This window comes from Varroa destructor, unplaced genomic scaffold (genome assembly GCF_002443255.2).
Source record: "Varroa destructor unplaced genomic scaffold, Vdes_3.0 BEIS01000001.1, whole genome shotgun sequence".
Lineage (NCBI taxonomy): Eukaryota > Metazoa > Arthropoda > Arachnida > Mesostigmata > Varroidae > Varroa > Varroa destructor.
The window spans coordinates 27,390,800-27,650,327 of record NW_019211454.1 but is presented as its reverse complement, the minus strand read 5'-3'; the positions used below and the strand labels follow the sequence as shown (position 1 = coordinate 27,650,327).

General features: G+C 42.3%; 1 protein-coding gene and 5 long non-coding RNA genes across 16 annotated transcripts; 3 read left to right on the top strand and 3 right to left on the bottom strand.

The window, feature by feature from the left end:
- Positions 1 to 19,408: 19,408 nt before the first annotated feature.
- Positions 19,409 to 22,342, bottom strand: LOC147758464 (uncharacterized). Its single transcript, XR_015328268.1, has 3 exons — positions 21,573 to 22,342; positions 20,204 to 21,260; positions 19,409 to 19,828 (listed from the first exon to the last, which is right to left on the bottom strand). It is a non-coding gene; the product is annotated as an uncharacterized LOC147758464 (long non-coding RNA).
- Positions 22,343 to 61,418: 39,076 nt separating this feature from the next.
- On the top strand, positions 61,419 to 81,144 carry LOC111251531 (uncharacterized). Of its 3 annotated transcripts, none has more exons than XR_015330651.1 (4): positions 61,419 to 61,559; positions 69,053 to 69,253; positions 80,192 to 80,319; positions 80,965 to 81,144. It is a non-coding gene; the product is annotated as an uncharacterized LOC111251531 (long non-coding RNA). The 3 variants fall into 3 exon arrangements; XR_015330650.1 differs by lacking the exon at positions 61,419 to 61,559 and adding an exon at positions 68,760 to 68,872; XR_002673831.2 differs by lacking the exons at positions 61,419 to 61,559; positions 69,053 to 69,253 and adding an exon at positions 75,007 to 75,142.
- A 9,505-nt stretch (positions 81,145 to 90,649) lies between these two features.
- Positions 90,650 to 107,174, bottom strand: LOC147758463 (uncharacterized). Of its 4 annotated transcripts, none has more exons than XR_015330641.1 (4): positions 107,020 to 107,174; positions 97,434 to 97,556; positions 95,212 to 96,185; positions 90,650 to 90,714 (listed from the first exon to the last, which is right to left on the bottom strand). It is a non-coding gene; the product is annotated as an uncharacterized LOC147758463 (long non-coding RNA). The 4 variants fall into 4 exon arrangements; XR_015330646.1 differs by having other exon boundaries at positions 90,653 to 90,714; positions 96,094 to 96,185; XR_015330640.1 differs by having other exon boundaries at positions 90,663 to 95,345; positions 96,094 to 96,185.
- A 161-nt stretch (positions 107,175 to 107,335) lies between these two features.
- Positions 107,336 to 182,733, top strand: LOC111255484 (uncharacterized). 3 transcript variants are annotated; one of them, XM_086989523.1, is made up of 6 exons: positions 107,336 to 107,872; positions 162,063 to 162,210; positions 165,953 to 166,011; positions 170,699 to 170,979; positions 171,637 to 171,817; positions 176,913 to 182,733. In XM_086989523.1, the coding sequence occupies exons 4-6, from the start codon at positions 170,772 to 170,774 to the stop codon at positions 179,557 to 179,559; spliced, it is 3,036 nt and encodes a 1,011-aa protein (XP_086845649.1). In that variant the 5' UTR covers positions 107,336 to 107,872; positions 162,063 to 162,210; positions 165,953 to 166,011; positions 170,699 to 170,771; the 3' UTR covers positions 179,560 to 182,733. The 3 variants fall into 3 exon arrangements, with proteins under 3 accessions (XP_086845649.1, XP_022673234.1, XP_086845658.1); XM_022817499.2 differs by lacking the exon at positions 162,063 to 162,210; XM_086989532.1 differs by lacking the exons at positions 107,336 to 107,872; positions 162,063 to 162,210 and adding an exon at positions 146,526 to 146,779.
- Positions 182,734 to 230,395: 47,662 nt separating this feature from the next.
- Positions 230,396 to 239,618, bottom strand: LOC111243020 (uncharacterized). Its single transcript, XR_002670264.2, has 4 exons — positions 239,497 to 239,618; positions 237,706 to 237,963; positions 231,789 to 232,139; positions 230,396 to 230,884 (listed from the first exon to the last, which is right to left on the bottom strand). It is a non-coding gene; the product is annotated as an uncharacterized LOC111243020 (long non-coding RNA).
- Positions 238,115 to 259,252, top strand: LOC111243021 (uncharacterized). Of its 4 annotated transcripts, none has more exons than XR_015318377.1 (6): positions 238,115 to 238,479; positions 238,794 to 239,688; positions 240,359 to 240,460; positions 241,631 to 241,955; positions 243,170 to 243,581; positions 256,622 to 259,252. It is a non-coding gene; the product is annotated as an uncharacterized LOC111243021 (long non-coding RNA). The 4 variants fall into 4 exon arrangements; XR_002670265.2 differs by having other exon boundaries at positions 256,619 to 259,252; XR_015318378.1 differs by having other exon boundaries at positions 240,072 to 240,460; positions 256,619 to 259,252.
- The last annotated feature ends 276 nt before the right edge of the window (positions 259,253 to 259,528 follow it).

Below are 259,528 nucleotides of genomic sequence, written 5' to 3'. Positions count from 1 at the left end.
CTAGGCTGAACAGGGTTTACGTTTTGGAGAAACGGTGGCGCGGCACGTATAAACGTGCTGCCATTTTGCCACCGCTTGCCTCGTGCATTATAGTGAAGAAGAAGAAGGAGCGTGCTGCCTGCTGCTGCTGTTGCCGCTGCCGCTGCTGCTGCTGCTGTAAGTACCAGCCAAGACGCCAGCAAGAGCGAGGACGAGGCGATGCAGGAAAGCATTGCATGCTGGGCATGGCAAGTATTTGCGTACCATGTATGCGGGGTTCGATGGTGCGCGGTGCCCTAACTTGCAGCTGTTGCCGTGCGTCAACAGACGCTCTACTACAGAGGATGGACGAGCTCTTTGGGTGCTCTTGAAACGGCAACACCGACGGAAGCTCGCCTGCTTGAGGGTGCATTGTCCTATGTTGAATCGAGCGCACGGTTCGACGGGTAAGCGAACGAACGAACGAGCGAACCAGATACCTAGAGAAGACGAAACGGTAGCCTCTTGAAGCAGATGGCCACGTTGGTGGAGCTGCTAGTGGTAAAGCGCATACATGCACACACAGAGGCTCATACGGGCATAGACAAACTAGAGCACCAGCGGCACAGCAGAAAGTGATGGGAACTGATGGCGCGAGGCCTAAAGGCACACTTTATGGCGTCTTTCCATGGCTGCTGGCAAAGACATCCACATAGTTCCTTCTTCAACTCCTCCACCTCCGTCCCCCCGTCCGTTTCTCCCATGCTTTCGTTTGCCCTCGTCTCAAGCAAGCGCACAGCTAAATTGTAAACAGAGACCGCAATGGATCACGGACGCATCATACGAACTTCCTTTTCCTCGAACGGCAACGACGAACAGAGCAGCGACATCAGAAGCGACACAAGAAGGGGGTTAGAGTAGAACTACGGTCATGACCTGCAGTGTCGTCTTTTTGGACAAAGCCATGACAAAGCCTTGAAAGCTGTCGCGGTACTGACCGTGCAGATGCCGCTTGTGGTGGACTTATTGTGGAACGGAAGGTTGGTCACTCGTTCAATCTGGCAACTCTCGTAGTATCCGAAAGTCATTTCTATAGTTCGAGGGCAGGAGCACAGGGAATGTTACGAGAGTAAAAAAGACATACTGAAGCATAGCACATAACGAGGCGAGCAAGGAAGACTGAATGGATATTTTTATGGATCGCTGTCTCTCCCTTTTTTATACGAGTGGCCGAGCAAAAGCGAACCTTTCACGAAGACAGCTGAGTGATTGTACCTTATGCCGTCTATGGCCGTCAAAGATAGCATTGCTTTGCTTTACTTCACCGTTGTCAGTAGTTTTCGTTAGAAATGAAGAGTCGTTATCAGCATTCATTGCTGAAGATGCATAAGCGCTACACGAGAGTACAACCAAATAGGAATATTGAAAGAATAATATATTAGAAGCATTTCGTTGTCAGGTAGCTTATGTCGGTAACCTGGAACATGCTCGCATCTATAAACTGGATAATTTTATAAAGGATCAACGGGAGTAAACTTTTAGATTGCGACACGGGACATGGCTCGTCTTCGCAGATTATTTATTGTCTATCTACTAAATCAAATAACTCTTTCGTGTTTATATTTATATATAATATATATTGTCAATCCGCTAAGAATTCGACAATTGCTCGTTAAACAAAGTACCGTGACATCATTGAATAAAAATGTATTTTATGTTTTAGCTTCACGCGCCCTCTTTCCCTTTACGACTCCGCCACTCTATCTAAAACGAAGCGTTGAACTAAAGCTCACACTCAGGCAATCATTCATCTGATAATAGAGATACGTTCGCGTCGAATCATTTTGAAATTTCAAAGAACCGAATCATGTATGCTATTTGCTGTCCTGTTGTGCCATAAACAGTATAGATAACCAACTACCGTTCCAGAGCTGAAATGGGCATTCGTCTGCTCGCGCAGCCCATCAAGTGTGATGTTATTTTAATACAAATAGAGTTCCGATTCCCGAAGACTGGAGAACAGTCGAATTCGGGGTACTTTAAGTTTGTCCGTTCGTCTCTCTCTTTCCGCCGATCTATCACGATTTCCCTCTTTCCATCATGCTGTGCCCCCTCCTCGCCCACTTAGTATCGACGTCGTCTAATAACGCGATGGATTTTCGCAAGCCCGAGGGGAATTGACGGGGCTCGTGCAGCCTGCGATGCTGCATTAAAAGCGGTAGCAATAAGCGGATGGACGGGTCCAACGCATCGCAGCTCCCCAACGGAGTTACTTGATAATGGCAAAACTTGAAATTGGCTTGCTCCGTAGTAGCGGGTCTGCTTGGATAGAACTATATATAGGACTTGGATAGGGTCTGGCCTTGCACTGACTTCGTACGTACACAGGCGCAGCCTGTTTACTAGCACGAACGTCTGGCCGTCATTCCTGCATTGCAAGCAAGCCTGGAACTTGCGTCGTGCGTACGGTGTTGAGTCGTGTGCTCTAGACTCAGATCTGCTGATTTCCTGTATGTCGTAGCGACACGGCAGAAGTCTCGGGCTTGGTAAAGCCAGGCTCAGATGTGTTGGCTTCGTCATTCTTCTACCTTTTCCAGAGGAGTTGCAAAAGAAACGGGCAAGTGAGGGTGAACGAGTGAGAATCAGAGAAAAACCAGATGACTTTCATCTATCTAGTGGATGTCGGCCCAGCAGAAGTTGTACGCCTCTTTGGAAGACTGCCACCAAGACAAGAACGTAGCATCCGTCGCGGGCGAGTTGTGGGAGGGGGGTCTACCCAGTTCACTTTGCTTGCTATACTTTCGAGTAAAGTTGGGGATAAAAGAAGGAGAGGTAGCCCGCACCATATCCCTCTCAGGAAAGGTATCACGGATACGGAAAACTCGACAGGAGATTGTGGGTAACAGTATGGTGGGGTCCTACTAGGAGAGATGCCCCAAGGAGCCTCAAAAAGGTACGTGGCGAATTCAGAGTTGATTGCCTAATGAGCGAAATCGGCGCAAGTGTCACTATTGCTACTACTATAGCAATATTCAATTCATGTTCCAAGGACCTAAGAACACTCAGCTGTTTAGCAAATCATTATTTGTCAAACTCCGCTAATTAAACATAATGTTTTTATTTTTTAATTCGTGTATTTATAGACATGATGTTCAAAAAGTTATGTGCAAACGTATGTTAAGCTTACGGTTGGAGAAAGCATTGTTATGAACAGACAGAAGTGCTTGCTTCAACTACTTATTTCTTCTAAAGTGGATCTAGAAGCTTTTTCCAAGGTGGAATCCAAGAGTCGTTAAAAAAAGCTTCAATGAACGTTTTTTTTGGATTTTTATATCATTCATTAACAAAAATAACATGGTAATATAGAATTGTTTTTTTGTTAAAGGGCTGTAGTTTCACTGTTATCTCGTTAACGTCCAAAAACAGCTTGTAGTATCTAAAACCATAATATATTCCTAGCGCTTAGCAGCAGTGAGAGAGTTTTTCATTACATTACATGAGTATAGTCAAACGGTATGCTAAATCATGTGGCAAATTGGAAGTATATATATTTGCAGATTTATTAGGGTGCTTTTGTATATGTGTGGCTTTTTTTTAATAAACAGTCTTTCGGCAAGACAGGGTTTTCCAGCCATTTTGAATGTATGTATCGCTTAGCAAGGTAATATCGTAGCTAACTACCTTGTGTCACTGCTCTCATAGATCCATGATGTTACAGAATATATATATATATATATATATATATATATATATATATATATATACACATAACAAGGTTTAGCGACGCAAACGACAACAAAAAATGCCTCATCAAAAGTTTCTATTATTAATTATTCGCCCATCAAAGCAGCGACGCACAGTCGGTGGCATTGGAGTGGTTCTACGCCTGCAAGCTGCTTACAGAGTTCATTCAAAGTCTCCTAAAACCCTATGACCAACTATATTTAAAAAAAAAACACTCCAGCTAAACACCCTTATGATTTCGTTAGCTGTTCTTCGTTGCGCAGGTGCCAAGCGAAGCAGCCTTCCTTTAAGCTACAGGCGGAACTGGTATTCGCTTTGTACACCACGTCTAATCATTTTTACGTATCTGACGTTCTCTTAGCTTTAATATTTCTCTATCTTTCTAACTTTCGGCCTCTTTCGTCGACTGCATCAGCGTCCGTCCTTTGGTCCTATCGTCTCGCCAGTGATCAGGTCTCAGCAAGGAATTCTGGCCATTGGCCTTAAGCTTGCTGATAAGGCTAATCTCTAATAATATATTATATGGTGCTAGTTAGCCAAAGAAAGTTTTCTTACTGCGTCGAGCTTGTCGTAGCGCAAAATGCTTGCATTCAACGACGGTGCACTGCTGCCTAGCTTCCAAAGCTATAGCTACTGATGTTGAGACTGAAGCGAGCGCTACTCGGTAACAGCGGTAGTAGTACTCAGGGGTTTGTGGCAGTGCACGTTCAGGAGCGGCAACCTCCGAACCGATGCAGAGGCCAGAAGAAGGGGCAGAAGAGAAAACTGTTTTATGTGGTTGGTAATGAAACCAGCTTAGGAAGGACTTTCTTTTGTAGTACAGCTCTACATACTCGTGTCCTCTTCTGCCCTGCCTCTGGTCCTACTCCTGCCGCCGTCGGCACTGTGAGGGAGGGAAAGGGGTAGCACAGACAGTCATCGGATACAACAACGAATGACAACGCACACGGCCTTGAATCAGCTATTCGACTCAATGAACATGAAATGAACAGCGAAAAAAAAAAAAGACATTAGAACCAGTCTATGTTAACGTATAGTGCAATCCTGTTACATTGTGTGTAGGCTTAATGTAATATACTTAGCAACCACTGCGAGCACTGAGTGATGAAAAATATTACAGCTAAAGTTAAGGGATACAGATAAAGAGTTTTCAATAATTATAATAAGAAATTCCATATAAAGCTAAAGTTCTTCATAACCCAACTGTCGCATAAGGTAACACTGACAGTGTTTCCCTTATTATTACAATTAACGACCAGAACGATTATAAAGTGTTGTTTTCTACATAACCTTACGCAGATAGTGGTTTCTTCACTTATTATTATTATGATGGTGCAATAATTTGTGTTTTACTTCTAAGAAAAAATTGTCATTTGAAAACGACGACACTTAGAGTCATATATTTACAGAGAGTTGGGGGAGGATTGAGCTATGAACGTTATCGTTGAAATCAAGTGGTTTTCTAGATATTTGTTACGAACTCTTGTTGTATGTTGTAAATGTGTCTCCTTCGATTCGTTAAACATGGTTTGAAGATGCCTATTGTTGTTCGCCCATATAATCCTACTAGCTTTGGTTAGATTAGATAGATGACAAATTATCTCGAAGGAAAAGTCATTCATTAAACAAATTTGAAAATAGATCGTTTTTCTTTTTCCACGGCTGGAAAAAATAATGCTTCATAGCGGTAGCAAATTACACGCACAGGTTAAAAATTGCAGTTTATGTTAACATGGAGCTTTGCTGCGCAGAGGGCTTAAGTATTGGCACATAGATATAGTTGAACATCCTTTCGATTTCTCGCTAAAGTTGACATCGATGCCATCCATCATCGATATATGTCGAAATGTAATGCCACATCTAGTAATTAATGCAACAAATTTTCCAGACTGTAGCTTTCTTGCAACTCTCTCTCTCTCTCTCTCTCTCTCTCTCTATATATATATATATATATATATATATATCTCGCTATCTCTCTCCCCCTCTCTTTCTCCCTCACTCACTCTCACTATATATATACATATATATATATATATATATATATATATAAGTAAAAGAAATATACCAGGTGTTGCTGGTTAGAACCCCACTAACGGCACGTACTACACGATCGGTGTGAATAAAGGCAGTTATTCTATTACCTCGGGTAGAGGGTCGAAAAAGGTAAATTTATAATAAGCAAGAAAAATAGCAACTTAAATAGATTCTAACAGCGTTTTATAGCATTTAATTACGATACAAAAGGGTCAGACGGTCGTTCACTTAGCTCAAATAGGGCACTATTTATTTATTTATTAACAATATCACGATAATGTTAAAGTAGTTTACATTGTAACTATTTTTCCTTAACTTTGCAAAACTATTTTAAAGCCATATATAAAAATGAGATCGCTTTACAACTGTGCACACCGTCGCGTAATACTATTAGCTTGGGACCTGAGTAATTCATTATAACTTTATGCCAAACTCTAGCTTCAAAGACGAAAGCTCGAACAGCCGGAGATATTTATACTGATCTTAGAAGACTGCTCGGAGGGTATGTCTAAGCTACAAATCTCCATACCGAGGAGACCGTGATATGTGTTTGATAACACTGCAAGGATCTTATATAATAGGATATATTTTTCATAAAAACAATACGGTCAACAAAAACATCTGTCGATTTATGGCCTAAGTGCATTTATTACCATTATATTTATTACGCCAACTAAAAGGACCCGACAACTCTTCTCATCAAAGCAACAATAAGCCGCACATAACAAAGGTTCTGATAGTGGTCCTGCAAGCGTTTGAATCACCGCTTCTTCCGATTGCTACAAAATTAAGTTAGTAATTGTACTTTTGAGAGTGAAAAGCATCCAGGAAGGATAGCATTAGAGCTACAGATTTATGGCTTTAAATTGGTTGGGATGTAAAAAAGGTAATAAACAGTAAAAGCGAATATATGACAAATTAAGCTTGTACTTACATTTCGATGAAATGCTGCGTATTCGCTTAGGCACAACAATGATTTGTGTTTCGATCTAATGTGTTTGTAATTCAATACAGATTACCTAAACTTAAATTGATTTTATAAATACGTAACTTTGGGAATGCTATAAACAAGCTTACCCAAACATGGTCCTTTATGGACAAGTTAAATGGAGCAAAGACAACGGAAAGCTTTAGCAACCGACTAGATAAATGAACAAAAAAATAGTTTTTTAGAGGTTATACCTGCACCTGCAGAATGTTCATCCAATAGTCCCGAAATATGCTGCCTTTATTAAAGAATAACTGAATATAGTAGCACAACATCGATATTTCTCTTTATTTGAGTCTAACTAATCCAGTTTTAGGCATGAGCAAGTATACATATTTAATAAAACTTAACAAATCTATGACTGCACAAAAGCCACACAAAGCTCCTAATGATGGAAAAAAATGTGCACCTTAAGTCGTAGATGTTTTCTTCGTAAAATGTTTGCTCTAACATGACTCAGCCTGACAAGTAAGGAAATGATCGGTGCTCAAGCTCTACCAAACGTCTGCCTGTTGAATCAATGGGATTTTTTCAGTTAGAGTTGACCGCTGCCATCATTGTTGAAATTTTTCCCACAATCAGATGGGTCGCTTATATGGCACAGTGCAATTAGTTTCGAGGCTAAATATCTGAGATGTGGTAACGGAAGTATCCTTTTTATGAATAACTTCATCCGGATAGCCCGCACAGACGGCGATTACATAGAAGATTTTCTGCGAGACTTCGATGCACCTGTACGGCTTTGCGTTCGATCTAATGCTGGGGTTGAGACGTCCCTGTCTGCCGCCTTTAATCCGTTGCCCCTCTAGTAAAACCGGGATGCTTTTAGCGCTGGCATAATGTGCGGAGTCGAGCAGCATATTGGTAGCAGATGAGTCCTCTAAAACGGCCTTAATGTCATTCCCGCGTGTTTACAATCCAATACCCAACTTCCTATCGACAGCATTAAACAGGAATCGAGATGTATTATTTTCAGTAACGGTCACGTCGACGTACACTGCTGCAGACAGCTCTAAGGCCAGAGGCGGCTGAAAAAACAGTGTCTCGGATTGGTAGATATGCGCGTAACAGGCCGAGTCCAAGTAGGCCACGATAAGATCAACATATATGTGGATAAGCACTTCAGCGTTCGTCTCACGATGGAGTCCTCGCAGTACGCGTCGTACGCTTCGCTGCTCAGCAACTGCACATACAGCCTATTGTGTACAGATATAAAGGTTTTTTGGTTTCTAAATACATTGTCGCCGAAGAAGATCCGAGTTTACTTAGAAGGGTGTGTTAATCCTTTTCATTGGGATCTAATTTGCGATTAATTATTTACTCTATTAAGGCAGACAGGGTAGTAAACGAAGTGGCGGGAAGAAGTGTAACAGACGCGAAGATAGTAGAAATCCTTCTTTCTCCCGAATTCTTTGTTGCTAATGGTGGTATCTATCTCCATAGCCAGTCTAAGGCATAGGATGTCGAAGAAGTTAAAACGTTACTAAGGAAGCCGGTGCGAAAAGTCCTTTGAACATTTTTTGAAACCATTCCGAGGAAGTCCAAAGAGCTGGAAGGTTGCCTTGTCGAATTCCGAGACTCATTTGAGGCTGATTCTGAGTTTTTTGTTCTTTATACGGAGCGCAGCAACTGAAAACAAGTTGACACTTCAGTCGCAGGTAAAAAAAAAAACACTAAAACTTGCAATATTGATTTAATGAGCTTTTTTCGTTCAACTGGAAGAATTAATACTTCGGCAAAGCTTCACAAACCCAGTGGTACATTTGGGTGATTAATTCTTAAGCACTATCCAATCAGCACTATTTAAATACTTATAATTTGTTTTGTCATTGCGTGTTGTAGTCAGAGACGCGGCTACCAACCAGTACTAGACATCAATTGCCAATAGGCTATTGGGCTAACGCTGCTTCGGTAAGGAAAGAAATCCAGACCCTTCAGTCTGTGGTACCACTCCACGAAAATGGTATGGACCCTTCGACGGTGTACAAATTCGGCTTCTTAAATTCATACAAATCCTTGTTTTTATCCTCGTAATAAAGCAGTACCAGCAAAAAACATCTTACCTACCATTATTTTATATAGAAATTCATATTAGTCGGACACGAAATCGAGGTCTTTACAATAAGAGGATTGGCCTCCTTTAATGCCTCGTAAAATTGAGCTTCATTTTGCCTGATTCGGTAATTTGAGTTTCAAAGCTTTTTACGAAATAGACCTGCTACCTCTAATAGGTGAGCCTTGACAACCGCATACTCACTAGTAACCGGTGTTCGCGTGAACGTCATCTGATGACCAAACTGTAACTCTCTAAGAACTCCGGTTCTTGACATTATCGTTACATCCGTCATTGTTTTTTTCCCTATTTTAGCTGATATATATCATACGTTGCATTGAAGCCTGATCCCAAATGAAAACATCGAGATGACTGAGTTTGTACATGGCTACAACGTCTACCTAAATTAAATCGAGTTGCTTATACATATTTATGTGTATTTGTGAGAACAGTATTTAGTAATGGAGGGAATTCGACATAATGTTTAAAATAGTCGTTATTTTATATTTGTCTATGATTGTAAAGTAAAATAAATTAGGGCAGTGAGAAGGAACCGTTTGACTTTTCATACCTAGTAGTCAGGCCTAAGTAGTAGTAGTCAGTAACACAGAAGTAATACTGTCTAGAGAAACGTTCGTTGAAGGAACAGCGCCTAGAGTGAGAAGAATGAATAGCGTCCTTTACAAGCTTCTGCAAATACGTGTATCGTTTATGACGAATAGTCTATAGCAGCAGTACCAATGTGCGCTTTAAAAATGTTGCCTTGGAAACGTAAGAAACGATTATTCCGGTAACGAAGTTCTAACGAATCAATAAGGTTCATTCGCAATGAGCCTACCATAGGTTTTGCTACTGTTTTCTACCTACAGTAATAAAGGCTGGCTTCCGGCGTAGTCGTAAATGCAACACTCACATATCGTTCAGTGTAATGGTTTTCCAAAAATATTTAAACTTAAAATGCAGTGAACGCTATCTTTTACTATAAAATAATGAACATTGTGGAGTTGATTGCAATAACTGGACAATTTTACTGCAGGTATTAACGGCGACACCGCGGTTTTCAGGATCGTGATAATGTATTTTAACGGTATTATATGCACGGGTGAATTCGGTACTCTTCTATATATGCACGTTCAGCAGTAGGCTGCTGAAGTCGAGCGAACAGGCCTCCTCCCGCCGTCCGAACGAAAAAGGTCTACAAAGATATCTGGCTTCAGGCGTTGGAGTAAAGCGATAAAAGCAGTCTATTTAAGAAAGAGTGCATTAATTGCAGAATCTAATCTATTCATACATTTATACCAGTTCATGAGATAAAGTATAAATTTGACGCGCTCAAGTAACTGCACGCAGATGCCGGATAGTGAATCTGGATATTCGCGCTACTAGGTGCCACGGTCGTTTGTCGTTGAAAACCTTTCCATATAGGGCCGCGATAACGTCAAGGTAACAACACCGAAATGCTGCGTTCCTGTGGTTTTACAGAGCCTGTCAAGCCCCGACTATTATTACTACAGCAGCTTTCATTTCGCTATGCTACAGCTGAGCATTTGGGCCGTAAGACTGTCTTTGGAAATTCGCAACGTGTCGTCGGTGCTGTGATGTTCTTGTTGATATTCAGGAAAGATGCTGGGCGACGTAGTAGTTTGTGGAGACTACGGTTAAGGCAATGACAAAGCTTTCGCATACGTCTGTGAGGTAGTGAGATAATGCTAGGCGCCTCATCTTGCGCACATAGCGTCACGCAATATATATGTTGGTGACCACTACGTGTGTTGTGACGCCGGTGCATGTTACTGCGTTAAAAGGGCGCAGAGGAAGAAATTAAGCTGAACAATCGCGTCGGAGGGGGGAGTGCAGGCGTGAGACCAGGATCATGACAGATACGGGACTCAGCGGGGTCAACGGCCAGAACAGCGGTAGCTGCAAGCGTAAACAGGAGGAACGCAGAGGCAAAAATAAAGCCTTGTCGTTTAGGCCTGTCAGACAATTAGACAAGTCGAGGAAGGAGAAGTTGGCTGCGTTGGCCCTTATAGGGTGAAGATCCTACATCAACATGCACTCGGCACCAGTGGCAACTAGATGCTATCGTATGAGGACGTGCAGAAATGGCTAGCCGTCGGTGGACGCGGCAGGTGGAAACGGAAGCCGGAAATAGTCTTGTCCAGATTGCTAAGCGTCGACGAACGTCTGAGCTTAGCCAATGTTTCCCGTAAGGCTGGATAGCCCTGTAGTAGAAGCTGATTTGTGCCATGAAATTCACGGGTGTCACGTAATGATAAAAGACGAAAATTATTTTGTGTCAATAGTCGCTTCATATGAGTAACGCATGCCTTACTTCGAACCTTGAAAGGTAACCGCATCTTCGATAAGTTTGTTGAAATGGCAAATTGGAAAGACGAGAAACACTCTTCAGGCTATCACACGCAACCAGAATTGAACGTCATATCAGCGCTCGTCGTTAATCTGTGACGAGAAACACACTTCGTGCTTGAATTTTCATTTGACGGCTTGTCAGCCGTAATTTTACGAGCCAAATCGCTCGAAGGTTCGGTGCACACGGTGGATTTTGCATCGTAATAATTTTTCTGACTATACAAAGTTATTTCAGTTTGGTAAAAAGCAGCCATTATGGATGAAAAGATGTTTCTAACAGAAATACCACAACAATGAGCTGGCCCATTTTGTACCAATAAATGAAAAGAAGCGAACAGGGAAAATAATTCTATAATTCTATAGGGAAGCGACAGGAAAACTTCAAAGCGTCTTCAAAAGTGGTAGGCCATAAAAGAAACGTAGCACAGACGATGTCTAAATTCATGGCTAGAGATCAAGCGTTAAATATGTTATTTTTGAAGGCGGTTGTAGTCAGTCTCGAAAAGATTCTTCCGTCGAACAGTAGAAAGACCCTGCCGGTTCTTTTCGGCAGGTGCCTTCAAACGCCTCAAGCAAATAGATGCTAATCAATGCCAAACGAGCGAGCGTTCGAGCGCTGCTGACCCTCATCCTCAGTCAGGCAGATAAATACTCATGTCAAATGTCAAAGATCTGTGTATATCTCTGCACGAAAATGTATGACTATATACAATGTAAATGAAAGTTGTTAAACTGAGGATGTTGTTGTACATCCCATGTTTTTCATTAAAAGTACGTAATATTTCAAGCCGGCGTCAGATTGGTACTTTTTTTTTTCAGTTTAATCAAGTAGTCTAGAAGATGTTAACGAGTACATTCTGTATGGTCCAACACGTATGTAATTTGCCTTCGTAGACTTTGTGACCAACAAAATGTCATGTCAACGAGATGATAAAAGAAAACGAGCTATGGCAGACATTAGCATTTAGTAGGTAAGTTGCCTGTTCCTCCACATTTGTAGCAAAGTGAAAGCCATCCAGATTCGAAGTATATTTTGTAGGGTTCCCTACCTAAAGGGTTAGCGTAAATTGAACGTTTTCCGGTGCTAGCCCGTTAAGATATAGCATGACGGATGCAGTACGCTGATGCTATGATATGCTTGTGCTCTGTGCGCAAGCTATACAGTAATAGTAGCTATCACCTAAGTATTAGGTTCACACTTCTCGAATTCAGGTTTCATCGGATGCCCTGTTTAGGCGCACCCATAGTGCACTCAAATAACTGGCCAATTTTTACAAAATTCGTAGTTAATTAAACTTATCATTTGCTAACATTTTCGAAATTAGGCCGGTAGCTAACTAATTTTAGTATTTAACTAATTTTGTGTCAGAGAGATGCTGTCTGAGCTATGAAATACGCGATATTTATCTATATTATTCTTCCTCAGATTATGATTATTCTAAGAAAATTATAAGTGGGAATCATGATCAATACGCATATGTGGTACGTTTGAACAAAGTACATTTAGCTATGTTCTCATCAATACATACATACATACATTTTATATACACAACAAATATTTTTTAAGTTAAAATTGTTCTTCCATCTAAAAGATAGGCATTGTTAAGTTAAGGCTACTTAACTATAACTAGTTTCGAAGTTTCCTATCGTGCCGTTCACTGAATACTTATTAGCTGGATTATCTAGTATCATCTTGTTACAGCCATGGTTGTTATATATATATATATATATATATATATGCAGGGTAATAATTTTTGTTAAGTTTCAATACAAAGATCGTATCTGAATAGAAACATATATTTAGCGATTTGTTCCATATGCACTAAAAGTGTCATTCCTTACGGTTAAGTCTATTTACAACCACCATCATACACCGAAATGACAATTTTCGTTTGGAACGTGAGCAACCTACTTTAAAATATTCCTTCTTTAAGCGGCAAAGGGCTTGTTGACAGTATCGCGTGTATGGAAAGGTATAAACTAGTCAGAGCGGCTAACCCGTAAAATTTCAACGGAGTCAAATTTTAGATTGAAAGCCAGCCGAAGATTTTGAAACTCAAAGGCCCAAAAATAGAGAAAATGCAAAAAAAAAAAGAAAGTTAAAAAAAACGATGTAATTGTCGATTAATACGCTTTTCTCTAAACGTTACTTTTAAATTCTTTATCAAGTAATGGCTCTTTGAGTTATTTTAATGAATTTTCCAGCGCTTTACCTAAGGCCTATTGAGGATCTTCCGGTTTCCCTTAGATGAAAGTCCTATTGGAGTATTCCAGAAGTTGCACAAAAAGCGCCAGTGATGTGGAATATTCAGGAACAATTCAGGGAAAAAAGGCTTTCAATATCGGTAGGGTTCATCTAGTGCAGATAATAACTGATACTTGCTTAAATTCTGTTGTTTGCCATGCCGAGTCTGTTGTTTTGCCTTTTAAAAAAATTATTTTTGTATAAGTATCGGATGAACGTATGCACCCATGATACGACAAATAGCCTGCCAAAGTGACCTCGATTGTAACACACCATTTTGCGTATATATATATTAATCATAGGTCCGTAGTTCGGTCCATACCATTTCGAAAAGGCTCGTTTTCTAGGAAGTAGCAATCTCAGAGCGCGTTATCTGTTGGAAGAATCTGAGATCAGGGACAATGCATCCAAACCTAATTCGCCTTTGTGCTTTCGCAGTATCCCTCGCCTTCACTATTGTACTACAAGACTACTAGCAACTTTGCGCTGTTGCTGTTCCTGCTACTAGCCACAGCTGTGGGATGGCTGGTTGTTCCAATGTATGCGACCCGCTCACCCTACGACAGAACTAAGCGTGTACGGGGCACTGCGTTCCTGCTGCTACTCCTGCTGCTGTTGGTGCCTAATTAAAGTGCTCTCTGTTTGGCCAATGGTGTCCTGTCCCCGATGGCCCGGGGCAACAAGGACCGTCGGTCCAAACGACCGGCATCGTTCAGTCGGTCCTCCATACACCGTATATACTATAGAATGTATGTGAAGCGTTAGCGTACATACCGCAACAGGGCAGCAAAGGACACCAATCGCCGAGCTCGCTGGTTTGAGGGCCTTTAAGAGCAACTTTTCGGATAGAACGAGCAGAACAAAGGGGGCTAACAAGGGCTACTACTGTTAGTTGACTTGGGTCTTGGTGAGTACACGGGTCGTTGAGGATCGTATATAAAACCCTACAACACTGCACATGCACGCACATGTACATTTGGTTCACAGTCCAGCGCATCCACATATATATATATATATGTTACATAATTGTATGGTAACACTATTATTATATGAATGTTTTATCACGCTAACCGCTATCAGAAAATAAGAGCTAGCGACTTTCAATAATATTCAACATTCTAGTTCCCTTTCATATACGGAGTATAGAATCTTAGGAATAGCTACTGTGAAATAAGCATATGGATTAAAGCAACTTATAGGGTCTATCGCACCTAATCTATTGTATTTACCTGAAATTGAACTAATATTCGATAAACTAGGCAGATATTACTGCTTTAATACAGTCAGCTCACCAGTCTGTTTCCTACATACATGTTTTAGGTCTACTCAAGATCACAATGCTTTCTACCAAAAATATACATCGAGGGCCAATATCCCATACTCAGGATAACCGTACCTAGGATATTCTTTTGAACTATTTAACCTCCTCAATGGACGGATGACACTTCGGCGACTCGTAAATTGTATTTGCCTTCGTAAGAGTGGGATAGACCTTGACATATAACGTACATGCACAGAATATAAAATTACTGCACAAAGATATGGTAAGTTAAGAATAATATAAGTAATTATATTTGTAAACTATATTCTTTAATCATATTTCAACGACCATCAATCTTGGCGCACAACTGTTCAACTTATGTAAACGGCTATATATGTAAATAAAGCGGTAACTCCAAGCAATGGCTTCTGCAAATAATACCTTCAACCCGACTGTCTAGTTTAGAATAAAACGTTGGCTCAAGCGTCATTACATCCTTTACTGCAAACTGCGAGAGATTTTTTTTTTTCGTAAATTCCATCTGCGACATTTCAATAAAGATGTTTCAGTATCTACAAGTAGATATCGTATTTTATAAACATATAAACCGACTTTAATTGTCGTAAAACGGGTGTATTATAAGGATTTTACCTATCATTAAGGAAGTTATTCCTAGTGGCACAAAGTTAATCACATTAACTGTGCTTAAAATCAGTTTTCATTTATGTGCAACCTGTGCGGTGGGTAGCTTTCAGTTAACAATAGGTAAATCTTGCGTTGACGTTTGTTCCATAGTGTAGAGTACCGTACTGAATTACGTCACATAGGAATAAACCTGCTGCTATATCGAAATTATTGATAACGTGGAACGAAGGCGGTGCGGTTGGGTAACCAAATCACGAAGGACCAGAAATCTGGTTGGGCCCAGCAAACGACCGACCGACTGAGCGGGCGAACGATAGAGACACGGAAGCTCATCCGCAGAGAAACCTCACAAGAGAGTCAAATAGACGTAGTCCACTTTCGCTTGCTGCTCTTCCTGCTCAACCGTCTTCGCCGGCGACATCGGGAGAAAACAGCGATTGAGCGGTAAAGCCAGGGAGCTCAAAAGAGAGCAAAAAACGTTTAAACTTTTTAATGACCTGTTTTATTTTAGCTCAGTTAGCTGGCTGTGGAAAGCAGTCGAAGAAGGAATGGACGAGTAAGAGAGAAAAGAACCAGATTTAGGTTGTGCGGGTGGACGGTGGATGCGCGCAGCAGGAAAAGTTGGGGGTGTGCAGAAATTGGAAGGAGTGGCTAGTTTCAGCGCAGACTCTGAGGCCATTGGCGTTTTAGCCGTTGTCCCCGTGATGAAAGCGAAAGCCCCCGCCGCCATTGCTGCCTTTTCTTCCTCATCTTCCTAGTCTTCTGTCTTCTACCGTCGCGCTCTGCTCTGTCTTCGGTATGTAGCTGGTGCTTCCGTCACCCGGCCAAGCTCGTCTTCTAGGCCAGATACTTCGCCTGCCGATCGCTAGCTGTAGTAGAGACGGGCGGCAGTGGGGATGGTCTTGGCTCTCTCGTGAGGCCTAACTGTGCACTTGGTTCGCCTTCCCCTCACATTTCTCCATTCTGTCTGTTCCATTTCATGCTTCGTCCTTCTCTTGTGCCGCAACCCTTTGGAATCCTCTTCCGTTCTCTAGAGGACCCTCTACCCCTTTCTCCCCTTCTTGATCTTCTTCCCTGTCGTTCTTTCTATTAGCTCGCTTCGGGGTCACTGAGCACGCGGAGGACGGGCAAGACTCACAACGGCACGCAAGAACAGCGGCGCTGAGGAGGCAAGTAAGAGCCTTGGTCGGTCAGCCCCGTCGGACGACGCTGGGGTGTTTCAGCTGAAGGCGGGGGAAATGAAATGGGGAAGCGGTAGACGATGGCAGCAAAGGCGGCAGTGTCGGTGTCGCTGCCATCTTTACTCAGTCGACCAAACAGCTGCAGAAAGGGGGAAAGTGGTGGAAACTGGAATGGTATGGAAGCCACTAGGAGAAACGGAGGGAGTGGAACGATAAACTGAGCAAAAGGGGAGAGTTCCAGCTAGTTGGAGAGGTGGTAAAAGCAAGGGCACAACCTAGACGAAAATGGAGACTTCTGAAAGCAGGGGCAAGGGCAGCGACTGAGAGGAGAGAATGCAGAGAACAGGACTGGCTGGAGTACGCCGAAGGAATTGCTGGGAGGCCAATAACAGTGGAGCACATTACGTCACGCGGAAAAGGGGCATTGCTACCGAGTCGACACTTCCGCGGAAGCCAACTATTTTTTTTTTTGAATATCCATAATAATTTTCTTATACTTTTATGAGTTATTGTTTGAAGTTTTGAGCATCGTTTTTCTGGCTAGCCATTCATTCTTATTACTTCAGCCTTCTGCATGTGCACAACAGTATATACATGGTACTACCCTGTTTGTTCCAAGATGCTGAGCATTTTCTTTTAGTTAACTCCCCTTATCATTGAGAACGTGACAAAAATTAGTGGTTGAATTTATTTACGTATCTATGTCAGCGTCCCCCGAGATAGCAAACTGAGAATACATCCTTAGAGTATACTAGAATTATATGACAGAGCAGCTGGAACACAGCTCGTTAATACTCTCGTTGCGCTATCAACACGCAGAGATCTGTTGTGATTTGCCTTCAGATAACTGAAATACCGAAATTTTCGGTGGTCTAGAAGCTTTCCTCAGATCCTATCTCCCATGATATTGACATGTATGTACATAATTGGACTAGACACGCATATTGCATTCTGCTCCGATAAATTAACGATCATCTTATTTCCCGCTCTTTATTGTTCTAGTCATTTGTAGACGCCTTAGAAAAACGGTAGTTGAAGGTTTTTTTTTGACGCTCAGAAAAGATACGACACAATGTTGTACATTCAACAATGCACGTTTGAACACAGAACCAACTTTATTTATGACCTTGGTTAATCGCATGACACCAAGCTATCTTGTTCAGCATCAGATAAAATATGAAATCACGGAAAAATTTAGGCTATTTTCAATTAGTTACAGGAAAATATTGACCATCATGTACATGTATCTGAACATTTAGTAAGCCGTTCCGACTAAGTGCATCTGGTCAAACCAAGAGATTGATTCCTTTTCAATTGACACTAGAATTAGGGCTACACGAAAAAGCAAAGAGCCAATTTCCCGCTATACTTTCAATGGACCAAGCGCAAGAACTATTTTTCTGGTCGCAAAAGACAGAAAACGACGTCAGGAGGCACTCGGAGTACTCGCTGGAGCGGCGTTATACGGTCCATCGGCACTAGACAGTCGTAAAGAAGAACCCAACGGCCAGAGGTTCACTTGGGTCTCGCTGACCTTGCTGAAAGCAATTTTCGGGAAAAGAAGCAGCCAAGGAACATCCATTACGTATCAAGGAAATACAATGAGGACAATTACCCAAAACGTGTGCCACATCACACGCGTCATTTCTATACTTCGCAAAGAAGGACAACTATTTGCTAAATAAGATCATCTCCCCAGGAAACAACAATACGCTTATGCGACAATAAATTCACTTTGTAGTACATAATTAGCCAGAGCTTTTTCTTTACGAAAATCGGTTCTACTGGGGCTAGCTGTTTTCAAATTTTGACAAAGGCCGCGCGTAGAGTCGAAATCACTTAACATCAACACTATCATAATGAGTCAATTGTATCGGGAAAATGCGGCACACCCCCATGCAGCAGTTGTTCGACTGGCGATTTCTGCTACTGCTTCTACTGACTGTACAGGTCGAATAACGAAAACGTCCATACCAAGCACACAAGTAGTGCTGCGTTTCCTGATTTCTGTGAAGCTTAGCACGTCATGACAAAGAAACTGTTCAGCCTGGATAGAGGAGACCGAGCTACACGCATGGCGAAAAAGGTCCCTATCGCTAGTCATCTCCTCCATGTATTCAAAACACACCCATACTCTCCACCGCCACATAAAAGTATGGTCCACAAGACAAGAATTTAAACGAGCACGAAGATGGTCTTCAAGCACGAAGGCTTATCTTGCCTTCTGAGTTGATGAAACAGAGGTCGATTAAGTAACTGATTGTCTGACATTAACTGTCTCGAAGCAAACTGAATTCTTTTAGCTGGAACCAGAAGACATTCCTTTGTGATCTGTCGTATGGACCCAACCAAGTTAACATATGGATTGGAAGGGTTTCTTATAGCTACGCTGAGCATCATATAGGAGAAACGTGAAATGTGCCAAGATTCCTTGTCGTATATCAGCAGATAGCGAGATCACCTGGTTAATGTCAAACGACAGATATCTCAGACACTGTGCGAAAAGACGCTTGCTTATATAACGAGCAACTTTTAAACAAGTTTCATCTTATCAAGGTGACGATGGCCAGAAGCAGGTAAGGTACGAAAATAAATAGCAATGAGTAGCGAAGCTATACTAAATGCAGTCCCTTTCGGAATTTACATACATAGTGCCGAGTAAAGCAAGTTCCTGAGCAAATTCCACGCAATTAATTACCTGTCACTTTCAGCGTAAACTCAATAATTTGCTTGATTTATTTGAATTGACAATACGAACTTTACTTTTATTATTGTCTCTAGTACTATATTGGAATTCTATGGGCAATATTTCTTATTTTGAAGTTACTGACATTGGAAAATGTCAGCCGTAATGCAAAGAACTGCCACATAAAACAAGACTCGAAAGCGCGTGTTAACAAAGCAGATTTATGACTGACCGAGTAGCTATAGTTGGAACAGGTCTGATTTATTACCAAAACTTTGATATGATTCCGCGCGGATTTCTAAATTTAGGAGTGTTTCTCAGGTTAACCTGTGTAAGTACTTGAATGTTATTATGGCCCGTTGCGCTTACTCTTCCATATGTGTATAGATTTTGTCAGAAGGGGACTCCTTTTGCACCGATGGTACTAGGTTATTGCCGAATTGAAGCACGTGCGCGCGTGCCTTCAACAGATTTTGTCGCAGAAGACGTGATTACACTGGATTCCACAGGTCCGTTATACTGACAGCAGAGGCACGGCTATATTTTCATTTAGTTTTCCTTCTTCTTTCTTCCATCTTTTTTTCAAGCCTTATAAGAGATCTATTCAAAGCCGACGACACATGTTTGGTGGTCTACTAGGGCAAAATCCAGAGTTTCGACCTGAAATCTCAGAGATGCGTCGTAGTACAAATGTCTCTTACCGTTGTTCGTACATTCTCATTCGCATTTCAAACACAAAATAAACTGGAATAAAGCGGTTGTAAGGCATTTATATTGTTGTCGTTGTTAGCTGATCTAGCAATAATAACAATAATAGGAATAGCTACAGAAAAAAGGCAGAAAAGTGGTATAAATTTGTATTTCGAGTTATTATAAGTCTTATTCAAGTTTCAAATTATTCCCTTGAATTCAGCAGTGAGTCAGTCTGTCGAGAAGCAATACTAGTGATTCAGGTGCCGAGAGAGTAGGGAAACAGAAGCAGGAAAAAAGACATGAGACACGTTTCATGAAACACAGGGTCCTGCAGAATCTTACCTTGGGTCTTGCAATATTGCCCACACGCCACTCTGTGCAGTGATGTTTCGCAGTTCTTGGCGATGACGGGGCAGCATTCGACTGTTATCACGGCGAGGATCACTATGGCAGATGCCTGTTCTGTAATGGCAAGCAGATTCACTCTCCTCTACTGCTCATTGTTCCTAGTTCCGCTGCTGGTAGGTGCAGCTGGACTGGGGTGGGGTTTCGTTCTTTTGTAGTGGCAGCGTTCCTACTACCGGCAAAAGCAAGAATTCTTATTGTCGCACAGCATTAGGTGGACGAAAAGCGAAACGCATGGCTAATTACAGTTAGCAGCAAGTGATAACCCCCCACCCACTAACGAAATCTTTCAGTACAGCTGTAGCTTTAGCAGTTTCTACAACCCCCTTCTCTCCCGTTGTATATCGTTCATAGCCTATAAGGCATTTTCTCGGCGGCATCAGCTGCTCTAGTCTCCATAATAATTTCCCCACTGCACTTCCCGTCCAGTGACGCCGGAGCTCAGTCCGGTTTAGTTCGCCGCCGGCTATTGCAGAAAGGCGGCATCTCGTTTGCGTTTCGTCAAGCCATGAATACGACAGCGTTGGCGATAATAACGATGACGCTAACGAACGACAACCACGAAAAGCGCTAACGACAATGGCACACGGCGATGATAGCGGTGCTAGAATACGACGTACATAGTGTTGAAGTGCCAGGTAGAAGAAATAAGTTGTCTGTGTTAGGGCGAGACGACACAAGTAGTCTAAGTGACGGACAATACTGACTACTGAACTGGAAACAATAGACATCAAACCAGAGAATAGGTGGGGTATTGACAGACTGTCAACTGATTAGGTATCACCGACAGCTCGTTGTAGAAAAGCCCGTGCGAATAATGACGACGTAAGACGTATACGAACACCTACATATGACACTAAAAATATATACATATAAAGGAAAACATTCTCATATTTATGAAATAGCGCTCGTATTGTGTACTGAGACAAGCCACTTTGAGCTTGGTATCTTCTTCTTGATAGTTGATGGAGTGACACAAATATGGCGAGCGTAACTGGAACAAATACGGCAAAAAAAATTAAAACAGTGTTATTATAGGTATGTTTTTTTGGGAAGATCGACGTAAATCTCGCTATCGACTAAAGCACAGCTTAGAAGTTAGTTCCATGTCTGACACTATGTTCGATATATACGATATAAACTAAATAGTATATGTTGCATTTCCCCCTTCTGTTTGCGAAAATGAGATTACACGTAAACCCATAACATCAATAAAAATGATAAACGAAACTGTAAGATAAATACTCGTTGTGAACAGATAGAAGGTTTATATATAAGAAAGTAATATGAAAGACTGTTAGCGTACGTAAATGCAGGATTCATGTAAACATGACCTAACGCGTTTGTAGAAAATAGTCCACAGTGTAGAATCGGCCAACGTCTGCTGCTAGTTATTCAATGCGGATTGAATCAGAACTAAGCTGCGACAGAAATGATATTTGCTTCTCACGTGTAGATCCTAAAAGAGCAAATATGATGTTAGTTCCTTTTTTTATTTGCTGGTTGAGCGAAGCTATTAGGGGGTTGTTATAGATGCTGTGGCTGCCCCAAATATCTCTGCCTACCCACAAGGAATAGATCCCTTTAGGTCCAAAAAGTGAGCAAAAGACATTTGTTCTCATCACAAGGCCGGATCGCTAGAACTCGGATTGCCTTGTGCTCTCCGGGAAGCCAACGGATATGTTTGCGCGTTTAGCACAGCTCGGCCTCCTGCTGGAGGGTAGAGTGGACGAGATGCAGCGAGAAGGGATTGCAATGCAAGGAAGATATACGAATGAGGGCTCGCCAGTTTTTGTCATGCATGGAGTTTCAGAGCCCTCACTGAGTCACAACCGCAAGAAGTCCCCATGGGACACCCACAACTGCGATTGCCCGCCAAGAGCCCTACAGTGTCGTCCTACGAGATGATGTGTCTAGGGAGTAGACTCGTTCCTTGGGAAGGAGCGACGCAAGACTATGGGCTGCTGCACATCCATATAACATAGATCTAGTAGTATTAGACCATGGAAGACGCAGACCAATCACTGAGACGATGAGAGCGAAGAAAAAAGGAAAAGATACGTTTTAGCAGGACATTAAAGAGAGCGAACACTTTAAGAAAGGCCGAGACGTTACCGAGCGCCCATAGCCTGCATCCAGCATATAAAGATGCATGCAGGCAAGCAAATAATGATTTGGCCAGGAATTGCTCTGCCACCCCCTGCTTAACTTAAAAGTTCCTACATAAACTACACATTCGTTGGCGAATCTTTGGTTGAACAGTTGGTGACTACATAGTGTAACACAACGGAGGTCTACCGAACTTCCTTTTCTTTGCCAACTAGCTTATGCCATTGCGACTGTGTGAGAGATAATTCGACGTGTCGAGCATGCGCGAAATATAAAACCGCTATTCATCTATTTTCAAATGTTTTTACAAGTCTTCTGTTTCATTTTAGTATAATTCTAGCTTCGTGAGTAATTCAAATAGCCTGTACGTTTAGCTAAACGAGTCATATGGGATGACTACTCCTCCATATTAAAAGAACTCTCCGGAAAGCGTCAAATTTTGCGTACAATACAGAAAGCCGTGCTCTCAAAAAGATGAGAGTTTAAGTGAGCTTCCTTGAACTCGTAACGTATCTTTAAGTGTGTCGACAAGTTAGCAGCGTTTTAGGTCGTGCGTCCACAGTTACAACTTACTTGAAGTATACAGTTTCTCACAACGCTTTTTAGTGCTAGCATATTTGCCCTGACGTTCTATGATGGTGTCGTATACAGCTCTGCAATCAAAGCCGCTCATTATTCGGAAAGAGCAGTTAAATTAGAGGAGGTGTATATTTCATCAGCTTCTTAGCCACCGTAAGATCACTTAGCATATGCAGTCGACCATATATATGCTTCTGAAACTTTAAACTACTAACAGCGGCATTGCGTCAAGTCCGTAAGTTCTTTCAATAATGCAATTCCTCCAGTTCTGCTTGTAGGTGTCGCATTCGGCATTTCAACTTGGAACACTTGTGCACACGGCGCACTTTCTTACTGGAAGCTGGACGAACAAAGAAGATGCAATACTGTCCCCTGGGAAGCATGAGGAGGAAGAGGAAAAAGACGTTGAAGAAGGTGAGGAGCCATAAGTCGAATTTGACTTTTATCTCTGTTTTATGCAAATTTTCAAGCGGGACCAGCTGGTTTTCAGACGCTCGCCTCCCCTTAGGCAGCCGCAACAATGAAGATGCAAAGTTGAACCTAGAACGGTATTGACCGCACATTGTACTATGGCTTAATGTTCAGTGCTTTACTTAAGCTGGCTCCGGCGAACTTGCAGATCCCGACAACGAGCCGTACGATATATACGGGCATAAGTACGTTATTCCATTAGTTGTACTAATGAAAGTTGACCATGCTTTGCAAATTTCTTTTCAATTGATTATTTTTTTAGGAAAGTTTGAGCTCAACAAAGCAATGTCTATCTAAAATAGGGTGATGAGTGTGAGACTCGACCTCGACAGGCGAATGCTTCATAAACCCATTGTATAGAACAAAGACAAATTGCGAAATATAGAGTAGTCGTCGATTGCGGAATTACGTTCAGGCGGTTGATAAGATGATGCAGACCCATTTTAAAACCTACTTTGTCTAATCTGAAATTTTTTCTTATGTAAACGTGCGATTTTAGAAGTAAGAAAAAGATGGAAACGGATGCCGAAATTCTCTAATGTCTTAGGCTTCTTGGGGCTTTTTGTTAACATCTTGCTAAAAAAAGAAAATCTTAGCTGGTAAGTATTTACTCATTCTGGTTTTTCATGCCTCGGGATGTGAGTTTGTACAAACGTTTCTGGCGTACAACGCTGTTATTTCTGCAAGAATGAGTGTAGTATTGTTATTATCAATCCACAGATAAACGAATCAGAAACTGCCAGATTACCTAGACGAGTGTGCAAAAATGAAGGGAAGTACTTTTAACGCGTATCTAACATTACAATCCAACCTGATGGATACAGAAGTTATTTAATTTAGAAACCTGCTGGGTTAGCTTGTAACAGCATGCTATTAATATCAGCCAATAAACAACAGTTGTGAGCTCGTAACATGCATTAGAGTAAAAAATGCGTTAGATGATATATATATATATACTATAGGGGTAATTTAGCGCGAGCGATTGACGCTTAAGTGATGATTCTATGTAAGCTTTTAATTATATCATGATGAATTCTTCAATTGAATGTATTAAGACTACTATCGAATCAACCGTACAAAAACAACAGCAAGATATTTCAGTTCAATAACTACGCCTATTGGGTTCATCGTTGATCAGTTCGGTCCGCCGCTTTTGCCGTTGCCTATTTGTTTATACTTGTTCAGTCCGGCAACATAAAAACGAGACGTCGAGTATAGCTTAGAATAAGGCGTTTGATGAATCGTGATGAAGGCTGTGCGATCATTTTGGTGCAGATCTTGAGAAGGCCGAGAAGGGTAAAAAATCTGCATAAGAATGTCTCCGCGTGCCGGATGAAAGTGCACGATCTCCTCTCGATGCCTGAAATGAACCGTGAAATATCGAGGCCCAAAAGCATACAGCCGCGCGTCGGTTCTAACATGGCAAATGGAGAAGTGCAATCAATTGACCAAATCAACTTGACATACAACGACTCGAAGCAAAACTAGCTACCGCTACAGGCTGTTACAAGTTGTACGCATGAGCGAACCGGCAGAAAATCATGTAATAAGTTAAATGCCGTCGCTCTGCCCTGAGGACATTACGGCATTAGAATAAGAAGAACATGTGGGCGGCAACAGCAGCAACTTCTCGACATCAAATGGAACTTCAATTCAATTTGTTATATTGTGTTACACCTTCGAAGGTTGGTGGAAGGGCGGATGAGTAAGTTCGTCCGGCCGCCCGCCCGCCCGCTCAAGCATATTCTTTGTTGATGTATCTATGCATAGTTGTACGCTATATAAAAATGTTTAACAACACGACCTCTCTTACAGATACGATGGTTTCAAATATTACAAATTTCGAGTTTGTATCAAACGTTATAATGTCTGGCTAATTTACTGAATATGAAAAACATACAATGAAATGACTGAAATATTGCATTTAACATATTGTTCTGGTTAGGTATTCCGCAGATCGGTGCAAAGCTGTGGAAGCGGCAGGACCTGCAAGCTGCAACTGCGGTTTTGGCCTTAAAGGGTATTTTGATTGTCCACGCATGATACAACTAATGTTTTTTCTCTTTTAACTTGATTTGTCGATGCTATTAATTCGTGTTCTATTTAGCAAACTCTAGTCTCGTGTTGACGCAGCCCTGTAACCCTCAAATTTCAAAGCATCATAAATATAGCTTTGAGACGTTTATTGACACATATATACGTAAAACGTAAATTCTGCGCTAATGTCTAGACCTACAGTCTATAGTATAAGGATTCGAGTTAGAGCCGGACTCCTCCAACTTATACAGTAGCCGTGTCTGACCGTCTGGTTGCTGGCGTCATGTGGATTTATTAAGAAAACACAACTCATAGTTTAAATAATATAGCTCATTTCACCTATCCCGATGCGGTTTGGTTGGTCTGCCATCCTCGACAAACGCATACGAACCACTATTCGTCTAACTAGCCATTCAGGAGTACAGCACGAGCGGGGTTCTGCTGCAGCGCGGTTCATCTATGATTTTTGGCATAGCCGGTCCCCTCGCTCATTCGCTGTAAGCTCGCCAGTGCCTTACGCTTACGAAGTCGTAATGTTTGAACGATGATATTTGCCTGCCTTTATTTCTTGACGAGAGAGAAGAGTATAAACGGATCGCGCTTGCCAGTATGGAAGATCGAGCGCTTGAACGCGATATATTCGGCTATCTAAAATGACCGTCTAGATCCTCGACCAGCCAGCTCAAAGCTGCTGCCGCGCTTTCTCTTTATAGGCGAGAGCCTTACTTGCTGGCTCCGTATCCGTTTCCTAGCATCTCTACATTCGAATATAACAGCGATACTTTTTGCTGGTCACTGTTACCCCACTTACGACTACGGCATGGACCGCAGCCAGCGTCATTTGCCACGTCGAACGACCCTTTACGCAGCCTTCATGGCGCCATTACGGCCCCACCGACCTCTATAGTCGACAAGCTTCTTTCTTTCATGCTCTTACTCAAGGATTGCATAATCAATTGATGCCGCGCGAACTTTTGAAAAGGCGGACAACACTTTCTTTTTTTTTTACTGAACTTCATACGTAGACACACTGCTGCGAGCATCTCGTAATCCGACATATAATACATACGCTGACTACGCGTTGAGGTCAATGTAGCGCTATACGCATCCAACCATGCAAATATATATATATATATATAGGTATATTGTGTAATGTATATACTAGGCTCCGTCGCTGATGTTCTCATGCCGAAGCGTTGGTTATATAACCCGTCCAAACCTTGTTCCTCCTAGACACCATCATAAGCGCCGTTGCCACTATCCTAAAGTGCAGCGCATTGCGAACGTCCTGACAATGGTCGTGCCGAACGAGCGAACGATGGGGAAGAGGAAAAACTCGAAACTTGACTCGACTTAATTACCATCTCTAAGACGTCACCATCTTCACTAGCGTGCCTCACTGGAGCCATTGCTGCTGCCGTCGCTGGAAAGGGGTCTGCCTATTCGACCGGCCTAGTCACCCACCAGTCCCTCAAGGAGATGAGGCAACCCAAGAAACATAGAGTCTTCGCTCGAAAACTTTGTTGTCACAAAAACGATCTTTATAAGCTTGTTATTGCTCAGCCAGTAAGGAGTGGGGTAAAGCTAGAGAAGGCGCTGAACGAAGCCGGGGTCGCAAATGACTATATATCATCATCGCATCGATGCAGAGAAACGCTGGGAGATCAAGAAAGACGACGAGAGGCGATTTTGACTAGTCCTGCCATATGGCAGAGAATGAAAGGGTAAATAGAAGCAAAGGCGCATGGATGCTTATAGAATGCTGGTAAGCACATACGTAAAAAAACTCGAATAGCTATAACTCCCACATACGATGTCCTTCAGTTGCTCTGCGGTCATCGAATAAGGACCTGGCTCTGTCCCAAGCTTTACAATTTCTATTTTTGGTGTGTTTCACCTTTCTAACTTCTGTAACACTCCCTGCTAGTGCACTATGCTAAGTTCAATGATCTTAAAACCAACTAAAGGCTACATACAGACATTTCTGCATTTTTAACTCGATTTTCATAATCTGCATTAGATACTACAGGCGTATAGCATTATACGTTCCATGAAACCTGACATGTCGACTGTGGATCGCATTTATAGATGTTGTAATTCCAGAAAAAGGACCATTGTCGTAGGAATATGCTTCATCTATAAAAATAGTATGGTTTGAGTAAAGTAGCTAGACGCATGGATAAGATAGTATATGCAGGAATTACCACGAGTAAGTTCTATCAGTGATGATGGGAATGACGAACGAGTAATCTATGGCCAGCCATCTAGAGAGTAGTATGTAAGCAGTCACTGTTGATATTGTCAAAATGCTGTTTTCTTTGGTAAAAAGTACGATTCGACTCGATCCTTTGGCGTAACTGCCATCCTCAACAAGATCTGTCACTTTCGTTGTCGTTCCTTTCCCGGGCGTTAATTTCGTCTGATCGTACACCTCGTGTCGCAGTTTCGAGCAGGTGACAACAATAATTTAATCACCATTATACGAAAACACAATTAACAATGGATGATCGTATAAAATTATCACCTCTGTTATTATCTCTATGTTTTAGTTTCTAGTATTTAATTAATTTATTTAACTGCAGAAGCTATCTTCACTATGCGGTCGTAAATCATTAAAAAGTAAAAAAAATTGTCAATAATCTATTAGATTCTTCACAAGTTATGCATTCATTATTATTATTGAAGTATTTAGTAAAGTTGAAATACAATTGAACTATATGGATTGTAAATGTGGATGGACAAAATCGCGATGTTCTATCGAAGAGGCTCCCAGCAATGATGTAGCACATGACACCACATAATACCTGAAGCGTATATCACCACATCTTATGCCTCTGCACTCGGCTTGATAATACGTGTCCTGCCCAGCCCGTTTTAGGCTTATCCAGCCATAGCTCCTGTAATAATAATAATAAGAAGAAGTCAGGATTGATCTCCGCTGTCCTTCTCTCCCATTTGTTGATATACTCCGAATAGACAGGGTGATGGGAAATTGAATCTACCTTTGAGGTAGCGGTGTATTGCCTAGAAGGTACACGTATCTGCTAAACGATGAACAATGAAAGCTCGCGGCCCGCTATAAAAACGAAAGCTTGACCTAATCAATTTTTTTTAACTACTATTCTATTGATGTTCCTAAGCAACTTGGATTCCATAAAATTTAACCTGAACCGTCGGACAAAAGCAGCACCGTGCGCAAGGTGAGTCTTGAGTGTTCCCACGCTCGCAACCATTGCTTATCGTATTCTGTCTGTAATGCGCTTTGCGAAGGTTCAGCCACTCGTGGCCGGGATCAGCGCCGAGTGCTCGAAACTATTCAGGTACTTTAAAATCTTTCTGTCTATGTAAAGCAGGTCAGAAGCAGCATAGCGCCTTCCGCGACGGAACTTCATGGCTTCAGCCTTATCCATGTCGATAAATAGTTTAGGCTCATCCAAGTAACACAACAGCCTATCAAAAGTTTGCTGGACAAGGAATCGACTCCATCCAAAGATGGCGACTGCATCGACGTGTAGCAAAGCTTTTACCTGTCCCGCCTAGTCCTAAACACGGAATACCAGGTCATTAAGTAGCAGAGAGAATGGCCGAAAGCTCAAGTGTCACCCCGTGCAATGCCAGCTGATTGCACGAACTCCTCCAGTTGGGCTACGTTATGTTATTTGTTCATTCAGTATCCCCCTAATTAAACGCGTTTTGCAAATTGTATTGAAATGTTAACTCTGGAAATCATATCAAACGCCGACTTAAAATCCCTGATACAACAAGGAGAGTCTGTTCTGGTTTGTGACAGACACGGTGTACTTCCTAATACAATGCATCACATGCCGTGAGGGTCGAACGGTCTCCGCCAAATCGACACTGCCTAGCCGAAACACATAAACGAGCTTCAGGTAACTTCGCCGGCCGACGTGTGATGAAATGAGCCAGAAACTTATAACACCAGATTTTCTTCGCGACTGCCCTCCATAAGGATCGGTCATGTGGGTTGCCTTTTTCTTCGGGCATGACGCTCAAAAGGGCATCATTGAGCTAGTTGGTAGGCGTCCATGGCGTACGTTAGCACTGAACTGACCTGTCCATCAGAGAAACACGCTAGAAGCACGCCTCAGGAGCTCATCGTGAATCAGTTTTGCTTCAGTCGCTTTGTAAAAAATTCTTCCAGAAAGCGTAATACTTCAAACGCGAAGAACCCACCCTCAAACTCTTCGCGCATCACCAATATTTGTTCCTTCCTTGCACCAGTGTAAAAAGTTCGCATTGCAATGGTGTCCGTCGCAGTGTACATACATACTTCTAAACTTAACTCTGTGGATCTTATAAGAGGTCGCGTTGATCTCTCCTTCTGCACCCATTTGTATGGTTCCTTTTCCGCTTATATCACTAACCTGTCTTTCAGCGATAGAAGGTACTGCTCGAGTATTTAGCTTACAGCAGCTTTTTAGGAAGTGATAGGGAGGCCTTATAACCGGGTGACGCTTGGTTAAGCCCCGTGTCAGGCACAGTGTAGGCGCGGCCGGTTTACAACTTACGTTGAACCACGGGCGTTATCGGCCCCGCTTCAGGTCACTTACAAACGACTTTAGCACTCCTGACAAGGCTTCGGTATAAAAATCGATGTCTGTATTTTGTGGTACCTGGAACAAGGCTGTAAATTTGGGCCCTACCTTGGTCGAACCCAGCATTTCAGGTAGTGCTTCGTGCTTTTTTAGCAGAGTGGTTCTTTGCTAAAGGAAAACTTCGAATCCAGCCCGTACACGCCACCTTAGAGCGCTTCGTTTGCTTAGCAGATTGTTTTTTCCAATGTATCAAGGTTTCCGGTACTAAGGTCAGATACGAGCATATTAATTACCGACCTTCCCACAGAATTTGCAAACGTTGGGGTATTGCAACCGGTGAGTAGGTAGTAATCGAAACTATTGGGCAGACTCACTAGTATGTGTTTCTGGGTCATTCAATTTGTTCTTTCTTGCGTTTAAATTACCAACAGATATTGACGGGGTATTCTATGAAAGAAATGCTCGCATGGTATGAGTGATCTTTCCCATTAGTATCCCAGATGGAAAGCATAAGCTGCTATGTTTTTACATCTGGTGCTCATCAGAATTACTACATCCCTCTCTGTAAGTGACACACTGGTTTCTCCAGATCAGCTTGTACAGGACTGAAACCTCACCCAGAATACATGCAAGCTCCTACAGAAATACATGCAAGAACGCGACATGCAAGTTTGGTCCTAGCGGGTATGAAAATTTATCTATGTTTGTACAGGTGGGACAACCGTACGGCGTCGTATTCGATCTCGAAATTTTTCATTTTCAGTTCATATATTCGTGCAATACAAGTGTATTTTTCTACATAATAATAAACAATCAGCTTTCTATAGGCTTGAATAATTATGTGCTATAATTATAATTAATACTACTTATCTGTCAAGCTTGGCGCTTTTAAATGGTCGTACTGAAGTCCCACGCTATCTTCTTTTGCTTCTAGCAACTTCAACTGTCACTCCAGTTGTGAAATGATCTGGGTGCAGGTTGAAGTATAAGGGACAAGATCAGAATTTCCCACGTGATCAAACATTATAATGAAGTATTAGGATAGAAGCAACTTTTTATCCATACCTCAAATGAGGACGCGGGTAGAGTGATACCAGGCCTCTCATCGATTTGATTACGGTAATAACGATCTCACTTAGAAGTGTATCAATGCGCAGCCTTTCGGGCAGAGAACAAAACATTCAGAAACGGGATTTGTTCTTCAAATTATTTAAATTATTATATAGTTGCTCGCACCATCGTAGCCTATTACCTATTTCGTACCTACCTAGCATTTCTCAGGTACGTAAAAAAAGGAGATCACACTTGTTACAGGTAAAGTAAACATGGGAAATAGAATAGCTTAGAGGTCCCCCAGACAGTCATTACTTTTGCAAAACGATTTAGTTTCAAGGTAACTTTGCAGACACTAAACGTCTCTCAATGCCAAAAGAACTTAATTGATCTATGTATAATATAAGTTTAAAATAATTTACCCTTTTACACGTCTTAGAAGGATCGAAGTACGTACATTGAAACATGATCTTTTTTGTTGGATCATATCCATCAGCTAGGGGATTGTGGGTTTGCTTTTAATAAAACCATATGGCCTTCCATCTCACGAGATCTCATCATATCATAAGGAGTTAAAAATGGGAAACGATTTTTCTGATTATAGCGCCGATAATCATACGGCTACTCTATAATTGTCAATAATTCTACTTTCCTTTAAAAAGATATGTCCCTTTAAAATCGGGTACAATTGCAGATAGTCCAAAGTATTTGGATATCATATTCGAACGATCCACAAAAAGTACACTGAATTTTCACGATTTCATAAAATACAAGATGGGAGGTTTATACTAGAGTTGTTTACAAGTTCTTTCCTTTAGAACTGAACAAGGGTGAGCTTTAATTGGAAAAAGAAAGGCACCTGTTGAAAATCTCACATGAGGTCCAAATAGTTTATTTCCTCCTCGCAATCGCTGGTTATAATTTTGCCTATGTCTTTCAATAGCTAGTAAGCTCGTTTGCCTAGAGATGTTGGTAAGCCCGGCAAAAACAAAATTCGTTTAAACGTTTGAAATTATGCTTAGATTATTTTACGTTTTATATTTATCCTTGTTGGTTTTACATTAATTAGCCTAGGTAACATAGTCGATAAGATTTATGAAGTTGTTATACATTATCGTTAATTACGAAAAATCGATACTGGATTTGCTCATGATCGTGTTCGATATTCTCGTGAGGTGTTTTTCGAAAATTTGACTATTATTTGCATTAAATGTGAGGTTATAAACAGGTCAATGATTGGCGCTAATTTAGTCATTTCTTTCGTGTACCTAACTTACAAACGTCAGGATCAATTAAGTTACTATACAGTTACTAATGGATTGTACCGCTTCCGTTCGTATAGGATAATAAGATTGTCTACCGGAAAAATCAAAGCTTGAATTTTACTACACTAGGTAGTAGAATCGTCTTTCGAAATTTAGCCTAAATTAACCATACGATTTGGCAAGTAAATGTATACGTATATACCAACGGAGAGGTGATGAATTTGGGTTTCACAAACAACGGATCGTTCATATATTGTTCTCATGTGACGATACTAAATTGTAAAGCTAAATAAGGTTATGTGTAATTGTTAGAAGTATGATTGATGGGCGACGCCCAATACCGACTGGACTACCTTGAAAACGTCCTCGAAGGCCCACACCGATTGTACCGCGCTAAAACACCGAACGGCTCAAAAATAAGCAAAACGCACAGCAGTAGAGTGCAATGGACTTCCTTAAACCGCGGCAAAGGCATTGCAACGAGTGTCGCCATGGCGACGCTTGCAAGGCTCAAATAACGTCATTTGGTACGGTTCCGGTCACTCTTCCGGTCGGCAGCGGAGCTTCGATGCTTTTTGCACGTTTCATTCCTAACTCATCTCCTGATCGGCTGCACCTCTAGCTGCCTGGTAGCGTATTAAATAAACAAAGGCCTGTTTATCAGTACGTTATAAATCCAAAAGAACTTTTTCTTTCAATTGTCAGATTTTAGTGGTGGGTCCCTCTGAAGCACATCGAGCCCGAGAGACGGACGCAAATATTGTCCAGCGTTGGTCGAGCCTCTTTCGCTGGCGATTAGGAATACATAGTGAGTATACGCATACGGCGTTACAGATCGATACAGCTCTGGCTCACTCAGATCGGAGACTGTGTGGCTGTTATATTCGGTTGCCACCATTTCGGCTTTTTTCGGATCTGTCATGGGACGTTTACAAGTAGGCAATTAACACAGAAAGCTGTCTTCCACTTCACACTCCAAGTAGTCTCCCGTAGCCGTGAAGCGATTCTTTCTTACAGGCACTTCCACCTCGCCTTGACAAAGATGCCATGTATGTCAAAATCCTGTACGGTGGATGGCAGGAGATTGGTGATGTCTAAATGAGCTGCGAAGGTTGGCCGACCTGAGGAGATAACAGAACAACGTATGTAAGCGCCTCAGAGCTTTTCTGCGCCCACCCGCGACACCGACCATAAGCTAGACAGGTTCGGTTATAGAATAAAATATGTGCTCTTAGGTTTGCTGCTCCCGTGTGTACACTCTGCCACCTGTGCATATTATCGAAGCAGAATATCAACTGTGCCGGCGGTTACCGCTACGTGCAGACGCAGAAGCTGGCAAACAAGTCCGCCTTGAGAGAACAAAAGACTATAATTAAAGAGAGCCAATCCCGGGCAACCTTCAGCCTGTTGTTTGACTTTATAGTTTCGATGCACCTTATACATATATTGGTTCTTAACCAAGTAACCGAGCCCGTCAACGGTGGGCTAGTCCATTGTTTGATGATAACGATAATTACTATTATATTATTATCTTGGCAGAATATTTAGGTAGAGAGCACGAAAGGCTTCTGCTATGGTCTAAGCATGACCCTACCTAGAAGGTTCTGTCGTTCTACGGGGCTCTGCAAGACGAAGTAACGGAAAAGGAGACGAGCAAGATAGAAGACAGCTTGTGACAGCTAGTGACCCTCCCTCCATTCGCCGGCACTTATAATGCAAGAAGAAACGCGTCACCCGGTACAGCTCGTCGCTCTCGCTGGTGATAGGATGAAGAGCGATGGGGTTCTGGCGGCAGCCGCTTCGTGATACGTTGAAGGGGACCGGACGCGATGGACGGCTGCACTGTTGGTTGACGGGGCTACGATCCACGCCACATCGTGCCACTACGGCACAGTGAATGCATTAGACGTACTCAACGCGCTCAGGACAGCGATGGTGACGAAGCAGTAGCGTCCCTTTACCTTGTACCTCGCAGGAGACGTTAGCAGAGGACGACGGTTTCGACGACGGCGTAGGAGTCAGAAGGAGGTAAACCTTTTCCTAGATACTCTGTTCACTTGGTTACCCGTTCGTCCGTTTATGTTGACAGCGCCGGAACGGCAAGGTAGAACGCGGGAAGTGCCCTTTCATGTAAAGAGTCTCTTGCTTTCTCCCAAATCTAACGCGCAGAATTGCTCTGAAAACCTGAAGCGGCGAAAACAACTATGGTAGACACAACGAGAAGGTACAAATAGAAACGCCATGCTACGCCAACAGAAACAGCAGAGTGCTTCACCCGGCAGCGTCAATCGGTTCAATTATTAGCTCACACACAGCACTTCAAAGGGGGCGAGTACAGCAGACGGTGTTGGAGTGCGGCTGTGGGACCGCAAGGAAAGAAGACTATGTAAGAACATAGCTGATCCTGTACGACCGCATACCATAGAATTTCCACATCCATAAAAGCAGAACCCAAACATCTACAGAGTGGTATCGTAAATATTTGAACGGGAAGCTGAGGGGAACTCTGTTTGGACTACTAACTGACTTTTAAAACTAAGAGGATTAATGACGTACAGGTTCGACTGCGCTACATAAACTGTTCGTGTGAATTGAGAAGCGTGCATAGTTGTTGCACTATGATGCTTCATGCTTTCTGAAGGTGGCCGGTCGACGCAGTTGCGGGTTGTATTGAGACTTGAAAAAAGAAATGAAGAATGAAGAACCCAGTAATGTGTCTTTTTATACTGTTTAACCGGTAATTCAATTCAGGTATATTGCCTTATCCGGCGGAAAATTGGGAAGATTATGATGATCTCCAACGTGAGTGACGGCTGCTGTGTCCTTCTTTGGTGTCATGTACTCGAAACAAGTCCTAGCGTTTAAGTCATAAATAGAACAAAAACAGAAGAAAGCAAAATATTTCTTTATGAGTGGTAATGCTCACATTGGATTTTTTTTTACGAAGCTGATTATAATCGTCGCAGAATGATTCATTTTTGAACCGTTTCAGTGATCTTATCTGCTGCGTATCCAGCATCAATGTGCTTCTACTGCACCAACAAGCACGTCTTTTACGGAAGATATTTATTTAGTATTTTATCCTAAATTAAAGCCTATGATATTTCAATCTACAGAATGCTCCTGGCCGGTACCCGTGATAGTACATAAACTACCAAAAATTACTATAGGCATTGAGATGACACGATCACAGAGTTTTCTGTCCTATTAGGTTGCAACTAGGCTAGAAGCTAGTAATTCGGGCCCACTGCTCGATACCGATTGTTCGGATTCATCGACCGTTGTCAATCACTGGAAAGATCTCGCGGCGAGACATAATTGACTCAAATAATGATAAGCTAATTTGCAAAAAACATCTGCAAATGCAAACATTTGCTTTTTTTTGTGAACAGGATTGTATTTTGGTTGACTAAGACTTTCTATATGATTATTGTTTCACCTCTCTTGTTTTTTTTTAGTTAGCGTTATTCGTGTGTAAGTTTTGCTTAACTAACCCCATACCTACAGGCAAGCAGGCAGGCAGGCGTGTACGCACGCTTTGATTTTGATGCCTCGAGGTCTATCGCATGGGGCTAACCACTAGGCCACCCGTTAAATCCAACGCTAGGTTAGCTATTCTATTGGCGCCGTCTTTCTCCTGTCTTTGCTTGCTCTTTCAACTTTGTAAGCGACGTTAAATAAAGGAAAGTCTGACAGACAGACAAGCGGACAGATTTGCCTTCGAGGCCGACTAGCTAACGCGTTCGCTCGACATAGCAGTTGCGCGTGCGGGTACAGTCGTTACTTACCATGGTTCTGCGAGTAACGACTCTTCTACGGTTCGCTGTTCTGTAAAAGCCTCCTTCCCTTTCCTGTCTCCTTGCTTACCCCCCTTCCTGTCTTTGGTCGTTCTTTGAACAACAGCAGCAGCAGCAGCAGCAAGAACACACCGCTGCTGAGGCGCGGCGAGAAAGGCGATGAGAACTGTGCGACGGGTACGAGTTGAGGGTACGGTGACACTAGAGTCTAGTTTATCGGTCTAAGCCGCCACTGAAGCTATTAAAGCGCTCGTTTCTGGTTCCGTGCCCACTGGGTGCTTCTGTCTGTTCGTGTGCGGTTCCCGCGTGCACCGAGAGCAGGCTGCAGCAGTTGCACCGGCACCCCCGTCAACGCCTCCTCTGCCATCGCCGCGTCCACCATCACTAGGCGACGCGACGAACGAACGAACGAACGAACAAACGGGTCACGGCGTCCTAGCAGACGGCCGATGCCGAGGAGCAGCGGTATGATCCGAGAGGAAAAGAACGAGGAGGTTAGAGGGAAGCTGCAGACCGGGGTTGAAATGCTGCTGAAAAAAGTTAATTAAAACCGCCGCATTCTCTGCTGCGTGGCGGTAGCGGCTCGTTTCGTGGACAAATGTATTCCTGCAGAGCAATGCCCCAACCGCTCTTGGGCCTAGAATGGAGAACCAGTAAAGGAAAATGAACTAGGACGTCCCGTGCTTTCTGATACCGAAACGGAACAAGCGGATGTGACGCGTAGCAATGGAACGTACCTAAAGTAAAAACGAGGCCCAACAGTACACGCTGCCGTTGCTCCCGTCGGTGGGCGGCGGCAACGGGTAGACTTCATAAATGCGGTCAGAAAAGTGCGAAAACCCTTCTCTGGCTGCTATGCCAGCCAATGGGTACAATGAGTTATTGAAAAAGCTGCATAAAATTTTACTCTCATTTTGAGAAACTACAACATTTCGATTTCAAATAAACTAACATGGCTTTAGGTAGAACTATAAGGTGAATGTGATATTCATAATCTAATAATGGTAATGTCGCGGCTGAATCCAGACTTGGCCAAAACTGTGACTATCAACTAGTCTATATCCCTAACAGTTCTCTTCCAATCTGTTAAAACAATAAGAGAGGGCAGTACGTTGATATGTAAAACGTTTAGTACCTCAGCCAGTCAGATGGATGAACGAAAATTCAATGGGCTTAATGAACTGGCGAAATCTTACACGAAGAGCGAAGAATCGTTATCGCGTTAGCGGTAGCATTCGAGTTACGAGTATTCGATGCGGTAAATTCAAAGCTATTGCTGATTTCAGGATTTTAGCACTATATAATCAATTCTTATCACACACTGGTTAACGGGATCCTTCAGTGCGTGAGCCGTCGTAGCGCCGTCTTGGTAAAGACACAGAAGAAATGACAGGCCCAGTTGGAACTATCCCAGTTCGACAGATTGCCATTTTCGCCTATACGTTCAACTGGGCCGAGTGTCTTCGGATTCGCATGCCTCTATTATCTTGAAACAGACGTTACTAATATATACGTTATATAGCGTAGATCAAAATCTGAGCGGGACAAAAGAAGAGAAAAGTGCTACAGGCTTAACTTTGACATCGTAGTTTATCACAGAGCGTCAGTGCATAAAAACGGTCCGTTTGCAAATATTTCATCAGTAATGGAGGTTCATAATTTTGCACCATTTTTGAAGGAATTGGTCTGGACTGGCTTGACGGGACTGACCGCGACGGAGTTCTTGTTGGCGATAAAAGAGAACAGACTCCACTGTTAATATAGCCCGCTGTCTATAGCCCTACTTCTAGAATCTACTTTTCGGCGACAGTTGGGGGTTGTCGCTTCCCTTCCCTTTGTAAGTCTAATCAGCCCTTGTTCCGCTGAAAACGTGCAGAAGCTCCTGTATAAACAGTTGAGCCCCCATATAAAAAAAACCTAGCGGGACGCAGAATCGTTACGATACCTATAGCACTGGGCTTTTCAAACGCGAACAGGTATGTGAGACCCGGAATTGAAATATCGCTCTAACAAGCAAGCTTAGTATCTGTAATGCTTTTTATTCTAGAATTTGCATTTTTGTCGGCCAAGTTGCATAGAAGACCGGAACTTTGTTTCGAATCTTTAATCCCGTATCCTTCAATAAAAAAAGGAGTTTGTTGTGATAGTCGTGTTAATGTTACTCGGGAAACAAAATCATTCGTAATAGAGAACAAGCTAAAAACAGTATTGGTCTGCTATCCAAATAAATTTTGCTTAGACCTAATAAAAGCTAACCCAATTTCAGTTTACCTGTATGGTTTTTATTTAAGCCTAGATGAACACAGATGAGTCTTATAGCAGCGTTACTCTGTGAATGGTCAATAATATCCATCTTGCCATTTTTTCGTATATGCAGATAAGAAGACCGTTGCATCTAAGTCTGCCTTATATTACACAAACTAATGAAATTAACTAAGTTGAGAGATCGAGTATCGTTGCGAACCACTTTGCTGCTTGGACTAAAAATTAATCTTTGTAAAGCAAAGGTATTAGCGATGTTTAAGAGCGCTCGTACACCGCAGAAACACATTTTTTTCGCATCTAAGATTTTATTAATAGGTCAAATATAAAACAAGTAACCTCTTTTATTTACATAAATTGCGCAACATTTATATGTTGTTGGCTGGACTTCATGAGGTGAACGTTAAACACTCGACTGGTATATAACTTACTCTACATAACAAGTTCACCTTCAGTTTTTTTCCAAAATATTGCTAGATTGTACCATCGAGAAGTTGCTTAGAAAGCTCTGTACACTGCTAAAGATACTAGAGGTAATTTCGAAAAAAAATCTTGTAAAATCCGTAGTAAGGCTTGAACAGTTAGATTTGATTCTAGCACTATAACGATCTACTAAATAATAGGGGTAAATGGACAGTCACAGATAAACCTAGCCTACCATAATTATTTTTGTATTGCGGGTCTGTCTTTGTGGGACGCTATTGCCATTCATGGTAGGATTTCTGATGAATTATAATAGTGCACTTCTAGTATTAAGCTACAACAGTAACCGCAGAGTGGAATCCCACCTACAGTTTAATCAGTAAAGGTACGGTTATGTTGATGATAGGTCCCCTAGGAATGTGTAAGTAATTAAGAAAATTAAAAAAAAAACACCTATGAAATGTTATTCAGACAAGTTATTTTGCCAAAACTATTGTAATAAATATATGCTAGACTTGGCGGCCGCGCTTCAAATATTGGTTTCCAACAAATATAACACCGGTACAAAACGCTTTTACTGACATAGAGGATGTAATTTTTGTGCAAAATAAAATCAAGCTGTGCACGATGTACGAAGTGCGATCTATAAGCCTCGAAATACAATAGTTAAAAGCTTTTGTTAGGTTTACACCCCCCTGTTAGCCCAAGTACACTTGTCCCTTCCGCTAGATCGTCTAAAGTACGGCCGCCGTAAGCTGATACAGCACTCCGAAGCAGCTTTCATCCCTGCCCATTGTTTCGCGTTTTTTTATTTAATGCTTACACTTCAGACCAGTAGATGCTTATGAATCTCACACCCTTCACACGGAACTCAAAGCCGCTAGTATCGCGTCTGATTTCAACTACTCTGTGCACAACTTGCTGGTAAGTTGTATTACGATTATTAGCCTTTAAGGGTAAGCGAGTGACGTATCATAAAGCCATTGCTGATTCTCTGTACGAAATCGACAGGCAAATCCTGTGCAGTGCAGTATCATTAAAATACTAAAAAAAGGAAAGTGAAAAACTAGAAAAAAAAAAACGAACGTAACCGCAGCATTAGTTTTGGATGAGTAAACTCGCTGTAGTTTCGATAACAATGAAAACTCTGTCGGGCCCTTCATCCCCGTATCAAGCAGGTTTGCGCCCACTCCGCCATTTGACAGCGACGTTGCCTTCTTGGTCAGTCTGCAATGCTTGCTAGGCCCACTTTGCTTAGTTTTGAATTTTGAAGATGCGTCCGGGTTCGAGATATTCATCCCTTATCCGGTTCAACTGCGCCCTAAGTTTTCACAGTTCTTTCCCACACTTTTATTCCAAGGTCCCTGTTTGAACCTTTTGACCCAGCTGAGCATTCACTGGCGTTCGTTTTGCACCCGTTTACAATACTTTGCAAATGGCGCCTCGTTTGCCGTTTGAAAAAGATGACTCTAAGAGAATACTCTGGAAGAGGTTAGCAACGAAGTAAAAAAGACAGGAGGCGAAAAAGTAGAAGGATTTTCTTGATAGTCTCTGTATGGAACGCTGCCGGTGAATTTCGCTGGGAAACGGGATTCGTAGTCGGGACGGGGAACGGCAGGAAGTCTGCGCAAGGCAGCAGCGCATTTGGTAGGGTGGAAAAACAGCCGCGAGCAGGGCAGGCAGACGAGCCCTCCACCAGCCTCCAGACCTAGCCGCACGAAGGAAATAGATGCAGCCACTGCCGCGAGCTGGTCGTGTACTGCCACGGATGACGCTATTGCAGCTACCGTTGCTGTTTTGGAAGGGGAGAAACCGAAGAAGGAGGACGAGTGGTGGTTGAGAAAAAGGAAAGAGCAAAAGAGAGAACTAAGAGAAGAAAAAAGGGGCTTGGGCGAGAGAAATGGGGGCGAAAAGACAAAAATATGCGATAGTTTCACGCATGAGAACGTTGAAACAGAGAAAGTTTTTAGGCGTGTTCTTCTCGTAAGGGACACAGTAGAAGGAGGTGACTTTAAAATGAAAAGGAAGAGATATCATTAGGAAAGCGAACAGCGGCAACAAAATACGGGAACAACGATGGAACTGAGGCGCCCACACAGTACGAAGCGTTATCCTGTGCTTGCTGCTACGAAGGGTCTGGCGGGGAAACTGGATAGCTGAAGGAGGTCTCTGGCAAAGAACGTCCTTCTTTTCAAGTCCTAACTAGTTTATGCTACATTTGGCAAATGCTCGCTGGTACAGCAGCCTTTGAGTGCTGCGGCACCTCGCAATCTGTCCTAGCCCCACCCAATGTCCTGATACCGCTGATACTTATCTGGCTTCTGTGGCGTCCATACCAAACGTCGACAACACGCGTTGAGGACTAAAGCAATCTATGATAAGATGTACGGGATCATCTTGTCATTCACCAACGGGCACACATTTTCGAACTGACCCTTTACAAGGCGGATTAGTGACACGTACATAACTGATACTACTTTAGCGGTTGCGTAAAACGTGGCACGCACCCTGACATGATGAAGTATTATTGTTATAGCTATGCTCACATAGAAGTTTAATGGACCTATAAACATTTTCATCTCGCGGCCGGCCCTTGGCCTTTATTCCTTATATATTCGACCACCCTGTGCTAAGTTTTCCTCCATCGGTTGCTGGCTATCCGATCTGTTGAGCCAGTGAAATACGGACCCACGATGCCTGTGCCCCTTAAGGACGAAGGGACGTGTAGGCCTTGTTGTTTGCTGCAACCGCCGTCGGCACTAACCGCGTCTCGTTGCTAGGGCATCGACCGTTGCTCCTACCATGTAAGTGCTGTTTCAGGTATAAGCGCTGTTACCCTTTGCGCGCGGTATTGGTCGGTGCTATTGTCGTACCAGGTGGAATAAAAAACCACAGAGATTTTCATTCGATCAATCCCCTTGTCTCTGAAAGCAAACCGAACCCACGCGAGCAATAGGCTGACGCTACGCGCACGGCGCATTACTAACTAAGCCATACATCTTGGCTAATGGATTTATGAACAGCAGATAACTCCTAATAAGCTTAGTTTATTTTGCTAATTATTATTATTATTATTAGATGAAGTACAGTTCCTTAAATAACATATGCGATACTACAGCTTTGACGCGTTCCATCGTCTCCATATCGACAGTGCCCATGGTGTCATTAATTCAGTTAAAACACTATCGGAATTGCACTCAAAGACTGGATGGAGAAAATCCCGTGCTATTCTAATCTTCACTGCAAAATGTCTTATCACATTTGCGATGTTTCGATGTGGCCTAAGTTCTATGTGTCAATTCGACCTTTTTATGCAACTCTCTAGTTCAAAGTAGTCAGGTCTGGAGGCAGTTCGTTTCGAGCAATAAAGAATTGCCCCTTCTCCTTTTCTTTTCAGCCTACTCATTCCTCAGGCATGTGAATGTGGGTCTACCATGTGCAAGTGTGGTAGCAGTGGTGGTAGCAGATCTGTATAATTTATAGCGTAGCGCACTCAGACTATAGTTTCTTCCAACTCCTCCGGCAGCTGCTAGGATGCGTGGCTCCCTACGACTCCACTAACCTCGTACCTCAGCATTAGTCACCGGTTGAGGGAACGCCCCTCAATATATGGCGTTATGCTATATTGCCGGAGCTAGGCTACTTTCGTGCTACCGCTGTAGCTGTTACAGAGTGGTCATTTACTGATAGACTTTATAAATAGATAAGTTATTAATAATCATTTCGGAAAAAGATCGGTTGAAGATGCAGCACAGTAACACCAGCGTCGCGGCACTTCGCCGCGAGCAAAAGGCCGCAGCATATCTATTCGAGCGACCCTCATCGCTTCCGCTGCTGCTATTGTGGTCGATAGTCATGAGCTGTCATGGCAGATGTTGTAGTGTAATCGGGGATATCAACCGGCTGATTTAGCTGATTATCGAACGCCTGGGTCAACCATGAGACCGAGTTATATACTTTGACCAATACGAGATAATGTAGAAGGAACTCTTCTGCCTGATGGATCGGTGGCCGTGAGGGGATGAAAAATCGACTGTCAAAGCCGGCTTCTTCGTGGTCTTCGGCCTCGAATACAATGGACTCGAGTCGGCGGAAAAAGCGCATTGAAGTGAATGGAGTTTTGAAGCAGTATTGCACTAAGGACGAGAGGGAGAAGGTGCGCGAGATGCAGACTATTCACATAAAGACAAGATGCTTCCCATCACTTTTCCAGTTTCTGGACACCAGTAGAATCCATACTAGTGATGCCGATACGTAGGACTCGCACATAGGCCTACTTAATATCTACACATACGGAAGTAGTCGCTGATGGACACTCACTTGTGTCCGCATGGTACAGCCAATGATAATCTAACGGATCAAGCGCTGGAAGCCTATTGAAAACTTTGATTTTACAATGACGATTAAAAAGATCATGACAGTGGTAGAGTTCACTCACAGCAATCTGTATTCACGCAATCAGCACAGAGGAGATTCAAAGAATAAATAAATAAAAAAAAAAAGAAAACAAGAATTCTAAGCCTAAAATGAGACTTTTAGAGCTTCCTCACGACGACAGTACTCTTGGGTTGCAAAATAACTTCTACTGCGCCTTTCGCTATCATGAGTGACATGCTCGTTCAACGATGTTGATACTGGATGTATCGCTCATTATAATTTTTAGTTATTTAAACGTGCCGCCATTTAAAATAAATCGGAAAAGTAAAATCGGCACAGTACGCTAGTATATCAAAAGGAAGTTGCAAGTTTAAGGTCAAACATAGCTTTCTGCTCATAAACTTGACCGTGTTAATAGCGCTTTAGATAATTTTACGGAATGGACAGTAAAGCAAAAAAAAAAAGCAAAAATTAAAAGTTAAAAAAGCAAAAATTTCTACTAACTTAGACAATATAATCAAAATGTAAAATTATTGTGGCTCCGTTTGCAGAATGACGTGAGTTTCACCGAGGGAACGACTAGGCGCTACCAAGGAGCCTGTTTTTTTTTTAATCAAAGTACGACCAATAGTAATAATGATAATAATAATATAGCAGAGAAATTACCAACATAGCAAATTGGCATTATGTGGTATGTTAGCGCCGTTCTTGAGGAGAACGAACAAAGAAGAAAGTCATACCTATATTATATATACTTGGCATATGTTATTTATACCCATATATGCTCGGCACGTTCCTGTTAAAATATATTTCCTTAACCATGTACGGGAGCTTAAAATAGATGTCGTTTGGTTGTCACCTGGGAGCTTCGCCATCTTTCCTGTCTAATATATGTAAAAGTATAAAGTCAGTAGAGCTATTCGAAGGCTGAAGGTCCACTAAGCAAAGTGTATCACATAATAAGACTTCATTAAACTTAAAATGAGCTCATTATATGGTATATAGTTGTATAGTGAACGTATAACACACCTGATATAAATGGATGCTAAGAAGAATGTAATTTTTTTTGTGAATTAAAAGGAAATATGTGTGACAAAAACGCCTTACAGAGGCCGAACAGTTCAGTAAGAACGATAAATCTGAATCGATATTGTTTTTCAGCTTCAGAACTTCGAACATATAAACATAGGAAATGTTACATTTCGTTTATGTGAAGCCCAAAATCTTTAACAAAGGTGGTAACATGTGTGTATGACTGGCCGAGCGCTGCCTAGTTTCGGTCCTACTGACAGCACTGTCGTAGGACTGCGAAATGTTTAGGCCACAAGGAAGTGCTAAACAACGATAACTTAGTGAAGCACAAACCAGAAACCAAAAAGGCTCTACGTTTGAGTAAATATCGCATCCCTGAAAGAGGAACAAAATAGGGCAAACGCTGAAGAAGGACCTCCTAACAAGATAGTACGTGCGAAAAACTATCCAGCAAACATTCCTGACGACCTTGGCAGACAATGCCGAACTTGGCCTTTCTGTACATAAGAAACAATGCGGTGCTACCCTTAATACACACCTCCGTAGCGCCAGAGTTATCCAAATATTCAGAATGCTAACATTGGCCAGAACGAGTGCATCCGAATTAGGTGCTATCAAAGAAAGACGCTTTTTTTTAACGAAATTTTTTGTAGCTCAGAAAATGGCAGAGGCTAATTTTTTTTTGTATTAGATACATTTTCGATCGTTGCTCGCTAATTTCTAACAACATCACTTTTTTTGTGAGATAATGAAGGCGGAGGCAACATTTCGCTGTGATATCATAGCTGAACGCTCATTTAAGCCTATTCGTTAACTACTAATTCTCAAAAAAAAGTTGTTTACTAAGCAAACGTTAAATGAAAGACAACTGTATGCTTTCCTCTCAGTGACGAAGGGCAGAAACCATTTGAAAATACAAATATAATTATAGAATGTAACACTCATCTCCAGTCATCATGATTATAGTCCTGTCATACTCGGGCTGTTTTGAAATTCATGCCACGCGCCGTGTAAATCAAACAAATCACTAGCGCAGGTGAGGAACACGTAGCTGATATTCAGTAACTTAAGAATGAGCGTCCTTCTCAGTGTTGAATATAGACAGTATGCAGTTGGAAACCTCGAACGGTTCGTTGCAAAACGTTTTCTTGTTCCTAATGTCCTGAAGTGAGTTTTAGTGAGGGAACGAGTAGCCGCACACATTGCAGGTGCTGCCCTGCGCGTACTGTGTGGCCTGATGAAAAGCGATCAGCACATATCTATATATATTTCGCTGTATCTGAATGTTTTTTAAAAAAGTAACATATTTGAAGTTTATACGTGGCCTTCCTGTCAATAAAGTGTTCTCCTCTTGAAGAACACTCTAAATATTGCTCTAAGATTAAGAGAAAGTTTTTGTTGTTCAAATACCCATTAACATGCGCAAATACGTCGTTATCTTGTTATCACATTCTTTGACGTAATGACCATCTTATAAATGACGGGTGCAACAAAATGTGGATGTTCGATCGTCTCTCAATCGTCCGCCGTGCATATAGGGGTATCAATAGGCCCTGACTTAGGGCTGAAGGATCAGTTTGTACTAGATCGTTATTATTATGCTCAGAAGCATCAACATGGTCATCACCATCATCATCAGTAGCCTATACAACGTTGTGCGACTACGCAAGGCGAGAAAGGGAGACAGGTAAGCACACACGCATACATGCATGTGCCATTCATGCCTGGCGATTCGATGGGCCCTGGCCCCGCAGATGTGTAGTCGCATGTATTGTAAGCTAGCAGGTTGGTGGTAATCTTGTTTGCAGCAACTTGTCCCTATTTCCCGCTTTATATACGAAATGGGCGCTCACTGGCCTTCGGATCTCCAACTCTCCATCCAGAATCCAATAAAGTGGTCCGCTACGTTCATTCAACGTCCAGACGAACTCTTCGTTTTCTGTCATCGGGTCAGTAAATGCGACTAAGTTATACCTACTTCATTCGCTTCGTAATCAGCTAAGCAAGTGAAGGAACTTCAGCTGAAGTTAGGCGCAATCAGCGAGCCATACGAGTGCATGGCGTACATTTCCTCAAACTGCTATTGACGAACATATTATCACTTCTGCCGCCTCTTGTCGGTAGCCGGTTACTGAATTTCCGTTTGATGATCTGATTCTCCAGCTTAATTCTGCTGCGTGCCGTAAAGAGATATATACCTTTATATATGCGTAAATATGACAATGCAAGGGATATCAGGGATAAAAACTATAATGTCTGAGCTTTTTTTGGCTGTTGATTGCGAGATAAGGAATTAAGATCGTTAAGCAGAGAAGAGAAAAAAAGGTATATGTTTTTTGTGAGTTATTTTCCACCAGCTTGACCTAGCTCATATGGGTGCCAAAGATTAGAATAGAAGAACAGATACTTTGCATCAAAAGTGCATGCGTGTATGAATAGATGCGTCTGCATGTAGGTCGCGGCAGGCGGCCAAAGGCGAGGCGGGCACTCTTTCTTCGCCACCTCGATTGCCCCGGGGCGTTAGGCATGGCAAGCGAACAACAGAGACGTGTCAACTGTCTGTTGATCCAACAGGAACGAGAGAAACAAGTCAACATTTGCAGGTGCATCCAATGTGATTCTTACCCCTCGGCTGAACAGGATTTTAGCTTTCAAAACAAACAGGATATCTTCATGGAGAAATAGGCCTAATGAGCATGCAAAGTCAACGATGCGAAGACAATGCAACTAAAAAGGCAGGTAAAACTTTCATTTTATTCCAGAAGATCACATCCACAAAAGCAGATAAAGCATTTTAAATAAATAAAATAGCTAATATAAAACCTAGTCAGACAGACAGACAGACAGACAGACAGACGCATGTTGTGATCTTCAAAATTCAACGTCGAAAGCCTAGCATGAGAAAAACAGAATTGAGGCATTGACTAAGCGTGTCAGGAAATAGGCCGTTTCCAATAAATAAAATATTAATCCGCGTCAATTTGCATTGACCAATGGTCTGGACTGTAACTCAATCTAGCATACTTAATCTGCCATATTCCTTTTCATCAAAACATAATGTATATCATAAAAGTAGAGTATTGAACTATTCAGCTGTAGCCGGTACATACCGCTTCTAGGATTATCTATATCAAAATCACAAGGTTGGAATTGTGTAGGATCTTCACGAAAACGGCTACAGTGTAGAATTCTGCCATTGTTTTGTCCCAGATTACAGACAGACAGACTATTATTGTGCTGTTCCCAGAATATTCTAATGACCAAGACTCTATTAATATGTACGTACATACGATTACAATGTCGGATAAAAAAAAAAACTCCCGAAAACAGCGGTGTTCGGAGTTGACTGTGGTTTTTACTGTGGAGACGGCGCCAGTCCCTTTATTGGAACGCGTTCTTGCTGAAGCAATAGTGAGGGATTTAGGCCAATGCGCCCCACTCGCACAAGCTATTTCGTGACGCATGGCGTACTAGTAATCGTTGAAAGTACCTTAGTACGACCGCATTCAGCTTTCTCCACTCTCTCTCTCTCTCTCTCTCTCTCATATATATACGAATGTATAGGCCCTCGGCACCTAACAGTGTCAGGTGGGTACCTAGGGTTTGATTTGTTTGCCACCATTGGCTGGGTTAAGAGTCATGTCGAACATGGCCTGGAGAAGATCGTTCGCGATACCCTGCTATAAAACTACGGCTCTTAAACGCATCGCATTTCGTCTAGCGATTACTCAACAGTCGGAGATTGGGTACATGCAGTCACCACAAAACGACTTGTCTAATCGTTTCCTCCATTTCAAGCGTTTCGTCCTACAGGACGCGCGCGCAGCTCACCGCAGCAGATGTACGGTTATATCAGTGCCAATGAGACGAACGTTGGTTGCACTGTGACACATTCTACAAGGACGTGAATCATGAGCGGTATACGGTAGCTAACATAAGCGACCACAGTTCGACAATTATTTAGTCGGCTCATACATTTCTGGCTGGAATGTTTGGCTGGTAGGCGGAAGGTTGTGAAGTGTTGGCCATTCCGCATGTCACCGCTTCTATTGGAGCAACCCCTGTTGTCTGCACGTCCTCTCCACGCTATGGGGTTCCTTTCGCTTCCAGGGCAACATGATTATGGCAGTTAGGCTGAGCTGCAGCATGAGACGTAGCTGAACTACTGTCATGGTACAGCGCCAGAGCATCGTCAACGACTTGCATACCCTTCTATACAACGCTACAACCACATTTCTAGGCAGCCATTGTGGACGCTGACTACTGCACTACTGAATATCAGTCCTGGCTTACTCAGAGTCCTTGCAGGCTCACATTTGCGTTTACTCACAGATACATATATCTGCACAGACGCGCGATCGACCCACTGTCTGCCGTTCGTGTCGCATACTTTACCAACGGACGGAATCTCCCCCCAACTTTCTTTGTTTCGAGCCTCTGCCAGGAGTTTCGCCGTCATCTCGCCGTACATTGAAAGCGCTTCGTACAGACTCGAAAAGAGGCAAACCGCGAGATGATTCCATCATCTACTTGGTTCTTATTAGGCTTGTACATGAATGTAACAGCTTTGATTTTTACCATGTCATTACTTTTGCGCAACTGAGTTCGTCGACAGAAGCGCCTGATCTGACGCTATCTCACGGACAGATCGTCTTGCGAGGGCGAATTGGTTTTTCTACTCTCCTGAGGATGCAGTTATTTTTTTTTATTATTCGATGGAGCACTCGTATGCCAGCAAAGAGGTGAAGCGAGATTATATCTAGAGAGCGTTTGACGATAAATGAAGCCGCTTCAACAAGCTGGCTTAGATATGGAAACGAACGTATGAATATAAAACTTGAGAGAGAGAAAAAAAGGCCTGCAAATAGCTTCATCCACAGCGCCTATTGTAGGCTAACAAATTATGGCTGTCAAATATTTAATTGTACCTAATAGATGAATTGAACGTATCTTCAAACATTGTTCTTAACAAAGCTAAGTGACATTTAGTTCATTTATCCAACCGCGGCTTCTCTTTCTGCGCCCAATTCCTTTCCATCTTTATATGTCGTATGTTTCTAGCCAGGTTTTCCGCAACCTCGCTCTCGCTAGCTTTCACTCCGGGTATCTCTTCCACCTATGCTAACGATACTTAACCGATCACTCATTTATGCTACAGTTGCAGCAAGATGATGAATGGTTACAACGAAAATAACCTAGACAGGAGGAGTAGTGAGATACGAAAGAACAAGGGGGATACGGTAGATGGTTCTGATAGTTGCAACCGAGACAGAATAAGATATGTGCCATCGGCCAACCGACCCAGTTGAAGACGGCGACGACGATGAGTTAGCAGTTCTAGCCAAAGCCTAAACCACCCGACAGGATGACGGTGATAAGGTAGTGGGTGGCGAGAGCGGCAGCCCTTCCATTGCGTTCCCCATCGCCGTGGGCTATAATGAAGTGCTGGGGTTGAAGTGGGGGATAGATTGGTGGCAAGCGCCCGAACTGTTATGTGTTATGACTGGAGTGTAACGAGTCATGGACTCGAGAGGCGAGTGAATGGCGGCGAAGGCAGGCCAACAGAGGTAGAGAATACCAGCTAGGCAGTCAGCGCAGGCGCCGGCTGTTCGTTTCGTTCCGCGCACTTTCTGCATCAAACGCTGCTGCAGTACTGGTAGACGTAGTCATAGTAGTAGTTAATGCCGGTACTCCTGAATCGGCAACCGGGTTGAGAGTCAAAGCGTGCAGCGACTAGGACAGGACGAACGAGCTACGATTACTTGGAAAGGTAGCGCCAGAGAAAAACGGAGGGAGAAAAAGGCCGCGCGCGCGCAGGCGAGAAGCGAGAGCAACGCTTTTATGACTTGGAAATAATAGAGTAGAGAAGCGACGACTACTGCTGCTAGATGAACTATGAGCATTGCATGGAGCCTACGGACATGAGCTGGCGATTCCGCGGCTTGCAAGTGGCGATGCAGTCGAACTGGCGGTAAAGTAAAGAGGGCGGGAAACACCGACACACGAACAACGAGAACGAACTTAAGAAAGCAATGGATGATAGACTGCAGACACACAATATATCTAAACGACGAATGATTGGGAAAGTAGCGACACGCCGATAATTTGGGTGGGAACAAGCAGCTTGCCAATGAAACTTATGGCTTCAGTATGTTTTGCTTGCTTTGCGGCTTGTCGTTCATGGGTACATTCAGAGACTGTGGGATGAAGGAAATGCGGCGACCTTGTTTGACCGAGGGGGTGTCAATGACAGCGGATAAAGATCATTGCGAATGTCACGTGTCTATTGGCTGTTACTATTGTTGCTTTACACGCCGATTCAAACTGTGTTCAAAGGAAAGAACGCTGAATATAGAAAAGCATCTAGACCTGTTCCATGTCTAAATGTACTGCCATTCACAGGTTTGCAAGAAAGCAGTTATTAGAAATCTGCGTTTTTACCATGTCGTGCGATCTGTTATGGACCTTGCACTTAAATGACCATACTTTATCTCTAATGTCACAGGTACCGGAAGATTGAAGTCGATTTTGTTATTTAGGCGGACCCTTCATTTTTATCTGAAATATAGTAATAGAAAAAAAAACTTATCAAGACTTTTCACTTGGAATTTACGTGCGTGTAGCTCCCAGATTATCATGTCATTGGCTAAAATATTCAATTGATCACATTCTCTATAAGCTTGCGCATTCAAAGTTGCGATTTACATTTAATGAAGGTGCATCTTTGCTCGGCGCAGGTGTGAGAGTTTCTGAAGCAAAAGTTAAATGAAAAGTGACATTTTTATGAATACGGTGAAATAGGACGGCGCTCTCTTCAGGCTTGCAGGGATCGACGTTACCATTCTACATATAATAAATAGTCTTGGAGTCCCGTCCTTCCGTAAAAACAAATCTGTGTTAAGTTGACTACTGCGCACCGCCCGAGTACGCGATGCAACGACGACGTATACCCAAGAGTGCTTTTAATTAGTAGACAACACAATTGAATGTCATTCATTGGGTGACAGGCTCGTGACATAATGGCTTCAGGATCGTTGACGTTTCTAAGTTTTTGTGCACTCATTCATGAACTGAATTCAAGCCGTCGTTTAGCGCCAGCTAAAAAGATATCGTTGAAAGCCCTTGGACGTTAACGCCATAACAAACAATTGGTTAGCAGTGGCTAAGAACACGCACAATTTCCCGCCAGTGACCGGTCATATGAATAGTCATGACATTGACTAATAGGTACAGATATTTCACTGGATCTTGACTTAAATGGAACAAAAGTGTTCAAAGATATCAGGGGTTCTACGACAATCCTTGAGTGGTTTCTGCATAGCAGAAACTGGGTAACAATCAACGCCAACTTTAATACGGTCGATTGTACAATCCTATAAATCTCATCTAAGCTACAGGTAGCAGTTCCTTCTCGGATTGATGATATTAAAGTAATGGATTCAGGCACGGTGAATTCAACAAGCAGCCACGGTTCAAGACGATTTCCGTGATAATGCAGCGGTGACGCGTTTGACTACTAAACCTAGAAACACTTAGGGATTTAGGAACGAAGTATTGCTTCTAAGCATGATTTTGTCCACGATATTTTGTCCCCATAATAGCATAGTGGGTAATACTTTTGACTGCTAGCGACATCGTGTGGACATTGTGTTTACCTTGAAGAAACGTAGTAGCCTAGCTTACAAACAGGCCATAGACAAGCCTAGCCCTAGAACCCACGCACTTAATCAAACTGAGGCGTTCGCTATAATTCGCCAGAAGAGGTAGGAATATTTTGAAAATTATGGACGATAATGTAGCTAAACCAATTGAAAATGGCTCCGCGAAGGACACAGGACTTTCTCTAGAAGGCAGATCAATCTATTACCTTTCGGTGTTAACGATAATTAAATAGTCTTAGCAATCCTTTGAAGTAAGATTATGTAAGAACGTAGGTGCTTAGGGTCTGTAGCGGCGTCAAGCTACCGGTCTGGGCAAAGACCAAATATATTGCCGGGCATAATTAAGTCGTTTTTACGGCTTCGAAAAGGGAACGTTATGACTACAGTAGGGATATATATTCACAGCATTTTTCACCAATCTGCAATACGATTTTTGAGCTCTTAACTCCCTTGGACAATCCGAATGCACCGCTTGTTTTTTGAATCTCACTTATGGCCCGTGGCTCCATTTTCGAAAATCATATATCATCTAGAACATAAAAGTAAAATATCTCCAAAAAGTAAAAACTTTTTGATTAAGATCATTAGTTTATTCAACATAGATTGTATCTGGAATGTTGTAACGATGCCAAGCCCAACATACAGCTTTTTTTAAAATAATGAACGCTCATCAACGCGCCCAATATTCGATACTGCCAGCAGGGTGCAGCGGGTAAAAGCTTTCGCAATGGCAAAGATTCTCACAGGAAGACATTTTGCCCAGTCAACTTCCTTAGTTAGAGAATGTTCTCAATGTACGCCCGCAAAATGGAGCAACATTTTTTCAAATCGAGTGAATCTGGCAGGTAAAACATGCCCCCTATATTGGTCGAGATACGTACAGCAGCTTAGAAAATTGTGCTAACACGGTTTACGTTTAGCCAGCTTTTCTACATCTAGCAGAAACCCTTCTATAAACGTCTTTAAACATACGCCATTTTTCCTTCGTCAGTGTCACGCCTCATTCAGATTCGGCTAGATATTTGATTGTATCGACAAGAAGGTATCCAACAAGATGTTTTCTATTTTGAAGCATTGTTGTACTTTGCTGGTCGGGTAAGTTAGACGCCGAACACTGATCAGCAATTTCGTCAACTTCGCTGAAAACAGGATCAAACGAAGTATTGCGAACAAATGAAGCCTAGTAGGCATCTGGCTATAATGGGAAGCTTTTAAACAAACCCACTTTAAAGCTAGAGCGTCAAACATCAAATTCTTCTAACTTGATTATGATTTACTCCTTCAAATGCTTATTGGATGAAACTATCATATTGCTTTAACAAAAACATATAGAATTATGCATCGGCACCTCATTGTCCGATCCGAAAACATTTCATTCACCGAGCGCTAGTGTAGATTAATTTGTATTACGTTGAACGCACCGCAAGTTCTAAACTGTTGACCAGCTATCCACTATCTCTGCTCATATGCTTAATCACAAAGCGAAACGGATATTTCAATTGTTTACGCCTGTAAACTTGCCGGCATTCGTTCTACAACCACAACAACACATAAGTGCAGCGTACTACGATTTCAATGTGTTAGTCAACTGTGACTGGTCCGTTAGCACAACCTCACAGCGAGATCCACTTAGTGGACCTTCATTGGGGGGCAAGTCTTTGATGCTATCCATACACAAAGAAGTAATACCTGCAAATACCGAAAGAATCTTTGTTAGTAATCGTATACCTGTCGCAGTTATATGACTATTATATCTATATACGATGTATATATATATAGCGGAAATAAGCTCGATAACAAAAATCGGTATGTGTTACCTAGAAAAGTGCTCGTAGATTTTTTCAGTAGATGTAGTGTTATCCGAAGCAGTCGCGAAGGCTTGTATTTGCGACTATTTGAACAAGCAATAATTTATTGATATAGTTTACTGATTAGGTTGATGACCGCATTAACTTTCGAAGTATTGTTGGCCATGGTATATTAAATATATTATATGGAACCAATCCAAGTGCAAATAATACAGGCGGTATTTCACAAATACTAGTTCTGAACTATTGCAATAGGGATTGCTTGACTTCGATTACAGTTATGTGTAGTGGCTGATAAGTTGCCGTCTGTTCCCAAAAACAAATTAACTAGTCCGTACTTCTTAAGAGCCTTCAGATACAATTCCTGCCAGCTTGCGAGTGCCACTTAGAAACGTTCATGGTCGTGTGGAATAAAAGCGCTGTGAATAAATACACGTGCTTCTGAAGTGCACGCGAGACGCATATGAATAGAGGCATGCTCTTCGACAACAATGCATGAGATAGCATAACGTTGGAAAACTGCCAACCCATCTTCTTCGTCATCATAAGGGGAAAACATCGACATCAATGTCGCCGGTAACCAAGGTAGCGAAAATCACGGACACCGCTGGAAACCCTCAAACGATCAAGTGTATGAGGAATTATCACACATGTCACTATCAGGCAGTTTTTATACGGGTATGCCGCGTTGCACGGAGTTGCTTTATGGTCAAAAAAAATAGAGAATTTCAGCAACGAAATGCTATTGCCCAGGTTAAAAGCTTCATCTCTGTGTGATACGTGTGGTGCTTACCCGCGACCTGAATTGTTCATTCATATAATTGTTTTTAATGGCAGCATCGCGCAAACATGACTTTTACCTGTGAGCTAACCGGTTAGGAATATTGCACAATGGCAGCTTCAACAGTAGAACATATACAACTTATGGTAATTAGCTTCACCATCGCATCTCACAAATTTTGAGGGATCCGGTTAGTAAACAAACGCCGTCGGTCCAAATCATGGAAACAATATAAGTATGCCTTCTCTGAAATACTTTTGAGGGCTATCTCTAAATAGAAACAGACTAGAGCAACTTTACCGTAGTCGACGTTCATGATAGCTTTGAATCCTGTCTACCCGAAAATGATTGTCGCCAACGTTTTCTAATTAATTCATATATAAGACATGTCTTCAATATAAAGCATATGCTCTCAATTCAAAAAGATCCAAACCCTCTTTGTCGACGGCTAAGGGCTGGCTTCTCCAAGCATCGAACGAACCGACGGAAGTATATGTATGGTAAGTAAAAGCTTTGGCTATCAGTAGGTAATATAATTAACACTCGAACCGATCGAGGTTCGACCAAGAGATAACTGAGAATAGTTGTAGGAACTAGTGTAAAACTGAGAAGTTAAAGTGGCCGTAACATTTACTTACAGCTAATCTATTGTTACCCTATTTATGGCACAATGACTAATCATTGAAGATGCCGTTCAACGTTGAATGGCCATTGTGCTTAGTTAACACCGCTCTTACAGGCCACTGGCACCTCTAAGGGTAGCAAACGAATCTATGTAACGTAACAGCACGGTACTCTAAAAGTGTTTTGGGTCTATATACCGGATGAGCCAAAAAGTCTAAATAGCAAAAACATCTGTTATGGTAGAAAGGGAACTGCAAGCTGTTTCAATAAGAAAGCGCAAATAATTAGGACACATTTGAACCAGGACCACCCTAATGCTTCCCCTATGGTTGCTGCAATGACACAGCCATAAGTTGACAAGGTATGATTGGATAGTAGTGTACGTCGAAAGCACATATGACGTTTTGAATATGCCTGGTCCGTATGTTTGTGTATTCGTATAACCTAAAATTTTTCTCCCTTCCAGATTCGAGGCCTACGGACGAAGCGCAGTCGTAGGTTTTAACCCGTCGCAAACCTTTTTATCTACCTAGATATAGCGTGTCGTCTAACGCTCCATTCGTAATGTACTGAAGTGCGCGATTCCTTAAGTCAACGAGTTCGAAAGACAAGGTTGCTAGCGAGTTGCGCCGGGAACTGCGCACGGATAGTTGGTATCCGCGGAATGAGAGCGTAGAACCGTTACATACTTTAAGGTCGAATGATAGTTAAATGATTGCTTTTACCATCTATACATTCGGATATAAACGCCGGGAAACGAAGGCTCAAAAACAAGGAATAAGCAAAGTAGAATGCCCTAGCCTACCATCAATGGTTCTTTGCGTTCCATCTTCGAATTCTGCACTTGACACAAACGGCGTCGATTTTGGCATACATAGCGTCCTCATGTGAAACAAGGACGAGCGTCAGCAGCAAGTCCCAAAGGCCCAACAACAGTCGAATACCGTAGCAAAGTGATTGAGTCAGCGTCTGCTAGCTCCCATTGTATTTTCAAACGCCGAATATAGTTCTCGGAAATGAGCTGTACCTACGAAGTAAACGCGAGCGTTACCGGTACAACGGGACCTGCAGCGGACGAAGAGCCGACCATCGCAAAGCTAACAGCTAGTATGTTAACGGCCAACTAAAACTTCTCGTTTAGACCAGCTATGTTCAGGTATACATTTTCATCTGTCTCTATTCACATTTAACTCACTATACGTCTCTGGAATCTTCGAAGTACCATACGATCCGCTGCGGGATCAGACGCTCTGAATAGTTTCGCATTAATTAGTGCGTCTACTGGTGAGTACTTATTATTCTATGATCACAGAGATAAAACAATCGACAGTTATCTGTTACATTATTGCGCTAAGATATTCAGAGGTTGTTAGCCATAATAAAATTGAATATTTAGGGTCGAAGCAGGGCATCGGATTTTATTGCAGCGATAGCGTTGCTTCCTGCGATGATCCGACTGCAAAGACACTCGACGATATTAACATAATGGCCGATTGTATTCGAATCGGAGCAACCGGCGCTAATGTCGGGGCTGATACGTTGACGTGCGTACGATTTTGCTGGACGAAAGAGCCACCAGCGTTGCTCGGGGCATGGGGGTCATCATTTGAAGATTCGGCAGTAGTACGACGAAAATATTTGAACAACACGCCATTCACGCAAGAAGGCCCAGGCCAGGCCAGGCCAGCTGTGCAGCTGCGTTAGTCTTGCCTTGTTTGCGGTAATTTACAACTTGCCTCGATTACTTCTCTAATTTAATAACGAATATTGCCAAAGTATTTAACGAAGGTCTAATCAACAGGTGTGTGGTCGTCGTTATTGCTGCTCGCTCTCATCGTCATTCAAAGATATCACAACAATTGAGTTATCTTTAAAATGTTCAACTTCGATGTGTTATTGTCTAGTTGAATGGAGCCATTGTTTAAAATAGTGTTACAGTATTTCGATTTGACGTGTGTGTAGTGGTAGTGGTAGTAATATCTAACACAACTACGTACGGACGTCCGCGTTTTAGTGACGCAATTAAGCGCTTATCAGTTTCATTAGAATGGCCCATTATTATCACACATAGCAGCACACTTTGAAATCTGCCTTTTTTTAATAGTAAATAAACATAGTCCTGTTAAAGGGTGAACATCTAACTTGCATGAATTCGATGTATCTCCATAAGGATAGCACAGATCAACGTCGCCAGTTGCTCAAAGTAAACGGCCATACACACTCAGAACAATCTAAATTTTTGTAATTACACACAAAAATAGCACATCTGTTAGACAGTTTTGTATGTCCTCTATAACGTTCGGCTCGTCTATGGAACTATGAAGTTGAATGCCGCGTATATACGCGTCCGCCTTTCACGCGTTAAAGGCGATACACACCCGCGCTATAGAGTTGAGCAGAACATACGAAATTCCCACCGCTGCACCTGAGTGCGTCATTTCAAGTTGCTCCCAACTTCCAGTAGATCAACTAACACGTTCACAACAACTCTTCTTCGTACGATACAACTAGTCATTTTTGCCATTGGTATTCGCTTTTTTTATAGCCGTTTTTAGAAGATTTGGACGCGTTAAGTATAATAGAATATTTTTAGCATGGATACTACAAAAGTGGTGGCCGATATGACGTACGTTTTTCAAGAAACATTAATGGCCATAGCTCGTAAAAACTATTCACAAACAGTTTCAGTATTACTGTAACGTAGCTGATATAGGTTACTATTGTACAATAGATCTGTGTCAAGTAGCAGATCCTGAATGACCAAGTAGACAAGCGCGGACCTTCCTGTCGCTTGACGCGACCGTCTCTGTATTGGCCTGAAAGAACGGCCGGATGGTAGCAAGAGTTATGTAAAGATAAACGGGTGACATCGCTTCTAATGCAAGCCATCGATCGCAGAAGAACGGTCTGCCGTTTTCGTACTAGCCATCAGCACTCTATTCTCTGCGCAATTAACCCATAGCAACGCTGGCCAGCCGAACAGTACTCACCTCGATGCCCGTCACCGCCGTAATACAACTAAAAAATTACCTGCCCCTCCTGCTATTCACAGGGTCGAGGTTATTCGAAATATTTCAAAGGATTTCGGAAACAAATGGGTAAAGGGAACGGAAGAGACGGCTACAGGAGACCGACTACCCTGTGATTAGTAAACCTGAGCAGACGTGTTTCGTGCTGAGGCCGCTGTGTAAGTGTACAGTCAGTACGCGTCAGTAGAGAGGTCGAACAGGTCGGCGAGGAACTCAAGCCGTCGTCGCAGAGGTGACAACTACATGAGTCGAGCAGAACAAAGAGCAAGTTTGCCGTCTGGACTTTTCTGTATAGTACGTACAACGAAAAAGTTGGCATGTCGCCAAGCTGACAATATGAAGAAAAAACAAAGATATGATTAAATGCATAGAAAAACAGCTAAGAATACGTGACAAGGCAATATCGGTCCACTCCTAAACACTACGTACCACTGGAGAGAATCAAAGGTGTGCGGAATCATCGAGCCCGATAACTCCGGAGTAGCGCAAGGGCTATATCTGATGCGCACAGAGACGCGCCGGTATGCGGCAGTGGAAGGCACAATCTTAGATTGCCGGCCCTGCCAGGCAAGTAGTATCTCGTTCTTACAGCGAAGCAATGATCTCCAATTAGTTCATCAGACCACCAGAAAGCTAACGGCACATGCTCATTCGTTTACTACCAGTTGTTTCTGCTGCAGATCTGGTGGTAGTCCAACCTATCGCTCAAAGCGTCTGTGGAGGATACACATACGAATAGCTTACACAGTAGCAGCACTGTACTATACAAAATGGTTCGTATAGACAAGCTGCCTATTTATGAACGTGCGTATGAAACTTGTGATCGAAAGGACCTGAAGTTTGCATGAGTGACGCGGTAAGGCTTTTCCAACCGACAGGGCTGGTTCCGTAGACGAGGCTGGTGAAGGCAGGGACCCGGATCATTAGAGCACGTGGAAGTTTCTCATGAATAATATTGCCGAGGCCGTCGTTACTTGAATTGCTTACTTAATAGCACGTGCGTAAGATAGATCGTCGAACGAGCAAAGAATAAACACTACAGGGAAACTCGTAGTGACAGCACTCCGCCCCTGTTGCTTTATATACGTACGCAGATACTGAGTACTCTTTAGGTCTCTACTACCTACTTTCCTGTTGCTAAATGCTATATTAAGATTTCTTACAGCACAGAGAGAAAAAGGATAAAAATAGCAATGATGGAGATACAAACAACAAAAAAGAAGTAGTATAGACATCAGAGCGATATCTGTAGGCTGTTAGAGACGACACAATCAAGTAACAAGCGTCACAGCAAAACTCCTGGGCTTTGATGTGCTTGCTTTGATGTGCTTGACATCGATCGAAGAAGCCCAAGAACTCAGGAGATGAAGGAGAAGTAAATCTAAAGTCGGTGCTCGTCGATTTCGGGTTCAAGAGAGGACGGAAGAAGACGCAGGACATTCCCTATCATTCGGGCGATCCGGCTAGCTTTGAGGGAGAGCGATACGGTATTTTTTTTTAATAATTTTTCTTTTAATTTTAATATCTGAGTCGGATTGTTAGATACTTGTGTGAGCATTTATGCAATAGAGAGCAACACACGATGTTGCAGAGGTAAGTGAATTCAGTTGGAGAAGAGGAAAGCGCGGCTGCAGCAGAGCTGGAACGAAGGCCGAAACAACAAATCTCTGAAGGGAAGCATTTATTTACTGGCAAACTAAGCTATTCTGATCCTTCCAGTTCGTATGAAGTAAATGTGGTTTAATGCCGCATGAAGCCTTTAAAAACTAAGCTTTTATATGTTTTAAGTTACAATACACTTAACGGCTCATGTGTGCCTATATTTAAAAGTAATCAATTGTTTCAATTAATTACTGTCTTAGACACTCTAATCGCGCAGTCTTGTCACGTAAGAGTTTCATTTTTAACAGATCTTCTTTATTTCACACGAATTAAGCATATATTTGTCACTCTGTTGTCTGTGAATCATCGATTTCTAGCCTCTTTCTAGGAGTTAAGAACAAATTTATTAACAAGTTACGATAAACGAGACAAGTACGTTATAGATAGATATTTGGCGTTAGATTATGTTTGCGCGAGATCGCGCAATTAGAAGCTTTATATATTAGTTCTATAAAACTTGATTTAATTAGTTTTTTTTTTTTTGTAACCATAAAGGTGTCTACATACTAGAATAGAAAGCTGCCTTCGATTCGCGTATCTCTGAATTCTAGAAACAGGATAAACGTAATTTATGCGACACTTCACGGTATATCCATGCCCGCTATTATGAAGAATTCTAACTCCGAGTGACTAGAATAAATAATGTAGGTAGTCACATTCGAATATATTACAACGGACTGTATGTGAGACTTCCGAAGGCTAATTAATAGGAGTAGTCTAGTTGGGTAACAGACGACTGGTCGTAGAATCCGTGGCAGTTAACTGCACCTCTACGGACCTTAGAGTGATATAGGTTCTAATTTAAATCACAAAAAAAAAGTTGTACAGCTGCCGACCCCGTAAGAGCACTGCCATATCAGTATGAGGGGGCCCGGAAGGATATACCAAAAGCATTAGCATTGAATCATCCATCCGTCTATGTAGGCCCAATGCACGAACAGAACGTCCAGCACCAATAGGTAGGCCTAATATGAATGGCGTAAGTTCAAGTAATAGGTTGTCTTGAGAAACGTGTTACTGCAAAAGAACATGTCCGAACTCTACTTCCATTAATCGTAAAATCAGTGAAGGTGTTTAGTGCCGTCTGAAAGTAAGTGCATGGAAATATAGGCTTAGTTCAGAGAAATTTACGCCCTGAAACAGGTGCTTGATATGGCCGGTTGCTTACTTATCATAGCTCCCACGTACCAGAACTAGTTGATAAACTACAGTTAAAAAAAACTATAGAGAAGTGGTGCTTTCTATAATTGAAAATTTTGAATCAAAAAAATAATCTAGACATATATACACACGAACCGCTGTGCATTGGCGATAGATAATCATCACAGCAGTCCTAATGCTTCATCAGATATATGCGCTGGTGGCATTGTCCCATATAGCAGCTCTATATATTGTAAACAACTTGTGACATCTATCTTTCCATAGAACTTTAATTGTACTCATCCAAGCCAATATTGCATATTGCTGCCCTAATAGACTAGTTATTCTATATATAATCTTTGTATCGAATTCTGAAATGTTTGATGATAGCTATAGTGCAGGGCAATAGTAGTACCTTGACCTCGATAAATAAGAAAATAAAAAAATATCAGAAATAATTTTCTAATATGCAATTTTTCAGGTCGCGATGTAGAGTTGGTAATGGTAACGCTTGTTTTGCATTTATCGCGTCCGTCTTCAGGCTTAAGCTTAAGGAGTATATTCATCGCGAAACCAACTATTCGAAGATCGAAATGCCGAGGCATTAAAGGGTGGAGTTGCGTTCAAGTGGGTAATGGTAGTACGTAGATATTCATTTGTAGTGGTAGTGGTAGTGGTAGTGGTATAAGGGAACGCACATGATTCCTATATCTAAGTTCCAGCGTCGTTTGTCCGGAGAAACGAAGTATTGAGATGGTCTGACTGGGACATGCGCGCCATGAAACGGTAGTTTTTTCGTCCGATCTTTGAAAATAGTCCAATTGTCAAATTAAATATCCTCCAGAGATTAAAAAAAAAAAGAGTTTGCTTCATGTGAAGCAGTCGTCCGACCTAACTCAAAAATACGAGTTACACCGAGCCGGCCTTCGGACAAAATAAGGGCGATATGTTTATTTTTTTTTTACGAAATCGACAGGTTACACACGGGCCGGATACGCTTTATTCGGTAGCTTTTGTAGTCCTGTGCAAAACTAATAAAAACGACAACACACATGAGTACGTATCCATGTTCGCTGATAGAATAAGCGTAACGTCAGGATGATGACAGCTAGGCCGTTTACTTAGGTCAATTCTACAGCAAAAACGAGCTAGCTCATCGAGCCAATATGAAAGCGTCTTTCTTTAAAGCTGCCGCTATAAAAGTCGTGTTTATTATACTCGCGGCTGGCGGACTCGAATAGAATACTTCCACTGTCGACTTCTCACTCACCTGAACGACGGGCATTAACTTACTGATCGAACGAAATCAAGCTAGCATCAAGTAGTTCCTATTAGGACCATGAGCATACAGATGACGGATAGATGGACATGTCTGGATTGAGCGGCGGCCACACAGCCGCTGCTTGTAAAGCTGCTGTGTGATTAGTAGAAACGCCCGCTTCTCGGCCCTAACGGGATCAGTTTTACGATACAGTTGAATATGACAAACGCATGGAAAACTTTTTGGAATAATCTTTACCAAATACGATTTAATGCTAGAAGACAATTCGGCAATAATGACAATCAATAAAATAGGGTTCTTCGTTTTATGGCCTATGATATTATATTTATTATAGAAGATATAAGAAGAAGAAGAAAGTGAAGCTCTGCATTTGATGACTCATAGTTAAACTTCTTTGTTCAACAGTTCCATTGCCTACAGGATAACGATCAAATTTTTCATATTTCCGTCATTTGTCGGAATAATCTGATACGATAGGTTCCTCGTGGCTCATGTCACAATAGGGTACTGCTGATTTCTTTGTCAAGGCATCTTGGCATAGTAATAATTTATTTTTAAAAGGTTTTTTTTCCAAGACAAACATACAACTTACGCAGTTATAAATGCGATGGGTTTTAGCGCGCAGTTTGCTACAAATCCAGCTTTTTTTTTAAAAGCATCATGTAGACACAAGTGTTTCAGGCTTTACGTCCGGCACCGTCATGAAGTATTGCTGCGGATTTCTAGTCCCCAGCACTAAGCTAAATATGGGTACGCCCATATCCTACCGAACCGCCTTCCCTCTTCCAGATATAAATAGACAAACTCGTTATCATTGTAGACTCAATAAGCGGGAAAAACAAAAAAGGGACTAGTACGAAAAGTTAATAGTATAAGGTAATCTGTTTGATAAGTTACGAATATACAAAAGATATTTTTCATTAGTTTTTGTGCGCTATTTACATGCGTTTTGAACGCGGTCAGAGTGAAATGCCCGAATCCTTGGATGATCTTTTTCGCTCTAGGGATCGTGTCAGATCTATGACTATACTATGCTTTAGCGCTTTAATTTTTAAACGGCAAATTCTGGGCTCATGTCATCTTTGGTAAATACTTGACATGGGAAGCGAGCGCTTTATATTAGCATGATGCTTCCCGTTTGCTCGCACTCTGGAATTATATACGATTTATCCAAGGCCGCGGGAGAAACAATCTCTCCACTTTGTATTGACACATATTTAATACAATGGCAAGGGCTAGGATCCCTTTCAAAATCGGCCAGATGGCTGTCGCATTTGGTTTTTTAGAATTCCTAAGAGACTTACTTGGGAAAAATCAGGTAACAGTGAACGATGGCATTGTCGAACTGGAGCTCTTTAATTAAACTACTGAATGGTTCAGGGTGACAGCCTTAACACTCTTACTTTTCCCTGTACCAATATTATAATGAATCAGATCGGTGCTCTGCTTTATGCAGTTGACTTGCTTGCACTCCGTACAAGCTACTTTCTTGAAGCAATCGATAACTAATTTTTGCACCTTTGTGGATAGTTGGCGACTGGGGGGTGAACGCTAGACAGACGGAAGCTGTGAAAGTCCGTTCTGAGGGTTAACTTGTGGTATAAGACACTTCGCTACAATATATGAGCGTGCCATTCGATAAATTTCTTTTAAGCAGGGCAGTTACAAAAACACTTATAGCCACAACAAACATTGATAAAGTATCAAAACTCTTACTAGAAGTAGTACTAGCTCTTCTGGCTCTAAAGGTAGCTTCATAACAGCGTTTTGTATTTTGCTAATTTAAAAGTATGTAGCCACAAGCTAACGCCTTCGTTTAGATCATGTTAAGCCCGCGTTCTTAAAGCGCGCTTCGACTGGACGGTGTGCCATCGTTAAAAACCCACAGTTTCCCATACGGTATCAAACAAAGCTCTTTGTGTAGGATTTAAGAAAGCAATTTGACTTACTAGAAACGGCGGTGTACAAGCAACCCATGCATGAATATGGAAAAAAACAGCACCAATCAACCTTTCTTCATTCTAAATGACGAATGATTAGCGAAAGAGACTGACTAGGACTTTTGTTTAATCGCGTTTATATTCTATACTGATTACCATGAACTAGGGCACGCCTATCGATGCACGCAATGTAATGAGCACTATAATCGATATCACATTGGCCACTACGTAGCTATGACCTAGATGGCAGAACTTTTGCCCCAAGGCTTCGTACTACAATCTTACTTTCTACAACATTATCGCTATTATCTGTTCAGCCTGTATATGTACTCGACAAAAGTGTAGATAAATGATAATGACCCTTGCATTAGCCTTTTTTCGCTATTTAAACTTCTCGCGTTCTATCCGAATGAAACGAAGACAATTGCCACAGGCAAACGGGAAGTTGGTCCACCTGCCAGGCCCATCGAATGTTTTTCCTTTTGTTCATTTTTCATCCCATTTTGACAGTTCATGTATTCTTCGGCATTCTCCTTTTGTATGTACAGTCGCTGTTGTTTCATTCGTGTTCAATTCCCGAGGCGGTCATAGCTTAAAACCGAACGCGTCAATCGCTGAGGTGTATGGTAAGCGTGGGCATACAGAATTTGAAGGGAGCTCCTTTTATGCCCTTGCTAAGTATGGATTACTTTCGCCGTCATGGGTTGAGCCAGAATGGTGGGCACGGCTGTGGAGGGCAGTAAGCTACATGACAAAGCAGTTGGGTTTAAAATATTTGAAACAGTCGAATTATTTAAAGCGGCAGCGGTAGCGAACATTGCTTGCCTCTCTTACTCTAAAAGACCCTCTATTATTCTCTATCGCAGTACTGCCCACTTTCGCATACCCTTCTCTGCTCCTCTTTATGCTTTTCGTTGCATACTGCTCCCTGTTTTGGAGACGAGAACAAATGGTTGATGATTTTGAGAGGCAGGATGAGGCCTTGACAATGATCTCAACTATGATGAGAGCTCGTTGAAGTGGATTTCGAGGACTCTACCGAAAATTTATTGCAAAACTGGCTTTTCCTTTGGGTCTCAGCTTCATTGCTACCGCTGCCGCTGCCCTTTCTTCTCTACAGTGAATGAGCCATAATGAGCCAAAGTCAAATCGTGGTGTTTCTCCGAAGCGTCATCGATGGGCTTATCGCCTTCACTGTCTATATATTTAACTTTTGTTAGTCCTAACGGAGCTGTCCGCTTTAAAATAGGGAACATGCCAACAGTTTCGACAACTGCCTCATAAAGAATAATAGCTAGAGAAAAAAAAAAGCATATCCGTACAGCAGGTATAAGAGCTCACCTATAAAACTCGACGTGATGACTGGGGATAGTGGCGTCAAGCGATGCTTGTATTATCATTCTTTTTCTAGGCAACTACGTGCTCGTCGGCCACACTTTTCCCAAGACGGAGTTCGTTTTCTCCCTCTGTGTATGTACGGCGTCGTCGTTAGGGCAAGCACTGAGCACGCATGGAACTAAAATCGACGTCAGTAGTGATGGAGAGGCAACTCGCTCATTGTGGAAGCCTTAGTGGTGTGTAGACTATACCCCGAACGCAGTTCGGTGCCCCTACGAAGTTCATGACTTGATACAGCAGACGTAATTCGCAATTGCTGGCCTGTAAACGAACAATCGAAAGTATACATTCTACGCTGTACAAAAATTTCATTAAACATCACAACAGCACCGCTTCAGACAGCACAGATACTGAAAGAAGCTAAAAATTCGAACGTCGACAGCCCAGCCAAGGAAACCGTTACATTACGAGCCGCTAGCGATGGACGAACGATCTACATAAATGAAGCGATTTTTTTCCAGATCGTGTCTGGTCGTCCACGCCAACTTGTGTAATCGAACTATGTGTTGTCGTTGGTCAGCTGGCCGTTCTATCTTCACTATCGAGTCTTTGAGCTCCGCAGCGGAACGCGTTCAACATTGGAGCCATGCGCAGTCGAATGCAGTGGTAAGAGTGTACAGAATACGCTTGACCGACCCCGAGCTAGTTGAAGAAGGGGCTCGTTGACCCAACCTGTCCCTGCCTTGCCTCCCTCAGTGGTTCGTTCATCCTCTGGTGGCCAGTGTCCAAGCAGGCACGCAAGTAAGCAAGCATCCAAGAGGGCAAAAGAGTCGGCCAGAGACTTAGCAGTGTTGGCTGCGGTAGGACATCATAAATCAGGGGTGTATCATTCGGACAATGGCTGGTGGGGTGGATGCACCGAACCCCGGAGTCCATTGCTCCCCGGTCCGATTTCCCTGCTGTTGCTTGGCTCAGTTGCCCCTTTTTAGTCCCGTTCCTCTATACAAGTTTGGACTCGAGTTGGCCGTAGAATCGAGAATGTTGGGTCTTCATCTGTGAGCGCCCACGGCGCGCTCACGCTCCTTGCCTCTCATTCTCAGACGTTGCTCGGCTTCGTTTCATTATGCTGTGGGATCTTGAGAGCCACTTCAGACATAAACGTGGCGGCAGCGAGGCACACTTACACAACTTATATGTATATACATACACACGACCACCATTTCTCAGCTCGTTCACTAGCTACTGGACGAGAAGGGACGAAGACGAACTAAGGAGAAGTTGTAGGCGAAGGGGAAGGAGCTGATTGGGCCGGGAGCGGCGATGTGGCGGGACTATGCAGATAGCAGGACGCAGTAGCACTCGTATACCGAAGACGGTTAGCTGTGAGCAAACGGCAAGTCGACCGAGTGGTGGAGCTAGTCATGAAACTAGTAGTCGTAGTATGCTGATGAAGCTTCTAATGAGAACGTAGCAGCGCCGCCTTCCCAAACGGACACGATTAAGCAGGCCACGTTTCAGCTAGCCGCTCCCAGCTTTCAGCATGCCGAGATGCTTGAAGCTCGAAAGGATAAAACACAATTGCAGAGACATAGCGCTAATCTAAGTATACCTTCAACACCCATTTTTTTGCTTCCTACTCGTTCCCAAGTACGCCGAACCCAAACAACGTATCATATGGGGTGTAATTATAATAGAATCAACATTAACCAACTACTCGTTTTGTCGAGATCACTTATGTCGGCTATTCATATTCAGGAAAGCCTGTGTCGGCAGTCGCTAAGGAACATGTTCGTCACACAGGTGTCGCTTTGGAGGCTTTTGGTATAGCGAAAGTAAATATACGCATTTGTTTGTGTCGTCTATATACATTGCTCTCTATCGTAGAAGATAACTTTGGTGGGGAAAATGGTTGCTCTTTACAATATAAACTGCTGAAGGCCCTCATGTTACTTCCGGACTAAGGAGAAAAGGTAAAATTTGCATTGTTAGGCTCCAGGCACACAGGAAAACATAAGAATACCTTCTGTTCACTCACAGTGAAATATCTGTATGGAGAACAAAGAGAAAAATCACTGAAACTGAAGGACAGAACATATTAGTTATGTTTGTGTATTCTTTGTTTTTGCTATAGCTCACAAGCAGACCCGTTTCGTTCGAGCTGCTGCTGTTGTTGCGACAGAAGTACAGCCACGGAATCAAATTCAGCCAAAGAGCTAAACGAAGTTGCGCAGCAGACAAAAACGAAGTCTGCTCTTTTGAAGCCGTTTCTCATGTGTCAGTTGTTGCCACCCGCATAGCTGAATTGGCTGCTTACTTAGACGGTTTTAAGAGACAAAGCTATTTCTCAGAGAATCGAATAACGACATGCAACAGCAATCCTTAAACGTCAACTTCTTTCTTCGCGGTTCCCAGCACTTTCCCCTGATTGCGCTGGCTGTCGTCGATATGAGTCAGCAAAATCATTGTTTGCTCCATTCATCATCAACTCCTGCTACTTTGACTAGGTTTATCAGCCTGCTCAGATCGTAATGCGACAAACCTTCGCGCTAAGCTAGATTGCGGCTGTGATAGCAGCAGTTGTAACGGAAGCATGCGGGAACTTGACATTGCATGCGACTTCGTGATTAGGCCAATTGCTATTCATACGGAGCGGAAGGGTGTTATGAATAACTCGCTCGCAGCTACGACCCATTGGGACATAGGCGATTCCATCGGACCCAGCGGGGAAAAAAGCGGGCGACAGAACATACCACCATCAGTTCCCTTATGAATTCATGCTATGCAAGCTTCTTCGAGTTGATGAGTACAGAGGCTGTATATATGCAGTGGGAAGTTTGTTTGAGATGAGCAGAATTCGTCAACTATCGCGCTGGTTGCTAATTCTCGCAGAGATTTCATGCTTTTTTCATGGACCATTTGATGAGTTTGTCTTTGCCACGCACTTTCCTTCCTCAAGCCCCGCTGATCAGCCATTGCGTGGCTTTCTTTGTCTTCACTCGGTAGAAGAATTTGTTGACACGCTCACATATTTTAGCATATTTTCAGCAGAGAACAATGATGTGCGTTTTGTACTATGATTCACGTCGGCCTTACTTTCGTCGTTTGCTTTAGACACTAATAGTTCGCCGCTCTTACTTCAACGTCTTTCATCTTCAAAGTATTAAAATTTCTATTTTTAGCGTAGGTCATGGTTGTTTCCCGTTTAGATCCATTTGTTAAATGTACGCCTATATAATTTGTGTACATATGTTTCTAAGGCAGCGTTGTCGTAAGCATAGTGCAATGACTCTTATTCTACGATGCCTCCCCGTTCGCATATAGTCAGCTTGTATGAGAGTAAATGTGTTTATTTCATCGAGAAAGGAAAAGAAGACCAATTCGTAAGTTGCGCTGGCAGTTTCGTTCGTGTACTTTCGTTAGATGCTGCAGAAAGAATTGCACTTTTGGGAGCAGATCAGGCTGTTGTTGTAGCAAATTTATGATTACCCCGAATCCATTTCCAGCGCCTTAAGCTCTCCATGAATGTGTAGCCTTCTCAACGCACGTATTCAATATTTCAGTTGTCTCGTCTCTCATTTATCGTGGCGTTGCGCCAGAGCCGACTCAATGGTTTATGATATTTCAAGTGCATCAACCGGATTAAAGAAAAAGGTGGTAACAGAACCTCGTACAGGGACTCGATAGCTGTTTCAATGATTCGACGAACCAGAATCGACGACACAGGGTGGAGCATCAAATATCTAAGAGTTGAATTCACAAAGGTAAAATACGAACGGTAAGCTAGCTAATTTAAGCTTCCTAGAAATAATATAGGGAAAAATTATGAATTCTACAAAACATCAACTAACCGATTATTCGTCTTGTTGGATTTCACTCTGAAGTCAGGAACTTATTCGACTGACGAGGAACTTGACATTAAACGCATGATCTTTCAAGTCTTAAGTCGCAATGAAGACTCGATTTAAATAAGTTTAAATTGCAACCTCGCACAGTATGAACATTGGGCAAAACTATGATTCAGTGCTTCTGCTTGCATGTGACCACAAACGTGTCGTCCGAACTAAGGCCGATCAGTTAAGCTTCAGAAGAGCTGCAACAAGTCAAGCTCGTCCTGAAATCGTAATGTCATGAGGAAATTTGGTGTTCCGGCGTGCTGATTTGAGATCAGTTTTTTGCCTTAGCTAGTTTTCTCAAGGTAGCATCCGTAAGGGCAGTAGAATGGCAGTAGCTGGTTTGTCATGCTGCTACCACCATCGGCCTTTTTCCGCACTTTTCCGCTTGCCGAGCTCATAGAACCTTCTATACTTCGTCACTATGTGATGCGGCCGTTATGAGGGCGCTGTAGGCTCTGGGCCTGAACCGATTGACACGACAGGCGCTCGCTGTTTGGCTGCGGCAAACAGAGCGATTACCAGTGTCGGTCAGCCTATGTTGTGGGGACCTACTCCGCAGTCGTTTTTTTCCTCCCTATGCTCTGTGTAACATAGACATGGAACCAACAAACGAACCGGGAGGCGAGGGTCTAAGGAACACGCCGCCTGATGCGGACTTTTGCTGGTGGGTTGCCTAGCAATAAATATCGCAAACAAAAATTGGCCCCTTCAGCCCCGATGTAGAGCTCTGGGCTTCAGCTTGCAATGGCAAGCCTTTTCTAGCAGCAGCAGCAGCAGCACAGAGGCTAAGCTTGGCTTTACCGTAGTTTTCCCGATGTTGTTGCTGCTGCAGCTGCTGCTGTTGCTCTTCCCTAGCTGCTCGTTTTTCCTCATCCTCCCACTTCGCTCGTTCTCGCTTCGCCCGGACGCTACGCCGTGTTGCCATCTGCAGCTGTCGAAGACGCGGAGAGTTGAGGTTGCTCTCGAATCTGGTTATTGTCAAAGAACACCCAAAGATGTACAGCTGATCTATGCGACAATCACCGGTAGGTGGCGCGCCACGATAGCTATCCTGAGGTTGTTCTTTCGACCATTACGCCTCGAAGCGTTTGCGCGGCAATAGTATGTGTTTTTTTGTGCGGACTGCCTCACAGATGACCTTGCATGGATGGTTCGGCAAGCTCATCATCACTACAATACTCCCCTATCTATATTCCCCCTGCGCCTTCGAGCAGTGCGTCACAGATTTGTACATAATATAGAGACGGCTCGACCGACGGACACAAACATGCAGTCATGCACTTTCATACCATTTATTTAGGCACGTATCTTAAATCAATCTCACCGATATCGGATTTAATGCGAAGATAATAAGAAGTTAAATGTTCATTGTGATTATCTTATTATTATATGGTAGCATATTATGAAACAGTGTTATAGTATTAGAAGATCCATGCAGTATTTTAGTCTGCTTATTGCTCAACAAATAAAATCGAGTAAATATAGTAAGTGTTATTCCATACTGATTCTGCGATAATCCGAAATCGGTCGGTACGCTTTATTCGCGGTTGGAGAAACAGTATGTCTTTAACGAGCTACCTATCTCTCTCTACCTACATACATACCTACATATATATATATGTAGGTAGAGGGAGAGGGGGGAGAGAGAACTGAGTTACTACTGGGTTGAACGCCTAAACGTCTCTCGCACAAAATAAAGATCTTTATTCTCAGATTTACACATTTTTAGCTTTAGTAAGCGCTGAAAAGGAACCGTGCCAGAGCTCACTGATCCAATAGTGCACAAGCGCGACGTCCCTCCCGTAAATGTTGGCGTAATGGTAATATTTTCTCTCGTCTGCTTCGGAAGTCTACATATTTTGTATCAGCATCAGTCACGTCTTCACACGTCACCGGATTTCTAATTCGCGTACGGGTTTCTCACTCTAGAAAAAGACACGTTCTCGCATGCAAGTGCATATCGTATCCTCAGGCACCTTCAGCGGACTTATGTTGTCTTCGTTTCACGAAGATCGCACTTCAGCAGATGTATGACTTGCATACAAATTCATAGTAGCAAAATCTTCACGCAATGTAGTTTGCATTGGTGTTGGGATGTGAACATTCCACTTACGCAAGCTAACTTGCGGCTTTAATCACCTCCGAAAAATCGTCCTATCATCTGTTGTAGCTTTTTTCTTGATTTAATAACTCGTGTTGTTTAGTATGTGTCGTGTCATCGATTATATATATATATATTCGAAAGTAAAACTCCACGGATATTTGAAGCGGGGCAAAACAGGGTATCGAAGCATTACCTCCTGCGAAGTCTACTTGAGATGAAATGTACGATTTACAGACATTCTAATAGTAGAACTATTTTCGTGTACTATTGCATAAAATACTATGTTTGCTATACGTGTGACATGAAGGGGTTCCTATAAGCACTACAGACAAATGTCACTGTAATTTGAAATGGCAATGCCAAAGAAGGCTTTAGTTGGCGGGGTAAGTTCAACCTATAAATAATTATAGGCCTTTTTCTGACGTTGATAATAAGATATCTAGAGATAGGGAGACTATAAGTATATATAACAGGCGTGTGTTTCGTAAGGATAGATGTCTTGCTTCATTGTGGAAATTGCCGGCTGCAGACTTTCTAGGGATGGTCAAGGTGTGCGTGTCGCGAAAGAAACCGATGCAGAAAATTGTGATTTAAGGAAAAAGACTTGTATAAAATACAATTTTCGTTAGTCATAACCCGGCTCGTGCTCTGGAGTAACAAACCACTGTTGAAATTATACTGTGACTTCAAAAACATTCACAACCTCAACGCTCGCTTATTTTTCGTGCGGTTTGACGCTTCTTATACAAGCGAATATATTTATTGTTTATTTATTATTCGTGCTGCACGTAGTTATGCTCTATTGTTGATCATCGCGGTTACCGTTGCAATGAGTTCACAACAAATGGACATGGAAAAAGACTGTTTTTTGCGTCTCCATTATTCACTAGTTTGCGTTTATCGCTGATGGGAGGGCTCACGAAAAGCTCCGACAATGCGGTCACACAACTTGTCAAAAACACTCGTCGTTGCTTATGCTGCCAAAAACAGTTTCGGTGCTGTGGGCAGGTTGAGCACAAGACGACTTATTGCGTGAAAAAGTATTTATTACGTAATTGAGCAAGCTCTTATCCGCTGGAACTTCAATATCATCCCGCATTATCAAATCGATTTTTTGTTCGAAGGTCTGAGAATTAATTAACAATGAAAAAAGGCAACACTCCATATTTAGTAGCAATATGAACGGACAAAGCTCCTCCGCGTAACTAAACTGCAAGGTCTGTCTTCTTCAAGATCTTCGATATATCGAAGAAGGATGCAACGGAGACTGGACAACGCGTCCTTTAATGCGTTTTGGTGAAAAATCAAATTTATTATTACACAATGCCACTCGATAAAAGCGCCTTCCTTAAACAGGAGTACAGCGTCTTCGATCCCAGGTCAAGCGGAAAAAAAGACTGGTGTATGCCAACGACTTTCGGCGACCGATTCGTATCGGTCCTCTTGAAGGTGATGTATTTTCGGCTATTTTATTGACTGCTCATTGTAGAATCCTATTAGCTTCGTTTCGGACAGTGTCCCTTCAAAATTACCTGCCCCCAACAACTAAATTCGACCACACTAAGCTACAGATCGGAATGCCTTTTGCTACAAGCATCAAGGAACCGTATTAAACTTAAACAGTTTACCCCATTCTAGATAAATCAGTAATGCAGTATGCGTTTCCCGAACTATACACCGAACGTATCGAGCATATTTAGTTGACACCGATACGTGGGGCCGCGAACGCAGTCAGGCTGCGGAAAAATTAATCAGGCTACATCGAAGCTCTAAATATCTGCAGTCAGCGAGGAAGCTTATTATAAGGTCTATCTGTACCACGCAGGGCTTGACTGCATAATATGGGTGTCATTTACGTAACATCCTATTTTGTGTCATAGGTCGTAATTGAAGCCTCTCGAATTATTAAGGAATGATTTATGCTATGGAATATCTAGCACACTGTACCGCGTGTAAGCAAGCAAATGGGTTTTCACGAACCCACTTTAAGAAAAAAACAGCTCAGAATTGATTTATAGGCGTTCCTATTTTCAGATGAAGACCCAGTGCGATTTTAAGTATCAATACCGAAGCACCAATTTCCAGTCCTTTCGTGTCGACCGATAATTATATGGAACCTATTGGCAACCTGTAGAATGTAGAGACTGCTTAGTCTATTGAGTGGCGCTATTTGGAATGTTACTCATATAAAATGCCATGTAAAGCGACTAATGAACGGTTGAAATACTCATTGTGACCGCCGGTAAAACCATTAACCTCTGAAGGTAGAAAACGGTTAACGTTCCTTTGCATAGACTGGCTATTCTGTTCCGCGTAACAGGCCACTCGAGCATGACTGCAGTGATTATACATATGTGAGTTGCAATATTTGTGTGCAAATGTGGAGGATGTATCTGCCTGTTAGTCCGGCACAGCTTATGTACACATTGTCTGTACGCTGCTTGTGAAGTGTACTCAATTCGATGGCTTTAATTCAGTAATTGATGTCGGAAAGGGTTAGCGAAATCACCCGTTTTTTTTAGGCAGTTTTTAGGGAAAATTGAGCTGTTTGAAAACTTTTGGCAAATTTCATTACGCTCTCGTTATAGACTTTCTATAAAGTTCGCACACACGTGTCTCTATCTAATTTTCCGACGTTTGTGCCTTGGAAACCAAATTAGCTTAGCAATAATACGACGCGTTCATTACGAGAATATCATATAATTTCCGGCTTTGTTTCTCCCAGCCTTCGCCTGACCGGCGGCAACCGAGACCGATAACCGCTAGCAGACGCGCGACGCATATCGCTTGTAGATAGCTAACAGCATACGGCCAGAGCTAGAAGGGCAAAACGGGTCTGTTTGCCTTACGGCGTTTGCTGGCTGGGTATGCCAACTCGGAAGATTTCAAGGCCGAACTGTGACGATATCGCCGTGTCGGCCTCGCTCTGAACGCCAAAGAGAACGCCGCTTGGTATAACAGCAGCAGTGTGCAGTATAGTAGAAGTAACGGTGTTTTGGTCATTTTTTAAAAATAACCTAAACGGCAAGCGCGTCTGACAGAATTTATGATTGTTCAACTTTGCTGAACTCACTGACGGATAGTGATTTTTGTTTCATTTAAACAATGTTCTTTTCCGTGGCTAGAAAAATCTTGTGTGTATATTCTCTTAAGTGTTAATGTTTGTGAGCTTTTCGAGCATTCGCGACTCTCTTGAGGGAGGCGCCAAAACATAAAACCGTAGTACTGGACATAAACTAAAATAGCTCTTTTTAGTTTAATTGTATATTATGTTATAACTAAGGCGGCTTATAACTACCTACTACTACTATGACTAATTCTAATGGAGTAAATTCCGGGTCATGGGCACATTTAATTAGTTTTTGGTCAATAAACGATAGGTCATTAATACTTGTGAGTACACAGCCTCTATATGGGCTCTCCTCTGCCTCTCTGAGGGCTAAGAAGTAAAGAAGAGGTAAATGGGTAAATACACCGGCCCTGTTCTGTCTTGTGTTTGTGACTTGATTATGATAACGGCCGTTCAAAATTGGCTGTTTCAGATATAGATTCAATTCGACAGCTGTTTGTATGGCATCAGGATTGATTGATAAAGCCGTCTGCTCGTCTGTTATAAACACACATTATTCATCCATACCTACCGGATGGGAACGGTAAGCGGACGTTCTTATTTATGTACTGTTTGCCAATGAGTATTCTGTCTCGAGAAGGCTCTATGGTCGCCACGCAACACCTCACTAAACCATCTAGATATTAATGATTCCTAAAATCATTTTATTATCAGTAGGGGAAAGAGAAAGTGGATCCGATGCAGTCCGCTAGTGGCCGGTTCTCAATGTACATCGTTGACCTCTCGGCAATACGCATGAGGCACTTGTTATGCCAACGTAAAATTAGTTACTCAGCTGTTAACTGCTCATTCGCTTGAGGTTGCGTTTGCCACTGGTAACTATGTGCTCTGATTGCCGCTGCTCCTACAGTATAAACTAAAGCGTTCGCGATAATTACTGCAATTTGAAGGTTTCTTCACAGTATGATGACGCTTGACGTTCCAACATTTCGGAAAAAGTGCACCGAGCACTTTATCTTGTATGAAATAATATATATGTTGAGGCCCAAAACCCTGGCCATAATAAGGCCGGACCTTAAGTTTCATTATTTCAAAATATACCGGTATGGGCAGTCTTGCTATTAAACCTGTTGCCAATTACACATATAAAAGAAAATTCAGACATCGGTTTTTTCTTTGGCGTAAGTCACTCAAGGTGAGTGCAGGAGACACTTTGAAATTCGCAATGAGAAATATCACAGGCCATGGCCGTATTTAGGAGCTAGATTTGCCCTCGGGCTTTGTTCTGCGCGCATTGATACATGTATACGAACTTAGCGTAGTCAACTAAGGCGTGATTATGCTTTTGATTTTTAGCACATTTTACAGAACTATTGGTTATATGTATATTATAAAAGCAATGAAACGGTGCTCGTTAAGCTCATTGGAACCCCTTCGAATACAGTTATAAAGCAGACAACTCTATTTTTTTGTACGGAAATTTACTAGATATTGGTGTCAATGAATACGTCCTTAGGAATACACACATTTCTTTTAAATCGTTAGTGCAACGATTTACCGAACGTACGGCTGGAGAATGAATATATCTGACATTTCTGCTTTCCCATTGTAGAACTGGAATTTGGCTCATATTGTGAGCCTAACAAAAATGCACTACATTTACAATCAATGGATTAGGCTTAGCAATCATATTGATTATAAATAAAGTTAAACAGAGTTAACGTCAGCTATTTGTAACAGCTAACGAACGCTGGGTAACACGAAGGGGCCACGATGTGTTTCATGGAAGAGGAAGCCATAGCGACGCGCCTACATATCCAAGAAACGAATCTGGTCTCTGAAGCTTTGTTATGCGCGGTACGTGCGAGCAGGGTGGGGAACTGGGAGCCGAGGGTAGTTTTTCCAACTTTAGACCGAAGACAAGAGGAGGAGAATTCAAAGGGGATTCCGCCTTAGACGAAATGAGAGGTGATGTAGGGGAATCGCACATGGTAAAACGAAGCAGGGCAGGCGAGACAGAAGAAAGGAACGGGGCGCGGTGAAGTCGAGGGAGATGTCTGGGTTCTGAGCGGTGGCGCAATGCAAATTTTACAAGCTACTTACGGTCGACTCTTCTTCACACCGGTCCGGGCGTAAAGGCACCTCTCCCCTTGTCCTTCCAAATCGTCTGTTGTCCGATGGATGGTAGATATAGGTATATACCGCGACGTCCATCCAACCAAAGACAGTGTACTGTTACAAAAACACACTGACCGAGCGGCGAAGTAATGCAGGAAGGCCATCGAGGGACGGTTGTATTGGGAGCGCAGACCTTGCTCAACACGACGACGCCAACGAGGAGAGCGCATAGAAAACGATCACTGGACCTCTGTGGGTCTCGAGCTCATGAGCTTTCACGGAAGTTGGAACAGGAAAAGGTGCGAAAGGAGGCCCCGTACTTGTTATGTAGTGTTAGGGGGTCTGATGGCAAAGGCAGAGGATATGGGCGAATTGAGAAAACCTAGCAAAGCTGGAGCAAAAACGAGGAGAACTGAAAGAAGTTACTGTGAAAAAATTGCAAAGGGTCGGCCAAACAGGGCGAATACATACTAGACGATTGTAGCAGGTTCATAGCTATGATGGCGGCGCTCCTAGAAGATCGTATTTCATCACGAAGGAACGGTAAGGCCAGGCAGCAGATAGTCGCCGATGTGGTGTCTTTCGAGACGCTTTAATAAGATCGTTTCGGCTGTATTCCGTCGTTGCTGGACAACACATACAGACACATCCGCGCATAATGTTGCTGCTGAACTACTAGAGTTCTTGCCTTCTCGCTTGGGAGTTCACCCAACTGATAATATGGCGGTCGGTCAGTGGATTGGCTAAGCGGACGCAGTATCGACTAGTCTTAACAACTCCGTGGAATAGATGAATTCGATATAACTGAATTAGAAGCCGAAGCAGTAGGTGCTGTCGCCTCTGCGGCTATTGCGATACTACGATTTCGGCCCGAACGCTTTTCCTTTCTCACTAGCTTCCACACAGTCGTTTACTTGCTATTACGTGCTACATTTTGTACTTTTATTAAAAGAAAGATTCGCAGCTATATCTCACTGCGCTTTACTATCGATAGTACTTATTAAGTGGCAGTGACTGACTAGATGAGCGCATGCGTAGTCGATCTGCGGCATATGTCTGCTTGCTCGCTTGTGGGTGTACAAGCGTCTCGGTGGGCTGATAATTGCTAGGCAACGACAACCGCAACTTGGCGCAGCAAAAGTACGCCGAAGTTACCTTTGATCCACCTATTGAGTAAGCAAATAAGTGGCCATACAGCGGGTCGAATTCGATGATCGAGTAGAGGCTCAAACACAAAAGGGGACGTGGCTGTTTGAAACTTGCGCTGCTTCGTGATAAAAATCATTCAAAGGAAATGACGCAGATCATCATGTTCGGGGGCATATGTTCTCATTCTAATGCAGCTGCACAGAGATGACGATCACATTGTCGAGAGTATTATTGATGCTGCTCCTACACCATCATCACCGCTTTCTGTTTCTTACCCGCCTTCTCGTACTCTCTTCGCGCCCCCGCCGCCGCTGCTGTTAATTGGTAACATGTAAAAAATGTGTCGGTCGGCCTAGTATAATAGTACGAGCTTGGTATGCGGTGCGGCGAGTAAACGGGCGAGCATATAGAGAAGAAACGGGTGGAAACCCCCACGGGAAATGTTGTGCAACGTAGTGTTCCTGTTTCTGGGGGGTAGACATAGTATTCATATCATGCATTAGGCTGGGGTAAGCCTGTAAATTGAATCATACGAAAAATGGAATGATAATACCGTTGGGATGGAGATGGCACGACCGCAGAAAGACGTGTTGGCTGGATCGTTCCTGAAGTTTATTATGACTTTGTATTGCTTTGGCTATGTCTACAAGAGTTTCCAATTTTTATGAAAAGGGCCAGGGACGGGCAAAACACAATGAATGCCGTGTTAATGAAAATTTAAATTTCCTGCAATACTTGATTAGCACCTGCTCCACGAGTACGGAGCAAGCGGTTAACAACTGCTCCGGAGAAATAGGACATGTATTATGGCGAAAGCAAGTTAAATACGTTGGACACACTATGGCCTTGCAAAACAGTTGGGTACAACTGCTGTAATCTTTGATGGAAGACTTATGTAAGACATCTGCGTTCCAACACAACACTTGAATAGAGCTCTAACTGAACCAGTAACGCCTGTTACTGCACTCGCGATATCTCACAGCTATTTGAGCCGGCCAGTTCCAATCAGTTGAGAATTTGACAAAATTCTATTAGCTTAAATCGTACCTACCCTTAAATGGGTAGGTAAGAAATTCTGTCGGTGTCTCTCTATCTGTGCAGGCGATCGAGACAAGTACGCAATAAAAGCTGGGTTTAGCCTTTTCGTTGTATTGGAATTCACGGAAATTGTGAAATATTTAGGTACAAATATGTTTATTTATACACAAATTATTGCCCTTTTTGAAGTATGGTATTCTTGATGTGCCCATTTTTATTGCAAACATAAATAATTTTCATGGTTCGCTCTGAATCTACTCTGGAATCCGTGCCGTATCAATTTTATATGCAGTTCAGCCGGCATAACCGTTCACGTCTGCGACGCGTAAATACGCTATGATCCGATCAGCTGAACTCAGATGGTTCGTTTAGCCCGTGCCATTACCCATCATGAGAAACTTAATTTTCTTAGATTTTTGTTACATTTGCTGACGACACGGTGAGGTTATACAGAGTCTCGCTAGCTCGCTCGGTAATAGGATTTCTGACGTAAAATAAGATCCTCTTTGTAAAGGTCGGTACATTAACCTGAGTGAAGAATGGTCAGATGGTGGCGCTTTACGTTTTGTACGTTTCATAATATAGTATTATAGTACACTGTTCGCTGACCCAAAATAACTTTGCCATTGAAAAACCCAGTTTTTTTTTTAGCTCGCAGCCAGTGGCTGATAAAGAAACAACAAGCCGGTTAAATTCTTCAGTTTGTTCAATAACTTGAATGAGGTCGATACAATCGCGTTAGGGTTGCAAGCTCTCAATTTAAAAAAAAAAACAATAATTTTTAGGATCTCGTGTAGACGAGATACATTCAGGAAATATTAGGTTAAAAATGTAAGGATACGAGCAAAAATACTAGGAATAATATATATATATATATATATGTATATATATATATCTTTCTTTTCTGTCAAAAACGTTGCCAAATGAACATAATTTAAGTTTTTCGCGTAAAATAGTTTATTTTATTCTTGATCGATATATAACAATAATGTTGTAGATTTCAAAAACAGAGACTAACGATATAAAACTGGAAGAAGCATAACAGAGTGAAAGCTCAGTGTCTTACATATGCACGTATATCCTTATATTAAGCTCAGTGTATCATGAAACAATAAAAAGAGCAATGTCTGTGGTACTACTCAGACAACTATGGGCCCTATATATATTTGCTATGGCTGCTAAGTTAGCCTCTTATTATGTAAAAGTTTTAGGTATTTTAGGTAAAAGGCTGCCTTGTGTGATACAAATCTGTCCAATTTTGCCAAGTTAGTTTACGTGAACACGTCCTTTTGTCCTTACTATTACAACTTTTCTTTTTTGAAACTAGAAACAAGCGTAAGAGCCACCGCAACTATCACTGCATCTCATCAGCAAGAGGAATCAGTTTCGTGCAATTTTTTTAAGGTCTACGGGCTTTGACAAAGGATTTCGCGCCAAAAGGCGACTTAAATGATGGTCAGTACAACACCGTTTTTCCTGCTGAAATAGAGAAAAAGATGGTAATTGACAAGCCTCACATACCTTACTGTATAAGAGATCGTTTAGGAGACGAAATTTCCCTGTGGAAAATCTTGATGCAGATAAATTTAACAGTCATAGTATTTTCATAGACTAATTATATTAAATATCTATATATGAGGCAAAAATAAATGCCTACAATGTGTAGTAGTTTAATTAATTATATATATATTACATCCTATCTATTTCAGCATTTGTCACATCAACTTTTTACTTTATCACGCATGTTGTATGTCTCCTTGAACGACCATCGTCGTCAATTGATAGTATAGCATGGGTAAATTTATGAGTCCCAGCAGATCGTCCCATAAATAGACAATCGTCTAGTGTTATTTTTATGATCAAGCTTATTTAGAAAGAAAAATTTAAAAATTAAGTACCCTCAGGTGACATTAGAATTATGCGCAAGCTCAACTGTGACTAGAGTCTATAGTCTTAGTCAAAAGACTGCTTTTTCCGACGTTTCCACCAATTTACTATGTAATTGAGTCACTATTATAAATTTAAACGAAAACGGTAATCTTTGAGGATAAATATTATACACAAACCAGCTTCTTCTTATTGTATCTCATTTCGACGCAGAAAAGTCACAAAGCGCAGCGAGGCGTGGTAAATTACCACAAGGGAAACACTGAGAACAGGGAATGGTGGCAGCGTGACAGCTTAATGCAAACGTGAAAACACGATGGCGGAGAGGCGGTGAGTAAACGAGATCGTGCTAGCAGACGAGTGGTGTCGCATAAACGACAACAATGACCGACGAGTTGCTAAACCATCCAGGCCTTCGGCATGCCGAAACTGGCGTTGAACTTGCGTCGTTGGCCTGTTCGCAGTAAGCACTTGTTTAGTAAGGGAACAAACCTTTAGCGATAACAAAAGTAACAGCAGCCTACCACGAAAGCAGACTCCTTTTTCGTGCTTTGTTTTCACGTAAGGTGCAGCTAAAGTTTCGTAAAGACTAGGATGTTAGGTTGCTGAGTTCTGCTCATGAGCACTTGAGGCGGGCGTAAGATATTGTATCTATAAGGAGAAAAGAATGTCGCAATACCCGTGGTATAACTCAATGGTAGGACTAAATATGGCTATAGCTCAAGAAACGCGTGTTCCAGTGACGTGCTCACTCACAAAAATAAATATACAAGGCGCAGTAGACATAGGCTTGCAGTGGAGGTTACACGATGGCAAAATAGGGTTTTAAATTGGTTGAAGAAGACCAGGAATCGCTGCGCTACGTTCCGCCAACGACACATTCTGCACATTGTACGAATGGAGCATGCTGTTTTCACTTTGGAAAAAGGTTGGTTGAAAGGGGTGCTGCCTCGACTGTAGACCTATGGTCTTCATATATATATATATGCTGCTTGATATAATATTCGCTCCTTATATTATATGTAAGACAATGTTGTTAATCACTACGGCAGACACACTTATATTTCAAGGTATTCGTTGCTACAAGTAGCTATTTAACTACTTAATAGAACGAAAACCTTGACGAGTTGATGAAGAAATAGGTCTTTTTGAGCTTCGACGGTACAAAAAGTTTGGAACGACGGAAGTTTTAAAAATCGGAAGGCAAACTCTGTTAGAATTATTAGCAAAAAGCGACAAAGTTTATAAACGTCGGCCGAAATATTAAAACTAGAGCGATCTATTACAGTATACTATGGAAAAATAAAAGCAGTCTTTGAATTTCGCAGTCCTTTATAAAAACTAACTCTCAGCGCCATGCGAGCGTTTTTCAGTGATTCAGAACTTCTTTTCGTGTGGCATTGCGACTTCCAGCGTTCACCCCCGAGATAGAGGCAACGTTTAGCCTCATGTTTGTAGGACCCGTACCTGTGTTCAGGTGCTAACAATTCATCAATCTTTAGAGAAGCCACCTATTGCGTGTTGGACAGTTTTAGCTCTAGGCGGCACATTTACTCTGACTGTCGAGGCATTTGTTTTCTGAAACTGTCGTTGTCTTAAGCTGCTACTAGACTAATTACATTAAGTGCATTGACACACAATCGTTAAACAACCGCTGGAGGACTGATCTTAGACAACTTGATATTGACTTAAACATGAAATACAATAACCAGCTGGTCTATGATATCCCCTGGGTATGTGTGACAAAAGGCTATTATATCATACTAACAGAGCAATAGAATAAACACCTTAACCAAAAAAACACATACATTAATCTACCCTAAAGGTATTACTTTTAAAAGCAGTTTCTTTTGCCATCTACTTTTAATAATACGTACGGAGTTTACAATTCTGCAACGGCAGCTAGTTCAATTGGAAAACTTTGTCTGCTGCATATCTTCAAAAAAATGGGATGATTTAGAGGCTATTGCGTATACGTACCCGAGAAAGGAGCTTTTGGAGCTAGCTGTGTCTTTCCGTCACTAAAGGCTTCAGTCATTCCGTGACTGCTTGAAGCACATGCTCGATTACTCCGTTGTACCGTAAGCGTCCTACAGCCGTTTCGATGTGTCTGATGTAGTTCCTTTAAAGATAATCCTGCCGCATGTGAAGCAGATCATGTTTTCCGTCAGGACGACGCCGAAGTCCCCAAAGAAATACTGCGCAGCATGCAACGCCCGGATCAAAGCGTTCCACATCACCCTCGGGCCAGAATCAGCTGCACAACACGGGTGCAATAGTGCACCAAGATTTAGAAAACCTCACCGCTTGGGCCTTTTAAGGCGCCTATAAAATCTACCCTTGGATGCTTGAGACGCTGAAGGGGTTTATAAAGTCTATCTCAATTTTTCAACGGGGCGTTCTGCAACTAGCGCCGGGTGGAGCAGGTCGCACCGCTCTTGGTTCTGGGGGCGTCAAGCGGAGCGCGTCACGCCGCTTTAAGTCTCAGGGGCGCCGAGTGGAGTCCGTCGCTCTGGATCTCATTACGCCGTTGGTGGACCTCGCAATGGGTCAACATTTCCCGCACCCGCGTCGTAAGCTCGCCCCTAATAAGAAAGCGATCTTTAACGTGTTACAATGCATTGCGCCTGCTAATGTCTGCTGCCATCCTCCCTGAGTAACATTAGGTGATAGCACCAGGTTGGAATGATAGAACATAAAGAGCGACGCGAGACTTTTTTAAATTAGCAATTATCTTACACAGAAAAGTGTCCCTTCTTTGTGCCTTGCGAGGGGCTATTCCATTTCAGCGGCACGGTTGACATCCACATTGGGGCTAGGGGAATCTTGCCCGTAAATAACTTTCAAAGGTGTGCTCCTGTAAGGTCAGAGCCCACCGCCTTCTTTCTTTGAACGAAGGTTCATTTTCTCCTTGAAGTTCTTTAGCGCAGTGCTGTTAACAAACGCACGTAACGTGTCGCTCATACCAGTGCGGTCGGAATTTTTCAACGGCCGCGCTATCTTTGAAAAATGCTATTGCTTTTCCTTCAGAACGACGGATAGCATGACTGACGATTCGCTCGCGGTCTTGTTCTATGTGAGTCAGTGCTGACCCCTTTTTCTGTTTAAGTTAGTACTACCTCCAGCTCGATCCTCTGGTGTCTGTTTGTAGCCTTGTTTCCAGATCCTGCCAAAAAGTGTACAGGACGGATTTTCCGTGATCTTGCAATCGCCGATAGGCCCCATAATGGTCAACGTTTCAAACAAAGTCCTTCAGGTTGACCACGCCGCAGACCGGGCTAGCGATTCCCTCCTATCCCACATAAACCCCCTGGTAATAAAAAACTAGTCCCAAGAAACTTTAAAACTTTTTAGCGGACGTGAGGAGGGGAGGGTTTTTACTTTCTGAGCCTTCTTGAGATCCGCGGAGATTCTGGCGGCCGTGATCTTGAATTTTATAGGGATCCGTGGAAATTTCAACGACCGTGATATTGGCGTAGATTAAAAAAATAGTTTTGCAACTCATCTTCCGAGTTTCAAAAGTACATTTTTTGTTTTCAGTCGTAGGCCGGCAGAGTAGGTTGCCGCTGGACCAGTGTTCCTTATAAGTAGGGTGTACATGTAGGTGTCGAAGTCAGATGAGGAAACTATTGTATGGTTGAGGTAAGCGAGAGCCATTTCGTTCGTCAAACACACAACGATTCTATCCAGTCTGGAATGTCAGGGGTATGGGTGTAGGGGTTGGATTAGTGGAGTCAGATCCTCTCCTAACGTGCAGAATCCTGCCTTCTCCTTGTGATGGTCCATACTGGTCTGCCAATATCCGCTGATCAGGTTTAGGGTGCTAAAGTAGCAAGCGCCGGCGAGCGTATCAACAGCGTCGTCGATGCGGGGCAGCGAGTATAAGTTTGGCTCAATCGACGCAGAAACGTTTCGTCCTGTTTTTGTTCACTATTACTAATAAAAAAGACTACAGGCTGGCTAAGGATTTGATGATGCCGTTGTGCAGCATGGTTTCAACTTCATCCTTTGTGACCTATCTCTCCGCAAACACAACTCACCGGGGTTAGTGGGTCGGAAATATATCGCTGGTCGGTATCGTGTATTGAACAATATCGGTATGGGCAGGTCTGCCTGACTGCCCAAAAAAATATCCATGATGCGATTACATTGTCTAGCTGTCAACCTCATGCCCAGTCTGAGAGGCCCGTTATCATCAAGGGAACAGGAGAGAAGCCCTGTTCGTCGGTTCCATCCGCATAATCTCTTTGTTTGTTGGTTCTAGTCACATAACCTCTTCAGGCTCGTTGTATTTATCCATCGCAGTCCGGTCGCTTACCCTGGTGGGATCACTTTATCAAAAACAGCTTGTTAAGGACCACATACTTAGCGAGGTTGCCGACGATGAAAAAGGGTTCCTCTGATCTTTCATCAGTCGCGACGTTAACTACCCCCCCCCCCTCCCTCCTCCCCCCAACAAAAAACTGTCATCGAGAGGAGCGCTAGGCATTGCATAAGTATGCGGCCTCAGAGGGCTTTGCGATGTTCCGCCAGCGTGGCTTATCCACCAACCGTGGAGCCATTTACGTGCGAGCACAGCGTCAAGTATAAACTACCTTTCCTCAAGCGAATGTGATTTTGCACACAAATGGGTCATCTCGGTTTATGCAACATACTCGAGGACAGTTTATGCTTTACAAAAGGAGGCTAGGAGTTGGGCATCAATTTTTGAAATGACCCTGTTTTCCGCAACTAAAGCATTGCTAGCAGGCCTTCCCGCTATGCCGCGTTAGCTACTACTTACGAATTCGAATCGGCTCTTCTCCCGTGCTCACCAGCGCAGCGCCACCGATGTAGCTGACAAAATGTCACGGATCTTGAACGTCCCTGGAAGAACTCAGTGCCTTAGACTCAGTCGGTCAATCAGGAAGCGTTTCTTTTGGATAAAGGTATAAAACCTCTTGCATATGTAAAATTGAGATAGACCCGGCGTCACTTTCTAGAAATCTCTCTAACAGCTTCACCTTAAATCTTTCCCACGCTGCTGGGGTTGCCTTGAACTTTGCATGTCCCCTGGCTCCTCACAACCATAGCTTTGCCTACTCGGTCAGCGGCTTGAACGCTGTCTCAGGAGCTAGTGGAGAGGTCAACCCTGGACATAGGCAATAAATTTTAAGCAAAGAAAACTTTTGCTAGGCGACATGTACTCCGGCTGCGAAAAGTCAGGTGAGGGCATTGGGAGTGGAGTAACCTTCATGATCTCGGTGTACAGACTAGCGACGAAATCTTCGAGCGTGGGGTTTGCTTCCGATGCGTCGTTTTCCCCTGCGTCCACGCGCCTCTCGCCGGCTGTTCGATGCTCTAACCTCGTTGGTATTCGGCACCGAACATTATCGTCTATCTGGCTTAGCTTGTTATTCGGGATTCGATCCGCTGTCATTGCCACCAAAATGTTGCAAATCACAAAGCTGCTGCTGGCGAACTCCGATCTATTTCAGCTCAACTAGCCCCTACGCTTTACTCATACAGATTTGGCTTGCAGTCATCTAGAAATTCTTATAATAATAACGTTCGCGGTGCCTATATGTATATATATATATATATATATATATATATATATATATATATATATATATAATAACTCTTGAACCAGCGTTGCAGTGGCTCTGCTCACTTAAAAATGGCAAAAATGTATCAGCGTTTCAATGTTGTACGTACTACTGAATATTGACGCTAAACGAGAAGTAATTGAGCCCATTACCGATACATACACTAGACTGTTCACTTTCAATAAGCTATAGATTTCAATCTATAGTATTGTTAGTACACCTATTGTAGCAGAATGACATCTGCTTAGAAAAACCTTGGTCAAATGCTTAAGATGTAGTAAGTCAACATTTGAATTTTTTTGATTGATCAGTAAGAAAGAAACGGGAAATTTGTGTTCCTTGATGTGCTTCTTCAATCTTCTTCGCTTATAAATACCGTACATTAGTAAAAAAGAATTGTTAGGCAACGATTGTGTAGATCTGAGATAAAACAATACGGGTGAAAGGTAATAAAGCGACGTTCGGTAACGATGTTTCTCAGCAGGTTCAGGAGATTTCACTTTTTCAGATTGCAGTTCTAAATCAGTGATTTTTGAAAACCAGGCTTAGCAATACAAATGCACAATGTTTATGTGTATTTAGACTACCAGATTATTAGGACGCACCATTGTCTTATATGAAGCATAATTTTCTGTTGAATTATGATTAGTGGAAGATAATTGTTCCAGCTTTGATCATAATGGAGAATATTGAAATGTCTTTCGTCTGGTTGCCGCCGATCTTTATCCCAGCTACTCGATTCAATCTAGTGATTTTCGACGCGCAATGACGTTCCCATCGAAGAGAAAGCGAGAGAGACGAGCAGTGCTAAAAATGCTGTTACCGGTCATAAGACCGTTGCCATCAGTCTCTTTCGCATGTTGCGGCACAGGAGTAACGGCGTTAGCCACCGCAGGAAACAGAACAAGTGATGGCGACAGGAGCGTCTCAGCTCCCGTTCAAATACACTAATACAACGGCATGTCAGCAGCGCCCACCGGCTGGCGAGTGAGCTTGTGCATGATTTAATTTGACGGAGGAAATATTTACGAATTGTCGACATAAAAAGTAAACTCAGCCATTATTTTTTCGTTCCCGTTGCCGGGTTTGGAGCGACTGCAGCCCCAAAAATAAAAAGCGGCCTAGTCAATGACTGCCCGCAACAGAAATCGAGTCAACGTTAATGTTCAGTAAACTCGAAAGGAAAAAAGATGGGGTGGTGACGAGTGAGGGAATAGTACCATTGGCTTATCCATGCCAGCATTAATACTCGGACTGCTCTGGATTCTACCGCGAACTTCAACTAAACGGATGACAACGGCGGCAAAAAGGACCAAATTACTCAATACCTCAATTCGGCGTGCACATCTAATCAAATCAGGTAGCGACAAAGTGAACAATTGGCAGAAAAAAAATATAGATAGGTAAAGAGAAAAGAGAAATCTGCCTGTAAAAAGCGCTGTCTAAGGAAGGCACGTTTCTGCTTACAGTCATAAAAAGGAGCACGAAGATAGAACGATTCCCGTTCATTTTCCTTGGAAGCTATCAAAGATAACAAGGAAGTGTCAGACGACGCACTCTCACCAGACGCCTCAGTAGATAAAGCACACGACGCCGCCGCTGCCGCCGCCGCCGCTGCCGCCGCCGCCGCCGAAGAGGGACGACGCCAGTGACTTTATTTGAAGACGAGGGAAAGTGGGGATTGAGTAGGCGGATAGGGGTAACGTCTATGAAAGTTTCAGTTAGCAAACGAACATCGCGGAAAGAAAAGCGGGGCTATGTGTGCAAGGGAAAAGTAAATTTGTCATCATTTTCAAAGTGGAGCTCGAGCACATCAAAAGAGAAGGAAGGTTCAAAGCTGATGACCGAGTGTGCAAAACCAAAAGAGAAAATAACCAGAAAGCTAACAAATAAGAATTTACTGCAAGCTAATAAGTCGAAATAGCTTCTGGGAGAAAAATTCCATGGCAAAGAAGAAATAAATGGGACGTTTTTCGGTAGCCATAGACTATTAGGTTCCAGCCAACAGTGAACGATAACATCCGACAACCCGTATTTAGAAATCTCCGGGGCATCGGAAGTAGACCATCGTAGTTTTCCACTGAGAGGAAGTGGAGGAGTGTAATGCGTGTTTTCGAGCACGTTCTTGTTTTGTTTGACAAAACACATTTGCAATTTTAGGGCAATGAACTAGGAAGGAGCGGATGCTTACGAAATGTTTCAACGAAAGAGTAGTCATCTGAGAAATTCTATTCTCAGGCTCACATGTTATACATAAGTGGTCTTTTGTGAGCGCGGCCGTTTGTTCTCTTTTGTCAGTGTTTGCGCTCGAAGGCACATACGCGAGTTCGTCGAGCATCATGTAACAAGGGTGAGTCGTCCAGAAATTAATTGCCAATGTAAATATGAACAGATAATAAAGTAAGTGTGCGACCATCACTTTCTTGTTGTCGCCTTCCGTGTCATCCCTCATTCGTCCCGCCGCAGTCCTTTTTCTCTGCAGGAATGGGGTGTTGCGCTTCGAGGTATTTATCCGTAGCAACGGATGTTGTTTATATTTGGGCTTAAACTGTTGCTCCCACAAGCCGGCGCCGTTTAAGCCCCCTCCTTCCCCTGCTTTCGTCACCCACAGAAGTGCAACAAAAAGACAGGCCTTTTGTTCTTTCACTCCCAAGCTCGCTCACATCCACCTCGCATCTGTCTCCCTTCGTCCGTTTGTCGAGCTTACGATATAGTAATGGAAAAGACAAAGATGGAACTTATAAGGAGGATAGTGAGAAAGCGGGAAGGTTTCCTTCGACGTCCTAACCTGCTAGATCGCTGTGCTTCCATTTAAATCACATTCAAAAAGACGGCCCTTAGAATCGTTCTTCTCTAAACCATTCGAGATCCTAATTATAAAGCACTATGTGCGAAAATGGGTCTTTTTGAAGAGTCAAAATGATTATACATTCTTAGAACAGTCTTCCTTAAATTATAATAAAATTGGAGCCTCATATTATTGCTAGTTGTCACTAGGAGAAATCTTATTGTATTATCTATGTGCATCCACTAAATTGAAAGCGATCGGTAATATTCCCGTGCACCAAACTCAGGGTCGCGCAGTTTTCAGCTGCCATAGACGTTCCAATATATTTTTTTTGTCTCGTTCATTGACAGGCCGAAAGTATGGCGCTTACAAAACGCAAGTTGGAGCTTCGTGCTCTTGGACAGTAGTACACTTTCCTGACATGTGCTATCTCCGATACACGCTTGTCCTGCTCAATGTCTTGGACCTGAAACGAAGTTGGTGTCGTTAGCTACACAAGACCAGTTATATCTAAATATCACTATACGAACTATTGGATACCTGGTTCTATAATTGTATTCCACATGCATATATGGAGGCTTCTGGTGAATGTAGCCTAATATCGCAGTAGTGATTTCATGTTATAGCAGATCGCTTTTGTTGAATCGTATCGAGTTCCTTTTGTTGCTGACACGGTAGCCTGTGTGCGTGATTTTTCTGGAAAAAAAAAAGCATCGAAGCATAATAAAGCATTTGTGCGTCTCTGTTCTTGTCGAATCTGTTTGGCACACCCGCTGGAGTGATTCTTACTATGAATCTTCACCAAATTGACTCGTGATACCTTGAGAGTTCGTAATTCTCACTCCGTAAAATCTAGATACAGCTTAAATGTGACAAAGGAATAATCAAGCCGAAAATAACAATTTATTATTTATCGAATAGGTATTTATATATTATGTGACGATGACCGCTGTAAAAATAGACTCAGGTACTAGGAATATTGTGGGTGTATCTTCACACCCAGAATTTGGCGCTGTCGCCATGTTCTGTATTAAACCGATTCACCGTCCTTGAAGAGCTGTCTCCGAGTGCACGGACGTTCCTTTTAACAACCGTATATTCGCTTCTCATCGTACCGGCATAATGAAAATCGACACTGGATTAACAGGCAAGAAGAAGAAGAAGTTTAGGATCGTGCCCGATCTCTCTTATTTTTATTGACGGCTATCTGCTGACATTGAGTTTTTTTCTAAAGCCAACAAAAGCTGTAAAACTAGAGTCCATGAGAACAGCAATGCGAAAAGTGCCAAAACCACCCCAGGTTTTCGCATTATTACTATGACACCCGGTATACGCTGTGTCTCCGCGCCACCGTATTACTGTAAAACACTAAAGGTTCCGCTAATTCTTTATAGAGAACTACCTATTGAATAATGATAGTTGTTTTTGTGATGATATATATATATATATATATATATATATATATATAAAAGCATTATTAATATATAAAATAAAAACAATAACGACAATAATAACTGTTATTATTATTATTTTTATTGAATTTGTCAAAAGTATCCCAGTCGTCAATCACTGCTAATATTTGAGCATCTGAAATGACGGAATCCATATTAACTGTCGTCATTAAAACTACGCAATTCAATTAAAGTAATTAGGAATAGGTTTTAATAACATGAGACAAGTTTCCACTTATTTCAATCGTTTTTTCAGTCCTTTGAGCCGTTATTTTACGGGACCCGTGAAACAAATGACGGACATCCAATATGTAGCAATAAAGCTTTCAGTGGTTTTGAAGTGTGTTTGAAGTGTCAAGTGGTTTGAAAAGAAACTGCAATTTGACATAAACTATATGATTTTTTTTGTTTACGATCTTGCTGAATGGAATATACGTGGGCCAGAAGTATGAGTGTTCGGTCATCCAGTCACGATTATTGTCTGAACTTACAAAAGATCGTGCCAAACATATACTGGATAGGGATGATTTCTCCGGATCATTAGATATAGCGATATCAGTGAACCAAGCATACGAATATCGCGCTCACCCTTTAGCTCTTTGTTTAAAATGGAATGAAAAACGCGCGCATCCACAAACGCTTGTTAAGGTTCCCCTACGCTATAAAGTTTTGCAGACGCCCTCACACTTTACGAGGCCTAGCCTTGGGGCCTGTGACAAGGAGTTGTTTTAACTGCTGACTTAATTTTCTAGCACTGTGTAACTACGGGATGAACGGGACGTCGAAAACAATTAGTTTGATAAAGGTATATCTTCAAAATGCTGCATTGACTAAGTGTTATAATGGGTTGAAAAAAGAAGATCCTCAGTTCGTGAGGTTGTTCCGGATACATGATGAAAAAAATGAGGCAAAAAGGTATGGCTTGATGAAAATTACAAACGTGCACGTCACGAGCCACAACGTTACTGATTGTATCGGTACTGATTGCATATTATTATTAGTTACTATATAATATGGCATATTATTAGCGAATTGTATAAGATAAATTGTCGATCTTTTGTAGGTATGGCATCAGGAGAAGATTCCCGATAGACCCGAACCGAGTATCGGGCGCTTGATTGATCGGGATTGATAGTCTGGACCCTTGACTACCTACTCTGACGAGGGGTGATTTTATTAGGAAAAGTATATATTTATGGTAATTTGTGCATCTTGTAGCATGTGACCTGAAGAATTAGGTAAACGTAGCTAAGGTAAAATGAACAGAAGTTCTCTGAAAAGGCTGTTTCGTAAACTAATATCGTTGACGAATTTCTGTTTTTGAAGTTCAAAAGTAAGTACGGCGTACATTACGGATGAGAATTTTGCATATATTTAATGAGCTCGTTGTGATTGTATAAGTGAAATGACTTGAGAAAGTGGAAAAACTTACACTTAATAACATAAAAAAATCATTATTGTTGATAATGAAGTTTCGAGTTATTGTTTATTTAATTAAGTTCCAATAATTCTCGAAGTAATCGTTCTTGAAACACGTTATCTATCTGCCAGAATTAATTTTAATGACGCATATTTTTCGTATGAATGATGTATGACCACATGAGCGAATTCGCAGCTTCGCGCCCGTATTTGTAGTTTAAGACTAAGAGCGCTGATCTACTTGTGTTTGTGTCTCAACTTTGGTACGTTTCCCGTTATTGCGTTTCGCTTTCTCACTGTGGCAACCTATGAAGTCAATCTGTTTTGAGTTCGACGGACCAGTTGAATCGGGTCCCCCGACCGAGTACAATCGAGTGGAGCGTTGTCGCTTCTTGGCGGGCTCAACGCTTGCCTCTCACTATGCTTAACAGTTTAGTCCGGCGACCTACGACGTGCATCCAGTCGACCTGCAGGGATACCGCCTCGAGTTCGACCCGGAGGACCGAGGGAAAAGCTGTCAGCAGGAGTACCAAAGGCCGCGCGTATACAAGTTTATTTAATTAAATCCAAATTCCAGCAGCTTATTCGGCCTGAAGAGGCAGGCGGCATCTGTTCTGCTGAGTCGTTTGGTTCGCTCAGACACTTTGCTGCATCTCCATCGTCCGCAGTGTCAATTCCCTTCCGGCTGCCCCACCCCTGCACGAAGACCCGATAGACTCTAGTGACTCGGTCAGTGCATATAAGCACACACGCACACCCCAGACAACATAGATCCTTGCACAGCGTCCTACTCCTGCAGCTTTTGAACTCTGATAGGTCGCAACCCGTTCAGCCCACAGCGAAGTCGACCTCTCTCTCGCTTGCTTGTTTTTGATAGCAATGGATTTTGCTGTGCATAGACTTCATTTGCCGACCCAATCGAGGAGACGAATGCGTATTTTAGTCAACGTCCATATATAATACCTACATGTGTATACATGGGAGGATTAACACCCTTGTAAAATGGCTGCCATACGTGCAGACTAAGACGAACGTTGACGGTGCAAACTTGATGCGTGTTACAAAGGTACTAGGTAGACATACATCTCAACTGAAATATTTCCATATGCCAGGAATAGTTTTAAACGGCTAGACTCTATCAACAAATGACTTACGTTCAAATAAAAAAATTTCTAATTGACACATATATTGTCTTTCTATTTAAAGCGAGATGTAGCCAAGTAATCATTGTACTCCACTTGTTGCCGCGGTAGCTAAAACGGTTTTGTCTGCAGGCGCCCACCTGAGCCCTATGGAGCATACGCTTACTACGAAATGCCGCAGGCGCCCTAGTCTGCAGAGGACGAGATAGATTGCAAGCAACTGAAGAGCTTTACATGCGACGACCGACGGTATCATCTATGCGTGGCTGAAATTGTCGACTAAATAGGACGAAAATAAGATTTTTTTTGCAAAGTTTAAAAATATAGCATTAGATGTGATAATGTCAGTTTGGTTAACCACCGGAATCGACTTTATTGCGAACATGATGTGAGCTGCAGTTTAACTACAAGCATTTCTATACAACTGAGTAATAAGTTCTCCGGGTAGTAGTTATTATCGTTTGTAACTGCAAAAGACGTTGAAAATTATTGTTGGGGCAAAAGGTTAAGAAATTAGCAACAGGCCTTTTGCGATATCCCTGTTGACACAAAGGCGACAAATAGGCCCAACGCTAATGCTGTTTGTAAAGGGTATTGGGAACACTCGTCTGATAGCATGTTCTTTATTGTATCGCGTTTTGTTAAACAAAGCTTATCAACTGCTTACCACTGTTCCCATTCTAGTCCAGTATCAATAAACAGGACAACAAAGAGAATATGAACTTTGAAATATATTACGAAGACAAATAGGCTGTTTCTTTTTCGACAGGCACAGCGCGCCTGAGATGAACGATAAATCTTGCCTAAGCTCAAGCGGAAGCTGCACTCATTGAATTGTCCTCACTAAGCACAAGATGTTATTGTGGCTTGCTTTCATTAGTCAGATTCGAATTCACATGTGCTGGACAATGAGAAATGCCACAAACAGTAAAATAATTTAAAAATATCGGAACTTCTTCGAAAGCTCTGTGTGTCTGAAAACGTTTCGTTAACGCACACCTGTATGAACTCCATCGTTCTTCAAAAGCGTTATTACAATTCGTTTGCAACAGCCCATATCGCTTCGTTCCCCATTTACCCTAAAGTTAGATGGGTATTTTTGGGCCTTAATTTATTTATTGCATTTTGAGGGTTACGTTTAGTTGCTTTCTAAAGCAGCAGAGAGCACATTGTCTCTTGATTAATTAACGGGAAACATTTACATACATACAGTTAGTATACACGCCGCTGAATGGAATAACTTTAGATGACTTAACTGAATGAAATTTGTTTCGAATTTAAACGAAATTTGTATGTGCTGACAAGGACGTTGCTCGCGTCTTTCGGCTCAATTGCCACCGGTATTTTCAAGCAGGGGCCTTATCAGCTCACGAATAATTTTTCCTTCCGAATAATAATAGCTTCCTTGGTGTTTAGTAGTAGATGCGACACTTCTCTGTTTTGTATCCATTTCAACATTGTTGGTTAAAAACCATTAATCTCTCGGATGCTTCGTTTGCGCAGTGGGGACAGATGTCGCTAGTTTCTATACGCATTTTTTTTTTATCACTACGAATAGTTTATTCATAATCTGTCTCTTTAGCACTAATAACAGATGCCCTGACTTCTGTATAAGCAGAAAAGACCTGGAGATCCAGGCCTCTTGGGGAACTGAACAGTTCCCGTCCTCTACCTTGCTTACAAATCAATACCATTTGCACTTCAACACCAAGAAATCGAATATCAAACGTAAACTTCTTATACGAAACCGTGACCTTATCAAATAACAATGACAACAATTTAACTACGATCGCACACAGCTACGACCGTACCAAATCTAAAAAAAAAAAAAGTCACGGGATTAGATAAACGACGGAACGATACATTCTAAAAGCATTGGAATGATAAATCACGACACGTTACTAACTAATTCGTTTATAAGATTTTTGTCAAGCAAAATTGAATTTGGACGAGGGGACGTAAGAACAGTGCATGTATAATATCGTTGTTATTATTATTATCTTCACTATTATCATGATCATCGGTTTCAGCCCGTACTGTGATTGGAAAACACTCCCACCTGTTGCACTCACCGTTTATTATGAATGAACGATACTTAGGTACGCGTATTGTCTAACGGTCGTTCACTCCATGTTTAGGTTCCAGAATTCTCTTTGGTTCAGTTTCAGTTCCTGCTTCCTTAACTCGTACTGATCTATTTTAATACCTATCGAAATCCGATACTAAAATTTTAACAGCTGAAAAGGTATTTGGACGTGTAGGACGCGTGAGAAATTGCCGGTCAGTTTCATGCTTCTTTCTTCTCTGTATTTGTACGTAAGCCAGAGTTAGAGGACAGTTCATCAGGTGGTTAACGTTACATCATGCCCAATTGCTATGACGAATAGCTACCGTTTAGACCAACGTTTGTTTTTTTTTGTTAAAAAATGAGACGGTCCGTTACGATGACACTCCGTTAAATGGCTATGGCTTGTTGTCAGCTAGAATGCTATGTGCGCTAACAACATTGTCAAATCTGCAACATTGTCAGAGAACCAAAGAGTCGGTGGTTCACAAAAAGTCACCGTGTGGGGGCAAAGGTGCCATTGGGTCCCATATATATTCGCCAATGGTAACGAAACGGCAACAACACAGTCGATGACAGCCTTTGCTTTGACGTACTGGATTATCATCCAATGCTGGATCATCATCGTTATTTGCCTCGAATAAAAATATCTGTACTTATCAGGTAAGTACTGTATATGCTGCCTTTCAATCTTCATTGAGATATGATAATGATGGAGGCGACAAAGGAGCCTTCGGAAAAGATGTAGGCTACATTTCTTCACGATGTCTGTTTTTCGAACTTCTAATAGAAAGACGCTAAATGTAGGCTCCAGGTTTACTTGCACGCCTCATAGAAACCTCACGGTTAAAGCATGCAGTTACGCAACCTACTGCTAAATGTCACTCACCGAAAATGTCTCTTGACTATTTCCTAGCAAAGTAGTTCTCCACATATGCAGTGTTCTACAGCTTCATTGACGCTTTTTGCCCCACGTTGTGACTGCAATGGTATTATATTGTTTTTATTTGTAGAAACTTCAGATAGGTGCAATAGATATGTAGCAGCCGTAAACGAGTGTAGGTCTTCATGAGTATACAACGTCTACCCGGCAAACACATGACTATTATTACATATCTACGACCGGTAATCGAGATCACTGAAGTGTATCCTTTCTCCTAAATCATGCAAGCGATTGTCTGCCATAAAGACAATATGTGAACAACCAAAACAGAAAATGAGTAAAAAATGGGCAGTCCAGGACATTTGCACTATACCTTTTGCTGCAAACAATGACTAGTGGAGACGATGTCATGGTTAGAACGGGTGCATTGTCACTCTCAATGGTCCCGCTCAAAATGTCACTCTAAAGGGAATACGGGTGTATAAATTTATTGCTGACTTATGTAATATAGGACAGGAGGAAGATCCGATATTGCTTTTCCTTCTGGTTTGTAGGTCCTTAAAGAACTATTTGTTCATATATGCAGCTATTGTTGAAACGGTTAGCATGTCGTTAACTTAATAATAATTCTAGGATACTGAAAAGTCGGTGTTTTGTAATTAAAAATCATAAGATTCGTTTAGAAGTTTTTTTACAGTAGCCCGGGCCCAAAATTGTTTCTTATAAAATTATAGGTAGTTTGTTTCTACCTTATTACACAGGGAATAACTAGCGTTGATAATATTTTCTTATCTTAGAGTGATCTTTGATAATTACCCTTCCAAATAAAGATCGTCATTGCATCATATGACGCAGAGGTAGGAAGCTAGGCACTTACGAATTACACCCGCTCTCAGGGTCAATCCTATAACATTGGAAGGGAAATTGAAGAATCACCATCCCTAAGAAGTTGCGAAGTTCTGTTTAGGTAGAGGAGATAGACTTATATTGTTATTTTATCCATTTATGATGGCCATCCAGCCGGAAGCGTGATGGATTCAGTATTAGTATATATATAAATCTTGAGAAGACTTCAGGCTAACTAATACAGCAGGCGCGTGGGAAGCTTGTCGTGGGTCGTATTGATTTCAATGCTGTGTACATGCACGATCGACTTAGCCAGCAGTTGTATGATAATCATTAGCCATTGTAGAAGCAAAGTGCCCCGTTTGTTTATTGCTTTTAGCTGTTATTATCAACTGTTGTGTATGGTTTTTTACTGAGGCAATTTCCTCGAAATGCAAAAATAATTTCGGTATTGTAAGCGCTAGACAATAATCCGTTTACCATTAATCATATATACTTACATACTGGGGCAGGAATAGCTGATCGGCTGCCCTGGGGATGGAATTAACTTACGCTAGAGCAGCGTTGTTAATGAGAACGCTGCTGATTCGCACAGTTAGGATTTCCATCGAGCGTCGTTCACTCTAAAACCGGAAAACAAATATAATAAACTACAATGGTCAGAATCTAATTACTTAGAATAATAATTATTATTAGAAAAAGTTAGATAATATGGCCTTTGTCGTAATCTTCTACCAGTCCCGTTACAATATTAATGCTATCGAGCTAGTTTCCAGCATGGAAGAGAAGCATCTAGGCAAATAGTACAGAATTTCAAAAGAGGATCACAACCCGTAGCTGTGGAAGTAAGCACATCGACACAGAACAGACCACGTTTTCGTGTTCTTCGTTTTACTGGATTTTAGTTTTACGTGTGATTAGTTTTACTAGATCTTGAATAGCTTGCGTATTAAGGCATCTAACAAATAGATAATAGCACGTCCGTAAGAATGTACCATTGTTATATGTCGTGTAGGTGTATTGACGACTATTGTGATATGCAATTGAATCTAGTGATCTTTGTCCACCATCTTGAACCTTACGAGCTCATGGTCTGCGGACGAATATTGCTTTCAAGGCAAGCAAAGTATAAAGGACACTCCAAGGAAATAGTTTTTCACAGTTGCGTTAATACCAAAGGACTCCCTTTGCTTTGTTATGTGTAGATCTTGCGAAGACAAAAGTGATACTAGATCATCACCTTGGTACATAAAGGAATGGAGAATCAAGTGTAGATAAAGGTCCACAGTTGAATCACTTACTTTTTCATTATTTTTAGAAATCATTGGTAAATCATATTTAAAAACTTCAATTTGCCGGACGACCTGCCCCTCGATTCCTCAAAATGGTCCTTACAACAAGAGAAAATTGATCGCATCTATTTCGATCTTCCTAGCGGGTTTGATTGAGCGAAACATTTAACTGACAGTAACGTAGACATGCGTTTATTACCAGAATGTTCAGTCTGTACTTGGACCAGTAACCTGTTTGAAACGTTCGTCATGACGCTCATTAAGGATCCCACAGCGGACTGTGCATATCTCCCTTCATTGTATTTTTATTTTACATGAAACACAACTAATCTCTAAAGGAGTCTCTCGTCAACTAGACTCCGACGATTCGTCTTCAACTGTTACATAGGTTTCTTTGAACACCAATGATAGTGGCCACATCTTACAACTAGCAATAAGTCCTGGGTTCTTTTGGGTAACGGTTACTTTACCGATAGCCGTAATATTATCGAAAAATCTCTATGTATATGTTTTTACCAAGCGTTTATTTCGATTGTAAACCCATTTAGTAACGTCGGCAGCATGACAATATTGGAAATAGATTTTGCCACCAGTACTTTATATGACCCTTTTATTTTACCCCCTTAGTTGGTAACGTAGTTTTCTTCTGCTTCATTATGAAAACGTCGTAAGCTTTTTAGTCGTTCCTGCAAAAGTTCTTGAGCTTGCTTGTGCTATGAAGTTTAGAGGCGAGTAGGTTCCGAGACTTACATTGATAGTCTATCTACTGTTATAAACTATCATATGTAAATGCGCCAATACGTGGACGTGCAACAATAGACTTCCAAGGGTTAATAGCATTCAATAATATTTTAGTAGGAAAAAAACTCATTTTCAAGGTGGCTTTATCAGATTTTCAAGAGAAACTGCAACTTAAAAAAGGGATGACAATATACAGATTTGTCAAACCGGGCCAAGAACTAAGTAGGTCATAAACTGCTTTATCTACCTTAAGAATTCTTTTATCTATCTAGTTATTATAGTGTATGTATTTGCATTTCACTTTATGCTAGTAACTCACGGTTTCTTTTTTAATAACGCGGTTTAATGTTAGTATATATTCACGCCTAAAACAGTATTGATCTAATGTGCCAGTTATTATAACCATTATATGCCTTTCCTTGGAGTAAAAGAAGCGCATTACAGTTTACATAATGATTGAAGTTTGGACGAGGTCGAAGCAAGGGAGAAACCAGATTTCAACCGTTTGAAAAATACTAAATGCCAGAAATCTGTTGAATTTAGCGGATCTTCATTTCAAAGCCTCGCTTTGAAGATGGAAACTCGTTCAGTTCAGCACGACATGCTACCCAAATATACCCAAAATTCATCACGATGTACGAACTTCCAGCATGGATAGACGAAGGCAATGATACTGTAGCTCCGCGCAACGTCAAACTTGTCGGGTAATTCTTTGGACTACTTATTATGGAAGAGTGTCTTCGACGATAACTTGAAGCTAATTTATAAACGACATCTTGATTCAATGTAAATATATTATTTCTGCGCATGCTCCACAGACCGTAGGCGTGTAGAACACTTACACTTAAGTGCCGTTAAAAGGAAGATTAAAGTTGGCTTGTTACCTCTAAAGGAAAAAGACACAAAAGGCTCTATTAACGGATATCTGATTGAAGTTGAGGATTTGGAAGGTAAGACGATAAAAAACTTCAACATGGCCAATGGCGTCGGAAGGCTTTTTGTGGGTACCGGAAAGCAGTATACCTGGTTTGTTGTATCTTTCACATGTAAAACACCATCTTCAAGTGAAACTTGTCTGAAAAACTCTGTAGCTGACGAGCCTTTTGTTCGAAAAGCGTTGAACACTTAGAGTCTCAACTGTTCGACGACTTAAAAGGTAACCTCGTTTCATTTATCTTCTTGGAAAACTTATGGCTACTGCTCTTGGCTTCACTGACTCATTAAACGTATTGAGGTAACGTCAATTAGAAGTATTTACTATGTCGACTACTAAAGTTATTTATTGTATCTTGGAACGGTTAAGTAGAACCGCATATATTTTTCGAATTTATCTTTTTAGCTCACGAAGGAATATAACCTTTAAAAACGGGTAATCGCTGAGTTTCGTTACTATGTAGTAATGATGTAGGCTTATTTGTACCCGAAAAGTTCTACATTCGTCATTATAGTACGTCTGATTTTTACAGGTATTGCATCGATATAAAACTATTACCTATGACCTCGCTCGAAGAAGCCGGAAGATCTACTACTGCGTAACCTCAGCGATCTCAGCGACATGTATGAAAACTAACAAAGATACTGGGTCAAAAAACAAGCTATAACAATAATAACAGGTGGACCTTTTGAGTAAGAAGCTTGGGTTGGACCTAAAACCCATCAGCGTCACCACATGTAGAATTTTCGGACAGATAAAATTACCTTTGTCTTTAATAATCCTTTATAGGTGCCTAATTAACGTTATCCTTTCTCAAGCTCTCCATCTATATCACTCCTAACTCCCAGCGGATTCGGTGATGGCTGTATTTTAAGTATTCGTTTCAGTTCCAGGTCGCCTTTATTACACCGATAGAAACAGATCTGTCACAAATTTCAGCAGTCTTTATAAAGGTCAGATTAACAGTAGCTCTGTTATATGATTACTGCACAGATGTCATTATTCAAGATCATGCGTAGATAAAAGAGCGATATTCATGCAAATGTATGTATATATATACATATGCATGCAGAATGTCGGAAATGCTTTCCTAGCTAAAGAGAAAATTGACCAAGAATTTAATGATAGGTGTCATCTTATCCCACATTACCATGTCAGCTATTTTCCCCTTATGTTGGTGGATTGCGCAAGGTTTATAAAATATGATATATCGTTGAAATCTACCGAACCGTGCGCGTGACATTAAGCATGTGTGCCTATTCCGTCCTTCAAAATGGCCTACCACTGCGTCTTCACTAACGATTCAGTTTATACGCTTACTTATATCAAGTATATTGAAGTACTTTATAGACTGATACCATGGAGGTACTCTCTGCGAAACTAATGATTTCGTTGTGCTTTCTTTTGTTCAGATTTCAGTGGCATTCGATAATTTGTACAGACCAGGTAGACTCAGACAAATCTGAAGGACGAAATCTCTTAATAAAACCCCTGCGTTTTGCACTGTATTATCAATACCCTTTTTTCATCAATAAAGAAAGCATAGCTGTACAGTCCCCGGTGTCCACTATCTACGGTCTCTTTTGTGGGCATCTTTGTGAGCATGAGATATTATGATGAACTATACTGTGACCAACCTTTTTGACATAATTCAGAGCAATGATAATATATATAATGGTCACACATACATTTTCTGATTGAAATTTATTTACCGTGGAACCTGATTAGTGTATCAGTTGTCCGGCTTCGATTTAAGGCTAGAGAATAGATACAGTAATAAGCAAACATCTACAGTGTGTGTTTTGATAACGTATACCTCCATTAATTTGTTGCAAAAACAGCAGATAAACTTTATCCTCTGCGAAAATATAATAGAAATCGATTCGGAACATGAAACTGTGTCCGGTGTTCCCTGTTTACAATCAACTGCGACCATAGCGAATTCGTCAAGTAATTTAATCCGGGGAACCGTCAACTTTGACCGTCTTCAAGAAGACTTTCTGGGCGTGTCTTTTATACTATTAATACATATTCAATTAGTGGTGCGTTTCAAGACAATAGAAGAAGATAAACATCTACAAACATCCTCTCAGAAAGCGTCTGACGTAGCTTGAAACTTTACCAGCCTCCAACCATTGCCTAAGGTTAGCCCTGTGACGACTTTTAAAAATGTTTTCTCTCGTTTTTCATTTTTTATTACTATTTTAAGCACGATTGCACAACAAAGAACGGCAAAGGTGCACGTAAGGTTTTCGTAGAATCATCGAAACCCTGCTTAGCTTAGCAGACGATTGCGTAATCTTCAAAGCATTCTAGAATCGCACTAGCAATGACTAGAGACCTTCTTTGGAAATCAGCACAAAAACCAAGCACGTCAATATGCTTACATACAACAATAGTGAGAATATACTGAAATTAGATTACAACCTAACGAACATCTCTGAGCTTCTGTAGCGTAGGTTAAAAGCGAGGTCCTTTAGTTGTACCTTTGACGCCTTTCATTTTCTTTATATGTATTTATTTTTAGGAAAATTAGGCGAGGGATCGGCCCTGGATTCGTTAAGACAATCAATGGGGCAATCCGAGTTGTCTTTCGTGTACAACACGATTCCAACTCTATATGAATAGCGAAATCGTTCAGCGATTAACGTTATGGGATACGGAGTCTCTGATACCTCATCGATCACTTATACCGGTGAAGGTTTTCAATGAAATAATTGTACGGTCACAATAAGCACCAGTGGATAAACTTAAATGCTGTACGTGTCTTAGTTTTTACCCAGAATCGCATACAGGCAAAGGTAGATTTATGCAAAACCAATAGGCTGCATCTGCTCTATCTGTGATAGGCTGGCAGCACAGTCCCACTGATATAGTCCAAAACCCCCCATGTCCTTATGTTGACCACTAGCTGTATTTCCTCTGATTGTGTACTTATTTTACCTAGGATCTAGAAACGGTCCTATAGAAACGTTGGCAACGGCAATACCGGCTGGCACCACCTTCTCCCCGAACAGTTCTCTGCAGGCCGATAACAAATAAGTATTACGGGGGTCAAGGGACTGCCGTATTTTCCTTCTCTCTTTTCCCTCTTCTGCTCGTTAGTCCGGTCTCAAGCAGCAGCCGTAGCAGATGTGTGCCAAGCGGCGTACTTTCCCAAGCTTCAAGTAGCTCCGTTGCTCGTTTCGTTCAACACACTAAGTGCCAACGGAGTAAGTGGTCCGGCCTCAGCGCAGCGACTGAGTATCGGGTAGGAGGTCTAGTCTAACGGCAGCATTGTAGTTTAGATTGTTCCAAGTGTCTATGTATGCGCCCTCAATTGGGATAGCGGCTAGGAGGGCAGGATCTTAACAAAGCATTGTCTCCTGATGAAGCGTGCGTATCTAGGCACGCGCTAGTAATGTATGAATACTCGAGTATCTATCTAGCGGTCCATTTGATAGTGAAATCCGAGCTAATCTAAGTAAATTGACAGGATGGAGTGAGGTTTCCAATGTCATTCTCTCAAGGCGGACCCCTTTGATAGAGCCTTTCAACCAGCTCTTTTCCTCTCCTTTCTTTTGCTACGTGTAACATATAGCATACACACACACATATATATGTATATACGTATGCGAAAATGGCGCCATTTAAAGAGTTCTTCATGGAAGAGGAAGAATAAGAAAGTTTAGCTCGTCGGTTCGCAGAAAATCAACGGAACTAAATGCTTGCGAGAAATATAGCCGGTATGAAGAGTCTGCAGGTAGCACTCACTAATGAATTTAATAGGAATAAAGGATCCTTAATAACACTCACTATAAACATGAGTATAACAGTAGGCAGAATTATTTTATTGAAGGTACGAAGAACGCTGCGTTATCAGACTTACTTACAGGTTTAAGGTGCATATTAAGATTGCATTCAAAATACCCTGTAAAATAGACGTTCTATTTCGTGTCATAAGAGAATGCTTCTTGATTATGATTTTTATTGAGTCAGCCTTACAGGTAGAGAGTAATCTACTTAGAGCGGGTGTCTACAGTTGAAAAATCTAAATATTACTTATTGAAAGTTTCAAGTACATTATTTTGAGGTTAGACATTATTAACTGTGTTCTAAGCGCGTTCTTTAGGTTAGGCAGCATCTTTTATGCCGAGGGGAATTGACAGTCCTTAGCTTTTTAGAGCTAGAATAACAGAACAAAAGAGGTAAGTGACAAGCACGCAGACCAGCGTTTTCTGTCTACTTGGTGATTCTGTTCTTTGCGACAGGGCTTTTAATTTCGGTAAACGTTAGCCACATGAACCGTGTCCTATGATTACGTCTGTGTCATATGATGCACAAGATGGCGTACCCAACTAGATAGCGTGTCTTTTTCCGACCGTGCATTGAGTACCGAGCTAATGGTCCTGCTCCCGTTTTAACAGAGGAGAGCTCTGACAAACGGATGCACATTCTTATGTGGAATCTTCGTTAAAGATTTATGTCACCAAAATGTCGTATTGATCATACTTGTACCATCTTTTTGACAAAAATGATGAATAAAATACGAGACGTACGCGGGCTATATCACTAAAGAACGATATGAAGATGCTATATAGCAAGCAATTATGCCAACGAATTGTGATTTAATGAACCTTTGCATTGTACTTCCTGTTATATGGAACAAAACTATCGCCGGCTTCATACGCCGGCTTCTAGTCCACCAATAACCTATTTCGTATTCAGGCCTTTTTAATTAAGCTGTTCCTTGTTAGCGTCGTTAAACCGCGTAGATTAATAGAATTACAATTTAACATATATTTACCGGTGGACAGAGGATCCGGCTTTTATTAGGTATTACAGGGATGTTTTCAAATATCCAGTTTGAAACAGCATTTACGAAGCACGGAAGTGTGCCGTTTATTATTAGCATATCTCTTATTGAAAAATTGCAATTTTAAAGGCGGAAGAGTATTTTACCCTATATGCCTCCGGTCTATTTATTATACTAAGCAGAAAAAGAGCAGGTAAGGTTTTACTAAGTTTAGTAATGATAAAGTTTTAATCGCTGAGCCAAATCTCATTATAATAAGTATGGAGTATTTTAGGAATATCGTCGTCATCGTGTTTCCATTGTAGTTGAAAGTATTGTGTAACGCTTATATGTCCGATATTTTGCGATAAGTATGAAATGGTGAATTTCCTCGAGATCTCAACTAGAAGGTAACCATCATGATAGCTATCAACAGGTACGTGTAGCTTGCTTGAATAAACTTGCAGTACAAGCTACTATACAGAGAAATATTAGTAGCATCTACAAAACAATAAAGAGAGTTGACAGTGGGTGTGGCGGTATCCAACAACTAACTCGATGATCAATAACATCAGATGCACGCACTTACAACGGTCACACACACTGGGGCATTTACGCACACACTAGTGGCGCCAAAGCTACAACAGCAAAGTTTGTTCTTTCGACAGTACGACGAACTTTACTCTCCCATGCTTGGCCTAACTCATTTTCCCGCTTTGCTCGAGAGCATTCAAGTGCGTTCACTCGTTGTTGAATTAAGACGCGCGTGGCAACAAGCGACGCTTTACTATGATACACATAGAGACACGAGCTCCGTTGCAGGTTTATGCTCCATTTCAATAGGAAAACCGCTACTCTGGCCAGCTATTCCAAGGAGCTAGTTTAATAAAAAGCCTGCTTTTGTGTCCTATCTTTTCTATCCTTGACCTCAGATCTTAACACGACGTTTCTGGCATCCAACAGTAAGTCTAGAGGAAAGAGAGGCAAAAGAGAAAAATACTGAAGTCTAAAAAGGTGCCTGCGACGACGTCAACGAATCTAGCTGCAGAGAACGTGATGCGTTTGAGTTACGCTTTTAAAGGAACACTGCCGGTTTTGGGTGCGGCTTGGTTTTGGAATAAATTTAAATTGGTCTGGCTGTTTTGAGTGGCCGTCCAACATGCTCGCTTTCGAGTGAGCCGCTCATGGCCACCAGTTTATAGCTCGCTTTGTTTTAGGAAGGATGGCTAGTTTAAGGTTATCACGGCTAGTAAGTGTTTTTGCCACTCACTGAGAAGGGAACTTCCAGTGCAGATATCACTAAGATGGGATGTCTGAACTACTTTGTATATTGCACAGGCCAACATGTCAAGCAACTTCCCAACCTATCAATATCCGTACCCAGTCGACGATCGACTGGTAGCTGTACGCAGCATCTATTGTACTAAGCATTTTACGAATTACAGTCTACAAGGTGCTTAGTAACAAACATCGAATCGTTTTAAAAATTTGTCAACATGTAGATAATAGCTAAAGTAACCATTCGCACAACCCTTACGTAATGTTTTCTAAACATACGTTTAGTCATCAAGCTCAAAGCAAATGTCATTCTTGCTTCAACAAAACAGATGAGGCAATTGGGTTTAATGCTATAATGCGAAGCTCATCATCCGTAAAGCCTTGGGGGGAATCTGACTGCTGCTACTGGTAGTGCTATCGCTTGCTTCATATACAACGGAAGCGGCTCAGCGGGAACTAACAAAGCAGTCATTGCAGGACCAGGACGGCACAAGCCGAGAAAAGAACCATCGATCCTTCTTAATGTTCCGCTTTGAGACCTCGACAAAGTCTCTTAGACAGAAGTCATCTATTGGACTTCACTGGTGTGCTCGATTGGGTCCCTGCATGGCTGTGCTATAGCCAATCGTCGAAGTTCGTTGTCGTGTATAATGCCACAGGCGAGTGTCTACTCACGGCGGATATTAGGCATGACATAAACAGGGAGCTGGGGGAGTATAAATGACAAGTATGAGAAATTGCGGCTATCGCAGTTCGGCGAACCAACGACGATCGGGACTGCAGATGGCAAACTGTTGGGGCAGAAGTTTTTCAGATATCTAGGCGCATATAATCCGAGGTGTTTAGACCTGAACAGTGCACATCCGCTCAGCGTGTTCGGTGATTTTACAGGCACAATTTGTTTTATTACATAGAACGCTATAATACATGCGAACGCAGACACTTGTAGCGTTTATTTACCATAAAAGTTTATGATCGAAGCAGCCAACAACAACCGCCAAGTTCGAGCCTGGACCAGGCTTACGAACCCATAAATAAAAATTTATTTCAATCTAGCTAATCCTTACCGTCGAATGGCCATTTCGTTGCTTTACCTGCCCTTCGTTTCATCCAAGCAGTTTTTCACGGAGTATCCCGCGACACTTACGGCTTTGCGTACTAGAAGACGCGTCCGTCCATATCTATCTGTCTACGCGGAAGGAAGAGAAGGAGATGTTTCTGGTAGCACTCTCCGCGTGGCAATGGCCGCCTGGCCGCCGGCTGTCGTTTATGTTCTTTTCCACCTCCTCTCAACAGCGGCGCTACCCTTTCCTTCGAGGTGGCGAGGGTATTTGGACCGGAGCGTGCGCCCTCCTTGATCTAGTCCAGTCAGTATGTTCGCATCCTACGTAAGAGAGTGTTGTCCTGTCTAGTGGTATATCTCTGTGGTGTGTTTCTCTTGGCAGCCATATCCCATTAGCCTTTAAGTGCTTGTGTAGTCTCATCTACAAAAGCGCATATTGCCTGTCTCTCGGCTGTCGTGACAGTTTGGAACTACCCATAGCTATCTAAAAAGGGGAAAGTAGGAAACAATTGAAATTGGCAAACATTAGCGGTGCAGCGGTGTGGCCTGGGCGGCAGGTGACCAAGTTCCTGCCAACAGGTGAACGAAACTATCCAGCGAACGAGTTAAACGCTAGTCAAATCAACAAAACCAGGGAACGGCATTCATTACTACGGTTTGTTACTCACATTGCTAATCTCTTGTTGACGGTGTCTGCCAGTGACACTAAAAAGTGGCCTGAGGATTAAGCAAAGGATTCTTTCGCTTCGATTTTGTCGTTGTGTGTATTTCTTGTTTACTATTGCAACTGCCTGTGGCCGTGGCGCATCGAGAGCAGTGACCTTTCCGCACTGACAAACCGTACCATCGACAGCAAGGTATGGACAGAAGAGCTTACGGTGTACGATTCTCAAGCAACGTTTTGCACAGACAAAAGCAAATATTTTAATCAGGAAACATTTACACCCGTTTACAAGCACACAGACATACAGTACATTAATCACGTTTGACCCAACCTGAGAGAATTACATCTACTATGACATCATCTAAATCATCATTTGAAATATTTGCCTTTTCTTTTTTTCATAGACAAATAAGGTACATCGGGGCTACTGCTAATGTATACCAGCCTTCGAATATCTTAACGAAGTAGACCGAAATTGAATTATTTTTAGTAATTCTAAACATAATGTTGATTTAATTAGGAGATAAGTTTTGAATAATCGTTTTCTGTGAAAATTGATTTTTGAAAATTTGTTTAAAGTAGCTTCCCGTGGAAACCTTTCTGTCGCTTTAGGTTGGCCGGAATGAAGAGACCATCCGTGTGCCGTAGATTCACAAGGGCCACAAAGTACAGTGAACAACCTGACAGCAGCTCTCAATTTCTTCTAATCAAATCGTGTGTGAGGAAGCTACATGGAAGGAGTTTGAGGGGATAGGTACAATATTGGGAAGTTTGCAGGACTTCTTCCTATCCCTACTTATATTATAAAGAAGTGCTCTGGCGTGGTGCAACGCATACGCCTTTTATCCACTGCCCATCTACCCCAACATCGGGCGTGGAAATACTTGAAATTTGTTTTTAAGGATCTACGGTCAATCTAGCGCGGCGACGTTCTGCCAAACACATCTCATATCGAGTAACTGTCCCCTGCCTAATTTCGCTTTTATAACCTGGCCCATTATAATAATGTAGATTGCGCATAGCAGAACGACGCACGGTCGCACAATACCCGGTCAGGATTCTGACAGGAAGCCGACTACATATGTCGCATACCCACTGTTGCCGTACTGGGGTCGCCAACGGTTGCCAGCAGGCAAAATGGAGCGCCCCATTCGCGTAGAATGATTTTTAAGATACGTTGAGACGAATCCGAGTGCGGAATTATTACTGTAACTTACGATTGTCATTGTTGCTCGCGTTTGGTACTACCACATTCGTTTATCGTATCGCCATGACCGACACAAGATAATATAATGCACCTTATGATCTCATATGCCGAGCAGTTTAGTGAATATTCAGCTCTTTCGCAGCGCGTGAAAAAGTTCTATCAGAACATTTGTCCTAAGCTTTTATTTCTACCGGCTTTCCTCTCTGCTGGTGGTGTCATTTCGTATTAGCCGCGGCATCACCGCTTCAGCATTTGTATATGCAACAGGGGTAAGTGATGGTGGAGAAACTAGCGAAAAGTCAAGGGAACGAAACACAGGGACGGCGGAGAAGCTAGGATCTTCAGAATGGACCTGCCAGCCGGGTCTGGTCGGGAACTATCGTTGTTGTTGTCCAGGACGGAGTTTTCTAATCATGTTGGTCTCGGTCTTCGTCGTAAAGGTTGTGTTGTCGCAAGCAAATCTTGTTAGTTGCCTGTTTGCCTCGTTCTCGTTCAGTCGCTCTCACGGTTTCAAGCGACGACGGTAGTAGCTGCCGCGACGTTTTCTTTCCTCCTGCACTGTTGTTATTTCGTCGTATGGCGGCGCTACCGACGGTAGCTTTGGTAACGGTGGCAAATTAGATCAGCATGGGAACGAGACCGCGCGATCAACATTGACTTTGCAGGTCGGCCAGTGTTCCACCGTTAAGCACTGGCATTAAGGTAGAACGAAGGAGAGAGATGTAGCGTCGACAGCAACGAATGATGCAGTAATGCCTACTTGTTTGAAAAATAGAAGGCTAACAAGCGTAGGGGACTGAGATGGTAGGCGTAGTTGTTGCATGGCCTTTGGATGGAGGGTCTTCTTTTAGGTTATGGACAGTTGAGATAGACCTGCGTGTGAAGCCGTCTTTTCTTTGCATCGTCACCGGGCTATCTTGTTTTTTTCTACCGCTAACACCTTTTCATGCTCCTTCTGTATCCCGACTGCCGTTTCCTTACCGGTCATTTGTTGCAGACTCCTCGATTGAATCGAGGGTCGCTGAGTGTCGTGCCGCCGGCAGCATCAAGAGGACAGGTCTCCTTGTCGTGGTGGAGATGCTGGTGTCGATTGACTGTCACCGTCCCTTACAATTGCACGACTATACTTTGCTCGCAGACAAATACACCTTAGTGCCTAGATAGAAATTCTACGTGCGTGTGCATTTGTGCCTTTGTGTGGTCGAGTCACTCCCTCGTCGCGTTGCCAACTGGCTGCGAGGACAGTCACTACCAGCAAAGCAGCAGGCAGCTAGAACGAAGAGAAATTGAGCGCTAGAGACTAAAGCTGAACTAGGGGGAAGGTTCCGGAGCAGAAGAGCAACTCTGTCAATAAGTAGTAGTAGAGTATCATAAGGCACACAACTATGACACACTTAGCACAGAAGGCTGAGTATGGAAGACAACGAACAGACAGTTGCGACAGTTCTGATGGCTAGTGTAGTTGACGATGAATTGCAAAGATACTTCCGTGTGGTTTAGTGGGTAACATAACGAATGAAAAACGCACAGCACTGATACCTGACGTTTTTTCAGAAGGCTAGTCTTCTGCAAACTTGTGGAGGCAGCTGGGACGCGGTCCTCCACTTCACTTCTGGACAAAACAAGGGGCGAAAGAGGAAGGCTGGGGTGGCGCGTAGGCTATCCGCAGAGATATACGTAGACTAATACGGAACGAGAAGTGCCACTATTTAGGGATGATCTTGACGTAGACTTCGGACGAGCTGCTTGATTGGATTTGTTGCGATGAAATAGCATTGCAAATCAGCACCTGTTGATCTAGAGAAAAAAAGGTCATGCTAGCATCTTAGAATCAAATATAGGAACCTTCGGTGGTATGTATGATGGACGTTTTGAGATAGCGCTGGGCCCTTCAGTAAGCCATGTTTCGGCCGATGATGTTTATAATTTTAATGTTTTATCAGTTTATAGACAGACCATTAAGCTTACATAACGTGATTTCTATTGAAGGTTTTTTATAACAACAGTTGCAGGCCTATAAGAAAGCCATTGCCTTCACATTCAAGAATAAGAGTGTATGCTCGTACAATGTTTGACGATTGCAAGAACGTGCGTGCAGATTTAATTAATTAATAAGACTCAGTTGATGAAAAACTTGCTATGCTTGTGGCATGATTACCGGCCTGAATATATCTGACTTTGTCGATACCTCATTACGTTCAACTAAAAAGAAATTCAACTGCCTACCTCAATCTTCCTATCGGCAAAGCTGTTTTGCGTAAACACATCTAAAAACGAGCACCCGAGCATGTTGATGTATTAATCTTATTACTAAGATTAAGAACTGTCTCTTGTTTCTATATGTAGGAAGATTCAACCTGCTATCTTGTTATTTGCCAATTACATTTTACAGAAACCTGTGATAACCTTGGCGCCTTTTGCTTTGGCTTTTCGATTTCAAACGATTCCGGGTGGAAAAGTCCTACACAATAATCGAGAATGTCCGTTTATCAAGGCTTAGCCAAATTGCCTTAGTCGGCCGAGCCGCATCATTTTATCTAAAAGTTGTATTTCTATCAATTACCCTAGCACAGATCAAAGTTGGCATAAATGAAAGTACTTAAAGTGCGGCAAAGTACGATCTAATTGCATACTGGTAGTATCCTCTCGGTTATGAAACAGTTTATTAACTGATATACTGTTCTTCTCCTCAGACTTTGATTCAATTCTACGTACAGCTGGGCTCAAGAGTGAGCAAACTCAAATTTGCGAACATGTCAATGATAGCCTTAAGTCTAGTTTAGAAGTATCCTGCAAAGCCGATGCTCATCAGGAATCGGCATCCAAAGAAGATGCTGTCTGATTGAAAAAAAGGAATTAGTCCTTCACTAGATGGATTTCCAGGTAACACTAGCACTATATGTCGAGCCTTGTCTCTAATCTAAACTAACTTAAAACAGTATACTTCCACTATTCTCGCTCATTTCGATCATTTTCTTAGTGTCTAACGCTGACGATGATGCTAGGGGACTTACAACAAAGTGGTGACGTTAAGCTTCCAATCAATGCGGATGGCTATGCGTTTTGGCCTGCAGAGCCGAAGCCGTGACCTGTCAGTACATTAACATTCTTTCCACGTATTGCACCAGCGGGTTTCTTACGACCAAATGCTACGCTTTTCAGCCCCTTGATGGAGGAAACGAGCCAAACGGAATAGGGTTGGCGGGCTCTCTTCTCACACCTCGGTAGGAAGTCTAGGAAACTTCCAGGACAAACACGACGCCTTTGGCTACTTTCAGGATGGATGCCCATTCTAAACAGAGGTGAAATATACCCGTTGTATGATGTGGGTGAAGGCTTGGGAGTTGCATTGTTGGGAATGTTTAAAGCTGGCGGAGGACGAGGAGGAGGCAAGTGAAAGAAGAACGAAAGAAGCTTTATGGGCTTGTATTGTTTGTCCACGCGTCGAAGACGAATGTGTCAATTGAGAGCTGACAATGGTTCCTGGATTCCACCGCGTCACTCTCTTCTGGGGCCTTCCTGAGCCTCTTTGGCTTTCGCTCTTTCTAAAAAGGCATTGCGATACTAGCAAATCCGACATTTTCGTATCACTGCTAGCGCTACCTAACTACAGTCATGGAACTCTGCTGAGCTGACATGTCAATCTATGGCTGTTTCATCTAACTTACACGAATTCATACTACTACTTTCTATATCGTGTTGGGCAAACGAACGACTAATTTCATATGGTGTCTATCCTCATAAGCCGGCGGCACATATACGTGACCGAATATAGAATAATTGTCATTCGGGCAAGATTAGAGTCCTCTCCTAGCCAACCCTTCTACAACTGATAATTTCATGCACTTGATTAAATGGGCTCGATGAGTTGATAACATAAAAATCACATCTTACAATGCTTGTAAAGGAGAGCACATTGAGAAATCGCGCGTTTCAAGTAAACGCGCTATGATAGCATATGGACGTCTCTAGCAGAACGTACACATATTCGCCGTGAAGAAAACGTTGGTTGGCGTACGCGTACTCGATTAGATACCTCACGTATTAACTTGTGTTTTTGAAAATGCGCACAATAGCAACAACTACTTAACTTTCGAGTCCTTTAAACTAACTGCTTACGGTCGATTATGAGGAAAGTTTCAATTCTATACTAAGTGCATGCTGCAAATGGGGTACTGAGTAAAAGATGTATAAGTTGGCGGTCTCGCAACACGTTTGAATGTTCTCGTTATAACAAAATCTCCATTGGTCAAATCGAACTGATCTTCAAATTTTCGAAGACGCTAAGAGCAGGTTTTTCTTCTCCAAAAGTTATATCTTCTGAGTGAACGAAGATTGTATAGTAGGCCTAAAGACACCTAAGAAACCGATCCGGTCTTTTTATAGCATAAGGCAGAGCTTCATGAGGCAAACAAGTTCATCGCATTTACAAGGCATGGTAAGGTGTTAGACATTTTTATGGACTGTACTATGTCTCTAAGATTCAGTCTCGGCACAATTTGGCTCTGATTAGTTCGCATTTTCACATCTCAGTTATACTAAGAAGAGAATACACAAATAAACGTCTTAAATATTGTTGTTGCATGTAAAAATGATGGAATAGATCTTGTGTGGACCTTACTCATACGTAAAGTTCCAAGAAGAACGCCCTGAACAAACGGAAGTTAGAATGGAAATGTTAGTGAAACGAGCTTGGTACAATTCAGTAAGAAAGACGATCCATTGTGCTGGATCCGTGTTCTGTATTTGTTCAACGCTTGCTTTATATGGCTTCCATCAAAATTTGTGAAATACCCAGTGGCTGAAAGAGAGTTATTGAAAAAGCATTATATACACGTTAGGGATTAGGCTATTACAAGCAAATCCGGCGGATTGGAAATTGAATAACTGTTATGTCAGTTGGGCTGAAATGACGTCTTTTCATATGTGTTCATTTTTACATACCGGTCCCAACGCTGTGGCAGGATCGGCACAACCATACATCTATTATTCGGGTTTCCAGCTAACGGCTTCTTGAAATAAATCGATAGATCATAAAAAGCGTTGTAACCAGACGGGCTTAGTCAAGGGAGTAACTGAGGCATAGCGATGAAGTCTGGCATTGTCATTGAGCAATTTGAACGCATGCTTTCGACTGCCGTGCCAACGATCCATGAGTCTCAAGAACAGTCTAAAAAATTCAAGATAAAGGGCTGCATTTATTGTTTTGTTTTCGGCGGAAACCTCGTACGAGCAGATGCCCCTGATGTGTACTGGAAGTACCGAACTCGACTTCTCTTGTCTGGTCTTTCTCTGGCTGCCTTTAAAGACTGAACTGTGTCTATGGCTACCGTGTGCTCTAGGCGGTTTTTTCTATCAACTGAAGTTTCGCAAGTTAGGTGTTCTTTCTTCTAAACTCACTCCTTCTAAGGTAAGCTAAATTGGCTTTTACTCACAAGTTTATAGAAGATTGGAGTACTTCCAGGCAAATCTGTTAGCCGCGCGTAATTCAAAAGTTACTGAGGTTCGAAGTCCACCGGATTCTCTTATAAGAGCTAAATATATATATATATATATATATATATATATATATATATATATATGTCGTACATCCTAGATTAATATATTGCTACAGCTGGAAACTGTGAACTGTTGTATAAACATGCTAATGGTATCAGCTAAACGCTACGTAACAACGCTATACATTCCAATAAAATTATTTGCTATCTGTTTTTTCCTTTTGTCTGCAACCTTATCTATCTCTAGTGATAAATGTATTAGCTAATTCATCCTTAAAATGAACTCATTTTAATGGTCATCGTAAGAGGACCTGCGTGTGTATCTGTACAGCTTATCTATTCTTACACCGTTTATTTAGCCGGCATAACGTCGTTTACGATGATCTATGAAACCATTTATTAGTTGGTATTTTATAAGTTAGTGGAATCCAGCTGCGTTTACGAGATTTACTACTTAACTTATCATTACGTGCTATTTCATATCATGGCAACCTTATCTTGGTACTTACTATATGCCTAACGTAGACGCGATTACTGGTCCCTATTTTTGAAAGAAAGTATATCGCATGTTATGCGCTGTAGATGTCCCAAGCATCGCGCTTGGAGCAGGATACATAATGACAGGAGTAGGATGCCACAGTATGTTCAGTATCTGTGAGCAGGAAATAATTCGTCGAACTTTTTATCAATGACACAAACTTGGCTCTAGCAAGAACGGGTTGTGCTTCATACCTGTTTTGTGGATTTTTGAGACCCGTTTAGCTGGTGCAAGACCGCAGATTACCTCTATGACATTACACAGAAGAAGAGACTCCTTGTTGTGATGCTCGAGTGGCCTTGGTCTAACAACAGTTAGCCGTTTGTCCTGATCGATTTTTAATAGACTTGCTTATAACGAGGCAAACCTCGAATCGACGGAAAACTAATAGAAAAATTAAGGGGCACAATTTTATAGAAGTTCCACCTACAGTCCCTCATGGCTATTTTCATAATCTATCTGTCCAGCAGCAGCTGAACCTGCTAACTTCAAAAACTTTCAATTCGAGCCTTAAACCACTGGGTTTATTTTTCGTTTCTAATTACTATAAAAGTATTTGTATTTAAATAGATAGACAAAAAGAAATCGGGAGAAAGAAGATGTACGAACCTCTTCGTTCTGTTCTATTGTAGGAAAGCCGATTTACAATTTCAGATTGCGTCCTATTGGATCTTTTTCTTGGGTTGAATTTGAAAAGGTAGGGCTATATGTGACAGTTAAGGATTTTTCCTTCGTATTTTGTCTAACTTTTGTTAAACAATAGATACGAAGTAACCGCCTTATTTTCTACTGTAGCTTTGTTTGTTTGTTTGGTACATAGATTTTTAAACGCAAACTAAAATCAGGTTATGTTTCATACAAGCCATTACATTGAGTTATATTACATGATTACGTTGGCAACTACATATACCCGCGATAGATAGGTCTCTACGTTCCGTAGGAACGTCCAGCATCTACGTTCGGCATTCCATCAGATGACTGGTTCCCGGATTCGAACCCAGACCACACAAAAATTCATTACCCACAAAACTATCACGGGAACGCGGTAGACAGGTCCATGTGGGCCAATGCATCTCACACATGTATAAAGCCGGAAGTTGTCGATGCCAATTTCACAAAAAGGTTAAGAAAACTAATAGGAACACGCATATCTGAATATATGTCAAGTTTAACTAGAACATCGTATCTTATCGGTTCGCCTTAGCACATATAGCTAGAAACAGCAACACCGTACGTATGGTTGCCTTTAAAATAGATTTTGGTGACTTTACTGACATAACGCGTCATTCGTGTAAAACAATAGGATCAATATATACGCCGCATTGCAGATTATCGCAATCATTAATTAGAACGTACTATGGATAATTATGTACTTTACTAAAATTAGGCAAAACCAGTGCGGTCAGGTTGGCTTTGGAGAACGGCGCGCACATCGCTGTTGTTCCCCTGCTTTTTTGAAAAAAATCTATGCCAACACCTGAGCCATGCGAAACTCGGTTCCACAATGTGCGGCAGAGCTTCATGTGACCCTACGGTACACGAATGATTAGTTTCGAGTAGCAATAAGTGACCATAATGCATCATCTCTTCCAACTAGGACCGCTATCTTTTTTAAGGGTAAGGAAGCTTTTCTTTAGCTTTGCTTAATAACTGACTTCTTCATATAGAATCAGTATCAGCCTATGGAACTTCATATCCGGTCCATATAACAACATTTCTTACACTAAAGCTATAAGACATCAATGTAATGTCTTCAATCGAAGTGGTCTCCAAAATGAGTACACTTTTAAAAAGTCCATTAAGCTTTTCAACGTTAATGTCAATACATTATAATTAATACAATACAATAATACAAATGTTACACAAATATACGCCCATATAACTTCAACTTCATTTTTAAAGGATCATCCAAAAACCAATCTTTCCCAAAATTCTCATTTTTCAGAGAATCAGACCAATTCCTTATTAATGCCTTTAGTACCCGCGTAACATTTCAACTGCATCGTTACCTGCCTATCAGAATTATATTAATTCTTATTTTTACTAAACATTCAGTACTATTAAAAACACAAATATTTTATGATAGTAATTAATGAGTTTTTCACCTAACCCATCATTTAATTGTATTCTAGGTTGAAAACAAGGATTAGAGACCTAGATACAGCATGACATGTTTTGAGCATAACGTAGTTGAAATATACTCGTATCTCTGCGACAGACGATGGGAAAATGTTGCTCTTAATCTGGGCGCTCAATATAACTAGCAGTACGACCGTAGTTGCAGATTTCCTGTAGAGACATTTCTGGGCTTCTGAATTCACCATCCGTATACCGTCTTATAAAAAAAAAAAAAAAAAAAAATAGAAGCAGACTAATTTTGCAACTGCTGCTTTCGTAACGTGCTGCTTGTTTGGATTTCTTTCCTTCATTGCACCATGGCGTCGCCGATGGCCTCGGCTCTTACTCATCCTATATGTTTTCTGAAATTGATTTCTGCCCAGGTGGATTTGGTACAAGCTAAATGAAACTACATTTTTACGAAGCGTAAGGCCATGTTGGGCCTGTGATGTATAAACGGGAATATGAGATACCACGTTACTTGCATCTGCAGCGATCTGGGTCGTACTTTTGTAAAACGGAACAGGCGCAGCATATCGAGACCGACAGGGTGCGTGATTTAGGTTACTACATTTGTCTTACTCAAGGCGCTCGTCAACCCTCTCTGCGTATCATAAAAACATTAGCAGCTAGAGTCGTATTGTGCAAGATATTTTTTTGCAAGGTGTATGTTGTATATACGTTACTAGCAAAGTCCATCGAAAGCCAACGATACTGATTCATGAAAATGCCGTTCGAGTCAGTTATGGTCGTTGTTTAGCATGAGCTATAAATGGGCGGTTCGGTAGAGTTTGATGCACAACTCAACAACTATGGTTAAGGTCTGACAAATATTATATGAACGCAAAGATCGCAGCGAGGGAAGCATATACGCATTAGTCTATAAGGGGTGATGATTAATCGATGGTGAAGAAAGGTCTCGATGAAGATCGAGTGATGAAAGTAAAAACTCCGTTTAGTTTTAAATTCATCATACAAAGTTGGAAGTCTAGACAGATTCTGTTTAGCCAGAACTGTTCAAGCTCCCGACCTCTTCGCAGATGTTTCAGGATTGCACTTTTCCTAACCAGTGACCGAACGCCCAGAAGGGCCAAAAAGAATAGGCTTAAAAAAACAAGTAGGAGAGTTAGTCAGTAGCCTACTTTGCTCAGTATGCTTGGACAACTAAAAAGCGACAGGACACACGGCGATCCTCACTATGCAACGAGCAGAATTTGTACGGAGGTCTAACGGACTCGCGCTTAGTGGCTCTACAAAGGGAAGGAAGTCAGCAGCTTCTTCTTCTTCTATTTCTCCATCTCTTCGTGGCCACTTGGGGAACAATGTCGGAGATCTGTAATTAAACGTTCTTTTTGTCGCATCGTCTCCTCCTCTTTCAGCTGCTGCTGCCAGTCCTGTTACTGCTTTCAGTTATGCCATTACCAAAATGCTTAAGGGAGCCGTGCTGGTACAGAGTGCGACAGTGAGAGCGCGACAACAGCTTCTCCTAGCCACTAAGACTCCCAAAGGGTGGGAGTCTGGCGAATTCGATGCGGCGACCATTGACACTTCGTCTACTGCTTATCTCCACCCAGCAGCCTTGGCATTGTTCTCACCATTTACGTGTCCTATATTTTTGCACAACTTTTCTTATAGATCTTACACTGCTCCACAGCCCTTGTCCAATCTTAGGCAAACACTTTAAACACTAACATTCAGCCAGTCAGTATAATTGATTACATCAAAACATATTTAAGCAAATCGCTCTCCTTGCCCTATACGATGGAGGTGTTGACATCATCGTCTCTGAGCGAACCTCCGCAGACCCCACTTCATGGGCGAATTGTGGGCAGATCCAACTACCTCACTGCTGTTGAGTAGTTGGGATTGCTAACTTTGATGACGGAAACAGCTTCATCTGTTTACTGTACTAGGTAAATACAGGTAGGCGTATTATATGCAATAAGATCTCAAGGGTTAGGCTTGAAGGACATCTGCGACTTTTTCGAGTAACCGACGGCTCGATTCTACTGAGCTGCAGCTCACTTGCAACCAGCCAACCTATCTTCGTATCGGCATTGACAGTATATAGCATATCTCATGTAACCCTTTCATCTGGTAGCACGGCTTCAATAGGAATAGATCAATGGTTGCCACCAACTCGTTACTAGTGATTTAGTATTATAGACTTGTTCTGCGGATTGACGATGGCTGTAGCCGAAAGAGAGTTCAATGATTCAGTCTGTTCGTTGAATATGGTTTAAAGCATCGCGGTAGCAAGAACGGTAGCAGGCACAGCACTTGCAGACGTAGGCCAGAAAATAAGGCGAACCTTATCCCTCTATCGGCTCGTCTACGCACAGCCTGTACTAGTATCAGGTGAGAGTCTGTAAATACGCAACACGTCTATACGCATTGAACCTTCAATGTGGTAACGATAAGGATCCAAAGTCGCTTCCAGTTCATCGCGTCCTTTGTCGTTCATGTTGCTTGTACACGCGCACATGTTGTTGGCGTTTTATAATACGAATAGATAGTTCCTCGAGGCTAGTAAGTGTGCTTAAAGACTGCCCGATTATTTACTTTGTGAAATGCTGCCTTACATGACATGCAAGTACTGGAGCACCAGAACGTTCTCTTGCTCGTCACTTACCCATTCCATGATATAATAATAAACTAGTTATTACAACAAGATGACGGACTGGAGAAGTTTCTTGAAAATATGACTATAATGGAATGGTCGACCAAACGCTAATCCCGACTGTCGTATAACAAGAGCCTCGGTAGGGATCTGTACTGTGCTGATCAAGCAACACGCAATTTGGTTTCCACAACCATGCTATACACTGACATACGTTGTTCAGGTTCTTATTTAATCTCTGCTGCATGCCGCAATAGAACGACGCAATGGCCTCCAGTGGTCAAACAGGTATGAAGAGCAGTGCGGTCCGGAAACTTGTTCAGGAATAACTAAATTGGGTTTGCACTTGCGACATCGCACAGATCGGAGCACTTCGTCTTGCAGAACCTTCTTTTGCTCGAGCAAACAGAGGAAAAGGCAAAGAGAGATACAGGAAGACAAAGAGAAAGAGTTAGCCGAAGGAAAGTGGGCCTAAGGTGTCATTAGTCCATTGTATTGTATTCAGAAAAGGGTATGATGAATACATGTGGCTGTTAAAGGATCAGACATTATTGAAAATGGACAAAAGATGTCTGAGTATATTATCTCACCCAGCGTCGACTTCGCAATGAAATTTAGCCAACTGTTGCAGTTCCTAGCAGATAAGCCGCAACAGACAAGTGTGCATAACGATTCATGTCTGATAAGTTCTGGCTAGTATCGTATAAGACAACATAAAAGCAATAACGCACGCTCATTAGTACATTATTTTTTGTAAACTGCTAAATATAACTAGATATGTAAATGTCTAGATAATGTAAAGGATCAGGTATGCCTTGGATGTTGAATGTTTGTCGAAACATCTCTATATTTAACTTTACTAGAGATCTACTATTCAATACCTTTAACTTAAGAAGGTTAACGGAGATCCTCTTTCCATAATGCTTTTTTGGATGGCCAATGCATTACTCTAGTTCTGATTTTATTTCATTTATTGCTCCATTGAATCAGTCGTACATTTACTAGAATCCGTCCATTGTACGTTATCGACCTCTAGTCACTGAAAGAGTCATTGGTCATCATAATTGTGCTTTAATTTGATATTAAACATGATCTGCTCCTTTCCTCAATTACAAGCTATAGACAACAGCGCATTCTCAATTCAAGGTCCTAATTTTCCAAGGTTAGAATCTCTGTTCGCTAGTATTTTTGCCTGTTTATCTGCAGCTAGTCGTCTAGAGTAAGCTTTAAATGAAATAACTTTTATTTATAGAGTCCCACACCAAAGTGATACAAATTCGGCTCGAGCATAGGTCGAACAGTTAGTTGTAACATCTTGCGATGTTCGAACTTGTTAATTTGTCATATTCTAGAAAAAAAACCACGTTGATAGGGCGATTCGCCTGGTGCTCCTTTACTTTCAGAAGACTGTTCAATCTATTCTGTTTGCTTTGTAACAGTTGCCGATGTATCAATCAAACTAGTACCCCTGCTATATACCCTGAAACAACTTATAGACTAGCCGCCAACTCAAGCAACAGTTGATCTCTCTTGTCCGGTTTATTCGACTCTTCGCTGACGCCTGCCAGCCTGTTCCATTTTAAGAGACCTTTAAACCTTACCAAACAAAATAGGAGCGCAAACAAAGGTTTCTAAGCCAAAGCGAAACTAGATAGAGCAAGGTAGCGTCACAGAAAGCACAACAGGCAATACGCCGGTCACCTGACTAGACACACGCGAACCTACAACTGCTACTTTACTATACAACAGAGACGAAGTGCAGGGCAGCGAACTGTAAAGCTCAGAGAGAGCACCGCGTCTCTTCCAACAATCCGCGAAAAAAAGCCAATAAAGTCAGTTGAGGAGGCACCTTCAGGTCTCCTCAACTAGCTAACCCGATTTTTAGGGAACGATACTTCATTGTGCAGTTGAGAGGGGTTGAAAAATCTGGGATGTTAAGAGATGTAGTCTATTTTACAAAATGACTCATATTTGTCGTCATTAATAATTTATTCATGTCTCCGCTATGGCCGCTAGCTCTAGTTCAATATCGAGAATCATGTCCAGACTCGATACATAGTAGCATGAAACTGACGGTTAGATGCACCGGAATTATAATTTCTTGTTTCTGCGATCTGGCCGCGTTGATTTTAAACTAGCCCGGGTTAAAAGATGTCTAAGAGTCCACGTGTACGTTCGCACTATTTATAATAATAATAATTATTTTAATTATTAATCATTGTTACTATGTATGCATGATACCGAGAAAAAAATGAGTCACGTATGTTCAGATACGATTACTAAGCAACGAAGCCGTGCGTACGTATGTTATAAACACAGTAACCGCCGGACTGGTCGCCTATGTGCAGCACATTAAGTGCCTGCCATGCGGGTACGATAGATTGTTACGACTGAGCGATCTATGAATAGAGATGAGGATTGTTCGAGACTGTCGACAGCGGTAGCAGTCTCCAGGAGCCTGATCGCTGGCTGTTTACCTGTTATAAGTATCGTAAATGTGGGTGTGTCGTTCGAATTCCACCACGCTACGAGGTGATAAAACATGACTACTCGCGATTTTTGCACAGGGACTGTTCGGTATAGAATGGGGTCTGTGCTGAATAGAATATGCACTGAAACTCAGCTTACATGGGGCACTTGCGCTGATACGTGCTGTCCTTGTCGCTCACAAGGAGATGAAGAAGACGACAAGATGGCTTGTTGAAGTATTGTTAAATGGGATAGATGAATTTTTGAACTGTCATGCCAGAACCAATGGCAATGGTACTCGAGGCATTTTTTTTTACCAACGATGAGCTAGAGGAGGCACTAGAGGTGGCCCTGGCGCAGCCCGCTCGGACCAAAAGTGCTTAACAAGAATCCAGCATGACACCGCTGGCTAATGCCGCAGTTTACGCAAGAGACAGCTAAAGTCGATAGAGCCTCAAAGAAAAAGACGGCACCGCCTTGAGACAATCAGGTCCTCGGAAAAACCGAAGTACAAAACCGGCATGCATTTTGCACCTTGCTACTGCTGCTGCTCTAGCAGAGCACCAGACCTCTATATATACATATATAATTAGATCGGATCATGCGATATCAGTGAAGTTGAATTTATGATGCACAGAGTATTGTCGGTATTCCATCAATGTATTCAGCATCACACACTGGTCGTATGCGCTTTTGTACCGTGGTGGATTCATGCACCAGGTAGAGAGTTTGAGCTCTAAGAAAGAAGGACCAGCCTACTTTAAGGACCCTTAATGTTCAGAACCTTAGCTATTTGTACGGCAAACTCTTGGCATGTTGTGAAGCTACGTGCTAGCTGGCATTAATATTACTGACGTAAACCCAGTATTAGTCTGGCTGTATGTATGCTGTATTAAGAATGTCCCTGGAGGGCTAACTTTCCGCGATTTGACACGGAACACTAGCCCAGAAAAAACTAAATGTGGGTAAGTGGTGCTGCAGTATGAATATTCGACGGAGTTGTTACAGATAAATCCATCGAAAGAAAAAATTCCGTTAAACTGAATTGTCATTTGGTGTGTACAACTTAGATTCGATAATACCGATGGCTATTGGTTAATGATAAAGGTAAGCCACTAGCATCGTCAACGATGTACGCTTGTAAGCTTTTTTTCATTTGTCAGCAATACGGCAACTATTATAGTTCTTTCTATGTAAGATCTAGTGTTAACGTAGCTGGATGCGTAGTTATACAGTGCTGCTTATACATAAAAGAAAACTTTGCGAAAATTCGCCTTTCTTTTGATAGTTTTCTTAGCGTTCGGTTAAACGTTCGATACGTACGTTTTACGCGGCGAACTAGAAAGCTGCCTGTACGATGTATATAACACGAGTGAATGCTACCATTGTAGTGCTACTACAAATGAACATTCTGCGAACATAGGGATATATAACAGGTATCTAATAATAGTCTGCTGTGCCCATCTTTACGATCCAGAAGAATGCAGTTGCAGTAAAATCTATGTATATATATTCCTTAGACCCCTTCCTTATGCGCCCTTGCACTTAATCATGGCTAGATCTGCTACCACTGTTGTACTGTTATCATATCGTATAGTATACGCGTATATGTTGTTACGTATGTTTATATTATTATAATGTATATGATTTTGTCCGCCCATTGCAGTCTGGGGGACCCAAAGCGACTGGAGTTTCGTAGCAAGTTGCAAGTGGTCATGATCACACCGATGCAAGCTTCTCTGGGGCTGAACCTCTTTACGTTCTTATGTATGGGGTGGCTTTATTAGTTTTTTTTTTTCGAAATACTTGGAAGAGAGGCTGTTCGTTAAGCACCCGGGGAAAAAGAAACTGTTTAGCCAGGGGGTTCGTTCAAGAATCTGCGATGATGGGCGGCAATATACACAACAACACTTTTCGGACTATGGGGTTAGCCGATCGTTTGCTAGCTCTGTTTATTTAACGAGATCCGAGATAAATCCGGATTATTTGGACGTGGCACAGCGGGTCAGGGCTATCATCAAAAGGCCAGCTAGTTGCAAACAGAGATGAAGAATGAAAAACCATGCTTAGCGGTAGCGTAGTTTTCCTGTCTCAATCGTACTCTTTCGACATTTTCGGCATTAGCAAGCGCATCCTTAGGAAAAAAAAAGTCAACTCGTCGGGGCCCACGATTTTGTCTAATTATTTACGCTTGTAGTATAGGTAATGCTGTTAATAAATGGATATTCATTATATTTAAGGCAACTGGCTCTCCGATTATGCGCTCTAACTTAAAAATGTAGCTTTCACTCAAGTAACCGCAAGCCAGGACATGGAACTTGTTGTCTAAAACCATCAGCTAACATGAATAAACCCAGTTACGTTAACTTTGGTCCCATGCAAGAATCGCTACTTTATCTAGTTATTCAACGCTCATGTGACTCACAGCGTATACCGAGCCGGTCGTATGCATACGTGGAACATTTACTACTGTTTACTGCTAGTATATATCAAGAGCGTCCCTTCCCAAAATTCAAACTCGTTATACTCTGGTGTCTCTCGTCCTGTTATACTAGAACGGTTCAAGTGAATACTATACATTAACATTTACTCGCCATTCAACGACACGTTGTATGTAAAAAGGCACAACAACAAAATATGCATGTACACATATCTAGATATAAATAAATCGTCTTGCTGGCTTAATTAGTAGAGTCTCAGATCCTTCATCGGAAGCTCGTGGGCTTAGATGAACACAGAACTCGACAAAGAAATCAAAAAGATAGCATCCCACCTTTGTGGTAGGTCGCTCACTCTGAACCGAGGGTCCCCCTGTTTGCCTGAGAAAATTTGTGACGGGCCATTTTGTTACAGCAACAAAATAGCGACGATACAGCCATTAGCGCTCAGGTTGTCACACCAATGTATGATAACGAATTTCCCCCTCGAGATGCTCCGCACCCTACTGGTGACAGTAGGTATAGCTCTGAGAAATATATTATAGATACAAAACACGCGGGAAAAGGGGCTTGGTATCAGCCGCAACATATGTGATGGGCGGCTGGGTCCTCTAGTTACGTCACAGATGATGTGAAGTTTTCCCTGCATGAGTCCCGATATGATCAGAGGCCTGAGTGGGTCAGAAGGCTTCCGCATTGATTGACGATCATCGGAGCTTAATTGAATTGCCGGTCGATGGTTACAGCCGTTCACGCATAAGCTTGCTCATCCTGCCAGTACGTATATGCACGTTGAGTGTCATACCCGACAATAAGGAATCCTTACGATCCTATTTTGGCTATCTAATAACTACATCGGTTAGCAGAGTGACGATGACAGACCTAGCCTTGTTAGGACAAGCGACGCGCTACGTCGCGCTAACGCTTTCGGCGCCTTTGAACAATTTTCTCCACTAACGAAGTGCCCCTTATGTGAGCATTGTTATTATTAGTTATATTTATGCAAAGATAGCGGTTATTCACAGGGCTTCCTAGCCGACTTAGCATCTCTCCCGACAAGCAGAATTGATGACCGACGCCAAGACCAAGTGCTATGATGCTTCATAACATCTATATCACGCTTAATTGAAGTGGAACAGTGTCAGATACCGGGCAGGCTATGCCAGCAACTGATATATACACGAAGTAGAGTATCTAAATTAGGACAGATATTTTACGGGTTGTTTGTCTCAAAGAAAGTTTAGGTCAGACATTGTTTGTCATCCCGAGTGGGAGATGGGTGACACATTCAAACATTATCATTCAACTGAAACACAAAAGGCAAAAGAGAAAAGAAAAACCCAAAATAGGACGCTTTTGCTCCGGCTAGAGATAAAAAAAGGTGTCTAAATGATATTAGTAGAGTATGCGCCTACCCAACTCTATGCAAAGTACGTAAAAGAAGGCCTATGTGCCGTTGCGCTTACATTTATGCGAAAAATTTATTACCGAAACTGGTATCAACTTTGGCGGCCTGTTTCATCGTACGTTCTTCTATTATTGTTGTTAGTAGCAGAAATCCTGTTCTTTCCAAAACAAAGCAACACACTGATGATGAGAGGAAACATTACGTCATTCTCGCAATTCGGAAACGAATTATTATCCAATATCTTCGTGCTGAACAAAATCATACAACGATGAAGAACTTCCTTGTTTAGCCGAAATCGATGTTATTGTCAGTTTTTGTGTGGTCTTCGAAAAATACGAGGAAGAGTTTTATGGGACGAACCGAAATATTTTCAATAGGTCTTTTTTAGCTCTAAAAAACAAAAAAAAAAATATCAAAATATCTCAGAAATACATGATTGGTCGTTTAGTAAAACAAGCATTGTTAACTGTATTGTTTTACTATTCAAAACTAAAGCTTTGAGACGTTGAACACAGCCAAGAATTGAAGTACACTAGAATTTTTTCATTTTGTAGCATACTCGAGCGATTCTTTGACGAGAGTACGCCTTCCAAGATCGTTCAAGGCACAGTTACTATTAAAAAATCATTTTCGAATTAAATTATAGACGATAGACAGGATATAAAACATGCTTGAGAAGAAGCATAATCTTCAATGATTGCTTGACCAAACAGTGATGAAGAAATGCAAACGGCATAATAATATGCTAAAGCTTCAATAAATGCAATCTGAAATAAATACGAGCAAAAAAAACCTAGATATGATTTTATGGAAAGACTGTTTGACGTTGATTATAGTAGGTATAAAAAGAAAAATATTGCAAGTGTTCTTATTCCAGAGAAAGCCGTCTATAAACCGAACGATTTATATTGACTAAATAATAAAAAAATATATATATATATATGTATATATATAGATTCGCCTACTTATAGTGATTTTTGTCGTATTTTATCATTAAACGTATCATTAAACAGACAGCAACCGATGAATCTCAGGGAATCTCCTAGCAGACCTTTCAATGTGTGAGACGCTTATCCAAGACCCTATCTTGGGAACGCAATTATGATATTATAGAAGCGAAACAACTGGAAAACGTAGCTAACTACAAGTGTTGCCATGTGTGATCACATTATTGAAATATATATAGGTAATCTATATTACATCTTAGCGTATATACCAGTGTGAATCATATTATGCCGATAGTATTAGTGCTTGTAACCTTCGAACGATGTGTCAGAACGTATTTTCGGCTATCAGGTAATATTGCAAGAAACATTGGCTTGGAAACATAGTCCCAGGAGATCGATTCAAGCTCACTTCTCTAAATGGCCCTTATCTTCGTTGCGTGTACACTTCTATTCGTTCAATTCAGGGTTCACAGGCAATTAGATTAAAAAGAATGTCAAATTTCGCGCGTGATGGCAAATTGATTCGAAATCACTGAATAACCTAACAAATTGAATTCGCATGTGTCACACATTATTCTATCACTTTTCAACTCGTGCCCCCCCATCCCCCCTCTCTCTCTCTCGGCTTCTCCATCGCCGTTTCCTTTTGCGTCTGGGGATCGGTCAACAAATTAATTTGGTCAGCCGCCGAATTGGTGCGAACGCCTAAGACGGCAATGTGGTTTTTCTGAGCTCATACTGTCGTTCGAGCTGTACCGTCCTGCGGCGTCTGATGTCGTAAAAAGCCGATAGGATCCAATAACCATAGAAGGGTTAACCATTTTGAAGAATTGGCGCTGCCCTGGTGAGCGTGGAAACGTAATGAAGACGGGAGCGCAAGTCGACAATCCGTTAGTTTGAGATGAAGCAGAAGGGGTGTGGCGGGCCGCAGAGGTCAAAGCTTTCAGTATCAGCAGAACGAGAAAAAGAGGGCGCTTATACTGGCTATAGTGGTATTGACAGCTAGTTCAATACATCTAATCAGCTAGCTAACTAATCAGCCTCTGGAAAATGACAATTATACATAGAGAGATGTCAGGAGAAGAATTTTTGATTCTAGGAACTGTAGAAGAACCAAAGGAGCTATACGCACGCGCTTTCGGCCAGAAAAAGACGAAGTTTCGGGGAAGAGGCAACCGACAGGGGAGGGAGGTAAGCCGTTATATGAGAAAAATAGTTGAAGATAAACAGCGCAGGGGGATGAAAGAGCTTTGGTCTAACATTCTTTTGAGAGGTGACGATCGCGTCTGCTGAAAGCAGGTGGCGCAACGGAATGTGCACGAGTGTGTGACTTAAATGACGAACGTAACTGTCGCAAACCGTAAGGAGCACCATCGTCGCTCGAAAATTGAAAGACATACGTTGCGCTTCGAATTTTGGCTGAATGATTCTCGACCCGACCGGCACTGACCCACAGCAGGACTTTTCGCAGATTTAATAAGAGCAGTAGCCGTTGCCAAGCATTGGGTATCTCGTAACTAGCAACTTAGTAGAAGCGGTGGCAATAGGTCTTTCATTACGGTTAGACTAAGCTGAATGTTACTCTAGGAATTTTTCTAGAGAAGATGAAAAGGAAGCCCAAGTTAGACACCTTTGTCATCAGGAGTGGCAAACGCGTGGCACATTCGAGCACCATCACTCATTTGGAAAATAAAAGGCAGGAGAAGAAGAGCGACTTGAAATAGAGCGCTTTTGCTGGTTCGTTCCAACTTTAGACAAAAAAACGTTGGAGTGACATAAGTAGAGTATATATATCTATGTAACTCGATGTGGAATATTTGAATAATAAGGCTATTCGCAGCTCTGTAGGTGGGGAAGCTACTTACAGAGCACGGTACTTAAATTAGGACGCGTTCATCCGCTATTTTTAGTGCAAGACGGCAGTCAGTTATTTATATAATAAAACGACACTTGTCGTCATTTTTAAAATTTGAGCAGAGATCAGCTAAATTATAGAGTCGTTCCCCAGACCGACATACACTATGTGCAAATGACTAGGCGACTGCAGAAAAAGCAGCCACAGATTCCAGTACAACGGAAACTCCAAGACATAAACAAAATACTACGGATTCTTCGCCGCCATTCAAAAATTTGATTTTCATCAATATTGCTGCCTCGATCAGAACGTTAGCGAAGTAATTCGATGTAAGGGGGCGTACGGTGTGACGAATTGTTCACGAAGATTTCGGGCACAAGCCAGATGTCATCAAAACTGTCAGATTCCCCCTGACGATAATAAAACTAAGCATTTAATTGGTATTGTCTCCCAGTCAGTGTTCTCAAGAATAAAGCAGCAGGTCATTTTTCGACTCATCTCTAACGGGATTTTTTTCTAATCCTCAACGCAAGAATGAACCGCAAAATTGATCGCTGTCTTGCGTGCAGTTGAGAGGATGTGTGTAAAAGCGAATTTTCGACCCAAATTTATGTTCTGAGCATGATGTCCTGTAAAAGAGACGTTAAGGAATGACATATCCGTTACTAAAGGAATTTATCTGCATGTTCTACAAACTTCCTTGTAGCCCTCGATAGCTGAAATGTCCTAAGGAGAACCGTACGCCTTCCAACAAAATAGTGCGCGGGCGTGTACCAAACAATTAGCGCAGAGTTGATTACATGAGCATGTTCGGGAATGGCCGCCGAATAGGCCAGATTTAAATCCGTTGGATGCATATGCATGGAGCGTTGTTAGGCTAGAATTGGACAAGGCTCGATGCCGACTTGTCCATTCGAAGACGTTCGCAGGATTACAGAAGGCATGTTCGTAACGAATCTGTAAACGGCCTCTCACTGGAACCAAAGCTGTAATCGCGATTATTAAATAAACACGACCGTCAACAATGTCACCTTTAAGGCGCGTGAAAAAAATTCGTTCTTTGTTTGTTTGTTTATTTTGATATAATTTTGAAGATAAAGCATAGGGAAGGCCCCCCAGTCTGGGGCACTGTACCCTTTAAATACCTAGGTGGCTTTTTGCGATGATTAATCATTTAAGCGATTCTCGTAACAAAAGCTGTTCTTTTAAACAAAATAGCAGATTGAAAGTTAAGTGAAAATGTAGTTTTTTTTTAATGACGCCGGTGGTGATTTAGCTTTAAAGTTTGCGTTTAATATGTCTGTCACGTTATAATTAGACTTGAAATATATGATTTTTTAACGTCAACAACACATTTCTACAGTTAAATCACTTGAAAATCGCATGCTTTTTTTTGCAAGGACTACATTATTGCTTATTTCAAATCGTATTACAGAGAACTTACATGTTTGTAAGTTTATAAGTAGATATTTCATATGCACTCTGTTGTCGGAAAAAAGTTTCTCAATTTTTATCACTAAAAATCAATATTATCCAGTTCCCTACTTACGTTTGCCCAAAAAAAAACTAGTTCAATCTGTTGAATTGGAGAAAAATGCTCAACGTTTTAGTTATCCGGTCACTCTAACAGCCCCTTTAAGTGACTTTTTGGACGATCCCTATTCTCTGTTGGTCTTATTTATCAATGGATCGACCGGACTACGTCAGCCGTCCATTGGCCCTGGCAAGGTTTTATAAAGTCACATTTCTGTCGGCACTCCGGACAAGCCTTCAGGAGACATCTGTAAGTAACTTCCCGGAATCAAATGAAGCTTCGAATAGTTTTTCTGCGATTCCAACCAATAATGCCCGTTTCCCTGTGGTTAACTCTCAAGCCCGGCTAGCTTACTAATCACTGCTGCGATGAGACAAATAATAAACGAAAATTTATTTTGGCGGAGGCCAGGCCTACCTAATGCATCACTATTCAGCTCAATATACGACATCTTAGAAAAGTGCTCTATCAGAGTTGTAATAATGATGATGACGACTTCCAATAGAAGCTTATAAAATTGCTTTTTGTATTTCCCGTTTTTATACGTCTTTTATGTCTATAACAAATAGCAACTTCACTTGTTTAAATTTTATTTCACTGATTTCACTGATTCACCAGCACAGGCTCGTACACGCAGGCTCTTCGAGTACTCGTTCTAATGCTTGGGACATTGTTTGCTTTTCGTTACATGAGCGAAAAGTGTCGTTCAAGTCAGGGTGGGTTTGGTGACAAGGCCATGGGCGGCCTATGTATTCAATGCACATAAACATACTTTCCACCAATCTAGTTGGGTCTGACGCTACCCACCGTCTGCGATCTAGGTAATCAAGGAAAGGAACCCGCTCAGCGAGATTTAGAATAATTTATCATCAGTTTGACATATATGTGGAAGGGGTATTGACACGCGTTCATTGACGAAGTTTCACTACAAATATAATATGGAAATTGACAAGTAAGTACGTATATAAATATCCCGTCAATTCTAGCCCGCTAGCTTTCGATTAGCACGATCGAGATGATTCCTACTGAAGAACATTACGATAGTATTTTTTCATAATACTCTTACTAGAATTACGTGTCAGCTTTTTGTGGCTGACCTGCGGTATTGCTGAGGTAAAGGATGGCACAGATGAAGCAGCTATCAAAGGCAGTATTGCTCAAAACTTCACTAGACTTAGTTCTTAGCAGCTCGGCCATTTTAACGCGGTTCTTGAAAAGCACTCACTGTAAAATCAGACATCGTTTTAAATAATTTCACGTTGTAAATCTTGGTGATGGTATCTGATAGATTCACCCCACTAGCACCTGAGGACGGGGGCCGTACACGAAAGCGTACTATTTGAGAAGAAAACAGCGTAGCCGTATTTGGCGTTACCTTGTTCAAATAACTAAATTTCAAACGCCTACGTTAATGCGTTACAAAATGTAAATAGTTATATATTGTTGTTGCTATCACCTCCCGAATTCAAATAATCATAGTAATAGTAATAAAAATCGCCATTAAGAGAGCATTCAGAGCTTGACAATTCAGGCAAGATAATCGACGAATTCTCTCGCTATCTATCTTTCGTTCACTCGTAGTTTTTCCTTTCACTGTTTCCCCCTGTCCCAGATGAGGCAATGCCCCGGGAACGATCCATTTTCATTCCTGCCCCTCCATTTTCCCGTGTGCCTTTCCCGAAGCAGCAAGTGGGCGAAAGACGAGATTCCGCTCGGGATTTTTTGAAAACTGAGAGAAAGTCCCAGACGAAACCGTTAGCACTTGGCTGTACGTTTTTCTAGCTGGGAAGAAATAGTTTTGCGTCGTTCTTCAATTCCATGGCTCGCCGGCTGTGTCTGGAAGCCTTTTGGTAGAACATACTCGAGGGAAATGTTGGGTAAGGAAGAAAGTTTCAGCAGTGTGGGCGTCAGCAACAGCGGTAGTAGCAAAATGATGAATATACCTGTGTCACGTTCTTCCTTACAAGCAAAGGGTTTCGCTATAATAAGACGACGTGCTTCATAGAATCGAGTGCGTCGAATTATTGAAAGCACAGACATCCGACAATAATATACGTGATAATAGCTTGGCACATATGATAATGATCCAGCATTATTATGGTAATACCTGAAAAAGTAAACAAAAAAGGAAATTTCCATTGATCAGGTTTGATAGAAAAGTAGGTTACCAATCGTTACGGCGTTTGGCCTAGGTAAGTTTGAGTAGCAAGATAATATAGCTACCTAGATTTAAATTAATCGCTTTTACATTATATTGGCCACTCTCGTGTCTTGTCCTATGCTGTGAATGTGGCCTGATATCAGTGATTGAAGTTTTCGATTTCAGCTGTATAAAAAATCATTAAGGACTGGAGTCTTACGATGATGGCACACGATCTTTTAATAAAACGGCACAGACAAGGGGGCTATGTGTGTGCGAAAAGGAGTTCATGGCCTTAGTAAAAGCCTTCACGATATGTGTGGCTGGAGCCAAGTTCATTTTGTTCGTAAATCTTACATGACAGTCGTGATGAGAGGCTGGCACTAGCAGCAGTGGCCACTTGGAAAGAGCAGTTCGGAAGTACTTAAAGCGGCGCAGAGGCAACGGTAACTACGCTAGCCTTACCAACTCGCTCAAGCAGCAATAACATCGGCAACATAAGGCTGGTATGTGCATCTCGAACAACGCACTATCATTGGCCTATCCTTTTCTCGGTTAGACAGTCATCATGTCCTCGAAAAGTACAAATGGTCTCCAAGAGCAGAATAATACACGTAGCTTATTAACTGTAGCCCTTCGCCTGTCATGCCTACCTCATTTTTCCCGACTTCTCGTCTCAGCCTCATAGCCATAGTTCTCCTTTGCGGAGAAATAGGCCAACGAACAGACAGAATACCATGAGTTCTACTATCACTTTTCCCTTTAGCGCATAATGTAGAATGCCAAGACGCAAGAACGTTCGTTACGGACAAACGGCACCGACACTGGATGGAAAGCACCGACTGAACGACGCAGAACGCAATGGTCATATATATATATATATATATATAGGCAACAAGACAAAAGGAATGTCGAGATCCAGTAGCAATAGTCTGAGTCGTAGTAGCACATTTATCAAACCTCTTTTCGCCTTACTACTTTGTTATTGTTGTTGCATGCTCATGAGCTTTTTTACAAGAACCTGTAACAAAGAAGCTCAAAGCGAAAAGGGGGGAGAGAAGATAAAGGAGGCTGGAGATTATTGAAATTACTTCGATAAAAGCTACAAATTATCGCGCTGGTTATCGTAGGCTACGTAGGCACTCATTGCCAAGGCAACGCTTTTCCCGAAGTGATGCGGAGTGCCATCGCGCAGTAAGGGGTACTTGGCAGTGACGCGGAAGTGAGTGGGCAACAATAGAACAAACTAACTATGGTTATGGAAACTATATACATATAATTTTTGTAGTAATAATTAGTTATTAAACATATAATGAGCTTATTGGAATTTCCAAAACTACCGAAAGGAGTCGATTAGATGACAGCGCAAAATAGCTGAAATGAATGCGTTTTGAGGCAGTTTTGATAAAATAATTATCACAAGTTATTTCACTCGGTCAATGTTCTCTAACCAACTTTGGTAATAGTATAAACCTAATAGCAGATCGTACATTGCCTTCAGTTGAAATCGGCCATGCAACTCGGACCAACTACAAAATAGGAACCACGTAAAGCGACATAAGGTTCAGGAAATCTAGAGAAAATATCGTACCAGGAAAAGCGAGCTTTTCTTTCTCTGGACGTTTTCAATTCGGACGACTGCGCTGCCACGAGTAAGCGAAGCAACTAGGTGGCTAAAGGGTATGGTATATGGAGTAAAGAGAAAGGCTGTTGGAAGTTCCGCTTCGAGGAGGCCGGTCATAGTTCACTTGGCGACTCTGTCTGTGTGCTGCCCGCTCGCCAACCAGCCAGTGGCTGCGTCAGCCGGCGGCAACGACGTCAGCTCCATTGGGCGGAAGGAGATCCCACCGAAGCCCCCGACCGACGTAAGTAGCAGCAGCAGAACGGACATGCGATGGACAGTAGACAGCGGCCGGTGGTCCGTAGCCAATGGCCCGAAGGAAAAGAGAACACAGAGACGTTGAACGACACAAAGGAAACACATTTGTCTTGGCTACAGTTGCCGCGGCCCAGCTCAGCGCCGCCGTCCGGGAATCCTTTCTGACTGCGTCCTGAACCGCGCTATACTTTCCCGGCCGTGCACAGCTAGGATGGTTGGACGCTGCTGCTGCCGTTTCTTCTGCGCCGGCAGCACGGTCTCCACTGCGGTGCAGTAATCGATCATGAACATGGACGTAGATGGACACGGAAGCCACAGAAAGTGTCTCGAGGGATCCGCACGACAAGCGGAGTGAGACTCTGCCAAGTTCGGTTACCGGCCGACTTCAAAGCAAAGGCAGCCTCCGTCGACACGCAACTCCACGGTCTACAGTCTCCTGTCCACCCCCAGGCGATAAACTGGACGAAGCCAACACGCAGTACAGACCTACAATTAGGCAGAGAGAAACTGTTCAAAAACGGGACAAAAATCAGTTACTTAAACTTTACAAAGAAGCAGGAAACAATGAATGTGTCATAACAGCGCAGTATCTTGTGTTGTTGAGAATGTCATGAACAACTATTAATAAGCAGACATACGTGTCAGTAGTAGCCAGCTATACGTGCCGCTAAGGCTGTAACTAGCCTTCGTGAAAATCTATGGAAGGACCTAGAATGGGAGATGTTATACAGATTAGCAAAAAGTGTGGTTATGCTAATTTATTGTTGTGCAAAACAGTGCCTGCTATAAAGGTATCGAAATTATGCTGGCAGTTCGAAACGAATATAGATAGAACCAAGCGAACATTTCAATAGGACTAGCTGCCTAACCTGAATATCGCCTTTTCATGATATGACACGAATAGTCTTAACGTAAAATACGTCATATCCATTAGTTACGGGTGGCAGCCTAAAAAAAACTGATGCTACTAAAGTGAGGCCATTGCGCACCGCTATGTAATTTGTGTCGTTTGGGGCTTAACTACGTTAAAATGATCACCGGTAGCGACCAAAGATAATGTGGACGTTTAAAAAAATTAAATTATTTTTCACAAGTTATAAGAAGATATCATCAAAATAATATAACTGTACGATGAGCAAGCTAGCAAATTTCCTTCTTATCCTTAAACAAGTAATGCAAGTAGAACGTGCCAGGCTTTTAAAATCGCTCGTTTCAAACTTTCGACGACCAAAACTTAAGCCGTAAGTTAGTACAGTGCATGTAAGGCTAATGCTCACGTACGTGCATTAGCCTCATTTAAATATACTGTCGCATTCATTACGAACACGTTCTGCTATAATAATACCGCAATAATGGCTCCTGTTGTAAACTTCAATTAGAATAGCTACGCTGTCTTATGTAATCAATTACAAAGGGCTGTATAATAATTATCTGCAAAGAGAACAACTGGTAATTTTCAACAGCTGTAGTATTGCGAAGATAAGTGCTACTAATTGAAACTTCTAAATTTTATAACATGTGAGATTGAGAAGCTGTGTATCTATTGGAAGGGTCTTCTCGGTACTCGGGGGTTTCGATCCCAATCGAAAGCCCTTCACTCGCTCAATCCCCAGTATCTATTAGCAATGTCTGCCACTGTTCGTTGGTCGACTAATATGTTTGAACTAATCTCGTACTGTTATCTACAAACCAAAAGCAAGTAACTTGTTTTTCACATCGGCGCCCATGTTGAGGGCAAACTCGTGGAACGGTGCTCTACTTTGCCTCGAGGGCTTCTCGTCGTTTTCGAGGCAGTCGCCCACCAAAGCTGGTGATGGCATGAAGGCGGCAGTGGCAGCGACGCTAAGAAGTTTGTTTCGGATCTAATGAAGCGGAACAGACGGGTTTTCTTTTAAGTCGCTCGTGTACGCGCTCACTCGGCCGTCGTCTTTCCCACACTCCACTGTCTCTTCTACCAGTCTTTCTCCCTTCCTATTTCTTCAACCAGTCCCAGCCGCAGTGGCAGCAGCCTCAGCTCCACGAGCACCTCCATCACCCTTGCCTTTTTGAATACTGAATGAACATTGAATAACCTTGATTTGCCTTCGCTGGGCTCTGTTTGCTTGGGCGTACAACGTCTCCACAAGTTCAGAAAAGCGTTTTGGTGAATCTTTTTAGAAATTATCTTTTTTTTTATCACCTCCTCTTTTCCGTTCTCCTGCTGCCCACCCGCTGACCCATGTGTCTACACCCCGCCCCTCCCCCTCCCTCTCCCCTCCTCCTCCTGTTTCAGACCCGCTCGCACTACCACGTTTTCCAAATTCTTAATTTTACCGCTAATACTCCTTTTTTTTGCTCCTAATATTTGTCCTGGATCTTGGTCATACTACCTGCCACTCTTTGGTTGCTGAGGGTCACTCCCCGTTTCTCTACCTCTGACAAACTTGCTCGCCACTTACGGAAAAGTGTAAAAACACTCTGCTTCGATCAATAACAGCGGTCGGTTCCGTCGTCGTGTTAGCGATGGTAGAGGACGCCGGGCTGTACGTGGATCGTTTTTCAGCTTATTTCCAAACTACTCCATCAACTCCTGCCGTCCTCCTATCCTTTAATATGTACTTTGAATGAGCTGACAGAAGGCCTTCAGCTGCGCCGGACTATTGAAAGAGAACACCGACCGCCAAAACTCAAAAATTCCTTTATACCTTATCCTGAAGTCTCTCGTTCAGCAGGGCCATCGTATTGAGCAACATGTCAAAATAGCAGATTCATATCGCCCGATAACAAAGATCTAGAGTACGGTTAATAAAGGCTTTCTTATGAAACAGACAAGATGGTGACAGTAAGAACGGGATACCAAAATGGTTCGGTGAGTCAGGGGTCGAGCAAGATATAAAAAGAGAGACACGCAAGCACGAGTACTTTTGAGATCAAGAACTTGACTTTTTCATTTACTGGTCCGTTTCTCGTTGACGGCACTCAAGGAAAAAAGCTTGGGATGGGTTGTGTCGTCAGCTTTTTATAGCAGTATACTGAAAAGCCAGATACTTGTATGTGTATCATTCATCGCCAGCAGAGTTTGCAATATCTTTTTGAGAGAACACTTCCGGCGTAATAGTTTTGACGACCTGAAGGTACAAGCAAGAACTCCTCTGTTCTTCATGAAGATTCGACGAAGACTTTATTAGACGACTAGAACACTGGAGAAATCCGCCCTATGCACTTTGAAACATGGATATCTTTGGTAGTTAGCTAATTAGGTTAGTGATTCTTCCACTCGTATGCGTCATTATAGACAACGGGACACATTGATGCTCTTTACAGGTAAGACCTTTTTCGGAAATAGACTACTTAGAACATCGGCACAACTGTTACCTTTCTTAGTCGTAGAATTCTCGATCTGATTGAACTGATTGCTGAGAAAGGTCGACTGAGAAAGGTCCAACGGTTGGGCCTCTCAACCTTGGTGTAGGTCTATATTTTCCAGCAGTAGTTCTAGAGGCATGATGATGGACAAAGAGAACAGAGAACAGATCGGAAACGCGTTGGTTCCCTCCCACTTTTCTATGGGTTGATTGCTATGAAAATCGCCAAAAAGACGGCTTAGACACTTGGACAACACCTATTGTAAATCTCACAGTTGGTCAATGACTGTAATGGTACATCCAGACTTAGGTTAGTTTTGTGCTCCTAGTCAAAGCAAGTTTCTATTCAATTAATGTATGGAAAAACATATTAGTTCCGAACTTGCTGTTGAACTGCAAAACTAAAAATGTTTTTTTTACCTAATATAGTTTTATTACTTCATAAACAAATCATATCCGTCCCGTAATTGTATTTCTCCGAATATGTCTAAGGCATGTGGGCATGTGGAGCTGATAATGTCATGCAGTAGTTGCTACTGGGTGAATATGGAGGTAAAAAATTCAAGATGTATGATATGGTGCAAATATTGCAATACCGTTTTTTTTTCTACCAAAGCTTTGGGAAAAGAGCGCAAACTGGGTTGAGTTTTGCTTATATTATAGAAATTGAGCTACGCGTCTCTAGACGAAAATGCTGATTTTAATTTTGGCGCGTTTAAATTCTTGCTGGAGGGCCTTCCTACATAAATCTGGCATCCACACTGAATTTTCAAATTGCCGAACACTAATTATACATATGGGGCTTTCTGTAAGAAGCTATTTGATTACTTTCCCATTGGCGAAGTTTATGGGCACATCTCAGCAAAGAATATTTGGGGCAAAAATGAGCGCGTATACAAACCGTTGCGAAAGAGAAAAGTTTCATTGGAACCTGTAGGACATAAGATATGCCTGTTAGTTATCCCATATATACTATTAAAACAATAACCTATGTGTTAATTCGTTAAATTGCGTATTCTGAACCAAAATCGGAAGGAAAACAATTTTGACAGACAGGTTGATCCCTATTGCTTATACGCGAGAATGCATATTCTACACTGGTTTTGTTTCTGCATGCAAAATTCACTGTAAAATACGGGTATTACTTAAGTTAGAACATCTTACTCTTTACTTCATCCTTTGAAGTACGAGAAAATAACATAGTAAGTAGCCGATCAGGGTATGCTGCCCAAGGTAGGCTTGTTATATACATTTAAGGTCATGTAAAGCTTCGAACGCCTAATCTGTTTGATCATTTTATTATCCTCGACATCCTTCTAGGATGCGTTGACACCGAGAGAATTCAGTTTGAGTATATATGATAAAACGGGAAATGGAAGTTTGTTATTTTCGATCTACAGGGACTCATTTGTTTCTCGGAATGTAACGCTTCGGTCGCTTTTCCGGAAAGTCGACCCCGAGCCAACAGACGCGTCTATAGTCATGAAACGTATAACGTGTTGACAGCTTCTGCCTAAATAGCAGCTTAACCATGACGACATACCCAGCACACGCATAATCTGCTTAGGGGAGTGATGATGACACGGAGGCGGATCATGGCGCCCGTAGAGGGGTAGGCGAAAAGGTTCTAACGACATCGCCTACATGGTGCTATTTCCCTGTCTGAGTTCCGGAAAAACACATCACTATTTTTTTGTCGCCCTTCGCTCTAGAGAGGGACCCGCTCGTCTATACGAAACAGGCGAAACGAGTTGATAGACAATCAGTGCTAGAAAAAGCAAAGTACATTACAGTTGTTTAGTTGTATAATATAACCCGAGCGTATAGAGCTAGAAATAGATATGCTATAAGCGAGAGCGTTTGATAAACTGATCGAGGAAGCCCACAGGCGCAAAGTCTATTGCACAGGTACGTCATGGTATGAGTAGTGAGATTTCCCTACCCCTAGAGTAGAAAGCCAATGAATGATACATTTTTTTTTTGTATTTCATATTATACTGTGGCAAGCAAAGCTTTGCAGTTAAAGTAACTCAACCAATCTGTCTATTTTTTTTTAACTCGTTTTTGAGGTATATCTGCAGTCAGCTGTAATGCAGTCGTATATCTTGGTCACCAACTAAATGTATTGGATGGACTAACCAACTAAATGAAAGTAAAAAACACTATCGGGGAAAAGGAATTGATAAAGGCAGTTCACAAGACAGCTAGCGAGGGTACTAAGTAATATATGTTGGTACTGTTTATCTGTTGGGGGCATACCTAAGATGACCGAGATTGTCCGCTAGGTGCACATGTGTTGTTTTGCACCGATGAACTAACTGCATCTTTAATTACTCAAGTATATATATTTCCTCCGACTGAAGATCAGCATCGAGGCGGTATCCAAATGCTGTCCGGCTTCGTTGGGAAAACAGAGGACGGTATGGTTTCCATGAATCTAATCGTCGCTAGGCCGTTGAATAGTTATTGCGTAGACGACTATTCAATACGCATTCTGCCCCGTATATTTCGAGGCGGGCAGGCAGGCAGACAGACCACTTTCCACTCTTTTCTCTCTCCTAAGCGGGTTTTCTTCATTGAGTAGACACCGACTTGCCTTACATATTCTGTATTGGTATGCATATACATACGAACCTAACTAGTTATCTTGGGAAGGGTGAACGACCACGGGTCCAAGGAGAAAAAGACCGATGCACAGGAGACGGCCGACGACAACGACGGGGGTGACGGTGTTAGGCTACGGCCGGGCATCTGAACTGTCTCCGCTGTTAATAACATGCAAATGGCCCGGAACTAACTCGTTGCTACCGGTTTCCCTTTAGCGCAATGGCCGCAAGCGCGATACAAAAGTTGTGGCCACGGAGGCAGTGTTGTAGTGTTCGTCACTCGGAGGAAGCGCTGGTTGCCAGGAAAGTTCGGTCGCTCGGTAGGCGCCCCATCTCTTCAGCACAACCACGAACCACTGCTACGACGCGGTTTGGCCCTTTCGTTCCACCCGTGGTTTTCTTTATGCTGGCGGCTCAGTTATACTGTAATTACTCGACATGTTCTCACTTTCGACCTAGAAGGTTTGTTATTGACCTAACCTCTAGTCGGCCTTCGTCCAACGGCTGAGTCTGGCACAAACCTTATAACTGGGCCACGCTAAGTGCAACGCAGAGTATACATATGGCTGCTGTTTTATTTGAGATGTGAGATTCAAATTAGATAAGACTAAAAGTCACAATATCCACCTTTCTTGCATAATACTCGGGCTTGAGCCTGCTATTTGAACAATCAACTTGACCTAATGTATGCCGAGTAAAATCATTATTAAGGACAAAATATTATGTAAATGGCCCGAGGTGTGAGCTAACTTAGTGTCGTTCCCGGTCGAAAATGGTCCGACTCTTGAACGCTGAGCGGATATGACAGTTCTTAATATGATGGTAGTCATAATAATGGTTGTTAATGCACAGGATCGTGATAAAATAAATTGTCGTAGAGCTTTGTTGTCTCTTCATATAGATCCAATTGTTAAAGGGCAACCTGTACGCAATATAAAAGGATTTGTTGTCGTTCTTAACGAGTAACTCAAAAGGTTCTAGGTAAGGCATAACGTCAACAATAAGATCCTTGTTTAAACGAAGTGAGCATTCATGAACTATGAGAGAGTCAGTTCGATTGCCAAGCCTCTATGGCAATACACACGAAAGCCTGCCAGCCCGACCTACTAACTGAATTGATGATTCCATTTAATGTCCTTTGCCTTCCATGTAAGTAGAGACCGGAGTGCACTCTAACCATTGGTAATAAATCGGTCGCTATTTTTTCCTATCTGTTTCTGTTGGTATGACGTATTAGAAAAGAGGTAGTAACTGACAGAACAAGGTAAAACGAAGTATTCTATAGGCTGATCTATATTTGGATCCATTCTTCAGAGACAGTTAAAGTTGTTGTTGCTGCTGCTAGGTAAAAAGATGCGCCCAGTACCGCCCGCCCCTTTCGCTCTGCTATAAAATGTCACATACGTTGAATGAAATGATGTAGAGACAGGCAGAGTTCCAGTTCTTATCAGTGATCATTCTGACTTGGCTAGGAAAACGAGTATATTGCAGCTTAAGTAACGCTTTTCTTATATTTTATAAATATTCAGATAAGGTCAATTGTATAAACGAAATTAGAAGGCATCCCGTTTTCCGGGATGTAGTTTCAATTCGTTTATGAGATGCTTTCTGCTGCTTAGTAGTGCCTGTAAATAGTGCCTGAAAGGTATATAAGGCGAGCCTTTTTATGCAATTCATTGGTATAATGTAGAAGCTAAAAAATACGGGCAAGAAACATAGAAAGCAGGCTGAATCATGCGGTGTGCAGCCCCGGCGACATCAATCTCCATTCTAGGGTCTGAAAGTCAGCCGCTATAACGTGTGCACCGATTCACATATACCCCTCTGCCCCCCACTTTTTCATTCCTCCCCCACGTTCGATCATTTGATACTGGCTCCATTGTTCGCCAAGTTAATAAGCTTATTTAAAGAGCATCGGTGAAAGCAAAGCATCGTGGCACAGGGTTGATGATTGTGATGGTAGTGGCGTGGTTTTATGTCTTTTAGAAGGGCATGACTGCGTCTAAACAACACAGCTTATTCGAACGATGACCATTTTCGCGCCTTTGGTCTTATATGCTGGGCGCATCTATATATATATATAAATGCGACAAAGGTATTCTCAGCACGAGAAACCATTTGTGGATAGCGTGATGCGAGCTTCTTTGAACGCGCTGTCCCAGTAGCCATATAGGACAGGCCATGTTGGTTCTCAACATTGGCAAGAATTATTAGCAGATATCAAATATTCGAGAACCTTACACACCAAGGGTTATCATTAAAGGGAAAAGCAAAAATTGGGCCAATCGCTGTTTGTTTTATAGTTCTGTAAGAAAAAAACGCAGTTAAATTTAGCAACATCTACCCCGGCTATGCTTCCGAGTAACGCAGATTCTTTATGTTTAACCAAGAAAATGATTCAGCCGACTTGCTCTCACAGAAGGTATAGTCGGAGTGTTGAAAAATACAAAGAAATCAGAATATCGCTTAAACGCCGACCGACTGCTCCTGCTTGTCATTCGTAACACGTAGGGCAGAGTAACAGAGCTTGGTTAAAAACTTGTACGCCATCGTTATTGTAAGTTGCATAGGACGAAGGGGCAGTTATAAAATCATTTGTACGAGCTGTTGTCTGACCAGCGTCGTGTCTAGTAAAACGCCCGAGTATTTACCAATACAATACCAAGGTAAATACAGATGAGAAATGTACATTAAACAGATGTCGGTCTACTGCCATTGTGTACATTCATATCATTGGATATCCTTTTCACTTCTATTACCTTTACGCGTTGAAGGTCGTATTAAGCTCACCCACAGACCAAACAAATGAATGACAAAAGCTCTGGTAATTAGCACATCGAAAAAAATGGGCGCTCGTCTACGCGTTCGGTCATTGACACGCAAGTTACACTCTTTGTCTAGGCCAATCTTGATCCCTCCTGCGTCCTTTCGGCTCTCAGCCGCTTTTCCTCTCAGCAGCAGCAGTCTTTCCCGTTAGGGGTCTGTCTCGATAGAGCTTTTTGTATTTTTCGAATATATCTTGCTAAGGGCGATACGCGATCCTGATCTCTAGGTTATTATGTATCTATTATATAACACTCGCAACTGATTTCCCCGGGGATCCTCGGGGAGCTTATTGTGATTTCTCCTATCTAGCGCCCAACACATATTGGTTTCGTATAGAGCGCCAACTAGAAGCCACACGAACTAACCAGTTGTGGTTTTAGCGCTAGACCGGAAGTTGCACAATGGAGAAATTATTCGTTTGCCTTAACAGGCCAGCAGCGACTGGCTGAACGTATTACAGAACCAATATCTGCACATGCTTCCTCCCTAAAAATGATCTCCAGAAAACTGCAATTATCATTTCAAGAGCTACTCAACATAGAGCTAATAAAATTTTTTGTAAAGAATGTATTTGTACCCCTAGCATTTCCGCATATCATTTATTGTCCTCCGTGATGCTTTATGTATATACTTATGCGCCAAACAGCCTACTTACCTATGAGTTGATGTTAATAGCACGCACCGTATGTGCCCATATATACTGTAGTCTCACATAGTGAGGCCTTACATATCATAACTGTAGATGCTGTTCACTGTCACCAGAAACAGGTTTGCTAAATACATAAGTTACGCGTAACTTGCCATAAACGGATATTGATAGACGTAACTTCCTTATTCTACGAACTGAAAACGACTAGCAGTTCTGATGCGGTCAGTTCTTGAGGCCAGGTTTATCTTCAAGTAATCAAAATCACAGTGGTGAAACTAAGGGGGTTAGTAGTCATTCTAAGGGTGTTAGAAGCACAACATGTTGTATAATATCTATAGTCGACAGCCCATCGATAATACTATTCGCCATGCAGAATTCCACGAATATACGCGTAAATGTGTTGTTAAGCCAACACAAAATTCATAACCTTATATCCGTAGAAAGCATTCGTATTCAAACGGACATTACGTGGAGCAATCTGTACGAGGATCATAATTTTTGTCTACTGTAGGCGTCCTGGATTGTTAGAAGGCTGTATGGGAAAAGCCCTAAACAATAAGTCAATTCGAAACGATACGTAGTAAAGTAAACATAAGTTCTACAAGAAAAAGGTGAGGATTCCCCGAAAATTGATGCCAACCCCATTTTCTGTTTCCATGACAAACGACTTCATGCTTTCATTTCTAGCTTGCTAGACGGCTACCTACCTACCTTGCGGCAGGGTGAAGGCAACGATTAGAGACGTTTCTATTTGCAGGCTTGTGTACAGATGTTGGCTTCTCGATTTTCGACACAACATCTGCAGTGGCTACCTGAATAGAGCAATTTTTAATCGAGACCACCATATCTACGTTCCTGTGATCCAGAACCGCTGCCAAATATGGGCTCACGTTGATTAGGACGAGGGAGCAAGAAATTACCTGCTCATAACAGGTTTCTCTAAGGAGCCTCACCCTGCCATTTATTCATTACATAGGTTTGACACATTCATGATATAGCTTTGCTCTCTTCTAACCACCTTGCTATTTCTTTATGCCGATATAGCCCTTTCCTGATCCCGATAACTTGCAAAAGAAGACAGATGCGTCTTCTTTTCTATCCTTTTCCTTTTCTTCGTTCGTCGATCATATCCTTCTGAGTTTCTCCCCCTGTTGCTTTCGGCTAAAAGCTTTTCTCCATTTTTCTTTATCGACATCGTTAAGAACAAGATGATGGTAGGAAAATTAAAATCAAATTGAGTAAGGTTGAGTTTTACTTGCCGCGATTAGGAACTGTGAGTGCAAACAATCGCTAGTAGGGGAACGTACACGAAGACCACCGAGTGCAGACCACCTGGTGCTTGATCGGCTGCTTAGGAAAACGGTCTGAGGGGCCGACAATTTCGGTTGCCATCTTTTACTCCCACTTCGATCGACAGACAGCAGTCGTTTCGTCAACGAAGTGTCAATGGATGACGCCGCTTGACCGACGAGAATAATTTTATTAGCCAGCAGCCGTCGCTTTTTGGTTTTGCTTTGCTCCACCCGCTTGTCTAAGATGGAGACTCCCACCATCAAAGCAGCAGCAGCTAGGAACTACAGGCGCTACCGCTGTTCCTGTTCCTACAGTTGATCCGAGGTGTTTGTGGAGGTTGTGTGGTGGTCATTTGGTCCGAGCGTCTTTTCCTGGTTTTGACGAGGCACAAAAGATCAGGCTGCTGGCTGTGAGCGTGCTCGATGTAGATCTTGGTACCACGCGCCGCTTTTGTCACAGAAGGAACATACGACTGCGTACCATGGAAGAGGCCTACCTTCTCCAGCTTCGGGCCAAGAGGGGTTTTTTGCTTTTCTTTTTTCTAGTAGATGGAGGGCAAGAATATCTTGGCGGGTGAGGAAGCCGCCATCGTTTATGCCGCCCATGAAACGCCTATCTTTAGTGTCCTTCTATGTGCCGGAAACGAATATATCTGTATTATTCGGGCAAGCGAAGCAGTGCGCGTAGGATGAGCCACTATCCACTTGGTAACAGCAACAGTCCCTGGGGAAAAAAAGTGAGAAAGAGAATCGAGGGAGGTGCCAGCAACATGGTACGAAGACTGCGAACTGCTTCCATGAAGTCTACGTGGGAGCGTCCGTCAGCACTTGACTCCTTTTCTGCTTATGGCCCGTACTAGCAGCAGCAGCAGCCTATGAGGTTGTCCTATGGCGATGTCCCTGGGCGCATATCGGGGATTGGTGCTTCCGGGGAGACATCCGCCGCATTCTCCTATATGTACACCATGCCAAGTATCTATACGTTGCCTTCTTCTTCGCGACTTGTTTCGTCTCAGTTCTGTCATCTTCTTCGGTCGGTCTTTGTACGAGCGCGAGTAGTTGTCCTAGTAACGCGACGGAAAAGAAAAAACTTGCAAAAGATAGGATCTGTAGCGGCAACGGCGACGACGAAGTCGGCCGAATGGCACGCCAAACTACGGCAAATGACAATGACTACAAGATCTTGTTAGATGATGATTTGACGGTGCTCTGCAGCATCTTGCCCATCGCGAGTGGTCGAACGTCGCTTGAAGTACGCCTTCTGTCCTGCCGAGAGTTAAGAATGTGGTTTGCCAAATAAGAAACGCGGAATGTATTGTTGAATACTGTTTGAATGAAGCTGCGGTTGAGAGCGAAAAGAGCTCTAGGGAAACTAGGAAGTGGGATGCAAGGGGTGTTTCGGGGAAGAGAGGGAAGATATATATGGTCGGGCGGCCAGCTTCAAAAGTTTGCGAATGCTCTGTGCAGTTTCACAACACCTGCGGTCAGCCCAGCCTGCAAAAGTCGTTCGGGCGTTACTGTAAATATCGGTGCCAGAAAGTCACAGCTGCCAGCAGTTTGCCTTTTTGGGGTGTGGTATAACACGAAACCTCTATTGAAAGTCTCCTCTCGGCATTAAAACTCTGTATCGTAAATGTCATAGAAACGTATGCTATCTGGAATATCTCACTTACGCCCTATCACGTAGTGCGCATATCAGGTGAAACGACGCCGAACGCGGAGCGGGGACCAGGTTAGTAATTTCAGTTAGGCGCCACCCTAAAAGAGAAAGAAACCAGCAACTCTCGATTACTGAATGATGACGGCCACAGGCTGTATTTTTAAGGAAAGCCCATATTTTTCGACAGAAATGGTTTTCAATAGGCTGGCAGCTATCAAATTCTAGTTTCACCTAGTAACAAAACGTACCAGTCACCGATGACCTACTAAGATGGCATATTGATTTGAAATTTTCATCAATTATACTTGGTTTCTTGCGTATGTTCGTATTCATTTTAGACACATTAAAAATTATTATGCCTTGTGTTATGTTCGATACTGCCGTCAAGCATTGCTTCAGACGGCAGCTGACTTTCTCAAGTGTGTCTATGGCCGCTCTCAAATCTAGATTTTTGCCTGCCCCTGAGCTTTGTAGCAGAGCATGTTACTGCTGCACCATCAAGGAAACCAATTTTGTACTTACATTGTAAAATCTACCCTTTCGATCTAACTACGCCACAGAGACCATTTTTTAAGTACAGTTGCATACAAGTTTCACCCATTTCAAATATATACATAATGCTTTCTTTCCTAAAGAGGGAACTTCATTCAATGGCGCATCAGAACCAACGAGACGATTTCAATACGTCTCATTTATTTGTTGCGTGAGAACGCAATGCCCGTGGGCAAAGGGTGAAAATGACAGATAGTGGACGTAATAGGAACGTGCGCGTCTGCTAAGAGCTTGAAAGAACAGACCGCAGCATCTGAATTCTTAACATATAACAGACAACGCATCTTTAGGGTCCGTTTGAGGACTGAGAAAGCAGCGCTCCTCGGTGGGGTAGCAAAAAAGGGAAAGCGGTAGCGAGTATCATTTCCGGAATGTCAAAAGGTCACTCACTCGGGCACAATCAGCCGCCGGTGGCGAGTTTACAGTAGCGACACTGATGCGAAGTTATTGAGTCGGCAGCAACGGTTTTACTAGCGAAAGCGTAGAAATGTATTTATTTTTATTATACGAACACTCCTGCTTTTGACGCGGCTGCTGCCTAACGAGCCGTCCAGTCAACCAATCAGCTAGCCAGCCAACATCGTACTATAAACCCGTTTGAGACAAAGCAGTCGAGTGCTATTCTCGTTGACAATGCCATTGATGCCTGCTTTTGTCGGTGTGTACAAGACCCACTTCGGCGCCATCGAGTGAAGCCTCATGCGTACCGGATTCAGCTGCAGCTGGCGAAGGATCGGGCTGAGTCCTAACTCGAGTTCCAGAGATCAAGGGCTGCATGAATTATTGAGCAGACAATTCTTCAAACTGATCCCATGATACCATTTCGTTGCTTTCTGCTGCCACTACTGCTATTACTACAGCTAGTGCTACTAGATAGGTCGTCATGGGACGTCACCGCCGTTTGCAATAACCAGGAGCGTAGCTGCAACGACTAGGCGCTAGGTGCAGACCCCGTGCAATCGAAATCGCACCACTCTGTTCGAATCCCGTCTGACTTGATCTTGAGGTGGGAATTTCTCGGTAAATAGGACGTGACAAATTCGCACTTTTTGCCTGCCCCCTCTCAGCAGCAATTGCAGAAACTGCCGGAACGGCTGAAGCGATCTGAATCGCACGCATAGAGTGCTCGTTACTTCCAGTTCCGGGCAACTGCAAACTTTGAACTTAGCAAAGGTTAACCAAGCGACCGACCAGACGATTAGAGTTGGACGAAGCGTTTTTTTACAGGTGAGATATTTCCGGAAAATGGCTAGTAAAAACGTCTCCAGCTTGAAATCACCACCTCAGAGATCGATACTATTTGCAAGTAGGATCGAATACACACCCAAGAATACTAATTATGGTTATCAGAGGTTCAATTATTATTATCACATAATATATGTTTAAAGCCATACAGTATTGAAAATAGTAGCATTTAGAAAAACAACATTAGTTATTCTTCTCACTGGTCCTAAACCAAAGACAAAAGGCCGCCGGAACAGGCTTGAGTAGATGAGATAGGTTCGATAAGTACTATAGTTGTATCTATTTAAATGTGTTTTTGTGCTCAAGATATGGTATATTTGATTCGAAAAATGCACTCAACTCCTTGACGTTGCCCAAGATCGACTTAAGCCATTTTTGAAAAGGGATAATTGTTAGATGGTCCTACACTTTTTAGCTATACTTCGTTGGCCTATACGGAATATATATCCTGTATTGCTTCAGCAAATGGCAAAAAGCACTGCTTCCGTCATCCAACAAAAATATCTTTATACTTCAAATTTAATTTAAAGTATTATACGTTGAGTGATGGCGACAAAAAGAAAGGGCTTTTTAGCGCCAGACAACACATGACCACCAAAAGACAAAGCATTATGGAAGCGGAGCAATAATTAAAAACCTTAAAACCTCATATTATTATAATTTTGCCCTTTTGTACCATAGAGCACTAATAGTAAAATATGTGTTGATGGAAATTGAAAAGCAGAAAAATTAACCTTAACAGAACCACGAAAGAAATACACACTTCAAGTCTATTTTCAGGTCATGTACTCACGAGGTAGTCGATGGTACGTTGAAAGGATTCAGGTTTGCTGTAATTGGTTCAATCCTGTGAATCGAGGACTCACACAAAGTATCATACGCTCGTTTCTAACCAACTTCTCACTAAGTACATACATCTGAAATCCCAACGTTTGCTGAGAGCTACTGAGGAGCCAGTAATGCGCGTATTATCTGCGACAAACCGCTCATAATCTTACCGCAAACCATGCATTTTTATAGAGCTACTAATGTTTTTCAATAGCCTATAATAGTAAAGCCCATTTCACCAGCTTCTTTAAACTTCTTTAAATTGAAAGCGTATGTGGATAGACTTAATGTTTACGTCTATTTCAATCTAGATACTGCCACTGCAGAGACAAAGGAAAAATTTGTCTAAGGTAGTTTTAGCATGCGGTTCATATCTGCTAGGATTAAGACAGGAACGCCTTCGCATAAATCTCCTCCTAGATAATATGTGTACAACAGAATATTTTCCAATCAGAAAGCTGTGCTACATTTGCCGTTGGTGTTTGCATGCACGTGCGTGCGTGGGACTCTACGCAGTTTCCTTCGTTGTTGATTTCTGAGGCTGCTCGTCGTGCCATTTGCTGGTTTAATCGTATTGTTATTAATAGTATCACAGACGCTACCGGGCAGGCGAGAATGGTGGCATGAGAAACCTGGTGCGCCGGTTCAGAAGTGAAGGACGGTCTGGTAGCTGCAACGCCAGTTGTTTTGCAATGCAACCTATATGACGTGTGACCACCAGCAAAAGGAGCCTTCAGCGACGAAGAAGAGTAGATGGCTCATCGGTGTGACCGAGGTATTCGGCACGAGTGCCTCGTAGAAGTCTTTGTTTACTGGAGAGGCTGTCAACTCGGGTTCTCTAGTTGGTTGTTGATTATATCTGAGAATCTTAGATAACTGTTACTAGGCGTTTAGTGGATCGGGAAATTTGTTCTGCGGTTAACAGGAGATCTAATTTGCCAGTAGTAGCTAGATTTTAGCGAGATTTAGGCTTCGCGTATCTGCGTATCCCTCGATATTCAACGGAATATATATATATATAATTATTCCATTCTCTCTCTCATATATGAGAGAAAGGAGAAAGGAGGGAAGATGTCGGACAGATCGCAAAAAGGTCAAGTATTAACTTTTCAGATTAAATTCTCGGAATGATATATCACGAGACCGGTGTCCAATAGCTCCATTCGATGTTTATATTTAAAGTTGTGAACTGATAATCATGAAAAAAAATTCGCCCGTTTGTGAATTATAAACATCTAGTAAATAACGTCTGACGACTGCAATTTAGGTTATTATAATAGATTTGTCTTGAATCATGATTTTTCAATTGTTTCATGCTAGCCTTTCGTTTCGCTAAACGTTATCTCAGTACAATACTTTCCTCCACAGTATCTTGTAGTATAAACAGCAACTATATTAACCAGCTTGACGGGATTTAGCTGAAAGGCCGAGTTAGCAGTAAACACTCTCTACTAGCGTAAATTTGTGTGAAAGAACGTATTTGCTAGTAATCTTGCCCAGCGAGCATCAAAATGAAAATTCTAAATTCTTCCCGGTTTTTTTTATTAGCTCTGCCCTTATCTCCTATCAAGCAAGCGTCCACCGAGGGGACAACTACTAAGGCTTGTGGTAGGTATGGCACTTTCCATCTATATCTTTGTTGATCTGTGTCTGTGATAATTCTAACAGTACTAGTAGAACTAGCTGGCGGCACATCAAAGCTCAAGTAATTCACGAGATCGCCTATCGCTTTCTCGCCCTCTTAAGGTCGTAAGTCGTCTTTGTCCAGCTTCCTCTCTTCTCTACAGCCTCTCCCAAGGCTGCGTATTAGCTAGGCAACCAGTCAGCTAACCAGCGAACTCTGCTGAATTTTTGCCTTCTAGGCCGCGGCGGCAGCAACGAAGCAATCTAGCCCGTACTATAACGGTAGTTGTCACGGTAGCCCCGTGAAATTGCAGCTTAACTTGTCAACAGCGGGTGATATCCTATGAGTCACGCGCTCACGCATTCCTAGATGCAACCCGGTTGCCCAAATCGATTTTATTCTATACCTTAGTTCGTGTATAGATAATTTCTAATGCAGCAAAAATATCCATCGATTTATGGCGTAGCTGTTCGTTTCTGCTGGGCAGGCGTGAAAAATATGTAGGCACGCTTGAGACAGAACATGCTGCTGCTGCCGCCGCAGCTTTCCTCTCCCGAAAGGCTGGACAGATGATATGGTCATCGCTGTTTGGTTGCTGGCGTGGATCCCGCCCATCACTGCAGAGCACAGATGTTGGAGCCGACAACAGCAGCATGAACAACGGCGTTGGGGTTATGTTTGGCTCCACATGTCGGTGTACCTGGTCTGCGGGACCCCTCATGCTGCTACTGTTGCTACTACCTCTCTCAGTACTCCCATTGCTTTGGTATCTGCTTTTGAGTCTTTCGCTCCTGTGTCCTGTTTCTCCAAGATTTTGTTCGCTCATTTTTCCCTCGGCGTCTTTTTTCATTCTACAATTCCCACTGCGTTCATCATGACTCAAGCTAGTGGCAGAAACGGGACGAACCGAGACTGAAGCAATGCGTCCTTTATGCAGTAGCAGCGTCAGTCACCGCATCAGCGCACACTCATACCCCAGAAACCTCCATTGCTCTAATGCATCTTTTATAGAAATGGAAGTAACACCTTAGTAGTTTTTCAGGTTTTTGAAAGGATGATCTGTACCCTCTGAGCTACGTATCATTGCCGCTGTGCTTCGTTGTCGAAAAAACTTAGATAGCCAACGATCGCAACCCGCATTGAAGGCAACGATACTGCCCTTCACTGGGAGAGGTTAAGCTTCAAACGTAATGGTCGGTCAGTGGCGAGTTCAATCAATCTTGCAGTACCTAGTGGCCTAAGTGGCCGCTAGGTTCAACCGAGCATCCCTCAATCGTCAATCTGTCCACAGCGTCGCCTAGATATCATCACCATCACCACCAACAGCAGCAGCAGGAAATATTTCGCCAAAAAGCTACGCTAGCTCGGTCCCATAGCGTTTTGATCCACGGAAAGCATTACTTGCCTGCCACGTAAGGCCTTCTGGTTTTTTTCACATTCACGTGAACGACGATGACTAGAAGGAACGGTCGTGTACCCCATTTATATTCCTGCCCTGTCTTCTTACCTGACTTGCATTCGGTCACGTTGCTAAAACAACGTTGTTGAATTTCAATTTATTTATCTTTCAGAGCATTGGCCTATGCTTGCAAAGGGTCTTTAAAATGTTTCAGAAGTCGACCAGAGCAAAAAAAAGAGGTGGGAAAAAGAAGATATAACGTGAAAGTGATATTGTTGCAGTGGCAGGAGGCCGATCGATTCGGTGGTCCTGACCAAAATTGATGATCACCCACGCGGACCACCAAGACGCGATGTTGGTGTTGATATGCTTTCTAACCGTAGAAGCGTTATAGAGCACTTGTAGAATGAAACCACATTGCAAGGCGATGTATGTGTAACAAACAAGCGCAGTTTTTTTCACGGCAACCTTTTCCAAAGCACGTATCAGCTGTATTGTCTACATAATGTTTTAACTATTGGTATTATTTGTGAATGTTGTCCATCATAAAAACATTGCTTGGCAGGCCAAGGTAAAAAAGGACTTCACAAAAAAGGGAATCAATAATATGGACTGACGGAATCGTCTCATCAGGTAGTTTGGTCGAACATACGCAAATAAATGTATGAAGCTAAGGCATACGCATAATGTCCAATAAATTAAAGTTCGAGCAGTCCCCTCCTAAAGTCAAATCGATAGGACGTATATCATGGCACATTATCCTGTCTATTACATGATTTTCTTATTCTTGTCGAAATCTATTAATATACAAATATAATAATATAAATATCTATAATTTACAAATAAATAGCTATCGTTATTCGGTAAACACTATACCGTCCACATTTATGCCCTCAAAGCAAAGTCAATAAGTCAGCTCCCGTTGGACTTCCCTTTCCTAACCACGTTTTCAATTCTGCTCAAATACGATAAAATATTATCTACGAAGCTTCGCACGCACCTCGTTCTTACCGGAACGCTCCTTCGATTGAGCATGAATGTCGCAAATGGCAGAGTAACGGTTACTCGAAAGACTCCCCGAGACGATCAACCCTATTTCAGAGATTCACTCGGTTTTGGCAAAGCCTTCTCTTTGGCCGCCGTTCTTGTTACTGCGCCTCCTTCGAAGGATACTCTGTTTATTCGGCTGGCATCCACGACTAATCCTCTCTATAACACTCCCGTATATATTCGAAATTGTCAACTTAAACTTGCTTTTTGTTTTGAAGAAACTACCCTGGCCATAAGCAAGGTACAGATGTCATGCCAATATATATATATATATATATATAAGGGTTATTCTTCTATGGCAACCCTGTGTACTGGAATTTCATGTAAGAAATATTATCACTGCGCAGACATTGAAGTCTTTATGCAGACACACATATTTGTCGTAAAATAAAAGTAGATGTGTGGCAATATACGTGAAATCTAATAATAAATGATCATTTCTTGTTGGGCGATTTCAAGGATTTCATAGCCAAATGACTGTCACACAGCATCTCTACTGTCCGACGTCCAGGGACAGGCTTGTACCTTTTGACTCAGGATATGCCGCTTTTTACGGTTATAGGCATCTCAGACAAGCACGACAACATACTTTTGCCTAGGCATACACTGTTATCCAACATTATAATAAGGAGAAAGGATTCTGCTTTTCGTGGCCAGCCAAAGGTTCTTTTCTGTCGCACAGCTTCAGTTTGCTTTTTCTCGATTCAGGTCCCTCGTGCAGTTCGTTATCTCAATCGATGCCGCACACATAAGTTCGGATTGTAGCATTGGAAATACAAAACTGGCAGGTTTTGCTTGAGGCACGAACAAGGGTTTGCCGGCTCAAGCAAATCGTTTATTCAACTCATTATTATAGAAAAGGTTTTGTTTCATCTTGCTCCCATCTGCAGCTCTGGCTTATCTGCCGTTATGAGTCCAGCTCTGACAGAGCTGTTCTAGGACGCTTAGGCGCAGTTCGTTCTGCCACGGAGTTAGGTGCCTGATTGGCCGGTCGGTAGTTGAGTGAGTTTTGTTCAGACAGATAGAATCAAGTAGACGAAAACGAGATGGGCCCCTGGTAAGGGCTATACTGCTGCTATTCGTGCCGCCTTAACTAATTGAGTTAGATCGAAAAAACGTTCGTAAAGGATGGCAAAAGACGAGAACAGGAAGTCGAACCAGCCGAATAAAGCGAACCAAAATGAACACAACGGCGACGCAATGCAAAAAGGAACAAGGGAGAACTATCGACTTATTCTTTGGGGGGTGACGGGATTCAAAGCGTAGGGAGCGGGGTCGGTGTAGGGGTGGACGAGGATAGAAGAGCAGCAGCAAAGGGACTTGAGTATAGTTGTCTTAGGAGTGGTGATGGATAGTAGAAGCAACGGCAGTAATGGGAAAATTGGGCCTGTTCCGTGTACGAAAGCGCATGGAGGCAAGTCGTAAGAACAGGCATATTGCGCACGATAGAAAGAGTTAAACCGAGTGCCCGCGCGAATACCGTGCATCGCGTACTGACTGCTACTACATTTAGTTAAATGATGAACCAAACGGAATCGATTGTTTATTGCTCAATTTAGATTTAAGCACGGATGAATATGCGTTTGTGTGTGCAGTTGGATGGGTGGACGCTCACGAACGAATCGCGGCAGGTGGATTGAGCAGATTTAGAATACATGCACTCTTTTGGTCGAAAAGTAGCCAGAGCGAACTCACGCGGCCACCTGCAGCCGTAACTCGCTGCCCTGCGGTAACATTGGTCTCAAAGCAACGCTTGAGCAGCAACAGAGAGTGCTCCTTCTTACGGAACGCTACAACGCGAGCGGCTGTCGGAAGTTCGCATTCGCCGTTGTTTCCGAATTGAATGTGGTGCTATTCTGCGACACTTTCTTATGTTGGCTACCTGAATCTCTGACAGATGATTGAATGATGAGTGGGCAGACGGGCAAATGGAAGGATGGCCCTATGTGCATACGATGAACGATGAGCGAGGCGAGGTGACACGAGATGTCAGACGAGAGTCGACTTTGAATATATGCTGTTGCTTCAGTCGCAATACTAGTACTAGCTAAAAAAACGTGTATCACCCCATTGACACAACTCGCACACAATCGGCCGCAAACGAGCGCTAATACAAGCTATTCCTTATTCTTTCGTTCCTATCTTTCGTAAGATGAGGCGGACGGAGGAAGACCTGAAACAGGCACACAACAAAGCTTACGTGTTTCTCTACTTGAAATGCCCTCTTCGGTGTCAGTCGGCTTATTCGTCCGAACGTACCCGTAGTCAAGGAAACTGCTCCCAGCATTGATACCGAGCTGCCTTTCTAGGCAAAGAAATGAAAACATGGCAACTCGTAAGAGTCATTCTATTGTAGAAACATCTCTAGCAAGTTTTCGCATTGGACGTTAAGGACTATATGTATATGATATCCGAATAACGCGAGTATAAAAAATAAGCTGAGCAAGTTAATCCGGTCCCAATGCAAGGTACGGGGTCGCAGTATATGGTCTTAGGTGTTTTACTTAGCAGACCCAAAAAATCGACATCAATTAAAGGTGCCCTGACGGGTTGTCTTCATTAATGGAATAGGGGAATGCGCAACAGAGAAATGGATAATAAACTGCTCCGAAGAATTGACTATTATACACATTTTCCCTTCTTGATAGGCAATGCGCGGTACAATGTTCGAATGTAAAAGAGATATTCTGCGAGCGGTTTTTTTGATCGTGTCCAACAAAAGATCGGCTACTGTGATCTCTCTCGGAGGCTAGAATTTGCGATTTCAAAGTGAACCGTTATTCTCCACTGGCAGCAGTTCGACGAAATAGATGTCGTTCTGTTTTGCAGACCTGCGCCGCTAAGCAAACCTTAAAACGTGACGCTTCGCAAGTGAGCAACGCAATTAGGATATCCCGATACGAGCTTGACGCAGGCTTCGCGTCTCTCCCCGTGCTTCGATCGCTCCAACGAGCTAAAGGAAGGCAGTGTTTCCAGCTAGATCCGCTTGCAGCGACTCTTACTGTTTGAGGAGTTTATCGGCTAGTACTTCGCCGAAATGTTCAAGTGAGCGCAGGCGCTTCTTCTCTGTCAGAAGCGATGCAAGTGATTACCGCAATTTGGATGGACAAACATGCCCATCATCTTCCCACTAATGTTTGTACTTACACATAGCGGAGGTAAAGCGTTTCAGACGTGAAGGCAGCTGGGAAGGCTATTAGCGTTTGCACGTACGCATTGCTAGCTTGTAGCATTGGTGCCTACATATAATCCTCAAATAACGAACAAAAAACATGCAGTTCGCATACATGAGAGCGATTAGCGATGTATTCAGTCAACATACGTCTGTATGTAACAACGTCAAATTGCGATACTTTTCTAGCCGAGTGTCCAGCACGGTCCGGTACGATCTAGTCCAAGAACACAGCGATCGTCAAACTACTTTTCTGGGTCGGACCAGTTCATTACTTGGCTGGTCGTTAGAAAGTTTTCACCGATTTTCGGGCGGCACGGTAGATTTGAAAATTACCCTCATTAAAGACGAAGTGAGCATGCTTACTTAGAGCCGCTGTCGATGTTGCTTCAGCCACGACTCCAATAACGCTTGGCGCTGCTGTTAGCCTTGCGAAATGGCTTGTCTTGCCTTAGTAAATGGGCCTTCAAGTTGCTCAACGTAGGCACTATTATATATGAGCCTGTTTTGTGTAACCCTTGTCAACAAGGACGATGAATGCTACCGCGTCGGGTGTCGCTGCTGCTTCTACTCTATGTAGCCTCTTTGGTTGGATTGGGCCTTGGGGAGCTGTTTTTGAGCGACTACTAGCTTCAAATAGAAATCCGCTTTAAATCGAGCAGGCGTATCAGTTGTGAAGATTATGATTCAGTTTTTCAGCAAACACAAACCGCTTGGCGGCGTCCCAAATGGCATCCCCTTGACTATCACGATTACTCAGTCAGGCAGCAGTCACAGCCAAACAGAAGAATAGAAGAGGTGGACGAATAAAGATGATAAGAAGAAAAAATAACAAACAGATGGATACACATGTGAAGGATTACTGCTGCCACTGATACTGCATATGCAGTGACTCAAAAGCTGGCGCAATACATCCACAACAAATTCAAAATAACGATTTTAGCAATGGTGGCCGCGATTACAAGGTATAGCAACAATGGCGACTTTGCGCCGCGCTTTGCATGCGCCATTGAAGTCCACATAAGCCATTACAACACGTACTACTGCGCACTACAAAATTATTTACCAAACCCTATCAATGCTGAGCAATATCATCCTGCACGATGTAGAAATCAGTGTCAGTAGATGCGAAGACACCAGCAACGGTATCGGTAGTAGCCATATACTCCTGCATATGTACGGACGTGCATAGTCGGCTAATTGCTTAGGAAGAATTTCGATCGTCTCTATTTATGTCCTCTATTTTACTGTCATGTGAAATTGTTTCATTAACTTATCGGTTAGGTTCGCTAATTAGAAAAAATGCAAGGAAGGAAGTCCCTTTAGATGTGTGGGCTTTAGCGATCTACAATATAAAGTACAGGTTCGTTTGTTCGTTTGTCTTTGTATCTGTCTATCAGTTTGGAAAAGAGCTCTGAGCTTTGCGAATTGGTTGACTAAAACGGGCCCTTGATCAGTTCTCGGAAAAGATCTGAAGCTTCGACCTGCTCTTGCTGTTGCTATATTGCTTGAGGTTTTCAACACAAAAAAGTTTTAGGATCATTTTTTACTCTCGCTGGACCGATGACTGCTTTCTCTGCGGTGCAAACTACGATCACCAGCCATTCAGATTGATCCGTAAAAGCACCATGGCGGTAAAGCTCGTTATGGCAAGCAGTAGCAGCGGGTTGCATGTAATTGAAATGCTTAACGATGGCTGGCTAGTGAACTCGGCAATCGATCGTCTGTTTTTGGTATTATAAGGAAAGGGGTTAAATAAAGCGCCCAGCGAAAAGCAAAGGGAACACGTTTGTTTCCTTTTAGGAGACAGCTGCATCTAAAACGAAAGGCTGTGTTAGTTTAATTCCATGTTTCCAGGCTTCGGATCATAGTCTATTTCTAGACAGTCAACAGTAGTGGTAGCATACCCTCTCGGCTATTATAGCCTTGTCAGTTGCGTCCAGCACTGGCTTTTTTCGATGTGCCCAAATATTGGACATATTTGTCTCTCTGTTGACAATGGGAAAAGCTATTTGACGTAGCTACTTTCGTCGCTGCGCTGTATGTCTTCGCGTGCTTTGCAGGACTATACGTTTGCCATGAATGTCAATATGTAAGTTATGGTTATGTCCGACGGTAGTGACTTGTCTAACTTGGATTCTTCCTTTGCAACCGAATGGGAAAATATAATGGAAGGCCGGTGAAGGTTTCTCTGGCGTGCTGCAGCAGGACCATCTAGTTCGCATTTGTGAAGGGACGTCGTTTTTTTAAATGAAAAGAGGGGTCAAAGCAAAAATTTTGCTTTGTCCCTTCGAGCAAGCCGAACGGCTAGAGGAATGCTATCCCCACCAATGTCGTTCTTTAGTTTAAGGCCTTGGCTAAGGATTATGTAGTGAGGGCGACCCCCAGTGAAACTCAAGTTCTATTTGGCTGTTACTGCTACTGCTGCTGAGATAGCTCTCCCTCAAATGGATGAGCGAAAAAAATCATCTGGCCAGGTTCGTCAGAGACTAGTGACTGACCCGGTTAGCCCCAACGTAAGCTGTTTTCCTAATACCCAGCATTGCTCGTGTGAGGGCTAGGCGACTTAGCCATTTAAATGTTTGGGATGCAGGAACACATCTTAAAAACAAAAAGAGGTATTAGAACAGTTGGCACGCCGCTGTGTTCGAGTGGCGCGCATTCGCTAACAATGCTGGAGGGTCTTATTCTCTAAAATTATCCACCGACAAAGTTTAACTAACTTTGCCCTATACAAGCAGCCCTGACAGCAGAAATAACGTTATCTTTTTTTGCGGGACGTGAGGAGAAGGCGATTCGTATTTTGTTACTCGTGAATGTTTCTCAAGAAGTCTGCATATATGCTGACCTCCCATCGAAGCTAGAACAAATAGATATCAAACAAATGAGCGACCGGCTGGCAATGTGTCGCTGGGCAACATTTTTATGTGCGATTATTAAAATACTGTTTCATAACTTGCACTCGCCGAAACTATTGCATTCATATACTAGAACGCAAGCGTGAATGACATGTCTCGAATGTTCTGCTTGGCTAAGGGTAAATAGAATCCCCGTGATTTTGTTCCGCTGAACCGGACGACGGCTTGTGTGTGCCTGTAAGGTATTGCTAAACGTACTACGTAGATGGGGCCCGCTTCTTCCAGAGATCATTGGCGCGGTTCGCTGGTTCGGAACAAATCTCTCATGCCCTTGGTTTCTCTTGGGTTGCCGGGGGATACCTAGGACCCCTTCTCAATCTTTGCAGTACATTCGTAGCGGTCTGCGCTAGAATCCCGTGCGGCCGAGTCACTTCATACCGTTTTTTGTGTATTCATTGAATTTCAATAAGCCAATAGCCAGGTAATGCTTTTGATAAGGGTCTGGTTCGTCTGCGCGGCGGCAGGTTGGCTCTCGCTGTAAGTACTTTAAGGATCGGCAGCATTCGAAGTCCAGTAGAAGCTGTCATGGCTTAAATCCTTAACTTCAGTAGGACACACCGCATTAAACTCGCGAAACCAGCTTCTGACATGCAAAAAGCAGAACCAGCATACATTGAGGCTAAAACCGGCATTTTCTGTACTGACGCATGACGGTGGGGGACGATTTGTGAGTTCAACTTCGTCAAAGTTTGAAACGACATTACCGAAGGAACATTGAAGCGCTCTGTGAAGCGAACTTGTCTCGATGACTCATAAAATGCAAGAGAAACAGCGGCTACACTTACAAACGTAACATGTGGGTTTTTTTTTCCTGCAAGTATTTGTTTTGACCATCTCTTATTGAGCTTAGATCTGGCTTTAGATTAAATCGTATGGAAGGGATCTCTAAAATCTACTCTTTCTATGGATATTCATTTTGCTTTTTACTGATGTTTTTGCTGATCGTTATTTCCTTTCTGATACGAGTGAACTATAGTATGAAATGCTAAATGCGAAATCTCCATTAGCCCTTCTATTGTTTTGCTGACTTGCTGCCTAATATATAAAATCTCCACTAACAGGAACAGATTATTAAAGGCGACTGCTCGAGCGCCACTTTAACGTGTTTATAAATAAGCGTCGACATCGGTTCCAATGGATCAGAGGCATCCAGCTTGTACTATGACATGAAACCGAATGAGAATGAATTAGTAAAAGAAGAAAGAGGAAAGAGAATAACAGACGGCAGTGAAGAAGGCCCGGTCCGAAGCGCGAAAACGGGTAGGTTAAGAGCGGACGTTTTTAAGAGGAAATAAGCAAGACGTCATTGTGTGGTAAAAGCTCTGGCTATCTGACCCCCTGTGTAAAAGAAGGGTGGGGACCGTTGCTCCCTATCTTAGCTGCAGCAAAGAATGACGACGCAGAAAAGCTAAACGCTCAAAGAGAATAGCAGCCAGCAGCGGTGCCGGCTCTTGTCTGTGACGAGACCTGAAGGACAGCGAAGAGACTGTCTGAAGAGCATGCAATCGAAAGAGCCTCAGGGAAGACAACGTAGTAGCAACAACAGTAGTCTGAGAAACAACTTCTTCTTCCTCCATCGGGACAAGAGCCGCCTCTAGCTGCAACGGACATAGTGTCCTAGGACAGACAGTTTGGTAAAGGTTGAGTAGGTTCTTTCTGCTCAAATGTTCGGTTACACTCCTCCTCTTTCTTTCATTTCAGCCTCATCTCTTGCGTTTCATATAGCTTTTGTGTTTCGTTGACTTACTTCAGAAAGTGCAGGAAAAACAGAGATAGCCATTTTAGCTTTTCGTTGGGTATATGAGTTGTCTGCCGAGACACCAGCGTTGCCAGTAGGAAGTAAAGCCGATCTACAGGCCCATCTGCTGGTGTATCCTGTACAGCTTTAGGCTTGCGTGAATCCGTTCCATATGTGCGTTTTCTTGTCAAGCTGAGATATTTTAGCAGGAAAGAAAACGTTAGCTCTCAATGAAGTCTAGTCGTACAGACATACAGAGTCCGCACCACAGCCTTCGCGGTTGCGCTTTCTATGACAAGAATTTACAGTGGTAACTGGCGAGAATCACTCTTCACCTCAAGATACATGTGCTGTTGTGTGGCACTTTAGTTAATTGCTAGCTTCTCCTTTGTGCTGCCCTGAATACTACTCCATAGGCATACCTCGTAACCTTTTCTTTCACCGATTGTGTTATCCAGTACAAAACGTCATCCGTATTTTATTGTAAGCTAGCGACATGATCTCGTAAACCCAATAGTTGTACGGGTGTACTTCGCCGCCGGTACTATCACTGTTATTGCTATCGTGATTATATTGTTGTGTTTTGTCATGATAATGTTTTTGGCTCCGCAAGCCGCTTGTAGTGTGTTGTTGGACTGTGGGTGCTATTCTGTTAGTTGCCTAGGCGTTTCAGCGTCATCATGGTAGCGTGGGTAAACAGAGAAACATTGGCCATCCCAAAGAACGGATTCGGGTTTAGACGTTCTAAATGTAAATCTTGCCAATGGGCTGCATTACTGCTGCCACAGCGACAAAAGTGTAGCTGCCTGCCTTTTTTCGTTTGTTTCAGCCTCTACTTGGCTGCTGCGCCATCTACTTCGTCGTCGTCGTCGTCGTTGTCGTTGTCGTCATCGTTGCTGTTTCTAACGGCTACCACTACCATCGTTTGCCGCTGTTGTCGCCACCAGCAAGTCAGCCCGCCGGCCATTCGTACATTGGTTCGCTCTTTTCGACGCTCGTTCGTTCGTTCGTTGACATTGCGGCCCGCAAAGTCGCCACAATCGCCATTCGCGGACAACGGCAATAGCTGATTACGATCTCCCGACAGTCCTTCTTTGCGTCGCTCGGCTTCTCGAGCGGATTCCCCAGTCCCTGCCCTAAAGCATCCCATCCAATCTCTTGCAGCATTTTACCGTCCCCTCACTGACTCTCTGTTTGGTCTCGTTTGCTGGAGACGTTTTTCGCTCACTTCATTCCGCCGACAACTACCCAAACCCCATTCCCTAACCAAATCTAAGCTAAAAGCACGAACAAAAAAGGATTCTGCGATGGCTGCGGCCAGATCGACAAAGGCGCAGTAGCGCAGCCCAACCATCCATGTCGCGCTGCACTATAATTCGTTGCGGATAGCATGAAAGCTGAAATTAGTGGCATCTCAGCGGTTCCCGCTGTAGTTGTCTATGATCGATCTAAAGAGTGTCCATTTTCTGAAGGAGGAAAAAGCGTTCACATTAGTTTGCGGTAATATAATAGGAATATGGTAAGAACAGCGGAAAGGTAAAGGGGTGAAGTGAACAAGACACAGTACTCATAATTCAGCTACCTACTCCGGACTAAGGCCTGTAGAATAGAGCGGAGCGTTTAAAGAAAAAAGCACGAAGAAATTAATTTAGCTACTTGAATGAAGGCCTGGGAAAGATCTGGGCAGAGATGGGCAAGGTCAAGTCAGTTATCCAGTTTACCTCATTAAGGCATGAAGAACATTGTAACTCGTAAGCTTTTGTAAAAATACTGTCTGTACTGTGCAGCAAAAACAAATGATTATCCTAAGGACAAAAACCTGGCACCTATATTTTTAGCAGCTATTGAACGTTGCTTTTAATCGAAGCGTATTATCAGTATATTTCATATATTTTCATTAAAGCTATATTACTGAACGTGCATTCTTAGGTTATCAACGCTAAAAAAAAATATGTTTATCATTACTTCAGAGCTCAAACCTTTCGTGAGTATAGAACAAGAAAAGCTATTTAACAATCCTACGAGCACTTCCGGTTATCCTTGACCCAGATTTTAGTGAAAGATTATCTCCTATCAAAGTTTTCACTCCCAGAAGAAATTGAGCGTAGATGAAAACATTTTAGAATGGGTTTAGAAAGATTTAGAATGGGTTCATGAAGATCAAATCGAAAACGAATGGAAGGATAGCGGGCATACGCGAAAGCCTTGCCGCGACCTGCAGCATAAAGAAAAAGGCGCCAGGAGTTTTCACATTTTTTCAGGCCTTACTGAACTGAACGTCACACGGGACTGTGCCTCAGATCACCATAGGCGCGCTGAAATGTCTGCTTTTGTGCGTTTCGTGCTGTCGATAGTATTTCTTTACTGTGATACATGATGCTCCCCTACGCTGTCACCGTGTTACACGACAATCCTTTATATCATCGTATATGCACAACGGCAGCATCGCATATGTATCCAAAGGCACTTCAACGCTCGTTCCACGTATGTTCTTGTTGTTGCTCACGTATGCGTGAGCTCCCACACCTGCGCGTTCGACTGGGTATCATAATCTCTACGAACACTTCTAGCCATCCGCCGTCACCGCTTAACGCTGGATTCATCTACCAAGCTCCCAGCACTGCAATTTTTTTTGCGAATTTGGATTTTGCGAATCGTCCTTGTCTTTCAACACAAAGATGTTCGTGGTTGTTCTAGGCTGATACAATATTTGATCTATGTACAAGTGAACTCTATTTTTACTAAAGAGTAGCACATTTCATCGTTTTGGCGCAAGAACTTCGCATAGAACAGAGAAAAGGAAAACAGTGACAAGGTCTCCTTTACATTGTACTCTGGCTAAAAAAGTACATAACTCTGCAAACAGCCACGAGGCTTGGACCCACCCACACATTGCCCTCCTGTTCCTTTTACTCTGCCCCTTCCTTCTGTTTATCGTTAGGATATTGAAGAAATCGGTAGAAAGCGATGCACAGCCCCAACGCCCCTTGGGCGTGGTAATGAGTATAACCACAACCACCAAGAGCTGCTGGCTAGCCAACCTGGCGCACTGTTCTGCTGTTGCTCGTATCGGGCCATTGTTTCGTTCGGTAACTCGCTGACGGTGATGACACGGCTGGATCCGATGGCTTTTGTTGTTTGTGCAGACTTTTGCGTGCCCGCATCTCACAATCCACTCGCCCTCGTCCGTTAAGGCACCATGGAGCACTAGAAGTGCAACCAGCTAGCTAACTAGAACCCCCTAGAGCTGCTCGACGCCCGTCACGCTGGGAAAGTCCCTTTCTGTCCACGTCTGTCCCTTTTTTCTTTCTCGTTCATTTTCCTTCTTTCCATCTCAAGCTGCCATCCATCCACAGCAAGCAGTCATCGTACTTGACTAACTAATGTATTCAACAGACTACCCTCATATTGGAATGCGCACACCCCCGCCTCTTCTCACACACACATGCATATTCGTGCACACAACTCTCTCCTCTCCCTCTCTCTCTCTCTCTCTCTCTCTCTCTCTTATTATCGTTTCGTGGGTCAAGAACACGCACACACACACACACACACATAATGTCTTCCGCACGCTGCGCCTGCTGTAACTGCGTCGTTCAGGGCTCATTTTTTTCGTTTCGCCTCCTAGCCGTCTGATAGTTATGCTGGCTATGTGATTTCGTAGAAGTAAACTAACTCGTACTTATAACAATGCAATATCTTTCGTCCGTTTTCGTCGTTCATGACTTTCTGCCCTGGCATTATTTATGTTGATATCGAATAAAACGTTTTTCGTTGTGAACCATCTTACCATCCTGCTGCAAGGAAAAATGGGTTATTGAGACCACAATATCAGTCCAAGTGAACTGAAGATGAGTACAGGCACCTATGAAATTTAACTCGTATGTTATAGTTTCTATAATACTAACGAACCGAAAAGGCTGAGCAAAGTCAACTCACCACCTAAATCTGGAGAGTCAGCTTCAGTGACTCTAAGAAGCAGCGACTCAGCGGTAGCAAACGGGTGGTATTCTGAGTATATAGTATACATCGGTGTATTTCATGGGCTCGCGCTATAACAGTCGCTGTTTCAGTTATTGGAAATGCATCAAATGGTAGATAGATCTAAGCCTTTCAGACGTCGTCACTGGCCATTAGCATCTAAATGACTAGGTTGCAGTAGGCCAGGCATCGCGTGGTACGAACTTAACGGCGTCAAAAACGTCACCAACCTTGAACGAACGGACTGGCACTGTTATATGCGCTCTTAGTAGTCTTTCTCGCAAAAAGGATACTGTAGAACACGCTGTGCAGGAGTTGAAACCTAGTTGGCACGTCGGCCTGCCATGCTTCCCCGTATACGACGTTTTGTTGTTGTATATAGATTGTCAAAAGATAATTTTACATGCATTATAGTATCGACCAGCATCTATTCGATAAAAGAGAGGAGAACGAGTGCGATCAGATGTGGCGTACCTCTCAAAATATATGAAAACCGCTATTGTTGTAACTCACTAAGTACAAAGACGTGTCATACAGAATACTATTCAACTGCTACTTTTGCTAGCTTTAGAACACTTTTTCTACTGATTGAATTTTCAACACCAAATACTTCGCATTGTACGAGAGGCGAGCAAACCGCCTATAGGCAAAACGTTTATGACTGAGGGGTTCGCAATGAGAAGTTATAGTAGAACAAAAAAGACTTAGGCTTACATTCGATGTTTTTGCTTATTTCAGGAACATGGAACCATGATCAAAAAGAGCGCTCGCCTTTGTGAAGATCCATTGCATCGCTGGTTAGTACTTCTTTGCGCAACATAGTTAATAAATTGTTCGAAGGACATATGTGAGGCTTACTTATGATGCTGAATTTGCTGGCTCAAAACAGCACTATATGGATTCGTTCCCATGACCCATTAAACCAAGAAATCCAGCTAATGCAACTGTCATGTAGCGCCCTTTTAGGCTCGTTTTAAAAGATCATGTAAAGCCGACGTGGAAACCAGTGGCGACTAACGCACCGTCACAGCATTACGTCTTTTGTTTAAATTAAAGGCTAATCAGTAATCATCAACTATTCGAGTACAGAACCTAATAGATGGAATTTGCGGCACGTTTCTCCAGTTAGATCCTCTAGTTACTGAGTGCCCCTAACTTTTTTCCACTACTTAAATGCATGCGAGGTCTCTTGGCGTACATAGGTGTCTCGTTGGATAGATTGTCTAGGCATGCCTGGATTTTTTTCTTTGTTTCCATTTTCCTTTCCCTCTGTCCAGCCAGGACTCCGGATATGAACAAGAAGCATTACCACTCGCCATGATAAAGGCGGCGGTCGGGGCAACGATAACAGCGACCAGTCCTAATGGAATTTTGCATCGGCGCGGATTTGTTTTTCTTTTATATTCTGCTGTAGCAGGATACAAAAATGGAGTGCTATTAGTGTTAATACGATATTTACTAACGGACGGGACCAGACCGGGCGAACGCCGCTCGGGTCGGTCGGTCGGTCGGTCAGTCGCCGCCGCTGCCTACCGGCTTACCCATCCTTGTCAGGGGCACGGTTATATCATTTCTGAATCTATGTTCCTGCCGGCACTTTCCACCTACCTCCTCTTCCTCTTTCTTGCAGTTAGTCCTTCTCTAAAGCTGTCTACTGTGTGTCCGTTGCATACGGCCCATAGGTTTGTGCTGCGGAGACCACTAAAAGGAGGAGGCCAGCCTTGCCAGTGGCGCATATGTATTTTATAAACTGTCCCTTCCTCCGACGGGAAAGCAGACCAAAACTTGCCTTGCAAAACCAACGCTGCTTAGGGTGCTACGGTCATGGCTTTTGGAGAGCTGTTAGGCCCAACTCGAGACAGCCCAAACACGGAACAAATGTTCCCCAGGGAATTCGTCACGATAGACAATCAAATGCAAATGATCTGCCTTGTGACGTCAATGCCTATGTAGAGTAAGCGGCTAAGTTCATAGCAAGCGGGACAAGTAGCTGTTCAAAATGCCCATACGTTTAGAAATGTTGTTTCGCAAGAATCCATTCTTCAACGTCATTGCCATCCGACGCTCAGGTATTATATAGTAAAACACAACAGACATGTAAATTCAATACAGTTAGTACTGGAGGGTAATGTTTTGCACTATCGCTAAAGGCTTCTAATATTTAATTAGTTTCGTAATGTCACCCTGGTAACAATAATAGATATCATATAGCATAAAAAAAAAAGCATTGTAGCATAAAAGCATTGTAATACAAGCCGAAATCAGCAATCCAAACGTCCTTATAGATAGACCTTATCACACTTAACTTGACTATAGTTCTCAATTAGGCCTTGGTATGTAGAATGCACGATGTAGGACCACACTTACACATGGTAGATTGACCATGGTGGTCGAAATGGGCATATCGGCACGTTAACATAACCCAGATAAATAGGATCGGCCTGGCTAACACCAGCGAAACAAGTCCGTGTTTCTGTATGTTGTATTGTATATGCCCATGTAATATACATATATATATATATATATATAATGTGATACATCACACATCGCCGTGCCGTTAATGCTGCCCATGTTGTCGGTGAGGACATCTCCATATGCTGCTTTGGCCATTGCCACTGCGTGGCTGTTGCATGTTCGACCATGCCATACCGTTCACCAGCAAACAGCTGCCGCTGATGGTTCTCTTGTTGGTGGGCGGCTGTATACTTGTTACATTGCGTTCGCTGTCATCCTGCGTTGGTGCTGTTAGAAGATAAGCGTCAAGCCCTGAGGGAGACTTTCAGACATCAATATTATTCGCAGCAGCGTGGCTGAAGGAAGTGGTCGTCTGGCTAGTCGTTTAACTTGATGTCGAACGGGCCGCCAGTGCTGCTGGTACGTCCTGCAACCTTAGCATTGCCTGGTTTCCTCTTTATGCTGCTGGTCCTGATGCTAGGAACCGACTGACCAGTTGGTTAGCTGGCAAGGCTGGCCGCGTTTCCGATCGTCTTCGGTTCGGTTCCGTTGGCGTTGTTCAATTTGCCGTTAACTGTATTCAGTCCACCATATGCCTCCTCAGCGTTTCCGAAGGGTGCTGCACGTCACTTGAGATAAGCGCCAAACCTCTTTCTGTCTGCATATGTTCGGAAGGATACTTGCTGCTGTATGGGTGGTGAGGATAGGACCGATGCCCGTCCGTTGAGGCGATCATATTGTTGCAGGTTTCATCGTACTCCATCGAAGCTGGCTGCTGCACGCTACACTATCCCTGACTGATTTGGGTTTGGTCGAGGCCTCAGCCACAAAGGCCAGATGCAGCGCACGGATCAACTGATCGCCAGCTAAACGGCAGACGATATACGTAGGTTCGTTGTTGGCTTGTACGACTGCCGCTGCTGCTGCTACCACTGCTAGTATGTATACTCAATGATGAAGGGCACGGGTAGCTGTTTCGCAACACGCTGTGCTGCTCCTTGTATTTAACGTACAGGAACGGCGGTCGATCTGCTGCTTCGTCCTTCCCGCGTGTTGATATAAGGTCCAGCCAAGCACCCGGTCGTCGGCCGCCATCGCGTACCGGATCATAACCGAACGGAGGCCAGCAACTGCATATCGTACGTCATAGTCTGTTCCAATATGAGTCAGCCTGAGTTACGTAGCATTGGCCGGAGAGGAGACGAACTGCACCAAGAAGAAGAGGCAGAAGTTGGGGTCATTCATCGGAAAGCAAAGATTCGGCTTGTCGACTGACATATTGAATCAGGCATTCCTGGTTCCCTGTATGTTCTGCTCCTTGACAACGGCGTGCAACGCCTAGTTTCCCGTAGAGTCGACGGCCGCTATAACCGATAGCAATGAGAACGCTACGTACGTGTTAGCCTGCGATCGACCCGTCCATGACGATGCTGACAGCAACAACGACAACGACGAAACTATGCCAGTGTTTGGGGATTCTGCTGCTGTTGCCGCCACCACTGCCACTGCTACATTGGCCACCTCTTTTGCCTATTTTCTTCCTTTCTTTTGCCTACGAGGAAGAGGAGGGTATAAAAGACACCGTTTTGTCCCTCTGCAACAGAGAGGTGTTACTTATATTCAGGCTTGCACATGGCTACTATTGGTTCGAACATTTGGACCATCCGGGAACCGACAGACGAAGCGAGCCACTCTCGTTGCAACGATGCCAATACGGCACACGCATACACGACTCGATTCGACCCATTGCCATATTTTAGCAGCCCACACTGCTGCATTGTATATAAAGCTTCGATATACATCACATAGGGGAACATACATATTTGCCCATACATAAGATGGTAGCAGTACCAGCAGCATCATGGTTGTTGTCTACGTTTTGTTCCTCATCTTCGCCTTTGTTGTATATGTGTGTCTGTTGTTGATGGAAAAACGTCGACGACTAACAGCTGGTAGGGGAAACAGCAACCAGCTTGAAAGAAAGTATCTAGGTAGGTAGGTAGGCAGGCAGGCAGGCAGAAGGAACTTAGCTACTTCATGTCCATCTCGTGCTTTCCTTATCATCAGTCCAAGGCTTTGAACCGTTTATCAGGAAAACGTAGAAGATCAATCAAAACAACGAGAAAACACGCTGTACAATTCACAGCCCACGCAGTACGTCACGCATAGGACTGTGCAGAGTGGTCAAGTCAACTAAGTAGTGCTAGAGAAAGGGCGGAGAGGAAGGGTATCAGTAGTGTACGAGAGCGAACGTCGACTAGATAGCAAGGTCGCTTTGCTTCTCCAGAACACGTACCCTGCCCAATAGACTAGCCAAGAAAAATGATAAAGGAAGTTACGAATAACGAAGAATACATGAAGCAGAGGCATAGGTTCATCTTGCGTTCATCTTCTTTCTCTGGGTGCCTGAACGAAATGGTTTGTCCTGTCGTGCATAAGCTGAGCGGTTTGACTTTTGTCATTTGCCTTTGATGAGTCTTTCATACCCAAGTAGCATTATGGATGGCGGTTCAATATTAAATGACCTCGGCATGTTCAGGCACACTAGTACGCATCAGGGCTAACTGGCGAGTGCTGACATTGCCATCAATTTTGCACTTGGATAATAGATAGATCCCGTGCGCTGAACAGGGATGACCGACAAGATAACTCAGATTCCCAAAAATCAGTTAAAAAACGGCGTCAGGTAATAGTCAAACACTAGAAACGATTTCAGTACATTAGATGAAAATTTTTTATACTGATTTTAGAAATATGCTTCGAGACAAACAGCCATTTATAAAACTTGGCTTGAGCTAAAAAAATAAGGGCCACGGGTGACGAGACACCTTAATAATCAACTCCTAAGGAGTTCAACCTTCCAAGTGTACTTCATACAACGTCGAAGTCCTCTTTATATTATCTTAAAATTATGCTTCAATAATTACTAGATAGTATATGTTTCTCTTTCTTATATCAAACATACTAAAGTGACGTTTGTATATTCCTTGTATTTGCATCTTGACATCCATACTGTTGTTATTATTACAGGGTGTGAGTGGTGCAATGGGCAGTTTGGCGCGACGCTTTGTGCATCTGCAGGGGCATCTGTAGACGGCCCGCGATGGACTGGGCGTTGGCATATATGCTGCTCATAGTGGCATGCGCCAGCGCTAAAAATAGTTTCGCACTAGTAGAAGGACCACCATCAGTTTTAGCCTGCAAGCTATCGGAGTTCCAGTGCGACAACAGCCGCTGTATTGCGCTCAATAAATTCTGTGATGGAACTGATGACTGCGGCGACACCTCGGACGAACCCATGGGTTGTACAAGTCAGTATCGATCTATCTGTCTCTTGTGTCTTTCTGTATATTTAGCATACCTAGTATTTTCTGCATTTTCTTTAACTATCTATCCAAAACTGAACTGATGTGGAAAAATATTAGCTATGGCGCTAAAACACGGCATTCCAACGCTCTCTTTTCCGCATCATTGTGCTTGTATAGAAAAAGACTACCAGTAGTACTTCAGCTATCATACGACTACTATTGCTGCTTAGGTCTATTACGCTTGTCTATCATAAAGATGTGTGGCCTAGGCACACAGGCGCAGTGTGCTGATGGAGTGTCCGCTCTGTAAGGCGAAATAGTGCAGCATAGCAAACCACCGCTGGCATAATTCTCGGCCATCGTAAGGACTCCCATGACCGTCATAAGAATTCCCTCGGTGGCCGTTTCAGCAATGGCCCTTTACCTCTCTTGACCAACCCTTAACCAGCTAAGCTCATCGCCACTGCCGCTGTAGCCCGCTATCCAACGGCTACGGCCGCAGCTTTTTTGGCTATTTTATCTCCCTATTATAACTCGCATTTTACAATGTCCTACACGAACTCGAATCGTGCGAATAGAATGTGGCTGTTTATACAGTAGTGTTCGTAATAAACGGTCACCAATTAACATACTACATGTTTATTGCTATGCAACTTTCAGACTGCAATCGGACGTTTTTCGGCGAGGTGGGCACCAAAAACCCAATACGAATCGCAGAACCATTCCAGCGCAATCTTCCGTTTGTCTGCACTATGCATTTTGTGGCAGCGGGAGCTGAGTTTGGCGATATCGTTGAGCTCACCTTCCTCAACTTCCAAGTAGGAACCCTTGAGAGTGACAGGTGAGGAAGACAGCATGCGATACGCATTACTCTGCTGCTCAGTTGTCAGCTTGCACTGTAGTTACCTACATTTATAGGAAAAATCTAGAGCTTTTCCTTGCATTGAAAGTGCTACAGGTCTATGTAGGTGTCTTTGTAGGCATAGGTAGCTACAAAAAAATTACGATCCTTACGCGTTGCCGAAGAGCCCTATCCACACGTATCAAAAAAACAATGTAACGCCTAAAAAAAAGTTTGTTTGTCTGCTTGATAATAGTCGCTTTGTTAGTTTTTTTTTCCGTCACTTCTGCTTCCTTGTTCGCGCAGTTAAAGCCTTTCTCGGTTGACTTCTACTGAAACTACAGGCGTAGCACTACTCCGGGAATATATATCTATATACAGAACGTATATCCCCGGAAACGAAGTGAATGCTGGTGTTAGGCAATTGCCTAATGGGAACAGAGCGCGGTTGTTTCCCTGCCGGTCTTTTCTGCAAAGAACCGATTCTTCTAATGCTTCTGGGGTTCAGTTGCCAATGGAGTAGTTAGGGCGCTTGTCGCGGCAAGGCCTCTTCCATAAGGGCCTCCGATATTGCTCTCATCGCACTACTCTTTTCTTGTCTTAGGATACGAGGCCAGCAGCATCCGCGTTTCGTGTTCCTTCGCTAATCGCGTTTCTCCAAGAGTAGCCATTTTTTTCTTTTCGTTCGCCTCAGATTCGCTGGCGTCTAGTGGCTAGGGTATTAAACACAAGAGCGAATGGGTCGAAAAAGGCAACGGTAGGGAGCCCATGTGACTTTACGGCCACGCAAAGTGCAACGTGGAAGGCCGCACCAATACGAACCGAGGCAAACTGACATACGCAGTCATCATTGCAAGCCAAAAGGAGACAGGCCGCTGTCAGGGACGTATTCGCCCCTGACTAGCTATTTTCGGTCTACCACTATCTGCGTCCGTTGGTATTACTACGTGAGAACAGGCCCAAGCCCAAGTTCGCCTTGCAAGGGTACTCTCCTTCATTGAGAGTGGTTCCTGTGGTACGCTTCGCCGCTTCGGGGTCCGCCGTGACACTGATCCGCTTGTATTATTAACGCACGACTAATTTTGCGGATTATGCGCTACTGCTTATTCTGATGATTGCAATCAATTTACCCGATTGACACTTCGTCAGCACCAACGGGCAGCACTGACGGGACTACGATGGCTGCGGTAGACTGGCCGTCGGTGAACATTATTTTGGCTGGTATATCGGCTTCTACCTCTACTTCCAGTAGTACCGCTGCAATACGACGAAGATAGGAGCTGGACCAACCGCGTGTACTCCGCGGAGAGGTCCGGAGCTCCGCTTGCTTTGTGTGGCAGGGAAAATCAGATGTTTCAGTTAGAAAGGCAAGCTTCGGGCGAAGCTCCGTTGACGGCACGCAGACCGATACAGGGTTAGCGACCACAGCGGCATTAGAGGGGCAATCGCACGTTGCTATCCCTTCTCTTCACAAGGTGCGTGTTCTGCGCTAGATGGCGTGCACTTTTAGGGTGGTTTGGTGTGACGCGCGTAAACGATGTTGGTGATCACCGAGCACGGGTAAACCGCACCGAACTTTCGGCTTTAAGCCCCGAAACGGCCTGCGGTGTAGGGCGAGCCTAAGCTTTGGGTCTGTTTTGTAAATTCCCATAGACTTATTCCTTCTGCAATTTCTACTTTTCCTAATTTATTTCGGATTTTAAACACGTTACAGCGCTCTAGTTATGCAACGCGTTGTTTCGTAACATACTTTATTTACGCTTAGCTACGATGGATGTGCGTGTTCAATAAGTAAACTACAGATCCCCGTTTCGCCGAGGCAGTATGGATAGTGTATATTTAGTTTATTTCTATTTTAATAAAAATGCTTTCTTCGTTCAGGAGTTGAATACGATTGTGTTGTTGTATGCGCCTCTACATTGGTCGGTGTAGAGACGTATAGTATAGTATACCGATATACGGTACTCCGAGATATCAACGACGCTCGTCCAGCATAGTGAATATTGTTAGCTGTGTCTATAGGAACGGCCGGTGACCCCCGTAAATGCCCACACCGGCTCATATCGGCTCGACTCTCCTCAAATCTCTCTGCTCCTTGTTATCAGATTTTCTGTGATTTGCTCGGGCTGGTGATGCCCGTCCCTCAATTTCCTCGAACTGCCTATGTTCGGTTTCTTTTATTGCTGATCGCAGGTGCTAATCATGATACTTCGATAAAATATCGACTACGATCCCACATCTGGATTTAGACCCTGAGCTGACTTCGAAGCCTGCCTTCTTTGTAGGATGACAATGGCGCAGAGAATGAAGATTGGCAGTACGCACGACGTGACCGAAATTTTCTTGCGAAAAATGAACATCATACGTGTTCCACCTGCTAAGTTTCCACCTCTAGTCGGGAGCCCCCGTTAGACGAAAGAACGCCCAGGGCTATGCCAGCTCTAGCCACAGCGACAGATTCCTTTACAGTCCACTTCTGTTCCTTTCAATAGCAGCCGCAATGCCAACTAGATCTAGCACGCATGTCAGCAGTATACGTTTCTTTACAGTTAAGATAGGCGAGTCGCAACATTGTAAAGCCCCTGGGCTTGTGTTCGATACATGATTCTTGTCCATCTCTAATAGATTACTTCTGATTTCCGGTTGTTCTATTATTTAGCTACCTAATTGACCCTCTGATATCAATACAGCGAAGCATCTCGTTATGTTATGCGTCTTTTTTTTTCGGCTGAAACATCTAGAAACCGGTAAGGGAAGCTACGGATTTGACTGCTTATATGCCATTTACACATCTAAAAAAGATGTTCACACGATTGCTAATGGTGAATAGTGGGGGTTTCAAACCGAGCGTGTACAATGGTAATATAGAAAGCCACAACGATATTTTATTATAAATTACATGAGCTTCTGTGACCGATATAATTGCAAATAATAGAAAAAACACGCAGTATTCTCTGCCCTTCTCTGTCAAAGAAAACCAAAGCCCATTTCATTACAAGCTTTCAAACAACTTTTTTTTTCTTTAATTTAAGTCGTGTAGTAGATCTGCAGCAGAAAACATACCGTTTAAATAGCAATAATATTCAATCTCTTTCCCATCAAGAAAAGCCCGCCATTGTCCCGGATGATCAGAAACAAATGCCGTTTTCGACTATAATCAGAGATCAGGCGGCGGTTCAAAAAAGACTTATCCGCGTCATGCTTTTTTGTCCCTTAATGAGCTTGTTTGTTTAGCCGCTAATGATGAGGTTCTTAGCCCAAAATATGTTTTCAGATCTGACTGAATACTTCAGTTCCAAAACAAGACCTCGCGAAAAAAGACTTTGAATTTTCGCAACGGCAGTAGCTATAACAATCGCTTCGTCTAAACTCTCTGTATTTATGGACGAATAACTGGCTTCACCGGGGTCGATTCTCTTCGCTCGGTGCCCGATGCAAATTTCCCCGCAAGTAACGGGTCGTTAAGGAAAGTGCGTCGTTTAGAGCCCATCCTGCCACCACTTCTCGCTGACACTATCGTTGTCGCTATATGGCACAAAACGAAGAATCGACGATCGAGAACGTCTGCTGGAGCAACCGCTTGCAAGGACTGAGGAAAAACGAACGTCGAATTATGCTGCATGGGCAGGATAGATTCTCCGGTTAGGGGTGCTTGTAAACAAACGATTCTATTTTTCTCCTTTTTTACCTTTTTGTCCTTCGCTTTTTGCCTTACGGCCTCGTTTCTTCAAGATTGTGTGCATGAGACAGCCAATCCCATTAACATCGTCAAGTTTGGCACCGGCTGACCGCAACCATATTGATCTTGCCAATCATGAGAATGACGCTGGCAGAAAGAAATGGCAATAAAAAAGTAAGCTAAGGCGTTATACCACTACTATGTTATGCAATACTGTCGCCAATGGCCGATCAGACTGCTACTGCCATATATATATATATATATATATATATATATATAGAGAGAGAGAGAGAGAGAGAGAGAGAGAGAGAGTTAGAACAAATTATCTCCAACTTCTGCGATAGTGCATTCACTGGGGTAACTAGACATTAGTGATTTGTGTTGTTAACATGCATATGATGTTTGATATATGTTTATTATTTCATTTTACCTTAAACCCTATAGGATATTTACACGCGCATTTTAATACTGTTTTAGTGGTAAGATGGTGCGACTAGTTCGTTTGTAGGGATTGAATGAAAGACAGGTATGGCCTTTCTTCCATTGCTAGCGTCTTAAAGTTTTTTATGTTTTTTCAGCATAGAGGTAATAGAGCCTGCGAGATATTGTTTATCGCCGTCATGTTAATTGTTTGTTGTGACGTTGAACATGGACTAGACATTGAGTTTAGCCCCGATGTTTTCACTCTGTATTAGCCTTTGGAACAATGGGGATGTGTTTGCTGTCTTCATATTTGTCGTTGTTTATAGCCAAGTGCGATCGCTTTCTGAGGAACCCTTCTTTTTGACTGTTCCTGTTGCGGCGTTCCGGTTTCGGTGAGGGTCGGGTTTTTTTCTTTGGCCCTTTTCTTTCACAAGCTGTAAAAGGAGCGTTGCTGCCAGTCAGTACTTATGCATCAGCCCTTGATGGCAATGAGCTATGCCCCTTTCGTTGCTGAATATATTATCGATGTTCAGTGAGTATAAGCTAGCCTAAATCACGCGTACACAACCGTACGCTACCTATCTTGCTAAGGTCAGCTGAGATAGGTGTAATTGGGATAGCTGGTTTTCCAACATCGCATCATCGACCTTGTTTTGCTGACAGCCACTTTCCACAATCATACCAGAAAGGGAAAAGTTCCATTGTCAGGTGTCAGACAACGTCTTTAGGTCACAATGGTCATAATTTCTCTATACGTGTTCTACGCTAGTAATTACCGAAAGTGTCGGCACAGACGTAAAATGCGTGACGTAGTATAGCGCTTGCAACATTTCCGAAGAAACTGTTTCGTTTTATTTATGGTTGTGGCCAATTTTAGCATTTATGAATTTATTATTATAGAACCCTATTATAGAAAACGAGATAAAAACTATAAGGCAATTAGTGGCGCATACTGATAAGTGTGTATTTTGATTTGATTGGTTTCCTTTCCAGAAATCAGACAGCATCATGCTACAACGGCCATTTGGCGCTTACCGAACCTACGGCTTCGTCGCCTATTGTTCGCACCTCACAGACTAGAGGTTTTACCCAGTTCCTATCTGCAGCTACAGGACGTCAGCCGGTCGCAGCACCCCTATCCTCGTTCTACGACAGTAGCGAATTGGATCAGCCAGAGTTCGGCCGTTTTTGTGGGGACCTCATCAATACAGGCGGGCCGGTTATTTTCTTCTCAGAACGGAATAACGTCACACTACAGGTGGTGATACCAAATCGGGCATCGCTACATTCGTATAGCTTTAACCTATACCTTACATATCGTTTCCATCCGAGCAAACCATCGCGCACTCGTTACGGAGACAGCAAAGATCCCATTGATCTTGGAGTGCGTGCGCCAGAATCCTTTTGTGATCGAATTTTTGAGAATTGCGATCGAAAGAAGTGCAAGATTCGCTCGCCAAACTTTCCAGGTTTTTATCTACGTAACTTCACGTGCCGCTTCACAATTCGCCAGCTGACTTCGCCGCAGGGCACTCAGGCGCAGATCGTTCTGTCTCAGAAGAATGAATACAAAATATCGATATACACGGGTCGCACGGCACCTGGTGGCGCTAGTTCGCAACGCGCACTCACGTCGGATTGTTTGGGCGATGTAGTTCGCATCTACGACGGAGGCAACTCACAGGCGAGTGTCCTCTCACGCTTCTGCGGATCGGGTTCGCTCACTGAAGTGGTATCGTCCGGGCCTGAGAGTAGAGTCGAACTGCATTCAGTTGGAGCGCAGCAGCTCTACGCGTCTAAACTTGAACTGGACGTCGAGGTTCGTTTCGTCAAAGCGGATGATTTTCGGGTCGAACCCGGAGGAAAGTGCACCTTTGAGATTGACGGCAGTCGCGCGGAACGCCGTGGACTTATCTATACCCCAAACCACACCATTCCGCCTAATACCACCTGCTCGTTCCACTTCAAAGGACGCGGAGTCCACGACCGGGTCTGGATTTATTTCCTATCCTATTTCGTTGAGGACAAGCAGCGTTGGTCTAATGCTGAGAAATGTGATGTGGCTTCACTTGAAATTGTCGACTTGGGCGCGCAGGAACTGTTCCAGGACGCCAACTCCTCCATAGACCACTCGACAAGGCGGTTCTGCGAGAAGTCTTCGCCAAGGATCTGTGCCCGTGCGGCCGAGTATCCACAGTTCATTCCGTTAAGGCCATGCCGCCTGCCGGATGACAGCTATCTATCCACAGGGTCCGACCTTGTCATTCGGCAAAAATTTTTCAAGTCGTCCGACGTTCCGCTACGGCGTAGTTCATTTATGGCCCGGTACGAGTTTGTCGACACGGAACAGGCGGGCATCGACATGGGTCCGCATCACGGACCCTGTCACCGGCATTTTCAAAGCAGTACATCAAAATTCGGCCATTTCGCCTCTCCAAAAAATGTATTCATGTATGGTCGCGGTGGCAGCGAGAACATCACTTGCTCCTACTATTTTTCTGGTATGGCTAGTGAAAAGTTGCGTATCTATTTGATTAATCTGAACTTACCAACAACGCAGTGCGCACATTTCTACGATGAAGCTACCCAGAGATATACGTGTAGGATGGTTACATCACGAACGAATGCAGCTAAAATCTCCGCTGTTCAAGTGACTGATCATTGGGGTGAGACATTCACTCCAATGGGATGCTTCTGTAATACCACTTCACAGCTTCGTAAGCCGATCCTCATTGAGTCTGTAGGAAACAATGTCACCCTATCCTTTACAGTACAAGGTATGTCAGCTCTCGAAGATTTTAATTATTTTGGATTCGAGGCGACGTACGAGTTCCGTCCAGCTACCAGCTGTGAAGGCGGAACAGCCAGAAGGAACGGTTCTGAAGGTGAATTAACATTTGTAGCAAAGGATATCAGTTCTCAAGATACTCCATTGCGGTGCCGCTGGTACATTGAATCCAGTCCTAAAAAATATCTTTATCTAAAGTTCCAGGGCCATGATGGCTCTCGTGCGGCTTCGTGCAACCCGGGAACGAATAAATTTGTAGTTTACGCAGATGGTATCTCTGATCCGGTGGCCGTCGTTTGTACAGACGGGGACAGCAATCTTGCTAATGGAGACGCAAAATCTCTAACGACGGATGCGTTCCACGCGCCCAAAGATCCACCGCAGTCCGAACCTCAATTTGACCTCTTCTCATTGAGTTGGTACAATGAATCGGAGCGACAACCTCGAGGTCTACCGACTAGACGCAACGTTGATCGCGTTCTCGTTGAAGCTATCGCTGTGAAGGCAGGTGCATTCAAAGTGCGTTGGCTCGAAGTCACCAAGCCATTCTTACGTACGTCATCCGGCCTTACATTACGTAATGTTAACTGTCTGTATGAGTGTCCCGAGTTAAGTGCATGCATTTCGCCCGAGTTATGGTGCGACGGCACAGTGCATTGTCCCTCGGGTCACGACGAACGACCCGAACATTGTCACCAATTTCCGATCATATACCTAGCTATTGCATGTGGCGCCTTACTCGCAACACTTGTTATTACATCCGCCGGAACGCTGTTATATTGTCGGCGCGGAAAGGACCGCAAAACGCGAGACATCCCCAATGACGTTCAGCTCGAACCACCGAACAGCTGACCTTGGCTAACTCCGGGCCAGCAGGGCGCAAGCTCAGGCCTGGACCTGGTGCAACAGACGCCAGAATTGCAAACACTTGATCTGTTACCGCATCAATCGCACACATCACTTCAGCCGGGCGATAACTTCGTGCTCAATAGCACGTGCAGCTCCATGTCTCGCGTTCATCCCGTGCAGGCGATATATGCGCCCCCAGCTGTACCCGGCATGTACGGTCATACAGGCAGCTCACGTGGACCGTTCGTTTTGTACGACCCGCCGCCCTTGTATGGAAATCATCCAGCATCACATGCGACACAGGGCCATCCCGACGACGAGCTCTACGTTGTACGTAGTATACGATCCCCGTGTTTGTAAAAAAGATGTTTAGCCAGCAGACACGCACGTACATAAGCCCACACAACAGTCTTTTAAATAAAGGCATAACAAACGTTCGCACAAGCAACAGCGGCAATACAATTGCATACCTCAAAACACGCTATGTATTATCTTTTACCTTCTCCCTCTTGCGTTATTGTTTTTTCTACTTTATAACGTTGTTGCCGAATAATGTCAATGATGTAATACTATAGCTAACAAAACGCGGAAATTTACGTCGCATGTGGCGTGCACGGGTGGAATACGAAAACAACGTTTTGGCTCTTTCCACTTTAATCACAGTTAATCGAAAGGTGATACCCGTTTGAAGTACTATAACATACAACTACTAATACCGTAAAACAATGAGAAATTAAAGGTAAACACTATATAATACATCTAGTACACACATACTAAATAAATATATATATATATGTATATGTACATATATGTGTATATATATATATATATATAAAAAGCTAATGTTGTAATGCCGTTGTTGCAATGCAGAAACTCTACCGTACGTTCGTATCTACAATTTTCCTGTTACCCAAAACAATGAAAATAGAAACAGAAACACAACAGCCATCCATAGCATTTGTGAACAGAAAAACGAATCTTTTGTTGAAGCTACTAGGAAGCCTTTTAAGCGCGACGTAAAAAAGTCAAACACTTGGGAGTAAGAATACACCGATGGTGAAGCTGTTGGAGAAGCTAGTGATGTTATAATACCAAGAAAAAAGAGTGTAGTACTGTCAGGAAACCTAGTATATATAGACGTACGGCCCAAAGGTTTTACCATGGGAAAAACAGACATGAACGTGTGCAATACACACAGGTACAATACGATGAAAATCGTCGTACAAATCGAGTCTACGGCGGCGTGTGCCGACCCCCTTTTTCTGGATTTCTTCTAACCCCTCCGTTTACCGCCCCGTTGCGTTCACAGCTGACGAACGCACTGGGTTGTGAAACGCGCTTGCCAGCTCGCTCGCTCGCTCGCTCGCTCGCTCGCTCACAAGCTAGCTGCTGCTATATGGAAAATGGAACATGGAAAAAAACATCGCAGAGACAACGATGGCTATGTCCTTGGTCGTCGTCGACTACCACTTTGACGACGCCGTCCGTAGCGAAGACGCAGAAGATGGAAAAGCCAATGGACTAAAATACGAACATGCAGCAAGCAAAAAATCTATCTGTGCAAAAGGTTCGAGAAGAAAAAGGCGAGAGACAGAGATAGTTTGGAAAATGGGGATGGCGAAGGGGGCTGAAGGGAGAGTCCAGAAAAAACTCGACCGATAAACTCAAACGGAACACACGGCTAGCAACCGGCCGACGGTCGGTTGGCGAAAGAAGGTTTCTGTGTGCCAAATAGGGAACCTAGGGTTTAAATGGGGTTTTCAAGAAATAAACAGAAGCGGCATTGGGAAAAACAGCAGCAGCAGCAGCAGCAGCAACAGCAGCAACAACAACAAAGGAAATGCTCTCGCAATATGGCATCGCTCCCACTTTTTACGCATGTGTACGGCACGCAGACCTACGCCGAGCGATATTTGGAGACGAATACATACATGCGGGCGTTACAAATCTATAGATACAAATACTCGTTTACCTATCCCAGCCGGTCCCATTAAACCCAAAACCTCAACTTGTCTAGCATACAAAAACGAAGTATGAAGCAGAAACCAGAAAAGTTGGTACACACAAACGAAAAAACAGAACAGAATATAAGTAGTGAGGACCCGGCGGGAGTTTTGTTTTATTTTCTATGTGAACATAAGGCAAAACGACAACAAATATCTTACCTGTTCATTGCAACTTTACCATTCTGCACTTAGTCCAACTACCAACGTAACATGAATGTTTGCCTATCTTTTACGCCGCTGAATGGAGGCCCAGATGAGGCCCAGGGCAAGGGCCATGCGCGAGTGCAGTGAATGGGCAAGATAGCTGTATGTTAAACTATAGGAGCAAGAAAGAAAGCGAGTCGAGTGATAGCGCGAGATTGAAAGAGTGTTCTTGTGATGAAGACACTAAAGCATGCGTACATGCACGCATCGCGGAACATATTCATACAATAATATGTAATAATAAAAATGCAGAAGATGACAGGCAACGGTTCAATTTCGATTCAGATACCCAAAATTCGGATACGCCGTACTCAGCCAACTGGCTTAAGATTCAAAAACGATTTTACTTAGTCAACAAGCAAGAGTTGCATCTGAAGTTTTCATTGCCCAGCGGCAAGCGAGAATGCAGACAAAATGGATCATTCACTGTGTATTGTACATAGGTGTATATATGGATATTTGACAGGATGGGTAAGATAGCAGGCTGCATTATAGCGGAGAAAAAGGGATGAAAATAATCATGATAATAAAAGTACTAATAAAAGGAGAACCGCCAACAGCGAGCAGACCGTCACCTTAAAGGTATCTCGAACGGAGTATCCTCTTGTGCCGTATATACACCACATACAGGAGATAAGACTAAAGGCTGATGGCTATCGGCGGGGGTAGCGTAGTACAGAAATGGTAAACTGAGGGAAAAACGAAAAGGTTATATGTGAAAATATATAATAATGAACCTCGCTCAATAAAATGAAAGACAATACAGTTGGTGGTGGTGGTGATGCTGATCATGACGACGACGATGAGTGAAGTGGAGGCCGTTCGAGAAGATGGGAAGACCGGAGAGACGTGCGACACTGACCCTAGTTGATGGATCCGAGGATGATAAATATGTACCAGTGATTTCAAAATATTGTAATTCAGTGGTCTTCTATAAAGAATAAAGATAAAGATAATTTTTATTCTACACGCCTGTTATCCTTTATGTATGTAAGCGTTTAATGGCTTGTTTCCTATAGACATTTTGACGCAGTCACGCATCTCATCACAAAATCACCATATATAAAGAGCTCACATGTTTAGAATATGACAACAACATTCGATTGAACTATCGGGTAATACCGAACAATGAAAAGTTAATTTAAGTTATTGGCATATGGGTGTATGATATGTGGAAATACTATCTTAGGAACCTGCCTCGAACATCTGCGCTCAAGCAATGTTCAGAACTTCGCAAACAGCGTTATTGGACCAAACAAGGCTAATTTGATTTTAGATCCAGCAGAACTTTGCTAGAATATTGCAGACGTGACGTTATAATTTTAAAATCGGTAACGTATACATTTAAATAAAGTTTAGAAGTTATATAAAAGAAAAGGCGTAAACCATTGGTAAAAAATTACGAAATCGCATCTTTGTATGTTTCTAATAGCTGCTTGTATAAAATCATCGACACCGTTTTGTCAGCCTAATGTTACGCAAGTAAGCGCAAGTATCTGTGATTGTGTTGAGCTTCTTTTCGGGCGCCAACCGAAGTGTGGAACAAATTTGAATTTTTTAATACTGAAGCTTCTCATTATGTCCTTTTTCAAACACCGGCCACTTCCCTACTTGCAAAGTAATACCATTATCTATTAACAGAGAACACTTTTATCAAATAGTAGTAATAGTGATAAGTGAGTAGTTTTCTCGCAAGTGTAACTAGATAAAGAAGAGGCCTACATACTCAATCATATTAGTCAGCACTTTGTTATTTATCCAGAGCCTGACGATTGACTATGCCTATTATTAATCTGTTGCATAAAATTGGTAATGTGTTTTTATAATTATTTTCAATGATTGCGATTGAAATAGGAGTTTTTTTCTGATTGCTGAGATTTCCTTATAGATTTAGGTCATTAGTGGAAAGCTAAATTTAACATAACGTAGCTATTTAAAGAACCGATAAGGCCAATCACGCGTGTCCACTAGATAACGCCGTAATAGTATTGTGCCTAATAAAACGGGCCGTAATTTTCTATGCTAAATTACGGGTGAAGGTCAGCAGAGCGTAGATAACATTTACGACGATTGTCTACGCAGTGAAAATTAGTTCTAATCATATATGTATAGCATTGCACATATGATGAATATTAAGGAGGCGCCTGTCTGAAAGGACGTCGGACAAACCAAGTTAAACATCTGTCAAAGAATCGCTACGTTCCGTCTAAAGGGATTGATATAAGAAAGTAAAAATCGAACATACATGTATATAACACCAATCTACGATAATAACAGTACAATAGAATGAGGATATGCAAGTTTATCGAACGGGAGCTTTATTTTTTTGTTTGTTTCAAAGATTACGCATCATTTAGAACAGCAGTTAGTATGAATAGTGCGGCCTTACAGGTCCTAAGTTGTATGCATATACAATCCTGCGAACTCGTTTGCCAATTATGGAATTTTGTGATAGAACATTCTTAGACATGATTAATCAGCGTTCTAAAATGATGCTGTGTTCCAAAAATTCTATGTTTACGAATTCGACAAGAAAGCATAACATAACACTAATATTAGCACAACGAAAACATGTATAATTTATCACCAACCTACCGGGTAGTAGAACGCAACTTTTTTCTGTACTGGGTACTTCTTTTGACCGAAATAAGCAATTCAAGTTCTGAGTAGAGGCCAAATCAAATACCCTTTGGCGTGATGCTCATGCGGGCATAGCAGACGCAGCAGCTTCACACTCATGTAAGATGCTGACACATGGATGCCGAATAATTTCAAATTTGCGCATGAAAATATAATCGTAATATCTATTGTGCTATGGTGGGCTCAGTAGAATTTTTCGAGCTTACTTTTTGCAAGAAGTACTTGGCAGATGTTAAATGATTCGGTATTTTGCCGTGGCGCCGTATTTTGATTCTAAACAAAGCCGGATATTAACTTAGTAGCTAGCTTATCAAAGTTCGTATACACTATATTAAAATCGACTAAAACATTACAAGCAAAATATACGAGTTCGGAACAGTAAATCCCTTTCTCATACTTAGGCTTTTTACTGAGCGCTTGCACCGCTGAAGGCGAGGTCAAGCAAGGAGGCCTTATTTTCGCCTCGTCGGCTGAGATAAAGTGATCGTACGCTTTAACGGCGCAATGGTTTGTTATCCTCTTTACTTCCTGTTAGCAAACTTGTGCAATTACTAAACGAAAGCTGAGACTTTCTAAGTAATTCTAGTCTCGTTTCCCCTCAAGACTGACAGGACAAGTGTCGTTCCCTTGGGATAACGCCGCGAACTTCTCAGGTCGATCAATGGTCTATCTTTGAGAATGAATGTGAGAAAAGTAATTTCCCTGTGTCACTTTTGTAGCTTTGGCGCTTTTGCGGTATGCAATGAGCTCACCTACATAGCGGTTTATGTAAAAATCTATAGAAAGTTCACGTCAAGTTAGTCTTCGACCTAATGTCTTTTTACTGTTTTGTGACGTGGACACATTATAAGTCACAACTGATATTGATTAGGCTTCTGCAGTTTCTGACGCCCCCCAACACAAGAAGTTATATGTATATATATTTCGTATGTTATATATACACACATATATATACAGTATACGAAATGTAGAATGTCGCAATCACGCGAAGTTACATTACCAAAAACCGAAAGGAACGCCCAACACATATTACATTTGCTACATTCGCAAAAACACCCGTTCGTCAATCTGGCCGCTGATTGCTTATATTCGACTGATTAGCTTATAGAACGAGCATCGTCACCAACCTGAATTGAAGGTTCGCGAATAGTGAACCCGAGGCTGTACTTCTCTAAAAATGTTAACCCCCACGCTAACATTTAAAAGCTAAATACCGTTTGTTTTCTTTCGTAGCATCTTAGTTGCCAATCCATTGGTATAGTTACGCGCGCAGCAATAAAAAGAGAGCTCGCAAGGAACAGAGGCACGTGAGTAGGCCCTCGAACGCTTTTTTTTTGTTAACAGTACATATTCAGTTGATAATATTCGACACATTAAATGATATAATGCAGCGTAGGATGACGTGCACGATAAAACCAATACCTGATCTAGCTATTTCTCGAATTGGGATAAGAATGAAAATACACTTAGGTGAGGTTCGAGGTTAATGTGAGGCTGGATACCTGTTTTAAGTCCTACTTAATAAAACAAGAGAGTGAGTAGAACAGTTCGTTGTAACGATAGTTTTATCCATAATGATAAAGCAGTTTTACAAGCATTTGATGTTTTCGTTTCTTTTTTTTTTGTCGATCGACCTAAACATGTCGCTCAAATCGAACGTTTGCCGAACTCTCGAGACGGATAAAGCAGCTCAATATATAGACCAACTTTGCTATGTACGGCAATCGCATTTGGCTAAAAGAAATCTCGTTCGCAGATACGTCTCGCAAGGTCCATTTAGACTCCTTGATTACAAGTCACTCCACAGTTGATTTTATCTTAACGGCATTAATCGTAAGAAATCGTGCAATATACGAACTGTTATGTCAGTTAGATATTGATTATAGGAACAAACTCTATTAAAAGCTTCTTCGTGCGACGAAGGCGCCATTTTGGAAAAATTGGACGTCTCTTGTTTGATTTCACCTCTTACTTTTCTCTGTGACGGAACTAACACGCTCGGAAACGGATTTATATGGAAGTTTTCAACCCGCAAGTGCTTTTTGTGGATATTGTTTATTTGTCATGGCTCATCGTGGAATCTTGTCTACCGGTTAATGAACGGCTCGAATCCAATTTTACAAACGTTCGGACCGTTCATGTGTCTCATCTTAAAGCTTCTTCTAGCTGCTAGAACCGTAATATCGTAAATCTGCTCTCTCGAAGTAGCTTAGAACTAACTTTTGCCAAGACATATCGCGCTCGGATGCTGACACTGAAAAAGAACACACTGCCCGTAAAAGGCAGCATAATGTATTATGCTACAACTGAATACAGACAGAAGCCCCTCATTCTGAAATTTACGTTTTCTGCAAGGGCAAACGCTATACAGCATGCCAGCGTGTACGAACAATTACAACAGTCTCAAAAGACTTACTTCCCTTCTTTATTCAGAAGTTTGTAGTGCGTGGTGAAGACGCAGCAAAACAAAGCAAACAAACGAAAACAAAGGAACGACAATCCAAAGCGTCTTCGGACTTCTGTCCCTTCTGCTTTTGTGGCTGCGTATGTTTTTCATTCATCTCGACTTACACGCCGTCTACCCTTTCCAACTGGATAGCTCTCGCAATGTATAGTGCCCGTTCAAAAATCATTGTTTAATTTTCCCTCCACATTCTGTATCCGGTGGCCATATGCATGGCCACTTATCCTTTGCACTTGCCTTATTCCGATCTCCGCGTTTTGCATGCGAATTCCTTGGGAAAAGGGATATAGGAGGGATTGGTTTAGATCAGAAAGCCAAGACGAGAGCACCGTATTAAACGGGTACAATTGGGCATAACGGCAGAGCTTGCTCAAAGTAGAAGAGAAAATTCATCATCAACTGTTGGATTGGCAGAGGTTTGTCCGGCCTACTACGCGACTGACAAACTTTACAGAATTCAGGCTGGTGAGCACCGAGAACTCAGCATTGGGAAAGAAAGTGTGTTACCAGCTGAAGGAAAGTATTTGGAGTCAAGGCTAAGGAAAAAGAAACCGTAAATAAGGAAAGGGGGTTGCTAAGAGGATGGCGCCGCGGAGCGACGGGCGCTTTCGCCGTGATGAACGAGGAAACTGCGGTGTAGTTTCTCGTGCGGGTGAACGTTTTTATGAGTATGTAATGAGAAGGGTAGAACAACAGAGGAGGTAATGTGAAATAGCATAAGAATTTGAGAGGTGAAAGATGCTGAACCCGAGGCAAGAGTAACGAAGAAAGACGAAAAGTTTTGGATTGGAACACCATTACAAAACCCTGCCACTTGCAAACTTCAGAAAGACCCTTAGGCCAACATGACATGTGGGAAAGTTGAACCATACAGGATACATCGTTGCCGTCGGTCAATCAATACTACCAAATGCAAAGCGCGGCCCGATGAAACGAAGTAAGTAACACATATCTCCGAGCCAATTCAATGATTAAATACAAGCCATGCGGACGTTTTAGCCAAGTTCCCTCCGCCATTTACATTTCAGCAGTCTGGGGCTCCATAGTATACAGCACCAAATATCAATGACAGTTTGGCGTAGTACGGCGACTAGACAGGCAATCGAGTCTTTTTGCCGCAATGTATTACGAGTTGTAGTTTTTTTTTTTTTTTTACCTTGAATCATGGCCATTATCCATTGCCGATTTCATAGAAGTGTTGTGATACAATCTCAACTATGGGTTTCAATGAATAACAGTGTAGCTTAGGTACGTAACAGATAAATACAATTATTTATTATGCACATAAGGCACCTAATACAGCCGGCAAACACAGAAAACCTGCGTTCATTAACAGGCGTCATAATGAATTTATACAATGTGAGCTATCAGGAACTGGGCCGAAAATATTACATTTATTAAGTAGAGAAATAGCGCCGAAGCACAATTAATAGCAGTTACATTTGTCGAACGTAACTGGGATCCAAGTTAACATTAAGAGGTCGAACAATCTGGAAAATTATTTGCATAGATTTTACCTGATCATCTGTTTTTAGGGCAATGATTGTGGGTCTAGAACTTGATCAAATAATTAACTTTAAAAATAATTTCCAATCAAATTTCAATAGAAAATATTCCAATTATTCCTTGCTGTTTTACACGTAGGTCGTTCCTGCTAAACTCTAACTTTTCGAACTTTTTTCATAAGTTTAGTTCCTTTATTTTTGATTAAAGTATGTACTGTTATTATCATCTATAACTTTCGGCTATTTGGATAGTAATTTATTTGTTCTGCTACCGTACAAGGTAATTTCGTCCAGTTGTGGGCAGCATGGTTCGGCCGTAATAAACTACTCAGGACTCATTAGATTGTAATGCATAACACGTTTATTAGAGCATTAAACATACACGATAAGCCCTTGCAGTCCACCCAGTGGTATGACCGTCTGCGATTATGGTAGAAAATTTAATTTTTATCACAGTTCTGTATAAAAATAGGTCAGTGCTTCAACGCGAGAGCAGAGTGAAGCAAGCGTTATTGTTTTTGATTGTCCTTCAATTTTACCGCAACTAGTTGTCCATGCTTTCGTATTACCGACTGGCCAAAGTGAACGAGGTGAAGCCTAAATGCTACGACTTGTGCACTTTGTAATGGATAAACTTCCATTATAGACCTTACCTCTTCGTTATTCAATTTCGCAACGGCCTTCTTTTCGAACTTATTATCAAAGTTTCCTTTCTATGGTTATTTAATAGGATTTTCACCGAATACAGAGTTTATACGGTAAGCCGTCTCTACCATTAGAGCTCTAAAATAGAAGTTAAATTCGTGAACCATTTAAATTTGCAACTTTTCGAAGACTCACTACAGCTCGCCTCCTGAAAGCCCGAGTGACTCTACCCGAGGGCACGGCCTCAGACTTCAAAGGCTGATAGTAAATCCTAAATGTATGAAAAACAAACGCAAAATGTCACAGCACATAATGTCATTTTAAGATATCGTAACTCTGAACCAATTACCGCGTGCGCGCGCGAAATTTTTACCTATTTTACGCTGTTTCGACAGGTTTAGATGTCATATACTTCGTTTCGAGGTAAGTTTTTACTACCGTTTTGCTGGCTGTGCTTGTATGTTAGCAAATCAAGTAATTCCACAGTCGTTTTTTTGTAATGCATACCCTTCTTCTCACATCGTCGACCTGTATGTATATAAAAACCAACCACGCGGCGTATGTCATGTGGCTGAGCAGATCCACCATATTTCTGCGTGTCGAACAGGGCAACAGCTCTCCAAGTTGCCGCTGCCTTTGCAGCTATCACGACCGCCACGGGCAATGCCACCGATGATTCCCGTTCTTCTCCTATTTTGCCGTTAGCGTTGTTTACCTTTCTCTCCTCCATATCCTACTGTGTGCTTTTTTGGCTCTTTCTTTAGTCTGCAGCAGTCGGGCACTGTCTTCCTCTGACAATTCGTTGGGTGGATTGTGGAAAAGGACAGGAGTTCCAGGATAGAAGTTGCGGGTGTGTGAATATCTGAGCAAGGGGGACTAAAGCGAAAATTGTCGCGCGAATCGTATCGATGCCGCAACAGCAGCAGCAGCAGCAACGAAGAGCGGTGTCAGCTAGCTCTTCTTTCCTTGACTGAGCTCTTCCTTATCTCTGTTTTTCCTCATTTCCTGTTTCGCAATCTTTCTATATCTATGATCCTTACTATAAACGAATCACGTAGCGATAGCGCATTTCAGTCGGCAGCATGCGCAGTATTAGCGACAACAGTTTCGAACCGCGCCTGCTTCTCTCGCCTGCGGATGATTTCGATCATGGAAGACTCGTGCCGTCTTGAGAATGCGAGTGAAGAAAAAGGTAGTCAAATTTCGGCGACAAAAATATGGTAAAAATACATGAATGGGTAAAATAAATACCATAAGGTATAAACGTGTGTTTATGAATGAACTCAACTACGAGGTGGGTAAAAGAAGTCTGAGTGGGGAACGTTTGAGCGTTAAGTTAAACCTTCGTCGAAATATGCATGGTTTTCTGAGTTCGTTATTCTCTAACAGTCGAATGAGCAAGTCGATGACCTGACGTTAGGACCGAAGCGTAGGCCACGGGAAGCTGAAATAGAGCCAGTAACTGAATGACGGACTTGACCAGTGTTACGCTGCGGGAGATGACGACTAACTTGAATTTTAATATATCATTTTTCTGATAGCCGGGTAACAATTAAGCTAAAACAACAAGTTCTACCAAAAAAGCATGAATTATACCGAGACGTGCCCTATGATGCTACCTTTCATCCTTCATAATTTCCAACTTACGCAAGTACAATTTTTGGAGTATGTGTTTAATGTTACATATAAAATAAAATCCGGTTTACTCTCCGGAAAACCAAACACTTCTTTACAAGGTCAGATAAACGCCTATGCGGGATTCCTGTCCAACCGCTCAGAGGAAGCAACTGTAGTGCCCTTGATATAATTCTTGATGCGGATAAGGCGGTAGAAGTGTTATTTATAATTGATCACCTCAATTTACGCTATTATAGGGAAAGCATGATAGTAAACGCCGCTGAATTACAAATCAGCATGTTGGAATTGTCTAAAGACCACCATTAGAGTGAGAAGTGACAAATTAAGCTTACGTAAAACCTGAGTGCTATAGATGCACTGCGTTATCGACGACGCTGATAAATCTAGGAGTTCTCTTGCAGAACTCCCATATGACATAGTAATTTTTCTGTGCAGAACTTATGTCAAATGGAAGCGCTTGGAAAAGATACTTCGGGACCTGTATTTGGTAGACCCTTCTTTTCAAGATACGCTCTGAATTTTTAGCACACGCATCTCATCCTAAACTAACTACCTTTACGTTTTTAAAGTAGCTTTTTTATGTTCAACAGAATCGAATAAAAGGCTGCCGTATTTTTGCCCTCTCACCAAATTCACCTGCTTTACCTTTAGAGACTGCATGCTGAACAGATTTAGTAATAAGTGCAATACAAACTGTTACATATGGCAGCATAAAGATGTTTTCAGTAACCATAATATCAGCCAATTTAAAGTAGATATCAAATCTCACCTTATACAAGCACAAATATAGAGAGTTGCATTGAACATTTTAAGCTAACTATTGAAAACTTACGGTCCACACGTAAATCATATATATATATAAAGGGTATAACTTTGTTTGTAACTGTAGCAACAAGTACGTATTCGTATTGCTCAATGGGGTTATTGTGTTCTATCTAAATTTTCATGTTGGCTTCAGTTTCTAGGGGCCGACAACATAAAAGATGTGCAGAATGAATGAATGAATGAATGAAACACGTGCTATGGAAAGCTATTATGTGTGGCATCTATGAAACGCGTATTGAATGCGCGATATTGAAAAGGGAGTGCAGATAATGAATGTATATGGACACAGCAGAGCATTCATAGAGTAACCCATCAGGTCTGAACAGGTACGCCCATAACAACAGGACGAATGAAAATTTTAGACCAAACATGTCTCAGAAACATTTTCGGTCCAAAATAACTAGAGAACATTATTGGCTCATATATAAAAAATGACTTCACTTTGTGGTGTATGGATTTAGCCAACCGTAATCCAACCAGTTAAAACAGATGCTTAGGGATTAACAAGACCGGTCATAATAAAATTAAACACAAAAAAATATTATACATTGAAAAAATCATATTTGAAAGTGCAATAGGCACAATTAAAGAAGGAAAGTCAAAACGTACCGTTACAATCTCTTCGAACCATAATTCACATCCGAAGATATTATAATCTGACTGAGTCTTGTACATTCTGAACAAGTAATTACTGAAAGGCTTTCAACACTCCTGTACAGAGACAGGCATCTATGCTTGTGCTTTCTGAATAGTAACAAATAAACATATCTGCATTATCAATATGTTTAAATAGAGAACCATTTACCGTACTTGTATAATCACATCCTGCCATATCAACACATTGCCTTACCATTAGTATGTACATATTACTAGATAATAAACTTCAATACCACAATATAGGTAGAAGTATCCAAAAAAAAGATTAAATTGAAGTTCTCTTTTCGCTGTTTATAGCAGCTTCGTGCACTTTAGTTGGAATGTACAAATATGAGAGCTACAATCCGTGGCAGCGATCTGTCTTATCACAGTAAAGGCCGTAGTTGCTTTCGTACTTCGTGTGTTCGTTCAAAAAATCAAACGTAAAAAATAAAAAGCAGGTGAGGCAAAGGGGAATACACACAGTGGTGGAAGCGTGGTCGTATGTCGTGTGGTACAGATACACTGTGCCTGTGTACATGTATGCGTGGAGGATCAAGATCTCGACGCCAAGAAAGGCGTTTGTTGAAAAGGGAGGAAAAATTCGTTAAAGAAATACGCGACAACGCCCAGAAGAGGCATGACGCTTTGCTAGCGGGCAAGCAGACGATGAAAAAGACGGATAAACAAGAGCGAGCGAAAATGACAGAGAAAGACTGAAAAGTGGGATTGAAGCATAATCTTGTCGTGGGTGAAATGACAGCTGTCTTCTTAGTTCTAGCGCGACAATGACGGACAAAACACAAAAAAGATATAGAACGAACGGGCCGAAGGGCGAGCACGAAGATGTAAGACGGAAACAATGGTGATTATGATGAATACAACAGCGACAGCAACGCCAATGCCATTGACGTCGATTCTTTTTATGCCCGGCTTTCCTCCTAACGGTACGCGAACTATCCATTATTATAGCCACTGGATCATTCGTTTACGTAACCACCGCCATGACAATGCTCAGCAATTGAGCCATGGATGCAGCCCGAGCTGAAGAGGGATCGAAGCAGCTGAGACTTGTTAGTGGTGTTTTCCGCTCGATAGAAACATACACATACGTGCAGCCATGGTACATACTCTGAGTTAATTTTGGGGTGCTTGCCAAAGTTAAGCCGGGCAGGTCTAAGGCTCGAATTTGGGCTATAGTGCTAAATGATCAGAGCTTTGCCTTCACCATCTATGCGGGGCTAACCCGTTCGTTGTCGTCATCGTCGCGGATGCCCAAAATATTCAAAAACTTTAAATAAAGCCCATAAAGATACACTAGTCCATTAGCGGTGTTTCGTTCGCGCTCTATCTCGCTCTTTTTTCTTTTCCTGGAACCATCGTAGAATAGCAGAACTGGCAGCAGACGGACACTTTTCATACTTTTCAACGGGCCTTGAGTGACGAGCAAAGCGGGCTAGGCCTGTCGTTGCCTGTGTTTTCCCGTTTGGGTTTTGTGGGCTCTCTTCTCCGCCGGCCTGCTTCTACCTAGAGAATGTCTACGAGTTGTCGATGAAACTTTTCTTTCTGCGCGCACTTCCGTTCCAGCAGCCGGTGTGGCTGTGCCGGCACACGCAGCCGTACGCTAGAGACGATGTCGAGAACAGGGTGCAGTGACTTTTCCCGGGTGTGGGTTTCAACAGATGAAGGCTGCGCAAATAGCCTTGCTAGGTATGTTTGTAAAAGTACCTAAAAGCGTCAATGCGAGTTACCGCTGAAATATGTGTCTCGTCAAGAATCCAAGAAAATGTCATTTGGCGAACACGCAACGAGGTAAAGGTGATGAAAAGCCAGCGTGCGTTTTGGGTATATGCAGGAAGCTGCAGAGATGATGACAGACCAACTTATAACGTTCTACTGAAGAAACAACGATAGCTAACTAGAAGCAATCTTATTGAAAAGGTTCCAAAGATACTATTTTAGATTGGATGACATTTCTACCGAATATATATATATATATATATATATATATTCTCTTACAGGTCCGCCAAAGAACTTTTACAATAAATCGGATTACTGCATGACGTTAGTAGAAGTGTTTTTGGCCAGATCCAGAAGTTTTCTGAATTTCGTCGAACGGCATTGACCTTCTTGAAAATGACACAGCAAATAACGGAGAGTGCGTTTAGTTATTCGGAGTTAGCATTTTCTATCATAATAGTAATACTAGAATAATACTGATGGCCAGGGGTACTGGCAATAGACAGCCAGTCTATATGTTTCAGCAATAACATCGTTTTTTTTGTGAGGGACGACTCTTCATTAGCTGCTTTCGTTTTTCTTTGTTTTTACTTGTTACGTCGACCGATTACGATGACAACGTACTTTCGACGAGTCGGAACTGGCTGGCAACACGAGAGTATTGATTGACTACAACTCATCCTACAAAGGCGCCATATTATTTAGAGATTGCCTATAAAGGCCACTAGATTTTGTCAATCGTTTCTGTCTGTCAGCAACTTTCGCACGTCATGAAAGGGCCGAGAGTTAGAGCAATACCATGTAAATCAAAATAGCATTTTAAAACCCTACCGGTCTGCGAGGTGAAAGTTCAATGCTGACAAAGACGCAACACGTTCTTGCTACACAAAATTATGCGTAAGTAAGACCTTTCGACTAGAATGGATTATTCCTTACAATATCTAATAACTAAGATATTCTATGTAATCAATAGGTAGTAGTCCAAAAAATCCTGTGTCTTCCAAAGTGTCGTTTTAAAATGCATGTTACTGCTTGTCCTAAATTATGGTCAACGGATACGGATCCAGCGTATAAAAGATGAACCTTTCAGAAAAACTTCTTTCTCTATCCTATCACCAAAGAAAAAGTTCTCAATGGTAAACTTTGACCAGCTTTGGATCGTTCTTCTTCTCTATTATAAATTCAAACATACAAATCTGCAGTTTGCATTCCTAGCAGTATAAATCTTAGTCACTAGAGGGTCCGTCAAGTGACTCTAGTATATCTCAGTACGTCAGGCGACTCCTGGGGTGCCGGGTCCTATCTACTTCTTTATCAAACCTGGCGAACACAAGTTTGTGAGCTCTTTGTTGGAAACACTGGGATGGAAGCATTGCACAGAATTGTCTGTGTGATCTGATAGATCAGCTGCTTGGAGCTTTGAGCTGCCCAAAAGTCGTTCAAAGAGCGTAGTTCAGAAACGAGGTGGTGCATTTGTAACAGATCTCTTCCTTCTTTCCGGAACAGAAATCTTCAATGCAATTGAAATCGCAATGCACCTGTGAACTGCCAGCGGCAGAGCGTCAACAACTTTCCAGCAGATGGCCTCCCGGAAGAAATCGTGTAACACTCGGTAATGTTTTATGCGATGGGAAATAGGTATGCTCGTTGATAACCCAATGAAACCTAGGGATGGCGTTTCAATACACGCGGACAGACTTCGTCATGGTAACAGTCGAACTGCTGCGGGGTGTGCAGTGCCGGCTGTTACCAACGATATTAAGCATAAATTGTAGATTATTCGTGTGCTAGCATGACGTAGCATAAAACACTGAATGAAACTTTGATTTGTATGTGTCTTATAAACAAACGTAGTAATACCCATAATAACGCAGTACGTCTCGAGGTTAAACAGCACTCCGTGCTTACGCTAGTTCTTATATGACGGTTGCTTGATGCGTCCGGCTCTTCAGTTGCAAAGTACAGCGTCCTTACCTCTGTTTTCTACAATTGTGCAGCTTAGTCGGATGAAGCATCACGGGATGACGACATCTACTAGCGTAAGCTGTGTAAGACAAAGCCTGGGTCTACCACTACCGTCTCCATCGCTTATGTAACTCCTCGCTCGCAGTATTTTCTTGCAGCAGCCTCTAAAAAAGGCAATACCTACTCTGCCTGCCTGCCTGCCTGATGGGGCCTGCCGAAATCTCTATCCTAGTATATATCAAATTGCTTATCCAGCCTATCACGCGCATATATTTATACACCTATATTATACATACATCCTGTTGTTCCTGCTGCTATGTTCCAATGTAACCGTGTCCATTCATCTGATCGTCTGCTCCACTTTCGCCGAAGTGGTTCACCATCGTGCGACCGACCACCCCACCGGCCCTAGGACTGTCGACCCAAGCTTAGTGGCGGCGATCGACTTTATCCTCCACCGCCACTGCTCCTATCCGATGGATAAATCTACGCTCCGTAGACTTGGTACAGCTAGCTTACTAGCAGCAGCGGTCATTCAGCCACTCTTTCCTACTAGCGATACAAAGAACGCAAGCGAAGGAACGAATGAGAGAGTGGCTGGCCGAGTGAGGGCCTGAGTGAGAAGGACAACAAAGTCCTGAAAGCTCTAAACGGGCCAGTAGAGTCGTATCAGCCGCGGCGAACGATTCGAATAAAGTGAGCAAAAGGAGCAGCTGCCGCAGCAGGCCGACCGAGAAAAAGAATGGAGAAGCACAAACAGAATCTATCAACCTTAGGGGCTAAAGTGGGACGTTTTGGGTCGGGGTGTAATGCGCCAGGGCTTGCTTAGGAGAGTAAAGGGGCGACTTCACAAGATTTTGAAAAGAAGTTTTCTGCTGCTGCTGCTGCGGCCATCACAGGGAATACAGATGAAACGAAGCGGTTGTGGGCAACGCAGTTGTCCAGCGCATGAAAACTTATTGATACGATAAAGCTGAAACATAAAAGGTACAAGCTTGCAAGCAAGCGACAAATACGTTCACCAGGAATTGTTTCGAAGATGCAAGATGGCCCATGAACAACTGGACAGGGACTGAAGCATAGTGGGCGGATTGTTGGAAGACATAGAGCGATTACTCATTCGGATGGAATCTCCGAACAGGAGCAACGAAAATAGGATGGACGGCGCTGTTGCCATCCATGCAGCACGCTCTATTTCTCTTCATCGATGAGGGATACACCCATAGATTCAGACAACGAACTCTTTAGCGGACCGAATCATGCAGAGACTGAACACGACAAACTAATATTCAGTCGCCTAGTTATAAATCGTTGCTGTTGCGTCTTGTTGAAACGGTCGAACAGAAACATTGGAAGACAGAAAAGCTAACTGGAAAATGTAGGCGAAAAAAAGTTAATTGGCGCCGTCGACGTTTGGATAGCATGGCCGATCAAGTCTGTTCGATGCAGTCGTACTGTGCTGTCACCGATCGTAGGAGTAACAGATTTCAACATAGCCCTGAATCTATGAGAACGTGAACAATTCTATAATATGAAAATTGCAATTAGACCCTGTGTTCCGTGACTCCCGATTGTCTATATACATATACGTCAAGTGTTTACCAGAGGAAGCACACCTAATTTACCGTTGAATAGTTTTACATTTCAAAGTGGGTGTAGATATATTTTAGTATTGTACGCAGCAAAACAGCTCAGTCAAAGTCGAAAAGTTAACTTTTCATGGTTTTACGTATCATTTGTATACATACGGTATTTGCGTTGTGACACATTCTTTGGGCGAATTAGTTGGGCAGAACAACCCGAAGCTGGCCTTCTTAGGAGACTGAGTTGTGGCAGCAGCCCAACATCGATAAGAGCATTGCTGTGAAATTCCAACGTTTTGTGTGTGGTTTCTATTGAACAAGAAGGTACCTTCGCAAGTATACCGTAGACGGGCGGTTGATAGAATGTACATAGGATAATGGAGAACTTTTGTGAGAGACGCTGACGTTGTTTCGCAGATCTAACGATAAGTACCTATTCCATTACTCATAATTACGCACAGGATAATTGGCGTCAAACGAAACCGAACGTAAAGAACTAAAATTCTATTTTTTTTTTTGTAGAGAGCTAGAATCAATTAGTTCCTGATCGTAAATTTATCCCTATACTTAATAATTGCAACATAAAGGGTACATGAGTGGTCAAGTTATCATAGCTGTGAGCTCTTAACTCATGCGACAATAGGTGCAATCTAGTAATAGACAGGTTTCAGCAAGGCGCCTTCCACGTTTGTCAACCACGCTAGGATTTAAAAAGCAATACCTCATATTCATATATCAAACGTGTCCTAATAAAATACACATAATAACAAATGAACATACGTCTGATGATATCATTAATGCGGGTGGTAGAGCAATCCACGCGAGCTCTCTCTCTTCTGACTTTTAAGTCATCATTGTATCTCTCACTGTCTGTTGTGAGGGGCTGGTAGTGTTCGCCGATAGAACCTTTGATAGATTTTTGCGAAGTCCTAGACAACTTCACCCCAGGAGAAGAATGGATAACGACTCAAAGGCTCAAACACGAATGTTGAAGTCTCAGAATGACAGCGTTCGCTCCTGGCCAAATACGTGTGCATTCTTCAAAAGAAATGGGATATTCTGTTGTATACATTCATGTACATGCATGTGCTCGTTTCTCGACATAAATGCACGCACATCCCTGCAGGTCAAAAATATTTTCGACATAAAAACAAAGGCTACGGCGACAAGGTGAGTCGTGTGTGTGTGTGTGTGTGTGTGTGTGAGTGTGTGAGGGATGAGGCGAGGTATATATTCCTCTATAGTCGGCAGATTTCATACAGACATACTTTATTAGGTGGAGATGAAGATCATATGGAAATGATGGTGGCCAGATTTAAGATGACAATCCCCACGACATCACTTCGACGACGATCCAGAATATAGTGATACCCTAGTTCATTGTCATCAGTTGACTAGGTCTCGTTCTGGACGATAGCTTGTCTCTTGCGTAAGCCCTTGATAGAAATCTGAGGCGAGAGAATATTGCTATTCCCAATTAAGCTGAACTTGTGATGGAAGAGAAACTCCATCTTTGTAATGCTAGTGATAGCGGCTCTGTCAGCTTAGATTCATTGTCGGCCCCTCTTCCTTATTACGATTGCCTAAAAATGATCTATACGAAGCGAATAGCTTAGAAGACTAAGATTACTTGAATTGACTCGGGTTGCATAAAAAGACCCTGGTAGGCCGCCCCAGGAAGGACATACTTCAGTAAACGAGCTAAACTACTTTATGCATTACGACGACAGTGGGCTTCATCTGGCATTATCTGAGTCGCTAACTAAGAGTGTTTGATCACATGCTTAAAAGAAATAGGAAGAATACCTGCTAATTTTTTTGTAACCTTGATACAAACACACAAGTGATTCACGCTTATCTATTTTACAAAAATGTCCTTCGCATGCATGCAGGAAAGCATCTGCATGACGTAAGGATTTTTTTGACTTAGCTTCTTATGACTTCGTAAATTATTCTGCCTCTGTTACTCATGAAGTTCGTTAAAATAACTCCGAAGTTTGCATCTATAATTTCTCTTTCACGACAAACTCTCCTCCACGCTTCCCGGGTAATGTCCAATAACGCTGATCACAAATTTATCAGACGACTGGCTTCCACCACGAAACGAAGCTTGACCATGCGCGGGGTCGAACCTAGACCACAATGTGTCTCTAAGATTAGCATGCCAATACGTTATCCACTAAGCTCCGGTCTAAATAAGTGTGCTCACGTTTATCGAAGGTTGTCATGAGAAATTCCGCTTTAAAAACAGCCTCGTATAGCTGGTTATAAACATAACTAATTCAAATCATATATAAATATGAACCCGAACAATATCGGACAAGGTCCTACACATAAGTGAATCAATACTGAGTTGTCTGAGCGTCTACAGCATGGGGTAAATGGCGAATTCCGACGATTTAAGAGGTTCTCCGGCCCTATTACCGGCCTCGGCCAAAGTGTGACATTCTTTGAGTTCTTACTACCAGTCCTCTTACGCTTCACCGACCTTAAAAGCCAATATAATTGTTATGGCAATTACATATTACATATACAATTGCGAGTATTACGATTTCTTCAAATGGGTTTTCATTATAAAAGCAATACATTCAGCCCGGTGAAGCAAATGTTAATATACCATTATATGCGAACTGTGTATGACAAAGCAAAACTGGGGTATAAAAAAGGATAGTCAATATACAAATTTTACGGTATGTATCATCTTGTCTCTCAGATCCTAAAACATTCAAGTGGAATTGATTGTAGGGCATTCTATATTCGTCTCCACAGCCTAATCACACTCTAACGGTCAAGTGGGCTCGTGCAACTATTATTGATCAGTACAATATTTTCCTGAAATCAAACGTTCCCTTAAAGTATGGCACACTATTGAGAAGCTCTAACTAAACGCGCGAAATTCAAAAAGGAAAACATAGAAAACAACCGACCAATGGTGAAATGTCTCAGGTAGTATTTTCCCTACGTTTCGAGTTTTACGGCCGATATCGCCGGTAGACATTCAGTCAGACGGCTGATCCCAAGCACAAAACGATGTCTGTCTATGCTTAGATTCGAACCTATACCACAACGTGTATCTAAGATTTCTGATTGTTAGGATCGGTGGTGGTCGGTAGAAGCTTGATCCGACAATTGAGTCAATCTCTACTAGATTTTTACTTCGTTTGATTGTTGCAAGTAAGTGAATACAGCAGGCGCTACACGATACACGAAAAACCAGTTTCTGAAGCTGGATTTGTGGTGTCAAAACAAAAGCAAGTGACTCCATTAAATAATTAAGTGTTTTTTTGAAACTAAGGCAGTCCTATACAAGTTCAGAATTTCAGAATATATTAGTTTGAAGATCACACTGCTGTGCTATGTTTCAACTGCTCACAAGGTCCCGCAAGAAATAATAGTATTGAAAGATATTTTCAGGACATGTGGTTTGAAACATTTACTGTTAGTTCTGTTTGTCACTCTAGTATATCCTCTAATTATAGAATGAAATTCGTCCTTCTAATTTCTAGTAGGACAGAAGTGTACTTTTAGCTTCACGTTGATAGCAAATTGCATTTAATTAAAGATATTCAATTAGATGCAACAATGGCTTGCAATAGCCATTGTCTCATATATTACGAGAATGCTTTGACTCTATATTAAGTAGTAGGCCGTTAAATGAATGGAGTACTTAAGGTCCGACTCCAGCATTGGAAAAGAGTTACGCATTTACTTCTAAACATAAGGCCTGTTTCGACGGACCGAAGATACATCCAAACAAAGCCTGTGTAAGACTTATAGTTGCCCCGCCTAAATATGCTTCGCGTACTACAAGGGGAAGGCCCGCTGTAGCTGAGAACCGCTCGTAAAGCCGTATCAGCCAATGAATAATAACTAAGTAGCGATAACATTAGTTATATCTAGTGCATCATGCGAAACCGCATTTAGTGCGCTAGAATGCTTTTCTTCTTCTGTTCTGTCCGCATGTTTATGCCAGGGTTTCGACATAATTCTAGATAAATGTTACGGCACATGCTTTAGGAACATTGCAAACCCAATTGATTTGGTTCTTTTTTGCGGTTTATCGCTTTCCTGCCGCGTTAAAGTAACTCTCACTAGATGGTTAAAAGCTTCCAAAAATATTTCGCTGCCAATGAAAAAGGTATTCACAGCAATTTTATTTATTCCATTGCTAAATAAACGCCACAGTTAAGAGTAACTCCTTTCAGTCCTATAATATAATTGTATAATAATAATAATAATAGCTTTTTTCAGTTCAAAGGACATGCTAAAGTATAACTTCGGTGACGCTAAACGGATTGAGACATCTCCTGTTTTGCTGCAAATGGTTCACCCGTCTTGCATTCTCTGACCGATCTTCGCGTTTATCTAATTTAAAGGCTGAGCTTCGCTGTTCTCCATGAGCCACGGTGTGCTGTTCACGAACCGTATTTGAAATCTTTACTGATGTAACGCAGCTCGGACTTCTAGTGATCATGCCTGACCTGTTGGAACCATACCTTGCTCAAGCGGATTTCAATCGTGTTTTCTGGTTGTGCGTTTCCCTGCATTCTCTTTTGCTTCATCAGCCCTCGTTCAGTGTCTGCCTACCCTTTATGTCTAAAACCACTTCTCGTTTTTCTACCCGACGTTTCCCTTTCTAAAGATTCCCTTTTCCCTAAACATTCACCTCCAAACTTCTGTCTCTTTTTTCTGCCACTTTCCCTCCACTTGATAGAGTTTCTGAAACCCCTAAGACCCCCCTGAAACATCCGAGAACTCCTAAGATCTATTCCACCTGCTGTTCAGCTTACACGCGCCGCTCTCCAGCCCCTAGCGGCCACGGCCATCGGACCCCCCCCCCCCCCCACTTATACCCTCTTATTTACCAAGCTCCCTATCATCATCTGGGTACTGGTCGTGTTAGATCTCTGCTAGTACGAGCTACCGCTGGCCGTCTGTCGTGCTGATAAGTCGGACAGTACGACGGACGGGTTCAGTCATTCATTCGTTCATTGATTTAGTCAATATATTTGTAAGAATTCGAAGGCATGAGCGACAGAGACGTAAAGAAAGGCACGGCCCGTACAGGCGTACTTACTGACAGGCTTACGGCCGGGCGAGTAAATGGAGGGACGAGTGAACGTACATATACAAAGGTGGGTCGATTCGTTGGTGAGTGAGTAGGTGACTGAGTGAATGTATGAGGTGGGACTTGGGAACAGAAGAAGAGAGCAACTGTAACATCAGAGCAGTGAACACGGCACGAGAAGCCGGAGCATGACCAGCATGGCGTAATTTAATTAATAATGAGGTGGGGTCGAGAGCGCGAGATAGCACTGAGAAGGGGACTGGAGGTTAGGGGATGTGACTGAGAGAAGTTCAACCGACCGACCGAAAGACCAAGTGGTTGTTCTCTTCTGAACGCAGTGACTGTAGTGGCTTTTGGGAGAACAACTGTGAGATGAAATGGAATGGAATAACTTCACTCTGCTAGCTAGTGCTACTGGGTAGCAGTTACGGAGGCAGTAGGTGGGCTTAGAAGCCGGCCACATCCTAGCATTGCCTGGATCTTCCCTCATGGAACCTCATCAGTAAAAGGTAAGGGGGAGGTGAATACGGCGGACGATAGGTGGGCTAGGCTAGAGGGGTCCAGTTCAACGTTTATTGACTCAGGCCAAACTCACGTATATCACAAGGCGTCATACTCCTCACCAAAAGACAGAAGAGAAGACAGATGCAGAACATTTAGGTGACGGGAATGACTGAGGAAGACAGCCAGCGCTCGCATTTGCAACAACGTATGGGTGGACGAATATCTCGACATGTACGCTGGTAACTTTAGGAATAAGAAAAAACAATTTCATTTTGTTTTTCGGTGACATCCTTAATTTTTTTAAGTGAATATGAAGCACCCATATGGCTCCTATGCAAGCTGTCCTTTTCTTTAGGGCTTTTAAATACGACGAAATTAACCTACGCTGACAGCTATGTCGGCTTATTGCCCCTAACTGAGCAATTATTACAACTGAGTAAAACTCGGGTGAAAATCAAGATGGACGAAGGTATACAGACAAAAAAGTATTATACTGCAAAGCGACGTTTTTATTTCTTACTAAGGGTGAATAACTGCACCAATGTAGCAATGCGATGGAAAGACCTGGACCGGAGGAACCACGGCGCAGCTCTAATTTAACGACAACGAGCGTCGATTTTACTGGAGACAGCTGGCTATAGAGGGAAAGCAAGCGAAATTTGGGAGCCGTGATTGTTTTTGTCATTACGAAATGAGATGGAAAGAGACAGAGTAAGGACAATTGGGGGCATCCAGTGTCCATACGTTCCCCGGTAGCGCTGTGATAGCGCTGAGGAAAAACAGAGAAACTGCTACGAGATGAGAAGAGCCCCAGACTGGGCTCTGACACCAGTCCTCAGCCGTCCACTATTTGATGATATCAACTTTAAATGACCCCTCCTACAGTGGTTAACTGTCGATGTGAGTATGACGGGAACAGAGCGAGATAGATCGAGAGAGAAAGTTCTCATGCTTGAGAAAGGGTAACTATCTGCGCAAGCGTCCAAATGAAGTGCGGAGATCCCTGCGATCATCAAGCCAAGCAGCAGCCTTCGAAAAAAAACAGGCGGTGAATGAATAGACAGGCAGTATGACTGCAGTGGATGACAGATATAGGAGTGTTTGTCATATGTTTCATGGTATGTGTAACATGCTAGAGCTGTTCGATACATAGAGCCAACTTAAATTTGTGTACACCTGTTGAGACAATGAAGATGCTTACGCCTGTTTGAATAGTCTCAACTGTTTTTTACTCGATTTTTAACATATTTTTGGTAGTGTCAAAGGAGGACCTATAAAAGCAGTGCTATTGGGCTATATCCCAGTGCGATCACTTTGTCGTTAAGTCTATAGCGTTGGAAAATTTTATTAGAAAGCTGAGTTCTTCTGTTATCTGAGTTGTACTGGCCATTGCACCGGCCATTCAAGTTATACTTGACTCGAGATCGTTGCGTGCTTCCTTTAAACCTAAGAACGTTAAAAATTCAGAGTATCTGTGAGTATGATATCTGCCATGGAGCTACAACAGCAGAAACAACTCCTCACATTTACGTTATAGCTAATCAAGATTCCCCTACGCATCCTATGGTAGGAAATTTATATGAACATCGAAAATGATTAGCTAATAAAAAGCCGATTTATGCGTCGCAAAAAAGTTGTGAGTTAATGTCGAAGTTACAGATCTACAGTCGCGGAACACTGAACGAAATAAAGCAGCAGCGACAACAGCAAAGATACGTCCGATTATTCTGTTCCTAATAAAGAAAATAGAAGTCCGTTTCAGCGTTCCCGGACGTTGTAGCACAACTTAGAAAAATGACTACCCTAATGTCAAGGAGGTTCAGACCTAACTTTGACAGTCGCCATCAAGCCAGATACAAATAAGTATCTTGCTTGATATCTGTTTTTTAAGACACTTAAAATCAGCGATCCAAGTCGACACTTCAGGTTCTTTTTTTGACAAGACTCTTGCTTTTGTTCGAACCTTGAACATTTTTTCAGTTTCTTTAAGTCTATATTTGTTGTTTAAACCCCTAAGGGGTTATCCTAAAAATTTACCTTTGTATATATATATATATATATAGATATATGCAGAACATATTCTTTGCAGAAATGTTTTGCACGCTACTGGACGTCGCTAAGCTTTAGATATCTTTGTACTCCGGGAGTAGAAAATGCGACACAGATAATGACCACATAATTTCGCGTTTAAATTACACTGCGATAATTTAAAACCTCATTCTGGGTCTGTCTTTATATCGGACTGATTCTGATTCAAGGCTTTTTATTACCTTTAATATATTACCCGAATCAGTTTTTATAACGTCTTGCAGTCTCTGGACTTATCACATCACATATCGTTCTCAGGTAAGTCTTGATCAAATATCTGCGTACAGCACAAGCGGATTCTGCCTTTTTGAAACACATCGGAATGGCAAATTGTCATCCGCAGTTTAATTTCGTGCTTAGAATTAGGCAAAGGTAAACGTATCAGTTTCCAATACGTGGACGTTTACGTACTTTCGCATAATAGCTGAGCCTGTGCCGTAACAATATTACGTTAATCAAGCTTACCAACAAGGTCTATAGAAGCTGTTTGCAAGGCGCCTGCGATCGACTGGCTGGCACGACAGCAATAGATATTCAATTAAATGATCAACAAACATATAGAATTCAGAGCCCTTAGAAGCCGCCGCTCGTCAACGAGCTCATGAAATAATTCACGTTCTTGTACTTTGTTAGGTACGCGTTCCAAAACGTATACTGTCGTTTCGACTTAAGTTCAACAAGGCCTCTAGGCGAACGCATTACTTGTCGCTGTCCGAACGAACCATTCGTATATAAGGTTTTTTTTTTTATTCAAACGACAACAAACTCATCGAATGGATGTAAGTGCCTCTTCGTTCAGCGGCACTGGAAGCCGCCATATTACGAAACAGATATGTTTGTATACATATGAACGTTGTTAATAAGTGTGGTAATGTGGACAATGGTTCCCGGTGTACACGTGAAAGAACATATTTTACAATCAGTAACTCTATGGCCCTCTGTACACTCACAACAGTGCCAGCTAGTTAGAATCATATTGAGGCCCTTCTTAGCTCGAAGCTCTTCTTTATTCAGTTACCTAACGATGATATTAGGTGGGCGTTCCCCTAAAACTGCTCACTAGCGGCAATAGTAGGCGTTTTGAAATTTTTAGCCAAGTGAATTCTTGGCTTGTCTGTGAAGTGGTACATTCCGCGATAGTCTGTATTAAGTGAGTATAAGAAAACTCAGTGGTCATTACTTATTCGTTATATAAAGTGAGACAAAATGGCGTCATTGAAAGATAGAGGGCGCTACGGATGGGCCCTCAAATCGTTCGTTTTCCTGCGACCCTTTACAGAGCTAGTGTACTCAATGCAGCTCGGAAGCAAGGTTTACATCACGGCTTAATTACTGCTCTGCTCATATCGCAAAAGGTGTTCAAAGAGCTGCAAAGCCCTGATACTCACCTTAAGCAGTTGTAAATGTACATTGCCTTCGTAAAAGAAAGATATTATTTTTAATACTATAAGCACCTGCTGCAATAGTTTGGATTATATTGGTTTATCTACTATGAAAGAAAAAAAAAACAGTATATAGAAGTGAAAATTTTTAACGCGACTTTCTAAATAAGATTGTTATCTTCAAGAAAGTTTCGAATGCGATAACTACTTTGTGTTCCTACCTCTTTTTTTTTCAAGAGGCGAAACTGCCTCTTGAGCCTAATAATAAATCACTCACTCACCGGAAACGTTTACTTTGAGAAGTAATGCGGTATTTACTAAAACAAAATTCTATCGAAAACAATTAGAGGAGAACAATGCCTAGCCATCAACCCTATTTCCATGTGATTCTGCTGTATTGCTTTTGATTCAAAAAATTTTTATCTGCTCAAAGCTCACTGCGTATACTACGTTTTTCAACTATTGTTATATAAGCTTGCGCATGTGTAAATTTATTATAGTAAATGAAACTTCTCTTAAGAAGCAGTCAGCCTTCATTTATTCCTCGCTCTCTTCCTATCGAGTTGACATTACGACTGATTCAACTCGTTCATATGCTTTAAGATTTTGCAAAATTCAATATACTTTTTAGCTCTTTGCAGGTATGTTCACCTGCGGACGACCGTTATGGTGTCCTCGTAATTGCATCTGCTGTATTAGTACCTGTGTGCATTGGTGCGACGGGTGCGCACTTTGCATAGGCTTCTGATTCCGGCTTTTTATGGCGATGTTGACTCCCACTTACTGCCGCAGTAGATGCTCCTCGTCGTCAAGAAATTCATCGTGAAGACAGCGCCAAGACAGCAGCTCTGTCACGCTCTATCCACCCTTCTTGTTCAGCCCGACCCTTCACCCACTTCCTTTTCTGCTTATCCGAGCGCGCGTAATTTTAAATCGCTGAATTGATAAAGCCAGAGCCGTTCAGTGACTCCTTTTGGCCGACCAGCGCTACCACCAAAATGTCTGCAAACGCTGCCTACTTCCATCGCAAATCCAGCAGCAGAGTTAGAAGCAGCAGCAGCAACAACAATTAGCCAGCCCTATCGCGGCCGGCTACGTCAGACAGCGCGAGCTTATGCTGCGACCAGCCACCTAAGCGATTACCCACCCACATGTAGCCACACAGGAGCATATAGTCTCGCATAGACGCCGCGCTTGAAGGGGACAGGAAAGGAAGGAGTAATACGGGCAAGGAAAGACCAAAAGATGAGTACCGAGGGTAGAAGTTGCTCTTTCTTTCTAGGCCGTTGGCGATACGATACGAAGTGCCGTGGAGCCCCCGACGAGGTAGTCAGCCATCGGCCTCCCTGATAATATATGACATATTAAGCCTGAACTCAGGAGTGTGCATAGGAAGCACAATTTTCAGCAGTGAATTGTATAGTAGCGTTCGCAGTCGGAAGGCGCCAAGGCGCCGTAGGCGGAAGAGAAGAGCCAAAGAGGTTTGGCTCCTATAGGGCCTTTTATTGTCTCGCTACGCTCCGCTATAGTGAATCGTGCGCACTAGCGGACCGTAAAGTTCCCGTATCGACTATCGCTGTCTCTGCCGCGATGGCGAAACTGACACCGGCTGGTGCCATCTCTATTGGGGGTACTGTAGTTGGCTCCAAAACGCTGGAACTCAGTTCAAGCTTTAAGGTTTCTGGCCTCGTGCTTCCCTTTAGCTCGTGTCAGCATTATCTGTATTTGCTCAGAGCTGACCTGAATTCAAGCTAAAACAAAGAAGAGATACATTAAGGAACGAGTTGACACGGCAAAATGAGAGATAAAAACAGATAAGCGGGACATGATGTCATGGTACCAAAAAAAAAAAAACGTTTTGAACTACAATGAAAACAATGTGAAAATAAATAAGAACGTGTTTTTTATTTAAAGGTATGTAGAAGATGTTAATGATGGTTTTAGAAGCTGTCCACATTTTGCCAACGTTTCCGCCTTTCCATACAGTAATCTGTTGGTGATCTAATAGTAGTTGTCCAGTTGAGCTTCATGGATTGATGTTCGTCAATTACGGCTGAAGTGCATTCCCGTTTGTGTATCATTAGACGAACGGAGGGCATTAAGCACCCAACATAATTGAGTGGCAAAAACCACTCACGCGCGACAGCGCTCGATGTCACACCGCAAGAATCACGGCAAAAATGTAGGAACTACAGCTGAAGGCTGGAGGTCATGTGGGATATTGCTCCCACCGACTCCTTGGTAAAAGCCGGGCAACCTCATGATAGGAAAATTGCTCTGATTTCATCACGGTGTTAAAAAAATTACCGTTTGGTACCTAGACTTTCGTACGTTAGACTTTTACAGGGGTAAGATAAATAGATTATCATCTAAAAAGCGACAAGTCTGAGGTAATTGTGGTGCATACATTGATCAAATATCAAAAAAAAAAAAATAGGCCTAAGAAAAACGTCCGAAAAGTTAGAAAAGTGCACTACCTCGCATTTCACACTGAATGCATTTATATATATTTTGAACAATTGGCGAGTCTTCATTTCCAATGTGGGACATCGCCCATAAGGGGCGAGTTTAACTGTGCAATACAACTGCAATAAAAGCACTCTAATAACATCTCTATAATACCCTGCTATAAGGCCATAGTTTTAACATATGTCAAAAAGATAATAATTATATTAAAAAATGGCTATTGTACTTGTTAAAATTGTTCTACTAACCAATATGAGAATAATACAGATTTCAAATCGCTAGAAACCCTATCTTTCGAATTCCGTTAAAAGAGGGCATCACGTCAGTTCGACGACAAACTGCGTTCATATAGAGATTTTTGCGATAGGCGAAACATTTAAACCTAGTAGCATCTTGACCACAGAAACGCTTGAGCACATATTTGACCTACTTAGGAAGTCTAGGAATTGTCCGTTTGTTAAATGAAAAGGTCAGAGGCTGTTCTACCAAATACTATAGAACTTAAATAAATTCAATGGTGTTTCCTAAGCGTGCGGCATTCGATTTTCTTCAAGAAGTAAAATGCTACCGAAGCCTGCTCTTGCTTCAAAACACGTTACATTTGGCTGTTGAAACCTTGGTTAAGAGTAACATCATAGAATGTGAAACCTTTTTCAAACATCAGGTTTAGCTCAGGAAGATAACACAAACAAGTTCGTGGCAAAGCTACCTCTAGTTCTAGATACTTAATGAGGACACTTATGCGTAGATAATATTATCATACATTATATATAAAATATTTAACACCGATGTTAATAAGAAGTAACCAGAATGGCAAGTTAAGTTTAGGAACGAGATCCTAAGATCAACTCTAAGAAAGTGAAGGCAGTAAACCTTCGTAGAGGCAGTCGTATTCCTGGCAATAAGATTTACATTCTCATTCAACGGATCTTTGAAAACGAAAGCAGCTTTACAGACCTTGGTATTATTATTATTATTTTAGGCAATCCTTTATGAAGCATATTCCAAGGAAGGTACGAAGCGTCCTAGCAGCGTTACCCAAGATAGTAAAACCATGCTCCCTTTCTCTAGATGCAGCTCTGAAAGTATTCGATACGAAAATCGCTCTTATAGTTTCGTTTACTATACACATGATTTACCATCGTTTCGCATAAAAGCGAACAAATTACCAAAGACAGGATAAAACCTGTTTATTGCAAACGAATTCTAAGCCTACAAATGCCATGTTGCAATGAGCTGTTATCTCTTGCAGCCGATACACCGCCGTCTATCAAAAACCTTAAGTATAAATTTAATCTTCTAGCGATCCCAGCTTGCGATGAGTTCGTTCATAGATAAAAATGCCAATGAGATCATCCTACTTTGTACCGAATTACTACGATGGCAAGACAAAGAAGAGCCCAAATTGCATAAATTGCCGCAATGCCATCATCATGTTATCGATACCACTAGGGGGTTTTGACTAGTCAAAGATATCGTGCGTGTGATCGCGGCTCATCTTTATCAACAGGTTCGCAAGTATGTAGAACGTAGGCATTCGGAAGCATAAGGAAATGTAACGGCAAAATTCGGTTACCTTTCGTTATGCTTGATAGCCTCTGTATTTCGAATTTTACGCCCGGTACGTCGTGCATTTCATCAGATGACCAGCTGCCAACATGAAACGAAGCCCGTCTGTCCCCGGGGTTCGAACCTAGATCCACAACGTATCCATAACATTAGACTGCAAATACGTTACCTACTAACCTATCACGGGGAGCGTCTGCTAGCGTAATTAATAGATATTTAACCGAAGTAATTTCGAACAAATAATGCATTACTTTGCCAAAAGCACGTTTTTTTTTTTCTATTTTATATCAAGATAAGAAGGAAAAATCGTGAAAGGCGTGAACTTTTCTATCTATGTATCCTTTTCTCTGTAGGTTTTCAAACGTATGAATATAATAACTAGTCGTAAAAGCGGAGAACAGAAAATTACAAACGATTAACTAGCAGTTCAGAAATAACAAAACCACATTATTTCTATTATCGGCAGTCCAGTCACTACTATTAAAGGCAGCGTTGCAGTTTCTAATCGATCCAACGCTTGAGGTAGCATTATAACATTGCATTATCAATCATGGGGGATTTATTTTGTGAAAAGGGTTCCGCAGCTAAACAGGGTGAAAACAATAGAATCAGATCAAGATTTGCTTAACACAGAAGCATTTAAACCTCGCATTAAACACCAAGTATATATATATGGAAATCGACTAGACATATGGAATAGCGCCATTTTATCCTAAGTAACGTAAGCTTAATAGTTTTACTCTCGTTTTATCTGTTCATTTATACAGTCCACAGTGTTTAGTACTCTGTCCAGTGTGACATTCGGCGAAGGAACTACTGGCCAAAACATCGACATGCTATGAGTGACAGAAACAAAGCTGAGGTGAACTACTCAATGTGCCTAGGGTTTTTACTTGACCTTCATCAATATGAGGCAAGTGGTTCGCTCGAGAGTTTTAACTTATCAATCCTCAACTTATCGCCTAACTTTCTGGTCTGAAGAGACGAAGGTAGTTTTTTTTTACGAACATATTGCCATGGTAATGCCCCAATCGAACGCATCGATGGGAAAAATTGGTCGATTTGAGGAACGGAAGGAAAGTGGATTAACTTACTTCTCGTTTCAACTGTACTGTAAGCTACGAGTCAAAGTTCTTGCCTTTGATCGTCCTATAATATTTATAGCGGTCGATGAATCTTTTTTGTTCAAGGCTTAAGCACGCTTGGTATTTCAAAAAGTAGTTTAAAGCAGTTTAAGCTTTACTGTGCTTTACTGCCCTGCTGTGTTTCAATATAAAAAAAACCTTTGCATGTTGAACACGTTCATAGGGATCTAGTGCATCCTAAGGAATAGTTAAAAATGGTTATATAGTTAAGGTTTGCATTTACTCATTTGTTTTGAGCCTCCGCAGCATGTCGAGTCTAGTTTCAAACGCTGGACAGGAATTGACGTAATAACCTTACGCTACCTGCAAGTCGCTGCTATCGTTTAGGACGGGTATCAAAATGACTTTTTGCAAAAAACAAATGCAACTTACCACTACACAGTCTGAACTGGATAATATCAGGATTAATGATTTCCTTGAATAACAGACTGTTACGAACGTCCATGGACACGGCTAGCCGTGTCCACGTTGCTACATTGCCCACATGTTTTCCTATGAAACTCAAGTACATACCCTTTTTAAGCTTGAATCGCACTAAAATAGAATACGTGTTCATTTTAAGATAAACACATATTCTTACTTTAATAATTTACTACTTTAATTTTTATTAAAATAGGGAATTAATATGATTCTGCAGCTAAGAAATAAGTGACAGAGTACTCTGTTATCTTGTGTAGAGTGACACAGCAAATGAGTGATGAACAGATAATTAAGCTTAATCGACATTTCACGAAGAACTATCTTGATAACATGACGCATTATATATAATGCTGGCTTGAAATACAGAAAAACGATCAAACGGATTACTTTTTAAAATAGCAAGGCATTACTTTGGAAAATGAGCTTCACAATTCAGCGTTATATATTTATAGGAAAATAAGCGCCTAATGTAAGTCTTCGTGCAGTCCGGTACGGTGAATTACGGCTAATAGAAATGAAGTTTCTTTTCTTTCGCAAATGATTCAGATAGAGCTACTTAGTAATGATAGTACCCACAGCAGCAAAATGTAGGGGATCAAATTTTCAGCGAACAGCAAATAGCTTGTTTAAGACATTTTGTCTGATGCTTGATGATGAACGAAAACGGTAAGTTAGTTTCAATTTTTTAAGATGAGTGCGTGATGTATACCTGTAGCACCCGGTAACGACTCATTTGCCACGGTATTAAAAAGATCAATTGATGCCCAGCACCTTAACAATGTAGTCCACGTTTTCCACTGGGTGAGACCTTTCGCTCCCAACACCCCCCACTAGAGGCTTGTCGCCGCTGGCTCAGAAATTCACTAATAAATGCGCCTAATTTGAAGTAGCTTCAATTTTAAGTTTCGGTAACGTACTCTTGCTCTATGGTGCTACAACGCCTCGATAAAAACAACCCAGTCAAAGCTACCACACAAATTTCTCATAGCATTATATAAGTGTTTTTGTGTTGATTCACTTCCAGATGTTAATAAGATTTAGCCATGAATTGCTCAATCAAAGAGAACTCCTTTTTCAAACGTAGTACCCTGTACATCGACTGATGAAATTATATTAAATAAAAAGTATAACAAAACTGCCTAATGCAATAATAATAAGGGTGGTGCTTCGCTCAAGTATTACATTAATACAATCGTTATATGAATAGTTAAACGTTGCAAATAGATTTGATTAATTGTCGTTAATTATAGCGTATGCATATATTTTTAAAGTTATATAAAATATCTTGAATTTGCTAGTAATAGATCTGTCTTCGTGCACTTGTATAACTTTCTCCATAACATCGTATTGGCGGCCTGGTTGTAATCGTCATCGCCATCGTAGCCATCGTTCATCCTATCTTACTTGATGACATCAGGGACGATGGTGGTGACAGACAGCAGTTCTGTAGGACTGTGTTAGCCGTTAGTGGTGGCTTAGCTGCCTGCTATCGGTCTATGGAGAGTCCATTACAAAATTAAGTGGATCTCATTGAAAGTGTCAGGTGAGGTGACCTCAGGAGCCAGCGAGCGAGTAAGCTGCAGGGACCCTAAAGGCCCCCGATGGCGCCCGTCCGGAGTTTATCAAGACTGCAACGAGAGGTGTCCGGTCCGATGAATGGCATAAGGACAGCTTCCGAACCGAATCGCCCCGTTTCGCGTGCTGCCTGCCGGCGTTAGGCGACAGTGGCCGACTGAAGAGCTCATCGTCTCTAGTCGCCTCGAGGCGAGATCCCAAAGGAAATGTTCATTTCCTGAACCTACCTTGCCGTCTGCGTCGTTTGCGCCCGCCGCTGCCGGCAGCACCCGCGCCGGCTGCCACCTACATCAGCAGTGAAGTCGCATGCCCTTTCCTCTTGCTTTCCCCTCCACCCAACGCAGCTACCACGTCCTACCTCTTCAGCCGATGACTAGGTTCCCTGCATCTCTTTTCCTGCCTCTGCCAATATAGCACCACATCTAATCCTATGCCGTTCTGTATCAGAGGGTAACAAGCGGCGAACGAAGAAAGGCAAGACGAGTGAATGATTTTCTCTAGTTCGTTGCCGCCCAGTTCATCGGCTGAGGTCGTAGCTCCGCAGGCCAGCTTGTCGACCAGGTACAGGAACGGAGATTAAGAAAACCTTCATCACTACGCTGCTGACGCCGACGATCAATCGTCAAAAAGCAACCATGGAGCTGAGAAACCGGCTCAATCGCCTCAACAACACCAGTAATAAGTCTGTCGCTTCGACACTACCCCTGACGTCGGTTCTCGCAGTACGAACACTACTAGAAACTATCGGTGGCCAACTGATCCAAATGTCATCAACAACCATCTAGTGTCCATTCGTACGCCCAATGTTAGTCGACGCCGACTACGGCAATAGGAGCCGAATACAGAATGTGGAATCGGAGCCTAGAAATAAACCTTATATAGCCTAGAGTAGGATATGCAGGGTGGTTATGGGGAAGGCCAAGCGAAACCGCCCGTCGACAGAAGGCAAGATGGCAGAGTAAAAGATAAAGTGACGGTGATAGGGCCCATTGAGCCAAATAGGACTCTATTGGATTGGTCGTGTGAGTTAAGAGGGATAATAGGGGATGGGTAGGAGGAAGAAAGGATAGCCGAGGATGCCAAAGAATGAGGGGATTCGCTAACATCGGATCGAGGAAAAAGCAGTAAGGCCTGAACCGGTGATCCCGGGAAATCAGAATAGAGAAGTAGGGCAAGACCGACCGCATGATGAGTGAAAGGTAAAATGTAAGGGGAAGTGACAGCGCTGACGAGAACTAAGGAAAGGTCTTTTGGAGACTCTGTCGAGCTATAAGTGTGAAACAAGAGAGTTTCTTCTTAGTGATAGATAACGAACTCTCATATAGACTAGGAGCGAGGGAAACTTGAATTGCAAACGAAACAGTTATTATATGGGCCATCCAAAATTTGTCGTAACGCACCCACGCACCCGCAATGCGACTTCCGAAAAAATCGATTTTCTGTCCCCTTGCCACGGTTACAAAAAAAACTTTGTGAGAGCGTATTTCAGAAAGTGAATAAATTAGCTGATTTTGTCAAAGGAACATAAAAAACTGCTTAGCCATTCATAAGATGCTTTAGTATTATCCCGTATTATACTAGTTGGGTCGCGCGCTGTGTTATCTATCCGAGACGAAAAAACTCGACTTGCAAGTGTATGTCTGCCTAAACGTATGTGTGCCAAAGACGAGAAACCGTGTGTACCTTTGTATACACCAGGACTCACTTGCACATCCGTCTAACGTGTCTAATCTAAGGCGACATAATCATGTAAAGATCGGTGAGGTCCTAACAAGTTTTGCAATACGTTTGCAATACGTTTTCATGTATACAACATGTCTCCATTGCTGATATTGTGACTTCAAAAAGGCAATTAGTAGCCTAGATATCAGAAAAAGCTGTACACCGTTTTGTCAATTACATGGTTACACGCTACATTTGAGTGTCAAAGATTTTCTGTACATGGTTGCACTAATACACAGCTTCACAAAATTACCAAAAGATCACATCTACTCCAAGCCATGCGGCCACGCATTTATCTTACAACTCGACCGAAACAAAAAAACAATTGGCCAGTGACTATGAGTTTGAGGACTCCATCTATCTACGCACGTTATTTCTTTCGTTGTTGTTGCAGAGGCATCGGATCGGATCGATGGCGTAGGCGTCAAATTGTGCATCACTGGCCAAACGGCCACTTACTAACCTTCGATAAAAAGAATCGGGCCAGCGGTTCCCATTTTTCCACCCTGTTCTACTCTCCGTTTTGTTCCTGTGATAGCGGAAATGCAAAGGGAAACGCTGTACTAAGCAGCATAGTCTTTGTGCTCGATCAGAACATGGCTCGACCCATTGCCACGTACGCACTACCAATCTGCTGGATTTCCCAGGCTTATCCTGGATGATGGCATCATTTCGTTATTGTAAGGTCCAATAAAGTGAGCGAGCAGTTCCTAAAACCACGTGCAGCTCTGGAGTAACAGACAACGTAAAAAAAATAAAGATATTCAGACGGCGAGACAAAATAATTGAGTGTGGGTCTCCCTGCTTAAAACGTCTGTATCCGTTATCTGCTACCCGTCTGTCTGTATGTCCGTTGCAAGTTCCTAAAAGATAACATACTGCTACTGTCCTGTGTATAGCCTTGGAAAGAAAGGGAAGGTAGACTGTGTTCTGATTATTGGTAAGCTGTCTATTCTTTGGTCCACCCAGAAGCGCTTAATCTAGAGGCGACCTTCATGTCCAACCTATAGTGCAGCCGGTTAGGTAGGGTATCCCAGCCTAATAGACGACGAGGCCTGTGCTGGCTTGCTTCAAGTGTGGTTCAGCTTGGATCAAAGCGATGCGGGTCACGCACGTCGGATCGCCTTTGGCTGGTTTGCACATCTTCCAACTTTGGCATCTTTCGCACTCGCTCATAGACGACTCAGACAGAGCTATGGAAGACACCAACACGAACAGACACTCTGTAACATTTGCCCTGCCCTCTGTTCTCTCAACTTTGCCCTCAGCTTTGATCTCGTCTGGATAATTCGTCGGACAAGGTTGTCACTGTATTTTGCATATCTGCATGTTTCTAAACGCTTCGAATTTTAGGTGCGGTACCGCCATTAGGCATTCTATCGGATTACCTACCTATCCTCAACGATACTACCTACCCGATGATACTTACCTTATTAATAGGTCAAGGAAAATTTTGATCACGATTGTTCAGGCTGAGGGAATAACTACAAGCCTCTGGCAGCTGGTTTGCTTATTATTGTCCTGTTTATTACTTATTAAAGTCTCAATCAGGCGAGCGGAGTACTGGCCGATTTTTCGACAGCGAAGGATCAGTCAAAAACTAACGGCACACATCATCTTCCAGAAGGGTGCAGAACGAATAAACCTGCTTCGAGCAATAGTCCGACAAGTGATCGTCGTCTTAACCGATCTATGAAGGAACTCCGGATACTGCAGTCAGCTGCAACTTGGCCGCATTGTCGAGGGACTCAACAAAGTCATCGGCGTACGCGCATCGTAGACTGACGCAGACGAAAAGGGTAAAAAATTCTGTGGAATAGGATTTACTAGAAAAGAAAAGAAAAGAAAAAGAAAGAATAAGCGGCTGTGATAGCACTGGAATTGGAGCTGGCAGCGATGCAACACTGCAATGTTGCCTCATGAGTAGGAAAAAGAAAGACTTTGCAAAATTGAGGTATTGAGCCATCGGTCGCATGCCGTTGTTTGCAGCTCGACACTCACTCGTTCGCTCGGTCGGTGGGCTGGTGGCAGGATCCTTTATCGGTCGATGGAAAAAGCCAAGACAGCGTGGAACTGTGTTATCAATACTTCGCAGCTGAGAGCTAGTGAACGTGTGGGAACACCAGCTACGCTCGTTGCCAAGAAGAAAGTCATTCTCTCCCTGCATACGGCAACTAGTCGCCGCAGCAGCGCCAGAAGTGATACAGTGTCAGGACGATATCCAGAAAATCGGGGAAGGCAATTTCGACAGTCTGACAGGAACCAAAGGCGATGAAATGGGATGGGGAGGATATAGATATAATCATGCGGATTTGTTATATAGGTGCTCGTACGCAGCAGCTCCGTCGATTTCGCTTTTTCGGCCGGATACATTATTGGGCAGATGGCTCACTGCCCCATAGCGAACTAGGCCAGTAAATAGCCAGTTTTCCAGGAGCCAAAACAATAGGAGAAACCTATACAAACCATCCGACTACCTTATTATGACGTAAAATATGAAGGAAGGGCTGGACACTAAAAGGTAACAGAATATAGCTGTTGATTTAGTAACGTCCTAAATGCGAAAACTTGGTTCATTGTATTATTTGTACGGAATGATGTTAAGCTATTCGTCATCAAAGAATGAGTTGCGTTCGAACTTGTAAGTTTAATAAATATGTTCCTACAACACGAACATTACTTGACAGATGTGTATTAAACCATATTTAGAATATTTTCCGATTCGGCCGTTCCAACAAATTAGTCAATAAACGGCATTTAAGTTTGCATGCCGATCGTAGAACCAAACTCAACTTTAGTGCGAGTATGTGTATACAAGAAGTTAGCTGCAGGTTAACATGATTCATACGGTGTTAATCGGCAGTTAAGCAACCCGATTGCAGTTCGCGATGGTCATTACTACCAATATTCTATCAATTATTTGTTTTCGTAAAAATACTTGTGCCCAATAACAAAGCCCATCTACGGTATATAGTAGAGTCATCCCTTATGTCACTGCGCCCACCTGATTGGATCCCGTACACATCCGCATTGCACATATCCGAAGTTCCTTCTGTCCCTGCAAAAAGTCAACCCCTAGCGAATATCTTACCCTGGAACACATCTCATTGGGACAGGCCCTCGTTTGTTTGATCACATTTTGAATACGGTTGTCAACGTCGTACATGGGTCAGTTTTCGGTTCGCGATCAGATGAGAGGACAGACGCCTCTCCCAGTACTGCGTTTCCATTAGGACGGCCGTATGTCCTGAAGTGGGGATGCGAGTGCATGCAACGCAGAGCCCTTTGCGATAGCCTGCGCGATGCCTCTGCTTTACCCCAAAGAGATAGCAGATATATCTTACCTGGTCGCACGATCTAGCGGCAGATATCGTACCAAACATACATTACGAAACACTACCATAGAGTGGAGAGAGGAGGCGATCAGGGACTAGAGCTCAGGATGCGTACCGCACAGCCAGGCAAGCACCGTCAGATCTCCAGCTAGTGATATTTGTCACGGTGTTTGTGTTGATTCCTGCAGAGCAGGAAGAGGGAAGCTGGAGGAAAGTGGGGAGCAAGGAAGGGCGGTGAAGAGGCGGTGCAAAAGCAGTGCAGTAGTAGTGCGACCGGATGCGCATAGGAAAACTGCTTTCTTTCCGTAGCTTGCTTTCTCCGTCAGCCATCGTGCGTCAAGTGTGAATAATTAGTCTGTGCATTTTTCGACCAATGATCTATGTAGGCGACGAAATGCTTGGAGGTGGGGAGATAAAGGGCTACGTGTTAGATTAGCCAACGTCGGGTGAAAATGGCACGAAAGCTTCGAAAAGAGCAGACAGAATATCGGAATTCAATGGTGGTAGCAAGAGCAGCATACGATACATCAGCAGTGACCTTGTATTTGCGTCCGTTTCTCCTAGAGACTGCTGTCACGCACTCGTGTCTGCCTCTGATTCCATTCGTAGTGTTCCCATCGGGGATTTTCACGGCGCATTCTGCTATAACAATGACAAATTATTTTAGTGGTAAAATTAGGTAAGCTAAAATGGAACGGTTACTAGAGGCGTAAAAAGGGATACACTAAAAAATCTGCTAAAAGCTAAAATGGTTTATATTTCAACCTAAAAAAACCTACTGTGTCTAGTGATGAGCACCCATCATACTTTCGGTCCGGACACCTCGACGCATTGTACAATCAAAGATAAATAGAAGACTGTACGTTAACAAACGACGACACCTATGAGGGTAACACAGATGTCCATTCAAGAGAAATTGATACCGTCATCTAACCATTTCTGTTCTCATGCATAAATGTGTAAAATGTTCCCATGTAAATATCTGGACAATAGTAAATACTTTCGGTGCAATTTTTTACCAGATTTCCTATACTGAGGCCGCTCCTCTTACAGGTCCTTCAAACGACGCCGAAGACCAATATCATAGGCTAGATAGTTGAGAGTCAGCTAAAGGCGTGTTTAAGAACATGGTTGGATATGGACAAACTACTTGATCGGGTGCTGTACTAAAGAAGTTAACCAGAACTAATCAAAATCTATGCTATGAGATAGATAAAGCTTTCTCAGCATCCGTGGATAATTCTTTGTGAATGTATATTTTATTGACTTCCATGACATGGTCATTCGCTAAGTGGTCATGTTCAACGGACCAGCCTTGATAATGGGCCCCGTCTTAACTATACAAGCCGCCCTTAGAGTTGTATCTCTACATAAGAAGCCTCAGTACTGATGAAAAAAAAAACAAAATATTCACCATTACGAGTCACTGAAATTCTTGGTAATGGAGTCGACAAGCGTCTTCGATAACAAAGAAGGTATGATTAAGAAATCATGCCAAGAAGGAGAGTTTGAAATGTAAAACCTTGTTGGTATGTCCATATTAGTCTATCGTTAAGATAAGGCAGGATACATCAGAAATGTGCTTTGGCCAATTTTGTAAGGTACGAACGTTAAGTGGAGACTAAGCCGAAAATCCTTCTTCAGAGATTTTTTACGACGTAACAGCAGGGTATTCAGACTTAGTGTTCAGTGTATACGTTAAATAATAAGGTCGCAGAGAAAGTGAGGCAAGCCAGCCAGATACTGATTATTTCTGCTATTCCTACTTTCACTATAATACTTGGTCGATGGTCGGCTAAAAAGCCACCAGCATTAGAGGCAACAGCAGGAGTATTGCCCCAAAATCGCAACAGCATTAGGAGTCACCCTAGCAATGGGTGAACCGTTATACAACAAAAGTAGCGAGATAGCTAGTGTGCGCGGTGGCATTACGGGGTCCGAGAAGGGCGGAAATATCGGGAAAAGCTACAGAATTGGAGACAGAAAGGGCAGAGTGTACATTAACACTACAGGTGGGTCAATGGATCATAATGGCTTAGCGAAGGCTGGCTAAGTGTTGATGGCGTCTGCAGGGAGTAGTAGCATCAAGGGGAGAAGAATAAGCCGCGCACATACAACACAATGTAGACAGCAGAATGTACTGCCACTCAGATGCTGCTCAGAAGAAAAAGACGGAGTTGGGAGGAGCTAGTGTGCTTTCGAAACACAGGACAAGCTACTAGAACAGATAGTCGAACGGTTGTACTGACGGAAAGAAGGGGAGCAGACTATTGTTGAGATATCAGGTCCAAGAGCTAAGGGGGTTCCTTTTCCTCTCTCTCTAATGGGCGATGATGGGCAAATGGCTGCTGAGCTGGCATCATTACGGCATCTACGGTATCTCTAGTTGGTGCCCTTCGAGTCTCGTCTCCCGCTTACCGCATCTCCCGTGGCCATGTCTATTCGTATCGCGAGCTGGTACAACGGCTATTCCTGGCTCGGTAATATATTAAATCGCTTTTCCTCGTTTGACGGCAGTACGGCAGAGACCGAGCGTCAAAACCGGCAACGACGCAAATGCCAATACGCTTCTTCCTTATTCTATTTTCTACAATATTTTCTTATAATATCTATTTTATTTAAGAGTATATTCAATCTGCCTAAAATATCTAGACATCTGTCATCAAGTATGTGATGCCTGTGAGCATCTGTTTGTTACTAATAGGATCTTATTTATGATACAAGATTTATAACTAGATCTATTATGCGTTTGCATTGCATGAACGTAAAAACCTTAAGACATGTAGTTTATGGGTAGGAAAGAAATACGTTTCACTTCTTTGAACCATATCAAAGCGGTGTGAATTCGCTGCTTGGTACAGTGCCTACCGACTATACGATATTTTATGATTTTCGGTGTGTACGTTGCAGGGCAAAAAATGTGCAAATTTTTATCTAAAGGCTTTTGATCTGGTGTACATTGTTAACACGAGATCTAAACAAAGAAACCAATGCAGGATGCTACGGTGAAAAATACGGGTTTACTTTATGAAAAGTTTCGCGATTAATGTATGACACCTCGGCTCTCCTACAACCTCTTTAATACAAACACTGGCGACTCGTAGCCATAAATTTTCTTCCATAAAACTCAGCGTAGATATCGCGCAATAAAAACGTCGTTTATCAAACTATTACGAGAAACATGATCTGAATTAATTCTTATATAGAGTTTCATCTTTGTACAACTTGGTACTTTAATTTTAAACGAACAATAGTGCTTGGGCTGCCTGCTGCATTGATAAACTAGCTGCACAGGCTAAGATGTTCTGTCTTATACGCAATACTTCAAATCGCCGGCATCGAGCACGAAACAAAGACTGTCCACATTTGCACTGAAACCTAGACCACTTTATGTACCCGCAAGTTTAGAAAATAAAACGTTAACACTGCGCTATCACGGGAATGGGTTCTCTGGCAGCGCGATGTAGCCTTATTTTAAGCTTTGGATTCACGTCATATTGTAAGTCGCTCACCAAAGTCACAGAATCACTTGCCGTACAAGCAGTTGTTCACCCTGTTCTGATCCGTTGCCCACTCTAGGTCCATCCTTACGACCGGCTTGCTATGATTGCCTCCGCGTAACACAAACGACTAACGTCTTGTACGACAGACATGACACGGTTCAATAATACGCTTTCCTGCAGTTTTCCCAGAGTCCCGATATCCATTCCCACCTCGCCCTTCTACCCGCCTGTTGTCATCAGTCTACCGTAAGAACGCGCAGGCTCAGAAACAGACTAAGCCGCTTACTTTCCCGTGGAGCCGACTCTCTGTACCCGAACCTTCCGTTTTCGTTCTCAGCGAAAACGGAAAGTTCGGGCACCCGAACTCTCTCATTCGTTTCTCCCCACCCGTTCAGCTTTCTGTAAATGTTCTTCCTTTATTCCCTTTTTAGTTTGGCCTTCTCCAGGGCTACTTTTTGCCCATTTCCCTGCCTCTCTCTCTCTTTGCTCGTGTCTGCAGAAAACCTGTTTGCCATCGTGTTCTCATTGGAGCACTCCCCGCTGCCTTACTTGTGTCACGACTATCCTCTTGCTCTCGACAAAGATACTTTGTTGACGATTTTGCCAACAACATTATCATCGGTGACGGCAACGAAGCCAGGTTTATAATGATAACGGATAACGACCACAACAACCTTGACAAAGGCGCCAGTGGCAAAGGCAGGAACGACAACAAACTGCAGCCGCAGCGTTAGTAATAGCGATTTAGTTACGACTGGAAGTTCTGCAAGTCTGTGCGGATTACAGGTGACATTATTGCTAAGTGGCAGTGTTGGTTAGTCACTTGTGGTTTGCTGCCTTCTCTGTGAAAATATAGGGCAGAGATGAAGAGGACAGACGAAAGGTGGTAAGCAAATGCCCGTTTGAGGGGCACCTAGGAAAACACCGGCGGCACCTGTTCAGTTTCAATTTTGGCTCTCCTTTCTTTTTCTCCTTCAGCTCACAACGGAGGCATTTCTTCGGCAAAGGCACCTTACACTCTTTCGTACCTTCATACACATTTCTAGAGAATCTCCTTGTTTTTCCCTAACTGGCCGTTCTTTTTCATCCGCACTGCATCTTTGCTTCCTTCGAAAACGTGTTTCATCCGATACCTCCATTTATTTCTTACCTCTTCCTATCACCCCGTTGGCTTTCGTTCTCCCATCGAAACGGTAGCTTTAAGAGCAGACTGAACAGCGAAAACTCACAGAACTGTCGTATATGATCCGGTTTTTAATATATTCCTTCAGAGGCGTACTTTTTTGCAACTGTAATTTCGAATATTATATGAATTTATACTTCTGCTATTGTTCTTACAATTACAAACGTGTTAGTACAGCAAGTTTCAAAAAGTCGTAATAGTCATTGCTCACAATAATGAGTGCTTACTTTTTTTTGAAACTGAATAAATATCAAATAATATAATAAGCTATAATAAAAGCTATATTTTAGCACAAATTAACGGCACGTGTTTAAGATATGATTGTGTTTTAATTGTCCAATGAGATCATTTTTTCCATTAGGCCATTTTCCATCCAATTAGGAATTATGTGTGACCCTTATTTCACCCACTCCCGTCTACATAGGGAGGGAAGCGGGTGAGAAGTAGTAAGGAAGATTAATTAGTATAATCTGTGTAAGGGTAGAATTGCTCGAAAAAGTTTTGTGAACCCAAAATACTTCCGCACGAGATGCCAGAAAGGATTTATGTGTTGGTAACTCGCTGCTTTGGACACGAAGTTCACAATAAAAGTAAGAGAGGGTTTCCTTCTATTCGACTTCGTTACTGACAGCTTCGCCTTTAGAGACTCAAAGGGCCTCCTAGGTAAAGTCGTTCGTGAAAACGAGCCATTTTCAATTTAACCTGAGGCCTATTTCAATGGTTGAGATAAGTTTGCACATTTAGCGCTAACCGTTATAACCTCTCGCTTTGCGGCTCGAAATAAAGACAAAAATGGCAAAATATAAAACGTCTAACTTGTGATTTCCAAAAGGTGTAAATGTATATAGAGGCGAATCTACAGCGCGTCGCAAAACGCAGAGAAACGCTTTAAAGTTGAACTTTCTCATAGCTACCATCAACCCCCTTTTAAAGTTTGAATTTCTGTTTTGCTGAATGATTTACATCGCCAGACCTCACTCACGTGCAAACGATTCTCTACCTAATTTTGTACTATGTTCAGTTTGAACTAAATCAGCTCTTTCGATGCCACAACTAGCCCAAGCGATATCCACTATTTCTCACAGAAATCGGCCTCGTTGAGGAAATTTGTTCCAGCCAATCTGCTGCTTTCGATATGACTATTACCATCTCTGCGAGAATTTTTAAGAAGACAACTGACACAGCTGTTGCGAAAATGTCGGTTAACTCAAAAACGACACACATAGGTTCTTATCAAGAAATATTAATTTTTTTGCCAAAAACTTATAGGTGAGACGATTGATTTATGCGGTATCCCAGCCTTATTAAAGAAAAAAAAAGGTCGAGACCAGTTGGTAAGTCTAATCGTGCGCACAAAGTTATGAAATATAGACTTTTCATTTCGAACATATTCGATCTTTATGTTTGCAGAAAAAGGACACAGATGTAAATAATGTAGATCTTTAAAATTGAGCAAAATTAAAATGCTTTGAGTTTTACGTCCGGAAGTGTCTTTAAGCATTTCGTCAAACAGCTAGTTTTTAGGGCCGGATTCGAACCCACTCTACCGCGTCCGCTCTAGTATAGATTTCTGCACAGGAATCCCCTGAACATGACGTTCTAGTGTATACCTGCGGCATGAAGACCATTCCTTCTTCCCGTAGTAACTAGCCAGTAGAACCCAAGACCGATTACGAACGCCCTTATATGTAATGCTAGACTCACCAGTGTAGCAAAATACATGATATATTTTAGAAGTTACTGCGTGTGAACTTCTGCACAGTGTTGAGAACCTGCAGTTTATTAGACTTGTACTTAACACACCCTTCAGCAACTTGATCCATTTACTGTAGCCTTTCGTGTAGACTGACAAGCGGATCTCATGGATATGAGAAATCCCCTACAAATTCCTGCCGAATGTATGTCGAGTAGTAGTATAAAGTTCGATATATTAATAGCAATAACAAATTGTGTTGGATTTGTGGTAACGATACATCTACGCATGTGGCGCACAGACGTCGCCGTGAGTGATCCCCCTCCTCCTCCTATGTCCGCTAAAATCCCGTTTACCTTATTAAGCTTTGACGAATTCCAAACAGTTATTCTTAGCTCTAGCCTAAATGATGGTTTTAAGCCACGAACTCTGACAGAATTGGTGGCAGCTTGAGGTGATCCGTTTCAAGTATTAAGGCGAACAGTGCCGATTCTCAGAGTAACCGTGATCCGCCTACCCTCCGATAGAACCCCTTTGCTGTTTACTCACAGCATATTATTTTTGATATTTGTCGTCGAAAAACGAATTAACTACTTAGAACAAAATGGCCTGTTAAGTTACTATTCTCGAAATGCTAGATGCATGCTATACTTTGAAAAAAAAGAAAAAAGGAACACATTTTAGGATAGGCTAGGAAATATAAAGGCTTTTCTTTCTAGATTTCTATTATGCCGGATCCTCATTAGCCTATATATATAACACAAGGCCAAATGTAGGTATTAAATATTAGCTGGTTGACAGGTTAGCGACAGGGTAACACGGTATTTGCAAGCTCTTTGCCAAGTTACGCATTTGTTGTACTGGGAAAGTAGCAGAATCAACGTCTCTATATAACAATGTTGACTACATCTTTTTTAGAATAGGACCGAAAAACGCATTCTACAATCAAGTAAGCCACTTAAAAGTAAGCCTAAAAACGGCTCATTGCGATAACTACATTTGCAGGTTTTATGCCGACAGGCGAGTTTCCAACAACGGTATAATGGCTTTGTTAACGCTCACAGCAATTTCAAGTCAGTGTGTATCATAACAGTCGTCAAATCACTCGTGTCTTTAAGCGGCTCGTTTAGATTTGATTTCTTCTTAGTCTTTTACAGCTTCGCAAAGGCTATTTCGCAGTAACTTGATTCGCAAAGTTGGGGGTGGTTGATCTAGCTCGTGACCTGCTGCCGTTAACCGGGCGTGTTTTAATAAAAAGATTAACCACTGTGACACGTGCAGCGGTGGCGTTTGAGAATAACGACTTTGAGAAGGATCGGCCGATAGACTGTCCTGTGTTGGCTCGAGGATCAAGCTCTGAGAATTCAGCGACGGCGGCCGCGGCGGTGGCAGCCCAAAATCGTAGGAGCGACACTCCACTATAGCGGATCACGGGAGGAGAGGCGCGTGAGGCCCAAATCTAGCGCGAAATCCACGATAAATTACCTGGTGGGACTGAGCAATCGTCGGAGGTCTCTCCAAAAGGGCGAATCTCTATAAAAGAGTGCCTGACAGATCCGACCCGCTGAGCGATTGGCCGACCGAGTAAGCCAGAACAACGCATAAAATGAAAGTCCTTCTCGCCGACGACCACCTACCGTATTACACTTTTCGAAATAATCTCGCCAGACCGGTACAGGCATGTATACACACCTAAACTTGACTTCGCAATCATTTCCTGCACTCTCATTTGATCCGGGTACTGCAGAAGCTGCATATTGTGCATATGAGTGCCGCAGAGTCCTGGATGAAACTATTCCAAATTTGCATTGTCTATATATAGTCGTAGCTGGGTGACGTTTTAAAAACGAAATTGAGCTTTACGTAAACATATTTTGCAATTACCTGCAAGTATATACTAGCAGAAGAAAAGCGTACGCGCACTAGTACAGATGAAACAACACAAAGGAAAAGAGACTGAGAAAACTTCGACAGAGGAGCAACGCTTACTTAGAAACGCCTTGCCTTAACGCCAAGATGAACCTACTCGTTAGCACTCACTCTTGTCCCCTTGAACATAAAGCGCTGATGTCCACCCAAGTAGTGCATACTGTGATGAATTTTAATTGGTTAGCCTTTCGACATGGAATAGTAGGAAGCCAGAAAAAAAAAACTTGCAGCCGTCTATTCAGTCGCTAGGTTAATATTTTTTGGAGAAATTACAAAACGACGTTGAGAGGGCGCTGACGTTCAGTCATAACAGATCTAAGGTTCTCACTGAAATCGCAATATACAGCTGTCCGACGTACCATTGTCTGAGTCATCTTATTTCCGTCACATTGGCTTGAAGCATTTTTAGTAACTTGAATGTCTATTGTACAACACCATGGCTAGTTTGTTGTCTCAACATCCAAGTCTAATAGCGACAAACCCACAAGGTGAGAACATGACAGTTTACAGTTTCAGGCATAGAAAGGGTGGCCTTAAAAACGAAAAACACAAGGTGAACACCAGCGTCTGACGGAAAGATGGCACAATATTGTACAATTTAAGTCAGAATCTAATCATTTGTGAGTATCACTCCTTTAAGCTTATCGACACTGTATTCAGCTATGGTTCGTTTTTGGTATTCTCAATCAAAAAACAATATATTATTCAGTCAATCGGACTCCCTATTCACGTCACCTTCTTTTCACGAAATCTAGAACATTTCTTCTTGAAGAAGTACGGTCAAAAAATCTGCCAGTTACACTGAAGAAAGCTCTTCAGTGAAGCTCTCACTGAAGCGCCGGCCGGCGCTCCGCCTTCCTCGACACAAACGACCTGGTTTACTTTTCCCTGTGAAACTTCTTCAAAACTGATCGGCGTTCGTATTTGAGATCAGTTTGACTCACTGATAGGATCCAATATGGCTTGCTTGGCTTAAAAATGTAATAAATAGTTCAAAAATTAACTATGCCGGAAAATATATTGAGATTATGACAGCGTGGTTGCAAGTTTAAAACTAGTTGTAGTCCTTTAACCATCCAGCGGTGAAAATAGCGGTTTTTCAGCTTTGTTTTCAAAAGAAAGGCTGTTTATAGAAAAAGCAAAAATTCAATTGTTGTCTACGAGCAGTGATTTATTAAAAATCCTTGAAAATACAATTGTACTAAGACGTTTCACTCTCGTCGTCAGCAAAACAGTTCAGCTAAAATGCTATTACATGTATTTTCTGGCTCTACAGATAGTTTAAATAATGAAATCACTTCGCTTATAAGAATACATTTGAAACATTAGAGTAGCCACCGCCCAGCTAGAAAACAGTTTCGAGTTAAGTTAACAATAATTGTCTGATAAGGATAAGCTTATATTTAGAACCCTTATTTGGATGGCTTGATAGGGATATTTGACCCTATTATGGCAAAAATTACTTCTTAAAATTATAACCATTATTTCATAAATCAACTTTTTTATTATTATCAATTAAATTAAATTTAACTTATAATCTTCACATGGCTTGACTTGATTTTAAACAAACATGCCACAACAGTTTATAGTCTTATGTATATGATTATAATCATTATTATTACATAAAACAGCGATAATTATTAAAGCAGACCAGGGCAGCTGTTCCACAAATAGACGACCGATAAACTATGACGTTCTAGGAGTTCTTTATTTTCACACATGAGATCATATTAAATAGTGGCGCTTTCTCTGAAAAACGTCTAAGAAGGCTTAATAATTCCGACAGAGCCGAGTTTTTCCTGCGACTAATTTCGTCGTCGACACTTTGAAGGAAGCCAACGGATTGCGAGACGTAACTTTTCGAATCAAAATGAAAACAAGCGTGGATCTTCATTTTCCCACTTTGGTCGATATTTTTATCATTTCAATCGCATACGTAGTCCGGATGCCAAGTTCGTAAACTTGTCTATCACGTCAGCTTGTTGATAAGTGTACACGTGCCCTTTAGGCGTGTCAGCCAACGAGCTTGTCACGCAAAGGTCTGAACTGTCTACTGTTGAGAAAGTTGAAGTCAACAAACACGACTCCTAATCCTGCTCGTTGCTGTCTCCGAGCTCACCTCCACTGTCATCATCGTCATCATGTTGTTATGATAATCCCGTTTTTGGGATTAAGTTCCATAGACGCACGCGGGCATGCATATATGCACTGAGAACCACATGTCAGACTACACGGGCACCTTGCTTAAGGTTCGTTATTTCATGCTCACTTGACATGGTTCTCCAATCTCAACTCAGGCTTTCACTAACTAGACGGCAAGGAGTGCATGTATCCTAGGATTCGAACTTCAGCATATTCAATCCCGCAAAGTGGTCGCAAAATGTTTAATGATTTTTAGCACGTTGGAAAAAAACGCCATTGTTGTTTAGAGGATCTATTCCAAACCCCTTAACAAACTTCCAGAACGAAGCGTGTTATACTACTAGTGCTGATTCAGGGAAGTTTTTCAAGAGAAATGACCACCATAGAAGTTGTACCTGTAGCCATTCTTCTTTTCCTCTTTCACAAATCCTTTGTTATTATTTGTCAATTCGGACGTATGAATCAGATGCACCACATTTTGTATTGTCGTTCTTATGAAGCCAACAAACACAAATTCAGGAAGATGCGTAATTGTTTTTTGGACCACACCTGCTCTTTCGATTTACGTTTGAACCCTAAGGCAGCGCTTAATTGTTGTCGTTGGTTCGTTCCTCTCATTTCTCTGTGTATTCTGATGAGCTTCAATGAGAAATAGCGCGTCTTGGCTAAAAAGTTTTTACTATAATAACATGTTTGCAATTCACTTTGCAGGTCCGAGTTATCGAACAATTAGTTTCACAAAATTTTATGGTAAAGTAGGCCATTTTTGTGCGCTGTGGGGCAAACAAGTACAACGTAGCTTTAGCTATTATAGACGGTCATATAATAGCTTTTTTAAGAACTGAGGAACATCTTTAAGGCTCGTATAACATGCACTTATAAACTCTGGTACCACAGGCAATCATTACCAAAACGAGACGAAAGCAAACCATATTTTACGCTGAAATATTCAAAAAGGGGGTCATAATATTTTAAATGTTACTATTATAACTATTCGAGAAGAATACTTAGTTTTTATGCGGTGCCATTACATACAAGTTTTTTCGTCGGTTATTGTTAGGTTGACAGCCATCACTGTTTTAGATGGTCGTGTTAATGAAGACGTTTCTGGTCTGCTTCCATGTCCTTGGAATGGAAAACGAATGCGAGTTTTTATCCGTGTTTCTATTCTCATGCTTATTTACCCTAGGGAGTTTAATATAATAGGGAGGGCAATATATAATATAAATAAGAGGGAAAATAATATATACACTCAAATGTTCTCTCAATCACTGCTTCCACACCCAGATCTATTTAGCGCAATTTTAGATCGCAAGACTCAGCGTAAATTTTAGAAATCGCTTCATGAACATGGTCTTTCAGGTCGTAGATTATTTTCTGCGCTGTTTGATGCACGCCATCCTTCATACAGATCTGCAAAAAAAATCGAGAATGGCGAAATCACGGCTCAAGCCGGCCACTTGATGACACCTCCGCGAGATCAGTCAGCGTGGTAACATGGTTTCAAGTAGATCGATTGTTTTTACGGGATGTTTCAATCTGAAACAATCGTTGTGTCCATCTCAGTATACAGAAAGAGGTAACGCTTGCCATAAAATGCGTCATAAAATGGGCTGAGTTGTTAACCATGGCGTTCTGCTGAAATCGTTTGGTAACAATACATGCTGCCCCAGTCTGTAATGAAGTTGTAACTTGTTCGCCCGGTTCGCGGTCTTTGTCCCGTTCGTGTCCTCATTTTTCAATTTTTAGGTTACTGAAAAGCGAAGTTCGTATCAGTATACTTCATAGTGAAGAGGATCTTAAAAAATATTATTTAGCACTAGATCTGGGGATTTCTACTTGAGAGAATAGAAAAACTGGGCGAGGGATTAAAAAGTCGTAAAAAGTTGTCGTTAAAATTTAAATGAAATACAGCGCTTTCTGTCGGCTGGAAAAGTCACATTACACATGTTCAAACCTAATAGGCTAGAGTAACACAGTGCACATGATGGTGTACATCGGTTTGAAATAGTAGTAAAACTAGTTAAATCTAAAGCTCTAAAACTAGGTCCTAATCCCTATAAGAACAACGAAGACAAAATTAGGCATCACACGCATAACCCATGTTATTTCTGCAACACAGCTGGATAAGTTTTTACGTTAGGTTTCATACAACAGAGTACTTCTTCCCGATTACGTTCTAATTAGACCAATTTAGCCCAATTTTTTTCTTTTACTGAAACATCGTGCACTTAGAAAGCGTTTGACATCACTGAAGTTTTACAAATCGCTTGACATACTCGGAAAGTCGGAACCCTCATTTTTAATTCTCGAGCTCGAGAAGCGTCGATTTTTGTTGACAATCCATATTTATTTACCCTACAGCCACGTCACAATGACAAAACAATTATCCCTTTGTTAAATTTCTAAAAAGTCGTTTTTATTCGTTTTATTATATATATATATAAGCGTAACTTTCAATCATTTTTTATGCTTATATGCAAAGTTTCAATAAAAGCGCGATCGCAGGATATATGAAATCCTTCGAGAAAATCCGAGAGATGATCGCATAACACTGGGAGAGAGTGCGAAAGAGTTTATGAAACAGACTAGTAAGCCTGCTTGGTGCTAGTATTACAATAGATGGCTCTTTCTGCTTTCGTTTTAACGATACGAACCAGGGAGGGGTGATTGAGGTAGAGTCGAGAGAAAACGTCGACACGAACCAGCGAATCATCCATCGGCGGTGAGTGGGCAACAGCAGCGCGCGCTGGGCAATCACCGCTGTTATCAGAAAAGCTTCAGGGGATCACAGAGATTGGAAGCCCTAGTGCCAGGGGCGACAAGGTTGCTAGGAGGAGACTGTGGGACATACGAAGACGGCACTGATGGTAGGATGTAGTGTTGTCTTTGAGCACGGGTGAGTGCGAAGAGTATTGAAGGGGGTTTCATAAGAATCGCCTGAGGTCGCCGGGGGCTAGACAGCATGGGCTGGAGTTTCCTTTGCTCGCGCTCTGTATCTTGGGGACCTGCTCAAATGCGTGACGAACGTGCATAGCTAAACATTGGACGTATTTTGAATTTTCGCGCTCGCTTTAATTGACACTTAATCATTTTTGATTGTACGTGGTAAGCAATCACCATATTTTTGGCTTATTGAAAAGTAGCTTAGTGGCACAACAGGCGATATTTGGTGCATTCTTTGACTTAATAGTTTAAAAAATGGCCATTTGATATACATTTGTCAAACTTCTCTATCGAAAGCGGGAGGATCCCCAAGCAGTGTGATCACTAAAACAAAACTAAAGGGGCAATATATTAGCCTGGAAACCCAGCAGAGAAGCGCAAAATCCAGGTTCAGCTCACTGAGGAAACTATATTTTCGGGCGTAATTATAGCCGTAATGTAGCATCACTTGCTATTTATGTGGATATCATTTCACATTATGCTTCGTTATAGCCATTATGTTGTTTCAAACCCTGTTTGTGTGCCTACAGATAGTTTGAATTGCACATAAACTATTCTTCTTGCCTGCACGCAAAACTCGTATTTTTTTCGTATAAATCATCCTACATAATAGCATGTGAAAGTTTAATACATGTAAAAAAAATATTACAATACATTAACTTTTGTGTCAAGGACTCATACACGCCTACATGTCTCCTAATTTCGAGCGCCGCTGGCATAGTGATTAAATGTCATTGTCACATTGGTCGGATATTTAACCATACATCATTTTACAGTATATCTTAGCCTATTGACCTTACGTACGTGTTGCTGCATTTACGTAAAGCACCCAATTATAAGCGCTGGCGTGTCAAGGACGTATTTTGACATTCTTTGCAGAACAAAAATAACGTTCTACGGTTTTCTATCGAAATCTAGAGTTGTCTGTATAAAAGGTCTGCCTAAGGAAAGCATGGACCAAACAAAATATTTTGTTGTTGTCGTACTGGACCCTGCACAGAGAACAATCAGTCGCTTCTTGGGGAAAAGTTCTGTTAAACGATAAAACTGGCAGATCACTAAAACCATCCGCAGGTTATTATACAGACTGTCAACGTTTATAATTCAAAATGGTAGGTGCGGGGCAAAAATAATGAGTGACAATAATGGAAGCTCTAGTTCGATTTGCATCGTATAGTTAGTTATCAAAAGTGAATATAAAAAGTTAATATATATATAAATAAAAAAAAAAAGAAATAGTTGTGTTCCATGAAACGTGCTTCTATATGCTAGTTGTGGGTAAAGATGAATAACTATAGTCGCAGTTCAAGATCTGTATAGTAAGTTGAGTATAAGAAAGATGAATATAGCAGCCACTAAGAGTACAAACCTGGCAGTACGTACGCCCTATCTACGACTCACGTCGCTTCCATTGGCAACGCAGACGGCACGTTAACGTCAGTATTTAGTCAAGAGTTCGTTTCAAGCGGATATTGTTGCAGCCTTGTAAAAGTCGGTACTCTCTGCCCGTGCCAAATACGTAGTTTTATTTCGTACTTAGTTAAGTTATGATAAGATTAGAATGGAAAGCTAGAAAAATATACTCGTATCGTCATTGTGTATTTGTGTTAGGCCTGTTGCATTGTGTACGGCCGGTTCGGTGATGTTGCCTTAAAATGAAAGATCTTAGTTTTGTCGTTATTGCACCATCTTTTTCTTCGGAACCCCGGAAATGTTCAGGTTTCATTGGTTGTTCACGTCTATTAGATCAGTAAGTTCTAGATTTTAGTAGTTTTCGCAACTTGAATGAATAGAATTTTGATCGGCTCTCGTTATGGACTGTCATAATAGAGGACCCGATTCTCAAGTAAGTAGAACAAGTTTACCGATAATTAGGACATTTTAATGGCTATGTTAGTACAAGCAATTATGCAAATATGCAATTTCTCGTAGAGAAGCCCAGCACGTCAGCTCGACATAGCTCGGGTAGGAATACCCGATATTCTCATAAGCATACGGGGCGGACACTCAGAAAGCCGGCGTGAATCTGCATTTAATTGAATTGCTAGTTCCGATGCTGCTCGAGCTTTGCGCGTGCAGAGATCGACGACCGAATTCATGAAAAGGCATGTGAAGTTCTTTTTGGCGTTCCATTATTACTTACGAGCTTGACAGTTGTTACTCATACAACCAATACTGTGTATGTCTTATCTTGCCGAATGTTTGCTTGGGAACGATAAATCCATTTAAAAGGTTCATCGTTTTATTAAAAAAATAGTTTCCTTGAGAATTCCTTTGACTCTACCAATCGATACGTTAGAATAATGCTAGGGGACCCCTCCATAAGGCTTTCTAGATCTTCAAGTTACAAGCAGGTAATTGCATGTAACTTATAGCTGTTACACTGCTCCTTTATTGTCTAAGCACCTGGCAACATGCTAATATCCATGTACGAAAATTCATTGATTAAGTATATATTCTATATTGTGTTAGAACTTCCTTAAAGCAAACAATACTGTTCATAGAAGTGTTAACATGGACATGAAAACATATCAGTCACTGTATTCGAGTCTCTCTATCCACGTATTTGCTTTCATCATCATCGTAAGACTGCCAGAAAAATCAGGAATTTCAGCTACGGCATTTAATAGTGAAATGATCAGCTGGAAATATATGTAAACGTTACTGCAAACACAGCTAGCAGCGCAAGATCTTGTCATGTAAAAGCCCGAACTATGTTTCCTGTGACAAATAAAATAAGTCATTTTTGCCTAGATTTACGTTTTCAAAAACCCAAAATTATTCCGAAATCCTAATATTTATTTTAAAAAATAAGAATTAAACAAATGGCAAAGATGTAGAAGTCGTCACAATGAAACAAGACCGAACACTGGCCAAAAAATTATCCATCGTATAGTTCGATTCTGATTTAACTGAATGGGATCATGCAAAGTATGGTTATCTAATTTATGCTCAAAGCAAACTACGCCCATGTTAAGTTAAAAAAATTAATAAAAAATTAATTTAAAAAAAACTTGAAAAATAAATAAGACCCAATTTGAACCACCTACCTTTTTTAGACCTATATACAATAACGAATGCCGCGTGTACAGCAAGCACGCAATAGTTGTAATTTTATACATTTTTTTACCATAATAAATTCTTGCTTATCTCCCAGCAGAGTACCTCATGAACTGTATGAGTCGCAGGATATGATATTTCCTATTGCCGCTGAGTTACTGGCATGGAAAAGTCACTGTGTGATATTTAGGGGCTGGCAATGTTTTAAGATTAAACCCGTAGTTTGTAACGGTTCTTCGGCGTTTTAGTCATTCATTACGATTCAGTCTGATTAGGACAATTCTGTATTAGCCGTGCTGAGGAATACAGGTACCGTTCGGACATCCAGCTCACAACAGGCAACCGGCCATTGGAGTTTACGTTGTTCTTCTATAGCAAATTTCGTACATGTCTACATTTAACTGATTCGTGTAAATAGTGGCTTTTCAAACTTACTCCACACGTAGTTACGGTATGTCCATTGCTGGCCTTACTGATTCAATTAGTTTAGTATGATAGAACAGCCTTTAGTCCGGCGAAATGTTGACAGCGCTACGTTAGTTGTAGGACTCATTCTTTCAAGCTTACGTGTTGGCTTTTCAGGACTCTGTCAGGGGAAAAATAGTTATTTCGCAAGGTCGTTAGTCTATACAGCTCCTTGTCAGAGCCGCTCTAAACGATTCTCGTCGCCCATGTATGTTTACGTATGGCATGCACCACACAGCACATATATTTTGGACATCTTACACGAGCTCCATGTGTATCTCTTCGATCAGCAAATTTTACACTGGGGTTGCATGGCTCATAGGTGGCAAGGTGTCACCGATGATGGAATCACCTGCCTTCATGTCTTATCGTAAGTTCTACGCTGTGATTCGAACGACTATCGGGAGACACGTTCGGAGAGGCCTCGACTTGACCTAGTTGAACTGAGCTGAACGCCTATGACGAACTTTTTCTTGGAGTCAGTTATGAACTCTTCAGATGCACTGCTCCCTACTTCAGCACACCTGGTCTTCCACTCTCTGTTAGGCTCTTAAGCAGTCTCGATGGCTTCGCCCACGGTATTACCACCGTCACCAGAGCTCCATCATTGTAACGCTACCTTCACTGTGCGGCAAGTGCAGTAAGAAAGCAAATGATGTCCAACGGCCAGTTGCCAGCAGGCTGCTACCAACCTTACTTAAAACTTCTAAAAGCTTTTTGACAACTTGATGTCACGCCCGACGGTGGCGATGGTACTTTGGTGCTAGTGGTGGCTGTTTGTAAGGCGGTGCCATTTCCCCTGCTTCAATTGCCCCTTTCAGACTACCAAGACCAGCTGTCTTTGTAGAGACTATGCCTGCACTCTACTGCGACTGCGGGACTCTATTAGGGTTTAGTCAGCTAAGGACATTCTAGGAAAACTGACTGACAAGATATAGGTCAGCTTTGCTTCAAAGCGTGTCTCATGGAAAGTAAAATGAGGATAGAGAAAGGCATAAAAAGAGGATAAACGCTATCCGTGTGAATTACCTTTGCCCATACCTCGCATAAAGCGACGGGGGGGATTCCCTATGTAAACGTCTGTTTGGAGCTCAGAAGACTACCACTATGATAGCAATTGTTCCGTAATCTAAAGTCAATTTGCCTGGAACGCTTTGTCGTAGCGTACTACCGATGCTTTAAAAAACTTCGAAGTAAGGCCAAGCAAGAGCTAGCGTTAGTCTTCTCTCAAGAGTGATGCAATTTGCATACGGCTCGATCGAGTTTCACATAAACCGCATCCTCCAAAAAGATATCCACCAGACGACAACAACGTTAGGGGGTCCTAATCCGTCAGCACAGTGTCTGAAGACATAGTAACGATACCATTACATTGACGTTTCGTCTGCATTACGTCGACATGTATATGCATAGGCCGACATTATGTTTGCAATATTCTACCTTCTGGTAAGCGCGCTCAGCACTTCAGCTATTAAAAAATATATGTATATATAGAGTGGGAAAAATTATTCTGATGCATTTTTGTAGGTCGGCTTCAGCTGCCTTGTAATCAATATAGGTTGGCGATCCTTGCGCTAACACCGCCTCTATAAACAAGTAACAATAACAGCGCAAGTGATTAGTAATACCTTCTTAAAAAAAAAGTCTAACCCTTTAAGATATGTGTGCCATTTGAGATAATAATTTACATTTTCAACAGAGCGCATCATTTACCAAATTTGTGTAAATTTCTACTAGGTACTAGGCATACAAATAATACAGCTACTAGAAAAAGGTAGCCAGAGGATCGCTTACAACATTACCGGAAAATTTAAGCCTTATAGAAACGAGGATTAGAAAAACTGGCAAGGAAGAACTGTCAACAGAAGACACTAGGTACCCAGTGAAAGGGGACAGTGCACCACGCTAGTCTTCCCTGCGATAATCAACGGAGGCTGTAAGTCAGTTTTAAGAAGCAAGCTTTTTTTGAGTCAGCGTGGGGCCAGGCATCACAAATGGATGATTAAAACATCCGTAGGTTTCAGTGCGAGCTACCAATGCCCAAAGAGTAGATTGCTTGGCTCATTCCCTAACGATCGAAGATATCCGAAACAAAGCACTCACCGCACGGAAGACGAGACTTCACCCAACTTCGGCAACGTCCAATTACTAGCCTATTCCATGTTTGCTTACAGGGGGGGGGGGAGGGGGACGAAGGCAGGGTCAAGCGAGGCACTGAAGATTGTATAACGGAATCGCAGGACTCCAACACCCTGAAACTATTCGTATCAAATACCTTATATACGGCCGATATTTATAGTGTTGATGAAGACCTCAGCAACCTCCCTTTGGAGCTTAAAGGTTATTAATCTGTACACCGTCCTGCAAGAAAAGAGCAAGTTCCGGCCGTCACAGTAACAGGGTATTAGTTTTCTGCAACTACTAAGTCGGCCTTATTCTATTAATGTATTTAGTCGAGAATAACGTGGGTTTTCCGGACCCAATAGTATACGTAAATTCTATGAATAACGAACTGATTTTGTCATTGATAGACAGGCTCGTTAGTAAAATTAAAACCTTCTTAACCCACTACGAGTCACCAATCGTGATGGCCAGAAATTTAATGCACAATTACACTGCCGCCTCGAATCTTACGACAGTATTTCGGCCTATGTTAATAGAGAAACACCACTTGACGGTCAATCTAAGCTTGGTATCAATGATTTTTTGGCCTATAGAGAACAAACGTTAGAAGATGAATCCTTATCCTTCTCGGGCAGAACGTCAGCAAGGAGATGTGTCTGTCGAAATTGACCTAAAAGTGCAGACGGTTTTTTCTTATCTCAAGGAGACAACTTTTACGCCTTCGACCGGACGCTGCTGACTAATGTTCATGAGGTAATTTTGGTGCAAAGCGTGATCAGTAAACAATGCTTACAATCTAGCTGACATTATTCAATGTACCATTTACTTAGCTCGTCCAAGAATAGACACTGACGCTATATGATACCTGAAAAATACTAAATAGCTCGAAAAGCAATGCCGGCCAGCATGAGAGATTTGGAACAGTAAGAGGAATTTTTTTTCCAGGGAAGCTGAATAAAGTAAATCGGCTGCTTGCTTTATTACCACATTTCTAGTGACTGACAAATCCGCTCGTATGTACTTTACAAACTATAGCAGTTTCTAACAATGCACTCTACGTATTTTAGTACGGGTTTGAATGAGAACGGGATGTCTTTGATGACGACGTGTTCAGTCCGCGAAGTGTTGCAAGCGCTAAAAGGCTTTCGTTCCAACGACGTGGATGGGTCGGGCGGAATACAAAACGAAAACTATAAGAGCGTTTTAATTCTCGTGTCCTATTGTACAGCGCTGTTCCACGAATGGTTCTGCTAAAAAAAATTGCGATTCTAATTGGCACTACCTTATCATTATTACAAGGAAACCCAATGTAGCGTGGCATTTGTACATTTTTCTTACGAATGCTGTGTTTATAACGCTCGCAAAGGTAGAGGTCCCTACATGACTGTACCAGACATACTATTGTGCTCAGTCAGATAACAACGGCTCCGCGAGACAACAAGGCCGTCAACGACAGTGGAGTTTCGAGATTGAGTGCAATGGTTTGGGCGAACTTCAAGCCATTGAGCTGTCTTAAAGAGAAAGTTTAAGACCTTCTCTTTCCTACTGTCGAGAGATGTACTGAGAGAATTCGTATTTCTAGGAGCCTTGTTGAAGTGCAGATGAGCAGACAGGGTGGCAGCTTGGAGCGACTCTAAAAGCAGCACATGGTATCGACGTAATATGGCAGGCTTGGCCGTACGAAACCTCAAGCAAAAGAATCGAATGAACGCTTCGGCTTGAAAAAGCTCGTTAGAATATCACTTCTCAGTACCAAATAGGCTAACGTACCTTTCGGCCGGCACATAGCTTGTCTCTGAGTAACTTGAATGTGTTTTAGTTTCCCTCGCGTTGCTGGATTTCACCAACAAGGACGCAAATTTATAACGATCGCTTCTTTGGATCAACGTGGAACAAACGAAAGTAGATCGTCTATATTATTCATAGTCCCTGACTTTCATCACCTACTACCTGCTGAGACGGGTTTGTACAAATTCTATAGTCCTACTATAGATACCATGAGGAACAATGCCTCTATGTATATTCACTGGGAATTATACGTTAGGTGTATTCCGGTACGATGACGAAAATACATCGTCGTACTGTAAGGTTGTTTTTACAAAAAAATATTAATATAGTATTAGAAACTTTATACAATCTGTTCATAGCCCGGGCATAGCTGTTATATGTATATTTGCATGTTTGTATATCGTTGACAGCTATCTAACTGAACTGAAAACGAAGCGTATATGCAAAGCATGCAAGCTATACTACCAGAAGAAGATATCAATCAACTAATCATTACCAATGAACCTAATATGACTAGCTTAGATACTAGAAGATCGCTTGCGTTGCTATCATTTCAGCACGTACAGCACGTAAACGTGAACGCTGGCGACGAGGACGTGCACAGTAGTAGTGAAGTGAAACAGCGGTGAATTGCCATTTTTCGCACTTTACTCGGTTTTGGCTGCAAAGCAGGCCAATACATCTAGTCCTTTTTACCTATTTACGTATCTGCCAAGTAGAATAAATGGTCTATATTAGTAAACTCCTTCCTTCTATGCTGAGCGAATTGTATCGCCGACATTAAGACGTTAAAAACGCTATACGAATATATAAATTCAGTATTAACATTTAGCGTCAAATTAAGATTACAGCCGGACGAAGTGTCTCCTTCAAGATGATGGCTAGTACGCTCGTTTTCCCACCTTTTGTATACTCCGACGTGGACAAGGCCGGATGTCTATTAAATGTAAGAGCTAGCACATGCGGCCTTTCTACCTTAGGTAAAATAAAACGAATTTAGGATAAGGCACCTAAATAAGCGTAAGGACACAGACTAACATCTAATAATAATAAATAACATTGCATTAATGATAGCATGCATACGGATCCAATTATCCGTTTGTCTAGGGCCATTTAGCGAGTCCAAATAATTTTTTATTTTGATAAATTAAATAACTTTAAAACCGATGCCTGATTTTTTTTATCTACAATTATAATTAATATTGAGTTCGTGAGAAAATACTGCAAAAAGAGACAAAAATATATTTTAGCGTTGCAAAGCTATGCGTAGTGATTACATTTATTTTCATCCAAAGTGAGGTCGCTGGATGATGCGCTCCCAGTCGGCTCAGTATGCACGCGTCAAAGCGGCGATATGAACTCTTAACGAAAACACTGAAGATTAGAAAGCAAATAATAGGTTTTCTATAAACTGAATCTAGGGCAGACTGAAATTCAAGCGGTGTACTCCAAAGAGAATTGTGCAGTTGTTATAAAGAAAAAACCCGCTTGAGGTACATCGTTGTCGAAAAGGTTCAGATGTTTAACCTAAGTATAAAGGTAATTTGTTGTATAATTTCGGCTCTCTCAATAAGTCATGGGTAATTAGATCTTGTGTAGTAACATCAATCACTAGTTCGTACTTATTAAGGGGCCCCGGAACAAGTCTGTCTAAAAAATAGGTGTCTTAATCTATACGGTTTAAAAGTTCTTTAGATAGCTTCGGCTCAACACTTACCTTTTTAGACACTTGACACATACCTTTTTGATTACCAGCTACTCTACACCGATAACTTGGTACTCTATTACAAACCTCGAAAGACTGCTCATGAGGTAAAGAAGATACATTTTGCTTTTATCGGTTTATGCTCATTGCCTGGCTAGCTGGAAAAGGGATAAGATCCAATGTTTAGCATAGTTCTGCAGAGGCGAATAGAAGCCAAGCCTTACCAACATGGCATACGCTGCCCCCCATAGGGTGATCACTGTTATCTGGTATCTGCTGTATGAACCCTTTTGTACAATGGCAGCTCGTCGACTAACTACAGCAGCATCGTATCCCTTAGTGACCCCACTCTTTGGTTCAGCTGGTCGCTCTTAGGTGAGGTAAACGCACATCCATCCATTTTTGTTTAAGAGTGTTTGCGGAACGACGCCCAGGGGATGTGTACGGTCTAGACCTGGTCAGACGACAGTTAAAGAACCTACTGATCCGTCTGCTTGTCAGTTCGTTATGCTTTACTTCTGGAGTGGCCAAAATAAACATGGCGCAAGACCCAAGCTATAAAGTGCAGGTGGTGGCAAAGCAGAACGAAGAGGAAGCAATACAAACGAAGAGAGCTACATTTATCTTCTTCTCGCTGATTACTGCAGCAGTTGAATAACCGCTGCTTCTGCTACTATGACCGCTGCTGCTGTTACCCTATTATTACTATTTATAGTACGTACTTCGAGGATAATCGGTAAGTAATAATAGGCAAATGTTATACGAAGTCAACTTCTCAAAAGCTAATGCGTTTACACGCATGTGTTCTATGCCGCATGGTGCTTTGTATGAAAAATTTGAGCGACTGGTCGATTATGTAGTCGCTACTTTGGGTTTTGTAGCTACACTATGTAGGCAAAAATACTCCTATGGGAACAGGGTTTGTTAGGCAAGCGGATTTACCTGTTGATCCTAGAAATGTTCTTATTGTGAATTGACTATTAGCTCCGAGAAAAGGCAGGTTTCGTGTGAAGCTAAAGGAAAATTCACTTCTATTTACAACAGTGTAAAGTTTGAATTAATTCCACACTAAAATAGGCTTCCTCTAAAGCAATATACTGTATCTGTTAATTGACGTAACTCTCTGCTTTGGGCTTCTTATGAGAGACTAAATATGTGGTATCGTGTTGCACAAACCTCCTAGAAAATATTGCTTTCCCAACCATATGAGAGGCCTGCCGTGTGAGTAATTCGGTTCTTGCTAAATGTAAATAGGACACCGCCCGTTTCGTGGGGGCGGGCTAATTATCTAATAGTTAAAATAGGCGCAGCAGGCACTGTCTGTAAGTTTATAACTGTGTACAAGTTACATAAAATGTGGGTTTCACACACTATTTCTGAGCTAATATAGAAAGGGTACTACAAGAATGTGTGCAGTATTGGAATGTCACAGGATCCATTAAAAGTAATCGATGTTATAGACGGAAGGTTCAATTTCATTTGAATAAAGTTGTGTAGTAGTCATGGAGGAACATTGATCGTAAAAAATAGAATTTAATCATGATCAATTTATATAACATTATGTAAGTAACTTTGTTTATAAGTTTTCTTTAGTTTGCTTTTATTTAAATCTATTAAAACTTTTAACAGGATATCACACTGCGAGTAAAACTATGGAGGACGTTGACCATTTTCTTGGTATAGTTTGTTTTAGGTACAGGAGATTGTTAGCTAGTCTGGAAATAGCAGATGCTAGAGATGAATAACGCAGGGGCTTTTCCTTTTATTCTAAGGCGATCTGATAGTCAGGTAAATAACTGATTGCTGGTTTTGTGCTAGATTCAAAACGAGAACTTTTCCACGTCGTAAAGCACTATTGTATATCATAGATTTTTAGCGTTCTGAATATTTAAGTTAGCGTCTAGTTTCAGAGGCTTTGTTTGTCATGATAAAACCAGTTCTTTTTTGCAGGCATATGAAACGATCTATTCCATCATTACAATGAATTTGCCAAGTCGTACATACGATATCCAAGGTAAAGAAATAGGACTAGAAAGTATGTTAAGTGGACTGGGAAATAGATTTGCACTTCTAAAGGATCGCAAGTAACAAGAATGAGAAGCCTGAATTCGGACACAAAGCAGAAGTGAGACTCAGACCAGCCACAAACAAAATGCGATGCAGATCAGAACGGAAATACACGCAGACAGCATCGAAGGACCGGACACGTGGAATATAACATCTTTTCTCAATCCTTCCGACTTACAATATAAAAGGCAAAAAGCGGGAAGCCAAAAAGGCTGAGAACATCTAGAAACGCTACCCATAAAATTCCGTCGATAACGACTTTGCCTTAAGAAAAGCAAGTTTAACCTTGAAAAAGGTAAGATTTACTAAAGACAATGGTATATTTAGTATTGAAATGGCATGACTGCTGAAGATACCAGCGAGAGAGAAGTAGGAATGCGCGGTTTGGCTGTCAGTATCAAAATGAGAACTTTCACTGAAAGTTTACCTTTAAGCCTATCAAGTATTCATGTAATTATAATTAGTATAGTACTCGACTAAAATATTTAATCGTTGTTACCTTTGTTGCGCTTTGTCGACCCCATTGACCGGGGCTATTCACTGTCGACAAGGGCATTACATCAGATCTATAAAGGGACTTAGCTAAGCCTCTCGACCTGAAGCAGCTGCTGCTTCAGTTTGCCTTTGTCCTTGTGCCTTACGATGGCTATAATATATCCACCGCTGGTACTCAGTATCCTACAGTGACAACGATCCTGGCGATAGTCTAATAGGGCGTCGTCCTTCAGGAGTCTTCCTGTCTACCTAATGTTCGCCTCCCTCCCGTACCAACGTTGTTTCGCTAATTAGCCTGTTTGAGCCTTAGCCGCCAGAACGAAGGAAAATAACAGGGATAATGGGCGTGGTGCCACGACGAAAGAACAAGGACAAACAAGGCTCGTTGAGTCTCTGTTCTAGAGGGAATCTGCAACAATTAGAACGACACTAGTGAGAAAGGATCACTAAGGGAAATAGTACTAGTTGTACAACCAGTAGTAAAAACAGCCGCAGTCACAGTGGGAGGGATCTGTTGTTGTAGCATTGGTTGGACAACTGCCGATTACAAACGATTATATGTACTGCCTATGTGTACGTGGCCCTATCCGGATTTACAAACCTAAGAACAGAACGAGAAATTTGACAACTTTGCTAGAAACTATCGTTGACCTTCTGCGAAGTCTAGATGCTGGTGTAATATGCGCAGGTATGGCCAGCATCTACTTAGAACATGGATGCCAGGGTCCAGCTTTATGTAGACCAAGAAACGACAACTTGCGTCGTATACGCAATGAGCTGCAGATCGCAGGCAAAAAAGGCGTGCCCAAGTGAGAGGTCCCCTTCGCTAGTAGCAGCGCGGCCTATCAGACGAGATTGCCGAAAATGCTAAGCACATTGCTAAGTGCAGGCTGAGCACTCTTTGAAAATGACACGACAACATGGAGTGACAGGCACAGGAGAAGCGCCATTCTTCAGTTGAACTGATGGTCCAAGGCCACCCAGATATTAATGTTGGCATGACGAGCTTTGTCAATCTATTTTAATTACTTTTGTATCGTGAGGTATCAAAGCTGTTGACACAGATATGCATTAAAGGTGTAGATCCTAAAATTTGCATAATGTGAAAGTGCGCTCTTATTCAGACGATATGTGTGTCCATCACTGCAGAGTCTCCTTGTTCGCTTCCGTGCGTGGGGTTTTTCATTTATAAAGCTCTGTAGTAAGAGTTGTTTTTTTTTTTTAGAAATAGTGCGTTGTATTTCTAAGTGGTAAATTTTATTAAAGGGGTGTGAGGGCCAATATTAATTGACCACACAGAGTTATCTGAGAATATTCAGAGCTGATTTTGAGGTTGAGAATTGATTAGACACAAATGAATCATGGTATTAAAAACAAAACACGCATCTAATTGTGTCTTATGCATGAAATATTGGTTTCAAGAGATCTGCTTCATTTAGGATGCACCTAAGCTTTTTTACTTTTTCTATATATAATGATTATAAAATTATTTGTGGCTATCTGGCTATGTGGAAAGCTGTGCTATCTCCCATTTAACAGATGTACATTATACGTATACAATTGGTTCTTGATCCAGTCTTATGGTACCATGAAAACTACACCTTTGTCTTTCCTGTGAAACGTACAGATCGAAATAAGCCTCGACTGGAGAGTTATTGCATACAACTTGTCTTATTTCTATAATAAGATTATATTATATTTGTGATGGTATTATTATCGCAGTTTATTACTGCGTGACAATTATACCGAACCCGACGCTTGCTTGCTTCTAATACAACAATTTAGCAAAACTAAGTATCGTAAAAAGCAACTGACGAGAGAATAAACGAAAATTAGTCATCTTATAGCGGCTAGACAATTTTATGTGTCCTGACTAAAAAAAACAATAACAGCAAAATGGCTAAAAACAAAAAATTTGAAATTATATTATAACGCCCCTGTAAAAAAGATGTTTTTTTTTTGGAAACCGCTAGTAAAGAATCTACCATTCACATGTATGTGTATAAGCGCCCACGATGTGCATAGGATCATAGTGAGAATCGAACAGGTGTTTAATCGGGTCCGCCTCGAAGTCTTTAAGAAGAACGGTTTGCCGATAAGATCGAGCATGACGAGTACTTGCGAAAAGCCATATGAGGTACACAGATAGCGTTGGTTCAGATTAGGCTCTAATGATCTATTGGATATACAGTTCTCAACAGAAGCGTAAGCATAGCATAGCAGAGTACCAATGTATATGTGGAAATAAAAGCAACTTGCGAATGCCATGGCCTTCATGATAACGAGTCGTATATCCATCATCTTTATATAGAAAGGAGCACTTATATGCTGAAACCCGAAAATAATATTGAGACGTATACACAATCGCGTTCTTCAAAATACATCTGGTACTGCAGTAGTTTAGCCTTCTCTAGTCTTAGTTCGTACGCTGTTTAGCTTGTCTAATGACCGACACAAGGAGATATAGATTCCGCTATATGTGCATTGTTGAGTTTTACAGCCTAAGTTACTGTTTATCAGGTCCAGGCGAATGTTTTATAGATGCTTGCTTATAGACTGACTATCATTCATCTTCCTCGCTTTTTTAATAGACTAAATCGAGATAAGAAGATGCGCAAATTATAAAAGTATAATAGTATTTCATGTTACGTCAATAGCTTTATCCGGAGCGCCTCTGCGTTATGTAAACACACACACACGAGTGGACTACAGACATCACTTTTATTCATTTAGGCTTTTATAGTTATCGGAAAAATGCTTTTGCTATAGCAACAATGAACGCTGATAAATGCGGTAGCCATCTACAACAAGTTACAAATAAGTCAACTATAATCCTCACCTTAGATGGTCTTACTTCAATATGCTCGACAGTTTATTGATATCGGCTGGCTGTTGTAGCGGTAGCTTCTAAGGGGTGTTTGTAAGGTTACCAAATTCAATGGACGGCTACCAAAGGTGTCACAATGCCGATATAACCCCTTGTGCAACGAAGTTCTTTTTTATACCCATTCATATTAAGTTGTAGGGTGTATTTTCAAATGACAATACAAATATAAAAACTTCAAGAAAAGTGTCTTTAGAGTCCGAAAAAGTTTACCCTCAGCAACAATTGAAGGCTATAGTCGAATTTTCACGTGCATTAGGATAAAACTTTGTGGATCATTCCTTGTTGCCTTTGTTTCGAAATACAAGCTCATATCCATCTATTTACAGAAGAAGGCAATATTACAGAAGCAGCATGCCTGGCCAAAGTAAGCCCTTTTATCAAACACGTCAGGAGTACACTGGCCAATCCAGATCCTGTTCCGCGTAATCTTACAGTTCATACAGCCGTATGAGATCATTTAATGCTTACACTACACGACGCGCTTGATAGAAGCTTTAATAATACAGGACGCCATTGACAAACTTTGGGGAAACAGAGCCGACGGTTCTAACTCAATCCGCAATAAGCATTTACAACAGGTCTTCTTCCTAGTTCTGGGCTGAATAGTCCTCTTTAATGCGCGTGATGAGGAATGACAATGTTCCAATAGAATGGAAACAACTTCCGATAGAAATTATACTGTCAGCGTTTCCCAAAAATAAAGGAGACCCGAAGAGTCTTTCAGGTAGCGGGGCATTGCTGAAACGAGGTGTTGCTGTCTGAGCTCTTCAAAAACTTTCTCTTGTGATATATTCAACTCAAGCGTATTATTTCAGAAGAGCAGCACAGTTTTCCACCGCAGCATTTCCCCCCAGATGAGTTCAGCGTACACTCAGCGGTCCGCATTAATACTTGTACATTCTGCAGTTTATTCTCGAGCAGTATCTGACACGGCTTCTCAGCGCTTTTTAAGCTGGCTTGAGCAGGAGTCGTGGAGCTGTTTAGAGACATTTTCCAGCCAAATAAAGTCATTCTGGAAAATGGCAGTCGCTGAACTTGACCTCTTTGGGCAAATCTTGGGGGTGACCCTAGGCAATCGTTTAAGTTCATTACTGTTCTTAGCAGTCATGAACGACTTAACGAGCGAGATCAAGAAGCGACACCCATTGGTAAATCTCGTTCTGTACTTCTGACAGTCTCGTGTCTACCGCCAGTAAGCACTGACGACTTTCAAAAAATATGTCGATGAACTCAAATTCAAACCGAACATGCAAAAGGCTGAAGCAGTGAAATTTCTCCGCGGCGGTCCTCTAGTTGCAATATTTAACAAGCGTGGAGTCTCATTGTATAATCCTAATACATAAACTCCTTTACTTATATAAATATGACGGTGCTATTGCCCAAGTAGGCGAAAGGCTGTGCTAGCACAATTGAAGATACACGTAAACCCCCGTCAAAAACAGCGTTGATTGTTTTTGACTTGAAAAGTTCAGTTTGGGTGTAGTGCGGACCGCCGTTAGAATGCGAACAAGTCACGCGAGCTTGACCATATAAAGCCAGTCTTCCTTAAGCCCGCCCTGGGTGACCACATTTCAACCAGGAACTAACCTGACTATTTGTAATCGTTATAGGCTGAGGTGACAGTGTACCTTGAAGAAAATATTATTATATTGACATTTCATCCGAAAATAGGTATCAGAAATGAGCAACGTAAGATTCAAATCTCTACAGAATCGGTGCGATGACCAACCCAGATTGAAGAAAGAATGGAAGAATAATCAGCACTTTGTGACTAGACATTGGGTGCACAGATTTCATCATTTTATCTGTCAGACCTGGTTATTACAGACCAGGGGAAGATTGTCGTTGCCAACATTGCAAAGAACCCTATAATCAATATCAGTCAGAGCGCTGCCCTGTCTTCTGTTTCCTTAAGCGCGTTAGCGCGCTTGTAAATCGCTCCGTACATTCATATTCTAGTATAACCTGCTTTCACATAAGCTGTAATGTATATTACAACTTATGTTTCCTATATAAGTGAAATGTTATTATGGATAAACTACTGCGAGAAAAAGAGCTATTAACAAAGTCGCGTCATTTTACGAGTATAGTCTACTAGTACAGCGGGCTGCTGTGTTATGATTAGTTCGTGATATATATTTACATTTTTCCTCCTTACCTAATCAAAATCTGCTCGACCTCCATAGAATTGTTGCTCCATAGCGCTGCTTGCTTTTCAACCAACTGTCTGGTGCTCTTTCAGTGTCAGAAGTAAAGATTATCGCCCAAGCGTTCAGTCACCCACTCGCACAAATCCCAAGTCCCAATTCGCAACTTCATGAATGGAACCGGTGTTCTTCAACTGTCGTCCCCGCTCTCTTTGGTCTCTAGTCTCCCATTCGCCGGATTTCCACTAACACAGTTCCACTTGTGTGGATCACCGAGTTGTCGTGGCCTGCGGCAGCGAGGCTCAATAGAACGTGGCACTGCCCGAGCAACAACGGTTACACAACAACAACTGGTTCCATTTGTAACTCTGTCATCATCCAAAGCTTCTCCTCAGAGTGCCGATCTTTACGCCTATACGCTGTAGCAGGGCCTTGTATACCACAGACCGCTTGTGGCAGTGCCCGTTGTGACTAACGACACACCCGGCGTGCCTTGTTCACCGTGTTGTTGAATACGGACTATGGCCCTCACGGAGCGTGGTGGATGAAGCAGACCGCGCCAAACTTTTCCGGATCGACACGAAAAGCTTCTTTAATAGGAAGGCAGACGATGACAGTGAAGGAAAAGTATAGTGGATTGACCATGCGTCTAGATCTGGATGGGGGCTATCTGAGTGTTGGTTACGTACACGATACGTAGCCTTGTTCATGGTATCTTGTCGCAAACAGGCAAAGTGGGTTGGGTTAAGTCTAAAATATGAAGTGTGGGCTATTCATCACTCACTTCAAAGCCACTGAGCTAAAGCCGGGGTAAAACTGGGGATGTGAAGCAGCTGAGGTTGCTAGGCCCTCTACTCCGCAGGCATGCGTCACATGCCCATTCCGCATTCATGCCTAGTCGTCGCCGACTAAGGCCTGGAAAAAACCAAAGACCTCGCCAGGAGACGAGTTCTTTTGTGCTGTGAAGCATGGTAAGTCGCGTTGGCCTATTTAAAATAGAAAAATGACAGGCCGTCTATGCACAGTCACCTACCTAAAAACTAATCGTCGGAATCTAAGGGTAAAATGAATTAAAAAACATTTCATGTAGATTGGCGAATATATGACATTGTCGACTGCATTGGTTTACGAAATTCATTTTTTAAAAAAATAACAAATTATTTGCGTCTGAGAACTAGCAGCAACTCTACCGAACGTGAGCACGGTCTCTTATTGCCGAAGCCATCAAAGCTTCCTAAAGTTGTTGACATACATCTCGAATTTACAATCGATTTAGTATACATGACGTTTTTGGTCCAGAGTAGCAAAGTGCTGCTTCCTAGTTAGAGTTTAGATAATGATTATATAAGCAGGACCTGGCACCCCAATAGCCACTGATCGATACTACAGCGAAATGATATACGGCAAAGAAATATACAGAGAGCAGTGACTAAGTAAAGAATAATAGCCCTATAGACTAATGTGGAACTCGAACTGGAAGCCATGCTGACATGGATTGGGCACTTCATGTTGACAAACAGTGTGCCGTAGCACCAACGACGTTTTCTCCGCTCGTCTTAACGCCGTAATCAAATAACTAATGCTTGCGAATGGAACGATGAGTTTCTCGAGATGCCTGAAGTATATAAGCCCTCAGTGTCTCAGTATTTGACACACTATTTGACCTCGAGATAAATAGACCAGAAATGGAACAGCTAAGAATTAACAGAGCCACGGACCAGATGACGCAGCTTGCCACACCCGCTTCACGAAAGATGGCTTTAACACCTATAGCTTACGTGCTTAAGTGCTCGATGCAATGGCACGCGTCTTCTCCTATCTTCTTCTATTGGACGTTAAATGCAGGCTGATTTCTTCGCCCACACTCTCCAGATATTTCCAGGTAGTGTGACAATCACGTAATTCCATATAAGAACGCGTACAATCATTAGCGAATCAAATAATACCACTTAGCAATTTCGGACATTGTCGAGTTTGATCGAAGATACCTTCACACACAAACTGAATAATTTTACGCGTTTTTATGCTTTTTTTTTTTCTGTGAAAGCTGTCCGTTTGCTTTTCTGTAAAAGTACGTGTGACGTCACTGTTTCAGAAGGAGCATCCTCAAACTGCTATGAAAAAGAGGGTACGTAATGGGGTTAGTTTTTGAACTGCCCCCGGCTACGATCACTGTTGCAACTTGATTTAGCCTGCTCCAAATGTACCTTGGCACCATCTCCGTCACAAGTGAATCCTGGGCCCATACTTAGAGCATCGTATCGAGATGTTTATGATCTCCTGTCAAGCCTAACTTTCGCTTTAATATAATGTCATGTGTTTTCAGTTGTGTCAAGTCAAGTGAATTTCCAGATTATCGCGAAATTAAAACAGCATTAGCGATAAACACATCAGAGACTCTTATCAAGGAATAAGTAAGGAAGTAATAAGGGCAGCATTTTCATCTGAAATACCCAACCGTATTGTCGTTCTTTCATAGTCGCGTTTAAGAAATGTAAGGCTTCTGTATTATACATGGAAACTACAATTTGCGTCATGATCTTGCGCGGATTTTTCACCTGTCGGAGTGCACAGGATTTATAGAATCGTCCGCCAGAACGCCTGTACATGCGTTGTGCATTGCTATGCAAAATCTCAAGATACGATTCATTCGAAAAGCAGAAACGTTTCCAGTCTTTAATTGTCTAACATTGGAACTGTTCAAGCCATTGAGCGCGCATAGTTAGTTCTACGCGCAGCTTGGCCAAGTGTTGTCGGCTGCTTTACGGCAGTTAAAGCTACTGACTTTAGGCACGATTTTTGGTGACGTCAGAGGATCCTTATGGATACAGTGACTTCACGTCTTGTCGGTGGTTGACAAATCGTTATAATGACCGTAGTACGATTAAAATGATTTTTATCTTCTTGCTGTATTGCGCTCTGTTTTAGTCTTTGTGGCCTATGCGTCTTGTTGACCGCGGCACCTTATCTTTCCCCTTCTGGGCTACATTGCGTCAACTGCGCATTTCGACTCACCTAGCGATCTCTCTGTGTGATCGCTTTTATTGCATAAGGCTAGCTATTAGAATGCGCTACTTCTTTGTGGAACCTTTTCATAGTTCCGTTGCGAGGTCATGCGTAGTGACAAAAGCAGGAAAATTATTGAAAGTCACTTGAAATTAACCACTGATCACAGAAGCGAGGGTAGATGAGGGTAACGATAATTGCTATAGCAGATCTCGAATTGGCCACGTTTCTACATGAACGCAAAAAGACAAAACCGGCTCAGACCCATGGTAAAGACCAGCTACGTGCCACACGTCTCATCAAGTGTCTTTCCGTCCTTAACAGTTTAGAAACGCTCCCTTGGCGACAGTATGGTAATATGTGCGCATGTGATTGGAACGCATAGCGAGGCAATTTTCACATTAAAAAACGCATACATAAAAAACAGATGCTTAGTTTCGGTGTGGAGATATTGTCGATTAAAGCCGACAAGTGAGAAATACCTAGGTAGCCTTATTTAGTTGGCCAATGACTGCACGTATTCATACAATCAATTACGTGCTTTTCACACTGTTTTAAGATGCTTGGAAAGTACGGACGAAGACAATAGGCTGTATTTAACGTCGAATAGAAGGAGACATAGGAAAAGGCGTGCTATTGCATAGAAAAGTTAGCTGTTATATAAGCTGTGTCACCAAGGGGTGTTTGTTCCCTCGAATTGTACTCTATAGTTTATTTTATCAAATTAGTTTAGACTTTTTGACTATTTGAATCGACGTCATACAAAACAGACCTATTGATGACGATCCGATGCTAAGCAGCATAGTCATAGACATCAGAGTGCGTCTGATAAATCCGAATGTGGTTTGACAAGTGAAGCGATCCATTCCTGACTACGAGAATCCACTTAATGGCCGTTATACTGTTTTTGCTTGAAAGTCTCATACATTCACTAGATTTGTTTGTGAAGCTTTATTTATACATTGAGCCGCAGAAGTTAACGTATGATGAAGCTAAGGCCCAGACATTAAACGGGCACCGTGCGGGTCATTTTTTTTTTAACACGCACATCACATAGAATGCAATCTGATCCAAGATCTAACACTGGGGATTAACAATCATATGTCTTACATGGGCTCTATTACGTGCCCGCTTTCACATTCAGACAACTGAGCCGACTCTTTTTTTTTCTCTAGGGTTCATTCCTGAACTCTACCGGGTAGCGTCTGCCTGCTCCGTACTGTCGGAGGACCTGTTAGAGTCCGTTCTGCACGAATCCGACGTTTACAGGTGCTTACCTAACGTACTGGCATATAAATCTACGATACAAATATTCGTTTACAGCTAAATCCTCCACCAATGTGCCGACGGGCTTAGGGATCTCCTTCAATCCCGTGATTGTGTGTAGCCAATACGGCCTCACGAGACCGGGAGAAAGCGGCGGGAACAGCTGCGATGGCGGGGCCGTCAAAGCAGTGAGAGTCTAATGTGATGACGGTTGTAAGGTTACACTACGCACTCAGTGCTATGAGTTTGTACGGCAGCTAAATTCCGCCCGGACGCAGCTGTTGTCTGGGTGATGCATTTTCGCCCAGGCGAACTCTGCGTGGAAGAACCCGCTGGTACAACCCACACCATCTTCCGAATCACTCGGCTTACCATTCGATTGAGCTGCAGGAAACGAGCACTAAGCGTGGCGACCCAGCTAGAGCCTGCAAATGCTCTTCTGATGTCCTTTGACGTTTCTCACAACTTTGTAGGCTGAGTATACACCGCGCAAAGGAGAGCGCATATAGAAACAGACATCTGCATGTGGTGTGGAATCTTTACCTACATATGTAACACGCATGCGTTCACAGGTGGTAGATGAACAAGAGATGGAGCCGCCGCAATCACAAAATAGTGCATGTATACGCGATGTATCAATAGTGTAACCGTAGTCAATTGTTCTCCCGCAATAATAGCATGCGTTGCCACCATTGGCATGTATTAGCTAGTACAAAGCTGGCTAAACATAGAGGGGTAGTTGCGTGAATGACAGCGGTTCGGCTTGTATATGCTGCCGATCCATTTCGGAATCATCCGGGCTATCTAGGTGGAGTATGGGATCTACAAATGAGAGGAGCCCCCTTCAGAGCCGATGACTATGGACCGATGGTGGTTCTTTGAACCAAGACTATATGCGTGCGCAAGAAAAAACAGTGAGCTGTTCGTGAGTGATATCTTATTTAAGGCAGGCAGAAATATATGTAAGATGTTCTAAGGCATCGTTAGAGAATGTGAGCTTTGCCCTATATTTTGGGGCCCAAATCTCGGCCCTTACTAGGGAGGAGTCTACTATATACTGAAATGGATAAATGTGCCCTGCCTAGTAAATAGAATGGGACGGGTATCGACAAAAACGAACGCATCGCGTAGATGTACCACCTTCACAACTTTGTCTTTGCTCGTGCGATGTTAGAAAGCACGCCCAGTGCCTAGGTATCGTTGAACCGCCAGGGCGGGTTGCACTTAAACGCATTTCACGAAAGGGATATAACGTAAATTCGTGACAAATCGAAGGATCAAGAAGCTTTCTTGTATGAAAATTCCTCAAAAGGATTGACTAAATTATGCACGGCGCTGTACCTTCAACGCACCGTGTCTCCGTATGGCAGGAATATTCATAGAGATACTAAACTGTACACAGTTACGTTGCCGTTAGGTAAACGTTTGTTGATATCGATTCTAGTGAGCTACCGGACACACCACCCGTAATCGTTTGCTTATTCATTTCCTGTATTCCCATTTGCGTCAAGTTACACAGTGCTGAACGCATATTCAATTTCAATTCCATAAAATTTGCAGGTCCCATTTTTGTCATGATACGTAATTCGCTGTCTCGGACGGCCCAAATGACCGAGTTGATTTTTGGCCCTCCTAAAATAGTTACTTTTAAGTATATAAGCGACCTGTCTAGCTAGAAAAGAAGACCTGCTCTGGTCTGCTCGACATGTTTGTGACGGCTTGAGGGAGTGGTCAACGAAGAAACTGGATAGAACTAAGGTGGAAAGTAAAGCTGGAATATGCAGATCGTAGCAAAAGCTCATGTCTGGTTGGCCAGTTCAAATAACCCTTCGCGTTGAGTTATTTTCCACTCCTTTGGGTGGCCATATCGTACCGCGGTGTTGTTTAGCCGAAAATACGTGATTTTGCTGAGAGCGATGGCATGGTAGCGTTTTACGAGAGGCTACATCTACCAGGACCATAAGGTCTACATAAGGCTCTGATGTCGCGGCTCTAACGTCGTGCTTCCTTCCTAGTACTGAACGGAACTCAACAGTAATAGTATGTCAGCATATTTGTGTTCCTCTGCAATACGTTGGCCAAGCACTTACTGACAAGTGGTCTTACACAGAGTTCGTACCACTAAAAACAACTCTACTACTAGGTAATGATAGTTCATAGTAGTTGTAGGAAATGTCGAATGTTTTAGTTGAAGCAGTGGTAGTTTACCACATCGAGTGATGCGCATAAAGATGTGAAACAGAACGGCGAACTCCCTTGTAAGGCCTGCAAGGCCAACAGTAACGTTGTTCGTCACGCTGACGGAATAAATTCAAATTCCCGTAAAACAAACTAACGTTGAAAATGGCTCACTTGAATTAAAATGCGCGACGCATATACCAGGCAAAATATCTTTTACGTTACTTACGACAAGAAACAACGGCTGCTGGATAGCTATTATAAGCCACAGGTTCCGCAAATCTGTGTTCTTTGTTAAGTCGGCTTGCAGTTCTTATAGACCACTAACATGATCATCTTCTATAAAGACTTCCTTTATTTAAAATCCATTGTTGAGCTAGACAAACATTGCGTAAGGTGAATGACTAAAACAGCTCAAAAGCGCAGTGACGACTAAATCTATAATTTAAAAGCTTAGAGGTGAACTCAGAATCCTTTTTTTTCTCCAAAAGAGATTTTCTTTATTATTTTTGTGAGTGCTATGCATCAGTTAACTACGCTTCTTGCTGCGTTCTAAGTTCACAAACCCCATTGCTGCAAAAATTTTCTAAACTTGAAAGAAAATATAATTTACTTCTCAGCAGCTTTACAAAATTTAGCTGATTAATAATGAAATCAACTTGTTATTGAAAAGTTAAACTATCACTGTCTTTTTCATGCGTTGTTTGCCTATTGGTAACAAGAAAAAAGTCTGTTCATTTAAAAGTTTTGCTAACTTAATATTTTTGAAAGCTATGTAGATTGCTGTAAAGTGGGATTTTTGTAAATTAATCAGCCCGAAAAAACAATGAAGTCGATTTACTAAATGGTGTATCGTTTTGCGTTATAAATACGAGGTATACCACCTAGCTCTTAACGCCAAATAACGAATAAATTTCGTATTCGAATTAAAGTAACTGTGAAAACTCACGTATGCGGGGCTTAGCACTGTGACACGCTGTAACACCATCACGCAGTATTACATAAGTAATATTAAGTAGTGACATAAGTAGTAAAAATTACCATTTATTCAAGTGGCAACGATAAGCTATAGCGACCAGAGATCGGTTTATGTACAAATGTTTCTTATTTAATGTTTTTACTAAGCTATAAACTAAAGCTTTAAATCAGTAATGACGGAGATGGCGCACAGTAGACTACACCTGCCCATTTCAGGACACAAAAAAGACAAACCACGTTTTAGCTGTAAACAAGTTTAAACATGACATTTCCTTTTTAACTCACTATACTATTGATACATGGGTTGATTCACCTACTTATAACTCCAATTATCTTAAAACATTGAACGAATAAACTTCCTTTATCGTTTTTCAGTAGACTTCGCAAGTTCCGCACCCGAGACACTTGGTATGCAGAGCCATCGAAGAAGAATCAACGGCTTGCGTACGTCGGAGGCCGCCAGCGGGAACGACTAAGGAGAACTCACGAGTGTGGGCCATGTTGTCAAAGGAATCGTTGTAGCACAAAGCGGGTTGAAGACACTGCTGGCAAATCCCGTTTGTAACTAAAGACATTGTCCGTCTCCGTTTTTTGTTTATATACTATAGACATACCCCCAAACGCGGGACGGGGATAGACTGAAGTAAAGCTGGCCGGCCAGCGGCGGCAATAGCGACAAACCCCTAAAAAAACGAGGGCATTCCCTAGAACCCCACGCGCTCAGTAAAAGGTGTATTTGTCCAGTAATGCAATGTTCTTTCGTGGTAGAAGACAGCTATAGGCGAACTAGGCTTCCCTTCAGTGACTTCTTCCGAGACGACTGAATCGCTGAACGACCAGCGACAGGCAGAGGGAACTGCTGCAACGGCTGCGCTTTTTGTGATGGTAATGCCTGTTCCTGCTTGGTGCGTTGGCTGCCATGTTGGTAGCTAGCTTACTTGGAAACCTGGCGGCTGGTCGTCCTCGCACGGACACGATACTACCGGAAGTAGGGGGCCTTATGCCTCTATGCGCCCACTATACCCTGGCATCATGTCCCCGCGACCAATCCCCGCCACCCTTTGCCTTCTTCGGCAAGTTCTGATGACAACGACAAAGTTTTGGCGCCAAATATTTGTGTGGCCAGGAGGAAGATGAACGTAGTCAGAAGTAGCAGCAGCCAGTCGGTCTTATTGTATATAGAGACGCCATCACCGCCTTGGGTGAATGGCATCAATGATACCAGAGATGTGGGAACTTCGCGCGAAGTCGGCGTCAATGTGATGAAGAAGAAGAAGCAAATAGATCGATAGTTTGTTAAGCGGGTATAGCCCACCGCAATGGAAGATACTTTTTTCTCCGGCTTATACATGTATAAATGTAATATATACACACACATTCAGATAGGGAGATGTTAAAAAAAAAAAGAGGAAAAGATATGGGAGCAGTAAGAAAAACAGTTAGAAAAAAAACCGTGGCCTCGCAACATAAAGCCTATATTACACGTATGTTGTTGCTGCTCCATCTTTATGTATAGACCTTTTTATGTTATAGTCTCATATAGTATGCAGATATCTGAACTGATAAAGCTACCAGACGATAGAATACGCAGGAGTTGCTTTCTCCATATATGCGCTTTTCCGTTTTCTCACACCAGAATAAACCCTTGCCTTTTGTATTTTTATAACTATGCGACAGTTTGCAGATAGCGAATATCGCGCATTTTGAGCAACATGACTCATCCTGTCAAGATCACACGAAGATTCGAATTTGAACGGAACCCCTTTTAGTAACGCTAGCATGAAGTAGATTTGTTGCTGCGGTTGAGCGGCAATATGCGACTGACTACGTAAGTTATGTCCGTGTTGTGGCCGGAACACAGCGTACGAGATGACTCTCAGGCCGAAACGGACAACCTATTTCGAACATTTCAACGCAATGCTAGTGGACACAGAGTGAAAGAAATTATATCGATGCGATATGTAGAAGAATGTTGTGAATGTGGCTAAGTCGTCTGGGTACTTAGCTATATTCGGTGCCATTCGAAACAGGGTCGCCGGGTAGACATGGCGGCACCCCATGGGACTTCACGAAAGCTTCTAGCGAGCAAGCAATAGCTCCCTTGCTCCCGGATAGCGCAAGCACTGCGGCTGCACGAAGAAAAAAGCCATTCGTTCTTTCCCTTTCTCGTGAAGATAGAATAGAGCCCTGAGCTGCAAGGAACGGCAGCGGCAGCAGCAGCAATCTTTACCGTCGGAGAGAACGAGGTCTCGGAGGAACTTAAGTAGCTCCTTATAGTCCTAGCCCTATTTGCCCCTTTCCACCTTAGGTATCTTCCCGCTCAGAACCCCTGGTACCCCCACTCTCCGCTCGCTCTGTAAGCTGCCACGACCTCTTACGGGTGCCCTCCGTAGCTCTCAGCGAGGTCTCTTATAGTAAGGCAAACCAGCATTCTCTCGGCTCGGTTCACTTAGGCCAGCTAGCCAAACGTGAAGTAGGCATATGTCTGGGCCCTATCACATGAGTAGTTACGACAGTGGGCACAGAAGACTATCGCAAGAAAGAATCTCATTCGAACATGAAGTGCGTTTGCTGTTACTCAAACAGCTAGCTCCACCCTTCAGTCTTCTTTTCCCTTATATTCCACCGCTTCCGTTTAAACGTTTGGAATAGTTTGTCATTATTCTCCTTAATTCATAACATACTCTTTCTTGATTTGATTAGTTTTTTTTTTAAATTCATTCTTTGATGTCCCAAGTTTCTGTTGTCGTCAGTGTAACATTAGGGACTGGGTTACATTCATTGTATTTAACTGGTAGTCATGTGTCCCATGATCTCTATGACATTACAGTGAAAAAGCTGTTTTGTTCTGTGTGCTCTTGTTTTACTGTGAATTTTAATTTGCCCAGCAACACAACTTAGGCTTTCTCGACTGCACAGAGGCGTGTCGCGACTATGATTGAGAAGAAACAACGGCGGTGTTCGCCGCTTAAATAAATGGGCCCGACGAACTTGTTCTGCTCGAAAGAAGATTCATTACTGAAGGACGATCCTTTCCTCAACGTTCGACTCTAAACTATTGCCAAATATTTGCGATATTTTAGTTTAGGGCTGAATCAGAGAATTTTCCTTGTTCTTGAAATAAGATCAATAGAACAATTTTTTTACCGATCTTAGACAGACGCATATAATGATTACGACAACGTTCACTTGAAGCACTTTTTTATTATGTGATAAACACGTTAAAGAGGATACATGCACGCATTCAAATGGATTGCTTTATATAACGTGTAAAGAATTTTAGGA

Coding starts and splice junctions, on each gene's coding strand:
- LOC111255484 (XM_022817499.2), top strand. CDS start 170,772: ATGGACTGGGCGTTGGCATATATGCTGCTCATAGTGGCATGCGCCAGC. Junction 170,980..171,636: donor CGAACCCATGGGTTGTACAA/GTCAGTATCGAT, acceptor TGCAACTTTCAG/ACTGCAATCGGACGTTTTTC. Junction 171,818..176,912: donor GGAACCCTTGAGAGTGACAG/GTGAGGAAGACA, acceptor TTTCCTTTCCAG/AAATCAGACAGCATCATGCT.